General features: G+C 32.1%; 7 protein-coding genes and 8 long non-coding RNA genes across 15 annotated transcripts; 7 read left to right on the top strand and 8 right to left on the bottom strand.

Moving 5' to 3' along the window:
- The first annotated feature begins 41,163 nt into the window (after positions 1–41,163).
- Positions 41,164–43,597, top strand: LOC143042937 (uncharacterized). Its single transcript, XM_076215442.1, has 3 exons — positions 41,164–41,251; positions 41,987–42,043; positions 42,581–43,597. The coding sequence occupies exons 1-3, from the start codon at positions 41,164–41,166 to the stop codon at positions 43,585–43,587; spliced, it is 1,152 nt and encodes a 383-aa protein (XP_076071557.1). The 3' UTR covers positions 43,588–43,597.
- An 18,440-nt stretch (positions 43,598–62,037) lies between these two features.
- LOC143043065 (uncharacterized) lies at positions 62,038–65,531 on the bottom strand. Its single transcript, XR_012968170.1, has 3 exons — positions 65,340–65,531; positions 64,105–64,258; positions 62,038–63,069 (listed from the first exon to the last, which is right to left on the bottom strand). It is a non-coding gene; the product is annotated as an uncharacterized LOC143043065 (long non-coding RNA).
- A 21,043-nt stretch (positions 65,532–86,574) lies between these two features.
- Positions 86,575–93,732, bottom strand: LOC143043064 (uncharacterized). The gene is made up of 3 exons (XR_012968169.1): positions 93,629–93,732; positions 88,844–88,910; positions 86,575–87,254 (listed from the first exon to the last, which is right to left on the bottom strand). It is a non-coding gene; the product is annotated as an uncharacterized LOC143043064 (long non-coding RNA).
- A 6,868-nt stretch (positions 93,733–100,600) lies between these two features.
- Positions 100,601–106,416, top strand: LOC143084838 (uncharacterized). Its single transcript, XR_012981182.1, has 4 exons — positions 100,601–100,684; positions 101,548–101,617; positions 102,372–102,416; positions 106,270–106,416. It is a non-coding gene; the product is annotated as an uncharacterized LOC143084838 (long non-coding RNA).
- On the top strand, positions 103,124–105,787 carry LOC143084837 (uncharacterized). The gene has a single exon (XM_076260896.1). It carries the CDS (start codon positions 104,150–104,152, stop codon positions 105,785–105,787), a length of 1,638 nt encoding a protein of 545 aa, XP_076117011.1. The 5' UTR covers positions 103,124–104,149.
- Positions 106,417–126,582: 20,166 nt separating the features above from the next.
- Positions 126,583–135,957, top strand: LOC143043063 (uncharacterized). The gene is made up of 4 exons (XR_012968168.1): positions 126,583–126,641; positions 134,072–134,133; positions 134,548–134,646; positions 135,306–135,957. It is a non-coding gene; the product is annotated as an uncharacterized LOC143043063 (long non-coding RNA).
- A 1,234-nt stretch (positions 135,958–137,191) lies between these two features.
- LOC143043062 (uncharacterized) lies at positions 137,192–144,444 on the bottom strand. The gene is made up of 3 exons (XR_012968167.1): positions 144,380–144,444; positions 141,177–141,282; positions 137,192–137,250 (listed from the first exon to the last, which is right to left on the bottom strand). It is a non-coding gene; the product is annotated as an uncharacterized LOC143043062 (long non-coding RNA).
- An 11,016-nt stretch (positions 144,445–155,460) lies between these two features.
- LOC143043060 (uncharacterized) lies at positions 155,461–158,710 on the top strand. The gene is made up of 3 exons (XR_012968166.1): positions 155,461–155,639; positions 157,396–157,698; positions 158,646–158,710. It is a non-coding gene; the product is annotated as an uncharacterized LOC143043060 (long non-coding RNA).
- A 1,149-nt stretch (positions 158,711–159,859) lies between these two features.
- LOC143042936 (uncharacterized) lies at positions 159,860–215,157 on the top strand. Its single transcript, XM_076215441.1, has 12 exons — positions 159,860–159,891; positions 160,646–160,726; positions 192,239–192,268; positions 194,007–195,191; positions 199,358–199,612; positions 200,709–201,230; positions 203,434–203,549; positions 206,685–207,929; positions 210,381–210,411; positions 211,117–211,406; positions 211,677–211,704; positions 214,057–215,157. The coding sequence occupies exons 3-12, from the start codon at positions 192,250–192,252 to the stop codon at positions 214,347–214,349; spliced, it is 3,984 nt and encodes a 1,327-aa protein (XP_076071556.1). The 5' UTR covers positions 159,860–159,891; positions 160,646–160,726; positions 192,239–192,249; the 3' UTR covers positions 214,350–215,157.
- On the bottom strand, positions 179,108–189,988 carry LOC143042897 (uncharacterized). The gene is made up of 7 exons (XM_076215407.1): positions 189,180–189,988; positions 182,447–182,505; positions 182,143–182,229; positions 181,618–181,689; positions 180,495–180,564; positions 179,480–180,066; positions 179,108–179,131 (listed from the first exon to the last, which is right to left on the bottom strand). The coding sequence occupies exons 1-7, from the start codon at positions 189,577–189,579 to the stop codon at positions 179,108–179,110; spliced, it is 1,299 nt and encodes a 432-aa protein (XP_076071522.1). The 5' UTR covers positions 189,580–189,988.
- Positions 215,158–217,851: 2,694 nt separating the features above from the next.
- On the bottom strand, positions 217,852–226,713 carry LOC143084836 (uncharacterized). Its single transcript, XM_076260895.1, has 8 exons — positions 226,592–226,713; positions 224,689–224,848; positions 223,885–223,979; positions 222,647–222,721; positions 221,689–221,811; positions 220,007–220,129; positions 219,121–219,290; positions 217,852–217,979 (listed from the first exon to the last, which is right to left on the bottom strand). The coding sequence occupies exons 1-8, from the start codon at positions 226,598–226,600 to the stop codon at positions 217,976–217,978; spliced, it is 759 nt and encodes a 252-aa protein (XP_076117010.1). The 5' UTR covers positions 226,601–226,713; the 3' UTR covers positions 217,852–217,975.
- A 1,567-nt stretch (positions 226,714–228,280) lies between these two features.
- On the top strand, positions 228,281–246,980 carry LOC143084835 (uncharacterized). The gene is made up of 17 exons (XM_076260894.1): positions 228,281–228,794; positions 229,512–229,637; positions 230,783–230,880; positions 231,391–231,577; positions 232,281–232,363; positions 233,491–233,614; positions 234,476–234,738; positions 235,533–235,680; positions 236,788–236,951; positions 237,578–237,638; positions 238,433–238,579; positions 239,770–239,847; positions 240,557–240,688; positions 241,180–241,376; positions 242,494–242,617; positions 243,413–243,595; positions 244,322–246,980. Exons 1-17 carry the CDS (start codon positions 228,327–228,329, stop codon positions 244,673–244,675), a joined length of 2,937 nt encoding a protein of 978 aa, XP_076117009.1. The 5' UTR covers positions 228,281–228,326; the 3' UTR covers positions 244,676–246,980.
- A 4,519-nt stretch (positions 246,981–251,499) lies between these two features.
- On the bottom strand, positions 251,500–256,920 carry LOC143084834 (uncharacterized). Its single transcript, XR_012981181.1, has 5 exons — positions 256,707–256,920; positions 255,499–255,652; positions 253,351–254,780; positions 252,435–252,680; positions 251,500–252,087 (listed from the first exon to the last, which is right to left on the bottom strand). It is a non-coding gene; the product is annotated as an uncharacterized LOC143084834 (long non-coding RNA).
- A 2,130-nt stretch (positions 256,921–259,050) lies between these two features.
- On the bottom strand, positions 259,051–275,949 carry LOC143084833 (uncharacterized). The gene is made up of 8 exons (XM_076260892.1): positions 275,870–275,949; positions 275,258–275,319; positions 272,441–272,546; positions 270,459–270,517; positions 269,899–270,072; positions 262,166–267,450; positions 260,219–260,338; positions 259,051–259,212 (listed from the first exon to the last, which is right to left on the bottom strand). Exons 1-6 carry the CDS (start codon positions 275,947–275,949, stop codon positions 266,579–266,581), a joined length of 1,353 nt encoding a protein of 450 aa, XP_076117007.1. The 3' UTR covers positions 259,051–259,212; positions 260,219–260,338; positions 262,166–266,578.
- Positions 275,950–276,132: 183 nt separating this feature from the next.
- Positions 276,133–283,476, bottom strand: LOC143084832 (uncharacterized). The gene is made up of 2 exons (XR_012981180.1): positions 280,171–283,476; positions 276,133–276,445 (listed from the first exon to the last, which is right to left on the bottom strand). It is a non-coding gene; the product is annotated as an uncharacterized LOC143084832 (long non-coding RNA).
- Positions 283,477–288,358: the final 4,882 nt, after the last annotated feature.

Below are 288,358 nucleotides of genomic sequence, written 5' to 3'. Positions count from 1 at the left end.
AACAATATTCTTAACGACGAATCATACAAAATAAAAATAAATACTTTGATAGATAAATATGAAAAATTAAGAAATAAAAAAAGTCTAGCAATCGTGTGGGATCTTTTTAAAATAGAAGTAAGAGAGAAAACTATAGAACATTGTAAATTAAAAGCTAAACATAAACGAGATGAAATTACAAAACTAGAACAAGAACTTAAACTTTTGAATGAAATTCATGATAACAACCTGAATGGAAAAAATAATAATTTGCCAAATATAATAGATTCAATAAATAAAACAGAAGAAACGCTGCAAAATCTATATTCAGATAAAATAAAAGGGGCACAAATAAGATCACGAGTTAAATGGATAGAAGAGGGCGAAAAAAATACAAAATATTTCTTGGGATTAGAAAAATCAAGACAAACAAGGAAAAACATTACTGCTATAAGGGACAGTAAAGGAGAAATAACAGAAGATCAAGGCAAAATATTAGAAAACGGGGAGAAATTATTATGTCAATTTATATAAGTCAACTAACCCTGGTCTAACAGAAATTGAAAATTATATTGAAAAAACTAAAATAAATTACAAATTAAGTACAAAAGAAGGTAATGAAATTGACAGCAACCTGACAATAGAGGAATGTACACAATCTGTTTTTAAAATGAAACTTAATAAAACACCAGGTATCGATGGTCTCTCAATTGAATTTTATAGAGCTTTCTGGTCAAACTTACAAAATTTTGCTGTAGATGTTTTTAATAATTGCTATGAAAAAAAAAGAATTGACAAATTCTCAGAAACTTGGATTGATTACCCTTATATACAAGAAAAACGACCCATTAAATTTAGATAATTATAGACCAATTACCTTACTAAATGTAGATACCAAAATTATAGCATAATCTCTTGCACAAAGACTGAAACCAATATTGCATAAAATTATTCATAGTGATCAAAACGGTTATGTAAAAAACAGATATATAGGATTTAATATTAGACAAATCCAAGATATTATAGATTATTCGGAAAAATTCAATGTAGATGGAGCTATCCTATTTTTAGACTTCACAAAGGCATTTGACTCGCTAGAATGGGAATTTATGTATTGTTTTTTAAAGAAATTTGGCTTCCAGGAAACCTCTTTTGAGATTGATAAAAACTTTATACACGGATATAAAGGGTTTTTATACACGGATATAACCCTAACCCATTTTTGCGCCTGTCCCAAGTCAGGAGCTTCTGGCCTTTGTTAGTCTTGTATTATTTTTATATTAGTTTCTTGTGTACAATTTGGAAATTAGTATGGCGTTCATTATCACTGAACTAGTATATATTTGTTTAGGGGCCAGCTGAAGGACGCCTCCGGGTGCGGGAATTTCTCGCTACATTGAAGACCTGTTGGTGACCTTCTGCTGTTGTTTTTTTATTTTTTGGTCGGGTTGTTGTCTCTTTGACACATTCCCCATTTCCATTCTCAATTTTATTGCATATTAAATAATGGCTGGATTTCAAGACCCTTCAACATTGAGCGCGGAATCCGTCAAGGGTGTCCCGCGAGTTCTATAATTTTCGTAATTGCTGTTGAAATTTTAGCTAGTAGATTAAGACAAAATAAAAATTTTAAAGGTTTTCAAATTAAACTAGATAATAAAACCCATACATTAAAATTAAGCCAGCTTGCAGACGACACCACTTTATTTTTAAATTCAAAACAAGAAGTGTCATTAACTCTGAATATTATAGAATTTTTTGGATCACTTTCAGGTCTAAAGCTTAACCGAAATAAAACAGAAGGAATATGGCTCGGCAATTTAAAGTCCTGCAAAGATAAAGTTGAAAACATTAATTTTACACAAAAACCTATAAAAGATTTGGGAATATACTTTGGACTTAATAAAAATGAGTGTAAAAAATTAAACTTGCAACGATAATACGAAAAATGTGAAAAAATAATTAAAGATTGGAATAAAAGAAATTTAACTATGTTAGGTAAGATAACTCTTGTTAAATCATTAATCTTACCGAATATTACTTATGTTGCATCTGTAACCGAAATTGATAACGAATACCTAGCAAAATTAAAAAAAATAATATACAGTTTTATATGGAATAATAAATCTGAAAAGGTTAAAAGGGATATAATAAGTAAAAATTACCATGCTGGCGGGCTTAAAATGATAAACATAGATAAATATCTAGAAGCGATAAATATTAGTTGGGTAAAAAAACTCATCGACAACGAAGATCTATCACCCAATTGGAAAGTATTACCAAGATTTTATTTTGATAAATTTGGACAAGAATTCCTTATATTTAAAATGAATTTCAACAATATTAATTTGGTCTATAAACTGAAAGAACTAATTCCACAATTTTACTTAAGAATAATCAAATCATGGATAAATACAAAATCTGAAAAGGAATTGGATCATCTATCATATAAACAAATAAGACAGCAGCTTATATGGGGCAATAAAAATATCAAATTAAACGGTAAATGTCTCATCTTCAAAAACTGGATAAACAGCAAAATTCTTTTTTTTAAATGACATTATTGATAATAAAGGAAAATTTAATCAAAACATGATCTTAGATAAACTTTCCTGTCATGCTAACTGGTTTTCAGAATTTTCTAAATTAATGAAAGCAATACCAAAAACAGTGGTTACAAGAGCTAATTAAAGAAGAATCATTAAAAACAAAAGTTGCCATTGACTCCGAATATAAATTTAAAGATAAAAAAGGAAAAATGGTATCACTTAAAAACATTTCCTCCAAAGACATTTACATCTCCCTCTTAAATAGATATTATGAAAAACCAATAGGATTTCAAAAATGGGACAACATATTTATCTTGGAAAACAACACAAACAAAAGACAACAAATGCTAAATTATATCTTTTATTATATACAAGATAATAAATTCAAAATGTTAAGATGGAAATTTCTTCACTACATTTTACCAACCAAACAATTACTTTTCTCTTGGAAAATAACTAAAACTCCGCTATGTAATATTTGTGATGTCATCGAAGATTATGAGCACTACTTTTTAACATGCAAACTTCTGAAATCATTTTGGGATAAAATAAAACTTTTACTTGATAAACTTAAAATAGGACATCACATCATATCAATTAAATCACTTGTATACGGATACAAAATAAACGATACAAGTTACTACAGTATTAATGATTTAATTACAATTATTCTTTTTACTGTATACAAAGGATACTATATATAGAGAATAATACATGGCAAAATCCGTATCATATGTCGTATCATCCCGAGACATCAATATCAGCCCAAGGGCCTTTAGGCCCGAGGGATGATATTGGTCGAGGGTGATACGGCATGTGATACGGATTTTGCCATGTATTATACGCTTTATCATATGTTTCAACAGAAGAGTATTATATGAACTGTTTTCTGATTCATAACACTGGGTTACCTTCAGATCTACTTTTGTCTTGTATCAATGGCCTTAAAAAAGAACTGCTCAATTACTAATCCGAAGCACCTTGGTTACCTTACAATTTACGTGCTGTTGTTTTAAAAATATTTTGTTTATTTTTGTATTTTTTATAGTTGCATTTAGTGTGCCAAAAAATTTAAAAAAAATTGACGTTCTTGACGTCACATAAAATATGAAAACGACGTTCGTGACGTCACATACCAAACAATGACGTCATAAAAAAAAATTGTGGAAATTTTTTCATAAGCAAAAAAAAACCAAAACTGACTTTATGAAAAAAAAAAAAAAAAAAAAGTAGGGGTGTGATAAAGGGTAGGGGTGCGATAAAGGGTATGCGATAAAGGGTAGGGGTGTGATAAAGGGTATGCTATAAAGGGTGCGCATCAAAGTTGCGCGATATGGATTAAACAGCAGGCTATTTATCACATATGCAAAACTACTGTATTTACTACTAAACATATGATAAATCCGAATAAAAAACAAAACAAATTAATATGTTTGAAATTTTCAAAAAAGAATTTCTTCAATATCATGAAATATTGATAAATAAAGAAGGCAAATATGAAAAATTCCATAATCTGGTTGCAGCAAAAATTAAATTAATTTCATAAATTAGAATTTATTAAACATCATGTTATCATATTTCTATTCAGTTACATACATGTCATTATTACTATATATACATATTGTGCACTAACAAGTACTAACTTATCAATAAAATGCTATATACTAACGTTAACGAGGCCGGGATAAGGTACCGGTACTTCATGTATCTCTAACAAATGTAAAATTCAAATAAAATATTATAACTTTATAAAAAAAAAAAAAAAAAAAAAAAGATAAACAATTGTTCATTTTTTTTTTTTTTTTTTTTTTTTTTTTCATACTAGACAGTGGTCAATTCATAAAAGAAATTCGCTGTTTCACGCCGTGAAATAAGTAGTTAAACAGGTTTTTTCCATTGTTATGCATTAACCTTTGCAATTATTTCACGGCGTGAAACAGCAAAATTTTTTTCATGAAGCCCGTAAACAATATTTTTTAATCTGAGCATGCAAATTGAAGATTATGTTATAAATTTTACAATAAACATATTCGCAGAACAAAAACATTTATTTTGAGAGTCCCAGACACTATATTAGTTGACAGTTTTCTCACTAATTCCAGGTGTTTTCAAGTACTATGAACTTTTTGTAGTCCACAATGCATTGTAGTTCATTTAGTCGATTGGTCAGTTTTCAAGGCCGTATTGACCTTATGTTTGGGAAATTACAATGCATATATATTCTGACGTCAGGAAATCTAGAGTTCTCGACCTGTGTAAGAATCAGTTATGCTACTTTTAGTTGTCCAATATTGTAAGAAAAAAAGGAGGGTTATTACCCTTCCGGAGCATCTGAGATTACCCCTAGTTTTTTGTAGGGTTCGTGTTGTTTATTCCTTCGTTTTCCATATTGTGTTATGTCTACTATTATCACCCTCCTGGAGCATCTGAGATACCCCTAGTGGTCCGAGAACACAATTAATTCGTAGTGCATTTCTTTGAGAACATAAATGAAAATAAAAAAAAATCCCACCTGCGCTTTCTCAAAGAAACTTTTACAGTGTGTTGTACTACTTTTGGGACAAATTATATAAAAATTATAGAAAACTTCATCGGCTCTAACTCAAAGTATGGACAATTTTATGTTTAGGGCGTCTTGAAATCTTTTGACAGCTTCCGAAGTGCTCATTTTCAACCTTTTTCACCTAGACCTAATCACTACTTTCCTTTAAAATTCTGGACCCAAATTTTTTTACAGTGTAATTTCATCCCCCTACTTGCAATTTGAGGCATTAAACATGGAGAAATAAATTTGGAAGGGGTATAAAAATTAATGGCAAGTAACCCACTGTCAACACTAGGGACTATATTTGTGAACAACGAAAATCAAGGGACGACAATGATGGTCTCGGACCTAGTGTTTGGTGGTGTTCGTGTTGTTTATTCTTTCGATTTCTATGTTGTGTCATGTGTACTAATTTTTGTCTGTATGTCTTTTTCTTTTTTAGCCATTGCGTTTATTTTCGATGTATGAGTTTGACTGTCCCTCTGGTATCTTTCGTCCCTCTTTTATTCTTAACAAAATAGACAGGTAAAGGTAACATAATGGTTTCTTACAGGTAGATGATACTCCAATCACTGAAAAAGAGAACGGGCACGATAAATGACGTCACAACCATGTATCTTCCTATATTTACTTAGCTCTTAATATTCTTGTTTAGTGTATCGGATAACAAAATTTACCTATAATGGATTTATACATATTGTAGCAAAATTACGTTAATGAACAATGTATTTATCAACTGCTACTCAATTCAGCGGAACTTATTTTTTCTGTTTTGACAGATTCAACGTCAAAAGACAAAAGCAAGAGAGGGCCCGAAAAACGAAGAAGAAGTAAAAAAAACATTACAAATTGCTAAGAATATAAAAGGTAAAATTAAATTTGTTTGATAAACTATCTTCCAAGGTTGCACGATATTTGATACTAGATTACGATATACACCAAATCACAGACTATGGCATGTATGGGGACATTACCCTTGTTCATGTCCGAATAGAATTAACATACGTGTTTGGTAATACAGAACGATGATGTATTAAGCCTAGTTGAAAAGCTAGCAAAACCTCCCAGTTGTATGACAGTCGCCTACATTTTCAACAGATTTAATAGATACACTTGTCAAAAATAGGGGTCCAACAGTCAACATTGTGTAAAACACAAACAAATATGTCAACAAAGAAAAACATAATGACATATAGACAAAGCACATTAGCAAACATGAAAGACGAGACTACAAAAAGACCACAGCACAACACATTAGTGGGATGCATAAGTACCCAGCAACACCAAAAGACAATTACCAAAAATAGAATAAACAGTAACGGATTTTAGTTTACAAGACGATCATGTTTTTTTTAAAGTTTATATATCAATCAAGAAGGTCGTGTTATCTTCCGATGAACCTTTTTAGAAAAAGGGCGAGACGTTCCTCGAAATCATTCTGATTCATCGACTCTCTATGCAGACATTAGTGACATTTTATAAAGTCTTAGTAGCAGTTGCAAACTCATGAATACAGAATAAGTTGGGAAATGTGTATCCCATTTCATGCATATGCAGGTGGTGTATTCAGGATTTTTCGAAAGATAGATATTGGCTTGTCATTTATTATATGGGTTTTATTTATTTATAGGATGGGGCTACTGTAAAACATAGGCCAACACGATATTTACAAAAACAAATGACTAAAAGACAGGCAGCTGTCTTCATTCTTAAATAAAAAGGGGTGATCAAAGGTGCTTCGCAAAGCCAAGCATAACATGCTATTCATGTGTCTAACGTCGCTTTGCTCATGTTAGTACACATCTGGTGATCAGTCAAATTTTGTAGGTCACATTGGAGGAAAATAGGATGAAATTGTGGTAATGACAATCAAAACTTGTTAAAGGGATTATTTCAATGTATCTTACAACTCTTTGTTAAATATCATCTATTAAAGCAGCAATGAAAGGAAAAGGAAATCATGGTAGGAAAATAAATTTCTAAAATATTGTGAAGGGTCTTAATTTCATCATGATCCATTCTCACTCTTAATACATTTGTGCATTTGACATTAATGGACAGTAAAGGTCGTACTCTCATCGTTCGTTCCGCCATAGGTGTTTTCTTTTTCTGAAAGCAGCAACCTATAGTGGTTATCTTCTTTGAATATGTCCAGTTTCAAAAAGTCTGCAATCCATTTTGCGATACGTATAAGGATTCCTGACCATGAGGCTCTAACTAGTATTAGGAATAATAAACGATGATTACCTCGGTAGACCATGTCGTTGTGAATTATCTGAATTACAGTAGGTACATGTGTTACAGACACTACGAGTTGATGTCTGACTTCTTCATGTATAGATCTATTTTATCCGTTGAAATACCCTATATAGTTATCAAAAGTACCAGGATTATAATTTTATACGCCAGACGAGCGTTTCGTCTACATAAGACTCATCAGTGACGCTCATATCAAAATAGTTAAAAAAGCCAAATAAATTCAAAGTTGAAGAGCATTGAGGACCCAAAATTCCAAAAAGTTGTGCCAAATACGGCTAAGATAATCTACTCCTGGGGTAAGAAAATCCTTAGTTTTTCAAAAAATTTAAAATTTTTAAACAGAAAATTTATAAAAATTAACATATAATTGATATTCATGTCAACACCGAAGTGCTGACTACTGGGCTGGTGATACCCTCGGGGACGAAACGTCCACCAGCAGTGGCATCGACCCAGTGGTGTAAATAGTTATCAAAAGTACCAGGATTATAATTTTATACGCCAGACGCGCGTTTCGTCTACATAAGACTCATCAGTGACGCTCATATCAAAATAGTTAAAAAAAAAAATATATATATCAGCTTTATTTGGCTATATTAATTGAACAAAGGTTTGCCCAACAGACTAAACAAATAATATTAAGGCCTAATTTTAAATGGTAAAGATTTTGGAGAGATTCGTGACGTTCTTTTAGTGCGATTTGTATATTATTTTATAACTAAACGTAAAAAAGGGTTGTTTTCATCACAAATTGTATGTTTCGATGCATGATCAGGGTGAAATTTTCTTCTACACAGTACCATAGCGTTTTGGCATTTGTACGTCTTGGTTGTGCACGATCCTTTACAGTTACACCTTTTGCTCGCGAGTGAAAAGCTAGTCATATAAGCAGCTGCGTTCAGAAGTATTAAGATCTCTGGCCTTTCCAATGCGCCTACGTTTTTTTCAGAAATTCTACGTCCGTATTATTGAATAATGACTGCACGTCGTTTTCAAAATATAACTTACATTAACTATGGTCTTTGCCGGTTATGTCATCTATTTCAAACCATAAACGATGTTAATCGCTACACACCTTGATAACAGCAGGTGTGTGTAATCGTTCTCTACTAGTTGCATAATTTTTGTATTTGTCAACGACAACAATTTAGAGACTGTCATTTTCTTCTGTCCAAAGATAATTTAATATTTTACAATCGGTAGATTTATCAAAAACAGTAATATTTTTCATGTTAGGAAGGATTATATTATACAAATTACAGCAATATTGGAACACAATGACTACAAATAGATTTCTGTATCAATTTAAAGTACCAGCATGTCCTATTTGTATTCAAAACATTAAGTCGTAATCAAAGGAGTAGGTCCGGTAAGAGCCCTTTTTTGCCTCAAAATATAGCAGTTTTACAAAATTGATAAAATGTAAACTTTTAGTTATTTATTGAACAGTAGAGTGCTTCTGCGACATAAATATGGGCTATTTTTGACTATGCAATGAACATATATCGTGTACTGGCATCTTAAAGTCATGCTAAATTACTGAATTCTTCAAAATTCTAGCAGTTTAGTTGAATTTTAGACGGTTTTCGTGTAAAACGAAAGTGGCCGCATTCGTGTTCATCCTTAATATTGAAATGGAAGTTGTATTTAATTATAATACATAACATATATAAAGGTTGAGGATGAACACGGATGCGGCCACTTTCATTTTTGACAAAAATCATCCGAAAAGTGACATTTTTCGGCATATTTGGTTGATTTTTCATATTTGAGCTTGAATCGGATCGTTTTTAATGACTAAATCAGTTCAAATCTTTCACATAAACTAATTGATTCAAATGAAATAGACACTTAAGTGTTTGAAAAGTGGTCAAAATCTTTTGTCAGATGAACCTGAAATTTGAGGCCAAAATCGGTCCTTATCGGACCTACTCCTTTCGGTGGTTTTGATTTCTAAATCTGACTTATTTACAAAAATATTTGTCCGCATAAACCAAGACAGACCATATTTGCACTATATTATGTGAATTTGAGACCGTGTTTACATTTACCTCAACTCGGTGTTGTGTTAGTGTAACACATACGTAAACTAAACACAATAACGTTCCCATTGATACAACTTACTGTTTACATGTAGTTTAAATCATGCTTTGACAACATGCGGTCGATAGTCAATGTAGGCCTTGTGTAGGCTGAGTTACACAAACTTAAGCATTCAAAACACCAATGTTACCATGCATATTGAATAAAATTGATCTTTATAACAATTACTATTCAATTTTTTTGAAAGAAATATATGTCTAAACTTGACATATTTGTTTGTTATAAAGAAAACAACTTTACGTAGCTTTATTTACCCCTTATCAAGACTCAAACGATCATTAATGCCGAACAAAGAATTCATTTGAAAAGGTCTTCCCGAATAGACTAGACTTACATAGAAATATTTGCCACTGGTCTTTTACTCAAACAACGATTGACTCATAAATTCATCATTAAAATAAATGTGAGGTAAATTGTACTGTTTGTCTAGTATTTCAGATATGTTTAAAATCCACTTAGAGAAAAAAGCATTGCCCCAAACTTTTGCTTAATACTTTTTAGATTAGAAATGCCCTCGATTTGAAAAAAAAAAAAAAAATGAAAATGTAGTGATCCTTAACACCCAATCCTTTTTCTTCGTATGTAAGAACGCTGTTGCAGCCTATGCTTTCTAATTCGTAATCGAGACATCTTAAGTATCTTTAAACTACTGCAAATCATTAAAAAAATCATAAATCTTATACAGAATTACTTAATGATTCAAACCAATGATACTGTAGATATATTTCCTTCTGCATTCATTATATTCAATGTAAAAATGGTAAATCATTATTGTATTAAAAAAATAGCAAAGCATGATGGTATACTAGTTCTTCCTGGTACTATACAAATCCTTGATTTAACAGAAGATAATGTGTTTGATGTCATCTGTTGGAATACATATTAAGTATTACAATTACAAGTGAAAACAATTAATTACACGTTTAATAAATACTATTAAAAATTAAATAACATGTGGGTTTTTAAGGGTATTCCAACTTAGTTGCACCCAAAGGGTATCTTATTACACAAAATTAATCCTTGATTCTTTAGTTTAGCCATAATATAAACATGATAAAGGAGTATATAACAGCATTAGAAAGTCATAAAAAGTACTGAATGGGTCTAAAAAAATTGATTTGTAAACAAATTTCAGTAGGTTTGATTTCTCTGACTGACTCGTATAACAAAATTAGTTTACCGCATCAACAATACCTGATCGAACCCGACCGCATCAACCAAAACTGACCATAGTTGACTGCATCAACCAAAACTTACCATATTTAACTGCATCGATCGAAACTGCCAATATTTGCATTTAATCATGCAAATCTATATAGCCGCATAGTAAATAAACATATAAAAGATACCAGGATAAACCTTTGAATTTATGCCACATGCGCGTTAATGAGATATATGTTGATGATGGATAAACTGTATCTAACAAATGACAGAAATATTGGAACACAATAACTGCAATTTATTTTATTCAAAATATTAAATCGTACACAAATTTCAGTAGATTTGATGCGGTAGGATGACTTGTATAAGAAATTATTTGACCGCATCAGCCGCATAGTAAATTAGTTATGTTTTTTTTATCAGGATTGATTGTATAACATAAATGACGGCAATATTATAACACAATGACTTCAACTTTTTTGTTCACATCAATTTAGAGTTGCAGCATGTCCTTTGTTCAAAATATTGAATCATAATAAAAAAATTAGTAGTTTTCATACCTCCGACTGACTCGTATAACAATATTGTTTGTACGGATCAACCAAAACGTATCATATATGCACTTTATTATGTAAGTCGTATAGTCGCATGGTGAATCAGTAATATTTTAATGCCAGGACAGATTGTATAAGGGACCGTTCAATATTTATCAAATGGATGGGTCGGTGCAAAAAGGAGCAGGACAAGCACTTTTTTGAGGAATTATTTGGATGAGCGAGTACTTTTTTAAGATGTATAGTGGATGGGCCAGAACTTATTTTATAGGACAAATTTTGCTATCAACTTTATCGGTGTGTAGGAAATTTTTTTTTGCGGGCACACAAAACATGTCTGGACAAACTGGTAGCTTTGTTCATTTCGGTCAATTTTAAGGATTAGAAAAGCTAGAATTTTCTGACCGGACTAATTTTAGAAAATCACTTTTATAAATTTATGTAAATTTCAAAACAACTTGGATTTTCGTATTGATAATTCTATAGAAATCTTAATTCTATTTTGACCTTATGTAATACCAGGTTGTTTGATAGCTTGGTGTACTGCTGTTAAATTTGTGGATTTAATTAAAAGATGAGAAAAAAAAGTTCCAATTTTCAGTTTAGGCTAAATTCAGATTGTCACCTTTAAATTTTTTTATAACTTTTTCAAATCAAGTTGGATTTTCATAAAACTATTTCATTTATAAATTGATCATATAAAAAGCAAGGTTGTTTGGTAGTTCAGTTCCTTGCTGTCAATTTAATGGATTAAATAAATGGGTAAAAAATCCTAAAAATCAGTTTAGGCTGAATCTTGGTAGTCAACTATTATTTGTTTTAAAACTTTTTTCAAATCATTTTGGATTTTCATATAACTCTACAGCTATTTCATTTTTATATAAATCGTACAAAGCACATAATTTTTTCAAATCATTTTGGATTTTCATATAACTCTACAGCTATTTTATTTTTATATTAATCGTACAAAGTACCAGGTTGTTTGGTACTTTGGTATATTGCTGTCATTTTTGTGGATTTAGTTAATTGGTAAAAAAAAAGATACAATTTTCAGTTTAGTTTAAATTTTGGTAGTCACCTTTAAATTTGTTTTATAAAGTTTCCAAATCAACATAGATTTTCATATAAATCTACAGCTATATCATATATAGATTGATCTTAAAGAATACAAGATTATTTTTCAGTTTGATGTATTGCTCTCAAATTCATGGATTTGATTAATTGTTCAACAAAGCTAAAATTTTCAATTTAGGCTAAACTCAGATAGTCATCTTTAAAAATAGGTGTATAATCAAATTAGATTTTCATAAAATTTTGCAGCAGTTTCATTTATATATTGATCTTTCATAATGCCAGGTTGTTTGGTGTACTGCTGTAAGTTTTGGGATTAAATAATATGTCAAAATAAGAGCTGCTTCAAAGTGCAATAGTTATCAAAGGTAACAGGATTATAATTTAGTACGCCAGACGGGTGTTTCGTCTACCTAAGACTCATCATTAACGCTTATATTGAAGAGCATTGAGGATTTAAAATTCAAAAAAGTTGTGCCAAATACTGCTAAGGTTATCTTTGTCTTGGATAAGAAAATCCTTAGTTTTTCGAAAAAAATCCAAAGTTTTGCAAACAGGAACTTTATAAAAATGAACACATAATTGATATTCAGGTCAACACCAAAGGGCTTGTGATACCCTCCGGGAAGAAACGTCCATCAGCACTTGTATCGACCCAGTGGTGTAAATAGTATCAAAGGTACCAGGATTATAATTGTGTACGCCAGACGGGTGTTTCGTCTACATAAGGCTCATCAGTGACGCTCATATCAAACAAGTACAAAGTTGAAGAGCATTGAGGATCAAAAACATGGCTTCCTAAATTGCTTTAAAAAGATCATACTTTCTTTCTTGAAAAGTAGAATAGATAAAGGGACAATGTCTTTTTTTAAATATAAACATGTCGAACGGTGACCTATAGTTGTTAATGTTTGTGTCATTTTGGTCTTTTGTTGATAGTTGTCTCATTGGCAATCATACCACATCTTCTTTGTTTATATGCACTGTTATTAAGACAATAATACTAATTTAAGAGTTATTGTCCCATTATTTAGATTATTCCCTTAATTTGGAATTAATAGGGTATTTTGAAAAGTGTATACAAATTGGACATTTAGTTAATAGATTTTTTTTTTATTGTTAACAACATTTTGAATACATTTTCATGTTTCCTGTTGTCACAAAAGGGGAGAAAAAGGGGAGCCTCAATTAATCTAAAAGATAGAACAAAGACTACAAAAGAGATACATTAAATGGTTTCAAATTCAAAATGACCTCAGATTTCAGAAAAATATAACTTTAAGTTCATTTAATGGTATGGTTAATATTTCTTCATATGTTTTATGACTTGCATGAATATTGTTCGCACTTCTTACGACTCTAGGAGAGACTGGCTAATATAGTATGCTATTACTTATGTCTTGAGATTTATTTATGATATTGTATCTGAGACTGCAGATGCTAAATCTAATCTATAAATGTAAATTCATAATTTGTTCATACTTGTTTTAAAAACATTAAAATGTATGATCATGTATGTTTCTGATCCACAAACAAAACATATATATATGGAATTAAGTAGCACATTTTGAATTTTGTATTTATGCACCAAAGTCTACTCTTTGATTTCTAGACATACACATGCACACATTAAAATATAAAAAGAACATTAGACCGTTGGTTTTCTCGTTTGAATGGTTTTACACTAGTAATTTTGGGGCCCTTTATAGCTTGTTGTTCGGTGTGAGCCAAGGCTCCGTGTTGAAGGCCGTACTTTAACCTATAATGGTTTACTTTTTAATTGTTATTTGGATGGAGAGTTGTCTCATTGGCACTCACACCACATCTTCCTATATCTATAAACCACTTTTGATTGTCTATAAATTCTGAAGGAGGAAGTACTTTTTTATGGATATTTTATATGGGCAAGGACTATTTTTAACAGAATTTAAAAGGATGGGCATTTCTTTTTTAATGAAACAATATTAAAAAAGCACCGGCCCATCCATCTGGTAAATATTCCCTTATAAAGATGACAGCAATATTGCAACACAATGACACAATGATTAAAAACAAAATGTATCAATTTAGATTACCAGCATGTCCTCTTTTTATTTAAAATATTGAATCGTGTACAAATTTTATAGTTTTGATACCTCGTTTAACAGAAGTTTTTTTTCCGCATCGAAAAGTCTACTTACAAGTGCACGTACAAATACACTTGTATTGTGAAATCTGTAGTAAACCACTGACTTAACGGACACAGAGTAAACACCCGTTTACAAGGGTAAACGTTAGAACTTTCCATTTTGACTGCGTTGATGTAATCAAAGTAAACGCATGTTTACTAGTAAACGCGAAATTTGAAGTTAATTAACGGAATATGTGCACGCGGCGTTAACTTGTGTTTATTTAATGCAATGCTTGGTCTGCACCAAAATGTGCGTTTGAAGACAAAATATAAAACAAATCTGATATAAACAGTTATTTGACATGTTTGAACTGAGGTTTTGCAATTGAAAAAACGTTTTTGAACTGTTACTGTTAAAACACATATACGTCAAATATAAAGATTATTTTACAATTTACACAATTAGTAAATACACGTGTGTGTGCGGGTAAAAATACACTTGTGACATCTATAGTAAACGCCCGTTTACTTGTAAGGGCATACAAACCAAAAGTTGTGAAATCTGAAGAAAACGCTCATTTACTACTGATTAAGCGGACACAGAGTAAACGCTTGTTTACTAAGGTAGAAATTAGAAGATTTCGTTTTTCACGCCGTAAACGTAATTATAGTTAACGCGCATCTATCAGTAAATGCGAAAATTGAATTTACCTAGCAACATACGTGTACGCGGCGTATAAAAAGAGGAACGATACATACCAGACTCGTGAATCGAAAATAAACTGACAACGCCATGGCTAAAAATGAATTGCCTTTACTTTATGTCATTCTTGGTCTGTACCCAACTGTAAGACCCTGTGTGTCTGTACAGATGGGTGCGGTCCTAACCTTGACAAAACTTAACTTACAGTTAACTTGTTGACTGCTTTCTAAGTTAACTTGAGAATTTTTAAGCAGTCAAGCAAGTAAACTTCGTCGTTGGTGGACCAGACCTACGGTCTGCTTTTTTAGGACTGCTGCAGACCTATCGGCAAGTCTGCTCCAGACCAGACCTGTGGACAAGTCTGCTTTTGACCAGTCCTGAGGACAGATCTGCCCCAGACCAGACCTGTGGACAAGTCTGCTTTTGACCAGTTCTGAGGACAGGTCTGCCTCAGACCAGACCTGTGGACAGGTCTGCTCCTGACCAGACCTGAGGACAGGTCTGCTTTTGACCAGACCCGTGGACAAGTCTGCTATTGACCAGACCTGAGGACAGGTCTGCTTATGACAGATTATCGTTATAAGAGTTTTCATATCAGACTTGAGCTTTCATTAAAATATGTAAACAACATTCGCATTGTTTTTCCACAGATATCCTTTATTATTTACTGGCTAGACTCTGCTAGATATTATACAAATGCTCTCTTTTATTTGATATACATGTATTCTTATATAAATAAAAAATGGCTATACGATCACACAGAGTTTTTTTATTAGAAGGCGGATAGAAAGGTTATCCAACGCATCGGAACAATATTCTTATATCACGGGATATCGGCAACATTGTCTACGTTACTTCATTCCCCGTTGTTTACCTGTCCCTTCCTAAATTTTACTTTATGCATAAATTTATACGTGCATGGATATTTCATTGATATTCAACTTGTTTGCATTGGATTTACTATTCAATTTCCCGCAGAATATTCTAACAGAAATTGTAGTGTCCGTAAGCATACGATGTGGTAAAACTATCAACAATCTCGTCAAATTCGTCAGATTTATCGAGAGATTTGTCATTGCCGATATTTATATGGGACGTCCTAAAATTATACTCAATGCGCACTGTAATTAATGAAATAGTTGCCACTTGTCTTCTTTCCTCTATAACTTCCTCCAATAGTTGGAGTACACCAACCTTACTAAATTAAGGTTGGTTATATCGCCTAGTAGTACACATAGACAGATGTAGTAGCTGTAGCAGGCAGAAATCTGAAAACTAGTTATTTTTATATTTTCTTTTTACCTTTTAGTAACACCGTTTTAGTGAATGTAAAGATTTTTTACTATAATGTATGTCCTGTAAATAAGATTCAAAACTTTCTTAAAACAGAGTTTTTTTATTAGAAGGCGGATAGAAAGGTTATCCAACGCATCGGAACAATATTCTTATATCACGGGATATCGGCAACATTGTCTACGTTACTTCATTCCCCGTTGTTTACCTGTCCCTTCCTAAATTTTACTTTATGCATAAATTTATACGTGCATGGATATTTCATTGATATTCAACTTGTTTGCATTGGATTTACTATTCAATTTCCCGCAGAATATTCTAACAGAAATTGTAGTGTCCGTAAGCATACGATGTGGTAAAACTATCAACAATCTCGTCAAATTCGTCAGATTTATCGAGAGATTTGTCATTGCCGATATTTATATGGGACGTCCTAAAATTATACTCAATGCGCACTGTAATTAATGCTACAGCTACTACATCTGTCTATGTGTACTACTAGGCGATATATTATAATAATTAATTATACAGTGAAAACATAACTATCTAAAAATAACATTAAACAAAATATATACAGTTAAATCCCTGAAAAAATAATAATAATAACTTCTATGTACATTAAAAATGTGTCACAATTAAAAGGTTATTAATAGAGTTTTAAGAAAGTTTTGAATCTTATTTACAGGACATACATTATAGTAAAAAATCTTTACATTCACTAAAACGGTGTTACTAAAAGGTAAAAAGAAAATATAAAAATAACTAGTTTTCAGATTTCTGCCTGCTACAGCTACTACATCTGTCTATGTGTACTACTAGGCGATATAAAATCAATAAAATCATGCATATAAGCTTATATGTCCTAAGCGATCTAATTATGCATAGCCATTATAACATGTATAACTATCTGTAATATATATATTTATATATATATGTGTGTGTGTAGCTACTGGGTATTAAAGCTAAACATGCATATTTATTCCCTTTATAGGTATAGCGCGGCACAACCACACTGACCCGTTATTCTACTATTTCATGGATTTTCTCAGCATTTAATTTTACATACAGGATTGATAGGTTTAGCGCGGAACACCCACACTGACCTAGTTGTTCTGTACAGAAGGCTTGGCGATGACTTTACATTAAAGATAAGCAATGTTTCATACTACGGAGTTTAAGACAGCAAATGAAGGCATAGCACGGGACAGCCATATTAACCTAATGAAGATTTAAAATTCGGTGTATAAGATTGATGTAATTAAGGTTTAACACTGACCCAGTTGTACTGTCGAAAAATCATTAATGATTATTCCTTAGATTGTCCAGAGAATAAGCCATATTTCATTTTGTGAAATTGAAGATAGCTGATTAAGGTATAGCGCGGTGCAACCACACTGACCTTATGGGAACTAGATATTAAGAAAGGATACTCTCTTTAGATGGAGTCTATATCATAGGTTCCTGCTTAGTTCTTCTATTGAATTAAGAAAAAGGTCATCCAGAGGGAGAATATTGTTTAGAGCCAGTTGCTGACAATCCAAGATTAGTTGGGCAATACAAGTTCTCTCGTGAAAGTTAGAATTCCAGTTGCCTAGCCCAATTTTATTGATGGTAATTCTTTTGATAACACCAAGAGATTCTCTGCGTATACCTTCCAGAACGGGACAGCGAGTGAGAAAATGGATGATATCTTCTTCTTCCAGTTGACAGATTGGGCAAGTTGCATCAAGATTCATATTTGAGAAACGAGCTTTCTGCGATTAAAATATATATGTCCCTGTGCATAACCTTGCTTTTATTGTTGCTTTCCTGAGTTCGCCAATGTTTGGTGGTAGACTGTTCCAGATAGAATGAGGTTTTCCTATGTCTAAATTAGGGATGCAGAGAAATTTTAGTGTTGTTTTGCTATTGGCGTCCCTTTGAAGATTCACTTGACGTTTAACTATAAACAAAATCAATCAACCGACATAATAGATTCCAAAAAGAGAACCTCGTATACTTTTTTTTATTAAATCATTGTAAATAGTACAAATGAATTCAGACATGTCAGTGTTGGTACTTTGATGATGTGGCATAATAGTTTTGTTTTACACGTACACCATCATAAACTCCTATATATGATGTGACTGTTATTATGAATAAAGAGATGAAGTTCTGACATTCTCAATTTATTCAGAATATTTTTTGCATTAATATTTTTCCAATATTATTGATTACGTGTACATTTACGGTCCTACTAAAATGTGAACAGGAGCACCAGGAGAAGACATAAAGGCGCTAGGTACAATGGTATATGCGGGTATATAGATTTGAAAATAAAAGTGCACATATGATCAGTTTTGGTCAAATAGTTTTGTTTTTCAAGTCAGCATGAGGTATTAAAACTACTGAAATTTTGTTACGTATCAATATTTTGAATAAAAGGAGGACACGCTGGTATCCTAAATTTATGCGAACAAAAATTTGTTGTCATTAAATTGCAATATATTGCTGTCCATTGTCATGATTATATTATACATTAATTCCTGACATAAAAAATATGGCTGATTAATACTATGCTGGTACGTCATGGTGTATATCAATTTACAAATTAAAATGCACATATGGTCAGTTTTGGTAATGCGGTCAAATAATTTTGTTGTACAAATCAGCTGGAGGTATTAGAACTACTGAAATTTTGTTACGTATCAATATTTTGAATAAAATGAGGACATGCTGGTATCCTAAATTTATGCGAACAAAAATTTGTTGTTATTATATTGCAATATTGCTGTCCATTGTCATGATTGTATTATACATTGAATCCTGACATAAAAAATAAGGCTGATTTACTATGCGGGTATATAGATTTACAATTTAAAGTTCACATATGGTCAGTTTTGGTAATGCGGTCAAATAATTTTGTTGTACAAATCAGCTGGAGGTATCAAAACTACTGAAATTTTGTTACGTATCAACATTTTGAATAAAATGAGGACATGCTGGTATCCTATATTTATGCGAACAAAAATTTGTTGTTATTATATTGCAATATTGCTGTCCATTGTCATGATTGTATTATACATGGAATCCTGACATAAAAAATAAGGCTGATTTACTATGCAGTATATAGATTTACAATTTAAAGTTCACATATGGTCAGTTTTGGTGGATGCGGTCAAATAATTTTGTTGTACAAGTCAACTGGAGGTATCAAAACTACTGAAATTTTGTTACGTATCAATATTTTGAATAAAATGAGGACATGCTGGTATCCTAAATTTATGCGAACAAAAATTTGTTGTTATTATATTGCAATATTGCTGTCCATTGTCATGATTGTATTATACATTGAATCCTGACATAAAAAATAAGGCTGATTTACTATGCGGTATATAGATTTACAAATTAAAGTGCATATATGGTCAGTTTTGGTGGATGCGGTCAATTAATTTTGTTGTTCAAGTCAACTGGAGGCATCAAAACTACTGAAATTTTGTTACGTATCAGTATTTAAAGTAAAAAGAGGACATGCTGGCACGCTTAATTTAGGCGAACAAAAATTTGTTGTTATTATAGTGCAATATTGCTGTCCATTGTCATGATTATATTATACATTGAAGCCTGACATTAAAAATAAGGCTGATTTACTTTGCTGGTATATAGATTTACAATTTAAAGTTCACATATGGTCAGTTTTGGTAATGCGGTCAAATAATTTTGTTGTACAAGTCAGCTGGAGGTATCAAAACTACTGAAATTTTGTTACGTATCAATATTTTGAATAAAATGAGGACATGCTGGTATCCTAAATTAATGCGAACCAAAATTTGTTGTTATTATATTGCAATTTTGCTGTCCATTGTCATGATTGTATTGTACATTGAATCCTGACATAAAAAATATGGCTGATTTACTATGCGGGTATATAGATTTACAAATTAAAGTGCATATATGGTCAGTTTTGGTGGATGCGGTCAAATAATTTTGTTGTTCAAGTCAACTGGAGGCATCAAAACTACTGAAATTTTGTTACGTATCAGTATTTTGAGTAAAAAGAGGACATACTGGCACCCTTAATTTAGGCGAACAAAAATTTGTTGTTTTTATATTGCAATATTGCTGTCCATTGTCATGATTGTATTATACATTGAAGCCTGACATTAATAATAAGGCTGATTTACTATGCTGGTATATAGATTTACAATTTAAAGTTCACATATGGTCAGTTTTGGTAATGCGGTCAAATAATTTTGTTGTACAAGTCAGCTGGAGGTATCAAAACTACTGAAATGTTGTTACGTATCAATATTTTGAATAAAATGAGGACATGCTGGTATCCTAAATTAATGCGAACCAAAATTTGTTGTTATTATATTGCAATTTTGCTGTCCATTGTCATGATTGTATTGTACATTGAATCCTGACATAAAAAATATGGCTGATTTACTATGCGGGTATATAGATTTACAAATTAAAGTTCACATATGGTCAGTTTTGGTAATGCGGTCAAATAATTTTGTTGTACAAATCAACTGGAGGCATCAAAACTACTGAAATTTTGTTACGTATCAGTATTTAAAGTAAAAAGAGGACATGCTGGCACGCTTAATTTAGGCGAACAAAAATTTGTTGTTATTATAGTGCAATATTGCTGTCAATTGTCATGATTATATTATACATTGAAGCCTGACATTAAAAATAAGGCTGATTTACTTTGCTGGTATATAGATTTACAATTTAAAGTTCACATATGGTCAGTTTTGGTAATGCGGTCAAATAATTTTGTTGTACAAGTCAGCTGGAGGTATCAAAACTACTGAAATTTTGTTACGTATCAATATTTTGAATAAAATGAGGACATGCTGGTATCCTAAATTAATGCGAACCAAAATTTGTTGTTATTATATTGCAATTTTGCTGTCCATTGTCATGATTGTATTGTACATTGAATCCTGACATAAAAAATATGGCTGATTTACTATGCGGGTATATAGATTTACAAATTAAAGTGCATATATGGTCAGTTTTGGTGGATGCGGTCAAATAATTTTGTTGTTCAAGTCAACTGGAGGCATCAAAACTACTGAAATTTTGTTACGTATCAGTATTATGAGTAAAAAGAGGACATACTGGCACCCTTAATTTAGGCGAACAAAAATTTGTTGTTTTTATATTGCAATATTGCTGTCCATTGTCATGATTGTATTATACATTGAAGCCTGACATTAATAATAAGGCTGATTTACTATGCTGGTATATAGATTTACAATTTAAAGTTCACATATGGTCAGTTTTGGTAATGCGGTCAAATAATTTTGTTGTACAAGTCAGCTGGAGGTATCAAAACTACTGAAATGTTGTTACGTATCAATATTTTGAATAAAATGAGGACATGCTGGTATCCTAAATTAATGCGAACCAAAATTTGTTGTTATTATATTGCAATTTTGCTGTCCATTGTCATGATTGTATTGTACATTGAATCCTGACATAAAAAATATGGCTGATTTACTATGCGGGTATATAGATTTACAAATTAAAGTTCACATATGGTCAGTTTTGGTAATGCGGTCAAATAATTTGTTGTACAAATCAGCTGGAGGTATCAAAACTACTGAAATTTTGTTACGTATCAACATTTTGAATAAAATGAGGACATGCTGGTATCCTAAATTTATGCGAACAAACATTTGTTGTTATTATATTGCAATATTGCTGTCCATTGTCATGATTGTATTATACATTGAATCCTGACATAAAAAATAAGGCTGATTTACTATGCGGTATATAGATTTACAATTTAAAGTTCACATATGGTCAGTTTTGGTAATGCGGTCAAATAATTTTGTTGTACAAATCAGCTGGAGGTATCAAAACTACTGAAATTTTGTTACGTATCAGTATTTTGAATAAAATGAGGACATGCTGGTATCCTAAATTTATGCGAACCAAAATTTGTTGTTATTATATTGCAATATTGCTGTCCATTGTCATGATTGTATTATACATTAAATCCTGACATAAAAAAAATGGCTGATTAACTATGTGGGTTTATAGATTTTCAAATTAAAGTGAACATATGGTCAGTTTTGGTGGATGCGGTCAAATAATTTTGTTGTACAAGTCAACTGGAGGTATCAAAACTACTGAAATTTTGTTACGTATCAATAATTTGAATAAAATGAGGACATGCTGGTATCCTAAATTTATGCGAACAAAAATTTGTTGTTATTATATTGCAATATTGCTGTCCATTGTCATGATTGTATTATACATTGAATCCTGACATAAAAAATAAGGCTGATTTACTATGCGGTATATAGATTTACAAATTAAAGTGCATATATGGTCAGTTTTGGTGGATGCGGTCAATTAATTTTGTTGTTCAAGTCAACTGGAGGCATCAAAACTACTGAAATTTTGTTACGTATCAGTATTTTAAGTAAAAAGAGGACATGCTAGCTGGCACCCTTAATTTAGGCGAACAAAAATTTGTTGTTATTATAGTGCAATATTGCTGTCCATTGTCATGATTGTATTATACATTGAAGCCTGACATATATCAATTTACAAATTAAAGTGAACATATGGTCAGTTTTGGTGGATGCGGTCAAATAATTTTGTTGTACAAATCAGCTGGAGGTATCAGAACTACTGAAATTTTGTTACGTATCAATATTTTGAATAAAATGAGGACATGCTGGTATCCTAAATTTATGCGAACAAAAATTTGTTGTTATTATATTGCAATATTGCTGTCCATTGTCATGATTGTATTATACATTGAATCCTGACATAAAAAATAAGGCTGATTTACTATGCGGGTATATAGATTTACAATTTAAAGTTCACATATGGTCAGTTTTGGTAATGCGGTCAAATAATTTTGTTGTACAAATCAGCTGGAGGTATCAAAACTACTGAAATTTTGTTACGTATCAACATTTTGAATAAAATGAGGACATGCTGGTATCCTATATTTATGCGAACAAAAATTTGTTGTTATTATATTGCAATATTGCTGTCCATTGTCATGATTGTATTATACATTGAATCCTGACATAAAAAATAAGGCTGATTTACTATGCGGTATATAGATTTACAATTTAAAGTTCACATATGGTCAGTTTTGGTGGATGCGGTCAAATAATTTTGTTGTACAAGTCAACTGGAGGTATCAAAACTACTGAAATTTTGTTACGTATCAATATTTTGAATAAAATGAGGACATGCTGGTATCCTAAATTTATGCGAACAAAAATTTGTTGTTATTATTGCAATATTGCTGTCCATTGTCATGATTGTATTATACATTGAATCCTGACATAAAAAATAAGGCTGATTTACTATGCGGTATATAGATTTACAAATTAAAGTGCATATATGGTCAGTTTTGGTGGATGCGGTCAATTAATTTTGTTGTTCAAGTCAACTGGAGGCATCAAAACTACTGAAATTTTGTTACGTATCAGTATTTAAAGTAAAAAGAGGACATGCTGGCACGCTTAATTTAGGCGAACAAAAATTTGTTGTTATTATAGTGCAATATTGCTGTCCATTGTCATGATTATATTATACATTGAAGCCTGACATTAAAAATAAGGCTGATTTACTTTGCTGGTATATAGATTTACAATTTAAAGTTCACATATGGTCAGTTTTGGTAATGCGGTCAAATAATTTTGTTGTACAAGTCAGCTGGAGGTATCAAAACTACTGAAATTTTGTTACGTATCAATATTTTGAATAAAATGAGGACATGCTGGTATCCTAAATTAATGCGAACCAAAATTTGTTGTTATTATATTGCAATTTTGCTGTCCATTGTCATGATTGTATTGTACATTGAATCCTGACATAAAAAATATGGCTGATTTACTATGCGGGTATATAGATTTACAAATTAAAGTGCATATATGGTCAGTTTTGGTGGATGCGGTCAAATAATTTTGTTGTTCAAGTCAACTGGAGGCATCAAAACTACTGAAATTTTGTTACGTATCAGTATTTTGAGTAAAAAGAGGACATACTGGCACCCTTAATTTAGGCGAACAAAAATTTGTTGTTTTTATATTGCAATATTGCTGTCCATTGTCATGATTGTATTATACATTGAAGCCTGACATTAATAATAAGGCTGATTTACTATGCTGGTATATAGATTTACAATTTAAAGTTCACATATGGTCAGTTTTGGTAATGCGGTCAAATAATTTTGTTGTACAAGTCAGCTGGAGGTATCAAAACTACTGAAATGTTGTTACGTATCAATATTTGGAATAAAATGAGGACATGCTGGTATCCTAAATTAATGCGAACCAAAATTTGTTGTTATTATATTGCAATTTTGCTGTCCATTGTCATGATTGTATTGTACATTGAATCCTGACATAAAAAATATGGCTGATTTACTATGCGGGTATATAGATTTACAAATTAAAGTTCACATATGGTCAGTTTTGGTAATGCGGTCAAATAATTTTGTTGTACAAATCAACTGGAGGCATCAAAACTACTGAAATTTTGTTACGTATCAGTATTTAAAGTAAAAAGAGGACATGCTGGCACGCTTAATTTAGGCGAACAAAAATTTGTTGTTATTATAGTGCAATATTGCTGTCAATTGTCATGATTATATTATACATTGAAGCCTGACATTAAAAATAAGGCTGATTTACTTTGCTGGTATATAGATTTACAATTTAAAGTTCACATATGGTCAGTTTTGGTAATGCGGTCAAATAATTTTGTTGTACAAGTCAGCTGGAGGTATCAAATCTACTGAAATTTTGTTACGTATCAATATTTTGAATAAAATGAGGACATGCTGGTATCCTAAATTAATGCGAACCAAAATTTGTTGTTATTATATTGCAATTTTGCTGTCCATTGTCATGATTGTATTGTACATTGAATCCTGACATAAAAAATATGGCTGATTTACTATGCGGGTATATAGATTTACAAATTAAAGTGCATATATGGTCAGTTTTGGTGGATGCGGTCAAATAATTTTGTTGTTCAAGTCAACTGGAGGCATCAAAACTACTGAAATTTTGTTACGTATCAGTATTTTGAGTAAAAAGAGGACATACTGGCACCCTTAATTTAGGCGAACAAAAATTTGTTGTTTTTATATTGCAATATTGCTGTCCATTGTCATGATTGTATTATACATTGAAGCCTGACATTAATAATAAGGCTGATTTACTATGCTGGTATATAGATTTACAATTTAAAGTTCACATATGGTCAGTTTTGGTAATGCGGTCAAATAATTTTGTTGTACAAGTCAGCTGGAGGTATCAAAACTACTGAAATGTTGTTACGTATCAATATTTTGAATAAAATGAGGACATGCTGGTATCCTAAATTAATGCGAACCAAAATTTGTTGTTATTATATTGCAATTTTGCTGTCCATTGTCATGATTGTATTGTACATTGAATCCTGACATAAAAAATATGGCTGATTTACTATGCGGGTATATAGATTTACAAATTAAAGTTCACATATGGTCAGTTTTGGTAATGCGGTCAAATAATTTTGTTGTACAAATCAACTGGAGGCATCAAAACTACTGAAATTTTGTTACGTATCAGTATTTAAAGTAAAAAGAGGACATGCTGGCACGCTTAATTTAGGCGAACAAAAATTTGTTGTTATTATAGTGCAATATTGCTGTCAATTGTCATGATTATATTCTACATTGAAGCCTGACATTAAAAATAAGGCTGATTTACTTTGCTGGTATATAGATTTACAATTTAAAGTTCACATATGGTCAGTTTTGGTAATGCGGTCAAATAATTTTGTTGTACAAGTCAGCTGGAGGTATCAAAACTACTGAAATTTTGTTACGTATCAATATTTTGAATAAAATGAGGACATGCTGGTATCCTAAATTAATGCGAACCAAAATTTGTTGTTATTATATTGCAATTTTGCTGTCCATTGTCATGATTGTATTGTACATTGAATCCTGACATAAAAAATATGGCTGATTTACTATGCGGGTATATAGATTTACAAATTAAAGTGCATATATGGTCAGTTTTGGTGGATGCGGTCAAATAATTTTGTTGTTCAAGTCAACTGGAGGCATCAAAACTACTGAAATTTTGTTACGTATCAGTATTATGAGTAAAAAGAGGACATATTGGCACCCTTAATTTAGGCGAACAAAAATTTGTTGTTTTTATATTGCAATATTGCTGTCCATTGTCATGATTGTATTATACATTGAAGCCTGACATTAATAATAAGGCTGATTTACTATGCTGGTATATAGATTTACAATTTAAAGTTCACATATGGTCAGTTTTGGTAATGCGGTCAAATAATTTTGTTGTACAAGTCAGCTGGAGGTATCAAAACTACTGAAATGTTGTTACGTATCAATATTTTGAATAAAATGAGGACATGCTGGTATCCTAAATTAATGCGAACCAAAATTTGTTGTTATTATATTGCAATTTTGCTGTCCATTGTCATGATTGTATTGTACATTGAATCCTGACATAAAAAATATGGCTGATTTACTATGCGGGTATATAGATTTACAAATTAAAGTTCACATATGGTCAGTTTTGGTAATGCGGTCAAATAATTTTGTTGTACAAATCAACTGGAGGTATCAAAACTACTGAAATTTTGTTACGTATCAACATTTTGAATAAAATGAGGACATGCTGGTATCCTAAATTTATGCGAACAAACATTTGTTGTTATTATATTGCAATATTGCTGTCCATTGTCATGATTGTATTATACATTGAATCCTGACATAAAAAATAAGGCTGATTTACTATGCGGTATATAGATTTACAATTTAAAGTTCACATATGGTCAGTTTTGGTAATGCGGTCAAATAATTTTGTTGTACAAATCAGCTGGAGGTATCAAAACTACTGAAATTTTGTTACGTATCAGTATTTTGAATAAAATGAGGACATGCTGGTATCCTATATTTATGCGAACAAAAATTTGTTGTTATTATATTGCAATATTGCTGTCCATTGTCATGATTGTATTATACATTGAATCCTGACATAAAAAATAAGGCTGATTTACTATGCAGTATATAGATTTACAATTTAAAGTTCACATATGGTCAGTTTTGGTGGATGCGGTCAAATAATTTTGTTGTACAAGTCAACTGGAGGTATCAAAACTACTGAAATTTTGTTACGTATCAATAATTTGAATAAAATGAGGACATGCTGGTATCCTAAATTTATGCGAACAAAAATTTGTTGTTATTATATTGCAATATTGCTGTCCATTGTCATGATTGTATTATACATTGAATCCTGACATAAAAAATATGGCTGATTTACTATGCGGGTATATAGATTTACAAATTAAAGTGCATATATGGTCAGTTTTGGTGGATGCGGTCAAATAATTTTGTTGTTCAAGTCAACTGGAGGCATCAAAACTACTGAAATTTTGTTACGTATCAGTATTATGAGTAAAAAGAGGACATACTGGCACCCTTAATTTAGGCGAACAAAAATTTGTTGTTTTTATATTGCAATATTGCTGTCCATTGTCATGATTGTATTATACATTGAAGCCTGACATTATTAATAAGGCTGATTTACTATGCTGGTATATAGATTTACAATTTAAAGTTCACATATGGTCAGTTTTGGTAATGCGGTCAAATAATTTTGTTGTACAAGTCAGCTGGAGGTATCAAAGCTACTGAAATGTTGTTACGTATCAATATTTTGAATAAAATGAGGACATGCTGGTATCCTAAATTAATGCGAACCAAAATTTGTTGTTATTATATTGCAATTTTGCTGTCCATTGTCATGATTGTATTGTACATTGAATCCTGACATAAAAAATATGGCTGATTTACTATGCGGGTATATAGATTTACAAATTAAAGTTCACATATGGTCAGTTTTGGTAATGCGGTCAAATAATTTGTTGTACAAATCAGCTGGAGGTATCAAAACTACTGAAATTTTGTTACGTATCAACATTTTGAATAAAATGAGGACATGCTGGTATCCTAAATTTATGCGAACAAACATTTGTTGTTATTATATTGCAATATTGCTGTCCATTGTCATGATTGTATTATACATTGAATCCTGACATAAAAAATAAGGCTGATTTACTATGCGGTATATAGATTTACAATTTAAAGTTCACATATGGTCAGTTTTGGTAATGCGGTCAAATAATTTTGTTGTACAAATCAGCTGGAGGTATCAAAACTACTGAAATTTTGTTACGTATCAGTATTTTGAATAAAATGAGGACATGCTGGTATCCTAAATTTATGCGAACCAAAATTTGTTGTTATTATATTGCAATATTGCTGTCCATTGTCATGATTGTATTATACATTAAATCCTGACATAAAAAAATGGCTGATTAACTATGTGGGTTTATAGATTTTCAAATTAAAGTGAACATATGGTCAGGTTTGGTGGATGCGGTCAAATAATTTTGTTGTACAAGTCAACTGGAGGTATCAAAACTACTGAAATTTTGTTACGTATCAATAATTTGAATAAAATGAGGACATGCTGGTATCCTAAATTTATGCGAACAAAAATTTGTTGTTATTATATTGCAATATTGCTGTCCATTGTCATGATTGTATTATACATTGAATCCTGACATAAAAAATAAGGCTGATTTACTATGCGGTATATAGATTTACAAATTAAAGTGCATATATGGTCAGTTTTGGTGGATGCGGTCAATTAATTTTGTTGTTCAAGTCAACTGGAGGCATCAAAACTACTGAAATTTTGTTACGTATCAGTATTTTAAGTAAAAAGAGGACATGCTAGCTGGCACCCTTAATTTAGGCGAACAAAAATTTGTTGTTATTATAGTGCAATATTGCTGTCCATTGTCATGATTGTATTATACATTGAAGCCTGACATTAAAAATAAGGCTGATTTACTTTGCTGGTATATAGATTTACAATTTAAAGTTCACATATGGTCAGTTTTGGTAATGCGGTCAAATAATTTTGTTGTACAAGTCAGCTGGAGGTATCAAAACTACTGAAATTTTGTTACATATCAATATTTTGAATAAAATGAGGACATGCTGGTATCCTAAATTAATGCGAACCAAAATTTGTTGTTATTATATTGCAATGTTGCTGTCCATTGTCATGATTGTATTGTACATTGAATCCTGACATAAAAAATATGGCTGATTTACTATGCGGGTATATAGATTTACAAATTAAAGTGCATATATGGTCAGTTTTGGTGGATGCGGTCAAATAATTCTGTTGTTCAAGTCAACTGGAGGCATCAAAACTACTGAAATTTTGTTACGTATCAGTATTTTGAGTAAAAAGAGGACATGCTGGCACCCTTAATTTAGGCGAACAAAAATTTGTTGTTTTTATATTGCAATATTGCTGTCCATTGTCATGATTGTATTATATATTGAAGCCTGACATTAAAAATAAGGCTGATTTACTATGCTGGTATATAGATTTACAATTTAAAGTTCACATATGGTCAGTTTTGGTAATGCGGTCAAATAATTTTGTTGTACAAGTCAGCTGGAGGTATCAAAACTACTGAAATTTTGTTACGTATCAATATTTTGAATAAAATGAGGACATGCTGGTATCCTAAATTAATGCGAACCAAAATTTGTTGTTATTATATTGCAATTTTGCTGTCCATTGTCATGATTGTATTGTACATTGAATCCTGACATAAAAAATATGGCTGATTTACTATGCGGGGTTATAGATTTACAAATTAAAGTGCATATATGGTCAGTTTTGGTGGATGCGGTCAAATAATTCTGTTGTACAAGTCAACTGGAGGCATCAAAACTACTGAAATTTTGTTACATCTCAGTATTTTGAGTAAAAAGAGGAGATGCTGGCACCCTTAATTTAGGCAAACAAAAATTTGTAATCATTATTTAAATGAATTAAACTATTGCTGATTGTGGCTGCATAGTTCAAGGATGTATAACTAACAAGGACGTATACACCTAACATCAAATATACTTCTTTTCAAAAATATACATAATATGATTGAATTTGATCTCGGAATATATATATATTCAGTGCCTGTTATCATTGTAACCGAGATCGTTTTTATAATAGATAGATTGTCAGATCACAGATAAATTTGTGTTACGTTCTGTGCGTACTTATTTTCAAATATTTGTATTCAATCCTGTGCATAAAACGGAAGTATTAATTTTCAAATTACTTTATTTTCGATGTTTATACTACGAAACAAAGATTTTTTTTTTAAATCAACGAAGAGCGGTCCTGGTTACAAGTTAACTTAGTGTTGAGCAGACCAGTCAAAAGTTAACTTGGGAACAGGTCTGAATTTTGATCGGATTTGTCCAAGCAGAAGTTAACTTTGTGGCAGGACCGGTTTCCAAGTTAACTTATGTTAACTTTATGACAGGACTGGTTCCGAAGTTAACTTATGTTAACTTATGACAGGACTGGTTCGAAGTTAACTTATATCAATAGCGGACTTACTGTTTCCAAGCTAACTTTTTGGCAGACATAAAAACAGTTCTAGGACCAAGTCCGCTTTTCAAGTTAACTAGATTTTGGTCCTAGGACTGGTCAAAGCAGTCCTATATTCGGTCACAGGTTAACTTTGACCAGTCCAAATGACTGGTTATCAAGTTAACTTGCTGTACAGGTTAGGAGTGCACCCATCTGTATATCGTCGGTTATAAACCTCTCAGTATCGTCTTCGGTATAAAACTCGTCTGTTGCCTGCTGTGTGCCTACAACGACCCCAACGCTTGCCTTAAGACCACAGACCGAGGTTACCGTTATACTTAAATGATGTTTCAAGTTCAAAGAGTATTGCACTTAGATGACATGTTCCAAGGAACCAGAATCATGTTTTTGTTATCTTGTTGTTGCAACTAGTCTTTTTAAAGTCATAAGAAACCTCAAATTAAAAAAAAAATATGCATATGTTTTTTATAACTAAATGGATAGTTTTCATTATACAACTTATGTACATATACTTTTTTCTGAGGAAGTTTACTTATTTGTAATTGCTTGCTTCCAGGAAGCAATTCGCCGACATTTTTTCCGTATGCTTAGTGAACCGAGCGTAACCCTCTTCGTAAAAATCCGGTGACCACAATACGCATGGATCTGTCATTGAAATAAACAAATATCTGATTATACATGTTAAACACGTGCTCGATACCCATGCTTTTTGTGATTTGTTTTACTATAAGGTGACAATCGGTAAAACTCGGCTTCAAAACACGGCATTTAATGAGCAGTCATATTTGTTAAATCATAACAAACAGAGAGAAAACAAATTGACGATTATATGATATATTTGCGAAAATAATGATAAAATCGTGCACAGAGGACTAAGTTTATGATGTATACATGCTTTGGTTCAAGAATTGGACAAACATTATTTTTCACCACTCACTCGTTTCATATGACTTTAAAGAACTGCGGAGTTATGCTACAATTCAATGAAGTTATGGGATTTCTTGGCCAATCAGTTTTAATCTTGAATTTTCAGCTGGGACTAATCTTGATTGTTTCTCATATAAATAAACTCATTAAAAATACCAGGATTAAATTGTTTATGAACACCAGACGCGCGTTTCGTCTTCAAAAGACTCACCAGTGACGCTTGCATCCCTCCTCAAAAAAAGGCCCAATGAAGTACGAAGTTGAAGAGCATTGAGTACCAATTTACTAAAAGTTTTGCCAAATACAGCTTAAGTAAGCTATTCCTGAGGTAGAACAAATAAGTATATGCAGAAATCAAAAGTTTTGTAAACAATTAATTTATAAATATGACCATATCAATGATAATTCATGTCTGCACATAATTCCATTAGTGAATTCACAGCAATTGTTATGTTGAATGAAAGCCCAATGACATAAAAGATATGTTCCTTTATCATGTCTTTGTTGCACTTGGTAAATGCATCACACACCAAGCCTTTTTTAGGAAGATTTATAAAACTGTCATAGATATTTTGTGCTGTTAGCATAATGGTTTCCGTATCTGATAATCAGTTTAATTGAGGTCTGAAGCTGGCATGTCAGTTAACTGCTAGTAGTATGTTGTTATTTATGTTTTATTGTCATTTTATTTATTTTCTTTTGTTACATCTTTTGACATCGGACTCGGACTTCACTTGAACTGAATTTTAATGTGCGTATTGTATTGCGTTTACTTTTCTACATTGGCTAGAGGTGTAGGAGGAGGGTTGAGATCTCATAAACATGTTTAACTCCGCCGTAATGTTCGGCCTGTCCCAAGTCAGGAGCCTTTGGCCTTTGTTAGTCTTGTATAATTTGTAATTTTGGTTTCTTGTGTATAATTCGGAGTTTAGTATGACGTCCATTGTCACTGTACTAGTATACATATGTTTTGGGGGGGCAGCTGAATGACGCCTACGGGTGCGGGAATTCTCGCTACATTGAAGATCCATTGGTGGCTGTCGGCTGTTGTCTGCTCTATGGTTGGGTTGTTGTCGCTTTGACACATTCCCCATTTCCTTTCTCTATTATGTTGGATAACGGCTAGATTGAATTCTGTAGCAGACCCAAATTGATTGGAGGGGTAGCAAAAAAAATTAGTAGAAGTTTAAACTCTTAGAAATTCGAGACATAAATATGTTAAAAATATGCCCCACAGCCCTATATCTTTAGATTAAAAAACAAAAAAGCAATGAACCTTTCATTCTTAGATATATTTTTTTAAGAAACGTTCTAGTAAAAGTGGCAAATTTTATCTGTTAAAGATGTTCCTATGGAACATTGAATTGTCTATAATTCAAAAGTACAACTTTTATTGGGTGAAAAAGACATGTAAATTTTCACCTAATCTAACTTAATTTTAGATAGTTTTATGAAATTCATTGAAATATAAAGTTTTGAAAGTTTTTCATGACAATCGAGGAAATTATGAGATTTATATAAACTGAATGAACATAAATTCACAGTTTTGTTTTATTGTTCGTTCTTATCTTGTACTGTTACATAAACTTCCCAGGAAAAGGGATTGTACCTGCTCGTGGCCAAAATATTTGAAATCCAAAGCTTATATAAAAGATGAAGAACTCTAATCCAAAAGGTCCAAAATGTATATCCAAATCCGTGAAAGGAATCAGAGCTTTGCATGAGGAAGATACATTCCTTAATTTATAATAATTTCTATCATTTTGTAACAGCAAATTTTAATAACACAAAAAACGACATGAGGGATATCTCTGTCATTCGGAAACTCTTTTATTACAGCGATAATTCTTAATAAATTTTGCAAGTAATATCATGATATATAGTAATTTAGAAATATATGTAATTTTTTTTTTTAAATCTAAAACTACAGTAACAGACAATCTAATCAAACAAAAGAGTTCATATATACTTAAAAGAGGAGCGCAAGATACCAGAAGAACAGTCAAACTCAGCAATCGGAAATAAACTAACAACGCATTGGCTAAAAATATAAAAGACAAACAGATAAATAATAGTACACACGAAACAACATGGAACACTGAAGACTGAGCGACTTATTAGTTCCCAATTCAGCTAATACAGCTGTATTTACTGCCTTTGAATTAACATTTAGAAGACCTTTCGCAAATTTGATTTGGAATTTTACTGATTCCATAGATAAATATTGAGATTCAAGAGTTTTGTTGTTCTTCACAATATTTAGCGACCATATCTCACTACAATACAGTAATATTGGACTAACACAAGAATTAAATAGTTTCATATGGGAAGAAACATCCATCTTATCTGAGTAGAGTATTTTTTTAATACAAAACAATGCCTTAGAAGCTTTTTTACATAGGAGATTTACAGCATTAGTGAAAATTCCTGATGGCTTGAATAGTATACCTAAATATTTATATTCTGTGCAACATTCAATTAATTCATTATTCAATACAAACTGGTCTTTTGTAAGTTTTTTACCACTTTTATTAAATATCATTGTTTTTGTCTTGTCAAGATTGACAGTCAAGTTCCATTTTTCACAATAAGTATTTAACTTGTTAAGACAATTTTGTAAACCTTCTGAGGATTCTGATATTAATACTAAGTCATCAGCATATAAAAGACTAGACAATTTTATGTCATGTAATGTTACAGGATCACATGTGTTATCAAACATTGAGGTTAAATCATTTATATAAAAAGAAAATAAGGTAGGACTTAGAATACAGCCTTGTTTTACTCCAACTGAAGAAGGGAACATATTAGTAACGCCTTCAGTGACTTTAACTGCAAATAAAACTTCTTTGTACATATCTTTAAGGATATTAAAGAATGGTCCATTTATGTTATATTCAGCAAGTTTGTGCAACAGAGCTTCTCTATTTATAGTGTCAAAAGCTTTTTTAAAATCAATAAAACATGCATATATTCTTTTGTTTGATTTAAAAGCCTTATCAATAATAGTTTTTAAAGTAAGGATGTGATCACTAGTTCTGCATCCTTTTTTGAATCCAATCTGTTCACGACAAATAATATTATTAGTTTCTGAATACTTTTCTAAACGGTTATACAAAACTCTTGTGAACATTTTTCCTAAGCAGCTAGAAAGTGCTATACCTCTGTAGTTTGAGGGGTTATTAAAACACCCTCCTTTGAATACTGGTTTAATATAATTTTCTCTCCATTTAGAAGGATATATGCCAGTAAAAAGAATTAAGTTAAATAATTTAACATACATGTTGACGTTCATAGTACAAGATATTTTTAACATTTCATTTGTTACTCCATCAGAACCACATGCTTTCTTATTTTTCAAGGCTTTCATAGCAAGAAGCACTTCCTCTGCAGTTATTCTTACATTTAGTTTTTTGTTGCAATTATTCAAAAATTGATCATCAGCACATGATTTAAAACCAGATTTTTTGTCATGAGTAGTATTCATTAGATTTTTGAAGTATTCAAACCATTCTTTAGCTTGAATGTTTGAACTAGGATCATTCAATTCTTTTTTCTTTAAAGTTTTAACAGTTTTCCAAAACTCATCTGAAGAATTATTTGATTCCAAAATTTTTGTCAGCATTTTATTTCTAAATTGTCTATAGTTTTTCCTTATTAATTTGTTAAGTACCTTTTTTTTTACATAACTTCTAATCTTAGTTGCTTATTCCATGGTTCTTTACACAATTTCCTAGTATGGTGTTTTAAAGCTCTAAATTGTGCTTCACATTCATTATTAAAGTAGGGTTTTTTAACTTTTCGGAATTTACTTTTGTTATTCCTGAGCGTGGATTGTTTTGGGCCAAGAAAAGCAGCATTATACAATAAAGATGATATATTAGAAACATTTTCATTAATTTTTTCTTCTACACTGGACAAGTTATTTTAAACAGGAATTTCTGCTAAGTTTTCTATTTCAGAAATAATTGGTTGGAAGTCAGTTTTTAATAAGTTTAATTTAAATGTATTTTCATATTCATTACTCCATTTTATGCACTTTAAAGGAGTTTTTAAGTTTTCTGGGGGTTGCCTATTTATTTGAGACATGATATTTACTGTTATTGGACAATGATCTGATACTGTTGGGTCAAATTTATTTATTGAAAAATTTATGATACTTGGCAAGAACCCGGAGCTGCAAATACAGTAGTCATCAATAGAAGTTCCATTATGATTAAAAAATGTAATTTTTCCCTTGGAATCTCCTAAAGTTCTTCCATTTAAAATTCTTAATTGAGCAGAAATGCATAACTCTATTAATTGTTTACCATAACTGTTGGTGTTTTGTGTTATCTCAGTACTTCTTGATTTAACCACAACATCTGCTATGTAATTAATAGGTAAAAAATCATCTAGACTGTCATCAATTTCATTTGTAATATAATCAGACTCACTAACATTGATATGGGCATTCAAATCACCAATTAAAGCAATATTACCCTCTAAAGAAAATTTGGTAATATCTTGCTCTAGTTTTTCAAATATTTGTTTATCACAATTAGTTCGCATAGTGTATGATGAGTTACTGGGCGGTATATTCATGGAGGAGATGAATAGATTTTTCTCAAAGCCAAAATAATTTTTGTCAAGTTTAAACCACATCATGTCACTCATTGTTTTATCAATTAATTTAACACCTTGCAAAATTTCCTTTTTAAAAAAAGTGGCTAAACCACCCCATACTCTATAAGTTTTAGACTGTCTGCAGTCAGTAAAACATTTGTATCCATTATAAAATAAAATATCCTTTGAGGAGGCATGTGTCTCTGATAAGCATACAATATCAGATGTCATTATATCACTAAAATTTTCATCATCTAGTTTACATATCCTGTCTCCACTTAATTTTCTAAATAAACCATTAACATTACATGAAGTAATTGATACATTCCTTGACACTTTAATACACATATTTTTGAGTTACAAAACAAATAAACAAACATCATGAACAAGGATAGGGTTCTCATTAACCTAATTATCTAATGCAATTAGCAAATGTATAATTCTTTTAAAATTGTATCAATTGTTCATTGTTGTACCACAATGAGATATATTTTGTAATAGTTATTAATTAGAACTGTTTTATTCATAATATAATTTTAAATTAAAGCTTGTAAAATAAACAGCTAGAGTTATCCCTCTTTACCTAGCAAATAGATCAATGACTAAGAGAGAAAAACAAAAATATGAAATAAATTTACTAAGAAATCTAGAATTTACATCTTTTTAATTCTTCCATCAATGTAAAAAGAAAATGGGACTTTAAAGTATTGTTTCCCTTACTTAAAGTACACAAGACCCTCTGGCCTAAATCAACATGTATATATTCACAAGTTTGCCTAAATCAACATATATCTATGTATATATTCACAAGTTTCTTAAAGTTAAAAGGAAAAAACATTCTTTTTAACAATAACTATTATGATTGTTTTCACACTTTTTGTGCAATGATTAAGAATTTAATGACATTTAAATACATTTGCAAATGCAGATGCAATACTGGTCGCTAAGTCAGAAATCTGACTTTGGCTAAGGTCTCTATCCATTTCATGTCTGTATGATTGGTTGTATTGAGATGTACTGTTGTCATAATTTCTGTAGTAGTTAACTTCTCCATCAGTATTGTATGAATTGTTGTAATCAAATGATTTTCTTGTACTATCATTTCTGTAATGGTCAAGTTCTGTCTTATCATCTTGAGTATACCAATTATTGTTATACAATGGTCTCCTAGTGTTATCACCCTTGTATTGGTGACTTTTATTGTAGCCTGTATTGCTGAATCTGTGGTTGTAATTGTACTTGGTACGTCCTCTATAGTTTGTACTGTGATCAGACTGACTCACTCTCTTGGTCTCCGATTGCCTTTGTGGAAACATGGTTTTTCTTATATTTCCAGCAAGAACCCCAGGGCCTTGATATATAGACAAACGAATGGAGTCAGTGTACAAATTTTCCATAATATCTCCATTGTCAGCTGTGAAATTATTATTTTCACATATCAGTAATGTAGGTGTTGATGCAAATTTAAACTTTATCATTGCATTCAATGCTTGACTCTTTTTGTTTAACAAGGTGTATTTAGTTGGGATAACTAAAGAAAGCACAACACTATTTGCTTTACCTAAAGCTTTGTTTACCATTTCTTCATATCTAGGGAATATATCTTCAGCCGAATCATCTCTCACTTTGATGTCATTAATTCCGACATGAATAATAATTGATCTTGCGGAAGAAATATCCTCTAATGCTTCAATAACGTTTTCTATTCTGTATGTTGTTTGTTTGAGACCTGATTGTCCAGAGCCTGCTAACAATCTTTTTATGTCTACCTTGTGGCCAATAGAATTGTGATAAAAAATAGTATCGAGTTTTGCATTATTCAAATATGCACCATTGACTGCATATTTTGTTGTTGTATAGGGTATGTCCCCATCATTCTTGTTATTTTGTGAATTACTTTTGTTTAAATATAAATGTTGTTGGATTGAGTTCTGGTTCTCAACAGTTGTGTGATACATTCTGTATCTGTTTTGGGGTTCAGCTGTTAGATCAAGATTAGATGCCAAGTTTTCTTCTTGTTGATCATTGTTGAAGGAAGAGTTGTTATCTTGAGATACCCTTTGTGTTTGTTTTTTCCATGGCTCTCCGTCACGATCATACAGAAATGACTGAATTCTTTCTTGAAGGTTGTGAATTAATTTGTTTTTGTCGTCTATCCGCTCTTTAAAGGCCATTTTCAAGTTGTCTTTATCATTTTGTATCTGTTCAAGTTTTAGGGAAAGTTTCTCAGTTTCAATGTTTGATTGAATTTTTTCTTCTCTGATTACACTGATCTGATTTTGGTGTTCAGTTTTTGTGTTTTCAAGTTCTTTTGCATACTTCTTTTGGTTTCTATCTTGTAATTCATTAAGTTGTTGAACTTCTTTTCTTAATGATCTAATCATATCATCTTTATCTTTTATTTGATTTTCAAATAGTTTTATTTCAGGTTGGAGTGTCTCAGATGAACCTTTTGATTTTTTGATTTTTCGAAGTTCCTGCAGAGTATCTGTATGATTTATTCCTAAAATGTCTATTGTGTTGGCCAGAGTTGAAGTGATTTTGACTAAAGATTCTTCAAAAATGTCTAACCTGTTGTTAATCATTAGGACTGCATTTGAATCAACCGGTTCTGGTAAATTTATATTATTTTCATCTTTATTTGTAGCATTTGTAACGGGACCATGTTTCTCACTTTTATTCAGTGTTTTATCCTTATTTTCGGTCTCATGATTTTCATCATCTTTCTCTGAATTTGTCATTGGACTGGAAAGAAGTATTTTTGGATTAGTTTCTTCAGTCATGTCAATATTGGTGTCATTTGAGGTGACACTTACACAGTTGTCATTTTCTTTTTTGTCTAGTTTGCTAATAAGATTATCGACCAGTTGTTTACAGGTTTGAAATTTGTTATCACAAAATGATTCCCAATCTTTACCTTGGATTAAAATTTTCCCAGTTGTAAGATATATGATGATTTTGTAAAGAAAGTCATCATCAGAGTCTATTGAGCTTCCTTTATTAGATACAACAAATTCGGTTTGAATAATTTTCTCATTTTCAGATTTCTTATCAATCCATGTGACATCATAACCATTGCCTTCCTTGTTGTAAATAATATCTCCGAAAGCAGATATCCAAGCATGAATTCTTGTATTTGAGGTTATAAAGCTGGCACAGTTTCCTTTTTGTTTGTAGAATGATTTATCAATATATTCGAAAGGGATTATCTTTCCGTTTGAAGATTTCTGGCTATTTTTATATGTTTCTGTTACATTGTAAAACTTAACAAGGCTCTCTACGTCTGTGTTTATTTGAGATCGGGTTATTTTGGCGGCCATTGTTGTTTTGTTTTGGTTACCGCAATATAATGGTATTCAGATATGTGTCCCTTTTAAACTCAAACATTTAGTTAATTTAGGTAAATTTCCCTCCTTGGACATGATGTTTTAAATACTCAAGCTTTCATTGGTTGACAAGTTTGTGTCACTTTAGTTCATATATCAGTTAGTTTGGAGAAAAAATATGCGTACTCAAAATATGGTGGCTGCTATCGAGGTGCGTTCGAATGGTTTTATAATCTATTGGTATACAGGCCCTTAAGTCTTCTATAGGATTTTGGTTACATATTTTAAAGTCAAATGAAAATGAGTCTTTATTATATAATGTTTATAAAGCTAACAAGAAGTTAAATGATGGATTTGCTTCAAAAGTTAAAATGCTACTTTCAAAATTAAATTTCACTCATGTTTGGGAAAATCAATGTACCTTCTCTAAAAAACGATTACTATTAGCCGTCGTGAAGAAGCTCAATGAAAATTACATTATATTTTGGAAAAATTGTCTCTTTAATGATGATAATTCAATAAATGGAAATAAACTAAGAACCTACAGAAAATTTAAAGTTAAGTATGAACTAGAAAAGTACCTTTTATTGAATTTAGATAAAAATGTTACAAAAAATTATGCTAAAATACGAATAAGTAATAGTATGTTGGCTGTTGAACGTGGAAGATACAACAAAACAGCTCTAGAAAATAGAATATGTCCTTTATGCCATAAAGAGTTGGAAGATGAATTTCATTTCATCATTCCATGTTCAGAAATTAATAAAACTAGGATCAAAATGTTTAATTAAATTTATAATATTGTCCCCTGTTTTAATTCCATGAGCGAAGAAAATAAATTTGATTTTATATTTTCCTGCGAAGAATGTGATATTTTACTTATCATTGTTAACTTCATAAGTGAAATGTATAATGAGAGAAACAATTATAATGTCAATATATGAACTTTGTAATGTATATTATAACATATTTTTTCATACATAAGCATAATATTTTAATACATAACTTTAAAGAGGAGGCATGCTGTCAAAAATAGTATTATAATTAATACTATTAATATATGTTTTTGTTTTTCTTTCAATGCTACATGTTTGTAGTGTAACTGTTTAATGACTATCGTTTTGTAATTTTAATATGCCTGTTTGTTTGTTTTTGTTGTGTATTTTAGTAACAATCCTATTGTTTGGATTTCAAACTAATAAAATTCTTATTCTTAAAAAATAAAAAAAAAATAAAAAATACACTTATTCAAAAAGGGTTCAAAATCAACACTGTCATTAGATCTTTGCATATTGTTTTTTATTTGTTATAATATTGATTTGTTAGCAGTAAATTAAAAGCAAACTAAATTGTATTGTTGTATTCATCAGCACGTTTCTTTATTTACCTCCAGGAGGTACGCTCATGCCGAATATATAAGTGTCTGCTTCAAAACAATATATTACACAACGATGTCACTGTCAAATTTGTGCTTTTCTAAATGATTTGCAGAATGAATGATTTTAAACATAGTTTTATTTTTGAAGGTGCTGTTGGGAGAGGAACCAATAATAGATTGAATGAAAAGATCAATAACCAGAGTAAGGAATCCATCGATGAAAAAGTGCGCAATTTAGAACAACATGATATAACTGGTAATACAACAAGAAATCAATCTGATCGTCAACAAATTAAAGTTTTTAAAACCGAAAACCTAATATCGAAAGTGCCGGAGTTGAACTTATCCAATATTAGATCAGCTCAGTTGAGAGAAACAACACCTCTAATGGACGCTTGTGTTGCAGGTCATATGCTAACAGTAACCGATCTTATAGAGAACGGTGCTGACGTAAACGATACCAACAATGCCGGAAACACGCCGTTTTTATATTCATGTAATAACGGTAACATCGACATAGTTTGCTTACTGATAGAAAAGGGTTGTGATATACATAAACCAAACAATCACGGCAAAACAGGTCTAATGGATGCGTGTGGTAGAGGACATTTATCAATAGTCAACAGTCTAATTGAAAAGGGTGTTGACGTTAACATTACTGATAATGACGGAGAAACGGCATTTACCTGGTCTTGTTTAGGTGGAAACATTGAAATAGTTAACTCACTTATAGAAGAGGGTTGTGATATACATAAACCAAACAATGACGGAAAAACAGGTCTAATGGATGCTTGTGGTAAAGGACATTTATCAATAGTCAACAGTCTAATTGAAAAGGGTGTTGACGTTAACATTACTGATAATGACGGAGACACGTCATTTTATTGGGCATGTGTAAGTGGTAACATTGATATAGTTAACTTACTTTTACAAACAGGTTATGATTTACGTACCACTAATAATGATGGAAAGACACCTCTAATGAATGCATGTGGTGAAGGACAACTACCGATAGTTAACCGTCTAATTGAAAAGGGCGTTGACGTTAACATAACTGACAAGAACGGAGAAACGGCATTTACCTGGTCTTGTTTAGGTGGTAACATTGAAATAGTTAACTTACTTATAGACAAGGGTTGTGATATGAATAAACCAAACAATCACGGAAAAACAGGTCTAATGGATGCTTGTGGTAAAGGACATTTATCAATAGTCAAGAGTCTAATTGAAAAGGGCGTTGACGTTAACATAACTGACAAGAACGGAGAAACGGCATTTACCTGGTCTTGTTTAGGTGGAAACATTGATATAGTTAACTCACTTATAGAAAAGGGTTGTGATATAAATAAACCAAACAATGACGGAAAAACAGGTCTAATGGATGCGTGTGGTAGAGGACATTTATCAATAGTCAACAGTCTAATTGAAAAGGGTGTTGACGTTAACATTACTGATAATGACGGAGACACGTCATTTTATTGGGCATGTGTAAGTGGTAACATTGATATAGTTAACTTACTTTTACAAACAGGTTATGATTTACGTACCACTAATAATGATGGAAAGACACCTCTAATGAATGCATGTGGTGAAGGACAACTACCGATAGTTAACCGTCTAATTGAAAAGGGCGTTGACGTTAACATAACTGACAAGAACGGAGAAACGGCATTTACCTGGTCTTGTTTAGGTGGTAACATTGAAATAGTTAACTTACTTATAGACAAGGGTTGTGATATGAATAAACCAAACAATCACGGAAAAACAGGTCTAATGGATGCTTGTGGTAAAGGACATTTATCAATAGTCAACAGTCTAATTGAAAAGGGCGTTGACGTTAACATAACTGACAAGAATGGAGAAACGGCATTTACCTGGTCTTGTTTAGGGGGTAACATTGAAGTAGTTAACTCACTTATAGAAAAGGGTTGTGATATACATAAACCAAACAATCACGGAAAAACAGGTCTAATGGATGCTTGTGGTAAAGGACATTTATCAATAGTCAACAGTCTAATTGAAAAGGGCGTTGACGTTAACATAACTGACAAGAATGGAGAAACGGCATTGACCTGGTCTTGTTTAGGTGGTAACATTGAAGTAGTTAACTCACTTATAGAAAAGGGTTGTGATATACATAAACCAAACAATCACGGAAAAACAGGTCTAATGGATGCTTGTGGTAAAGGACATTTATCAATAGTCAACAGTCTAATTGAAAAGGGCGTTGACGTTAACATAACTGACAAGAATGGAGAAACGGCATTTACCTGGTCTTGTTTTGGGGGTAACATTGAAATAGTTAACTTACTTATAGACAAGGGTTGTGATATGAATAAACCAAACAATCACGGAAAAACAGGTCTAATGGATGCTTGTGGTAAAGGACATTTATCAATAGTCAACAGTCTTATTGAAAAGGGTGTTGACGTTAACATCAGTGATACCAATGGACGAACACCATTTAATTGGAGCTGTATTGGTGGCAACCTCGATATAGTAAATGTACTTAGAGATAAAGGTTTTGCTAATAATTAGTCCAGGAATAATCTGCATACATATACAAGTATCATTGTTTTCGTCCTCCCTTCAATTTATTCACCCTGCAATCAATATCAATACCAATGAAACCATTATTCAATTAATCATTATTCAATTATCTAGTTACATTGTTGAATTGATTACCTTTTAGATTTTTTTTAAAGGATTGATAAGTTAACCAGTATCGTCTCCAAATTTCCTGCCGCGGTAAACAACATTTCCGTAAAAATGAGGATGTTGTATCCCAATCGAATTGAGGTAAAACCAAACTTCAAAACCGAAGCATTACATTTTTGGAAAAATTGCGTTAAGGTTTTAAGAATTGTGCGGTTACGAAATCCCTGACTTGATAATCTACCAGTAATACATATATTACATGTGAAAAATTGCGACATATGTTTTCATATGTTTCACATATGTTTTTTCATATGTTTGAAAACATATGTAAACATATGTTTAGGCCCGACATGAAAACATATGTTTTTGATCATATGAAAAACATATGTTAAACATATGAAAAACATATGTTTATAAAATCATATGAAAAACATATGTTTTTTCATATGTTTTTTATAAACATATGTTTTTCATATGTTTTTTAGACCTAAACATATGTTTTCATATGTTTGGCCTAAACATATGTTTTCATATGTTCGGCCCAAACATATGTTTACATATGTTTTTATATTGGTCCTAAATATATATTTTTTTTATGTTTCTTTTTATTTTTCAAATGCATTTATTTTTTCATGTATTGTATATGTATTTTTGTTTGGTTTGTTTTTAATGGTATGCATGTTGTTGATGTTTTTCTTCTTCATCATCTTTTTTTTTGTCTGTCAGGAACTCATTTTGAGTGTAAATACTTCAATATGACGAATTGAATAACCCGAAATAATTGATTCCACAGAAAATACATGGCAAATGCAAAAGCTCTAACAAATAAAAAAAACTGTATACATTTGTATTCCTTTAAGCAGAAAGATAATTATCACAGTCAGTGCTCCATAATCTGTATTGTATATCTAGTATAACTTTTTGTTTATTAAGTTGTTGTCTCTTCTTTTTCATTTTTTTGTCTCTTACAGGGGTAGGCATACCCCATTTCTATTGTCTATGTTCTATTTTCATATTTTTGTCTCTTAAGCATTCCCCATAATTTCTATTGTCTTTGTTCTATTTTCATATTTTTGTCTTTTAGGCATACCCCATAATTTCTATTGTCTTTGTTCTATTTTCATATTTTTGTCTTTTAGGCATACCCCATTTCTATTGTCTATGTTCTATTTTCATATGTTTGTCTCTTTGACATATCCCATTTCTATTGTCTATATTTTATTTTCATAGTTTTGCCTCTTTGACATACCCTAATTATATTGTCTATATTCTATTTTCATCTCTATGACATACCAAATTGTAATTGTCTACATTCTATTTTCATATGTTTGTCTCTGTGACATACACAATTTCTATTGTTGATAATCTATTCTAATCTGATGTATGTGGTATTTCTTTTGTCTATATTCTATTTCCTTCTGATGGATGTGATATTTCTATTGCTATATATATCACCATACACATTGATATGTAATTGTCTACACTGCTAGCTATTACAGGTGCTAGTGTATGCAGCCACTTTTGTGGCCCTTTAGGGCTTGCTGTTTCGTGTGAGCTCTGTTTTGAAAACCGTACTTTGACCTGTAATGGTTTACTTTTACAAATTATAACCTGGATGGAGAGTTGTTTCATTGGCACAAATACCACATCTTCTTATATCTATAATTAAGAAAGACAACTAGATTGACTTTTGAGTTCAATATTGTATTAATTTAAAATGAATGTTCTTTGGTTCGGTTCTTTTACTTTTCAGTTCCTGAAAGTAAAAATAACAGAATAGAGTTTCAATGTCCACTGAGTTGCACATATTGCATCTATCAAGGGGCAATAATTAAAAAAGTGTGCTTTAAATAAAGGTTCTTTTTCTTGTATATGAAATATTTCAAACAGACCTTCAAGGGCATTACTTACAGTATACTATGTGTTTTATAAAAATTGAACCGATGACAGCGCTTACAAGGCCATTTTCCTTTATTCAATATTTTCAAGGGGCGTAACTCTTTTGAAAATAGTCAATCTGTCAAAAGTAGTGAACTTGACCATGATATTGCTGATATTAAAGTATAGTATAAGTTTTATAAAATTCTGGCAAGAATTGTACATGCAAGACAAATATAAACACCTTACAATCATTCCATAAACATATTAACCAATGTCTGCCATACAATATGTAGTTTTAATTTTTAAATGGTTCACATTTTGCATCCTTAAACAAGTTGAAGGTTACTTTATGGTATGGATTTTGATTATTGTTCATTGCCCAACAGTGAGTCGAGTGACCAGTAAATGTTTTATCTTTGTTCTTTAGCTTTTTAATTGATAGTTGTCACATTGAGGATCATATCCCATCTCCTTATATCAATATTCTAGTTTTTTAAAAACATTCTACGGTTAAAAGAATATTATTTAATTATTTTTTCTTTTTTATTTTAATGTACAGTGGCAATTATTTAATGTATATTGAAGACGAGAACAACTTTTGATCATGTAAAATATACAATTCATAATATACGGTCTGTGATGCAATTGCTATAACTATTAGAGCTTCTCATTTCTCATGCGTGTGCATATAGTGTATATAGAGCTTCCAATGCTATTTTTGATAAAATGGTCCAGTAGAAATGCCTCAAAGAATTTCATTCTGTTGCTTAGCTTCTTCTTCTTGGAGTACATGTACTTCCATAGAAAATGCTAAAAGAAATAATGTGAAATGAAATGAAATTAAAATATCTGACAAATTGCCTTAAATATTTTTATACATGTTGTATGGCAAAATTGGCTTATTTTGATATTTAAAAAGAAGACCAAAAGATCTAAACTTGCCCTGAAAAAAAAATAATACTAGTTATATACTATATATATAAATATAAAAGTATTAAATCATTTGAATGTTCTAATCCATCTTATTAAATCCATATGCCTGTTGTATGAATTCAATAGTGTATCAAAGTGGTTAAATTTGATCTCTGACTAAATAAACTAATGCCAATCTTTTTCATCAGTTAACAGTACAAATGTACATGCGGTCAAGGGGATAACTTAATTCAGGAGCCTGTAATTCAGTGGTTGTCGTTTTGTATGTGTTGCATATTTGTTTTTTGTTCATTTTTTGTACATACAAATGTAAATAAGACCCTAAGTTTTCTCGTTTGAATTGTTTTACATTGTCATTTAAGGACTTTTTATAGCTGACTATGCAGTATGGGATTTTCTCATTGTTGAAGGCTGCACGGCACCCTATAGTAGTATAGTTGTTAATTTCTGTGTCATTTTGGTCTCTTATGGACAGTTGTCTCATTGGCAATCATACCACATCTTTTTTATATTAAATAAGTTATTAGTGAAAATAACATGCATGTTGTTATGCCAGATAATTTCATGAGTTGACTAAAATTTTCTTTAGGAGTAACATATATGTGTTGTTTTTGTTGTTTTTGGTAGGCATTAGGGAATTTTTTAAACTTTGTATGTGCAGTAACTAAATACACTTCCTCTATAACTAATTTTCAAATTAGATGAATACATATTTAATCAACCATGGTAACTTCTATAGCCAAAAAGACAACGGATTTCAAGGTATTAAACTTAGCTATTATAATATGTAAGACCTATATAGATAGCTAGTTATCATGGTTATACAGAAATGTATTAATGTATTACAAATGTATTACATGTTTTATATGAGACAGTTGGGTAATTACTGGAAAGCATGCTCTGATCATCATGATCAATATGTCTTACAATAACTTAAAATACATTGTGATTTTAAAAGCATGATATACTGATGTACATGTATATGTCGAAGCAAAAGCTTTGACGTTATTTAGAGAAGCTGTAATAACATACTTCAGTTACAATAATTATTGCATACATTGTACACCAAAACCTGACCTATTTTGTATACTGTAGTTACTACTAGTAACTGGAATAAACCTTAACCAGGCAAGATTTGGTGGTAAATACCTTGTTATAAGCTTTGAACTAGCTATCAGTAACTAAGAGGTAACTCTCAAATCTAGACTTCAAGAGGTTATTTTTGTTGTGGTGATGTACTGTGGATTCATTTATTTTCGTGGGTACCAACTTTCGTGGATTATGGAAAACTTGCAAGTTCGTGGATATTTAATTTCGTGGTTTTGCCGAAGTCTACATACAAGCCTATATACAATTTGTTATTTGTTGAACATTTAATTTCGTGGTTCACCAGTACCAACAAAAGCCACGAAAACTGGTATCCCATGAATAATAATGAATCCACAGTATAAATACCCTGTCTGGTCTATGTTTTTTTTACATGTAGATGTCTTTGTACATATATCTGATAGCAAATGTGTTAAGCCCACTATTTAAGGTTAGGAGGGGGGTTAGTTTGTCACGAACTAACTGGTTTGACTTCATCACATCCTGTACATGCTGTATGTTTCTGTCCCAAGTCAGAAGCCTGTTATTTAGAGTTCATGTTGTAGTTTGTTGCTTCACTGGTATATCATATTTGTTTATTTGTTCCTTGTTTTGTTTATTAATCATTATCAGTCTGTAAGTTCCTTCATTTGAATTATTTCACATTTGTCATTTACCATTGTTTACAACATTACATTTTGCGTCTTGTTAAGCTGACTTTGCATATGCACTTGGGTCTTTGCTTATTGTTGAAGTCAACCTTTAAGATACAAATGAACATGTAGTTCAAATTAATTTGACGTCTAGAAAGGCTATTTTTAGATCACCTGGCCCGAACTGCCAAGTGAGCTTTTCTCATCGCTTGTCGTCCGGCGTCGTCCGCCGTCGTTAACTTTTACAAAAATCTTCTCCTCTGAAACTGCTGGGCCAAATTTAACCAAACATTGCGAAAATCATTATTATGGTATCTAGTTTAGAAATTGTATCCGGTGATCCGCCCAACCAACCAAGATGGCCACCATGGCTAAAATTAGAACATAGGAGTAAAATGCAGTTTTTGGCTTATAACTAAAAAACCAAAGCATTTAGAGCAAAATCGGTTGCTGCCCCTGAATTGGTAATTGTAAGGAAATTTTGCTGTTTTTAGTTTATCTTGAATATTATTATAGATAGAGATTACTTGTAAAAGCAATAATGTTCAGCAAAGTAAGATTTACATGACCGAAATCGTCAGTTGACCCCTTTAGGAGTTATTGCCCTTTATAGTCAATTTTTAACCATTTTTCGTAAATATTAGTAATCTTTTACAAAAATCTTCTCCTCTGAAACAACTGGGCCAAATTAAACTAAACTTGGCCACAACTATCATTAGGGTATCTAGTTAAAATAATGTGTGGCCTGACCCGGCCAACCAACCAAGATGGCCTCCACAGCTAAAAATAAAACATAGGGGTAAAATGCAGTTTTTGGCTTATAACTCAAAAACCAAAGCATTTAGAACAAATCTGACACGGATTAAAAAAACTTATCAGGTCAAGATCTATCTGCCATTAAATTTTCAGATGGATCGGACAACCCGCTGTTAGGTTGCTGCCCCTGAATTGGTCATTTTAAGGAAATTTTGCCATTTTTTGTTATTATCTTGAATAGTATTATAGATAGAGATAAACTGTAAACAGCAACAATGTACAACAAAGTAAGACCTAAAAATAAATCAACAGTACCAAAATGGTCCATTGACCCCCTAAGGAGGTATTGTCCTTTATAATCAATTTTTAACAATTCACCAAAACACAATTTTGTCATGAATTCAAATGCGTCCTTTTTATATTAATATTCACATAGACTAAGGTGAGCGACACAGGCTTTTTAGAGCCTCTAGTTAATGTTTGCATTGACGCCATTCTGTGACATAGATGTAAATAAAATTAAGTATAATAGCTTTCAAGATTTCATAATTATTTGGACTACATTTGTACTAAGTCTTGTATTTCAACTTATAATTGTTGACAGGCCTCGGTAGCTGAGTGGTCTATGTATTTACTACTGTATTAAATCACTAGCCAGTCAACACTGAGGTTGTGAGTTCGAACCCTGCTAGTACAGGTGCACTTGACTTCAATCTTAATTGACTAGGATTCCGATTGTCAGTCTCCCAATTGAAAGTTGGTAGTTTTTCTCCAGCTTCCTCCACCAATAAAAACTGGCCGCCTTAAAATAGGCTAAATGGGTTGTTTAAAAGTGGCGTTTATACACCAAAAATCAAATATGATTGTTGACAACCATGTCAAACACATCCTTTTTTTTAATATATTTTCATGTACATTTAAGTTCATGTTAATCAATGTAAAAGTAGATATATCAGTTTCATGCACTCATAATAATTTGAGCTTCAATCAAATTTTAATAATCATGATTTTCTCAATTATGCTAGAATGTGATTCTTGTCTTGGAACCACTTGATAACAGTGTTATTGTACAAAATGTAGTCTCAGTTTGATTATAATTAAAATTTGGGAAAAAACTTCATTAACATTATTATTTTTGGCTATGCAATGTATGAAAAGCCGGCATACATTTTATAAATCTAAATTATATGAAAAGAATGGGAGTAATAGAACCTCACTGACATCTATATATTCATTCAGTATTGATGCCTGTAAGTCCGCCGTGCCTTGGCGCGAAAATGACGAAAATTACTTAAGTTTTCCGTCGTAGTATGTTAATTGAACCATTTTTAACACATTTTTAAATAATTTTCGTTATTTCCTTATATTGATGATGGAATTTAGTAAATGTTTTGACTAGTTTGTGATCTCGAAAACAATGCATGTTTTTGATGATATTATTCAAATATAGCATTTGTCAATATACGTCTTTGGGTCGATATATCCTGTATTGACCTCATACAAAGGCTATATTTGTTATATTATTAATTTCATACCATAATGCATATTTGTATCAAAATCGTCTTTTGATTTAGATTGAATTTTAAAGATATCATATTGTCTCCTTGACAATAACAACATATTAGTTGTTATCTTACCTCCTATTTTGTTTGAATTTTATAGATATCATCATTATCTCCTTGACAATAACAACATATTAGTTGTAATCTTACCTCCTATACATTTCTAGAAATATGATTGGTTAAAAGAGACCTCGTGGAGACCGTGTATATTCAGTATAATTAGGTTAGTAGGTTGGCGGGGCTTATTTCAATACACGTTTCATTGTGGATTTACGACTTGGGCACTGTTTGATTATTCAAAAGTATTAAAGTTCTGTGCAATATTGTTGATACCAAGGTTGTCGATATTGAACATTATTCGTTAACATTAGTTGTATAGTGCAGGCCAATTGAAGAAGTTTTTTTTCTTTCTACGGTTGGGTTGTTGTCTCTATGATACATTCCCCATTTCCATTCTCAATTTTATCTTAAAATTGAACATTTGAACACTTTAATACAGAAGTAAGAACTATGTGTTATGATAGCAAATAAGACAACTTTAATTTTCAAAATGGCCACCTTTACCATGGAAACTACCACAAAAATAAAATGCACCAAACTTAAGGAAACTGGCATGTACAGAGTTGAAAGGTTATTTTCGAATTTTTAAAATGGCTGCCGTTACAATGGAAACGCCCAAAAATCCTAAAATTTTCAAAATGCTCCAAATTGTGTAAAACTTTAGTGTAATGATAAATGGTATGTCTTGATACGATTTTCGACTTTGAAATGATCAAAATGGCTGCCGTTATCATTGCAATAGGGGAAGGGTGCCATCCGCTAATGCTTGCAATGGAAAATCTAGTTATTATTATTCTTCCAACTATTTTGTCCGCCATTTTGTTTGGAGCCAATGGAACCAATCTTAATGATAGTTAAATATAATGAGGAACACAAAATTTCGGGTTGCAGTAGGGTCTTAGACCATAACAAATGGCTGTCGTTTCCATGGAAACGGAACAATTGCGAAAACTTCCAGTTTATGATTTTGGTGAATAATTTGGAGATGCTTAACATCAGAATCATTTTTGCGCCTGTCCCAAGTCAGGAGCCTCTGGCCTTTGTTAGTCTTGTATTATTTTTATATTAGTTTCTTGTGTACAATTTGGAAATTCGTATGGCGTTCATTATCACTGAACTAGTATATATTTGTTTAGGGGCCAGCTGAAGGACGCCTCCGGGTGCGGGAATTTCTCGCTACATTGAAGACCTGTTGGTGACCTTCTGCTGTTGTTTTTTATTTGGTCGGGTTGTTGTCTCTTTGACACATTCCCCATTTCCATTCTCAATTTTAGTACAATGAAGGTGCCAGCCATTCACTGGTTTTGGATGATTTTGGCAATCATTGGAACTACTATGTTACCATGGATACAGGAGCAAAAATTTCAGAATGCTTCAAAATTGATGAAACTTGATATGATTGTTGACTGTCAAGTCTGCTTATGACTTTTGAAGTTGGAATTTCCAAAATGGCCACGGTTGCCATGGAAACTGCAAAAATGTCAAAAATTCTCAAAATGTTTTTAACTTAATGAAATTTGATATTATTGGTAACTGACAAGTAAAGATGAGACTTTTGACTTTGAAATTTTCAAAATGGCTGCCGTTGCAATGGAAACAGTAAATGTGAAATACTTTAAAATGCTCTGAGTATACTGAAAATTTACAAAAAGATGAATAGCCATGCATATTTGTGCATTTACCGTTAAACAAGTTTGAAATGGCTGCCGTTTAGTGGCAATAGGGGAAGGGTGACATCCGCTATTGCTTGCATGGCAATTCTAGTTTATATTACTTTTACTGTTGGATTGTTTAATGTGATATTTGTCTAACGTGGCTCGGTACTTATGCATCCCGTAAATGTGTTTATATTGTCTTTCATTTTTTTGGGAGTGCTTTGTATATGCGACTTTTTGTATTTCTTTGGTTCTTATAACGTGATTCTGTACTTTGAAAGATCCCGTCAGTATGATATTGTTCTATTTGATGTCATTATGATATATTTCTATAATGAATTACAAAATACATTGAACCACAAACGTCAAAATTATACAATCGTGTAGTGGAATTGACTTCTTGTGAACTCTTATAAATTCTATATAAGTATTTTAAATCTCAGTCATTTCTGAAGTTTATTCTTACATACTTTTGATTTTTAATCCTGTATGCTAACATTGCCTATGTGAAATTTTAAAATTGTTTGTATGTACATTGAACGACAAATATATGTGAATTTTACAATTTTCAGACGTCGGACACGCAAATCAATGAATATATTTGTAGATATATTTTTTTTTGTGTTCTGTTAAATGGTTCCTTTTAAAATTGTTACACGATGATGACTGCTGTACCCATATTTTGACTATTTTTTTATTGTGTCAGTTCAGTTAACGCATCATTGTGAATATAACGGAAATTTGATGAGACTGTCATCAAAGTGAGAGGGTTAGCGCTAGAAAACTAGGTTTAATTCACCATTTTATACATTTGAAAATGCCTGTACCAAGTCAGGAATATGACAGTTCTTGTCCTTTCGTTTTTGATGCGTTTTGTTATTTGATTTTGCCATGTCATTATGGACTTTCCGAATTGATTTTCCTCTAAGTTCAGTATTTTTGTGATTTTACTTTTTGTTTCACCTTCTCTTCCTTCAAATACATTATCAAGACTAATGCTTGTGTTACCAATATCGATCCAATGGATTGAAATGAATTTCACATGAGTTATGATTCAATCAGGTCACTTCAATCACTTGAAAATAAATAATTCATCAGCGATGTTTTTTTGCCTTATTTTGACAAATAATAAACACATCGTCAGATAACGCCGAATTATTATTTTCAATTTCACCGTTATAAATAACTGAAGCAAATCATCTTATATTTTTTCAAATGTCATAGATTTAATATCAGAATAGCGTATATAAACCAGGCATCAACGATAATATATTTGGAAAGTAGAGGGGTGGTTGCTTGAGGTCTTAAGATGAAAACATATTTGGCTCTACTAAAATGAAATTAATTGCACAGTTGAACTGGACCTTAAAAAAAACACGAGTTTCCAATTTGATAATTTTCAAAACAATTTAATATAGATACAAATTAGGGCCCGCAAAAATCATTGAACATTTTGAAAATCATTTGACAGAATAAGAAATGGCCTTAAGATAAATGATTTGTTACCCCCCCCCCCATTTCCCCCCATAAAAACTTCATGTAGGCAACCGAGAAAGAAAAAAAGCTCAATCTAAATTTATCACAGCATCCCACCCTTTTAACATCGAAAGGTTACTTCCTTATTTAGAAAAAAACTGACTTTCTTTTAATTTAACGGAAGCACAAAAATTACAAAATAACAAATTAATATAAAAAAAAGTTATTTCAGCATGGTCGGGCGTCAGCCGGCTTTGTTATTTTATTATTTATATTTTTAAACAAAAGAAAAATACCTCAAAGTTCTTAATAAAAACATCAAAAATATTCATGAATATCCGATGAATGATGGATTCAAAACTCCAGATTTCCGCGTTATTGATTCTGAACCTGATGAACTAGATTCAATCATGTTATGGGTAGACGAATATTCATGAATATCCGATGAATGAACGATAGGTTGATATGGATTCAAATAACCATATTCCCGCTTTATTGATTCTGAAGCTGATGAACTAGATTCATTCATGTTATGGGTAGACGAATAATCATGAACATCTGATGAATGAACGATTGATTGATATGGATTCAAAAAACCAGATTCCCGCGTTATTGATTATGAGACTGATGAACTAGATTCATTCATGTTATGGGTAGACGAATATTCATGAATATCCGATGAATGAATGATTAGTTGATATGGATTCAAATAATCAGATTCCCGCGTTATTGATTCTAAACCTGAAGAACTAGATTCATTCATATAATGGGTAGACGAATATTCATGAATATCCGACGAATGACAGATTGGTTGATATTGATTCAAAACCCCAAAATCCCGCGTTATTGATTATAAACCTGAAGAACTAGATTCATTCATATAATGGGTAGACGAATATTCATGAATATCCGATGAATGAACGATTGGTTGATATGGATTCAAATAATCAGATTCCCGCGTTATTGATTATGAGACTGATGAACTAGATTCATTCATGTAATGGGTAGACGAATATTCATGAACATCCGATGAATGAACGATTGGTTGATATGGATTCAAATAACAAGATTCCCGCGTTATTGATTCTGAACCTGATGAACTAGATTCATTCATATAATGGATAGACGAATAGTCATGAATATCCGATGAATGAACGATTGGTTGATATGGATTTAAATAATCAGATTCCCGCGTTATTGATTCTAAACCTGAAGAACTAGATTCATTCATGTTATGGGTAGACGAATATTCATGAATGTCTGCTGAATGAATGATTGGTTGATTTTGATTTAGATAGCTAGATCTATCTTGTACCTCCGATGTGTTATGATTGACAAGGGACAACTCTTCACAGGTTACCAAATGACACAGAAATTAACAAATTATTTAAATTACAAGCATGTTTAAAATCTTGGTCAATATGTTGGTCTTGTACAAAGCAGGGTCCTACTCTTATTTTCATTTTTTTTTTAAACGTAATAATATCTTTATTTCATATTTGCTGTAACAATTTACTAAGTTTACAGCTTGTAACTTAGTATCACTCATGTTAGTTTACCTAATAGTTTAGGGAAACACTATTTGGTAAGATATAACTTTTTCATAATATTAGTAGCTATAGTATACTTGTAATTGATTTCACAATTATATAAAATAAATATTGTTAATACACATACATATCTTCGTTAAACATTTCTTGTCTATTTTTTTTATACCTTAAATTTTCCGGACATTTTTTCCGTTATCGATTTATCAAATGATCCGTGTTCCATTGAAAGAAAATAGGCTTAGTTTTGGTTCGGCAAGCATGTGCGTAATCGTATTATCGAGTGTGTCTAAAATTCTTATATAAACAGGATTTAACTTATTTTTATTAAGTTTGGTAAGTATACAATTTTTGTTTAAGTTTCTACTGATCTATTGTATGTCGTCGTGTATATGTATTACACAAGTTATAAATCATTCATTTTAGCGTGCACAATTCACAATTTGTCTACACTATGAAAAAAATATTAAATCATCCTCATTTCACATGTTATCTTTTTTTTCTTATGATGTTTATGAATAAAACAACAATATGTAACATGGCGTTACTTATGCATGGTTGAATATTATTTCAAACATATTTGTAAAACATGCCGACATGCATGAATGAACATGCGAATACACATGACCATATGTGGCATGTAAACAATTAACAATTGTGTTTACGTTGTTTGTTTTTTTTATAATATAATGTTTCAGACATTTAAAACTGATTTAATTCTAATTTTTTTTTTGTATAATCTTCAATGAATTTATTTGTTTTTAGAATTGTCTTATTATTAGTTTTGTTATTAAAATTGTTCATTTCAATAATATCTGAAATTTCTTTATGGAAAATTTTCAAAATGTTTATTTTTTTTGTTTTCTTTTCTGAGCCATACTATGCTTTATATAATGAAAAGGATATTATTGTTAGTATGTAGTTAATATCAAAGTATGCTGAGTCTTCAAATTTGTACCCTATTACTAGATTTTCAAGACTTAAAATGTTTTTGTCTATACCTAAGGAGTTCATTAATTTCATTGCTATTTTAGGAAGTCTGTATTAAATGAGCCATTGACAAAAAGTTTTCATAGTTATCTTTTTCTTTACAATGCTTACATAAGTTGTCTTCAGTAATTTTCCACTTTTTTTAATAGTTCATTACATGGCAGAATATAGTGAATAAGTTTCCATCTAAATATTTTCAATCTGTTGTCAGTGAGATATTGAAAAATAAAAATAAAGATACTTTTGAACTTGTAATTTAAATTTTTGTCAAATAGTTTTTCCCATAAAAGAAAACCGTATGGGTTTTCATGATTTTCTTTTAGTTTTAATATTTTATAGAGTTCTCTAGTGCTCTTTAAGGGAGTTATTGCTGTATACTTAATTTTTAAGTCGTTGACAACTTTAACTTTAGTTTTGATGGATTCCTCAGTACCAAGAATTAATTTCCACTTCTTAGCTTTTTTTAACATATACATTTGGTTTATCCAATTTTGTTTATTTTCAAGCTGAGATAAGATTGTAGTTTCAGAGATTTTACCCTGTTCATCAATGATATCATTTATATTAATTATATCGCTTTTTATCCAACCGTCAAAAATTAGACATTTTCTGATAAAAATATTATCATTACCCCACAAAACTTGTTTTCTGATTTCAAAAAATCTTTTGGGATCTTTTGTGTTCCATCCATCCAATCTTTAATTAGTTGCTTGTAGAAGTCTGGCATATTTTGAAACTTATTTTTATCAATATCTTTAATATTTATTCTCATACTCATATCAAGTTAACGTGTTTTCATTTGAATATGGATGTAATATTTGCCGCAAGACATTGGCTATCCATGTTTGATAAATAAATTCAGTTTTTGTTTAGATATTTCATTCAGGATGTTTAAAACTATCCTTACGATTGGGTTAAGTACAATGAAAATGAACATCTAATTCTCACAGGATCTTCAAGACATTACATGAATTCATAAGTTCATTGCCAACAGTTACATTATCAATAAAGACAATATGTAATTTGCTAAGATTTTGTGAAGTTGTTGTAAAAAGTCAGTGTCCAGTAAAGGAGATACGATTACTGACAGACAGAGATGAGGTTGGTACATAATACATTTACTTTTTACTTTGATTTTTATACAAGAAATTTGAACACATTAAAACATATTCAAATTCTTTAAGATTGTGTTAGTTAATGGAGGCACTTTGTATTTGGTTTTCAAATGATAGTGTTGACAGCTTACTGGAAATGAGAATCAAAATGAAATGCTGTAAATTCAGGAATTATTGCATACATTTATTATTGCGATTATATCTTTTTAGACTAAAATTTGAATTTTTGCAATATTCAGAAAGATCTTGTTTGATTCATAAAAAAAGAAATCCAAATACAAGTTTCAGTTATTGCTATGAAAACCCCTTGAGATTGTTTACACAAAAATAAACACATTGCAATAACTTCTGAATTTACAGTAATATGTTTTTCATATTTTTCTTCTCAAATCTTATTAGCATATACAAGTAAATTGAAGTAATTACAGTAGTGTCTGTTAGTGAAAAGATTTTAGTATGAAATATTTCACATACAAGAAAATAAAACAACAGAAATTATAAACTATGAGGAAAATTTAAAACAGAAAGTCCCTTATCAAATGGCAAAATCAAAAGCTTAAACACATCAAACGAATTGATAACAATTGTCATATTCCTGACTTGGTAAAAGCATTTTCAGATGTAGAAAATGATGGATTAAACCTGGTTTTATAGGTAGCTAAACCTCTCATTTCTCTCAATAGAGAATATTTTGTATAAAAGATACAGCAGTTATTATAAAATATCCATTGAAGAAAGTGAATTTAGAGTACGAACTTTTCACTTTTCATTAAAGAAAAAGAACCCTCAATAAGTAGATGTGATAGTGTAGAAAGTTTTGTGTGTATCAATTTACATCTTGCCAAATAACAAGATATATTTTTTAGTATCCTGATGCTCAAACAATCATGGCATATAATTCAACTGGTCCTTTCCTGACTCTCTACATGACAGGGAGATTAGGTAGGTAGTTAACTTAGTGATGAAATCAGTTCATATGGATCTTCATTACCTGTTTTTCAAAGACATACTTTCATCCATAGTTATCTATGATCATCCTCAAATAATTTTGTCCATTGACCTGCTATATTTAAAATAATGTCGGTTTGATTTATAGGAGAAGTAAAAATTAAGTTTTTATTAGCTGTTTCGCCAAATTGTCGCCAAAATTTCGTTAAAATTAATCAACTGTCACTGCTTAATCCCTCTTTTATTGTAACCTAAATTGTCCTGCTAGTAACAGTTTTATAAATATTATTCAAATTAATGTTTATCACTTGTACAGATATAGTCATGATTGACTGCAAAATTTATTTAATTGTCAATTTAACAGGCAGAAAAAAGCTTTTTATTTGTTTAACTACTACTTATATTTGACTTTCTTAATCCGTAAGGCCGTTTTATATGACTGCAATGTAGTAGTAAAACCTAACACTATTTTATGCAAAGTAACAATCATGACAATATCTCAAAATTTATGCTATATTTCAGAGCTTCCAAATATCAGTCTAAATAATTCCCTTCATTTGAATTTTGATTTGTGAAATTTCATCAATAATTGAATTTTCATCCATCTAAGATATTCTCAATGATTTTATAAACATTTACCATGTAAACCTATTTATTAATGAAATTTTACAAATATTTCAAAATGTAGGATTAGTAAACAAGTATCACACAGTTTACATGAATCAGATAGTGTTTTTTTATTAGTACCTGTATCCCTGTGATGAAAGTTGTAATTGGCAACTTAATCAATGGAAATTTAAAACTGAATAGATTTTTCAGTCCTAACTTTCTTAAGAAAAAAAAACAAAAAAACTGTTACAAAAAATGGAAAATGGCCCTAGTCAATCAGTTAAGTCGTACACTATTAAGATTTCAAAAAAATATTGTAGTTGTTAAATGACAAAATTCAACTAGTTGAATTTAAGATAATTAACTATAAACTTTAATTGAATGTTTAGATTAGAAGATGCAGATCTGTTTCATTGGTCTAAACTGAATTCTTTAAATTGAATCCTTGACTAAAAAGACGAAATTACATTAAACAACAATTGATTTCAATATTGTCAACCTTTCCACATGTTCTAGCTGTTCTTTTTCATTCTTTATATGAAGACTATCAAAGGATAACCCCCCCCCCCCCTAATGAAATAGAAAAAGGGCCGTCTTTTCCCTCAAGCTATTCAGCTCTTTAGTTTTTATTGAAATTTATAAACATACAGTTTTAGAAAGGTTTGCTACAAATCATGTCAGTACCGAATTACTAACCTCTGAGCTGATGACACCCTCTCAGTACTTATAGTCAACCAACAGAGGTATCTACTTAGAGCTGTAAATAAAGGGCATCGAAACACTCTGTTCCACATTCCTTTAAATAAAAGTTATTCCAGACATTAAATTGAATCTTATGTTATATGGGAAGTGATGAATAAAAAGTGCCTATGTAGAACTTCTTTTTTATTTCAACATTTACTTACTTTTTTTTTAAGTACTCATAAAACAGAACATGAACTTGACCTGTTGTCATTGTCATCCTCCTTTACACTGTGACCTTTTATGTCACATTGATCAATCTTATTAGAACCACCTTAACCGGGACAATAATTATTGTCCGTGTGTGCTGGTTTCTGAGAAGGACAGGCACAAGAAGAATTATTTTCGTACCTTTTAAGTATTGTTGTCGCTCTGTCTTTTGCAAATTCACGTGTTGTCACGTCATCAGGGAGGTATGGAGGAAACCTTTTCAAATCGTCCAAGCCCCGAATCGGCCATCCCCAAAATTCGAAAACGAGACTTAAATTTCTTTTGACTACATTGGAAAACGTCTGTATCCACATGTTCACTTTTTCTTGCTGGTTTGATGGTAGTTTGTCTTTTGGAAGTTTATCCTGTGAATAAGTCCTGAATACAGATTTGTAAGTACCCCAACCAAAGTCCCTCGCCAACTGTGCGTACACTAACAACGCTATACCAGGATTAGTACACCATTTGTCATAATTTGCCCCTTCCTGTAAACAAAAGTGTGTGTATGTCTATACAAATTAAAACCTTTGAAATTACGGATTTTCGAAAAGTTTAAATTAATAAATTTTGACAGAGTAATATTGCTCATCGCTGCCATATTTAAACAACATCTGGTTATGACCAGGACATAAAGTTCAAGTGTATTCTTTTGTTTGTTGACACAAATCAATCAAGTTTTGTTTATACAAAAAAATAATCAGCAGAGGTATGTACTATACGAAGCCGTATATTTCAAGTTACAAAAACACGTTTTGAACATGTTGAACACCGGTTATTTTTCTTGGCATTAAAAAGTGATGAAACAAGAAATAGGATTGTGTATAAATTTGAGAAAAACACTCATAGATATAACTTATGATATATCTCACCCGGAGATAGTTGCTGGCATTTTCGAACTTTTCCCTAACCCAGAGATGATCCCATGGTTTCACATTGCAAACTACGTCCATAGCATGCAAAGTAAATATATTACAAGTCACCTCCTTCGTTCCAGCCCATGTCCGCATAGAATCCTGAAAAGTATGTCCCAGTTCATGGAACATTCCCCAACTTCCTTTCCTGTTGTTTACGTTTAGAATATGGTCTCTTGAACATAGGAAGCAGTCCTTGTAGATCTAACTACAAATGTTAAATGGTTCATGTAATAATAAAACTTTTTCTTTGAATGAATCCTACACTGTAAACATATTGGTATTTGATAAAATTCTAAGACCTTTGAGGCATAGGCAAAATATCTTCATACCATTTGCAAATCAGGATTTTCCTTAAAATGAGAATGATAATAAGATTGAGAATGATAATAAGATTGAGAATGATAATAAGATTGAGAATGAAAATATGGGGAATGTGTCAAAGAGACATCATTTTGTCATATGTGTTAGGAATGTAGTTTGAAATTATGATGCTTGGTTTGTATGGAAATACAACTATAAGAGATAAAATATACCTAAAACTTCATGTGTAAAAAGAAAGGATCAACAGACAAACAGACAAACATAAGTGCCCTACCAAAACATGAACAACATAGAAAAATGAAAACCGAGCAACAGAAACCCCTTCAAACCTGAGAATGATTACATGTAGCCAGACGTGTGAGCAGATAAAAATCCACAAGTGACACTCTTCAATATAACTTCCTATTTTTGAATCACACTGAATTCAAAAAAAAAAGTTAAAAAAGTACAGTGTATAAAAAAAGGTTCTACCACATTTTCCTTGTCAAGTTTTAAAACGAACCTATTATATTTGAAACGAACCTTATTAGGATCTGTCATGTCCAGATGGGTGACGATTGGATAACCAGAATGCATGTAACCAATGGACGGCTGTTCATCTGTAACCACCCATTGTCCTCTACCATTAGATGGATCCTTCCCAAGTAGGTCAATGTGGGCAGATACTACAGAGTCCCAAACTTTCATCGTCATTGTTGGATCTGAGAGCTGTCTTACTGACGCGGATGGTAAGGTCAAGGCTATTTTGTCACCAATGATATCACACCATAACCCTGGCTTGTAACGTTCTACAGTTTCTCATGTATCTGCTGTTTTGTAGGTACATATTGGACCAGGTACGACATTGTGTAGTTTCAACTGCAATTTATCCTTTGTACTTTTAGGCGACTTTAAATAAATCACTCCTCCAAATGGACTGCACACGTTTAGTAGTGTTGAAGAAAAATTTCCCAATTCGTTTGTTTTAAGCTCTTTCTTTATTCTGATCTTAGGCCATCTTCTTAGCTTAGAATCAGTATTGTAAAGCTCGTCACCATGCAGATCAATTATGATATTCTATGTTTTTTTCGTTTTGCTCCACGACAATTCCATGATAGTACCAGCGGAAAGGTAACATCCCGTTGAATGAAATTTATGTTTCTGTGAGGAAAATTCTAATTCGATAGACTGAACTTCCGGTGTATTCTCAAATGTTCCAGGAAATTCATGAATTCCTTCTGCTAATACTACATTCCCTTCTAAGCTATCTCGTATCATGATATCGCACATAAGCATCGCAGCTTTTTTGGCGCCATGTGACTCAACGGGTTTACTCCTTGTTGGTATATGGTCGTTATCTGGTGATAATTTCTGAATCATTTCCATAACATGTGGTTTGTGTTTGATATAAAGTTCCTCTGGTAAGTGTACTACATTGTGTATTAATCCTCCTAATCTGTTAATCTTTTCTGGGTGCTTGTTAATTGCTGAAACTAGATCACTGGGCTTTGCATTATCAGCCATATTGTCTTTTACTAAAAGTTCCGCTAAATCGCCATCATTCTTGTACATTAATTTACCAGCATAAGCGATACCTATTGCCCTGAAGATGATAGTAAGTGGTATACTTTCAACGTCTATTTTATAAACCTCCGCAAATCCCCATGGGCACACTCCACATATCAACCCACCTTCTCTCGCTACCCAATCAAGTAATTTCAATACACTATTCAGGAGGAAGCTCATCGAAGACATTAAAATAATCAGAAAAACAAGGTATCTCATTTCCCTTGTCTGTGTTTTTCGTTATCCAATTTCTGATAATTTCGTTGAATCGTTTATTTTTACGTTTCGTATCTTTCCTTCCAAAACTGTTAACAAATACATTGTGCGAAAATACAATTATTCTTCCTTTACCATATTCAGCTGAAAATATACACAGTATTATATGATAAATGGTTAATTATTACATTTACATAAACCATTCAAAAAGGAAAACCAACGATCTAATATATTTTATTTAAAAACAAAACACTTATTACCACACAAACAAAGACAACCACTGAACATCAGGTTTCTGACTTAGGACAGGCACATTAGCGAAACATCAAAACATACATGTGACATAGAAAGATACACTATAAAATATGAATGTATTGATGTTCTTATCAAACTTAAATAAAAGTACAACTGAATATCAACAAAAATATCGATGTCGTTTTTATCAGTATTTTTAGAAAAATAAATGATTATGACAGAAAGTAGGAACATATGTTATAGATTATCAGTGTTGCTTTTATTATATTCCTCCTCGCTTTTAGTAGATGTAATGATTTTGTGTTGTCTTTTGCTATCCCTATGTCAGCGTCGACATTAAAAGTATTTTTCCGATATCTGTTTCAAAATTTGTTACAAACATCGACTGTATGTTGTTCAAACACAAAATAACAATGAATCGAATCAAATGTAACAATAAAATTGAGAATGGAAATGGGGAATGTGCCAAAGAGACAACAACCCGACCATAGAAAAAAACAACAGCAGAAGGTCACCAACAGGTCTTTAATGTAGCGAGAAATTCCCGCACCCGGAGGCGTCCTTCAACTGGCCCTTAAACAAATATATACTAGTTCAGTAATAATGAACGCCATACTAATTTCCAAATTGTACACAAGAAACTAAAATTAAAATAATACAAGACTAACAAAGGCCAGAGGCTCCTGACTTGGGACAGGCGCAAAAATGCGGCGGGGTTAAACATGTTTGTGAGATCTCAACCCTCCCCCTATACCTCTAGCAATAACATAGCAAAAATACAATTGTAATACCCTTTTAAATTTAAATTCGTATAATATCGAAAGAAACGTAACCAGCAAGAGAAAAACTAATGTGTAGACTTTTTTGTATTCAATATAGAACATGTAGAAGAGTCAGCGCAATATAACAATAAAGAATACAAACCTGCCGCACACAAAACGTGTCCTTTCTTGTTTGCAAGGATTGCTTGTGAATTCTCTCCGTACACAAACATGACTCCAGGGACACAGCCAGTGAATGATACCATTTCAACACCGTCCAGAATTTCTCTTTTCCAGTCTTTCATTTCGATTGTCTTCTACAACAGAACGATAAGAGTCATAAAAATACTATCATGAAATATATTATGTAATTTCGCAGCTTACCTTTTTTACATCAAATTGTAAGCACACAATTGATTGGACAAGTACAATGTATGTGCGCACCAACGAAAAACAACCATTTCATGTTGGTGTGAATATGTAATAAAACATCTCCTACAATATTTTGTTGTTTCCTTTTAGAAAACTGTGTTGGAAAACTGCATAAACTCTGCAGTTTTCCTTGTTTTCAGTAAAAAGGTTCATTTTTTCACGATATTATGACAAAAAACTTATGGAATTTATTGAAATTTCTTGATTGGTCGTATTTCCAAACAATATGCGCACATTTGAAATACGTATAAAAAAGATCTTACTACTACTATGTGTATACTTATTGAATTCAAAACAATCTAAGCAAGCAAGAACTGTTTCCCATGTTAACTTATTTGAAAAGTAAAATCACAAAAATACTGAACTCAAATCAAATGACAAAACACATAAAAACGAATGGACAACAACTGTTGTATTCCTGAATTGGTACAGGCATTTTCAAATGTAGAAAAAGGTGGATTGAACCTGGGTTTTTTATAGCGCTAAACCTCTCACTTGTACGTTTAATGCACTACATTACTTTTACCAATACGTGTCTAGAACATTTTTAGGTGTACATTTTTTTTAAAAGGGACAATTTAACAAAGAATAATAGGGAAACATCAATGGTGGTATTAAACCTTATAAAGATGAAATTACACCGTATTGTGATGATATTGTAGAAAAAACAATTGTAACATAGCCAAATACGACTTGCAATCGAAGATTTTGCCTTGAGAATTACAACAAGAGTCACTAGGGAAGTGGAATTACTATCAGCAGCACGGTGTTCACCTTTTGTTTTGAATGTGGATCGTGCTATTTAACATGTTTAATATTTATGTTTGTTTTTTTTGTGATCTCCTCATTTTTCCTCGAGCGGGGATTTCATAATGCAATAACTTTACCAAACCAACAGGTGCACGTATGTTATTACCGAAAATATATATATATACACCGACACCAATAGATAGAAATATAACATACCTTACACAATGCTTATACAAAGTATGCACAGTAAACCGAATGTGTCCCTGAAATCATTATATTAACAGCTGTTGGAACATGATGTCATTTTTATTGTATGATTTTGTCAATATCAAGAATGTCGAGTTCAATATTCAAAACGATGTATCTGATTGATACATATAAAAGTTATTTATTATATCGAGTAACCTGAACAATACACATATCTTTTATACTATTATATGGCACTCAGATATATATTTATTTACGGAACAAAACACAATCGATACAAAAAAAATAAACACGTGTACCGATATGTGACAAGTGTGTCATTTTTTAGAAATCCGATATATGTGTGGTGAACAAATTAAAACCTTGAAGTTCAACTGGCCCTATAATTAATGATAGTATAGTTAGCAAAAATTATTAGTGTACAAATTCCGTTGATCATTATGTGTTCTGTTATCGGAAATAATCCAGTAGTGTAATATAACAAAATGCCAGGAATTAGAAAAGATGTTTAAGTACCGAAGAATTCATAAAGCTTATACATCAGTAAAGAACTGTTAAGTCTAAACGGAATGTCGCTAAGCAGGTTGCAAACTGAAAAGCTAAAACGTATCAGACTAATGAATAACAACTGTCATACTCCTTACATTTTCTCTGATGAGTCTTATGTAGACAAAACGCGCATCTGGCGTATTAAATTATAATGCTGATACCTTTGATAACTGTTTACACCACTAGGTCGATGCCACTGCTGGTGGACGTTCCGAGGGTATCACCAGCCCAGTAGTCAGCACTTCGGTGTTGACATGAATATCAATTATGTGTTCATTTTGATAAATTTGCTGCTACAAAACTTTGAATTTTCGAAAAAGCTAAGGATTTTCTTATTCCAGGAGTAGATTACCGTAGCCGTATTTGGCAAAACTTTTTTAGAATTTTGGGTCCTTAATGCTCTTAAACTTTTACTTGTTTGGCTCTGTAACTTTTTTTTATCTGAGCGTCACTAATAAGTCTTATGTAGACGAAACTGAGTATTACATAATTATCCTGGTACCTTTGATAACTATTTCTAAAATTACACAAGTGAATTATTGACGATGAGGGAACCCATAATGACAAACGGAATTTGTACTTAAATAATTAAACTTATGAGTGACTAAAAGAATAGACAAAACAGGAAATCAATTTGCGATGATGTTAACCTCGTGTAGTGTCTGTTATACTAGTTTGTCCTCATACAGATGGTTTAGCAGTTTTTGTGTAAAAAGTACATCCTTTTTAAATAGTTCGTATAGTTGAAAATTCGTGTTTTCTTGAATTTTATAGAACTTGTATTTCTATATTTTAAACAGTCAAACAGACCATGAAGTTGTTACAATTAAATAAAATAAAATTGCATATATTACCTTCTGATATTGTACAAAACAAAGGGGACTATTCAAACTCATTCAAACTGAAAACGCGATAGCTAACAAAATACAAATAGACAAACAATAGTAAACAATACACAACATAGAAATCTAAATAATAAGCAACAAGAACCCCACCGCTTCTCCACATGTTTCATCCGTTGGGTTGCGCATGTTAGTACAATCTCGGTAACAAGTCTTATTCGGTATGTCACATTCGTGAAAAAACTGGGATTATAGTTACGACATTACGATATTATGCACATATCTGCTATAATCTGTGACACGAATATATTTTATAACGATCAACTGAGTCACGGTCAACTGAGTCACGGTCATTGTGAGCAGCAACCCCTCTATCAAGGAAATCATGATAAGGAATAAAGGTCCGGGAATATCGTATCAATTTGGAAATATATACTACGCATTAAAGTGCTGCTGGAATCTTGCTACACAGAAATGGAAAGTTCACAATTAGGAAGGTGAAATCATCTATTGTGTAGGAAAGTTTTTAAATGGACAACTGTCGTTCAATCGTATACAACCCATAACCGTGGTTTACTTTATAGATTACCAAATGTGAGGGTTTTTTATGTTATAAACAAATATTGAAGTTTGGATTCACCATTAGAACCGTACAAACCATCTTCTTGTGCACTATTTGTCTTATACACCGCTAATCATCCATCCATCTGCATCCGAGTTGGAATATTCAACACATTGCTTTATGTAACTGTATAAAGAATGGAAATTAAATGAAAACAGGATTTATAGGTTCTTTAATTTTCATTAATCATTAATTAATAGGCTTTGATTTAATTTGTTTTATATCAAGTAAGATACATGTATATAATTTAACATAATTCAATTGGTTATCGTATGATCGTAGCTTCGTTGTTTAGCATGTTTAACTTGAAAGCAAAGCAAATTATACTCTGTTATTGTATGAAGCCATTTTATTGAGTATACATAAATCATTTCATGTTCATACGAGGAATGCAACGGGCGATTAATGCCGACACACTTTGATTTAGCATGGGTTTGTGTATCCTGTACACAAATTCTATTGTAGGCTTAACTACAGTCCATTTCTATGTATGTTGACCTTTGCTTAGTAGGAGTTCGGTGGTTCTGTTCTTCCTTTGTTTTCCTCTATAATTGATGTGTTCATGTAGAAATGTACGGTTTGAGGTTCGGTTGACACCAAATCGTCACGACACAAGAGGTAAGTTCGGCCTTCAAATTGTCAACTTTCTTAACTTTGTAGATATATTCAAGACACCATTTATACCATCACTTTTGGGATAAACAAGATGCATTTTTTTATTGTGAATAAGGTGTATTCTTTTGGGATACTTAAGATGTTTTCTTAGTCTGAATTTATCACAGAAAATTATGTTAATACTTTGATCTCAAATTGTATACGTAAAACGGCCTGTCGCAATCACAAGCTAGTACGTGTATTTCAATTCTATAATGATATGTTACTATGTTAGGAAAACTTGAAATGATAGAATATAGATAAACGTACTTTTTCCTGGTAACCAACACTGACAAACATTATCGTGGTCATTGCATTGTAGTATGTCATAATGATGGCATCTTGTATGTTTACATTCTGACTTGAAATGGCCACACTATTCACCACTCACTACAATAGTTAAACATCCTCCAGTAAATGAGCTCCTGAACATTTGTATTAGATTAAGTTAAACAATGTAACAAACAAACCTGGCTGATATACAATGCTGACAAAAGACGATGCTAAAATCTTCAAATCGAAATATCCTGCATGACCATGTACTGACAACAAGCATTATGTAGTGAGATTGTTGAACACTTTTTCTATTTGAATGATGGATGTATGTGCATTTGAATATTTAAGGGTTTGCTGACACCACATGCGTGATACCTATGACAGATGGTACGTAGTAAGCATGAGTTGGCTAAGTTTGTTACGTAAGTTGATATGAATTAAGTCTGATAAATTTCTCGTGCTACCGACGTCTATATTTTGATTATTTGTATTAGGTGCGCCAACATTTCGTTTCTGTCTTTATGATAGCCTTATTATAACAACAAGTTTGTTTAACATTATTTTGTATTTGTTTTGTAATTTGTGGTTGATACGTTTTTAGTAGACAAATCCGCATTCCTATGACTATATATATATCCATATTATTATTCTTCAAGCAAGAGCTTTGGACGCAGCAATGTATGACGTATGTAACTTGATATCACTTCCCGTGTTAACACAATTCTAATAGTGCGGTTACAGGTTATACTTTGTAAATACAGCTGTTTCTCAAACCACGCCTCTTTTGGGGAGATCTAGAATAATCATAGAAAATTCATTTTGTTTAGGTGTCTCTTGTTTCACTTGTCAATGTGACGGGGTGTTTTTAAAATAAAGCATATTGTATTTGAATACTGGTTCCCAGAAATGCAACCTACATAGGGTGAAAAAATAGAATATTCAGAATTTAACCAAATTTGCTTTATCTCACACATTTTAAAGAACTCAAAAATGAAGTTTTATAAATATTTCATGAAGATTGGTAGAATCCTGGGTCTTAGAAATGGTGACTCAGCATAAATTCACAGTTTACAGTATGCATCGTTTACTTAAAGTCCTGAATAAAAAAATAATTCATAATATTTGCATATATGTAACAGTCTTCCAACTAAGCCCTTCAGAGTAAAAATTTCATATCTTCTCTCAATTGTAAAATGGTTAAGTAGAGATATAAATATGTCATCCACTACTGATTAGGGGACAGATGATATTACATAAAACAGATGTTTAAAACAAAAACTGAGTGTGTAAATTTTTGATAAACCCTCAAGTTGAGAAATTACAAAAGGAAAAAGGAAATATTCTGATTTAGTTTTACATCTACACATAACCTCATCAGATATTAAAAAGAAGAAGCAAGATTTTTGAATAATGTATTATTTTTTATAGTTTTATATGTTATATTTAAGCTTTGAATCTTAAATATGGTAAATTTCGGTAAATTTCAACAGCTTAAAAATGCTCATTACATATACATTAATTTGTTGTTACTAAAATACTATGAGAGCTCAACCACAACCTCTTATATGCATGTATTGATAGATTTTCAAAAGATGTTAAGAAGAAAATAAAAGAAAAGAATATAAGAAGAACAATTAGGTCTTTTCTCATCTAGGGGATATATCCCATTGATACTAAATGATACCTCAATATTTTTATGGTAGGGGTGTGCCATTCTGGCCTAAAAAATGTACCAATTTTAATATACATGTAACATAACGTTCAGCACCTATAGTCAGGACCAGATCCAGAACTTTTTGTAAAAGGGGGGAGGGGGGCTGACTGACCTAATAGGGGGCCGCTCTAGTCATCAGTGATTCCCTAAATAATCAACCAAATTTTTCCCATGAAAAAGGGGGGGGGAGGCATTTGGAACTTATTTTGAAGGTGAACTTTCATATTAATTCATATATTAGTTTAATTTAGTATAATAACATTGACTATTGATAATTTAAGATTCTGAATAGCATATTCATATATGAAATGAAGATCATACATACCCCAAATCAATATATAGTTATCAAACATGAATGCATTTTTATATAGTATGTTATAAAAAGGAGGGTCAATTTTATATAAAACCTCTCAAAAAGGGGGAGGCAGTGCTGTGTATTTACTATTAATCCGTTAACGCAACAATTACCACTTGTGGATCAAGTTAAAATGACATGTGGTTCCTGTCATTTAACAAATTTTAATTGGAGAGGCAGTTTAATTTGAAATTATGGTGTTTTTTTATGTGGTGTAGATGATAAGCCCAACATCATTTTGATGTGATTTCTCGGGCTTAGTTGCAAGACTGGTAAGTTAAATTGCTAAGAAGTGCTTATATTTACTCTTCGCAGTCATTGAAGCTCATCGATCCTTCCTGAATATTATATATGGGGTGTTTGTGTCCTGTCGATAAACCAAAAGTAAATCTGCTTTTTTGTCAGTACGGCACAAAAAATACAAGCTATAAATGCAAAAATATCTCAACAAAACTAACAAAAGTGTTTACTAAATATTCCAAGTTGGAAGAAACAGCAGTATAATTTAGAAATTTGAGGTCCCAGGGGCCAATTTTTTTTTTAGAAAATTGCCTACCCCCTGGGTCATAAAACAAATAGTTTAACTTGTAAATGCTATGATTTTATGATTTTAAAATTCTTGATAAAGAAAACAATAAATGTGCTTGGAAGTTAAATGCAACAATCAGATGTTAGAAGTCATCTCTATAACATTTTAAGTGAATGTATATCTCAGACTGGTATCTGCATACATACAATTATCGCAAAAATGGCTTTGTCTGAACACTTCTAGTATATTTATTAACTAAATTGTGTAAGATATATGGTTACAAATGCAACTGTTGTGACAAGAATCTAATTTGACCATTTGAGGCAGAAAATGTGAACTTTGATACACAAAAAGGCATACAGTAAGATGTGGACTGGAGGCAGAGGTAGGATTGGATACTTTATATAATCTTGAATGATGTAATGATTGACTGCTAAACAATACATTAATAGTATTCTGATATGCTTTCAATATGCTATCAAAACAGGTTTAAACAGGTTCTATGCATTTTATTTAAGAAAAAATTCAAATAGGGTAAGCTGGCTATAATTAAAGTCTTGTTTTCAAATTCTTTTAAAAATTGAAACAGGGGAGGGGATATGAAATGTACAGTAAAAAAAAAACTTAGAGTATACACAGTGATTTCTTTAAGGCTATAATTCTGATAAATGAATATTAATGTAAGAAAAAATGATTTTAGAGTGTTTTCTATTTGAATAAATGTTTGTATAGGTTGCACTTTGTAAATACAGCTGTTTCTAAAACCACGCCTCTTTCCGGGAGATCTAGAATGTTCATAGGAAATTAATTTTGTTTATAGAATGGTTCCCAGTTATGCTCTCTGTGTTCCATCTCATAGAGACATAACTTGGGAATGTTACCAGTAAATATACATATGCATAATGTTTACATTGAGATCTGTGGTAACCCTTCATTCGAAGTAGGGGTAGTTAAGAACATTAGTGTAAGTTTAAACTTTGGAAAGTAAAGGGCATATACACGTTAAAAAAATGCCGCACAGCCCTATATTTTGACCTTTGAAAAAAAATGTATTGCACTTTCGATTCTAGGATAAGATTTTTTTCAAAACTTCATAGTAAAAGTGGGTATAGTTTTAACCATAAAAGGAGTTCCTATGGGAAATTGCCTTGTCAATATTTACAGAAATGTAACCAACACAGATTTTCTAAAACTCAGTGTTTATAATACCCCAGGGGATATTTTTCTGGGTTTCAATTATTGAGAGTTTTTTTTTTGTACAAGGTAGCCATTGAATATAGACTCCTCAGTTTTTCTTGAATCAACACCGTTTGGATGCCACATCAATTACAAATGTGAAGCCCATAGAAAATCAACATTGTTACAAATTGTAGACATCAACATCCAACTGATAGAAAGTGATAGCATATAGGGAAAACGGTACTATTTATTCTGCCATTGGCGACAATATTAACATTTTACAAATTTACCACTTTTTAAGATAAAAACCTGGATAAAACAGTTATTCAAATAGTATCATGACCAACTTCCAACGGAGCTTGTTTATGTTATCCATGCCCACCGTCATTTTGCACCAAATTTATGAAATTTTGGAAGTCTTTTCGAATAATTCTCTAGAAAATATTTCAATAGGTTTCAAAATTTATATTGTAAATATACACACTGCAGTTATTCATAGATAAATAGAAAATAAACTTTACCCTTACATCCAATCTCAGCGCTCCTAATTTGACTTCCTTCACCTGCCTTGGGTACACAAAAGGCCAACCGAATGCTGGGAATATTTAATACTACCGTTTTCCCTATACTGTGACATAAAGATATAAAGAATTCTTATGACATTATTAATGCAATACTGGGCTATTGTGAAAACCTTGGCTATAATAAATACTTGCATGTCCCCATTACTTAAAGAAACATAGATCATTTTATGTCCCCACCCCTAAATGTTGGTTAACCTCATTCTCTACTTCTCTCAGAAAAGCCTTTAATAAACAATATGTATCCAATCATATCTTATCTTATTTAAAAAGAATTATAAATAGTTCCGTTTAAACAGATAAAATGGACAGTTCCATTCAATTTGTATTCATTTTATCAAAAATTTACAACCAATGCACAAATTCAAGATTTTTCATACTAATCTCCATTCTATGCTTTAGTATATGCCATATTGTGGTTAAAAATTTCAGAGCTTGTAATAAAATCCATTATTTTGTCTTGAGAAGATGAAAACAAAGATATTAGACACTTTATATATTAGATATTCAAAATACTTAGCTGTGAAGTTGCCTGTATTAATCAATGAAAAAGCGGAATTATGTCCCTTGGGAATATTAATTTCCAACACAAGTCCTTTTTAACAGTAGGTAATGAAAAATTATTTATGTCTGATATGATAAAAGAAATAAAAAACAAAATGAAGCACTTTTGAAATATCTGTTGCATGAATTATCATGAATGTGAACAATTCTTTACACAGGAGAGTATAAAGTCTATGTAAATTTAGCATTAAGTGGGCCTCTTTTTTTCTTAGATGAACAATTTTAACACTGAAAATTATTCAAGTGTGACCAAATATTGCCTAATTCCATAAACAGTACAAACTAAACCAGACAATTTCCCATTTTAATGAATTATGTTTACAGAAATACCCAAGTGATACATTTAGGGAATTACGCAGCAAAAAAGGTCAAACATTTCAGTAGAAAATATTTGTCGCGACTTGAATTTTGATGTTCTAAATTGAAAAAATCATTGCAAAAGGTGAAATTAAATAGGTGCAATCAAATACAAAAGAACCATAATATGGCGTATTTTATACAATATAGTTAATATTGACATCCTAGAATAAAGTTTAATATCATTACCAATCCATTTGACTTATCATGATGACTCAGCACTTTTCTCAACCCAGTATTGTTCTCAGTAAAAAAAAATCTGTTCTTTGTGATAAAAATCAAACGTACTAAACAAAAGCTTCATAACAGTTTAAAAGAATTGAAGTCTGATTGACTTTGATTTCCCTTGCTATCTTCAGTATACTGTGACATAAAGATATAAAGAATTCTTATGACATTATTAATGCAATACTGGGCTATTGTGAAAACCTTGGCTATAATAAATACTTGCATGTCCCCATTACTTAAAGAAGCATAGATAATTTTATGTCCCCACCCCACATGCTGGTTTACCTCATTCTCTACTTCTCTCAGAAAAGCCTTTAATAAACAATATGTATCCAATGATATCTTATCTTATTTAAAAAGAATGATAAATAGTTCTGTTTACACAGATAAAATGGACAGTTCCATTCAATTTATATTCATTTTATCAAAAATTTACAACCAATGCACAAATTCAAGATATTTCATACTAATCTCCATTCCATGCTTTAGTATATGCCATATTGTGGTTTAAAATTTCAGAGCTTGTTATAAAATCCATTATTCTGTCTTGAGATGATGAAAACAAAGAAATTAGACACTTTAAATATTAAATATTCAAAATACTCAGCTGTGAAGTTGCCTTTGTTGCCTGTATTAATCAATGAAAAACTGAATTATGTCCCTTGGGAGTATAATTTCCAACAAAAGTCCTTTCAAACAGTAGGAAATGAAAAATTATTTATGTCTGATATAAAAAAAGAAAGAAACTACAAAAATGAAGCACATTTGAAATATCTGCTGCATGAATTATCATGAATGTGAACAATTCTTTACACAGGAGAGTATAAATTCTATGTAAATTTAGCCTCAAGTGGGCCTCTATTTTTCTTAGATGAACAATTCTAACACTGAAAAAGATTCGAGTGTGACCAAATATTGCCTAATTCCATAAACAGTACAAACTCAACCAGACAATTTCCCATTTTAATAGATTATGTTTACAGAAATACCCAAGTGATACATTTAGGGAATTACGCAGCAAAAATGGCAAATATTTCAGTATAAAATATTTGTCGCGACTTGAATTCTGATTATTTCAATTGAAATCAAAGAGCTATAAGCGTTGAAGGCAGTTAACCAAAAACCAAGGCAAATGTAATTATGAAAACTGTGGCAATGTTGCTTCAACATTAAACATTCATAGGGAGGGAGGGGATAAATCCTACTTTGTAAAGGATCACTCTTGACTCAAACAAAAATTCTCTGAAACTGATATTATCAAGATGCTTGATTTCTTGATTGGCATCATATTTGTTACGTTCGGAGGACGTGTTTTTCTACAGACTTTCGGCATTCCAATGGGAACAAATTGTGCACCTCTACTTGTTTCGTCATTATTATGAGGCTGGCTTCATGCAGGAATTTCTTAGGAAGAAAGATAAGAAGTAAGCGATATCCTTTAACTCTACTTTCCGCTATATAAATGACGTTCTTTCACTAAATAATTCAAAATTGTTTGACTATGTGGAACGCATCTATCCCATCGAAATAAAGGATACTACAGATATAGTTAAGTCAGCCTAATATCTTGACTTACATCTAGAAATTGATAATGAGGGTCGGTTGAAAACAAACTTTATGACAAAAGAGATGATTTCAGATTTCCAATTGTGAAATTTCCATTTCTAAGTAGCACCATTCCAGCAGCACCTGCATAAGGGGTTTATATCTCCCAATTGATACGATATTCCCGTGCTTGCATTTCCTATCATGATTTTCTTGATAGAGGGTTGCTGCTCACAAGGAAACTATTGAACCAAGAGTTCCAAATGGTGAAGTTGAAATCATCCCTTCGCAAATTTTACGTACGCCATCACGAGTTGGTTGACCGTTATGGAATAAATGTTTCACAAATGATATCGGATATGTTCCTCACGTCGTAACTACAATTTCTTTCCATTTCATGAATGTGACCTACCGAATTAGAATATTTACCGGATTTGTTATCACATAAGCCACACGACGGGTGCCACATGTGGAGCAGGATCTGCTTACCCTTCCGGAGCACCTGAGATCACCCCTAGTTTTTGGTGGGGTTCGTGTTGTTTATTCTTTAGTTTTCTATGTTGTGTCATGTGTACTATTGTTTGTCTGTTTTTCTTTTTCATTTTTAGCCATGGCGTTGTCAGTTTATTTTCGATTAATGAGTTTGGCTGTCCCTTTGGTATCTTTTGTCCCTCTTTCATATATAGTACATTTATGTTTATCTAATGAATTAATTATTAAGGCAAATAATAAACATGTTATCAAGGTTTCAAAAGCAATGCATATATCAATGTATATTTTTTATGGTGAGTCTGCAGTGATATAAGTTCGCAATGATTGCAGTTGTTCTACTTGGTAGTTAAAGTTGGTTTTAATTGACTGCTAGTAGTACAAGTTGACTTATTACAAACCTGTTATAGTATGAATGGACAGGTTTCCCTGAACAGAAAACGGAGTTTGTGTTCTATAGTACAAAAGTTATGAGAAACGAATCAGACAAATGTTCACTACTATAGGGATCAAAGGTGAGGTCTGACTGACCTGCTCATAGTAAATGTAAATGATTTGTTATTTTGTCCCCTACATGATTATATATGGTTTAGGGGTGGGGATCTCAATGGTTTTCAAGTTCTCAAACAGGAAGGGGTAGGGTGACCCTAGGGACTTCCCCTAAATTTCATTGTATTTGTAATGTTGTCCTATACATGAATATATATGGTTTAGGGGTGGGGATCTCATCAGTTTCCAAGTTTCCAACTCCCCCTATACATTGTATTTCATTTTATTAGTTATATTGGCCCATACATTAATACATAGTGTTTCGGTGTTCGGATCGCAACCGTTTCCAAGTTCTCAAACAAGAGAGGTGGGGTCCCCACAGGGACTTCCCCATTATTTCATTTGATTTGTTATATTGTCCCATACATGAGTATATATGGTTTAGGGTTGATGATCTTGACCATTTCCAAGTTCCCAAACAGGAGGGTGTATGGTGACCCCAAGGACTCCCCCTATATTTCATTTGAATTGTTGTATTGTCCCATACATGAATATATATGGTTAAGGGATGGGAATCTCAACTGTTTTCAAATTCTCAAACAGGAGGGGTTTTGGGTGACCCAAGTGACTCTCACTTGATTTTATCTGATTTTTATATTGTCCCATACATGAATATATATGATTTTAGGGTTGGAGATTTGGGCCGTTTTTAAATTCTAAAACAGGAGGAACGGGGCGACCCCCAGCGACTCTCCCTATATTTCATTTGATTTTTCATATTGTCACAAGCATGAATATATATGATTAAGGGGTGGGGATCTCGGCCGTTTCCTAGTTCTCAAACAGGAGGGGGTGGGTGACTCCAGGGACTCCCCCTATATTTTATTTTATTTATTATATTGTCCTTTAATTTAATATATGGTTTAGGGTGAAAATCTCGACCGTTTCCAAGTTATCAAACAGGAGTGGGTAGAGTGGCCTAAAAGACACCACTTATATATCATATGAATTGCTTACATTCAGGTATTATATAATATAGTTGCATTAATTTGTGAAAATAAAGTAAGATATTCGAGCTACTTTAATTGAACCTTCAAAATTGAGAAAAAATACCCCTTTAAAATTGCAGTAATTTGTTTACACTGAAAAAGCATCTGACATGTATTATCATCATCATTTATCACTGATAAAGAAAATTTATACTGTGACCATGAACATATATATTGTTAGATATACTGTTCCTAGCTGTCACATTGTATTGGATTTTGACATTAAAATTTGTCAAAAAGTAATTTTGAGTGTCTGTATAAAATATTTTCTGCTGCTTCTTCCTTTAACATATATCTTTTGGTTTTTTAATTGTAAAATTTGTATTCATTAACCATGCATAGGTGTATTTTGTCACCTGTCTGGATTTTTTTGTAGTTGATCGCCAAAACCCGGAATTACCCTTATCCGCTTCCGGAATCGGATCCGATATTGTAAAATGTTGTCTTTACGGCAGCCTTTTAATGTTTACAATGTCGTTTTTGTCAATCAGATACGATTTTACTCGAATTTACGCATTATTTGTCGGCGATTTTCTATATAAAGCTAGCGGTTGATCAAAATGAACATCGCTGTCATGAATGATAATGATGAAAATAAGTTTTAGATCGTTTATTTGGAAACTTTGGTGAAAAGTAATATAACAGTTTTGGAGGTCAAACTGTGTTTTGCAAGAATCTATAAAATATTTTGTGATGCTATGAATAACAAAGAAGCTAACTTCATTCTAGTATGGAAATCACAATATGGCAACTAATTACATAACAATTAATTATGAAATAATTATGTCAAAATGAAATTATCACAATTTGAAAGATTAATTCTTCTTCTTTCTTTTGGTACCTCATTTATAAAATTTAAAGAAAGATGAGTGGAATTACATCAGTTTAAAGATGTCTGATTGGGGATGAAAAATCTTTGTATTGTGCTACCTTAAATGCAAATTTGATACTTTGGTTAATACCTTAATTTATACATTTAATGTACCCCAACGAAGTCGATGTTTGAAAGGTCTATGCTCAACACTTTTTTTTGTTTTTTTGTTTATTGTAAGAGTTCAATTAAAAAACGTTCTTAATATCCCTTTCTTCTTGCTTCCGTCTGGGTACCTTTTTAAATTTTGGAAGTCAATTTGCGTTTAAAGAATTTGATTATGCTTTTTTCCCAATTAATAGAACCAAAACCAATGACAGGTTTTAACCGACATTTCAACGTCCAGTCTGTTTAAAAGTTTTTGCTGTTGAACATCCGTTCTAGTATACCGATTAGCAGAAAGATCCATATATAAATGTGTTCTTAGTACACGGATGCCCCACTTGCACTATCATTTTCTATGTTCAGTGGACCGTGAAATTGGGGTCAAACTTATAATTTGGAATTATAATTACAAAGATCATATCATAGGGAACATATGTGTACTAAGTTTCAAGTTGATGTAACTTTAACTTTATCAAAAAACACCTTGACCAAAAGCTTTAACCTGAACTTTGCACTATCATTTTCTATGTTCAGTGGACCATGAATTTGGGGTCAAAACTATAATTTGGCATTAAAATTAGAAAGATCATATCATGAGGAACATGTGTACTAAGTTTCAAGTTGATTGGACTTCAACTTCTTCAAAAACTACCTTGACCAAAAACTTTAACCTGAACTTTGCACTATCATTTTCTATGTTCAGTGGACCGTGAAATTGGGGTCAAAACTATAATTTGGCATTAAAATTAGAAAGATCATATCATAGGGAACATGTGTACTAAGTTTCAAGTTGATTGGACTTCAACTTCTTCAAAAACTACCTTGACCAAAAACTTTAACCTGAACTTTGCACTATCATTTTCTAAGTTCAGTGGACCATGAAATTGGGGTCAAAACTATAATTTGGCATTAAAATTAGAAAGATCATATCATGGAAAACATGTGTACTAAGTTTCAAGTTGATTGGACTTCAACTTCTTCAAAAACTACCTTGACCAAAAACTTTAACCTGAACTTTGCACTATCATTTTCTATGTTCAGTGGACCATGAAATTAGGGTCAAAACTATAATTTGGCATTAACATTAGAAAGATCATATCATGGGGAACATGTGTACTAAGTTTCAAGTTGATTGGACTTCAACTTCTTCAAAAACTACCTTGCCAAAAACTTTAACCTGAACTTTGCACTATCATTTTCTATGTTCAGTGGACCATGAAATTGGGGTCAAAACTATAATTTGGCATTAAAATTAGAAAGATCATATCATGGGGAACATGTGTACTAAGTTTCAAGTTGATTGGACTTCAACTTCTTCAAAAACTACCTTGACCAAAAACTTTAACCTGAACTTTGCACTATCATTTTCTATGTTCAGTGGACCATGAAATTGGGGTCAAAACTATAATTTGGCATTAAAATGAGAAAGATCATATCATGGGGAACATGTGTACTAAGTTTCAAGTTGATTGGACTTCAACTTCTTCAAAAACTACCTTGACCAAAAACTTTAACCTGAACTTTGCACTATCATTTTCTATGTTCAGTGGACCATGAAATTGGGGTCAAAACTATAATTTGGCATTAAAATTAGAAAGATCATATCATGGAAAACATGTGTACTACGTTTCAAGTTGATTGGACTTCAACTTCTTCAAAAACTACCTTGACCAAAAACTTTAACCTGAACTTTGCACTATCATTTTCTATGTTCAGTGGACCATGAAATTAGGGTCAAAACTATAATTTGGCATTAACATTAGAAAGATCATATCATGGGGAACATGTGTACTAAGTTTCAAGTTGATTGGACTTCAACTTCTTCAAAAACTACCTTGCCAAAAACTTTAACCTGAACTTTGCACTATCATTTTCTATGTTCAGTGGACCATGAAATTGGGGTCAAAACTATAATTTGGCATTAAAATTAGAAAGATCATATCATGGGGAACATGTGTACTAAGTTTCAAGTTGATTGGACTTCAACTTCTTCAAAAACTACCTTGACCAAAAACTTTAACCTGAACTTTGCACTATCATTTTCTATGTTCAGTGGACCATGAAATTGGGGTCAAAACTATAATTTGGCATTAAAATGAGAAAGATCATATCATGGGGAACATGTGTACTAAGTTTCAAGTTGATTGGACTTCAACTTCTTCAAAAACTACCTTGACCAAAAACTTTAACCTGAACTTTGCACTATCATTTTCTATGTTCAGTGGACCATGAAATTGGGGTCAAAACTATAATTTGGCATTAAAATTAGAAAGATCATATCATGGAAAACATGTGTACTAAGTTTCAAGTTGATTGGACTTCAACTTCTTCAAAAACTACCTTGACCAAAAACTTTAACCTGAACTTTGCACTATCATTTTCTATGTTCAGTGGACCATGAAATTGGGGTCAAAACTATAATTTGGCATTAAAATTAGAAAGATCATATCATAGGGAACATGTGTACTAATTTTCAAGTTGATTGGACTTCAACTTCTTCAAAAACTTCCTTGACCAAAAACGTTAACCTGAACTTTGCACTATCATTTTCTATGTTCAGTGGACCGTGAAATTGGGGTCAAAACTATAATTTGGCATTAAAATTAGAAAGATCATATCATGGGGAACATGTGTACTAAGTTTCAAGTTGATTGGACTTCAACTTCTTCAAAAACTACCTTGACCAAAAACTTTAACCTGAAGCGAACGGACGCACAGACGGACGGACGAACGAACGGAGGCACAGACCAGAAAACATAATGCCCCTCTACTATCGTAGGTGGGGCATAAAAAGAAAGGAACTCACCAATTTAAGAATGTTTGGAGAGAATAAAAAATCGTCCCCTTAAAATATTCTTCTCTCGAATTGAGTGAAACTTACTTTTTATAATAACATTCCTTATGTCATTCTATTATTAGAAAGTAATACTTACCAACTATCACAATAGGAAAAAAACAGGAATATTTTATACATTTGTGTTAAGAATAAGTCTTCAAGTTGATTTTATCTCTTTTATATTATGTCCTGACCCCTGATCTATAGTCTAACTTTGTGTAGGCTATAAGAATATACATATAGTTACGACAATCAAACTATTTTATAAATATAAGATGTTTAAAACAAACACGTTGTGATCCTAGAGTCAAATTTAGTATCCATTTGTTTGAACGAGTGAAAATGAATGACTGGCAAAAATAACTAAAATACCTAATTTCAGGAAAAATTTAAAACGTAAAATTTCTTAAAAAATGGTATAATAAAAAAGTAGCTGTTATATTTTTATATTGCTCTAGTTTGTTTTTCTAAATATGTAAAAAAAAAAATGAAAAGCAAATGTGAATAAGCAGGTTATTGTTTCAAAAATTCTCTTTTAACAAAAGTATAACGATCAAGTATTCAAAAACTGATTAAAGTCTAGTGATCCTCATGATCCATTTTACTATATTACTTACTAGAGCACAAATGTAGAATTGCTCAATCTATGAAAATGCATGTTTTCCACGACTTAGCTCCGTTAAGGCGGTAAAATGATTTTGCTTGTTCATATCAGTATATAAATTTACAATTGTATAATATTTTTTGTTTGATATTATATACATAGAAGTAACTTTTTCATTCCACAAATCAAATATAAGAAAAGATGAAATACAAAAAAAAAAATGAAAATTGTATTTTTTTGTTTTTCATATCTATGTCTTATTTCAATCCACCTACTGCAAGAGAGGTGAAAGATACAAAAGGATAGTCATATGCATAAGTCGAAAGTTTAACAATGATTTCTTATGCCAATAAATTATCTTCCTTCAAAAATATTTAATGAAAATACAAAACTACAATATAAATTACAAAACCGAACGTCCATAAATACCGACAAACCCAAACGTTATAAACATACAAAACGAGTGAAAAACTGTAATATTCGTGATTTCATTCAGTTCTGATTTGTGGCTCATTTGCCTGCCCTATTCCTAAAAAATATAATAAATTAACTGAAGATGATTGAATGTTGCTTAAACTTGGACAAATGTAATTTTGTTATATCAACGTTTTTTCTAATTCCAACAAAATCCTTTTGATTACACTATTCGGTTTTTTAATTTTTGCTTTGAATTGATTCGTGAATCTTTATGGCTATTTAGAAATTACTCCATCTGCACATAACTCGAGCTCTCGTCGTTTTCGATTTGGAACTTTTCAACTGTATCATCAGTTATATGATCCAAAATGTTTGAAACTGTATCTGCTGCTTTACTGTTACTGATCGATTTGTACTCATCTGTATCAGTTTCCAATCTCATACCTTGATTAGGAGCAAGAAACTCATCTCCCATGTTGTTGGTACACGCATTTGACATCGTGGAATCTAATCCGTCTGAACACTTGAGGACAGATTTATATTCATGTAAATCATTGTCGGGAACAATTGGTTGATATGGATTCAAATAACCGGATCCGATCGTCTGTGTATCTGATTCCGAGGAGCCGGAATCATCAATTTTATGAGTAGATGAATATTCATGAATATCTGCTGAATGAATAATTGGTTGATACGGATTAAGATAGCTAGATCTTTCCCCTATCACGTCTGACTTTGATGAAGTAGATTCGTGATCACTTATTGGTGGATTATTTGACGCTGATGATTCTGATTTACTGTCATTAGAAGTATTAGTATTTGCATCTTCATCAGCAGGTTGATACGGCGTCAGATAGTTGTTGCTATCAGGCTGAACATAACTGCCATTAGAATCGGTAACTGACACATAGTTTTCCTTCAGGTTTACCTTGTTATCTATCATATTTGATTCATTTATCTCTTCATATATTCCATCAATGTCCTCAAGAGGAACTTCTCGTTGTGGATTGTCTGTTATATCAATCCTTCGTCTACTATCCGTGTGGTACCTCTTAACACTTCCATAAATTCGTTTATATCGATGTTTGCATACACTGCACATTAGTATAAAAAATACAAATGCACCGCCACCGATTGAATAAATAATTATTTCTCTGTTATTCAAACCTGCAAATATAAAGCAGTTAACGAATAAAATCGTTAAATTCATAATGTTTGATTTAAGGTGCAAATGTGGAAACATTCAATTCAGAAAAAAAACTTTGAAAAGTTGGATATATACTAATCTCAATCAGAAAACGTTCATGAAACTATCAGATTAAAGGTAGAACCTCTTTTTAAAAAAAAAAATATCCATGCCAAATATGCAAATGTTTATTTTAGTTTATATCGCACATTTGTGAATGTCAGAGTATTGTAAATATAAAAAACAGGGGACTAAATATAACTTTTGGTAAAAGAAGTCTGGTACTGATATAATTTCCATAATGAATTTTTGAAATCTAGAAAGTTACTAAAATGAAGATATGACTTCCTTGAATTGCCTTTCCAAAATCTGGAATGTGGTAGTTGTTTTATATTGGTTTGACATGTTTCAGCTTTTGTTTTGCCATTTGATAAGGTCCTTTCCCGTTTTGGTTTTCTTGGAGTTGAAGCACGATATATTAGTGATCAGTAACTTATATGGAGTGAGAGCGAAGCTCAAACACCATATTCAATTTACTGATTCCATATGTGTCGTATTAGGTCACTAACACACTGTGTAACACATTAATGTAACATACTATCTTAATAAGTGGCATTTAGGTGTAATACCATAAATCATGATACGTCACATCCGGTTTTATACGAAATTAGGTCTAAAAAAATATTCCCTTGAATTTGACAGTTGTAGGTAATTAATCCTACATGTTATTGCAGTAAAAACATTTCTGTGTCATAAACATATGTCTTGGGTATTTCAAAACACCATTATTTTTTATTTGGGATTTCTATAGAAAATTTTGTAATCTTGAGGTTACATGGTGACTAAACCTTGTACACAGATAAAATAAGGAGAGACATTTGATTGGTTAACTTCTAATGATAATTATTTTCTTATATGCAATGAAATGTTATGTGAATTTTTTTCTATAGTACTGGACAGGATAAAACTTTACTTATGCCAAGTATTTCTTTATTTGAAACAAAGATAAATTCTGCACATTTTTTTGAAAAGTGCAAATTTAACAAAGACTAATAGGGGAAAATCAATTGTGGTATTACACCTTTAGACTAGTACAAAATGTAGTAGTCTATTCAATTGATCAAGTCTTCCGTATAGTGAACATACTTCCATAGTTCTATACAAAAACAAATGCCAACAATAACAACTTTTAATATGCTATCTGCATTTATCTCAATCATTCTTGATCACTTTCGTCATCTGTTGTCCGGACAAGACGTTGAAACGAGTGTTCTTTAACGCTGTATATTTTAATAAAGACGTAGAACCATTACTAACCGTATAAAAACAAACGACGCCTACTAACCATCTATGCAATATACACGGTTTCCACGCGGTTGTTTTAAACCAAAATTCCAGAAATGTATAGGAGATATGGTAATGTCCCCATACGTGATATATGATCTACAATATTCAATAATAAAAAAAAATCATTAGCTGTCTAATTGATAAATAACTATAATTGAATGCAGGTAAACCAAGAAAAACGCACCAGACGCACTTATATTATATCTTTGATGATACAATGTATAACTATCCCCTAAATAAAATTCTGGTGTAGGAGAACTTGGAGATTAATCGATTAATGAGATAATTAGTTCTACAGATATGCGCACGTAAACGAGGAGCAGGTACATAAAACATTTGGTTCAAGAGGTTTGTGTTAATTCTAAGAAACAAAACTGCTGTTTTTTGCATATTGTTCTTACCCAAATCGTTCGCTTTAGGCTTTGAGGTAGTGCTTTGCAATCTTCTTGTACTGGTGATAGCCGTTGATTTTTTTTCGCTGATGGTATATAATGTTATTTTAGTAGACAATTGTGTAGTTAGCCAGTTGTAATTGTATTCTCTAGTAGAAGCCATATTTGTCAGAGTTGTGGTAGATTCTGCAATGACATTAATCCATTTAATTGTCAGTTACAACTTAAAACATTCAAACCAAACAACAGCAATAAATGATTTTTTTCTTATTTACTTATCGTATATATTGTATGCCTTCCATAGTGAAGGTAAAAATAATACATTTTATATACCATATATTCTTAATACGGGCATTCTAATTCAGATTTTGATTCTTTTATTTCAATTGCTTTTATTCAAGTAGAGCCTTTCTTCCAATCAAATACTAAATTCTTAAACATTCTAAACAAGCTATTCAATTTGCAATGAAAACAGTAATGAACTACACATCCCTTTAACAAATCGCACGTGGTAAACGATCATTCGACCAGAAGTTTAATGTAATTGAAATTAACATAACAAAAGACTTGATGTACGATAAAATTGAAACTGTTTAATAAATACAGGTAGCCTTTGTGAGAAATAAATAAAGATAAAAAACATACTTTATTCAAATAATTATATATGGTGAGAGGTATAAACAGTCTCCGGGACAAGTTTGCAATTCCGCTGAGTGCAAAAGTTGTCACCTTAATTTTTGAAGTTAAGTCAAAATGAAGTTGATAACTTGGTTGGTATTGGTTCCCTGATATTTGTTCTAAAAAAATTTGGCTCTAGCACCACTGTTGAAAAAGTTATGCCCCTTTTTTCAACAATTTCCTCAGAGGAAAAGTAGTTTTCCTCAAGGGAAATTATTTTTTCCTCCAGGGAAAAAGATTTCCCTTAGGGAATTTTCTGCTTAAATATTTCCTTTGAGGAAATACTATTTCCTTTGAGGAAATACTATTTCCTTTGAGGAAATTCTATTTCCTCTGAGGAAATTTATGGCTGCAAATTTTCCTTTGAGGAAATTCTATTTCCTCTGAGGAAATTTGCAGCTTCAAATTTTCCCTTGAGGAAATTTGCGGCCTCAAATTTTCCTTAAAGGAAATACTTTTTCCTGTGAGGAAATTTTGTCAACTACAATTTCCTTTGAGGAAATGTTTAACAAACACTTTTCCTTAAGGGAAAATTCAAGACTACACATTTCCTCTAAGGAAAACATTGTTTTCCAAATTTCCTCGAAGGAAATTTCTGTACATTAAATTTCCCAAAAGGAAATGTTTTCCCCTATATTTTTTTTATCGCTATACAGACAGTTTGAAAATAAGTTTTACAAGACTAAATAAAATTGATACAAATAATATTTAAAACTTTAATAAATTTTGTACCCAAAATTATCATGACATATTCAAACAATAGGTTAAGGTATTGTTATACTTTATATATATGTGACTTTAACTTTGATTTATAAATTATTTATTTTAGCAAAACATTCTGTTTTCTTTGTTATTGTTTCAATGCAATACATTAGTAAGCAACCAATTTGAATGACAAACCATTTGTGGTGTTCTTAAGAATGCTTTCACATTTGCAGATTAAATAATAAAATAAACACTTTTCTTGTTAATTTAAATTTTCTTCTGTTTCAGCTGCTGTGTACAGTTATTCAATCCACTACATAAGAGTTCATTGCATAAATTATTCCATTCATTAAACATTTTCCTTCAATTCTTAGAGAAAACATTTTTGCAATTTGTTCTTCAAAGATCTTCTTTGGTAACGGGTATAGTTGATATGAGGGAGCGATGTGAATGAGTGGATAAAGCTTGTGTTCCTTTCAACAACAAAATACTAATTTTTCTACATTTCTCCTTCTTTACACGAACATTTGTTGTTGCATTTATACAATCGTGTTTTTTGTGCATCTATGATAGAACTCCATTCTGTTTATAGCCATTATCATTTGATTATGATTGAATTTCCTATTTCTCTTTTGCAGGAAAGCTTACATTCCATTTCACATTAATCTGTTAATCCAATTGGCGCACCATGTAGATAAATATCAACTTTTAGTTTCATCTTCAGTATTGACCTATTGATCCTGAAAACCAAGATGTCTGACCTATAAATACAAAAAAATAAATAAATAAAATGTTATAAATTTATGGACATGATGGAAAGAGAAACAGCAATAAAAAAGCTTATTTGTCATGTTTATGAACATTTACAGAATATTTCCTTTCTTATTTGTGAGTTCTCTTAATTCAGGGCTATTTTGTCTATCCAGGTTTTTAAAACAGTTGATTTTGTGCATTTTATCAGTCTTTCAGTTGAGGAAATTGAAAAGGTTATCTTAGTTTGTTCTTTATATGTTGAGCTGTTAAACCAGTCCAAAGTAAGGGTAGGGTTGACTGCTCACAAACTTGTTTTTTTTTAAAACATATGTATTAGTTGTTCTTGATTTAAAATTACCTGTCAGTAATTGTGAGTAAATGTACTAACAGATCTTCGTGTCTTTTCGATTAAGGAAAATATATAAATTTCCTTCTTAGCCCGGTGTCATATGGTATTTTGAACCCCCTAAAAAGTGAACCCGGGGTCATTTTTCACATATGGTATTTTGAACCCCCCTGCGGTATATTGAACCCCCTACTCTAGACCTTTAATTAAAAAAATTCTTGCAATTTTAACTCTTTTATGTAGTTAGAATACACCAATATGTAGTTTGTATGCATATTCAACTTGCTGGAAAAGATATTTTGAAAATTTTACTTTGCCATGGTATTTTGACCCTCCTGCGGTATATTGAACCCCCTACTATAGGCCTTTAATTTCAGAAATTCTGGCGATTCTAACTCGTTTATGTAGTTAGAATACACCAATAAGTAGTTTGTATGTATCTAACTTGCTGGAAAAGATATTTTGAAAATTTTACTTTGCCATGGTATTTTGACCCCCTTCCCCTTTTTTACCATGGGAAATCAAAACCACCCTTATATATATATATATATATATATATATATATATATATATATATACACACATGTTATAATTACAAATCATTAAAGCATTCAAGCAACATATGGTCTAGTTATAATGTGTCAATAAGTATTTTGAGTGACATTTTGTTGGTAAAGACTTCAGAGCACTTATACCAAGCAAAGATATTTCTTTTAAGCAAGCATGGAAAATGTACCTCCCCTTCTTGTATGTATGATTTTTTTAATCTATGATAAGCTTTAGAATAATGTATAATGTTCTTATAATCATCTAGGATGAAAAAAGAAACAGGGGGTTCAATTTACCATGGGGGGTCAATTTTCCATACAGGGGGGGGGTCAATTTACCATAGCGGTATTTTGACCCTGGGGTCAATTTACCATGGGGTTCAAAATATCATATGACACCGGTCGGCGGGTTTTTTTTGTAGGAAATTTATGACATTTGTTGTCTGGTGAAGAGTTGTCTAATTGCCACATCTTCTTATTTTTTTATAACCTTGCCATATTCTCATTGCGCCTGTCCCAATTTCTGAGCCTGTAGTTTAGTATGACACTAAAATTTAGTGGTTGTTGTTATTCGATATTTTTCTCATTATCGAAGGCTGTCTTAGAGCCATGATCAAAAGTTTTCATATTTAATATATCACATCTTTTTATTTTTATAATAATCATCTTTCAAGTGCAATAACTTTTATAAAACTGGCCTTACCATTTAAGTTTAGTTGACTATCATTTTTGCTGTTTATAATTTCTCTGTATCTTCTTTAATTCTTGTCCTATACATAAAAAGAGTTAAAAATATTATTCAATGACATCTTGTATCAGTAATTATTTTACTGTTTTATGTATATTAATGCAGGTTTAATAAAAAGTTGTACCAGAGTGCCTTATAAGCTTGTTGCCCTTTTAGCTGGTCGTTAGCTTTAAATGAATTTTAATGGTCAACTTGAAAAACTGTGAGCACTGCGCAAATATTGGATGGAGAGTTGTCTCATTGGCACTCATACCACATCTTCCTATATCTATTTACATAACTGTAGAACGGTAAAAGTGACAGGTAGAGGACGGAAACTAAAAATTCACCAATTTTCCATTTGTAAAGGACATATTATTAACTCTAGAACAGTAAAGTGACAGAACAGTAAAGTGACAGAACAGTAAAGTGACAGAACAGTAAAGTGACAGAACAGTAAAGTGACACCATCAAAATTCAAACTTAATTTGTACTTTGTGGTTAAAAGCATTGTGTGCAAGTGTCATTATGTAGGATTTAATAATGTCCTCCATGAAAAAATGTCCACCGGACACATTTTGACAATATTTACTTATTTAAATGTGTCCTGGACACAATTTCCTATGAAAACATGTCCTTAGGTATGAAAAAGTGTCCATGCACATGGACATTATTCACTACCATAATATTGTCCAGGTGGACATTTTTTAACAGGACATTGTGTCCGCCAGGGCCCCTTTTTGATATGATTAAAGTATTAAATGATTCCATTGCCTTGTTATTACTGGTCGCATTGTAACTTTAATTACGAACTTGAATTAATTGTCACTTTGACATAAAAATTGTCTCATTGGCACTCATACCCTCCTTATCTTCATATCTATATTTTTTAATATAATTATATACATGTTAGATGCTGTTCTATTTTATTTTCCTTTGAAGACACAATTAATCACTACGAAAATTTGTTCAGCAGATGGACCATATTTCATAACTGTTGCTGTAAAATGCTGTCCACTTAGGAGACAATATTTCATGGCAATGGACATTATTTATTTTCTATTGCCTTCTTATCTGACATAATAAATATTACAAAGTTCTTCATATTTGATTTTACACTTCCTTCTTATTGTTATTCTTTCATTGTCATAACCATTTGTTGGGAATTTCTTAGAACTTAAATTTCTCTATATTGACTTCCATCCATTATTTATTTGTTTACAATAGACAATAGACAATAGACAAAAGACAATAGACAATATTTTATTCGCACAAACACATTTACATTAAATGGTTATGGCATACAAAATTAAGACAATAAACTGACAATAGTTAAATTGTATATTGATCAATATACAAATTACATTTGTATATTGATCAATTTCTCACCAATCCTTCATATTTTAATTAAAATTTAAGTATAATAAAACTTTGTAATGACCTTTGTATTACTTCCCTTAGAGGACACAATTTAATAGCAACTACTATGAAAATTTGTCCTGTGGGTGGACACTATTTCATATTGTTAGCAGTAAAAATGTGTCCTTTTGAGGGACACCATTCCATGGCAATGGACATTATTAAATACCAAATTTCAATGAAAAAGTGTCCATGTGGACACTTTTTCATAGGACACTATTATGTCTTACAATTACATTTGGTTGAGGCAAACTTAAGTAAGAACGAGAAATCAAAAATTCAGCAATTTTTTCCAATTGTAAAGGGGCATAACTCTACAAAAAGTTACACTGACACTACCAAAAACTCACACTTGATCCGAGTTTTGTAGTTATAAGCTTAGTTTCAAAACATTTGGTTGAGGCAAAGTACATTAATTGTTATCACAGATATATGTCTCCCTTTGTTGTAATTTTGATAATGCAAATGTTGAAATTAAAATAGCAATACTTTGACATGTAAGTTTTCAAATATTTAAAGTCAATGAATCATGACTGAAAGTACATGGCTAAACAATCTCCATGGAAATGAGATGTGTCCATTGTAATACAACTGCATACCAAATACCATTGACTTATCTTAAGTACTTCCCTTTAAACAAACCTAAACACAAACTAATACATATGTAAACTAAGCAAAATTTCAAAGTCAATAGACCATGACTGAGGGGGCAGTGCCAAATATTCTCCATTGAAATTAGATATGCCAATGCTTATACAACTGCATATCAATTATTATTAACTTACCACTAGTGGTTTCCCATAAACATGATAAACTGACCTTTTTATAAGATTAAACCGTTGGTTTTCCCGTTTGAATGGTTTTACACTAGTAATTTTGGGGCCCTTTATAGCTTGTTGTTCGATGTGAGCCAAGGCTCCGTGTTGAAGGCCATACATTGACCTATAATGGCCGTACATTGACCTATAATGGTTTACTTTTATTAATTGTTATTTGGATGGAGAGTTGTCTCATTGGCACTCACACCACATCTTCCTATATCTACTAATCACAAACTATAATACATGAAAACTAAGCAAACAAAAATTTCAAAGTCACTTGACCATGACTGAAGGGGCAGGGCCAAATAATCTCCATGGAAATGAAATATGCCAATGCTTATACAACTGCATACCAATTATCATTAACAAACCACTAGTGGTTTGTCTATAAACTAACCTTATCACAAACTAATAGATGATAACTAAGCAAAGTTTCAAATTCAACAGACCATAAATGAGGGGGTGGGGCCAAATAATCTCCATGGTAATGAGATGTGCCAATACTTATACAACTGCATACCAAATATCGTTGACTTACCCATGTTACCACTAGTGGTTCTTTTTGACTCTGTCAAGCGAGACAAAAAAACAACTTTGGGACAGACAGACAGACAGTCTGATATTTTCAGTATATAGTCTTTTTTTGCACCTCATTTTTGCGCCTGTCCCAAGTCATGACTTATGAGCCTTTGACTTGTTAGTCTTGTAATATATGATTTTTAATATTAGTTTCTTTCATATATTTCAGAGTTTAGTACATGTAGTATGACGTCTATTATCACTGAACTAGTATACATTTTTGTTTAGGGCCAGCTGAAGCATGACTCCATGTGCAGGAATTTTTTTCGCCACAGTGAAGACCCATTGGTGAACTTCACCTGTTATCTGCTCTTTGATCGAGTGATTGTCTCTTTGACACATTCCCCTTCTCGAATCTCAATTATATTTTAAATTCTATTATGAATCATAGGCGGATCCGGGGGGGGGGGGCCCAGGCCCCCCCCCTTTTATGGGAACAATTTGGTTGATTATATAGGGAATCATTGAAGCATGACTGGAGCGGCCCCCCCCCCCCCCTTAGGACAAGTTCTGGATCCGCTACTGTTAAAATGTTAGGCTTCATGTTGATTTGTTTTACATAAATTTGTCATTTCGAGGCCTTCTTTTATATTTACAGCTTCCTATATGGTGCGAATTTTGCGAAGCAACATCACAACTGTTTGTGGAGACCATGGACTATTTATCTCTCTGACTTCAAATCATATAATGATTTTTCATTAATATACATGTGCCATTCCAATATGAAATATGTATTAAAAAACCTTTACAGGATAGTTTCTCATTCTGAGAAATATTGATATGGTGGGTTTTCTCCACCATCGACATCATTGTCTACATCTACATCTACGTCAACCTATGACTCGAAAAGGGTGCAGGGGTGGATCTAGTCCAAATAATTATGACGTCTGGCAAGGCTATTTTATTTTTTTTCTGGGAAGCCTTCCTACAACGAAGGCGTCCCAGAAAAAAATTAAAATAGCCTTGCCAGACGTCATAATTATTTGGACTAGGGTGGATCCAGCCATTTTAAAAAGGGGGGGGGGTTCCAACTATATACTCTCAATCAAATGCATTGATCGTTAAAAAAAAGGGGGGTTCAAACCACCGGACCCCCCCCCCTGGATCCGCCAATGTCACCCCTTTGACCCAACTGTTCTGTTCTGTTCTGTTCAGGTAGATTCCTCCGTTATATATCGGAGCACTCCCACTTGGGGATATATGGTTTTAAAATATTTACAGATATTTACAGTGTGGTGTGGTGCTCAAGTTTAAAAACACCTTATATACAGGTAAAACTGTGAATTTTAAGAACAATTGTTTAAAATTATGTGCTATTTACATCATTTATGAATTGATTCTACCTAGGTTGGAGTTTATGATTTTAAAAACAGTTTTGATCCCTTTTTATGAGACGTTACTATCATATGTTTATAGATTTAAAAAAAAAAGGATTTAAATGTGAAAGAAAAATGATAAAATCAAAGGGTAAAAGGTAAAAATAAGTACGGTAGATCAAACAAAACAATAATAATGGGATTAAATATATGACAGTATGGTAATAGCTTTTAAGAGATAATGTAACCAATTAAAAATAAAAAATTATCATTAACTAATAAAAAAAGAGAAAATCTTTCATATATCGTAAAATTTGAGTAAAAGGTGAACTCCTGCCAAGGTCTTAGCATATAATTAGATGTAAGCAACTAATCTAGTCGTAGATGGAGGCAGTTAGCTTGGCATTCCATGCATACTGCTTGGTCCATCTTTCCTTTTTGTATATATGCAGTTTATATAGTTGGATATAATAACAGCGTTGTTGTTTAAATGTAAATTCAACACTCAACATGCTCAAGTATACATTTTAGTTGTCCTGCGGAGGAAACAATTTTGGCGCATTATAATTTATAAATATAGCAAAAGGATCATGTCTGTGGTGAGATGTTAGTGTGTGTGTGCATACCAATATTTGAATTTTCTGAGTCTTCTTTTTGAATAATTTTTCATTTTTGGGTACAATACTGACGTTCAGTGCTGCTGTTGTGCTGGTTTTTTTTTTACAAAGGCGACAAAGATATGCAGGGGAAGGAAACTTACTTAAAAGACCAAAATGAGCGTCAGCATATTTTACTATGCAGTCGGTATCCTGATTTACATGTATTCTCTAATGCGGGGTTCACACATTGCCGATTATTGCTCCCGTTCGAGATCAGACAGCGATACGACACGAAAAGTGAAAAAGTCGGATTAGTATCCTCAATTATCTGGAATGTCCTATTATTGTCTGGACGCAGTCGTTTTAGTTCGTAACAGATTCCTACTGGTCGGGAAGGGTCCGAATAGTTCGGCAAAGCACCCCGACCGTTAGGTGCGTCCCGTAACATTCGGGGAAACTCAGCCGATTTTGTCTAGTCGGATCACAATCGTGCCTATGTCGTGACAGATTCTGCTGTATCGGATCGAATTCCTAACAATGTTCTGTGTATTCGGGACGGTGTCCTGTAAAACGGGAATGATCTGGAGAAGTCCCGACAATAACAGAATACAATACGACTGAGACCAGACAAAGCCGTTTGCAATGCGATAGAGCGGACCGTGATAGGATTACGTTCCGACAGTACCTGATCATCCCGATTATGCCGACAGTTTTCGAACGGATAACTTCCGTCAGTGTCGGTTCACTGTCTTGTCACTATCTGATCTCTGTCGGATTACATTCGGTAGAATCGGGACGCAGTCGTGACAGACTCGGTCGAATTTTACCTGGCGAAAGATACAAATCGAATTTCCATCCACGATTCACAGGATCTTGATCAGACTTTTGACAAATTTTAATCGGGAATGGTAAATGTAAATATATGAAAATAAGTAAGAAATCTAATAGCACTGACCCTCCACCAATCTATAACCTATTAAATCATCCTATAGCACAAGTTAAAGAGGAAAAAGATATTGGAGTCCTCATTGATGCAGAACTCACATTCGAAAACCACATTAGTGAAAAAGTGAACAAAGCAAACTCCATATTCGCAGTTCTAAGAAGAACATTTAAATACCTGGGAATAGAAACATTCATGCCACTATACAAAACCATGGTTAGAACACACCTAGATTATGCCAGCTCAGTCTGGTCCCCATACAAAAAGAAAGATATAGACAAAATAGAAGGTGTTCAAAGAAGGGTAACAAAACAACTACCAGGGCTAAAAGACATGAGCTACCCAGAGAGACTAAAAAAAACTAGGCTTACCTACATTATCCTATAGGAGAATAAAAGGAGACATGATCGAAACCTTCAAAACAATGAATGGATACTACGACAAAGAAGTTAGCTCATTTTTAAGAAAAGCAGAAGATTCTCAACAAAGATGTAGTAGTAGGACCAACAGCAATAAAGTAGTTCATCAAAGATTCCAATCTAATATCCGTAAACACTCTTTCTCTGTTAGAATTGCTAAAACCTGGAACAAACTACCAGATAAAATAACAAAGTCACCATCGATAAATTCATTCAAAAATCGACTAGACAAATATTGGTCAGACGAAGAATTATACTATAATGACTATAGAGCAGAAATATCCGGAAGTCACGGTCAAAATAGTATAAGAAATACATTAAATTACGAGTCTGGTGAAGAGGAACCTTGAGGGATCCTGTACTGGAAATCAACTATAAGTAACTATAAGTAAGTAAGTAAGTAATGGTCCTGTCAAGGACGGCAATAAAAATCGTGAATGTGTGACCCCAGCTTTAGACTCATTTCACAAAAAAAAACCGTTCAAGTGAAAATACTCGTAAGGCATGCATCATTTTAGATCACGTCTTATCATAACTTAAATTACGACCATATTTAATTGAACGAAAATAATTTGGCAAATGAAACCCTGGTGACAGTTCCATGGGAAAAGGGGGGATAGGACGTTCCGCTGGAATAGGTTACTTTTACTGAACCAGCTTAAAAATATGGGAATAGGTGGGGAAAACTATAAGAAATATATATGATGAGGTTGATAAATCAGTAACGTTTCAATCTAGTTACTTGTATATGAAACTGATACTCAAGTTGAAGTCCGGTCTTTTTTTCATTGCCAAAAGTCTCGCCGAATGAAAACATTACACACAGAATCTAAGCCTTAAATATTCCACTTTTCCAACACCCCTCCCCAAACTTAACCAATATAAGAAAAGGTTACAATTTTACTTACGAACTATATGAAAAGGTATACATATAAAAAAAAATGTGGTATGATTGTCAATGAGCCATACATGTTTAAGATCTAACTTATATGAAAAGGGTGGGGTAACAGAACCCCAGCGACACGGTCACACCCCTATCAATGAAATATTTAAGTGCCCCCCCCTCCCCGGGTCACATTCATTAAACCCGGTGCTGCCTTTTTTGCACGCGTTATAAAACAGTTAAAAGTGCCGGGATCTTACAGTCTGAGAGCTTTCACGGACTTATTTCATCGTATTTATGTCTGTTACGGTGAATTTATTATATATTTATAAAAAAAAGCTAATTCTAATTTATTTTCTTTTAATTTGAAGAATTTGTATAGATTTGCATGCAACTAGGTCTATAGCTCTATGTTCTCATGGATCTCATAACCTTAAAAGCCAGCTAGATTGTGTGTGTGTAAGTTTATTAGAAAATTCAACGAGACACGTCCTAATCAGGTAAAATCCAAAATACCAATTTACAAATTCAGATATACTGCCTGTTGTATATTGCTAAGGGAGCTACCATTTGATTTTTATGGGGGGGGGGGGGGGGGGCTAGGATGAAATTTGAAAAAAATAGGCAGGACAGGAGTTTTGAGTAAAAAAAAAAGGCAGGATGAGACACTTGCAAAAAAAAAAAGTCAGGACCGAACAGAGTGAAAAATAAAAAGGCTAAAAAAAGATTACAGCTAAAAAAAAATGCAGGACAAAATTTTTCATCCTAGCCCCCCAATAAAAATCAAATGGTAGCTCCCTAACTTTGATTGTATATTGCCAAACCCCAACATCGTACGTGTGCATAGATATGTTTGGTACGGGATGGCGGCTTCGAAGCGGAGACAAAAAAAAAACCCAGATAAATGAAAGTGTAGAATTTGATGTTGATTTTTTTTTTAAAGAACTAGATTCATGTATTAGAATTGGAATATAGCATCTCGTTTTCTTTAGATAAATTGTTAGCTGTATCTGGCTGTAATAATTACCCCATTAAAAATATGGGTACGTCTAAACACCGCTCAGGACCTAAGTCCACTCAGGCATACAATGTGCACTCAGGACCCTTCAAATATGGATGAATATATTCGTTACACGCTGCTTATTTAAGAGTTAAATTTTGGTAGAATTTGAAATCGAACTTAGATAGATATGTTAATTCTTATGAAACAATGAGGGCACGTGGCACTGATTACACAACTGCTGGGCCGTGAATTAACAAAATTGATTGGATTATCTTTATTGTCTTGTCTTGTCTTGTCTTGAATTGTGTTGTTAGTACTGTGTTTCTTTAAAATGAATAACACGATGTTATTAAGTATTGTGAAAGTTACGTTGTCAGTTTGTTTTAGATTTATGAGTTTGACTGTCCCTTTGGTATCTTTCGTCCCTCTTCTTCTACAGTGAAGAGACTGAAAAACATTAACTTATGGAATGCACACTTTACGACGATATTCGTTATAACCTTTTTCATGAATGTTCAAAATTTATTCAAGATTTTCACAGCCTTAATAAAGATAACAAGTTTATTGAAATTATGAACTGGTCCTATATTTTCAATGACAATATTTAGAATTTAACCTAAATAAGACAGATCAGTATCTATTTATATGATTTGCTTAAGCCCCAGTCCCACTAGACCACGATCGCACCACGCTCACCGCAATCTAAAATAAATTCAGATCGTGGTGAGGTCGCGGTATGAGCGGCATGAAAATGTTAATTTTCGTTGCTTTCTCGATGCTACTACGTCCTAATTACGCCTCTACAACGATCCCGCTGCGATTAAACCACGTTCTCACCGCGCTTATTCTGCGACCTCACTACGCTTATAAAGATCTTTCTACGCTCTTCACGTTCTCACTACGATCATACCACGATTTATCCGATTGCAACACGATCTTACTGCGATTATAGCACGTTCTTACCACGATTATACTACGTTCATACCGCGATCTTACTACTTTCTCAGCAATATCGTGTTTCATATCAATATAGTTCCATTCCTTCTATTTCTGATTAAAACGGAAATTTCTCGGAAACAATACAGTCATGCCACCAAAATCTACTAGAACACGTGGGCGTGGTGGTAGGGGTTGGTGTAGAGGCAGAGGGAGCAAAGTATGAACGCCATACTAAACTCCAAATAGTACACAAGAAACTAAAATTAAAAATAGTACAAGACTAACAAAGGCCAGAGGCTCCTGACTTGGGACAGGCGCAAAAATAGTGGGGTTAAACATGTTTGTGAGATCTCAACCCTCCCCCTATACCTCTAGCCAATGAAGAAAAGTAAACGCATAACAATACGCACATTAAAATTCAGTTCAAGAGAAGTCCGAGTCTGATGTCAGAAGATGTGACTAAAGAAAATAAACAAAATGACAGTAATACATAAATAACAACAGACTACTAGCAGTTAACTGACATGCCAGCTCCAGACTTCAATTAAACTGATACTATACACATAAGTAGTGTAATACTTGTCATCAAGAGATGTCGGAACGACCAATCAAACCTAAATTACAACCTATTGCTGGTCCATAAAGCTCAAATGACGATATTTTAGTGAACGATAGCAGAGATGACACAGATGTGTCAATATATAGGAAGATGTGGTATGAGTGCCAATGAGACAACTCTCCATCAACGTAAAAATCTATAAAAGTAAACCATTATTTGCCAAGGTACGGCCATCAATACGAAGCCTTGGAACACACCGAACAGCACGCTATAAAGGGCACAAAAATACTAATGTTAAACCATTTAAACGGGAAAAACCAACGGTCTAATCTATATAAAAACGAAAAGCATGGTTGAGCCGTTAGAGCAAATGGATAAAATAAATACATTCAGACAAACAAAATCTAGGGAGTTTTTTTTATATATTTAATGTGAAAATGACAATAAAAATGATGGTCGTAGTGTGAACGTAGTAAGGTCGTGAGAAGAGCGTGATGAGGACGACAAGGGCGTACTAGAATCGTACTATGGTCGTGATGAGCGTGGTAAAGTCGTAGCGGAAGTGTAGTTGGGTCGCGTTGAGAACGTGATGGTCGTAGTAAGGTCGTGATAACGTCGCTGTGAGATCGTAGCGCAATCTCTCCGAATAGAATCGCGCTTTTGCTACGCTCTAGCTACGATTGTACAGCGACCTTTGCGATCTTACTACGATCTTAGTGCGCTCTCACTACGCTTCTACTACGACCTAATTTCGCCACGACCGCACCACAATTGTTTTGAACATGTTCAAAGTTGGCCACGCTCTTCACGATCTTGAAGACCTCGATCACGACGACCGTGGTACGACCTTACTGCGACCTACACGATCGTACCACGATCATCAAAATTTGCATTATTTTCACAGATCGTAGTGCAATCGTGGCCTAGTGGGACTGGGGTATTAAGCCCCAGTCCCACTAGACCACGATCGCACCACGCTCACCGCGATCTAAAATAAATTCAGATCGTGGTGAGATCGCGGTATGAGCGGCATGAAAATGTAAATTTTCGTTGCTTTCACGATGCTACTACGTCCTCATTACGCTTCTATAACGATCCCGCTACGATTATACCACGTTCTCATCGGACATATTCTGCGACCTTACTACGCTTATCAAGATCTTTCTACGCTCATCACGTTCTCACTACGACCATACCACGAGTTACCCGATTGCAACACGATCTTACCACGCTTCTATTGCGATTATAGCACGTTCTTACTACGATTATACTACGTTCATATCGCGATCTTACTATACGCTCTCAGCAATACCGTCAACATCGTGTTCCATATCAATACAGTTCCATTCCTTCTATTTCTGATTAATACGTAGATTTCTCGGAAACAATACAGTCATGCCACCAAAATCTACTAGACCACGTGGGCGTGGTGGTAGGAGTTGACGTAGAGGCAGAGGGCGCAAAGTAACGAATCCTGATCAAGCAGAGATGTCGGACCGACCAATCCAACCGAAATTACAACCTATTACTGGTCCATAAAGCTCAAATGACGATATTTTAGTGAACGATAGCAGAGATGACACAGATGTGTCAACAGATATAGGAAGATGTGGTATGAGTGCCAATGAGACAACTCTCCATCCAAGTAACAATTTATAAAAGTAAACCATTGTAGGCCAAGGTACGGCCTTCAACACGGAGCCTTGGCTCACACCGAACAGCAAGCTATAAGGGCCCCAAAAAATACTAGTGTAAAACCATTCAAACGGGAAAACCAACGGTCTAATCTATATAAAACGAGAATCATGGTTGAGTCGTTAGAGTAAATGGATAAGAAGTCCTAATTGCATACAGACAAAAAAAAACCTGGCGAGATTTAATATAGTTTTCTGACATTGACAATGAGAATGATGGTCGTAGTATGAACGTAGTCAGGTCGTAAGAGGAGCGAGATGAGGACGGCAAGGTGTGCTAGTAGGGACTCTGTAGGAACGTCACGTTAAAAAACCTATATCTGCCGCAATGTATTTTTAACATTTGCAACGTTTTTGTAACTGCTAATAAAACAACTTTTCCAGCACTGTAAAAAATAAATAAAAATAGCTTGATAAACTACAGTATCTGCGCTTTTAATTTCAGTAATAATCTTATATTTAACATGTTATATAAGCTTGCACGAAAACGTTAAACTATGATAAGAATTGCCGTCAACGTCAAATTTCAGCTATCGTGACAGACAAATACATACCCTTTCCGTTCCTCGCGCTATTTATAGAAAGATAAACAGACGACGAAAAATCACCCACAAGTGCAGGAATGCACCAGGAATACAAATTTGTAAGTATCTCGTGTAAAAGTGTAGAAGAAGGTAGGGATTTTTTTATAAGAACCATATTTTTTTATGTTTTTTGTAAAAATTAATTGTTATTTATAAAAATAACCCGGGGATCCATACTTTTCCGAAATCTAGAATACTTTCTGCGTAAAATCATGTCGGATATGTGTTGATCTGTTCTACATATGCAAGGCGCGATACTGGCAAAGATGGTATGTTTCGTCAAAGAAAATGAGAATAAAGATAGCCGTGAACGTTTACGACGTTACACAACAGTTCATGAAATGTTTTTCTCCGTAGATTCAAGTTTAGCATAAACAATGCAATCGGCGCCTCGTAGAAGTGTTTTCCTTGTTCATTAGATTAATAACTATGTTTTATAATCATTTTTTATCAATTATTGTGTTTCATTTTTGTCATCTTACACGGAGAACACCATAGTATGACTTCACATTGGATGAATTTGATAATATCGATAGAATTTTTATATTTTATTATGTCAATATGAGTTAATTCCCTTTCCAGGTAAAAACTAAGGGAGGCACTATGCGGGATAATAAATATAGATACTCTTCATATGTTTTAATATATTTAAACGTGATACTGATAAATGTGGCCAATTCTGCATTTTGATGAAAAGAATTGATACTTCTGTTGTATATCTTTTTTTTAAAGCACATCCACTGAAATTTAAAACTAGTTAACTAAAAGCAATAACACTTACAATAAATACAACAAGTTGAAATAATTTCTGTAAATGAGGAAAGCAGTTAAATTGAGGAAAAAAATATGCAAGACACAAACTATAATTTTCCTTTGAATAAGTGTTAAATACTTTATTATACATATACTTTTATGTTTGCAGGTCACAAGTTGAAATCAGCTATAAAGTAATCAGAACTTTTATTAATGAAAGACTCAATTAATGCAGTGAGGTAAGACTTTGATTTTTGTTTAAACCCTAAGGGTCGACTGCAGCATTAAAATATTTTTTATCCCTAGACTACTACCGTTTCATAAGGAAATCCTCTTTAATAGTGATGTGTCTTTTAAACTGTGTTGGATGTATGAATACACAGCCACGTACAGTTGCAATGGAGATTTTAATCATGATATTTTGAAATTAAGTTGATTTGCTTATTGATTATTTAAGAATCCTTGCAATAAGTCATCAGATTTATATTGTTTGTCTCTAATAAGGAAATGTTGCGTCATGTATCCAACGTTTTAAGAACAATTGCTTACTTCTCTTCCACAATTACTAAGTATCCCCATACCCTATGTATAAAAATAAAATCAATGCTTTCTGAAATCTGTTATGAGACTACATATGAGGATGCAATTCTGTGTGATGTTTTTTTTTCAGGTCTCATAAACTGTCCGTTTACCAAATTATTATGGCAGGAGTATAATTTTAACATTTCAACAAGTTTGCTATCCTGCACACAAATGAAATAACTGACACTAGACTACATACACCATTCATTTATTCAATCAATCAATCTTTTATTTATCATAACAGTTACATTGTAGTTTATAAAATGTAAATCCGTTTTTTGTTGGACCAATTCATTAGGCCAAACAACTAAAATCAACATAAGCAAGCACACACACACCTAGTGTTTGTAAAAGCTAGGCATATATTTTACCATGATTGCAATATGAAGTGAGCTGTTATTTTACTTTCAGATAACAAAGTTGAAGAAGTAAACCAAAAGAGCAGTATTCTACAAGGTAAATATTATTTTTAAATGTCTGAATTATTTGTGGTATTTTAACATTTGAAGAATGCAGTCTTATAAAAGATTGACAACTGCTACAACCCAGAAATCTATCTTTGAAAGTGAAAGGCCAAAATTCAACAACATTTTTAGGAGTGAAATAATTCTTTAGAAAAGTTTTAACAAATTCATTCAATGAGTTGAATCTAAAAGGAAAGAATGAACCTATTGTCATATCTTTGAAGTAAATGTTTAGAGCAGTTTGATGTCCTTTATTCAATGAATGAAGTACTATTAAAAAAAATATGTACTGTACATGTAGTGGAAAATACTCTTATTCTTGATTTTAGAAATATGTATCCACAACTACAAGCCCTTGGGTACAAGTTCTGTTTAGGAATAGCTGCACATTTGATAATTTTTAGCTCTTTGTCTCAAGGACAATGCCTAACTAATGGCATGGTTCTTGAATTGAGTAAACTTAAGGAGTCACTGAGTGTTACAAACAAGTTTGTTTATGTTTGGTGTTGTCAACTTCTGGGTAGAGATCTGGACATGTCTAAAAACAGTATAACAAAAATGAACAAATGTATAAAATATATTAGAAATAAAGAAAAAAAATTGCAAAAATCAGCAAGTAGTTTGGGGAAAGATAAACTTGGCAAATTTCTGCATGACAAGTTCCTGCAATACCCGAATGAGCAACAGCACAAAGTCTCTGCAACTAAACCTTTAAAATCAGAATTGACAAAACAGGTCAATAGATGTAACAGCTTAATGAAACAAAACACTCTACTACAGAAATCTTACAGAAACAGTATTCAAAACATATTTAGAATGAAAAGAACATTGGTTGACTTAAAGTATAGTTTAGCGAACAGATCAAAAGCAGAAGTCAAATTACTGAAGTCAAACAAAATACTGAAGAATTCAGCTAAAAATGCAGAAACAGGTATGAAAGCAATGGAAAAATGTTTACAAAATGAAAAAATACGGATCAGATATATTACTAATATAACACGGATGGAAAAGAAAAGAACAATAGAGAAATGTAAATATTGGGAAAACATTGCACAAAAAACAAGATACCTAAATGATCATTTACAAGCAAAACATGAAACTGAAGTAAGACTATTGAAAGAGCAGGTACTTAATATGAGACAAGAACAAAAGGCAAACAAACATGAAATAAATAAAACTAAAGATGAGTTGCATTTCTTGTTGGATAATTTAAATGAAAAAAAACTGGTAGACTTGACTGTACCGGCACCTAATGGGAAATATACGTTTTCAACAGATACTAATTTATGCATCATGGAATTGTTGAATGCAAATGTCGCTTTTGAGAAGGTATCTTCTGTCATGTCAAGTGTCATGAAACTATGTAATGTTGACAGTAGAAATAACATTTTTCCAAAGAAAGACTATGTCTCAACCATCAGTTCAACACGACTGTTTGTAAGTCAGGCTCATGCAGCAATTGTATGCTCTGAACAGGAAAACCAGACATTATATACCGATGAAACAAAGAAGAATGGACAACCATATGGGGTTTTCGTTACAACAAATGAGGACAAGAAGCCATTTCTTTTAGGGTTACGTCAAATGTCAAACAAGGCTGCTCAAACACAACTAGATGTATTTAAGCAAATTTTAGGTGATATCGAGTTGCGATATAATCAGGTGACAACTAATGGCATAAATAATAAATTATCCATCAAAATTTAACAAAATATAAAATGTACCATGTCAGATAGAGCTGCTACCCAGGTATCATTTAATCAACTCTTAGAATCGTACAGATCATCAATGTTACAAGAACATCTTGAAAATTACAACCTTTTGCAAGAACCTGACCAAATGTTACTAAGCAAAATGTACAATTTCTTCTGCGGTTTACACCTCCTGGTTAATATTGCTGAATTAATGAACAGTGTGTTCAATAATTTCCACAAAGATCCCCCCGAAGGTACTGAACATCCTGAAATAAGTCTGAAGGGTGAGTCCTCCATATTAAACGCTGTTAGAATTGCAAGTAAAGCATTAGCATCCGGGGCAGATGAGAAAAACGGTGTATATCTGGAATTCAAAACATACTTACAACGTCAACAAATCAATAAATATGAAATCAAACCTTTCCTTGGAAACCGCTTTAATGTTGTATTCCACAATGCTGGAGCAATTTATCACTTAAGAAGTCATATCATACATTTCTTCAAAAATGTTAAAGGTGAAGGAACACCAGGCAAGCTAAATCAGCTACTAAAAGCCGTACTCTCTTGTTTACAGAATGACACGATAATTGTAGGATGTCGGGCTCTTGGTCTATTCAATAAATTTATTACCTCCCCATTGTGGAAAATACTTGAAGGCGATATACATATATTGCACATGAACCAGAAATACCAACATTTAGTTCAATTTCTGGAAGATATTTCAACTGATGTTGAGAAAATTAAATTGTTCATGACAGGAGAACTCATACCATTTCCATCTGTTGATGTAAAAAAGGATGACATTTGGGCATCTCTTGTTAGCAATCACAATGATGAGCAATGCGCTGCCTTTTTGATACAGATGTGTTCTGCTACTAGCAAGGCTTTATCACAAAAAGTAAAAGATCATTTAGAAAATGGCCAACATACACAATATAGTATCGATCACAGCAAAACTTTCAATTCTGTTTTGCCCCACAATAAACTACCTGAATTTATTTTTGGACATTTAGATTGGATAATTAAACACAGACCAAACGCATCTCGCCTAGCAAATGAGGCCCACATAGTTTACAATGTAAATAAAACTGGTGCATGGCTAAATCAGCAGACAGAACAAAATGTACAGGAACTTATTAACAAATCAAAATTAAAAATTAAAGATATTAAAATTACTGAAAAACAAAGACTGCTGGATTTGAAAAAAGAACTTGAAAGAATAAGTCGAGAGAAAGAAGAGAAAGCAAAAAGGATACTGATAAAGAAGTGTAATGAAAAAAAGAAACTTGTAGAACACATTCTAAAATTAGGACTTTGGGACAATGCACGAAAGGTCGACCAGGAATTGACAAAAATTAAATTTATAAAGAACAAAAGAGAGGTTTTAAAAACTCAAATAAAATTTAGGCAACTTGTTTTAGAACAACCTGGTGAAAAAACTTTGTTCCAAGTTTCTCAGGTGAACAAAAAGCAAGTCACAATTTCTCAGTTGACAAAAAACCTGAAAACCTTGATTAAAAAACTAGGTAATGCAGCAGTTCCTACTCAGATCTTGGAACATACTACCGCTGAGGATTTACATGATTTTGGTAAATCATTTCTGTTCATAAAAATAAAGTTTTTCGAAAAGTTTAGAATAATTTATTACCAAAAGCTTACACAACTTTGATAAAATAAATTGCATTTTTCAGAAAATTACTGTAAAAAAAAATGGCTTTAAATATTTTATTTTAAACATTTCAGTAAAATCTTTCAGTATTTGTTTTGAGTGTTTCCTTGTTGATGTTTATGTCCTAAATGGAACTCAGCTAGTTTGTTATGTAGTTTTTATAAAATACAGTTTCAAGAATTACAAATTTGAATTTAAAATAACATGGTAATATTGACAAATTAGCATTACAAAAATTAACAAATTTCATTAAAATTTTGTATTTATCAGCAATAAACAAGAACATTTGATAGATCCTTTCATCAGCCAAAATACACATGAAATATTTGCCAATGGACATAAAGCAACCAATCTATATTTCTGGCAAGATAACTTTTCTGTTATTAAAGATATGATGTATAGAATATGATAAATGATATGTGTTTGTTAAAATTTATAAGTACAGAACAAATAGTAATTACTTGTCTATTTTATACTTTCAGGTGGTGCCGCTGAGCAATAATATGGACATAGCTATTGGTGGTGGAACTTTTTTTATTAAGAAGAAATGTTGAAGATTTTTAAAGACATTTATTTGTACATGTGGCGTGAAGACAACAAAAAACCAAAATAAAATCATTTCAGTGAGAGATTTGTGTATGATGTTATCTTTTCATGGCAAATATGGCATTCATGGTCAACTGTGTTTCATTGAATTACTTCCCCTTTTCACTGCTGTAATACCTTCCCCTGTTTGATCTTGAGTTTAATAATGATCGGAATTGTGTTTTTAAGCACCAGAACAGTTACAGTCTTTTACCATACTTTAAATTTTCAAGTAGTGAATCAACCACTGTCCTGCTAAACTTTGTCAAGATTGTTAAAATAATTTTTTTCCGTTTCATTTTCATAGTCTCTCTATGTGTCATATTTTAATCATTGGTCATATGTTAAAGAAGCTGATGATCACAATTTAAGGTGTTGGTAAATAATAAACACTGTTTTTTGGTATATATATTGAAGTGATCCACATTTTACACATTTTGTACATACAAATATAGTTAAGCACTGAGTACAGAAATTTGGCAGAAAAAATGCAATTGTCCTCAATTTCTGCCACGAGCTAGGGGTCAAAGATCAAATAATTGTCTAAAACTATGTACCTTAAATTTCTTCTGCCATAGGGTACATTCAAATAATACATGTATGTTTATAATGAAATCTCTCTATAAAAATCCCACAGAGTCCCTACGGGAACTATACCACGCTGTTCACGACCATAGTACGATCCTAGCACACCTTGCCGTCCTCATCTCGCTCCTCTTACGACCTGACTACGTTCATACTACGACCATCATTCTCATTGTCAATGTCAGAAAACTATATTAAATCTCGCCAGGTTTTTTTTGTCTGTATGCAATTAGGACTTCTTATCCATTTACTCTAACGACTCAACCATGATTCTCGTTTTATATAGATTAGACCGTTGGTTTTCCCGTTTGAATGGTTTTACACTAGTATTTTTTGGGGCCCTTATAGCTTGCTGTTCGGTGTGAGCCAAGGCTCCGTGTTGAAGGCCGTACCTTGGCCTACAATGGTTTACTTTTATAAATTGTTACTTGGATGGAGAGTTGTCTCATTGGCACTCATACCACATCTTCCTATATCTGTTGACACATCTGTGTCATCTCTGCTATCGTTCACTAAAATATCGTCATTTGAGCTTTATGGACCAGTAATAGGTTGTAATTTCGGTTGGATTGGTCGGTCCGACATCTCTGCTTGATCAGGATTCGTTACTTTGCGCCCTCTGCCTCTACGTCAACTCCTACCACCACGCCCACGTGGTCTAGTAGATTTTGGTGGCATGACTGTATTGTTTCCGAGAAATCTACGTATTAATCAGAAATAGAAGGAATGGAACTGTATTGATATGGAACACGATGTTGACGGTATTGCTGAGAGCGTATAGTAAGATCGCGATATGAACGTAGTATAATCGTAGTAAGAACGTGCTATAATCGCAATAGAAGCGTGGTAAGATCGTGTTGCAATCGGGTAACTCGTGGTATGGTCGTAGTGAGAACGTGATGAGCGTAGAAAGATCTTGATAAGCGTAGTAAGGTCGCAGAATATGTCCGATGAGAACGTGGTATAATCGTAGCGGGATCGTTATAGAAGCGTAATGAGGACGTAGTAGCATCGTGAAAGCAACGAAAATTTACATTTGCATGCCGCTCATACCGCGATCTCACCACGATCTGAATTTATTTTAGATCGCGGTGAGCGTGGTGCGATCGTGGTCTAGTGGGACTGGGGCTTAATACCCCAGTCCCACTAGGCCACGATTGCACTACGATCTGTGAAAATAATGCAAATTTTGATGATCGTGGTACGATCGTGTAGGTCGCAGTAAGGTCGTACCACGGTCGTCGTGATCGAGGTCTTCAAGATCGTGAAGAGCGTGGCCAACTTTGAACATGTTCAAAACAATTGTGGTGCGGTCGTGGCGAAATTAGGTCGTAGTAGAAGCGTAGTGAGAGCGCACTAAGATCGTAGTAAGATCGCAAAGGTCGCTGTACAATCGTAGCTAGAGCGTAGCAAAAGCGATATTCTATTCGGAGAGATTGCGCTACGATCTCACAGCGACGTTATCACGACCTTACTACGACCATCACGTTCTCAACGCGACCCAACTACACTTCCGCTACGACTTTACCACGCTCATCACGACCATAGTACGATTCTAGTACGCCCTTGTCGTCCTCATCACGCTCTTCTCACGACCTTACTACGTTCACACTACGACCATCATTTTTATTGTCATTTTCACATTAAATATATAAAAAAAACTCCCTAGATTTTGTTTGTCTGAATGTATTTATTTTATCCATTTGCTCTAACGGCTCAACCATGCTTTTCGTTTTTAAAGCAATTGCTTTTATGCTATCGCGTATGGCCATCTTTGTGACCCAGATCAGAGACTCCGCCCATATCAAGCCATAGTATTTTGTTAAACAGGCTCCTGGTCTGTCATTCTTTACCACCTATGTATGTTTTCTAATGCAATACATAGCTTGAAACTTTAAAAAAAACGTTAGTGGATTTAAGAAGTTTCAGAATATGTTCTTGTAGATGTATTTTTGTATTTAAAGGGTCAACCGTTTGACTATCAAATAACATAGAAGTCCGAGTGAAAAAAAGTACATTTTTATAACTGCGATTCCGTTTTCCGCCGTTCGTACGATGTTTCAACAAAATATGGATTCATTTCAGTTGTTGATTTAGTATTGAAAATTTAACTGAATTATCTCCTATTAAATACGGTTTTATATGTTTAATTTGTGTTTCTTTAAGAGGTCAGGTGCTCTTGTTCATTCATAAAATTATCGTTCATTCATACATTTATCGTAAAATCAAAATCACTACACAGGTTAATGCGTAGTGTCAAATGATTACCTGTAATCTAAAAATAGACAAACTTTGTTTGCGCAAATAATTTAGCGGAACGAAACCCTTGTTGAAAACACATAACAAACAATAAGTTCGTTTTCCTTTTCTGTCAAACTCCGTAATATTTATCGATCACCTTACTAATGAAATGGACCCGTCCAAACGTAGTAGATGCCAAGTCGGTCCAGATGAAGAGATATTTCAATTTGGAATTTTCTAGTTACATAGATTGAAAAAAAGTACGTCTTTTTAAATATCATGATCAAAACTGGGAATGCATAACAAATGTCAGATGAAACCATTATCCTTGTCAGTGAACAAGTCTACTACGTTTGTTGACACTCGACGGTCCACCGTGTTAGCAATTTTATTTCACATGTTTTCGAAATATTGAAGATCATTTTTCGCAATGTTTCCTGAAAATTGATAAATGTCAAAGCAACGTAGAGCTGTTTGTTCTTGTTCGTATACTAAAATTGAGAATGGAAATGGGGAATGTGTCAAAGAGACAACAACCCGACGATAGAAAAACATACAACAGCAGAAGGTCACCAACAGGTCTTCAATGCAGCGAAAAATTCCCGCACCCGGAGGCGTCCTTCAACTGGCCCTAAACAATACATCAGTGATAACGATTTAATGTCATGTTTGTCTGTGATGACCCCCCCCCTTTTCGGGATTGCATGAGAATTATAGTTATCTCGTACCCACATGCACTTGTTTCTATCCATAGGAAGGTCGGCTATCCATATAAAACTATTTTGGATAGAAACAAGTGCCTGTGCTCGTACCGCATCAGAAGGACATACATGTATATCAACTGAGCAATAATGTTTGGAACTTAGTTTAAAAAATGATGACAAAGTACCATTATGAAAATATTTTTATTAAGCTGAAATATATATTTATTCTTTACATGTTTATGTCTTGTAAGATATTTTATTTCTTTGCCGTTTTTTAACATTTGCGTCTGGAAAGTTGAAATGTTTTAACTTAATCATTTGTGTTAATGGTTAAATATAAATTAATAATGAAAATTGTTAAAATTAAATCAATAAAGGAAATTATTGCCCAGTTACAAACACTACCAGGGGATAATCCATGATGATTTCTTTTTGAGTTATATGTTTCAGCACATGTATATTTGACCCCAACTTTAGCCTGGTAAACGTGTTGTCTCCTTGTGAAATATAAAACATATTAAAAATGACTTTCTGCTAAAGTCTTATTTATATAAAGTTAAAACCTTCTTACTTCTAACTAGACAACACTCATGTCAGGTTTAATTATTATATATATGTGGATGAAAAATAAAAGTCCCCAAACATTAACATGACAGCAATTGCTTTTACAGCCTTTAAGGCTTTGATTATATAGATTAGACCGTTGGTTTTTCCCGTTTAAATGGTTTAACATTAGTATTTTTGTGCCCTTTATAGCGTGCTGTTCGGTGTGTTCCAAGGCTTCGTATTGATGGCCGTACCTTGGCAAATAATGGTTTACTTTTATAGATTTTTACGTTGATGGAGAGTTGTCTCATTGGCACTCATACCACATCTTCCTATATATTGACACATCTGTGTCATCTCTGCTATCGTTCACTAAAATATCGTCATTTGAGCTTTATGGACCAGCAATAGGTTGTAATTTAGGTTTGATTGGTCGTTCCGACATCTCTTGATGACAAGTATTACACTACTTATGTGTATAGTATCAGTTTAATTGAAGTCTGGAGCTGGCATGTCAGTTAACTGCTAGTAGTCTGTTGTTATTTATGTATTACTGTCATTTTGTTTATTTTCTTTAGTCACATCTTCTGACATCAGACTCGGACTTCTCTTGAACTGAATTTTAATGTGCGTATTGTTATGCGTTTACTTTTCTTCATTGGCTAGAGGTATAGGGGGAGGGTTGAGATCTCACAAACATGTTTAACCCCACTATTTTTGCGCCTGTCCCAAGTCAGGAGCCTCTGGCCTTTGTTAGTCTTGTACTATTTTTAATTTTAGTTTCTTGTGTACTATTTGGAGTTTAGTATGGCGTTCATACTTTGCTCCCTCTGCCTCTACACCAACCCCTACCACCACGCCCACGTGTTCTAGTAGATTTTGGTGGCATGACTGTATTGTTTCCGAGAAATATCCGTTTTAATCAGAAATAGAAGGAATGGAACTATATTGATATGAAACACGATATTGCTGAGAAAGTAGTAAGACCGCGGTATGAACGTAGTATAATCGTGGTAAGAACGTGCTATAATCGCAGTAAGATCGTGTTGCAATCGGATAAATCGTGGTATGATCGTAGTGAGAACGTGAAGAGCGTAGAAAGATCTTTATAAGCGTAGTGAGGTCGCAGAATAAGCGCGGTGAGAACGTGGTTTAATCGCAGCGGGATCGTTGTAGAAGCGTAATTAGGACGTAGTAGCATCGAGAAAGCAACGAAAATTAACATTTTCATGCCGCTCATACCGCGACCTCACCACGATCTGAATTTATTTTAGATTGCGGTGAGCGTGGTGCGATCGTGGTCTAGTGGGACTGGGGCTTAAGCAAATCATATAAATATATACTGATCTGTCTTATTTAGGTTAAATTCTAAATATTGTCATTGAAAATATAGGACCAGTTCATAATTTCAATAAACTTGTTATCTTTATTAAGGCTGTGAAAATCTTGAATAAATTTTGAACATTCATGAAAAAGGTTATAACGAATATCGTCGTAAAGTGTGCATTCCATAAGTTAATGTTTTTCAGTCTCTTCACTGTAAAAGAAGAGGGACGAAAGATACCAAAGGGACAGTCAAACTCATAAATCTAAAACAAACTGACAACGTAACTTTCACAATACTTAATAACATCGTGTTATTCATTTTAAAGAAACACAGTACTAACAACACAATTCAAGACAAGACAAGACAAGACAATAAAGATAATCCAATCAATTTTGTTAATTCACGGCCCAGCAGTTGTGTAATCAGTGCCACGTGCCCTCATTGTTTCATAAGAATTAACATATCTATCTAAGTTCGATTTCAAATTCTACCAAAATTTAACTCTTAAATAAGCAGCGTGTAACGAATATATTCATCCATATTTGAAGGGTCCTGAGTGCACATTGTATGTCCTGAGTGGACTTAGGTCCTGAGCGGTGTTTAGACGTACCCATATTTTTAATGGGGTAATTATTACAGCCAGATACAGCTAACAATTTATCTAAAGAAAACGAGATGCTATATTCCAATTCTAATATATGAATCTAGTTCTTTAAAAAAAAATCAACATCAAATTCTACACTTTCATTTATCTGGGTTTTTTTTTGTCTCCGCTTCGAAGCCGCCATCCCGTACCAAACATATCTATGCACACGTACGATGTTGGGGTTTGGCAATATACAATCAAAGTTAGGGAGCTACCATTTGATTTTTATTGGGGGGCTAGGATGAAAAATTTTGTCCTGCATTTTTTTTTAGCTGTAATCTTTTTTTAGCCTTTTTATTTTTCACTCTGTTCGGTCCTGACTTTTTTTTTTTGCAAGTGTCTCATCCTGCCTTTTTTTTTTACTCAAAACTCCTGTCCTGCCTATTTTTTTCAAATTTCATCCTAGCCCCCCCCCCCCCCCCCCCCATAAAAATCAAATGGTAGCTCCCTTAGCAATATACAACAGGCAGTATATCTGAATTTGTAAATTGGTATTTTGGATTTTACCTGATTAGGACGTGTCTCGTTGAATTTTCTAATAAACTTACACACACACAATCTAGCTGGCTTTTAAGGTTATGAGATCCATGAGAACATAGAGCTATAGATCTAGTTGCATGCAAATCTATACAAATTCTTCAAATTAAAAGAAAAGAAATTAGAATTAGCTTTTTTTTATAAATATATAATAAATTCACCGTAACAGACATAAATACGATGAAATAAGTCCGTGAAAGCTCTCAGACTGTAAGATCCCGGCACTTTTAACTGTTTTATAACGCGTGCAAAAAAGGCAGCACCGGGTTTAATGAATGTGACCCGGGGAGGGGGGGGGGGCACTTAAATATTTCATTGATAGGGGTGTGACCGTGTCGCTGGGGTTCTGTTACCCCACCCTTTTCATATAAGTTAGATCTTAAACATGTATGGCTCATTGACAATCATACCACATTTTTTTTATATGTATACCTTTTCATATAGTTCGTAAGTAAAATTGTAACCTTTTCTTATATTGGTTAAGTTTGGGGAGGGGTGTTGGAAAAGTGGAATATTTAAGGCTTAGATTCTGTGTGTAATGTTTTTTAAAAAAAAGGATTTAAATGTGAAAGAAAAATGATAAAATCAAAGGGTAAAAGGTAAAAATAAGTACGGTAGATCAAACAAAACAATAATAATGGGATTAAATATATGACAGTATGGTAATAGCTTTTAAGAGATAATGTAACCAATTAAAAATAAAAAATTATCATTAACTAATAAAAAAAGAGAAAATCTTTCATATATCGTAAAATTTGAGTAAAAGGTGAACTCCTGCCAAGGTCTTAGCATATAATTAGATGTAAGCAACTAATCTAGTCGTAGATGGAGGCAGTTAGCTTGGCATTCCATGCATACTGCTTGGTCCATCTTTCCTTTTTGTATATATGCAGTTTATATAGTTGGATATAATAACAGCGTTGTTGTTTAAATGTAAATTCAACACTCAACATGCTCAAGTATACATTTTAGTTGTCCTGCGGAGGAAACGATTTTGGCGCATTATAATTTATAAATATAGCAAAAGGATCATGTCTGTGGTGAGATGTTAGTGTGTGTGTGCATACCAATATTTGAATTTTCTGAGTCTTCTTTTTGAATAATTTTTCATTTTTGGGTACAATACTGACGTTCAGTGCTGCTGTTGTGCTGGGTTTTTTTTTACAAAGGCGACAAAGATATGCAGGGGAAGGAAACTTACTTAAAAGACCAAAATGAGCGTCAGCATATTTTACTATGCAGTCGGTATCCTGATTTACATGTATTCTCTAATGCGGGGTTCACACATTGCCGATTATTGCTCCCGTTCGAGATCAGACAGCGATACGACACGAAAAGTGAAAAAGTCGGATTAGTATCCTCAATTATCTGGAATGTCCTATTATTGTCTGGACGCAGTCGTTTTAGTTCGTAACAGATTCCTACTGGTCGGGAAGGGTCCGAATAGTTCGGCAAAGCACCCCGACCGTTAGGTGCGTCCCGTAACATTCGGGGAAACTCAGCCGATTTTGTCTAGTCGGATCACAATCGTGCCTATGTCGTGACAGATTCTGCTGTATCGGATCGAATTCCTAACAATGTTCTGTGTATTCGGGACGGTGTCCTGTAAAACGGGAATGATCTGGAGAAGTCCCGACAATAACAGAATACAATACGACTGAGACCAGACAAAGCCGTTTGCAATGCGATAGAGCGGACCGTGATAGGATTACGTTCCGACAGTACCTGATCATCCCGATTATGCCGACAGTTTTCGAACGGATAACTTCCGTCAGTGTCGGTTCACTGTCTTGTCACTATCTGATCTCTGTCGGATTACATTCGGTAGAATCGGGACGCAGTCGTGACAGACTCGGTCGAATTTTACCTGGCGAAAGATACAAATCGAATTTCCATCCACGATTCACAGGATCTTGATCAGACTTTTGACAAATTTTAATCGGGAATGGTAAATGTAAATATATGAAAATAAGTAAGAAATCTAATAGCACTGACCCTCCACCAATCTATAACCTATTAAATCATCCTATAGCACAAGTTAAAGAGGAAAAAGATATTGGAGTCCTCATTGATGCAGAACTCACATTCGAAAACCACATTAGTGAAAAAGTGAACAAAGCAAACTCCATATTCGCAGTTCTAAGAAGAACATTTAAATACCTGGGAATAGAAACATTCATGCCACTATACAAAACCATGGTTAGAACACACCTAGATTATGCCAGCTCAGTCTGGTCCCCATACAAAAAGAAAGATATAGACAAAATAGAAGGTGTTCAAAGAAGGGTAACAAAACAACTACCAGGGCTAAAAGACATGAGCTACCCAGAGAGACTAAAAAAACTAGGCTTACCTACATTATCCTATAGGAGAATAAAAGGAGACATGATCGAAACCTTCAAAACAATGAATGGATACTACGACAAAGAAGTTAGCTCATTTTTAAGAAAAGCAGAAGATTCTCAACAAAGATGTAGTAGTAGGACCAACAGCAATAAAGTAGTTCATCAAAGATTCCAATCTAATATCCGTAAACACTCTTTCTCTGTTAGAATTGCTAAAACCTGGAACAAACTACCAGATAAAATAACAAAGTCACCATCGATAAATTCATTCAAAAATCGACTAGACAAATATTGGTCAGACGAAGAATTATACTATAATGACTATAGAGCAGAAATATCCGGAAGTCACGGTCAAAATAGTATAAGAAATACATTAAATTACGAGTCTGGTGAAGAGGAACCTTGAGGGATCCTGTACTGGAAATCAACTATAAGTAACTATAAGTAAGTAAGTAAGTAATGGTCCTGTCAAGGACGGCAATAAAAATCGTGAATGTGTGACCCCAGCTTTAGACTCATTTCACAAAAAAAAACCGTTCAAGTGAAAATACTCGTAAGGCATGCATCATTTTAGATCACGTCTTATCATAACTTAAATTACGACCATATTTAATTGAACGAAAATAATTTGGCAAATGAAACCCTGGTGACAGTTCCGTGGGAAAAGGGGGGATAGGACGTTCCGCTGGAATAGGTTACTTTTACTGAACCAGCTTAAAAATGTGGGAATAGGTGGGGAAAACTATAAGAAATATATATGATGAGGTTGATAAATCAGTAACGTTTCAATCTAGTTACTTGTATATGAAACTGATACTCAAGTTGAAGTCCGGTCTTTTTTTCATTGCCAAAAGTCTCGCCGAATGAAAACATTACACACAGAATCTAAGCCTTAAATATTCCACTTTTCCAACACCCCTCCCCAAACTTAACCAATATAAGAAAAGGTTACAATTTTACTTACGAACTATATGAAAAGGTATACATATAAAAAAAATGTGGTATGATTGTCAATGAGCCATACATGTTTAAGATCTAACTTATATGAAAAGGGTGGGGTAACAGAACCCCAGCGACACGGTCACACCCCTATCAATGAAATATTTAAGTGCCCCCCCCCCCTCCCCGGGTCACATTCATTAAACCCGGTGCTGCCTTTTTTGCACGCGTTATAAAACAGTTAAAAGTGCCGGGATCTTACAGTCTGAGAGCTTTCACGGACTTATTTCATCGTATTTATGTCTGTTACGGTGAATTTATTATATATTTATAAAAAAAAGCTAATTCTAATTTCTTTTCTTTTAATTTGAAGAATTTGTATAGATTTGCATGCAACTAGGTCTATAGCTCTATGTTCTCATGGATCTCATAACCTTAAAAGCCAGCTAGATTGTGTGTGTGTAAGTTTATTAGAAAATTCAACGAGACACGTCCTAATCAGGTAAAATCCAAAATACCAATTTACAAATTCAGATATACTGCCTGTTGTATATTGCTAAGGGAGCTACCATTTGATTTTTATGGGGGGGGGGGGGGGGGCTAGGATGAAATTTGAAAAAAATAGGCAGGACAGGGGTTTTGAGTAAAAAAAAAAGGCAGGATGAGACACTTGCAAAAAAAAAAAGTCAGGACCGAACAGAGTGAAAAATAAAAAGGCTAAAAAAAGATTACAGCTAAAAAAAAATGCAGGACAAAATTTTTCATCCTAGCCCCCCAATAAAAATCAAATGGTAGCTCCCTAACTTTGATTGTATATTGCCAAACCCCAACATCGTACGTGTGCATAGATATGTTTGGTACGGGATGGCGGCTTCGAAGCGGAGACAAAAAAAACCCCAGATAAATGAAAGTGTAGAATTTGATGTTGATTTTTTTTTAAAGAACTAGATTCATATATTAGAATTGGAATATAGCATCTCGTTTTCTTTAGATAAATTGTTAGCTGTATCTGGCTGTAATAATTACCCCATTAAAAATATGGGTACGTCTAAACACCGCTCAGGACCTAAGTCCACTCAGGACATACAATGTGCACTCAGGACCCTTCAAATATGGATGAATATATTCGTTACACGCTGCTTATTTAAGAGTTAAATTTTGGTAGAATTTGAAATCGAACTTAGATAGATATGTTAATTCTTATGAAACAATGAGGGCACGTGGCACTGATTACACAACTGCTGGGCCGTGAATTAACAAAATTGATTGGATTATCTTTATTGTCTTGTCTTGTCTTGTCTTGAATTGTGTTGTTAGTACTGTGTTTCTTTAAAATGAATAACACGATGTTATTAAGTATTGTGAAAGTTACGTTGTCAGTTTGTTTTAGATTTATGAGTTTGACTGTCCCTTTGGTATCTTTCGTCCCTCTTCTTTTACAGTGAAGAGACTGAAAAACATTAACTTATGGAATGCACACTTTACGACGATATTCGTTATAACCTTTTTCATGAATGTTCAAAATTTATTCAAGATTTTCACAGCCTTAATAAAGATAACAAGTTTATTGAAATTATGAACTGGTCCTATATTTTCAATGACAATATTTAGAATTTAACCTAAATAAGACAGATCAGTATCTATTTATATGATTTGCTTAAGCCCCAGTCCCACTAGACCACGATCGCACCACGCTCACCGCAATCTAAAATAAATTCAGATCGTGGTGAGGTCGCGGTATGAGCGGCATGAAAATGTTAATTTTCGTTGCTTTCTCGATGCTACTACGTCCTAATTACGCTTCTACAACGATCCCGCTGCGATTAAACCACGTTCTCACCGCGCTTATTCTGCGACCTCACTACGCTTATAAAGATCTTTCTACGCTCTTCACGTTCTCACTACGATCATACCACGATTTATCCGATTGCAACACGATCTTACTGCGATTATAGCACGTTCTTACCACGATTATACTACGTTCATACCGCGGTCTTACTACTTTCTCAGCAATATCGTGTTTCATATCAATATAGTTCCATTCCTTCTATTTCTGATTAAAACGGATATTTCTCGGAAACAATACAGTCATGCCACCAAAATCTACTAGAACACGTGGGCGTGGTGGTAGGGGTTGGTGTAGAGGCAGAGGGAGCAAAGTATGAACGCCATACTAAACTCCAAATAGTACACAAGAAACTAAAATTAAAAATAGTACAAGACTAACAAAGGCCAGAGGCTCCTGACTTGGGACAGGCGCAAAAATAGTGGGGTTAAACATGTTTGTGAGATCTCAACCCTCCCCCTATACCTCTAGCCAATGAAGAAAAGTAAACGCATAACAATACGCACATTAAAATTCAGTTCAAGAGAAGTCCGAGTCTGATGTCAGAAGATGTGACTAAAGAAAATAAACAAAATGACAGTAATACATAAATAACAACAGACTACTAGCAGTTAACTGACATGCCAGCTCCAGACTTCAATTAAACTGATACTATACACATAAGTAGTGTAATACTTGTCATCAAGAGATGTCGGAACGACCAATCAAACCTAAATTACAACCTATTGCTGGTCCATAAAGCTCAAATGACGATATTTTAGTGAACGATAGCAGAGATGACACAGATGTGTCAATATATAGGAAGATGTGGTATGAGTGCCAATGAGACAACTCTCCATCAACGTAAAAATCTATAAAAGTAAACCATTATTTGCCAAGGTACGGCCATCAATACGAAGCCTTGGAACACACCGAACAGCACGCTATAAAGGGCACAAAAATACTAATGTTAAACCATTTAAACGGGAAAAACCAACGGTCTAATCTATATAAAAACGAAAAGCATGGTTGAGCCGTTAGAGCAAATGGATAAAATAAATACATTCAGACAAACAAAATCTAGGGAGTTTTTTTTATATATTTAATGTGAAAATGACAATAAAAATGATGGTCGTAGTGTGAACGTAGTAAGGTCGTGAGAAGAGCGTGATGAGGACGACAAGGGCGTACTAGAATCGTACTATGGTCGTGATGAGCGTGGTAAAGTCGTAGCGGAAGTGTAGTTGGGTCGCGTTGAGAACGTGATGGTCGTAGTAAGGTCGTGATAACGTCGCTGTGAGATCGTAGCGCAATCTCTCCGAATAGAATCGCGCTTTTGCTACGCTCTAGCTACGATTGTACAGCGACCTTTGCGATCTTACTACGATCTTAGTGCGCTCTCACTACGCTTCTACTACGACCTAATTTCGCCACGACCGCACCACAATTGTTTTGAACATGTTCAAAGTTGGCCACGCTCTTCACGATCTTGAAGACCTCGATCTTGAAGATCTCACCACGACCTTGATACGACCTTACTGCGATCTACACGATCGTACTACGATCATCAAAATTTGCATTTTTTTCACAGATCGTAGTGCGATCGTGGCCTAGTGGGACTGCGGTATTAGTCTAATATCTTGGCTGCGTACGTGCTGTCCTTGGTCTTTTCCTTTGATTTGGCTTACGAGCAAGTTTCTGGTGTTTTTGCACTTCAAACTCCGTGCACGAAGACTAAGTTGTGGTTTGGACGGACTTCGTTTACTTGAAATTATTTAGAAATAATACCAAAATATGATATATTAATTTTTCAGAAATTATTTTCACATTAGAATTCGTTGAAGGACAATAACTAAATGAGATTTGATTATTTGAAAAGCGTATGATATTTTGGTCAGTACGGCTTCTACAGTTAAGAACGGGTTCCATTAATAAAACTAAATCTTAATTCATGAAAAAGTATGACAAAATTTCCCTTTTCAAACTCGTTCTAGGACTTTTTTACTGGGCAAGAACGAGTTTCAAAAGGGGAATAAAGCAAACTAAATAAAATTTTGATTGAATCGTTATGTTATACATACACAGCCTCTCGATCATTGGTTAAAAAGTTTTAATTATTTGAATGAATCTCAAAGACAAGAAAATAGAACAAAACATGTTTAACCCCGCCACATTATTATGTATGTGCCTGTCCCAAGTCAGGAGCCTGTTATTCAGTGGTTGTCGTTTGTTTATGTGTTAAATATTTGTTTTTGAAATAAATAAGGCCGTTAGTTTTCTCCTTTGAAATGTTTTACGTGGTCATTTCTGGGCCTTTTATAGCTGACTATGCTCATTGTTGAAGGCCGTGCGGTGACCTATAGTTGTTAATTTCTGTGTCATTTTGGTCTCTTGTGGAGAGTTTCACAAGTGATCATACCACATCTTTCTTTTTTATAAATAATAATTAGAACGCAATGATACCAATATTTTTTAATTCAACGCTATTTTTAGTGAGTGATCAGATTAACAGCTGTTAGCTTGAAAGTAAATTATTTATAAATGGTGTTTCACCGATTCTTTTTTTTTAACTATGGAACAATGCAATTTAATTCTATTGTATATAATATATCTAGAGATATGAAAATACGAAAGAATTATTCTTCTTAATTTTTGAACTATAAAGAATAAAACTAAACTTTTTATTGCACGAATGTTTAATAAAATACGAAAACATACAAAGAAAATAATAACGATATTTATTTTTTTTATCGAACATTTCCCAACTATATATGTACATTTCTCATATTTCTCGACTGGCTTCAATTGTTACAAACACAAAGAAAAATGATTATTTAACTTTTTTTTCCTAAAAAATTATGAATATAACGGTTTTTTTTCTAAAACAATATATCTTCATTGTTCTTTATTTTTTAAAAGACATCTTGATTTTGTTTGTTTGCCAAGCTTACTTGTATGAAGTTAGGACCATCACTTATCACTCCTAATTATTAAAGATCAAACGACCTAATCAACATGATAATTGTTATTCAATATAATCCTCGGTCATGCCTGACATATTTCACAAAACGGCGTGTGCCGATGAAAATTTCAATAACTCCTTAATGTTAAAATGATTTTTATCAAAACAAAAAGTATAAGATGGAGAATTAAATTATCTATCATTTATTAGGCTAATGAAATGAATTATATATATCTTTATTCTCACAAACAAAATTACAAAGGTATAGAGATAATTATACATATTTCAAAATTACATAAATAAATAATGTACGAAAGTAAAATGTAGATAGAGGCATTCACAATTGTTCACCCAGAAAAATTCAATTTGTTATTGATCTCCTTAATAAGTTTACATAGTTCGTTCAGTTCTGAACATTTTTTTGAATTCATTAAGTCATAAAACTTCAATGTATTTGGGCTATTTCTATAGTAAAATGCAATACATTGTTTTCTACAGTTATCAAACGCTGAACAATTAAAAATGTAATGGTATTCATCACCAATGGCATCTGAATTACATAATACACATTTTCTGTTTTCTCTTTCTATTTTTTGTCATCTTCCAGTTTCTATTGGAAATTTCATGTTCAAAGTTCGAAATTTAAAAAATAAGGATATTTGCCTATCATCCAAAATATTAAAATATTTTTCAAACTCCAAAGTATCTTTAAATAAACGATAATTTAATGCTTTTGGTGATTCCTGTAGGCTTGCTAGCCATTTTTGTTTGAATTGATCTATTAAATTCTGTTTGATGGTTATATGTAGCCATGTTTTATTTACAAAAAAGATATTGTCCCATACATATGACAAGCCACACGTGTCTAAAATTGACTTGACTTGTTTTAACCATAAAATATTTGTGCCATATTTGGCATTTGCTAAGTTATACAAAATAAAAGGCAATTTGTCAGGTTTTCCGGTTACCAACTTGAACCAATAATTTATCATTCGTAACTTAATTGAAATATCAAATGGATATCTTCCCAATTCACCATAAATCATAAAATCAGGAGTAGACTTTTTTACTCGAAGTAATATTTTACAAAATTTAATATGAACCCTCTCGATTATTGAATTATTTCCAAAACCCCAAACTTCGCACCCATACAGAAGTATTGGTTTAACAATTTTATCAAATAGATCAAGTTGGCATTCAATTGACAGATTATGTACTCTACCTTTTCGAATAATATCGTACATAGCATGTGTTGCTTTTTCACATTGCTTTTTTTTAGCTCTTGAAAAATTTCCTGATCTAGACAGTAATACACCAAGATAAGTAAATTCACTCACAATATCTAGTAATATATTATTATACTTAAAAACAATATTCTGCGGTAGTCTACCTTAAGAAAAAATTACAATCTTACTTTTTTCCACATTTACTCTTAGTTTCCATAACTCAAAATATTCATATAAGGAGTCCAGTTGTCTCTGTAAATCTATCTGAGATTCTGCCATTAAGACAGTATCGTCAGCATATAAAATGACAAACAATTTTAATTAACATTTAACTCTATTTCTAACTCATCAGAGATAGTACACAAACCTTCTATATTATTATTCTGTAAAAACAATTCCAGTTCGTTAAGATAAATGGAAAAAAGCAAAGGAGAGAGATTCTCTCCCTGTCTAACACCAATGGAACAAGGGGAAAATTCAGAAAAATCTGATCCAAAATGAATACGTGATTTGATATTATTGTACATGTTGACAATAACGTTATACATTTTCCCGTTAATCGAATGTTTAATAAGTTTTGACCAAAGACCAGACCGCCAAACAGTATCGAAAGCTTTTGCAAAGTCAACGAAAGCACAATATAATTTCTTCTTTTTCCTCTTTAGCAACTCAAATAAGATGTGAATAGCAAATATATTGTCTACTGTGGAATAACCTTTTCTGAAGCCAGCCTGGTTTTCATTTAATAATAAATAATCCTCTAAGAAAGAACTCAATCTAAGATTTAAAACAGATGTGAAAAGTTTTCCCAGGCAGCAGAGTATAGTAATTGGTCTATAATTTTGGGGATCAGATTGGTCACCCTTGTTTTTATAAAAAGGTATAATATTTCCCATAAGCCATATTTCAGGCTATCGAATGCATACCTTCACCACTCACTAAAACATATATGTCATGTCCTGAGTGCACTTTGTATGTCCTGAGTTTTGGTTAATTAATGTCCAGTGGAAAATATTTAATGTATGCTCAGGACAAAAACAAATTAACAAAATTAGCAATAAATACGATAGACCGTCTTGTTGAGACCGGCCGTGACACGGTCGGAAAATTTTCGACTACCATTGAAAAAGGAGGGACATAAATTTGGCCTTATATTAGGCTACTAACGGTCTATTGGTAAAGTTGTTGCAAGGGTTCTTCATGTGGAAAAGTATTGCACTCTCGCTACACGAGCTAGGCATCCGATTATTCAACGTCCCCAGTCGGACGTGGCTTCAGCACAGCCCAATGGACGTCCCTCTTTACTTCTAAGTAACGTTTTATTGCCGGTCAGAAGAAGACCTGTAACGACGTTTTTTCTATAGTTACCCTAGTTCGCTAACGAATTTTGCTTCTTGTTCCATTGATTATAAAAAAAAAGTTATCTAAAATATGTATATTTTTCTTGAACTACTATAAATAAAGTGATTTAGTTAAAAATGTATTCTTTAAAAGTCAATCATTTTAATTAATTTAAGCAAACAATTACTTAAAATGGCTTCATGGATAATAAACACTTTCCTAAACTAAAAAAAATAAAATAAATATAAATCTATTTTTAGAACTTTTTCTTATATATTTGAACAATTATAAACTAATTATAATTAACTAGTCTAGTTGTCCACTGTCTAAAAATGTATGGCCAATTTCCCCCTTTATTTTAATTGTTCCGTTATTTGGTTCACATGTCCAGTTTAAAAAAAAATGATGAATTTCATCATTTATTAATATTCTTAATCATTGTTAATATATTTACTTCGGTAGAAAAGAAAGTTAAATTATATAAACCTTCATCTGGACTCTAATCTTTATGTCCATTCTCTTTTTTGGGATAAAAAAAAATATCTTTAAAAAATGCTGTTTCGAGCCTGTTTCGACGTTTTAATTTGGTTACACTCTCAGCAATTAGTGAGACAAATATGGTATATTACCAAAAATAAGGCCTTATATGTGAAGCTGTTCAAAATTTTGTTCTTTGGAGGTACGTGTATTAGATCGATTTTTTAATTGTCCTATATAAATAGTTAAAGTTATCTCAGATCTAGTTATGTATAGTATGAAATATGTCCACTGGAAATAAGACCTTTAAAACACAGATCCCCATTTACTCAATACGAAGTTTATTTGATAGTGTCTTTTTAATGATTTTATTATATTATCCTGGTTTTTTTTTGTTATAATTTGAGTGGTTGAGCATGAAATGGACACCGATGCTAAAATGAAAATTTGTTTAATGTCATCAGTTGCAATATATACTAAGTATTTCACGTGTACAGGATGCTCCCCAGAAAATTAAGGTATTCAAAATAAGTTATACACACCCCAAGGGTAGTACACGCTACTGTCATATGGAAAATTACTGGGTCACCTGTATGATGGTAATGGTGTCATCCTGGTTTGCCCACTTTTAATTACATGCATATGTAAACATAGGGGGAATTGTTGTTTTAACAATTATATTTTGTTTCTGAATTATAGTCATATTTTTTACCTTTTATTTTACCTGTAAAATTTAAAAGAATATAATATTCTTCTATTAAATCAAGGAAAATGTGAACCTTTTGTCTTTTTTGTTTTCTTAACTAATAGATAATTGGTAGAATTAAAAGTGGGCAAACCAGGAGTAAACCATGGTAATCAGCCATGCAATTAATCAGTTAACTGACCATGCCACGACAATTTAACAAAAAAAGTTTGTCGTTAAACAAAATACTAATTCATTTCACCCATTTTATGTTTTTTGTTATGAAATTTAAAATTGTTTTCATGAGCGCACTCCAAAATTGTGACAGGATAGTCAACCAGTTGACGGTGACTGCTACTGGAAGAAGAAACACAACATGAATATTTATTGAGGGATTTTAAAAGGGTTTGTCCGTACAACGTTTGTCATTGGTATTTATTTTCACATGACTAATATGTTTTCGCGCTTCGCCTTGAAGCTCATTATTCAGAGTATTTCAGACAAGATGATGAAAACAACGTTCAAGGTACTTTTTCGAATATCGTGAAGTGGCAATTTTTTAATTTAATTCCCATTCGTCCTTGCACTCTTCCTCTTTTCAGTAATTGTATACTTATAATTCCTCGTCATTTTAAAACCCTCTCTGTGATATCCGTTATGCTAAAGTAACCCAACACTTGATAAACATGCATGCAATATCAGGGGCAGATCTAGTCAGGATAAAGGAGGTTCCAACTTATATGTCTCCATTCAAATGCATTGATTGTTCACAAAAAGGGGAGTCCTACCTTCGTATCATAGGCACTTGTCTCAGAAAAAAAATTTCCTATATAACTTAATATAACGTTAAATTAAGGTATATAGGAAAAACAATTTCCGAGACAAGTGCCTGTGCTTCGTATCCCATCCTCCTTCGATCCAAAACTGAATATAAATATAATTTTTATTTAAAAGTCCTCGGAGGGTCCACTTCCTATATATACAAGGTGATTGGGCGTGCCGCTGGAATATGTCATCTTTTCAAGCTTGAAAATATGAATAGGTCGGGGAAACTATCATCTCGGCTACACGTATCCCCCACCAAACGAAACACAAAAAAAAAATAAAAAAAAATAATTGGAAAAAGTAACATTTTCACCCGTACGCAATATATCATATGAAAAGGTATATAGTTCAGAAATTTAAATTAGATGAAAAGGGTGGGGTAACATAACACAGCGGCACCCCCTTTCAATTAATTATTGAGGTGCAACCGATCGAGCCACCCCCGGCCCGACGAGAAAAGTCATAGACTAGTACTGAGGACTCAGGTTCACAATTTTAGATATTTTAATTATTACCCTGTCCAGCAACCGGCATGATAATAAGCAAAAACAATATCTTGTAGCAGAAAAATACACAAAATTCTATTGTATTCAGGAGCACCTGTCAGCTGCTATAATTAACCGCAAATAACTGCGAGATAATGAATAAAGCGCAAGTTGACAATTGTCTCTTCTCTGCTAAAAAATGTGAATCCGGGTCCGTCCGCCCTGATTCTGGTTCGCCCTTGTTTCTGTTCGCCCTAATACCTGTTTGCCCTGAGTCCGTTCGCTCTGATTTTATTTTTAAGTATAGAGTTGCGTTGTGTGTATATAATTGAATGTGTTGAAGTCGGTCTACAATTTCGCCGAATATTTACGATGTATCATGTTGAATTGTGCTTGCAATATTCACATTAATTCAGATTCATTTGTGAGACCAACGACACTAATAATATTACCTCAAACGTTAATGGGAACTTCATATCGGATCCGATCAATGTATTGGTTCCATTCCCCTACAATTTTATGGGCCGCCTATTATTAGCCATCCATTTGCACTGAACGATGAAAATCTAAAAGGTATAATTATTACTGTTGGGTTTGTATGATATATCAGAGACATTGTATTACATGTCTCTGGATTATATATACATGTATAGTATAAGTCACTTCACTACGCATGCGTCAGTGAAAATGGCTGTGAATTCAAAATTGAAAAATAAAATGTGTAAATATTAGGATTATATCCGTATTCATATGTGTAAAATGAACTAATTGTGATCGAAAACATCATGTTGAGATGCCGAGAAGAAAACATAATAATCCAAGGCGAGGAAAAAATTATAAATATGAGTTTTCTTCTTCTTCTTCTCCGGATCAGTCAGGGCTAATGGACAAAAGACAATGTACTAACAAAACCGAGAATAACAAGGTATGTTTTAACACTACAAGTGACAACAGTTCAGTCACCGATCAAAACTTTACAATGAATAACTCAATTCAAGGATTGCGATACACAACACCAATGACCAGCTCACCAAATATTGGGATTCAACCTTATCAAAACTTTTTACCGTACCCACCACCACCCTTCACAATGCAACACGCACAGCACCCTGATTCTGTCGGGATTGATACATGTACTTTGTTAAAAGAGATATGTGAGCGTATAGGAAGAGTTGAATTAAAACTAAACACCCTTGATAAAATAGAAAGCCGTTTAGATACAATAGACACAAAACATAAACAGATGGATAGTGAAATTTCAAACTGCAAAGATAGAATCGGTTATCTTGAGCAAAGCGTTCAGTTCTTATCAGACGTAAAAGACGAACATACAGCTCTCAAGACAAAAGTAGATTACCTAAGTAATGGTATCGAGTCAACAAAAACAGACAATAAAATTGTTCGTGATAAGATAGAATCTATAGAGACACAAAGTCTGCAACAAAATCTGCTGTTTTTTGCAATAGAAGAAAAGTTCGAAAAAGTATTGGTACACGATGAAGAAAAGGGGGGTGCAACGGGACAAAAAGGTAAAACTGTACAGCCTATAGCTCTCAAGACAAAAGTAGATTACCTAAGTAATGGTATCGAGTCAACAAAAACAGACAATAAAATTGTTCGTGATAAGATAGAATCTATAGAGACACAAAGTCTGCAACAAAATCTGCTGTTTTTTGCAATAGAAGAAAAGTTCGAAAAAGTATTGGTACACGATGAAGAAAATAGGGGTTGCAACGGGACAAAAAGGTAAAACTGTACAGCCTATAGACAACGAAATTTGTGTGGAAACGATTTTAGACTTTTGTGAGAAGAAACTTGCGATAAAAGATGCTAAAACAAAAATAAAGCTGGAACGAGCATATCGATTAGGAAAACCAAGTGCGGAGGCTACTAAACCTAGGCCGATTGTTGTTAAATTTTGTGAAATGTCTGACCGCGAGTACGTTCGCAGTGTTTCAAGCCGCTTGAAGGACACAAATTATGGTATCAGTCCGCATTATCCAAAAGATGTATTAGAAAAAAGGAAAAAACTTATTTCGATAATGCTTGAAGAGCGCAAAAACAAAAACAAGGCTTATCTAGTTGGAGATAAGTTATATGTAAACGGCAACCTATGGCAAGGATAGGGGTACTCGGAGTTTGATTTCAAAGAAAACAGTAAAAAACCCAAGTCTCACAATAATGCATTACTTAAGTTATGTTCATGGAATATTTCAAAAGGTTTATTGAGAAAACTAAAAGATAAAGAATTCCTACAGATTGTAAACAAATTTGATATATTGTGTTTAAATGAATGTTGGGTAAAATGTCCAGATGAATTCGACTTATTGGGTTATGAAAAAGAATACATAGTCAGGAAAAAATGTAACGGGGGAGGTGTTATTGTGTTTTATAAAAAATGGTTAAACCCTTTCATTACATTTGTAAAGAGCTGTGTTGATTGTATGATTTGGTTCAAAGTTGATAAAAGTATTTTGTGTGATAATACCGATTTATATATTTGTTCTATATATATGCCTCCACATAAAAATGTGTACTATCGTAAATATGACATAGATGTATTTGATAACCTACAAGAACATATAGAAATGTTCAGTAACATTGGTAATGTGGCCGTTATAGGTGATCTAAACGGTCGTGTAGGTCAAGAACCCGACAACATAACAGGTGATGTTATAGACAAACAATTGCAAGACAACATTTCTTTCATTAATTATGTAAATGATGATGTATTTTTAAACAGACACTCGGAAGATATCAAACCACCTAATAATTTTGGCCAACGCATCTTGCAGTTATGTAAAAACTCTGGGCTACGTATTTGTAATGGAAGATTTGGTAAAGAAAGTCAGAAAATAACATTTAACAATAAGAATGGGTGTAGTGTAATAGACTATATGTTAATTTCACAGAATATTATGTTCAATGTTATTAATAGTGTTTCTGTGGGATCGTTTAATCATTTCTCTTGTCATGCACCACTAGAAGTTGATTTTAATCTTACTGATAATGTTGTTAATAAAGACCAGTGTAATTGTATTAACCATGTTTGTGATATTTTTAAATGGAACGAGGGGTGCGAAGATCAAATCAGAGACAGTTTATTGTTGAACGCTCAACAATTTGAACACTTACTCACAAATATAGACGAAATTAGCGATATTGATTGTTGCGTGGAAGAATTGAATAAACTTTTGAAAGATATATTCGAGCAATACACAAAGTCAGAAGTGAAATACAAAAAACATTGTGACTCCTGCCCTACAAGTAGTAAAACACGTGACCAAAAAGATGATAAACCGTGGTTTACAGACGAATGTAAAAGTTTATACAGAGACTATTTACGAGCTATGATGGATTTTAATAGATACCGGTCGAATGAAAATAGACTATATTTTAATTTAGCCAAACAAAGATACAAACGATTGGAAAATCAACTGAAAAGACAATATAAAAACCAACAGGGGGATATGTTATCTAAATTACGTAAAAATAACCCTAAACGATTTTACAGGAAATTTAAAAAGTGCAAAAAAACTATTACCCATACGCTTACTGTAGAAGAATTTGAAAAACATTTTAAAAACCTGATTTCAAAAGATGTCACCACAGAGGATCAGCAAAGTGATTCAATTCCAGAGGTCGTATATGAAGAATTAGACTCTCCTTTCACAGACTTGGAACTTGACACTTCTATTAAATATTTAAAACGTGATAAATCCACTGAATATGACAATATCATGAACGAATATATATTAACGAGCAGAAACTTTATCAAACCAGTATTGTGTAAGCTGTTTAACCGTATATTGAGTGCTGGCGATTTTCCAGAAATATGGGTAAATAACATTATAATACCAGTTTTCAAAAAAGGACCAGTAGATGACCCTGGCAACTATCGTGGTATTTCTCTCGTATCACATGTGGGTAAACTGTTCACATCAATTATTAACACCAGGCTTACCAAATGGAGCGAAAAACACAATATAATAACCGATGCACAGTTTGGATTTAAACCGGGTTATGGAACAACTGACGCCATCTTCGCACTCCATTCTCTTATTTCTAAGTCTTTGCGTAGTGGAAAACGATTTTATTGTTGTTTCATAGACTATAAAAAAACATTTGATAGTGTGTCTCATTTCAAATTGTGGTTAAGATTAATCAGATGTGGTATAAGTGGAAACTTATTAACTGTTATTAAATCTATGTATGCAAAAATTAAATGTTGTATTAAACTGGAAGGAAATTTTTCAAATTTCTTCCAAAGTAATGTTGGTTTGATGCAAGGAGAATCATTATCTCCTTTTTTATATTCTTTGTATATTAATGACATTGAAAATGAACGTTTAAGTCAAGGTTGTCAGTCATATGAGTTAAAGATGCTCAATTTATATTTGCTAATGTATGCAGATGATACAGTTCTTTTTAGTGAAACTGTTGATGGTTTACAAAAGATGATAGACAGTGTAGACATATATTCTAGAGAGTATGATTTGGATATTAACTTGTCTAAAACCAAAATTGTTGTGTTTAGAAATAGAGGCCTCGTTAAAGCGACTGAAAAATGGTACTTAAATGATGTTGATATTGAATTATGTGATGAATTTACATATCTTGGTCTACTTTTTAAATACAATGGTAACTTTGTACATACACAGAAAATGTTAGCTAATCAGGGTAGAAAAGCATTATTTAGTTTATATAGTAAAATATATGATGATTGTTTTAACCATGAAACTATGTTATCTCTTTTTGACACATATGTATCTAGTATATTAAATTATAGTTGTGAAGTCTGGGGACATCACAAAGCCGAAAATATTGAGAAAGTTCACTTAAGTTTTTTAAAACGTATATTGAAAGTCAAAACAACTACTGTTAATTATATGGTATATAGTGAATTAGGTAGATATCCATTGTACATAGAGAGATATTGCAGAATGCTTAGATATTGGTTTAAATTGTTGAAAACAGATAACTGTATTTTACAATCTTGCTACCAAGAAATGTTAGAAAGATCGATATTAAAACCTCGTGACAAACAAAATTGGGCATGTGAAATAAGAAACATATTATTTCGTTATGGTTGTCAAGATGTATGGTTACACCAAAATGTTATTAATGTTGATCATTTTTTGCTAGAAATTGTTAATAGAATGAAAGGTAGTTTTGTCAGTGAAATGAATGCTTTTTTCAATGAGTCATCAAAGTGTAATTTTTATAGATATATACACGATCCAGATACTCTACAATTTTACCTACAAAAACCTGTAAACTATGTGTTTAAGCCATATATTAGTAGATATAGATTGTCTGCACACTGCCTTAACATTGAAACTGGTAGATTTTGTAATATTGAAAGAGAAAACAGATTATGTAATATGTGTGATAAAAACATGATTGAAGATGAATACCATTATATTTTACAATGTGAGAAATATTCTGATATAAGGAAAACATATATAAAACCATTTTATTGGAAAAAACCATCTAGTTACAAACTTGTTCAATTATTGTCTGTTCATAACATCAAAGAGCTTAACAATCTAGGTAAATACCTTTATTTAGCTGATAAGATTCGTTATTCATAATATTATACTTATATTTCATTATTTATATTATTTGTTGTCATTCTCCGCCATTGATACAAACTGTTTGTAATTATAAAACATGTATGTAATTATTCACTGATGCTATTATATTTGTATATGTAAATTCTATAAGCTGTATTGCTTCTGAATAAAAGACTATTATTATTCACTTCTCCTTCCTACGGCTATGGCGTCACAGAAAAAATAAAATTCGGAAACTGACATGGCCTAAACAGGGACCTGGTTTTACTCATGAATGTGGAATAATTATGATTATGATATATAAGTAACTCTTTACCTTCTGATATTTATACATTAAACAGGCGCGGATCCAGCCATTTTAAAAAGGGGGGTTCTCAACCCAGAAATTATAAAGGGGGGGGGGGGGTTCCAACTATATGCTCCCATTCAAATGCATTGATCTGCCAAAAAAAGGGGGGTTCCAACCCCCGGAACCCTTCTCTAGATCCGCCACTGTTAAATATGAAGATTATATATATATACATGATTTTATATTTATATATACATGATATATATATGGAAGAATTAGATATTAAAAAATTACTTTACAAATTAATAAATTTGTATAAAAAAAAAATCAATTTGACATAAGCCTCCCCCCCGTTTAATTAAACATTGGCGGATCCAGGGGGGGGATCCGGGGGTTGGAACCCCCCTTTTTTTTTGACGATCAATGCATTTGAAAGGGAGCATATAGTTGGAACCCCCTTCTTAAAATGGCTGGATCCGCCAGATTATAAATCTCTATTTTCAGACATAGGCTCATATAAATTTCATTATTTGATATTTGAAAAATTAAAATAAATCTTGAGACAGCAAATGATATGAACATTAAAATATATATGCATGTGACATACAAAATTATAAAGTCATATATACAAAGCAATATTTTGCAATATATTTAAATTATGTTGGCCCAAATCTTGATAGTTGAATTTGTAAGCCCTAAACATGTTAAACATTAAGAAATTAACCCCCAAAGCAAAGTTGAAACATAAGAATGACCATATAGTCTTAAATGTACCAGTATACATGTATGCTATTGCCATGAAACTAGGTAAACTGTCTTATAATGATGATTATTTCCTAATTTCAGTTCATTCCATGTTTGATTAGAATTAGTATTTCTTCTCTGCAAGGTCTCTAGCAGTCTAGTGTGGATAGTGTATATCTTACAACTGATTTCAATACTCCTTCCAAATTTATTTCTTTGAATATTAACATGATTAAGGATAAAATAGTAAGTCGAGTGATTTGGTATTGTTTAACATGTTTAAAAAGGTCAAATATTAGTTGTCTGAATTTGTCAAACTTAATTACAGAAATAGCTAAAATTTTACAAAAGTCTACTTTAAGTAAAGCATATTTGAAAATAATGATAAAAGATATAGGTCACCTATGAGTTGAAAAAAATATTTCAATTTTAATGCCAAAAAATGACATTTTTGCTGCAAAGGGCTTTTTTCAATGATATATAAATTTTAAAAGTCTTCTGGTGACAAAACAAATTGATTTTTTTGAATAATTTTTATACCTTATGATAAAGTAACAGCTAATTAAGTAATGAAATGAATGAATGAATGAATGAAATTTGTAGTGCAAAAAAAAAAGGGTTTATTTTTTCTTTGAAATTTGTATACCCTCGAGCCTCCTTAAACAGTAAACATGTTTGGCAAAGTCAGTGGCGGATGCAGAAATTTTCATAAGTGGGGGCCCACTGGCTGCCTAAGAGTGGGCCCACTTCCGTCAAGCTTCAGTGATTCCCTATATAATCAACCAATTTTTTTTCTCAAATTTGCCTCTGAAGGTAAAATCTACTAATAAGTTTCATTTGACCAAATTTGTCAATTGACCCCTTAAGGAGTTATTGCCCTTTAAAGACAGTTTTTCCAGAAATTGTATATCTAGTTTGTATACATGGTATACTGTAAAAAAAAATCTCCTTTGAAACAGCTGAATGAGTTTCAGAGTATATAGAATAAATTATGTATTTTATTTTCAAGAAACATACCCACCATGACTAAAAATAGGAGTAAAATGCCTTTTTTTTTGCTTATGAAGAAAATATGACAGATACAAAGAACATTTAAATGGAGTTTTTAAAAGCAATTCAGGCAATTAATTGAGAGCCCCTTGTTTTAATTGCTTCTGTAAGTAATACAGTCAAGGATATAACTCTATAGGATTATTACAGAAAATAACATACAATTGTTGTTGTGGACTAAAAAAAAAAGAATGTTAAATGTTTCAAAGGGACAATAATATACATCATTAGTTTTGTCAAAATATATACAAGTTCTATTAATATTACTATTGTCTTTATGTATACTTAACCATGTTTAAACTGTAGAAAGTTTTTTTTTAAATAACAAACATTTGTTATTACAGATTTAGAAAAAAATAGGATTAAAGAGTAGACAAGTCATGAAAGTATCTGTAATAACATATATGTAAGTTATATTAAAACCCTGTAGAGTCATATCCCAGACTGTAATACATTAATTTGAATTTATGACAACAGACACATGCAGATTATACTGTTAGTAATATTTCAGAGTTTAACCTAGTTAAGCACACCAATCATAAAAGAATAATTAATCAGGTCATTGTTGTCCAATGAAAAATTAGTATGAACACGATGAAGAAAAAGTACGGGAATGTTTATTTGTTAAACTATTGACTGAGGTAATCATGGTAATAGTCTTTGAAACTGTTGACTGGCAAATAGTCTGTGAAATGAAAAAAACAGAAATATTTCATTCCTTATTTTATATTATTGTATATAAAAAAAAACACATAATGATGTATAATAATGTAATGTAATGTAACTATAGTCATTAAATGATAGTTTTCACCCTTTTTAGGTCTAGGGCAAGAAATATAGAAGATAAAGAAATATGTAAACAGTTACAGTAGAAATGATAGACAAAACAAGATAAGCAGAAGACAACACTGCCTAAATGGTAAGGCCACTTCTATATATAATAAAAGTGATTGCCCTTGAATGATGACTATTATAAAAAAAATAAGAAGATTCGGTATGGTAAATTCAGTGATCTTTCCGCCAGAGTTCAATGAAGTGGTCTTGATGCAAGTGATTAAAGGCCAATGGTGGGCTTAGATCATGAGAAAACCGATTGTCCCCCCTTATGTGGGAAACATTTGGTTGATTATATAGGGAATCACTGAAGCATGACTGGAGAGGCCTGCCCCCCTTTCCCTTATGAAAAGTTCTGGATCCGCCACTGCCAAACTTTATGAGTCAGCCGTTAAAGACCCAAACATGAAAAGATTTAAGCAATCCAAATTAATTCAAAACTAATAACAATTAATAAAAAAAATGTCTGTGAGCACTCAACCTTACCATAATCTTATTCTAGGACAGCTAGTGGTTCAAATAGCACAACATATGAACAAATAAAAACTGTTGCAAGTTGCTCAACTAAAAATATCACTGCAAGGCACTAAAACAACTAATATTAAGTTGTGGACACAAGGCACTGAAATAAGAAAACTCATAAGTAAGAATATCCAATAAAAGTTTATTCAAACGTCCATATTAAACATGAAAGAATAAGCTTATTTTATATTGCTGTTATTTCTTCATTTTTTGTATTTATAGGTCAGACATCTGGGTTTTCATGTTCATCAACAGGCCAATACTGAAGAGGAAACTTAAAGTTAATACTTTTCAACATTGTGTGCTAATTGGATTAATGTGAAATGAAATGTGTGCTTTCCAGGAAAAAGAAATAGAAAATTTCAACAAAATGGCTATATAAAAAAAATGGAGTACTATCATAGATGCATAAGAACACAATTGTGTAAATGCAACAACCTACATATTCACTGAAGGATTAGTAAGAAATGTAGAAAAAAAAATTGTTGTCGAAATAAACAACTGCTTTATTTGTTTGTGTACATGGCTCCGTCATATCAAATATACAGCCAATGACAGAGGAAGATGTTTGAAGAACAGATTGCAAAAATGTTTTCTCTGTCAATTGAAGGAAGATGTCTGGTAGATGGAATTATTTATGTACTGAACTGTTATGTAGGGAATTGAATAACTACACAGCAGCTGAAACAGAAGAAAAATTAAATTAACATGAAAAGTGTTTATTTTATTTAATCTGCAAATATATATGAGTGCAATATTAATAACATCACAAATGGTATGATATTCATAGCGTTTTGCTTTTTAAATGTATTGTGACTATCATGACTATTGTTTTTGTATTTTACTCATTAATGAAAATTTATTGAAGTTTTAATCATGTTAATTATCATTTGTATCAACAATGATCAATTATTCATACTAGAACAAATTATATTCATACTGTTTGAACTGTTATGAAATTTTCATAGAGGTAAAATAGTGGAAAACATTTCCTTTGGGGAAATTTGATGTACAAAAAATTCCTCAGAGGAAATTTAGAGAACAATGTTTTTCCTTAGAGGAAATTTGTAGTCTTGAATTTTCCCTTAAGGAAAAGTGTTTATAAAAAATTTCCTCAAAGGAAATTGTAGTTTTCAAAATTTCCTCACAGGAAAAAGTATTTCCTCAAAGGAAAATTTGAAGCCACAAATTTTCTCAAGGGAAAATTTGAAGCCGCAAATTTCCTCAGAGGAAATAGAATTTCAGGAAAATTTGAAGCCACAAATTTCCTCAGAGGAAATAGAATTAAGGAAAATTTGAAGCCACAAATTTCCTCAGAGGAAATAGAATTTCCTCAAGGGAAAATTTGAAGCCGCAAATTTCCTCAGAGGAAATAGAATTTCCTCAGAGGAAAAAGAATTTCCTCAAAGGAAAATTTGAAGCAGCAAATTTCCTCAGAGGAAATAGAATTTCCTCGAAGGAAATATTCATGCAGCAAATTCCCTAAGGGAAATCTTTTTCCCTTGAGGAAAAAATAATTTCCCTTGAGGAAAACTGTTTTTCCTTAAGGGAAATTTAATTTCCCTTGAGGAAAACTACTTTTCCTCTGAGGAAATTGTTGAAAAAAGGGGCATAACTTTTTCGACAGTGGTGCTAGAGCAAAATTTTTTTAAGACAAATATCAGGGAACCAATACCAACCAAGTTATCAACTTCATTTTGACTTAACTCTAAAAATTAAGGTGACAACTTTTGCACTCAGCGGAATTGCAAACTTGTCTTGGAGACTGTTTATAGATATATAGATCGATAATGATTGCAGGTACATGTACATTTGTACAAGGAAAGATAATATTAATAAAGGTGGATGTTAATAATTTATAGTCACAGTGGAAGTTTTTTTTCTCATTTGCTTTCCCCCGACACATGAGTCTGTAAAAATTGGGGCCCCCTTAGTTGCTTCCCTGGGCAACTGAGGGTTGATGTAACAGGTGATTGTTAATAAAATATGTATAATATTAAAAAAAAAAAACCCAGGAAAGACAGCAAATTTAATAACAGGCAAACTATAGCAAATATAAACTTAACAATATAAAGTGGACAAAGTTATTCATCATCACAGTTATATACCTGTTTTCTCTACTGTCCAGTTTTGTTCCCTATTGATGCATCCTTTAATGTGATTACATCTACCAACATAGATTACAGTTTATTTCATTTGTTTTCTATATATGAGATTTACAACATTTATAGGGATTCATACATAGTATTAGACATGTTACGAAAAGATATATTTACGACGCTGAGGTTGACAAATTACACTTTAAATGTGGGGAATGTGTCAAAACACAAAAGAGATTACCTGTGTATACATTAAATATTATTTAAAATCTGCACTGAGCCTTTTGGAGGCAATTCCGTAATATTTTTAAGAAACTCTACTGCAATTGAAAAAAGGGGGTTGACCGTCATGTAAATGCATTAGATGTGCGGGGCAACGGAGACGCGGGGTACATATGTTTGAATTTTTCGGCGAGCCCTTATTATAATCTGGTTTATACCTACTCATGAATATATAGTTAACGGTCATTTTTATATAGTTATGAAAAGCAAACAAAGGTGTTTATGTATTTTGATCCAGTTGTTTGCCACGAAAATTGTTATCTAACGGGGCCTGTTTTAAAACACCTAAAACACGATTTTTCAACCATTTCAACTTGAAACATGTTGCATTATAGTTTTAGATAAATTTACTCCCGCTCATATAGCTTTGAACGCATGTATTTTCCTCCTTTATTTCCTTCCAACTTAATTTGTCTTATTTTAAACAGTTTCAGTTCAATTTGTATTTTCCTTATAAGGGGTTTGTGATTGATTGATTGTTGGTAGCTTAACATCCAGTGGCAAATATTTCATGCATGTTCAGAACGATAAGAGGTTTGTGTAAAATATGAGTTTTTTCTCACCGGTTGAACATCCTTGCAGCGTTTCAAAAGCATTGCATAATGACTTTGATTTTACACATAAACACCACTTTATGCAGATATTTTGTATTTTATAAATTCCTGAAACGTTTTGTGGAAATTCGCCAACCGTTTCATAAGAAAATGACAATAGTAAATTAACACCGATGACCGATGGGTCCTACCTTTATTTAAGATAACAATGCTAAGGGTTTCTCTAAAAAATATATTAAATCTGTTGGATGTGTACCTATTACTACTCTACGGAGGTACCAGTTGTTTTTTCATGGAGGCTAGGATTACATTTGAAAAAGGCAGCACAGGAGTTTTGAGTTTTAGATAAAAAGGCAGAATATGCAACTTGACAAAAAAAATAAAGCAGGATGACAATTTATGTAAAAAACAAGGCAGGATCAACTAATAAAAAAGTCCGGACAGAACAGGGCGATAGAAAAAGGCAGAAATATATATTACACACATGTTTAACCCCGCAATACTTTTCATTAGCCTGTCCTAAGTCAGGGGCATGTAGTTCATTGGTTGTCGTTAGCTACTGTCTGGTACATTTGTTCTTTGTAAATGGTTTTGTTTTAGATTATTTCACTTTTTCGGGATCTTTTAGAGCCAACTGCTAGTATACGGTAATAATTGGCAACAACTACGCAGTGGGTGACATGGAACCGATCATACCATAGACGGAGTCTCAAGAACAATTTTACTCCGGACACAGAGATTGCATTCATACACAGGTGATTGTGGTGATAGTAGACAATTATTGAGAAATCATATAAGATTTATTCTATGTCGATCGCCCCTCGTTACCCCCTTCAGACGCCATCAACTAAGACCTAAAGCACGAGTAGAAAGAATAAAATGTAAAAATATGAATTTGCGTATATAAGAATGTGGGGTATATGTCGAACACGCTATAAGGCACTTAAAAAAAATCAGTCATGAAAAGCTTATGGAGACACCTTAGAGAAAAATTCAACCAGATTGTAGAGCTGTGTGTGGGATTAGTGGAGCAACAGATTGAACTTTTTCAGGAACTGTAATACAACAACAAAACTAATTTCTAATTGGCTTACTGCGTATATTTATCAATCTATAATTGATTCAACTTGTATTACTCTCAGCCCAGCCCCCCTTTTTTCTAGCCCACCTACTCTTGCACGCGTACACCTTTCACGTATTATAATAGCCAGCAATGATATAACAAAAGCAATTGTCATATATATGATTTTACATAATGATGCTTTAGATGAATGTGATTTGAATTAACCAAGAGGCACATCATTTAAATTTTACCTATTGAAATATGTAAGCAATGTTTTGACACCGTCCCCAAATTTAAAGTATAATTTGTCAACATCAGCGTCGAGAATATACCTTTTCGTAATATGTCTATTATGATTCTATATAACTAATAAATGACACGGCAAACTATTTCACTTAGGCAGCAATAAATTGCATATACTATATACCAGTGTATGAGTTACACTAGAACTTTTAATTCCAGTAAGAGAGAACGTTACAGTACTGAGAAGTGTTTCAAGCGAGAACGACATGCATTAGGCAGACCTAACGCATTTAAGATCAATTCATGTACATAGCATATACTTATTTACATTTTGTTATGTATATACATTGGCGTCTTCCTTATTCATAGTATTATATATATACATTGGAGTCTTCCTTATTCATAGTATTATATACATTGGCGTGTTCCTTATTCATATTAAGGTGGCTCGGGACTATTCGACTGCGCATAATTTCACGCATAAATTACAAAAGTGTCTGTCGTAAATTCGATATATTTTTTTTAAATATTTTGATTAAATAGAAATGTTAAATCATTGTAGTAATGTGACTTATAGAATATTTTCGTTATTATCCGTATTTTTTAAAGGGTCAAAATGACATTTTACCCATTTTCACCATTTTCTCGCAAAAATTTGGGTTTTATCAGAACCTACGTTTTTTATTTGCTCATTCTTTGAAGCTATATTTCAGCTTTTCAAATTACAGATTTGGACCCAATAGAACGCTTTTTTGATATACCGATATAAGTATGTCAACAACTCTATTTTCCCTATGATTTCATTGAAAAATGGTCCCTTTTACCAACCTGTTCAAAAGTAAATTTTGAGCTTAAATGGTCCGTGACCCCCTATTTTTTTCGTCCAATTTGATTCACTTTATGTAAATAATACAATAACAAAAAATACCGCACTTCTGATAGAAAATTCGAATAGGCCCGAGCCACCTTAAATCGTCTGATCAATTGCATACTCTTCTAAATTTTATCGTTTGAAACTACAACACATTTTGTGATGTTAACATGTCTGCATTCCCTTAAATGTCAAACAATCCATTTGGATGTATTGAAAATTACTCAATTATGAGGCCAGTACTACAATATCATTCGAAAGAAGAAATATTGACACTTTTTATTCTTGTCAACAAAAGTTTTGGTATAACCGTAGACTTAATGTTTTAAAAACTTTTTTTGCGACGTACAAAAAGAATAAAATGATTATGCCGTAGAGAATATTCAAGAAGTAAAGTAAAAACCTGACCCCAGATATACCCCTTTATGCTTGTAATTCAGTGGTTGTCGTTTGTTTATGTGTAACATATTTGTTTTTCGTTCATTTTTTTCATATAAATAAGGCCGTTAGTTTTCTCGTTTTAATTGTTTTATATTGTCATTTCGGGGCCTTTTATATCTGACTATCTAGTATGGACTTTGCTCTTTGTTGAAGGTCGTACGGCTACCTATATTTGTTAATACCTGTGTCATTTTGGTCTCTTGTGGAGAGCTATCTCATTGGCAATCATACCATACTTCTTTTTGTTTATAAACTAAACGCTTATTCTTTAGTTTTATATTTTATGTCATGTATACCATTGTTTGTCTGTTTGTCTTTTTCATTTTTAGCCATGGCGTTGTCAGTTTATTTTGAAATTCGATTTATGAGTTTGACTGTCTCTCTGGAATCGTTCATTCCTGTTTCAAAATACTTGAATCACACCCACCCCTTTCACACTCCCTCAAAACACGAATACAAAAGAAAATACTATTAAAAAAATTAAGTCTATTTTGTAGTAAAAAAATAATTGATAAAGTGATTAATTACTAATCAATATACTTAAGTATGTTACAGGCACAATTCTTGATACATTCTTTCCCGAAGAATCCGCTTGGGCAAGGTCTGCAAGGACTGCCATCAAGCGATTCAAAACCATTCGCACATTCTGTTAAAACTCAATATGATTAATTTGTTACACCATATTTTTCCATTAGTATATATAAAAAGATATGATTATGATACAATGTAGACTAATCATGCTACAATATAAAGGAAAAATATAAGGCATGGATATTACACAAGAGATGTAACTCATAAGACTATTCAGGTTGCTAAAAAATATATTTTCCTGATAGCAATGAATTAATTCGCGAATATACACTCTACATATTTACAACAACTGTTGAGGAAAATATTTTGAACACTTTATACACACACATTATACCTGTGAATTTATAATGCAATATGCATGCATTATTCAGTCGAAAGATATAGCTGTGGTCGATAGTCTGTTTTAAACAAATACGCCTGTTGGTTTATTTGCAAGGTATACTTTTAGTTTATACTTGTAGTTTGGCATTACACAATGCTGTGTCTGTGACTGTAATGACGTCTTTACACTAAATCAATTTGATGTTTGATGTGTACGAATTGATATTCTAACGTCTGTGCCTGTCCCAAGTTAGGATCATGTAGCCTATAGTTCAATGGTAGTCGTTGACTCTTGTCTGTAATATTTGTTTACGTAAATTATTTTGTTATAAATCATGTCATTAGTTTTATCATTTGAATAGTTTTTATGTCGGGTCCTTATTTCCGACCATACGGTAAAGGATTTACTAATTGTTGAAGGTGTAATACCACCATTGATTTCCCCCTATTAGTCTTTGTTAAATTTGCACTTTTCAAAAAAATGTGCAGAATTTATCTTTGTTTCAAATAAAGAAATACTTGGCATGAGTAAAGTTTTATCCTGTCAAGTTCTATAGAAAAAAATTCACATAACATTTCATTGCATATAAGAAAAAAACCATCATTGGAAGTTAACCAATCAAATTTCTCCCCTTATTTTATCTGTGTACAAGGTTTAGTCACCATGTAACCTCAAGATTACAAAATTTTCTATAGAAATCCCAAATAAAAAATAATGGTGTTTTGAAATACCCAAGACATATGTTTATGACACAGAAATGGTTTTACTGCAATAAAATGTAGGATTAATTACCTACAACTGTCAAATTCAAGGGAATATTTTTTTCGGCCTACTTTCGTATACAACCGGATGTGACGTACCATGATTTGGTGGTATTACACCTGAAGGCAATAAGGTTGCATATAATATCGTATATTCACCTCATTTGAAATTTTGTGTATAGTTGTCTAATTGGCAACAATAAAACATCTCCTTATTTTTATAATTATACTCAAAACACAATAAAGAAACTCAAAGACATTGTTAGATCGCAGATACTCAAGGAAGGGTTAGCAGATCTTGGGTCAAGAGGACGGGATTGACGTTACGACATTTGGAAAATATCGTCTATTATACGAATATACTGGAAAATATATACTTGGACTGTATATAATACAACACAAAACACGAATTTAGATTTTACATCGTGATTATCAATATGTTTAGAGTCCCATAACAATAATCTAGTTCCGATCGGGCCTAACAATGATAAAAAAGGAGCAGTTGATGTTAAAATTAAAATAACCAATAATAGATGTACAGTGAGAAGGACATATATGGTTAAGTTAGCTTTAAAACCAAGTCAATCCACCATTTTCTATATACGAAAATGCCTGTATCAAGAATATAACAGTTGATATCCATTATTTTGATATGTTTGAGCTTTAGAATTTGACAATTGATTAGGTTCTTTCTTTTTTTACCTTTCCTCGCGCGGAGTTTAGCATTTTATGGGATTTTATTTAATTCATACCTCAAAATGATACAAGTCTTATAACTAGGAACGTCAGACGCGTCTATAAAAACCTAATCAATAAGCTCAAATGAAAATTTGAAAGGCAAAGTAAGCGTGAAGGTTGGGGCCTATGAAAACGTTTAAACCCGTTGAATATGTTTTCACGCATCCTGATTCAGGAACCTGGTGTTTAGTGAATGTCTTGTGTTGATGAGGTTCATTAGTGTTCCTCGTTTCACGTTTTTACATTAAGATAAGGCCATTGGTTTTCTATTTAAATGGTTTTATACTAGTTATATTTAGCGTCCTTGATGGCTTGCTGTTTGGTATGAGCCACGGCTCTGTGTTGAAGATCGTATTTTGACATATTATGCTTACTTTTATATAATGTGACTTGGATGGAGAGTTGCCTCATTGGCACTCATACCACATCTTAGATAAATGCAATAAAGTATAGATATGAAGAACTAAACCTTCCGAACAGTATATCCAGATACAAATTCCAAAAGGTTTCACCATATACAAATTACCAAGACAGGCGTGAAAAGAAAACATTTTACTAGTTCGCTTGCCCCACAAAATGTAAAATAGTATTGCCAGAGGAGCAAATGGTAGATATGGACATGAGTTATTTATCGATGTACGGATCTCTTTATCGTTACTGATGAAGGTTTATAAAGATAAACGTTCCAAAATCGGACGCATGACATATTTTTAGTTTGTTTTTTCCCTGATTAGGCATACAAAAATTAAGGTTCATTATATAAAACTTGAGGATACCGCATGACTTCAAAAGAAGTAAGTCCAAATGAGTCGACAGTGTATGGGTCTTCGTCTGTGTTTGCACCAACCACCTTAACAATGACATGTGCTAGACTAATCCTAACGCATATGACTAATTTACAGTTTTTTTCTAACTAATGTACTATTTTTTTTGTTTATCTTAGATGAGTTTTTAAATATTTAGACCATTTTTTTCTCGACGAGCAGGCGGTTTGTACAGTTGGTGTTATTATTAGTATTGGACTGCTATATGTGTGCACAACAAATAATTTAACCAATTATATGACGTTACGCTTCCATTATACTTTACTTAAACATAGTAAAAGTCATTTTTTTTTTTTTTCGGTGCATTACTGTTATATCGAACTATACTCAATACAGATTAGTAATACCTAGTATATACATATGCGAAATACAGCTTGTTGAATATGCATAACTTGATGACAAAAAAAAAACGCTCTATGGTAAATTACAAAATTATTTTATTTCAATATAAGGGAAAAAGGGGATAAAACTAAAAAAAAAAAATAATATTATCAATTCTTAACTCACCAATACACGTGCCATTGACATCCTCGTGATTGTTGCAACAAAACGAGGTTTCTTTTCCTGAACTGAAATGAAAACGTTATACACAAAATTACTTTCAAGGTAGTTTTGGCACACAAATAATATTGGCTTCCAATACAAAAAAAAAACTGCATCGTGAATAACAGCTGAACTATTTGAATGTTTTATTTCAAATAAACCCCGTCAGTGTTCATTAGGCCAACTAAAATTAATTAGTAGATTTTCATCCAAATTTTTGAAAAAAATGGGGTGGGTGGGAGGATTTTATTTTTTAAATTTTATTTCATATGAAACCCTTTTGTGCCGAGTTCTTCATATATATATGCAAGTGTAATAATAAGCTTATATCATGTATACACATGCAAGTATGAGGAATCTTACATAATATTTCAAATCCTTTAAATAAATATATCTAATTGCGGCTTTAAAAACTTAACAACAAAAGCGTGCGAGAAATACTCTCTTCAGTTGGACTACCTACACCAAATGTATTTGGGTTTCTAAACAATGGTTTGTATTCCCATAAAATGAAGCAAATGCATTGGTATGCAACACAATTATTATGAGTACAGAATAAAATGAAAACTCAGTATTGAAAATAATAGTGTTGGTACTTTATATGCCAGATGAAAATATTCATGATTATCATGTAAAACATGAAGGTCGTACCGTGACCTATAGTTGTTAATTTCTGTGTCATTTTGATCCTTTGTGGATAGTTGTCTCATTGGCAATCATACCACATCTTCTTTTTTATATTAATAATAAAAACAAGTTGTTGTTTAATGAATCTTTTTGGGTGTATTGGGACATCTGCTGTTTGTCAACATAAAAAGACAGCCATGGATAAAATCAAAGGGCTTGCATAAATAAAATGCGTATGTTAGTCGACTTTTTAAAAATTTCAATAAACGGTCATCATTATGACTAGTTCGTGCTTCTGTTTCAATATCTAGAATCAAGTCATGTTTTCTGTATCAATGGTTTTTACCAATCTTGCGCTTTGGGTATCATTTACAGTTTAAATTTCCTGAAACAAAGTCATTGCATAAATAAAAAAAGTCCGCAGTTTAATTTCTAATCACAGAAATTTGTGACATATCGCGATTTGCAGTCTTGGAAACAGCGTGTTTTCGTAACACCAATATTTCACGTCATTCTCGTTATCAATCTTTACTCTCGGAAAATGATGTTTTCATCATAGAGCAGCAGAATATGTCGACTTAATCATTTTGCTTAGATTTACTCGAGGTACAAAACCAAAATTTAAAACAGGAAGCTTTGAATGAAACGAAACGGGAATGAACAAAATCCGGAAATCGTAAATTTTATAAAATAAAAAAATTCGGGGCGGGGCGATTTCAGAGGGGCGGGCGGGGATGAAAATCTATCAATTAATTTTAATTGGCCTTAAGTGAATCATTGCAATCATTGAACATTGTTTATTACATTGAATTGATGAATTAAGATATATAACATATACAGTTAAGTTCTTCGTATCTTGACTAACACCTAGAAATTGACAATGGTGGTTGGTTGAAAACAAACATTTCCGACAAAAGTGACAATGTTAGCTTCTCAATCGTGAATTTTATCTCCATCATACTGGGTGTATATCTTCCAGCTGAGACGATATTTCAAGGCATGTATATTTTATCATGATTTTCCTGATAGAGGGTTACTGTTATCAAAGGAAACGTACAGACTAAGAGTTACAAATTGTGAAGTTGAAATCGTCCATTCTTTTTTTTAAATTGGTGGTTGACATGAATATCAATAACGTGGTAATTTTTATAAATTTCCTGGTTACAAAACTTTGAAATTTTCGAAAAACTAAGGATTTTCTTATCCAAGGCATATATTACTTTAGCGGTATTTGGCACAATGTTTTGGAATTTTGGACCCCCAGATGCTCTTCAACTTTGCACTTGTTTGCCTTTATAATTTTTTTTGATTTTTTGATACTCATCACTGGTGAGTTTTATAGATTTTTTTGTTGGAACCAACTGAATTTTTATTTTTAATTTATGATGTGTATGTAGGGCTTAATAACGAGTTAATGCTCAGTTCAAATTTGGTGGTACTTCGATATTTAAAATAGTCATATTTTTATTGAATTTTGATACGTAATGTGTTTTTCGAAATATTTATTTAGGAGGCGTTATCTGTATATAATTGAATATTGTATGCTATATATTCGAACATCTCTTTGATATTTGTTTTTTTACAGGTCTGTTTGCCTATGGATACTGTCTCATTGACTTGAACCCCATAACTCTCTTTTCAGCCTTAACAAGCATTTGTGGTAAGCTAAAATACATAATGCTGTTATTGCTGTAAACGGAATTCCAAATATATTGTTTTAATACTTATAACTGTGCCTGTACATTATGCCTGATATGGTATATGCTAGTCTGTTTTAATTGTAATGCTCTCGAAAGCTTTAAAAGTTAAAACTTCTGAGCTTTTGACCTCGACCAGATTGTAATTTAAAAAACAAAGATTCTAAAAGGAACCAATTGGTACTATACACTAACAAACGAATGTCCCTATTTAATTGAACTGGGTTTTATTATACAAAACACAAATATTCCATTACCTCAGTCGAGAAAAAAAACACAAAGACATTACAACATACTAGTAAAACTTAAAGGGGAAATATGTCCCAAGGCATTTCGTATTATAACTAAGTTCATAAGTAATTTATTAATTTTTCTTATGTAATCATAGTTTACCTGTCATATTCGGAACATTTTCCTTTTCGTGACGATTCCACTTCATTAATTATCAACATTAGAATAACGAATATAATCATGGCAACGATGTTTTAACACATTATGTTAAAATGATAATATTTGAGGTTTAATGTTAGCCTAATCAGGAAACATATCATAGCAATAAAGTGTTTTAGGAAGTAAACGTAATTAGATATATGTTTTCTGTTCTTTCCGGGTGAAAATGGATTAATCTGTACATTCATTAAGTTCAATACAGAGTTGTTCAATAAATAAATAAAACGTAAGGATGATTTCAGAGGTATAGATTATCTTATTACCTTAGCTGTATTTGGCAATTTTTTTGGAATTTTTGGTGCTCAATGCTCTCCAACTTCGCACTTTATTTGGTTGGCCTTTTAAACATTTTTTGATTCGGGAGTCACTGATGAGCCTTTTGTAGACGAAACGCGCGCGTCTGGCGTAAATATGAATTTTTAATCTTGGTATCTACGATGAATTTATTATCGACAAACTAGTTAATTTTGGATTATATAGATAAAGGCAGATGTGGTGTGAGTGCCAATGAGACAACATCCATCCAAATAACAATTTAAAAAAGTAAACCATTATAGGTTAAAGTACGGCCTTCAACACGGAGCCTTGGCTCACACCGAACCTTGTCGTGTTACGTTTTTCACATGTGTCACTTATGAATTGTGGTGGATTGAAGTGGCGAGACCTAATTTGCCTAAGAAGTAATCAAGCATGACTATATTTTCTTATCCTTATAGATATATGCTAGTTATCTTTTGGTTTTTAGATACCCGTATCGTATATTCTGTTTCGTTTTGCATTGTTATATAACTTTATACCTCTTTATTCAACCATAAGGATAGTTTATGGCTAGAATTTTAATCGAAAGTTGCACTTTTAATTTGGATTATGTTTTCCTTTGTGGAGAACACAAAGTATCCCTGTTCTTTTTACAAGTTTGAAGGCAAAATATTTACAAATCAAATTTAGAAAAAAAAATCATTAGTTGTTTAAACATTTTATATAGTTCAGCAGTTTTACAATCGATTATATCTATCTGGCAAAATAAAAAAAAAAACAAACCTGTATAGTCATTGATGTTTGACAAATCTGATTTTATATATTAAGTAATAAATGCAACAAATATTCCGATTTTAATTCAATACATTTCCCCACACTCTAAAATCACTTTACAGACCAACATATATTCCGTTATTTTCCAAGTCGCAATTTCATCCCTTCTACATGTTCTATGAATAAAGATATGACTTGATTAATTATTGATTTCTCAAAGTCCATAGCCAAATATTCAATGCATCTTCAAAAAAAAAAAAATCAAATAAAAAAAACCGTCGGAATTTTGGACTATTATAGGACACTGATAGATAATGACAGAAATCAAATCTTGTAAAAGACCACCTATGTTCTTAACGTGCAAAGACCCCCTTCACCACTTCGTATGTGACGTAATTTTTATGATTTGTTTGCGTTGAGGCCTGGATTACATGTAAGTCGAGTTCATCAATTTTTCTGTGTTGGTCTTTGCACTATGTATTCGGGTTTTGTTTTCTGTAATTAGTTAATATTTCAGTTTCATTATGTATATCTTTTACATTCATTTCATCAAATGTAATGTTTGCAATAGCATAAATTGTTCGAAATAATAAGGATGTTCTTATCCCAAGCATACAAACATAGCCGTGTTTGACACAATCGTATTCAACTTTTGATCTTCAGTGCTGTACAACTTTGTACTTTTTTTTTTTTTTTTTTTTTAACTTTCTATCTTTTATATCTGGGCGTCAATGGTGAGTCTTGTGTGGACGAGGCGCGTTTTTGGCGTATTGAATTTTAAACCTGATGACTTTTGTTATCTATTAATCATGTGTTTTTTTGTCTAATACGTTCTCCTATTTATTTGTATTGAAGTCCTGTAATATTATGTTGTCATTTCAATGTTATATTTAACATTGCCATTAAAGTACGAGGATTGACATGTCACAAATCCAGGTTCAACCCACCATTTGTATTTTTAAAAATGTCCTGTACCAAGTCAGGAAAATGGCCATTGTTATATCATAGTTCGTTTCTGTGTGTGTACCATTTTAACGTTGTGTTTCCGTTGTGTCGTTTGTTTTCTCTAATATTTGAGTGTGAATTCACATTACTGTAGGACGTGTCACGGTTCTTTTCTATCCCAAACTCATGTATTTGGTTTCGATGTTATATTTGTTATTCTCATCGGATTTTGTCTAATGCTTAGTCCGTTTCTGTGTGTGTTACATTTTAATGTTGTGTCGTTGTTCTCGTCTTATATTTATGCGTTTCCCTCAGTTTTAGTTTATTACCCCAATTTCTTTTTGTCCATAGTTTTAAAAAGTAAAATCACAAAAATACTGAACTTAGAGGAAAATCAATTCGGAAAGTCCATAATCACATGGCAAAATGAAAAAACAAAACGTATCAAAAACGAATGGACAAGAACTGTCATATTCCTGACTTGGAACAGGCATTTTCAAATGTAGAAAATGGTGGATGAAACCTGGTTCTATATCGCTAACCCTCTCACTTTAATGACAGTCTAATCAAATTCCGTTTAAACGAGATATCGGATTTTTCATCCATATTCTCATTGAATGTTGCTGCGAACATGATACATACCCCACAGCAAAAGGATGCCTTATATTACTTTGTCAGGGATTTTACTGTTGGTCGGAGGAAAACCAATTGTGACCAAAGTTCTATTCCTTTTTCAGAATTTTGGCCTCCACATATAAAGTATTTATTTTATTTTGTTTAGAAATACAAATTTGAGATGATCGTTTTTTAATACAAATTAGATTATTCTTTAGATAAATTGATTAACAAAAACGTTTGAGAGTATCTGCTATTCTAATTTTGATATGAAGTATCATTAGATAATCTCAAACCATTTTTCTACATTTGAAAAAGCCTGTAGAAATTCAGGAATATAACAGTACTAGTGTTAGTCCATTCGTTTGATGTGGTTTATCATTTAATTTTTCCATTTGATTCGGGACTTTTCCTCTGAGTTCAGTAATTTTGTGATTTTACTTTTTGTCAGTTCTTTTTCTTAACAATAACAGACCACAATACAAACTACTGACTTATGTGTACTGCGCTTTGTATGGTATTGGCCCTGCTTACATTCGGAAACTAGTCAATCTACACGTGCCAAACCGATCTTTGCGTTCAAGCTCTACAAAACTACTTACCGTTCCAAACGTGAGGACGAAGACGTACGGTGAAAGACAATTTGATTGGACAGGTCATCTCTACGGAACAATCTCCCGAACAGTTTAAGACAATTCAAGTCCCTAGAGTGATTTAAATCTCAGCTCAAAGCTCATTTTTATCGCATTGCTTCTAAGAATATTTTTTTTCTTTTTTCTTTTCTTTTTACTTGTTTTGTATCAACTTTTTAATATAACTTTTTGTATTTCTTTTTTCGAGTTTGTGTTTGTTTTGTACGCTTTTAGACTATATTGTTAATTTTTAATTCTTTGTTTTAACATATATATATATATATATATTCGTATTGACCTTTTATTTTATGGTAGGCATTTTTGTTGTATCTTTTATTTCATTATTTCAATCTGCCAAAATGTATGTTTTATGTTTTTGTCATTGATTTTGATTTGTTTTATTTACCACGTGAATGTATAGCGCCTTAGAGTAATTCTTATCTCTTATATTAGGCGCTGTAAATATTTTAATTATTATTATTATTATTATTATTATTATTATTATTATTATTATTATTATTATCATTATAATTATTATTATTATTATTATTATTATTATTATTATTATTATTATTATTATTATTATTATTATTATTATTATTATTATTTTGAATTTAATTGTATAAGAAGGTAATTAACCCGAAGTTGAACTTTCATATTTTGGGCAAAAGCATTTGTTTTGACCTAAATATGTACATCCGGTCACCCGTTGTAAGACAAGGTCAAATCAAGCCTTGTTTCGATCAAAAACGTATGCAAATCATTTTGCGGAATTACTAGCCATGAAGACGAAGAAAAACGACAATAAACCCCCAAAAGTATTAAATTCAAGTATATAGTGTCCTGTACCAAGTCAGGAAGATGGCCATTGTTATATTATTGTTCGTTTCTGTGTGTGTTGCATTTTAACGTTGAGTCGTTTGTGTTTTCTCTTATTTTTGAGATATTGAGATAAGACGTGGCACGGTACTTGTCTATCCCAAATTCATGTATTTGGTTTTTCATGTTATATTTGTTATTCTCGTGGTGTTTTGTCTGAAGCTTGGTCCGTTTCTGTGTGTGTTACGTTTCGGTGTTATGCCGTTGTTCTCCTCTTATATTTAATGCGTTTCCCTCGGTTTTAGTTTGTTACCCCGATTTTGTTTTTTGTCCATGGATTTATGAGTTTTGAACAGCGGTATACTACTGTTGCCTTTATTTATCGAAGGATTTTATTTGAATAAAAAAACTAAATTATCAATATATAAGTATATGCAATTGTTTATCATGCCCAAAACATTTAATTCTAAGTGTCAAAGGATTCATGTTTACAAAGAACGATAACCGAAGCACGTTTTACGAAATCAAGATGTAGATTTCCAAAAGTTTCGACTGGAACCAGGTAAGTTTCAGCAATAGGCATCCATTTCTACTTGTTTTACCTGTTATATTTACCAAACAGAAGAGGGTCTGACTCTTACCCAGTCGATACATGAAGTCGAAAGTTAAAAAAAAAAGCAAAAACGAATTATAAAAACAACAACTGAATATAAGATTATTTTATGGAGGAAGTTTGTGATAGCAAATTATGTTCAGTTGTTTCAATATGATTTGAAACATTAAGGGTCATTTATGAAATTTTGTGTAGAAACATTTTCTTTCGGTAAATATTACTTTTCATGTTTTGCTCTATTTGATCCGATCGTTTTCTGCCATTGTAGTATTACCTTGTTTACTTTTCAAAACGAAAGTACTAGTTTATATGTTGTTCAAATTTTTAATATTTATCAATAAAGAACCTTGTAATGGATAGTTTAGAATTGTAAATATGGATACTTTTGAACAATGATATTTTTTTGTTCATTGTATCTGTAATGAATTTACTTCCTATCAATTTGCAATAGATCATTGAACCGTAGGTAAAAAACAGTTCATACGCCATTTAAATCGACCAATGTTTAAATGTTTAAATTGTTAACAATGTTTTTGACCTTTAAATCCTAATAAAAATAACGACCAATAACATTTTTTAGACACACGACAACTTTATTTTTAAATTCATTCATATGCGAGTAAGTTGTTTTGGATTCTCCGCATGAATGAAATGGCAGTTTTATTTCCTGTTTAAACGGTTTCCCAAAATTTATAATAGCGGTGATCTTGCTATAAGTTAGCTTCTGTTCGAAGTGTTGTACATACAGATTGATAATTTTCATTTTGTTTTTGCAAACTGTCTTCATAGCTTCAAAATATTTCAGGAGTTAATAACTAGAAAAAAAAACAATAACTAGTTTGACAGTGAAATATTGTATTTCCTGCAATCTTAAAACATTGACATGATAATGTCACTGTGTTGATTGATTGATTGATAGATGATTAAGTGACGTTCAGTACCATTTAAGCATATACAGAACGAACTAGGGAATTTCAAATAAAAGGTTTGTTATTTTAAAGAGGAAGATTTGAATTGTTAAATAAGAGGTGTTATGAATACTATATATAGATATAAAAAGATGTTGTATGAGTTGAAACACATTGTTTTTAGTTTAATATGCAAAATGAATGAGTTAGTCAAACTAGTATAGTCTACTTCTGTAGTACGGGTGCCAATAAGACACATAGTCTTTTAAAACATGACGCTTTGGCACACATCGAACAGCAAGCTATGATGAAACAAAATACATTCTAACAGAGCAATGACAGATGCAAACAAGTGCAGCAAGTTTTAACAATTCAATATGTACTAACGTTTACTGTTGTTTTTATTTATCCTTTTCCGAAACAAGAAAGTAACATTGATGGTACATATTATACCTAAAGACGAAATATAATACTAAATTACTAAATATTATAACTAAAAAAATCGTATAAACAGGTCAATTTAATACAAAAGTACAATATCATTTAGGCAATGATATAAGAAGGTTTCGGTAAGATTGATTTATGGACACGATTATTTATAAAATCAATAGGGTAACATCACTAAAATGCAAGACACTCTATAAATTTTCGATTGAAATGCCTTACTCAACCAAAAGACATATTAACACACAAAAGTGAACATACACTGAACGAATTAATTTAATGTACACTATTTAAAACTGGTACATACTAAGAATAGAGACGAAATAACACCAAAATAAGTAAACATATAATTATAATAAAGCAATATCAATTGTATCAATAGGTTAAATTAACACGAAAGTACGATATGAGAGGACTGGCAGTTACTGAAAGCTAATAATGAATATAATTTATACTTCTAAAATTCTTTTGCAGACATGAAGTTGATACTATTGACGTTAGAAATTTTTATGGTAAGAAAACCTTTATACTAAATATAACAAACTTGTTGCAAGGTCATACTTTTACTTTTTTAAGGATTGAGTTCTTCTCGATATTTTGTTTTCAGTTGAACGGATTAAGTGAAAGGATGTTTTCTTCTCTTTGCTCGGGCTGTTTTCTCTTTGCCACATTCCCTATTTACTTGTCCTCTACAAAAGACGCTTGAACAAAAAAAGTGTTCATACCCGAGAAAGAAAAGTACCCATACATGTTATAATTAATCGATACCACAATAAGTAATAGTAATACAGATAGAATTCAATAGGTAAAAAACATCCTATGATTTTTCAATTTTTTAAGTTTTTCTTATGGTAGCCTTTTACAATCTAGGCAAATGGTGTATACTCATATAAAATTTCACTGTACATGCAATTTTAAACCAGTTTGAATGTTATCTAGCTGAGGGGTATATAAGTTGCTCTGAATAATCTATGCTTTACCACAGAATTATGGTTTATACAAAAAAATGCCCTTTTCCAATTTAAAGAAAAAAAGGGGGACAACTTTCTCATTTATATCTTTAGTTTGGACTAATATATTCTTATTTAATGAAGAACCTCTGATAAAATATGACTATTGGTAAGCACATAGCTTTTCTAATAGAAATTAATAAATAAAACAATGATACTGAGAATAAAGAAAAATATATTGGCCATTGGTAATATCCATATGCAGTTTTTTTATAAATAACCCATATGCTACTACCAGTCCAATTTGAGCTTAAAATTAGTAAAATAGTTTTTGGACTAAAGCTTTATATGTTTTCTTTAATTGCTTGCGATAGATCATAGAATGAAATAAAGTAAATGCTCAAGTCAAAATAGCAAGTTTGGTTCTGTTATTTGTGTAACATCACTAATTGGGTGTGGCCAGAAAACACATACCAGAAAGTAGTACATATTTAACACAAAATAGTTCCTACGCACGAAAGTAACTTTCAAAATATGTAGAATATTTAGGTATTTTTGGTATCAAATGAAAGCTAAAGGACTAGTGAGCATTGTAGAACACTTTTGAAATTTTATTTTAAATATTAAAAGAAACCTGCACCAAAGGATTAGATTCAGTAATACCCTTTTTGGGACCCAAAATATAGCAGTTTTACAAAATTGTGAAAATGTAATATTTTAGCTATTTACTGGAGGGTACAATGCTTCTGCTACATACATATGGGCTGTTTTTGACAATATAATGCACATATATCGGGTACTAGCATCATTAAGTCATGCTAAATTACTGAAATCGTCACAATTTTAGCATTTTAGTTAAATTTTAGACGGTTGCCGTCTGAAATGAAAATGGCCGCATTCGTGTTCATTTATAATATTGAAATGTAGGTTGTGTTTGATAGTAATACATAACATATATAAAGGTTGAGGATGAACACGGATGCGGCCACTTTCATTTTTGACAAAAACCATCTGAAAAGTCACGTTTTTAGGCATGTTTGATAGATTGTTCATATTAAAGCTTGAATCGGGGCATTTTTAATGACTAAATCAGTTAAAAATTCTCACATAAACTAATTGAATCAATTGAAATAGACACTTAAGTGTTTACAAAGTGTGCAAAATCTTTCTTTAAACTTTAAACTTTTTTTATTCCATATATCGTTGTCAGACAACATAAAAACCCTTTTTTATTTCAGTTAACCTTAACGCATATCTATTACCTTCTTATGTCATAATGTCATGTTTTAATTAAATGCATTATTTTAGGTAATTGTTGTTCTAGTCGCTGTTAGAATTTGTGGGTATGATCGACGATGTCCTCATTCATCACAAAGAGGTTTCCGTGTTCATAGTGAATGCAGTGGTAATTCAACAGTGTACAATTGTTTATACAACACCAAAAACAAAACTTACACTGAATTCTGTGAGAAGAATGAAGAAGCCAGAGCAGGTGTGTATTTATTCAGTAAAACTATATTCAAAGGTTTTTAACCTTCCATGATTTTGACGTCACTATCTATGATCTTTATATTGTCTGCCAATATAGGCACATATTCAGTATGAAGTTTATGATATCTGTTCACCAGTAGAATATTCCCCTGGATAAAGGGTTAGTAGTTCACAACGTGGTATGGGTTTATAATTACATGGAAAAAACTATATCTATATTAATGGTACTTTCCAGCAATTTGATAATACAGTTATCATAAAGACTTCAACAGAGACACTCATGCAGGTTTTAATACCTAACATGAGATCAGAAAATGTGAAACAGTCGGATCCCTTTTGTAGTAGATTTTGCAGGTGGCAGGTATCTGATTTTCATTAAAGTTATCTCTTTTTGTCAGCAAGATGTAATTACCAGTTGCAATTATGGTTTCGTTTGGTAATTTGATGAAGTCTCTATAGTTTGAGGTATTTGTTGATAGCATTGAATGTATTCTCCTAATTTTGTTTTTACCAAAATGTATTGTGCCTGGTGTATCGCTCAAAGTTTTTATCTATTTTGTTTTGTAATTAGGTTTGTGTTAATGCCATTTTCTTAAAGGAATATTTAAAAACTCTTTGTATTCATTTAACATATTTCAGACATATTTTCTTCATATATTTATGAACCCGCTATTACAATAAACTATTTATTTCTTTTGTGTGTTTTTTAATTGTAGTTGTATTTCTGCCAATATCCATTAAATTGCAGATTTATCTGTTTTTATAATACTTGTATTCTCAAATAAAGATCAAGGTTGCATATGCTATTCAGGATCTATAGGTAGACTCAACTTAGTATATGTTCCGCAGACTCATCTGTAGTCTTGCAGAATGATAATATTTGCTCTATCATTGTCTAAAAGAATTGATGTATAGAAAACGAAATACGCCCAGTTGAAATAAAACTTCAATTCCATAGATTAAGATAGGCATGACTTAAGTATTTAGAATTGTGATGTCAGTTTAAGGGTCCAAATCAAGGTCCAAATGTAGGCCTGTTCCCATTAGACTATGAAGTCGTCTTCTGGCTTTTGTCATGTACACTTCAGCAGTGAGATTTTGTATTACAATGTGTGAAGAATGTTCCACAATTGACATCGACTAATTATTGATGTTCCAGAATTTTTTTCAATAGATTTAGATGAAGTATTAAAATAACACATTTTTTGTTGGTTGTCGTGTACCTCTTTCTCATACTGAATTTCTTTTTAAACAAGATCTTGCTCGAATTACGTTTACAACGAAAAATGTAATAACAAATTATTCATCTACAGCAATAACTATCTTCATTGCCTTGGTTTTTTTTTGTGGATTCTGGTTTTCCAACTGGCACATGATGTTTATTATATCAAAATCCTATGGTGTCACCTTTTCCAAACATGAATAAACGAGCATCATAACGTATATGCACTCATACCATATTTGTTTAAAACATTTCCGTTAACAAAGAGAAAATAAAGCAAGATAACAAGCCCTATGAGTAACCATTACGCATTTACTCTTGTTAAAAGTGGTCGAATGATACCAGAGAGACAGTCAAACTCATAAAAAATAAACTGACAACGCCATTAAAAACAAAGACACACAGACAAATAATAGTACATACAACACAACATAGAAAACTAAAGATTATGCATTACGAACTCTACACCTGCTTACCAGTACATGGCTTCTTATAACTCACTGACAATGTATGTTTTGTTTTCTATTCCTTGCAGGCTTGAAATATGTTATCTCTGGGACGTATAGAAATGTAAAGTGTTCTGAAGAGAGATATCAACCATTCACATTTTGGACAAATCGAAGCATTAATTGCTTATATTTAAAGTCACCATGCAGTGACACTGGACAACTAGTGTTCGACAATACGTCATCTATCGGCGATTCTACCTGTCGATGTGATTACACAAGACATTATGCATTTGTATCACCACCACGAAATCTATGTTTCTGCAAGCCGTCCGTGGAGGATTGCTCATGTTACATTAAACAGTGTCCAGATTATACCACTTTATCACCTGGTAAGTCAGTATTTGTGTTTCTGCAAGCCGTCCGTGGAGGATTGCTCATGTTACATTAATCAGTGTCCAAACAATACAACGTTATCACCTGGTAGGTCAGTATTTATGTTTTTGTCTTTTATTGATGTTATTGACGATTAAGTTATCAAAATAATTTTTAAATTCATTAGGAAAGTATGTTCATTTACACCATATGTAGCTTGGGGATTTTTCTTTGATAAAAATAATAAGTCTGGGCATCGCATTCTATTACGACAATTCTTGACCGGATGCGAAGTGAAGGACTTCAAATTTATACAGTTGCATAAACAAGTGTAGCCATTAGTGGACTGCAGGTAGAAATGAAAGTATTCTGTTAACCTAAAGAAAAATGACATCGTCACAGCATTTTTTAAAAGAGCATTTCAATATCATCATATTCATGTCAATTTTTTGGACAATTATTGTGTAAAAATCCCATTAAAAAATACTGGTGCTTTGAAATTAGATATATGCTTATGACCCAGTAATGTTTTACTGAAATGAAATGTAGAATTAATTACCAACAACTGTCGAATTCAAGAGAAAACTTTTCCGAATTATGTTGGTATGTAAGTGAATTAGACGTTATATGATATCGTGGTATTACCTCTATAACCAATATTGTTGACATCACGGTATTAACAATGTTAGCAACATATTGTCTCAACATCGTTAACATTGTAAGGACTCGTATTTCTGTTTAGATCTTTCTGAGGACTGCATGTTGCCGTGAAGTGTACTTTGTTGTAACCTGTTTAATAGAGGTTGGATTTTATTGACAAATACATCAATCAGATTTCCCTTTATGCGTGTTTTGCGTATTTTCAGAATAGTAAATTTGTTAAAACTTGTGGGCGAGGAGACGGACTGCATCACACAAGTACTTGAAAAACTGATTAGATTAATTCTGTAAAATATTTTTGCAGATTACGAATGCATGTATTTGAATTCAACAAAGAAAAGTTCTAACTGCAATCCTGTTTTTCATACGTACGTAACATTATACAAATCGATAATTTGTAAAGTGATATTTGCCAACTTAAAAGCCTCACTTTATTTCGATGAAAACTGAATGCGAAAATACTATGATACTATAACATCAATGTGAACAAGGTATTAGATATAACTGGAAATCAACATCAAGTTTAGAAAACCTACATAAATTCTTACTACTTAATTTCATGATATTAGTTATATATTTTTTTAAAGTTGATGTTACTGTGACCGGACAATTTGGACATTGCATTGAAATAAGATGATTTCTAACAACATTTTAGTAATTCAATTGTGTTAATGTATATTTAGGTTTTACATTTATTTTGTCGTAAATTTAGGCATAAGTGTTTTACACGGATTATGTGTCATAATCTTGGACAACAGTCTTAAATTTACTCTATTTATTTCAGTATTCATTCTCTGTGACAGTTTAGACTATAATTCACAAATACGTGTCGGACACTAATTACTCTTTTAATCTATTGTTATTTCTAATTTGTCCACTGTTAACATGCTTAATCTTTTAATTGCTTGTGCTGATATATATTGTTATTTTTTGTATGTTACACTACATTTAGTTTGTAGTTTGTTATTCGGTCTTTCCGACTGCTGAAACAAAAGTTTAAGGAGCGAAATATTCCTTTTTGTTTTCCATTTAACCGGAACGACATTTCACCCGGCTATATTACTATATTTTTATCCCCCTTTTTAGTTGATTTTATCATATTCAACCTATTTATTATAATTTAAAAACACTTACTTTAAGAAATAAATTGCAAACACTTAAAAGTATGACTAAACCTTTCATATTATGTGATAATGAAAACTTGAGAGCTAAGCTTAGTTCATGCATGCATGGACGAATGGAACTAACGTTAACTTAGAACATGCATGCATGAGCTTAACTAATTTTGAATAGTCATTTGAAATTATTCAATGTTTTATACAGACTAAGTACGTGCAAGCATGGACTTAGTTAAGATTATTAGCATTCGTTTATGCATGCATGGAATAAGCTAGGTTCTCAAGTTTTCAGGTTTTATTTAATACCTTGTTGATGGTAGAATCTTAACACCACCTTTGTTGATATACAAGTAAACTATTTAGGAAGCTGCTATAAATCCGTATTTAATTTCAGGCGAACTAATAGATCTGATATAGACACTTTGCCAAAAGGTAAGATATTGTAACTTTTAAACTTTTTCTGCATTTCAAGAATTTTTAAAATCTTATTGAATTTATGTTTTTAACACACTACCACAGTTTCAATGAAATTGAGACATCGCCATTTACGATGCGTTCAAATTTAAATATAAGTTTGTGGAAGTCTGGAAAAATGAGCATATAACATTGTATAAAGTGTACTGAATAAATACTTTGTGTTTAACAAAGACCATTTTCAAAAGTCATCTTTTATGATAAGTTATGATTTAGGTGTTGAGATTTCAGGTGATGTGCCGTTTATGAAAAGCCTATATCAAAGGTTAAACAGTTGTTATGAACAGAAAATGCGAAAACAATTTAAAAATATATCACAGGCCATGATAATATGAAAATCAGGATGATATGCTCAAGGCCGTTTAGTGGTTATACACTTTCACATCAAAAGATAAACATTCAACCGTTAAATGCCGTATGGAAAGAATTAAACTGAGGAAGAGGAAACACAACTAAAATAGTCATGTCTCTCTATCTTTTTTTAAATGAAAAAAAAAAGAAAGCAAATAATTAGTAGAAATTATATATGTTGTAAGTTTTTCTTAAATATTTGTTATACTTAGCTGTCTCACTTCTTATCTAAGTTCATTAAATAAAAGAAATATAGCCATAGATAAAACGGACGAGTTTCGTGTGAATCTGTCTGTATGACGGATCCGAACCACCGTACGTTTTACGTCCACAGTTAATATACATATAATGTTTGTTATAGGTACTGAACAGTTCCAACCTCAGATAAAGTCTTTAAGAACAACTTTAGCAGTAAAGATAGTGTGTATCGGTCTTATTGCAGGTAAACTAGTTTCTACCATGTTTATCATTTAGTATTGATGTTTATTTGATAAAGTTAACAATATATAACACGTTACAGTAATGCAAATAATACGACTGATAGAGAATACGTAAAATCAAGTATAAGACATCAGGTTTGGTCGAAATGTGACTTATCAGTGGCTTATTAACTGGTTTGAAATGTTCTAGAACTGGTCTGAATAAAATTATTCAAATATATTCTGAAGTCTGTCAGGATACGTGTTATGGTAGAACTGTCAAAATACAGAGTAAGTACTTTCCGAAACTTTTATAAGGTTGAACTTTCAGGAAATGTCATAGTAATTGTTCATTATTTTAATGTCTTTGATTTTGCCTTGTATTTAAATAGCCCATCCGAGCTCACCCAGAGCATGAATGTAAGGCCCGGTGTTTCTGCCGTGTTTGGGGAAAAGATCCATGAGTCCGGCGTCACCAGTGGTCGACTCAATAAGTTGTATATTGGCGTATTATTTATGTTTTTTGTTTTATTTCGTATATTATATTGGACAATACACCGGTTGTCTTTGAATAACATATAAGTTAATTATGATTTATTTTTGGGAGATCAGTATCATATTGTGTTGTGAAAGGTTGAGCAGACTATGCCCTAATGCTTTGATAATAGTTCTTGTAAATTTGTATGTCTTTTAACAGCTATAATAGGCTGGTGATTAAATATGTTCAAACAATTAGGGTTTAATGAAATAAGGTTCCAGTGTTTTGTAATTATATTTTTTAGTTTCTGTATAGATGGGTTGAACTTTGTTATCATAACTAGTGGTTGTTCCCGTTTCGTCTGGCGTTGTAAAAGCAGGTTTTTCTTTTCTATATTTTGTGTTTGATTAAAAATTTCGTTGATTTCAGATATTTCATATCCTCGTTTGAGGAGACATGTTTTAAAAGCTTCTAACTGTTTTTAAGTTCAGTTCTGCTACTGGTGTTTCTGATGTATCTCGATATTTCACCCTTGATAAATCCTTTGAAAACACTTTTCGGGTGTGAGCTGTATCTGTGTAGATATTGAAATGTTTCAGTTGGTTTGATATAGGTTTTAATGTCTAGTACGCCTTCGTTAAAGAATCTTTCTCCTTTGTATATTACAGTGTCCAAGAATATTGTTTCATTACGGGAATATTCGTAGGTGAATTTCAAGTGCGGGTGTGCAGTATTAGCTATTGTAAATAGTTCGTGTATTTCTTCTATAGGTCCGGAATATATATTATACAGCCATCATCCCTAAATCTGGAAGTCATTATCATTTTGTGTCTGTGCTGAAAGCGTTGTTAAACGTTTTCAAGAATGACAAACATTGTAAGGTCTGACAATTCAGCAGACGCCGATCCGCCCATAGGCACGCCCAAGGTTTCACGGTAAAATTTATTGTTAAAAATAAATTCATTGTTTTCTAAAATAAGCCTTGATAGGCGAAGTATACTATTCTTCGTTGGAACTTTGATTTCATACTCACTTGGATCAATATTGGTAAGTGCCGCGTTAGTGGCTTCTAGTATTTCATTAAATGTAAAGCAAGTGTACATGTTTTTTGCATCGAATGTTACTAGCTAGCAGTCTCTTTGGGGTTTTATATTTTCAATCGAATTAATAAAACTTGACGTATCTTTTATATATGTATATTGTTCTTTAACAAGTGGAACAAGAAAATAATCGATATAGTGCCCAATATTGTGTAGGAGCGTACCACACAGTGATACAATTGGTCTGCCTGAAATTAAATTGTCTCGTCTAGCTGTTTCATTTCTCTCCATTTCTGATAGTATATTTTGGGATAGTTTATGTATTTTAGGCAACAAATAGAAATTTCCTACTTAAGTTGTATTGATGTTTTCTTTAAAATATTTGAATGTTATATTGTCAATGAATGGAATATCTTACCTCCTAAGATCTTCACATAGCGTAAATAATTGTAGTTTGTGGTTTTGTTTAATGTTATTTTTTAGGTCTTTCCACTTTTCTGTGGAAAGACCTATTGTTTTTCTTCTGATTATTAGGTCTTTCCACTTTTCTGTGGAAAGACCTATTGTTTTTCTTCTGATTATTAGGTCTTTCCACTTTTCTGTGGAAAGACCTATTGTTTTTCTTCTGATTATTTTTTTTTTTTTCTTCCGCCTAATTTTGTTCTTGCGATAAACATTTGTTTCGCAATATGTCGCTTAGATATTTGGTATATGATATCGAACAGTTTATGCGCTTTTGAAATTTACCCTGCGTAAACGAATACTTTTCTTTGTAGGAGTTATCTCCCCAAACACTGTTTTCCTTGTTATCGCAACTCCTTCGCAACCGTAAAATATTATGACAAATTTATTTTACAAAATTGCTCGTTATATCCTCAGCATGATTTGTCCTATTTTGAACGAAGCGATATGAACGCTCCATATGAGAGTTATTTCCCCTTATGCATTTGTTATAAGTGATACGCATTTCTATCTTGTAAACCATAAGTGCTAGAGACCTAGGATCTTTTGATTTGAGGTCCTTGGTCCAAAAAAATGAAAATTAGGTCAAGGTCAAAGGTCAAGGTCATATTCTAATTTTTGAATTTGGCTTATTCTCTCTTATTTCCAGAAACTGTATATGATAACGACAAATTATTTTACCTAAATTGTTTGTTGCGACATGTCGTTACACGTAAATTTTGATTGCAAGGGTACGTTGAACGTAAAAGGGAGTTTTATCCCCTCTTGTATTTAAAAATACGCGTTTTGTGATATAACTCATTAACTAAATATAATTAAGACCTATGGTCTTTTGATTTGAGGTCCTTGGTTTATGACCTTAAAATTGATCTCAAGGTCATAGCTTAATTTGACGTTCTAGATTTTGACCTTTGATTTTATTCTATATGTATACATGATAAAGCTTAAAAACTTTTAGAAAAAGGTATCAAACCATTAAACCTTGAAAAAAACAACCGGAAGTGACCTTTTGTAAACCGGAAGTAGCTATTTCTTGTACTTTATTAATATAAAAGTATATAGAACCAGATATTTTTGGAATCAGTGTCAAGTAAATATTCAAATATAATCGTAAGTAACATTTTTCAAACCGGAAGTAACAAATTATCTCCCTTATTTAAAAAAAAATGTATAAAACAATATATTTTTGGAATCAGCTTACTAGGAGCTATCATTTGACGATTGAAATGTCATTTTAAACTTAGTTTCACAACTTTTCATATCAAAATACATTGTTTTGATGGAAAGACCTTCAATTGTTCTCTGAACAATTGGTTTTTAATTTTAATTTTTTTTTCTTCCGCCTAATTTTGTTCTTGCGATAAACATTTGTTTCGCAATATGTCGCTTAGATATTTGGTATATGATATCGAACAGTTTATGCGCTTTTGAAATTTACCCTGCGTAAACGAATACTTTTCTTTGTAGGAGTTATCTCCCCAAACACTGTTTTCCTTGTTAGCTCATCTCCTTCGCAACCGTAAAATATTATGACAAATTTATTTTACAAAATTGCTCGTTATATCCTTCGCTTGATTTGTCCTATTTTGACCGAAGCGATATGAACGCTCCATATGAGAGTTATTTCCCCTTATGCATTTGTTATAAGTGATATGCATTTCTATCTTGTAAACCATAAGTGCTAGAGACCTAGAATCTTTAGATTTAAGGTCCTTGGTCCAAAAAAATGAAAATTAGGTCAAGGTCAAAGGTCAAGGTCAAATTCTAAATTTTGATTTTGGCTTATTTTCACTCTTTTTCATTATTTTTATAAGATTTCGACAAATTATTTTTACTAAATTGTTAGTTGCGACATGTCGTAACTTAAAAATTTTGATTGGAAGGGTGCGTAGACAATAAATGGGAGTTTTTGCCCCTTTTATATTTAGAATTATGCGTAAAGGGATATTACTCATGAACCATACATAATACAGACCTCTGGTCTTTTGATATGGAATCCTTGGTTTATGACCTTAAAATTGAGGTCAAGGTCATAGGTTAATTGGACGTTCTAGATTTTGACCTTTGCTTGAAATTCATATTTATACATCATTAAGCCATAGGAACTGACATTTTCAACTGAATTTTAATATTTTCATATCAAAAAAGATACTTATTGGTGGAAAGACCCTCAATTGTTCTTTGAACAATTGGTTTTTAATTTTTTTTTTCTTCCGCCTAATTTTGTTCTTGCGATAAACATTTGTTTCGCAATATGTCGCTTAGATATTTTGTATATGTAAAACACTGTTTTCCTTGTTAGCGGATCTCCTTCGCAACCGTAAAAGATTATGACAAATTTATTTTACAAAATTGCTCGTTATATCCTTCGCATGATTTGTCCTACTTTGACCGAAGCGATATGACCGCTCCATATGAGAGTTATTTCCCCTTATGCATCTGATATAATTGATATGAATTTCTATCTTATAAACCATAAGTGATAGAGACCTAGGATCTTTTGATTTGAGGTCCTTGGTCCCAAAAAATGAAAATTAGGTCAAGGTCAAAGGTCAAGGTCATATTTTAATATTTGAATTTGGCTTATTTTCACTTATATCCAAAGACTGTATAAGATATCAACAAATTATTTTTACTAAATTGTTAGTTGCGACATGTCGTAAGATGTAAATTTTGATTGCAAGCGTACGTTGAATGTGAAAGGGAGTTTTCTCCCCTCTTGTATTAAAAAATACGCGTTTGGTGATATAACTCATTAACTAAATATAATTAAGACCTATGGTCTTTTGATTTGAGGTCCTTGGTTTATGACCTTGAAATTGATCTCAAGGTCATAGCTTAATTTGACGTTCTATATTTTGACCTTTGCTTTTATTCTATATGTATACATGATAAAGATATACAACTTTTAGAAAAAGGTATCAAGCCATTTAACCTTGAAAAAAATACAACCGGAAGTGACCTTTTGTAAACCGGAAGTAGCTATTTTTTGTACTTTATTAATATAAAAGTATATAGAACCAGATATTTTTGGAATCGGTTTCAAGTAAATATTTAAATATAATCGGAAGTAACATTTTTCAAACCGGAAGTAACAAATTATCTCCCTTATTTAAAAAAAAAATTTAAACTTAGTTTCACAACTTTTCATATCAAAAAGGATGGAAAGACCTTCAATTGTTCTCTGAATTTTAGAAACCATATACTTTTCGAATCATTTGACGATTGAAATGACATTTTAAACCTATTTTTACACCTTTCATATTAAAATACATTGTTTTGGTGGAAAGACCTTCAATTGTTCTCTGAACAATTGGTTTTTAATTTTTATAAATTTTACATTTTTCTGCACATCTCTGAATATTAGATTATAATACAATTGATATCGTTGATTTTGTTACATTGTATAGTGTATAGATATTTGATTGTTTTAATCGATACTGTATATCTGTCTTAACTGGTATACTCTGCATTTTATTTAAGGGTGCCGGGTTGAGAGATAGTATCTCGTTGTCGTTTCGTTTTAGGGGTAATAAATAAGGTTTAATTATAATATGTACAGTGGTAGTTAATATGGCCAATATTAATATAATTTTCTTCATAAGTTTACTAGCCAGTCGTAGAAATTTTAAAATAGAAATAAATACCCACATCTATCATAAAATACAAGTTTAAGGTGGTACCCAACACCTTGACTAAAATGAATTTGGCTCGTTTAAATTTCATAAAACTTTGACAAGATATGTACTTTGACCCTATGATAAAAATATAAAAATTTCAATAAACTTCAACCAATCACTTTTTCGGAAAAAATTGGTTGGATATATAGCAGTTTGACAAACACTAATTTTGATCATTGAGAAGCTTAATATTTCCTTAACAATACAATGTGATTAAAACGTTTAGCTGATTTTAGGTACCACCTTAATGTTTTAATCTGAGGTAGACTTACATTTGTATAGTAATATAATAGTCCAAAAATTAAGTAGGAACAACTAGCGTAATATATTCAGATGCACAGTTTATATTCTTCTATTTAATTAGCCGGTAGAATCGTGCCTGTTGTAATAAGGGCGATTTCGATCCCTATTAAACTTGGTGGTGTTTCACGATGTTGAGTTCATTCTGTTCACACTTGTTCTATATTCTTCCGTCCACTTCTTTTTAAGTTTAAGCAGTTCATCATTGAACTCACTTATAGCTTTGTTACCACTTTCGGAACCCGAGTTTAGTTTAGTTGTATAGATCCAATTTAAGTTTATCAGCATTGACTGTACATTTGGTAGTAAACTCCTTGCAGGATGCGGTTAGTTTTTCAAGGATACCCTGGTCAGTTTCTTGACGTATAGTCTTTAGTTTTTCAACAAAGAAGTCCTTGGCTTCATTTGATCCATAAAATGGTCTAAAGTCAATGTTTGTATTAACAAATATGGGTGTTCTAGTTGATACTTTTCTCATGGTACATTCTAGTGTGAGAATATGGTGTCTATTCTCAAGGATGGTGTTAATCGCTTTGATGGTTGCTCCGACTGTAGGTGTTGCCTGTTGATTTGAAGATGTCAAGTCGATGTCGAAACAATTTACTGGGTTGTCATTCTTAGTGGTATTCATACTGTGGGATTCTGACAAAGACATGTCCCTCTGGGTTAGATTTTCTAATGTAAAGTTCATGTCAGATTGGTCCATGTTTAGTTTTTTTCAAATTTGAACTACTACTGCTGTTTCTTTGTCTGATTGAGGTTTTTCACACAAATAAATGTTACCGTCGTATTCTGTCGTTGTTAAGTTATATTCCTGTTCATGTTTTAGTAGCGGTCTATTGTACGTAGTTGAATTAGTTTTGTTGAGAGAGAGTTTGTTATTGTAGCGCCACATAATTTCAAGAAGTAATGTGAGCAAACTTCGAAATTTTCAGGTTAAAAGGTTGCATATGAGACACGTCATTCAATGATTAGGATATCACAGAAGTACCAGTTCTGTAGTTTGACAGTTTAAATGCAATTTTAATTTCATTTGTAAAAATTTACGGTATAGATTGTTAACTGTGGTTTGTCATCGGTCATCTAATAAGAGAAGTTTGAAGCAACTTGGGTGGTGTACTGAGAAAGTTATGTATGAACGATGTAAATAAGTGATTTGGTAAAATATCAGTTATAATCAAAAGACAACCAGTTTTGGAGTCCAATAATTAAGATATATGGTTATAGTTATATATTTTGTTTGAAATGTACGTTGTTATTTCATTTCTAAGTACATTGTTGAGTTAGGTTGGCGGCACTAACATTGAAGTCCATGAGGATCACTGCAAGCAGTGATTCGCGAGTAGGATGACTTTCCGATTAGAACTGTTCTCGGAGTTCGGTATTTTTGGTAAAGATCTCGATGCCGTCAACTTGGTCAATATCCTCTATTACAAATAAGTTCAATTGAAAATACTTTCTTTTTTTGAAGATCAGTGTGAGCCAATCATTACTTATCCATACATTAAAAAACAATGGCAACTTACATTTCAATCAGAAACAATTTTTGCAGGTTCTAAATATTGACGACCTCAAGTCTAAACCTCATGATTGCACATGTCCTAGTTCCCCATTCATATATAATCCAGCTTGCCACATCGTTTACATCAATTTTTAATACCAAAATATTGCAAATCACTTGTCCATCCTTCATGACTAATATTATAACGTTGCTGTCCCCGCAGATAAAGCCCCAAACAACATCGTTTTTGTGTGTAAAACGTATTACATTAACTGCTTGATAAACGAATTAGGAATTGACAATTCACTTGGAAACTCAACATATACCTCAACGACACTTACCAAAGAGGAAATCCTGAATAATCATAGGTCTGTTCTATGTTCCTTTGGAATTTCAACCAAAAATGAAGAACTGGATTTTCCATCACTGAATTGGATACCTAAACTTCATAGGTGCACTTACAAACAACGGTGTATTAATGGGTCCTCAAAGCGCTCCACGAAAACTCTTTCTAAATTACTAACATCAATGTTATCAGTAATCAAAGCTGGGTTTCAGTGTTATTGTGAAACTGCCTATTTTAAGTTAAGGGTACTGTGAATGATATGTGGATAGTTAATCAAAAGATCTTATAGTACATACAATCAAAGACTGTCTAATCTTACAATAATATTAACTTTTCTACTCTTTACACGTATTCCGCATTCCAAACAAAAAGACAAATTTGTATTGCTTTGTTTCATAAAAGATAATGACCAACGTAAATACACAGGTATCTTGTCTTGGGGAGGAATAAATCCTACTTTGTAAAAATTCATTCATAATCAAGATGCTTGATTTCTTGATTGAGAACATATTTGTTACGTTTTTTAACAAATAATCGTCATTCAAATGGGAACCAATTTTGCCCCTTTTCTTGCCGAATTGCTCCTTTACTTGTATGAGGCTGACTTCATACCTGAACCTTTTAGGAAGAAATGATATAAAATATCAATATCCTATAACTTTGCATGTTGGTATGGAACAAGAGTTCCAAATAACGAAGTTGAAATCGTCACTTTGTAAAATTTACGGACGCCATTACGGGTTGGTTTACAGTTACGAAATGTCCGTTTTACAGATGATATTGGATACGTTCCTTATGTCCTAACTACAATTATGTTCCCTTTTAACAATTATACTATTTACCGGGTTCGTAATAACATGAGCAATACATTAGGTGCCACATGAGAAGCAGGATCTGTGTACCCTTCTGGAGCACATGAAATCTCTCCAAGGTTTTGTTGGGGTTTGTGTTGATGAGTCTTTAGTTTTCTTGGTTTTTTTTCTATGTTGTGTCTTATTTGTGTACTATTTATAAAAAAAAGAAGATGTGGTAGACAACTCTCAACAAGAGACCAAATGACACAGAAATTAACAATGATAATGGAAAATGTGTGAATATGTCAATGGCAAAGTCAAAAACACGTGGTCTCGGGACAATATTTATAAGTGAACGATTACAAGAAAAAGAAAAGAAAAGAACAAATATATAATGTTTTCCTGCAGAAAATAAGCATTAAAACAGAACGATCTAGAAGGATCCAAACTAAAACATATCCTTATATTCAAGCGAAAAATTAAAATATACATTCATCTGTATTAGCATTTTTGTGATTTTATTTTTTCTATACATTCCCCATATAATATACAAATTAATAAATATAAGAAAAGGTGATATGAGCGCCGAGACAACTCCGCACCCAAGTCATAATTTGTTAAAGCAATTGAAGGTCAAAGTACAGTCCTCAACACGCAGCTTGTTCACTTTTTCTAAACTTACCTATTAATCAACAGACATAGAAAAAATAGGCTATCGTTTTTGTCGAGCCTGCAACTTTTGTTGCAGAAAGCTCGACATAGGGACAGTAATCCGGCGGCGGCGTTAGCTAACTTCTTAAAAGCTTTTTATTTTAGAAGGTAGAAGACCTGGATACTTCATACTTTGTATATAGATGCCTCATGTTACGAACTTTCCGTCAGTCACATGTCCAATGTCCTTGACCTCATTTTCATGGTTTAGTGACTACTTGAAAAAAAAAAGATTTTTTGTAATGTTGGATTCTCTCTTTTTATAAGTAATTGGATAACTATATTTGGTATGTGCGTACCTTGCAAGGTCCTCATGCCCGTCAGACAGTTTTCACTTGACTCGACCTCATTTCATGGATCAGTGAACAAGGTTAACTTTTGGTGGTCAATGCCATATCTCAGATACTATAAGCAATAGGTCTAGTATATTCGGTGTATGGAAGGACTGTAAGGTGTACATGTCCAACTGGCAGGTGTCATCTGACCTTTACCTAATTTTCATGGTTCAGTGGTTATAGTTAAGTTTTTGTGTTTTGGTCTGTTTTTCTTATACTATATGCAATAGGTGTACTATATTTGGTGTATGGAATGATTGTAAGGTGTACATGTCTAGCTGACAGGTGTCATCTGACCTTAACCTCATTTTCATGGTTTAGTGGTCAAAGTTAAGTTTTTGTGTTTTGGTCTATTTTTCTAATACTTTATGCATCAGGTCAACTATATTTGGTGTATGGAAATATTATATCATCTATATGTCTGTTACGCAGGTTTTATTTGACCTTGATCTCATTTTCACGGTCCATTACTAAGTGTTAAGTGTTTGTGTTTTGATCTGTTTTTCTTAATTTATAAGCAATAAGTCAACTATATTTGTTGTATTGAAGAATAGTTAGCTGCACATGTCTGCCTGGCATGGTTCATCTGACCTTGACCTTATTTTCATGGTTTATTGATCAATGTTTCGTTTTCTTGGCTAATGTTAAGTTTATGTGACAGTTGTAATAAAGATTTAAATTTAGGTCTATCAACATAATGTCAATGATTAGTGAAGAAGGCAAGGCATTTCAGCGTGTGCACTCTTGTTTGGTTTTTTTTTTTGTGATTTTGAAGAGTAAACATATAAATATTACTCTTTTCATTTGTGAAATGTTATATTTTCTATAACCTTTCTAGATTGATGGAGAAACAAGTAAAGAATGAACCTTACCTTTCGTTTTAAATTGTGCAAATTATACGGAAAGAAAGGTACTGAAAGAAATGTACATTAAGATGGAGATTAGACATGTTTTTAAACTAGTCACTCTGGACACATAGTAATGCCATGACAACTACGTTTTATTAAGAACAACCTGTGGCCATTTACCCCAATTGCACCGCACGGACATTTTTTTAAAGAGTAAAACTTTACAAATAGTACATCATGGTCTGAAGAAAAGATTTAGGTCCGGAAAAAATAAAATGGCATACGTACCGAATTAGTGGATTAATAAGATACAGGAAGGTGTGAGTACCAATGAGACTACTCTCCATTCAAGTCACAATTCTTAAAAGTAAACCATTATAGATCAAGGTACGGTCGCCAACACCGGGCCTTGGCTAACACCAAACAGCAGGCCACAAAGGGCCACAAAAATTACTAGTGTTAAAGCATTTAAACGGGAAAACGAACGGTCTACTGAACATCAGATTCCTATATAAACCTGGTTTAATGTGTGAGCAAAAAATACAAAACATAATAGATGAAATTTATGGTAAAGCAGTATAGGTCTTTCATCATGTTGATCATCATGACAATATTCATTATTTATTTTGTCAAAAAAAACCACAACATCAAAACCGGTCAAAGTTTTTAAAAAATTTACTTTATTCTTTAACAATAAAAATATTTCTTATACACCAATACGCTGACTTCTGTATAAATAAACTATTTTTTAAAACAATTTTAAAAATGATACGAACTGGCACAGGGTGCGATCGTCAATAGCATCATACGTGAAATTTGGCGAAGGAACCAGGATTCCTGTATAAAAACGTTTCCTGTTGATTTGTATTTACTATCTGTCAAAACCAGTGAAAAGTATCTTGAACTTTTTAAAATTGCACATATTATAACCAGACGCAATCCAGCGAACAATAAGAAAACGCGCCAAACTGATTACGCCTAAACTCCGATGATTTGCAATAACACTTAGCGTTCATTGAAACTTACTGACAATAATTTCTAGTAAAAAGACTAAATGAATATTATGGTTCACACTAAACTAGTATAACGATACAATGTAATCTTCTAGCATGTATATGCATTTGAAAAGAAAAGAAACAAAAACCCCGACTTGTTTGAGAACCACAAGAATTTTTTGTTGTTAGATTTAAAGTAGAAATAAAAGCTGTCAACTATATTACACGCAATTTTCTTTTTTGTAAGGAAACTTTTTTTATTTAATCAAAATCATGTCGTCACACTGATAGATTATTTGTTGTATTTCGATAGCAAGAATTATGAGTGTAAGAGAGATATACAAAAATAACGAGAGAGGAATTAAAATCATAATTTTTGTGAATCTAAACGACCAATTTTGTTAAATCTGGACTCAACCACCTCCCTTTTTTAATTCATAGAAAATCCCTACGGTAACTCTTATGTCTCCACTAGGCAAAAATGATAGGCGATTCATATGGTTCCCTGGACCTCATAAAACGTTCAGTGCACTTGATTTGGTCCTGACTGGTGCGGTTGATAATTGAAAATATCTAAACAAATACAAAAATAATGAATTTTGACGTTTTCTCTCATAAAAAATGACAGGAAACCGTTGAGATGTTATAATTTGTTTTTTATGAGTTCATATACAGGCAAATTCAATTCACATCGATCTCACGTGAATATAAATTCATGTGAATTTTACGTGAAATTTACATGAATTTCACCTCAAACGAGCTTATACGTGAAACTCGCGTGAAATCAGTGTATGTGAGTTTCACGTGAATCTCATGAGATAATCATGTGAAATTCACGTGAAATTCACATCAATGTTGTTCACGTGAACTTCACATACATTTTTATATTCATGTGAAATTTTAAATTGAGAATCATGTGATCTCAATTTACGTAAGATTCACATGCAAATGTTCACGTGAGTTTCATGTATAAGCTCGTTTGAGGTACATTTTTCACGAGAATTTCATGTAAAATTCACGTGAGCAAATTTGCCTGTGTATGCAAACAATGTAAAATGTGACCCTCTAAACTGTTACAGTAAGAGGTACGCATACGTGTTCATTTTTTCGAAAATATAGAGCTGAAAAACTAAAACAAAAATGCCAATGTAGTCCGCACAATTTATGACAACTGTACATTTTTTTTCAGTTTAGACATGTCCTCATTCTGTACTGGTGGGTCCTGATACGGTGCTGGTGATTATTGGTTAAAAACTGGTCATATTTAACACAAACGTTACAAATCATTAAAATTGGGCAGATAATTGTATGCAATCGGATTTGTGACTCATATTTTTAATTATAAAAAAGAAGATGTGGTATGATTGCCAATGAGACAACTATTCACAAAAGATCAAAATGACACAAACATTAACAGCTATAGGTCACCGTACGGGTTTCAACAATGAGCAAAGCCCATACCGCATAGTCAGCTATAAAATGCCCCGATAAGACAATGTAAAACAATTCAAACGAGAAAACTAACGGCCTTATTTATGTAAAAAAATGAATGAAAAATAAATATGTAACACATAAACAAACGACAACCACTGAATTACAGGCTGCTGACTTGGGACAGGCACATACATAAATAATGTGGCGGGGTTAAACACAAACAATACGTCAGGACCGAAAACCATAACTATCTATGCTATGCACAATGAACCAAAATATATACACTAGCTCCTTGCCGATAAAAAGTAACAATGAACAATAAAACAATTATATATACACAAATATAATTATAACACAGCCTGTCCTCCTAATACAGAATGTTACTACCAGACAGTGTGGACTGATACAACTTGTTCTCCTAGTAGAACAGTATGTCAATACCAGACAGTTTGGGCTGTTACAACTTGTCCTCCGAGTGGAACAGTCTGTCACTAACAACTATTGCGGACTGTTGCAGTCTGTCCTCCGACTGGGACAGTCTGCGCTACCAACTATCAATGTTAGACCAACTTGTACCTAGTACAAGTTGTCCTCCTATCAAACTTACAGCTATGTAGCGTACTCACTATTATAAGCCAGTCTTCTTCTGTAAGAACATCGACATACCCCGATTTGTATTCCTCACCCACCCATATACTCTAAGGCGAATTCACTATTTACTGGATAGGGGTGTTCTCTAAATGTTCCCGATACCGAATACAAGAGTACCTCACAAACACCCTCATACCAATGTACACAACCACTGCCTCTCTCGCCAATCGTCTAAATCTTTACAACGCTTCCTTTCACATGAAATATGCATATATACAACAAGATTCTTCTTGTTTGTTACCTTAACAACTAATAAACATTGTATTGGTATTTTATAAGCGTTTTCAAATAATCGTAACTTAAGGTTAAGCGACATTTATAACGACAATAGGCATTTGCCTGGTTTCTTTGATTTAAATATACCAGGTTAGATGATCTTCTGGTGTCTCTAATCTCTTCCTTTTTATATACCGTCTCCACTAAATTTTGACTGGATAAACAAAACGATCCAGACTTGCTTATCATATATAGATATAGGAAGATGTGGTATGAGTGCTAATAAAACAACTCTCCATCCAAGTAACAATTTATAAAAGTAAACCATTATAGGTCAAGGTACGGTCTTCAACACGGAGCCTTGGCTCACACCAAACAGCAATCTATAGAGAGCCCCAAAATTACTAGTGTTTAACCATTCAAACGGGAAAACCAACGGTTTGATCTATATAAAAACGAGAAACGAGAAACACGTATGAACTACATAAACAGACGACAACTACTATACAAAAACAGACTTAATTGGAACAAGATGAAAACAAAATAACCTTCAACAACGAGCAAAAACCATACCGAATACTAGCTTTAAAAATATAAACGATACCAAAAAATGAAAGCGTTCGGCCTCATTTGAAATATGACAGATAGCAACCATCAACAACCACTAGTTTTAGGCATTCGTGACAGAGCTTAACATGTTTGTGTGTGCTTCACCTTCCCGCCCACCTCAACTTAACAAACACCTCCTCCTTTCCATCCTTATTGGTACAGTTGTGTAACAACAAAACGCTTAAAATTGAAACGGGAACCGGTGAATATGTCAATAAGATAACGACCCGACCAAAGAGCAGATCACTTAGGACATAGAATAGAAATATAAAGACACAAATTATTAAATCACGAGTAGTCGCAGCTACTGGAAGCTAATGTTCTAAAAGATTTGATTCTTAATCGGTACTCAATCAAACAAATTTCGCAAAACTTAAAGTTCACATTTTAATTTTTGGTTTTAATTAGTAGAACTTTAAAACTGTGCAAAGAATCATTTGTGCTCACAACATTTATTGTCAAAATTTTGTATACATCAGACATTATAAATGATTTGTGAAAGAAAGCAAGTAGTTTTTCTTCTTTTTTTTGCTACCAATAAATTAAACATTTTAAGTTAAAAAAAATCCACAATACTATATTAATTTTGTGTGTCAATATAGACAAAACAAAACTGCAAAATTTCGAATACCAGAGAGTAATTTTTTGAATAAAATTATCATCTGTCGATGTGTAGATCTATGCAGAGTTTTTCTTTCAGGTGACATTTTTTTGGGGTGGGGGGGGGGGGTGAGGGGGGCTGAAAATCGGCAAATATCTTATCGTTAAGAGACAGTTGTGTTTGAGTTGATTGTGCTGTCCTGAAAACGTATAAAAATAAAAAAAATAAAAATGATTAAAAATTGAAATAAATGGGTGCAGTTATATAACTTTTTCACGAGTCATTACTACAGAGAAGGTTTGTTTGAAACACAAAAATAAAAGTTACATGCTAATATTACAAGTACATTTGTACTTAACTAAAAGATTATTTCTGATTGTTATAGGTTTTTTTTCCTTCACTCATTTTTCACTCATTTTCCTAAAAATTTTGGCATATTTTATTTTCATTCATGAAATATATTTAAGGAATGACTGTAATATTTTTTCTTTCTATTCGAAATAACATAAAAAATGTTGTGCACAATGAATAACGGCCGAGTAGCGGGTTATTTCAAAGTGTACACCACATTTTTTATGTTATTTCGAATAGACGGAACAAATAATACAGTCATCTCTTATAATTTAATTCTTAAGTACCAGTCCACCTAAGAATCATGCAAAGGGTGATATACTGAGGTTTTCAGAATCTGTTGAAAACTTACTTGATGAAAGGTATTGATGATATAAGTCATCAGAAAAAAATATTTTGGGACATAAATAAATGGTTGCTATGGAAACTGAAATCTAACATTTCCTACCAAATAAGTAAAAAAATCAACAATCCAAGGCTAAAATTGACATATTTTATTCATCAATTTAGTATATATGTAATTATTAGAACTCAGATTGTATTTATATACTAAAACAATTATACAAGATGAATAAAAAAAATCATTTACATCAATTTTTTTTTTTCATCACCAAGCTATAAGAGGTCTAAAATGAGCCATTTTTCATATTTAGCTATTTCCCATTTTTTCAAGTTTTGACCAATTTTTAAATCTACATAGCAACAATTACCAGCAAGTTATTTACTATTGACCTTATTCATAAGAAAATATAAGGTTTATATGTAACTAAACTTATCTTAAAACACTCGGACTCCAATTTATTTCTGGTTGCTAAGCAACCAAAATTTCTTATTTTTTAGGTAGAAAAGGTGCAATTTATTACGTGTATTGTTGAAAAATGAATAAAATTTTGCAGGTATATTCAGCATAATTGAAGCAATCCTTTTGTTAATACATTTTATTGTTAAATATATACATAAACTAATTTAAATTGATATCAAAAGAAAAATTACGATGATTTCACCTATGAATTTCCTTGAATTTGCATCTTTTCCAATTTATTTAATCATAGAGTGTCAAAATTTGCTTGAAAAAACAATACACTTTTACACAAAATGTACCATTTATTAATAAAGTTTAAAAACAAAATTAAAACAAAAACAATATCATTGGAGTTTAACAAATTTTCTCAAATGATGTGCGTCAGTGCTTTAAATCATAATTTTGCTAAATTTCAAAGATGCTTTTTACAATGTTAATAAGATTTATATGTAGAATGTATCAATCAACAATTTAAAAAACTATATAAAACTATGTTTGCATTTGTATTCATATATCGCAGATCAAATTTATTCGTTCATTGTTTAATCATACGTTTTTTGATTGAGTTAAGTCTGCCAATTGATATTTTATCGTATGTTTTTCTTTGTTGTGATGTTATGCTATTGTTTCAGAAAAAGGGAGAAGGTTTGGATCCATTAAAACGTTTAATCCCGCTGCAAATGTTTGCACCTGTCCAAAGTCAGGAATCTGATGTACAGTAGTTGTCGTTTGTTTATGTAATATATACGTGTTTCTCGTTTCTCGTTTTGTTTGTATAGATTAGGCCGTTGGTTTTCCCGTTTGAATGGTTTTACACTAGTAATTTTGGGGCCCTTTATAGCTTGTTGTTCGGTGTGAGCTAAGGCTCCGTGTTGAAGGCCGTACTTTAACCTATAATGGTTTACTTTTTAAATTGTTATTTGTATGGAGAGTTGTCTCATTGGCACTCACACCACATCTTCCTATATCTATTATCTGTTTCAAATTGCTCTCCAAATTAATATTTTACTTGAAAAATTCTGTGATTTTTAGAAAAATATGAAAAATACATGGTTACCATGGTGACAAAAAATGGAGTTTGACCAACAGCATTAAACATACAAATTCTCAATGTATTGTTTAAATAATTCAAATAAAATATGTAAAATTAATTGCAGCAATATCATAGTTTTTAATGGAACCATTGAAAATGGTTGTCATGTAAACAAATCAAAATCCCTAATTCTGCAGAATTAGAAAAATACCTGTAAATATTTTTTACAGTATGATGATATGGGTTTTACTTAAAATTCTAAAACAAAAGTCCTTGGAAGAAAAGTTTGCATTAAATAAATTCAACTATGAAAATTATCCAATAAATTTAGCCAAAATTCACATTGAAAAACAACATTTGATAAGATGTATCTATTAAAGGTCAAATATCTGATTGATGAACATAAGTCTAAATAACTTGGTTCCATAATAATGGCTGATATTTTCTTATATCATATGACAAAATGAATTCACAGTGAGAACAGTCAACATCTAGCCTGAGTTTATACTGTTTTCCATTTAATATCACAATAATAAGTTCTAGATTTGCAGAAGATGATCAAAATAAGTATAAATGGTCTGAGACCAAAATTATTTCATAGTGCATTTCTTTTAGAGCATAAATGAAAATAAAAAAAATCCCACCCGCGCTTTCTCAATGAAACTTTGACAGTGTGTTGTACTACTTTTGGGACAAATTATATTAAAATTATAGAAAACTTCATCAGCTCTAACTCAAAATGTGTACAATTTTATGTTTAGGGCGTCTTGAAATCTTTTGACAGCTGCCGAAGTGCTAATTTTAAACCTTTTTCAGCTGGACCAAATCACTACTTTTCTTAAATATTCTGGACATAATTTTTTTTAGTGTAATTTCACCCCCCTACTTGAAATTAAAGGCATTAAACATGGAGAAATAAATTTGGAAGGGGTATAAAAATTAATGGCAAGTTACCCACTGTCAACACTAGGGACTATATTTGTTAACAACAAAAATCAAGGGATGACAATTGTGGCCTCGGACCAAATGATAAATGCTGCCTTTTGGATTGTTTATAATCTTTTTCATTCAGTCATTTATTTTGATAAAATGATTATCTAGGGTAATATTTATTATTATTCATATTAAATCAGTTTTTGGAATAGATTTATGACCATTAAGAAAATAATAATTATATGATATTATAACATTTAGGCCAAAACTTAATGATTATGTGATTACTGTGTACCCTCATAGAAGTCCTACAAAAATAACAGATTAAATTTAACATCATCATTATATCTCATTTATAACAATTCCTCTAAAGCCTCAGATCTGTTAATCAATGCAATTGCACTTTCTAAATCTTCATCTGAAACTTCACAGTCTTTCTTTGATGGACATTTCAACAGCAAAGCAAGACGAGAAAAATATGAAATAATTTGTGAGGGCTGGAGATACTCATTTGGAGAAAATATTTTCTTTCCAGTATTGTCACGTGAAATACGCATATTTTTTGCAACATTGCCTGCATTTGCCTTTTGTCCACTTTTTTCACCACAGTCAAATATTTCTTTCAGGTAGTTTTTTATTTTCAATGAAAAACGAACAGATTTCCTATCCTTCTTCAATCCCCATCCAGTCTGTAAGGTAGAGTCACCATTCTGCAATGATCCTTCTCTAGTTTTAATAGAACATGAAGAAATGTCTAAACACACACCTTTCCATTGCAATTTGATGAGGTCATGAGTTGGACATAAAGCATGATCACCAACAAAACAATGATCTTCCAGCTCTGAGTAAGATTTAAACTTCCTAGAGCAAGTCATCTCTGGACAGTATAAATCTCCTTCTCTAGGAAGTTGTTCATTCACAATACTGTTAGAGGTTTTGATGGATCCCTCTATGTGCTTTGGTAAGGAAAAGTCCTCAAGAACATTCAAATTCGTACCTTCTTGGTTAAATGATGACATGGTAATACGTTGTCCTTCTCCAATACCAAAGGCTTTCCAGCATGTTAGTCTACCATCATGGTCTATCTTCACATTGGAATATTTTGTTATTCCTTTAAGTTGACTTTGGTCTTTAGTCTGACTTTCAGTATTAATGGTAACATTTGAAATTTGGCAGCCTGACACACCTCCACACACATCCAAAGCCTCTTTCATTTCTGTAGATGATGTGATGTCTCCACCTTCTAAAACATACTTCCACAACAGATGCATAGTAATGGCATAAATTCTTAGCTTAGCTAGTTTAGTTTAGTTTAAACATATTTATTTATAGTGGATTGGGAAACAAGTTTTGAGATTTATATTAATCCCTTTCCACTTTGCGGGTGCGAGTGCTGCCTTGTAGCGACATTAGCCTACTCTTTTTCAAAATCTACAAGGGTGTCTTTAACGTGCAGGAGATATGGCTCTCTCTCTTAACACGGGTCAGCCATTTATCGTCCCTGTTCTACGGACTATCATCGTTCCTAAAGCCCATACTTGCAAATGGTGTCAAGGGAGAGCCAAAAATTGAGTTCCTGAAATTTTCATCCCAAACGGGAATTGAACCAGGAACCTTATGATATACTTTGGTTTTATAAGATATCTTATATGGTAGGGTTATTGCACTTACTTACAGTAATCACATCAAACACTTCACTGTTTTCAATTAGCACTGGCAGATATAGACTGTCATCAGTTACCTAAAATATATATACATACGTAAGTACATAAATATATTTTGCACTTGGAGGTATTGTTACCTAATTATGCGTTTTAAAATTCATACCAAATATCAGTTATATAATGGAGCATGGGTTTCAGATGAATAAATGAGAATGTTAATTTGTGAACAGACATATCAACAATCGTGTGAGCCAAGACAATAGCAACAGACATTCAGGTTTTATGTCTACAATTAAGTAGGCGTATTACGTTTCCACATTTTTAGCAAAAATCCAGTTTCACATTTCCGCATTTTGGTACCTTACTTTTCCGAAATAAATAGAAACCACCTTTCCACATGTCAAAAATTGTAATAATGATATATACAGTAAGATTTTATTTTATTATAGTATATTTGTGCAATTTGGTCTCTTGTGGATAGTTGGCTCATTGACATCATACCAAATTTTTGTTATTTCTATATCAACCCTGTCATATTCTTAACTGTGTATAACTTTACCATTTGTTTTTTTGTTTCAATTGTTTCACACTTTTCATGTCAGGCCATTTCTAGACAACTTTCCAATATCGGGTTTTGTCATTGTTGAAGGTCTTCAGGTTGCCTATAATTGCTTACATCTACTTCACACTGATTTGAACTCCAGTGGATCACAACCCTTCGTTTTTATATTATAAATCTGACTTTTAAACTTGTGTTTGACTGAACATGCATAAAATATTTGTTATTTAGCAACAAACAATCAATCAATTTACACTTGTGTCAAATAGGAGGGAAACAATTTGACTAAAGGAAGAGGCATACATTAAAAATAAAAATGTGGAAACGTAAATAACCTTTAACAAAATCAATGTAAAAACAAATGAATGTAGAAAAGAGTACTAAAGAGATGTGGAAAACATTGGAAATTTAATGCAGAAACATAGTGCCCAAATTCGGAAACTTAAGATGCCAAATGAAGTTTTATTGTATTACTTGACAAATACACGACAGTTGACATGTCATACTGTCAAACATACATGTACACTGACTGCCTTCAATAATATCATATCAAGAATAAAACTATGCTTACCACACAAGTATTTTTATTGCCTAAAGTTGGCGTTATATTATCAGCCTGTAGATATGTGCTATTTGTCTCACCCTGAAAAATAGATTTAAAAAAAATTGAAAAGTGATAATATTTGTTACAATTAACCCCCTTTAGAGTGAAAGACTTAATTGGTAATGCAATAACTGATAAATATTTCAATTGATTTAAACTTTCCTTTACGTGTATTTCATGTTGCAATTCTCAATCATATACATGTATAGATATATATTCTATTTTTATAAAAATTAATGTCACAAAATTTTTAGAAGTAATTATGTTTATAAAAGTTTCAGTTTGTCCAAGTAGATAGTTCATGCATGTATGTGTGCAATTGGTTTCAACTTTTTTTAAATATCATGTTTTGATTTTTGCGTCAAAATCATAAAGTTTCACAATATCTGTTATATTACAACACATTGTATGCATATTGTTAGGCTTCATGAAATATATTACTGGGCATCATATTTCTGAAATGTGTCAAATAGTATAACAAAAATTGTTTACCAAATTATCTAATTCTGTACTTTCTGTTTCACATTCTCCCTTGCATCTGGTAGAGTATCCATCATCAAGATTGCAACCGTTTTCAACCTGCATGAAAGTGTACTATTATTAATAGTTACAATTTACTAAGGATTTATACACATGTCAGATAAATACTAAATTTCAAAGCATAATGATGTTGCAAAGTAAGTTTACTGAGTGAAAACAGTAGAAAATATATAGAACTTTATAGAAGCTGCACTCTATTTAATTGAATGAAAACTCCTTTAAAAAAATTGTTATGCATTTCTAAATTCTAACTTACCATTTCTGAAAATGCTGTAAGGGAATCTGTCAGTTCTCCTTTACAATTCTTGCACAGTACTGTAAAAATAATTATATGATTTTTACTATATGTGTTGAAAAAATAAATACTGTTTTTTAAATGAATAGCAATGAATTATTCAATGTATAAAATTATCAAATGTGTTAATTAGGAGATAACTGTATTGCATGTATTCGACACCCATCGTGTGATTCATACCTATATTTATATTTGCAATAACCCTTTATAATATAAGAGGGTGGGGTTACGATGAGTACTGGTTAATTTTAGGGTCCTGAAAACCAGGGTTTAAAAACATGAATTCTTGTGATCCTGAATTTTTAGAAATTTTCAAACTCAACATTCTGCAATTCAAATTATTAAACCCCTCCCCCCAAAAAAAAAATAATCACCAAGGCAATATTTTCAAATAAGGACACAATCAGAACACTGCAGAGGGTAGATAGCAAAATGTTCTGGTACAGATGAAACGAGTCCTATAATAAATGACCCCAGGGCCAGCCATTTTTTGTTTGTTTGTTATTTCAACATTCATGTTTCAAACTTTTCATTAAATTATTTTTCTAAAATTTTTTCTTATTTTTTATTATCAAGATGCAAAAAAAATGATAGAAGTCAGTATATAAATATAAAATATAGAATTTATTATTATTATGCAAAGTCAGGGTCACTAGTGAAGATCACAATGTGATCTAAATGCATATCCCCCTTGAATATTTTTTAATATAAAACTTCAAATCCTGCATTCGGAGGGTATCTTGAAATGTAAAACATATATATGGGGAAAAGTGGGTTTTTTCCCTGTTTAACAATTTTTTTAAATTATAAATTTAGTTCATTCTTAGACTGACATACATGACATAGAAAGCAGGATGCTTTTTGTAGTCTGTTGTGCATAACGGGATAAGGATATTTTGACGAATCACAGTAAAATTTTAACCAATTTGACAGCTGATGGTAAAGGGCATTACCACCCTTATTAAACTATGCCTAGTCATGTGCTAGTAGTAGTACAGAGCAACAAGACTGTAAACAAAAATCAAAAATGTAATTATTGATTCGCATGTTACAACCTGTGAAATAGCTATTCATAGAAATATAACATGCAGAGAGGACTTTGTTAATGTTGTTCATGACAAAGATCGACAAATTTATTCATTAAAAACAGAATTGTATGATGAAAAAGAAAAAGTAACCCGCCTAAGGTCAGAAATTAAACTGCAATCTCAAGATTTGAAAGATCAAGAAGATAAGATACGCACAAGTGACGAACAAAGACAAAATGTTTTAAATAAAATAATTAACCGACTAGAATCAATAGATGGGAAATGTAAAACACTTGGAAAAACTACAATGTCTTATAGTGAGGCTTTAAATCGAAGTGCTAATGAAAATATACAATTACAGTCGAAAACCGCCAACTCTGAACTTGATAATTATCAGAGTTTACATTACGAAAACAAAAGTATAGATAGCGCAAAGAGGGATCATGTATATGATCAGGAAAACACAATGACAAAAAACACTTATGTGCATTCATACGCACGACCAAATACGATGGACAGACCGGTTCCTACAGAACAGATTCAACAAATACAAACACAAGTGACAAACGGAGATACAAGTGTATTTCGTGGTGTTGTAAGGAAACGTTCCAGAAGAATCGTACTTTACAATGTAACTGCTGATAAACCTTTCGAACTAGTTGATACTGCAATTAGACATTTTGCGTCAAGTAAAGGGGTTAATATAACTTTTGTAAAACTACTAACAAAGCGACAATACAAAGACATTGCGACATATACTCTTCGTGTTAACATCAATGAGAGGGACTTTGCTGCAGTAGAAAACGATGACTTCTTCTGGCCAGAAGGCGTGTACTGGCGAGACTATATCCCACAAAACAAACATCAATAACATTCATGTTCAAACTGTTATATATTATATTTGTTATGTTACTCATGTTGTTACGAATAACAACATGGAATATGAGAGGCGCTATGTATGGCACCTCATATTTTGAAAACTTGCTCAATGATTCTGATATATGTATTGTAACTGAACACTGGTTAAATAGACATAATATTACATTTTTATATGAGTTAGCAAATGATTTTCGAGTATTTTCATGTTTTAGCTCTTGTTCAGTAAATTCAAACAGAGGCTCTGGTGGAGTAGCCATTCTTGTAAGGAAAAAACTTGGTTTTAAGACACATAATTTATTTGTTGATAATGACAGAATTTGTGCTGTCAAATTATCCAAGCATGGTTATGAAAGTTTATGTATCATAGGTACTTTACTACCATCAACAAATCATTCAACTGAAGAGTATTTACAATATTTTCAAACTGTATGTAGTATTTATGATAGAATGTCAGTTGATTGTGTAACAGTAATTGGTGGTGACTTTAATACTGATATTACAGTAACAAGTTTAAGTAGTAAATCAAAAAATGTCATAGACTTCATTACAAAAAATAATTTATCTCCTGTTCCATTAATGTCCGGTCGTAAAGGCCCTGATTTTACATTTAGGTCTAAAGACATGACACGTAAAACTATGATTGATTATATTTTCATTCCAGAATTCTTTTGTAATGGCTTTAAAAATTTAGAAGTTAGAAATGATTGTCCATTTAATGTTTCAGATCATTATCCTGTTTTGATTATCTTAGATATGAATTTGCTATGTAATACATCAAATAAATTTCATCTTTATCGTAAAGTTCTAATGTGGTCGAAATGTGATGAATGGGAGAAGAAATATTATCAAACAGAATTAGACAAATTACTAAACTTTGAAGTTTTACCATTGAACTCATGTGAAATAAACGAAAATTACATAGAACATATAAACTCAAATATTATAAATGTTGTACATATCGCCGCAAATTCGTGTATTCCTACTGGAAAATTTAGACACTATCTAAAACCGTACTGGAAGAGTAACAGCTTAGACTATTATCATAATGAGCAACGACAAGCTCGAAAAACGTGGCTGTCAACGGGAAAAGTACGTAACAATGACAATATTTTTTATAATCAGTATAAAGATAAGAAAAGAGAATTTCGAAAACACAAACGTAATGCAGAGAGATTATGGGAATCTGAAAAATTTGCTGATGTGCAAAAAGCAGCCGAAATGGACATAGGACACTTTTATCGTGTTGTGCGAAAGCATAGACAACAAAAATCGCCTGCAACTTGTTTGAATTATGATGGAAATTCAGCTACTAACAACGGTGATATTTGCAAGTTGTGGAGTACCTATTTTAGTGACTTGTATACTCCTAATGAAAATGAAAATGACAATTTTGATCAATCTTTTTATATGGATGTCACAGAAAAAATTCGTGAATATAGCAGTCAAAGTAGAAAACCGTTTAATGCTTTTTTCGATGTGGCCTACACTGATGATGAAATATATGAGCAAATTAAAACTTTAAAATGTGGTAAGGCGCCAGGCCCGGACTATGTATGCAATGAACATATAATATACGGTGGTAATACCTTGTTGAAATGGATTTGTTATATTTTTAATATTATACTTAAATGCGAATATGTACCATTATTATATCGACATGGCATAATTATTCCGTTATATAAAGGAAATAACAAAGACAAGAGTAATCCGAACAGTTACAGAGCTATTGTCCTAACATCCGTATTTGGAAAATTACATGACAAAACAGTCCTTCATCGAATAAATAAAATGCTTACAGCACTAGACAAAACTTTTCCTGATCCTTTACAGTTTGGATTTGTTCCTGAACATGGTTCTATCCCCGCTTTATACACACTCAAAGAATGTATTAACGTGTTTTTGAAAAGTAAATCTAAACTTTATGTTGGTTTTCTAGATAATGAGAAAGCATTTGATAAGATCTGGCACGACGGACTTTTTCTGAAATTGAAAGAAATCGGTGTAACTGGTAAACTATGGAACATTCTTTTTATGTCTTACAAATCTGCTAGTGCACATGTGCAATATAATGGACTCACTAGTGACAATTTCTCCATTTCGCAGGGTGTAGGGCAAGGGAGAGTACTCTCATCTTGGCTATTTTCTTTGTACATTAATGACTTAATATTGCAGCTGATTACGACAAATTGTGGAATACGAATTGGTTATTTGAACATTCCTACCATTCTTCTTGCGGACGACACAACCCTTCTAAGTGCTTCGCCAAAAGGTCTACAAGGTCTTCTCGACTGTGTTCAAACTTATGCGTGTAAATGGAGACTTAAATATAACGGAACAAAAAGTTGTGTCTTGACTTTTAATAATAATAATACAGATGTTGACATTAAGCTTGGAAATACAACAATAGCGTGTAAAACTGATACAATTTATGCTGGTACATTGATAACTAACAATAATAAAACGTTTGAAAGGACAAAAAAGGCGGCGAAGAAATTAAAGAAAAATCTACACTCATTGTATAGTGCTGGAGTAAACCCAAAAGGCCTTACACCGATTACAAACACGTTGATATGGAAACGATTTGTTCTTCCTACAGCATTGTACTCTTGCGAAGTATGGGGACAACTCTCAAATTCTGAAACAGAACTTTTAGAAAGAACACAACGATATGCTGCGCGGTATATACAATGCATGGACAAATATTCACCAACGGACTCAACTACAAGTAACCTTGGTCTATGGTCATTAGAAGCTGTAATCGACAAATTCAAACTTTTATTCTTTGGGCGATTATGTAGGAGTAAATCTGGCACAACTCATAAAAAACTGTTCAACATGTGCATCAGTCAAATTATACTGGATGAAAATGCCGAACACTCTATAACATATAATCTTATAACAACTCTTGTTAAATACGATCTATTTTCCTTCCTTGAAACTTATGTAAATGAGGATTACATACCAGAAAAAGTGCTTTGGTCGAAAATTGTCCGTCAGTCTATTGAAATTTATGAAGAGAACAAATGGAAAAGTAATTTAGAAAATAGAAATGAACTCAAACGGTATTCCAAAATTCATCCTACCCTCTGTGAACATAGACTAATTCGGTTGACAGTTTTATATCCCGATACAAAAGTCGAACTGTTAGTACTTGTAGCTTTAGGATCGGCAGCCATTAAAAAAGCTACATGTACTCTATGTAACAAACAATCTTTTGATATCGTTAAACATCTAATAATGGAGTGTCATGTTCTACTAACCGAAAGAAATGTCATGTTCTATAAAATTGTGGATGAACTTCCCATTCAAAAGTCCGTGGATATTTTCAATTTAGACGATGATGACCTTCTTGAAGTACTATTGGGAGCTGTTGATAATACTGTATACGATCTCGATCCTATAGTTTGGTCTAGAATGATGTATTACGTAGCAAAACATATTTATCCCATGTTTAAAAAATTCAAACATGTTTTATTTGAAAATAGGTTTAATTTTGAATTTTGAATAGACATTGATTGAAAAACATTGTGTTTCTGCTGTTTATACTAGAATCTGTGCATTGTGTGTTTAACTTATATGTTGTTTTTTGTGTGTGTTTTTTTGTTCTTTTTTTTTCATATGTATTTATCTCATAATGTATGATATTTTGTTGATTGTGTAAATAATTGCTTGTTTTCTTTTTGTATGCAAAATCTTCATATACATGGAGGAAATAAAGATTCATTCATTCATTCATTTATGGGGAAAAGTGGGTTTTTTCCCTGTTTAACAATTTTTTTAAATTATAAATTTAGTTCATTCTTAGACTGACATACATGACATAGAAAGCAGGATGCTTTTTGTAGTCTGTTGTGCATAACGGGATAAGGATATTTTGACGAATCACAGTAAAATTTTAACCAATTTGACAGCTGATGGTAAAGGGCATTACCACCCTTATTAAACTATGCCTAGTCATGTGCTAGTAGTAGTACAGAGCAACAAGACTGTAAACAAAAATCAAAAATGTAATTATTGATTCGCATGTTACAACCTGTGAAATAGCTATTCATAGAAATATAACATGCAGAGAGGACTTTGACAATTATATTCACGGAAAAAATTTCTTAAACTTATGCAATACAACTCAGACAAGTTACGGAAGGTTTATACAATAATTTCAATACAAAAAACTCACCAAATTAGAAATAATTCCACAAAATTTCAACACTAATTTTGTCAAGTTATTGACTTCATATTCATTCGGAACTCTCTAATAATCACTTTACATGAATGGTGAATCGAAAAAAAATATGTTCATTGAAATTGACATTATAGTAAAATAAAATTGAGAATGGAAATGGGGAATGTGTCAAAGAGACAACAACCCGAACAAATAAAAAACAACAGCAGAAGGTCACCAACAGGTCTTCAATGTAGCGAGAAATTCCCGCACCCAGAGGCGTCCTTCAGCTGGCCCCTAAACAAATATATACTAGTTCAGTGATAATGAACGCCATACTAATTTCCAAATTGTACACAAGAAACTAAAATTAAAATAATACAAGACTAACAAAGGCCAGAAGCTCCTGACTTGGGACAGGCGCAAAAATGCAGCGGGGTTAAACATGTTTGTGAGATCTCAACCCTCCCCCTATACCTCTAACCAATGTAGAAAAGTAAACGCTAGTAAGTTTGAATGACCTAAGACTCAGGGTCACACCTGGGGGAAAGGGGGGTCTTTTTGTTTTGTTTGTTATCTTTTGAAAATCATGGATATATCAGGAGATTTACTTTGTTGCACTCACCTGACCCTACTGGAATCAGTAGTCCCTTCTGTGACAGAATTCCACGGCTGACAGTTGGTGTGACTGTTCTGTCTGCTTTGCATTTTCCAGTATGTGAAGGTAATGCACAAAGTGTTCTCTTTCTCCAGCACAAGCCAAGGGAAAATCGGTGGGATGGACAAACCGATAGAAAGGGACTCGAATTAAAAATTCCAACTCTGTGGCAAATAAGTTGACCTTCTGTCAGGCTTTCAGAATATTGGCTTAAATTCAATGACCTCAGATGACTCAAAATGTTTTTATGGCAATCCTTAATGTAATCCCTAGTATTGTCTGTAGGAAAATGTGAAGCTAGACCACATTTAGTATCAGTAAAAACTGAAAAACTGCATCTGTAATATTCATCAGTGTCGTCTGCCATTGTTGTTTACATTCCATAGAGACCTAGAGAGTTCTTCAAGGGGAGATAATTTGCAGTAAAAAAATGATAACAAAAACATAGTTTTAATTACTTTATTTTGACAAGTCCAAGTTTTCTGAATATGATTTATTCTTTTTTTCAGATATATTTAAACAGGCAAATAAAAAATATCAATTAAAAGGACTGGGAATAAAAAATAATATTATCATATTTTTACATAGAATGCACTGCATTCAGTACCTTTTTAAATCTGATAATATCTTAGAAAGGATACTATATATTCACCTAAAATTTTTACAGAAATCATTATTTAACATTAATCTACAAATGCAAACCCCCCAACAGCTTCTATGAAAAAAATCAATATAGCAGATTTTTCAAATATTGCATGATTCTTAGGTGGACTGGTACTTAATTCCATTTTGAAACATAGGAAACCATAAAAAAACGTTGATGACGTCACGGTTACATGACAATATTATGTCTATGAACTGATAAACAAAACAACGTCAGCCAATCAGAAGACGCGTTACATCCAAAATTGAATTATGTAAAAATAGAAAAGTAAGACAAATCGTTCGCTTTCGTCCCCTCAATTTTTTATCAAAAATCCTTAAAAATATACTTACCTATTGGATCTTTAAAATGCATAACTTAAACAATCGTATTTTTCTGTGCGTTATCTAGGTTATCTAGTCTCAATTTTTTGTCCTTCCATGAAATATTAAATAATTTCAAAGTGTTTTAGTGAACTTTCGAAAGCATCGCTCCCCCTGACAACCTATCGGACAATGATTGTGTGTTGATAAAAGGCTACTGATGCCTAATAGCTAATAGATACATTATTCTTTTAAAGAACATCTTTTAAATCTCATCATTTGTTTTGTTACCAACAATTTTAGAATTTAAAAGCTAAATTATTACAACAAAGAAACTAAGTTTGAGTTCAGCTGCTGAAGACACATGATTTTTACAAGTAGAAACAAGACCGAGATTCATTTAGTTGAATAAAAAGAAAAGTATCTGCAGTATTGGACAAATTTGTCAGAGAAACAATATCCATGATGCTAAACCTTCACTGAAGTTATTATATGAACTCGCATGATAGTTTGCCGTGATCAACGTATGTTGTGCTTGATTTTTATATGATGAAGACATAATCTTCATTTAATTGAAATCTGGAGATGACATGGAAGTAACTAGTAGTACAAATGTACTTCCTTGTTATTTTATGTATCATTTTCATTTTGCTTAGTTTCTTTATCATCAACATGTTCTGCCACGGAATTGGATTTGTTTTAAGCAGAGTTGTACTGTGTGTTTTCCTGTTTGTTTGTTTATTCTACATTGGCTAGAGGTATAGGGGAGGGTTGAGATTTCAACAAGACATGTTTAAACCCGAAGTTTGCGCCTTTCCAAAGCTAGCTAGGAGCCTCTGGCCTTTGTTAGTCTTGTCTTGTTTTTTTTTAAATTTTAGTTTATATGTTATGGAGTTTAGTCCAGTACACATTTCTCGCAGTGTTGAAGACCCATTGGTGACCGTCTGCTGTTTTCTGCTCTTTGATCGAGTTGGTGTCTCTTTGACACATTCCTTATTTCCATTCTCAATTTCAACAGAAAAAGAGTCATTTACTCTATAATTATGCTCTCAAATTTATGCAAAACCTTTTACAATTTGATTTTCCGGGTCATTGTTGAAGGTCGTACGGTTACGTTAAGTTGTTTACACCGACTTCATTTTGTTTTTGATAGAAATTTTTTCATTGGCAAATTTACCACATAACCTTTTAAATATAGGTATTGGATATTTTATACAGTAAATTGAAGTCATGCAAAAGGATCGTGATCCCGCAAATCATACGCATATTGTCTTATATCAAAAGGGGCCAAGAGGTGTTTCATTAAAAGTGAATTGAAAAATTAGAGAAACAACAGTTAACAGGGGTTAATTATTTCTTTATTATAACAGTTCACAACAATGTCAAGTTTAAAAAAACAGAAAGCAATTTATTAGTCAAAAACAGTGAACAGCACATACCTTCAAAATAACAGTTAACAAAAGTTTAAAATGCTTCAAACACCTCAACCAAAAAATCTTGCACTCCCTCTCAAATATCAAATAAAAACAAATCAGACTCGTCTTTGCTTATATTAAATATCCATCAAATATATGCTACATCTTGGTATATTTTCTATTAATCACACACATTTTTGCATCAATGATCTTGAATATTTGCCACTTGAAACTAAAATATTAAGACACAGAACCAGAACGTATATGCACAGAACCAGGCCCGTTTTACCTAAATTAAACCACTAGCACATCGTCAGGACAAATTCGTGTGGCGAATGTGCACGACCTTTGCAATACAAAATATTCCTTGCATGGTACTTATGACGTATTAGAGAAAAATGAAGCAACAGAGCGGTTGGTTTTCTGCCGTTCTGGTACAATATAAACAAACCCCATCAGCGCAGAGTCAGGACCTCAAAGCACCAGTCAAGACCGCATCACCAGCACAGAACGTTCTTTCGCTGGACAACCTTACCCACCGTGGAAATGCACTAATTTCAGCCATTTTAAACTACTAATACGGAAGCCAAATATTAAAATATTACAGTTCGCATTGACGCAAGGTATTGTTTTTTTTAATTTTAGTCATATTGGTGATGTACGTGATATACGATAGTAAGTATGATAACATATATTCCAAGTTTTAATTTTCTGTTCGTTTCGACTTGTGTTGTTTGTTTAAGGTCTTGTGCGGATAAGAGAATATCTATACCTATACTTTTTAATGACCAACGAAGCTTATAAGAACAAAAAACAAATATGAATTACAAAGCAAATCTTTGTCTTGTGCATGTTTTAAGGGTTTTCCTGTCGTAAAGCACACCGAGGATTGTCTGGATTGATTAAAAGAAAGACTGAACGTAGGTTCTGTGTACTATGGATTATCGTTTTTATTTATATTCGTATAATAATATCATATTTGCAAAAAAATAAATGAAATTGTATCACGTTTCGCCGTTCACATTAAAGTTGTATTCTATATACTGAAAAGTTTAGTATAACGCTCAACAGTTTAATTACATGATGTACTTAACCACATCCACAGGATTTTTGTTCTTCTGAGTTAAGCCTTTTTTTCAACTGATTTTTATATAGTTCGATCTTAGTTTGTTCTGTTATTTCCCTGTCCAAGAAGAGACATGTATTGTCGAAATGTGCATCTGGTGCAGGAAAATTGGTACCGTTAATTTTATTAGGGGGAGGGTGGGAATCCCGCTAACATGTTTAACCCCGTCACATTCTGTGTGTATGAGCCTGTCTAAAGTAAGAAGCATTTGATCTAGTGGTTGTCGATTGTTAATGTGTTACATATTTGTTTTTCGTTAATTTTTTATACACAAATAAGGTCCATTAGTTTTCTATTTTGAATTGATTTACATTGTCATTTAAATGGCCCTTTTTAGTGGACTATGCGGTATTGGCTTTATTCATTGTAGAAGGCTGTACCGTGACGGCCTATGATTGTTAATTTCTGAGTCATTTTTGTCTCATTGGCACATTCACATCTTTTTTATTTTTTTATATTAAACCCACTGTTGTGTGTCAATTAATTAGAGATAACAGCATACAAAGTGCCATTAAGATTTATTTTTATAAAAACCCAATTAGAAATAGAAGTCACTTATTAACTCTCTTATCTAGATAAAAACTTTAAATTCAGTAATCACTTAACAGGTTATTATATTAACATTCTGAAAAGGGGATGCTAAGTTTTTGCTCTTAAAATTGACTATTTTTCTCGTGATTGTTTGATAATGTTTTTACCGAAATATTAAAAAAGAAATGTTTTCTTTTTTCCTTTTTTTCTGCTGGCAATACACATAAAAAGGAAAATTATACCCTACCCCATTTTTTTTATTAGCGTGACGGTTCTATAGACGATAAGGATATTTGGTAATTTGACTGGCGGGGACTGAACAAAAAGTCTTAATTTTCAATTCACACGGAACACAGACATCCATCATAGTGCGTTCCTTTAAGGTGTGATTCAGCAGAATTGTGTACTGTTTTCTAATAATCATACATTTTCATGCAATTACTTTACTAGCAAATATTTTCTTTAACAAACATTAACAAACAATAGTTTTATATGTTTACGACCAACTGCTGCATAAATAGTCATTTAATGGAGGTAATGTGCCGTTCAAACTCGATAATTGTGATTAAACGTATGATACCACCTTAGGTACAGAATTTATCAGAATAGTAAATTTTGTAACATAAAAAAGGTTAGCTTAAAATGCACCATTCTAAATGATTATTATGAAAGATTTATTTGGTAGTTTAAAAATACTGAATGCATATCGTTTTATCCTTAACAACACTTCTTAAGTTTGTTTTTTTCTATCTGCAGGAATAGGTGTAGACCAGAGAGATTTGAAACATAATAACGGCAAACAAAATGTTTCAGACAATAGTCATGCACATAACGTTATTCGTAAACCTAATAATATTAAAGAAATCAGTTTAATTAGTGCTTGTCAGAACGGACATTTATCAAAAGTTAACAGTCTTATTGAGAGAGGGGCTGACATTCACACAACCGACGAGTACGGATTAACACCGATTAGCTGGGCCTGTGACATTGGTAACACTGATATAGTAAACTTACTCATAGATAAAGGTTGTGATATAAATAAACCTGACAATGGTGGAATGACACCTCTAATGTATGCTTGTCTTAACGAACATCTACCGATAGTAGCTCGTCTTATTGAGAGAGGTGCTGACATTAAAACTGCCGACAAGGATGGAGAAACGCCATTGTCATTGTCCTGTGATAATGGTAACATTGATATAGTAAACTTACTGATTGATAAAGGTTGTGATATAGATAAACCTAACAACGATGGAATGACACCTCTAATGAATGCTTGTCTTCACGAACATCTACCGATAGTAGCTCGTCTTATTGAGAGAGGTGCTGACATTAACACTGCCAACAAGGATGGAGACACGCCATTGTCATTGTCCTATGATAATGGTAACATTGATATAGTAAACTTACTGATTGATAAAGGTTGTGATATAGATAAACCTAACAACGATGGAATGACACCTCTAATGAATGCTTGTCTTCACGAACATCTACCGATAGTAGCTCGTCTTATTGAGAGAGGTGCTGACATTAACACTGCTGACAAGGATGGAGACACGCCATTGTCATTGTCCTGCAAATATGGTCACATTGATACAGCAAACTTACTGATAGATAAAGGTTGTGATATAGATAAACCTAACAATGGTGGAACGACACCTTTAATGTATGCTTGTCTTCACGGACATTTACAGATAGTAGCCCGTCTTATTGAGAGAGGTGCTGACATTAACATTACTGACAAGCATGGAGAAACTGCACTTACATTGGCCTCGAAAGGTGGTAACAACAATATAGTTAACTTACTTAAATTGGATAAAGTTTCCGGTGAACATAAACCTAACGATGATAGAAAACCAGCACTTGCGGAAGGTTGTGATAACAAAGAGATTGTACTAGATGAAGACCCTGATATACAAACACAAGAACAGAATATGACAGGTATATTGCAAATATTAGCTTATTTGTAAGCTATTTCAAAATCATAATTTGAATTTTTTTTAGTCAATTTTGATATTAATATAATTTTGCTTGCATTTAGTATATATTCATAATGTGCAAATTTGGAAAAAATATATATAGATGCATTTGATTTATTTCAAATTTTAATACAAATCATCCTTATTTATGATCTTATAATACCAGATTGTTTTCCAGAGTAGAATCTTAAATTAAAAACATTTATGCATACTTCAAATTCAATCTTAATGTAACTCTGCTTTCTGACCTATTGAAATTAGATTAAGTGTATATAAATATTTTACAAATTTATTATCAGTGTCTAAATTGTGGTAAAAACTGCAGTTTTATTCTAAAACAAAATCACAAAATTGTAGAAGTATCTTTATATTTTGAGAAATTATATATACCTTTTAGTTTTAGAAAAATCTAGATTAACAAACGTATTCATTGGCTTCCTGTTTTGAAATGACTGCTATAATGTATCAATAATTCATGAAAGAGGTTTAACAGATTAATAACGTTTCAATATTTTCAAGCTTTTAACTTAACTTACGTAAGTTAACGCAAGTAAGCTTACAATTATAAGACTTTATTATATGTATATGGTGGTATCCCATCGCCGATTTTAGCATTTTGATCGGATAGTTAAAATGATAGTTTTTAGAGGCATAATCTTGCAACTCATGTTCACCGGTTTGGTTCAAATTCTCATTTTAATAAATAACATACTAAAACGTGTATTCAAATTACAATACGTCTGAAATAAACAGTTAACTAAATAAAATAGTTAACAATGCATGCTGTCGATGATATATTTCAGCATTTCACGTGTTGTTTATCTTGACGCCATTTAATTAGCTATCGAGATGACATCCAAAGACTGCCGACTGTCACATAACCTAATATAAACGTACACATAAATATAAACAGATAGCGACATCGTGCAATTATACTTTTCTATGTCTGTATGATTTCATGTTAAAAATTAAAAACTAAGTTATGCAATGATATTATGTTAGATAATGATGTTTATGTGTATCGAAATAATCAACGGATTGGTTCAACTTTGATTCACTTTCAGTTTTTACATTCTTTTCCTTTAAACAGATTATCACGACTAATGAATGCGTAACCAATATCTAGCTAATGGGTTTAAATGAATTTCACATGATGAGTTAGGATTCAATGAGGTCGAATTAATCACTTGAAAATAAGTAATTCATCAGCGATATATATTTTGACTTATTTTGACAAAAATCGTACCACCTCGGCAGGTAAAGACGAATAATCATTTCATCATTTCATTTTTAATAATAACTGAACCAAATACAATCATATTCTATTCTTTTCAAATTTCAAAGATTTAATTTTAGAATAGCATTCATGTACTAGACGACAATTGATATTTGGAGGAGGTGGTTGCTAGAGTACTTATGATGAAAACATATCTGGCTCTGATTTTGACTAAAATGAAATTAACTTCCCAGTTGGACTGGATCTTCAAATTAAAAAAAAAAAAACACACGAGTTTCCCATTAGATAATTTTGAAAACATTTTTTTATTTTTGTTACATAATCATTGTAAGCATTTTCAAAATCAATGGACAGGATAAAAAACGGCCTCAAGATAAAATGATCGTTAATTCCCCCAAAATAACATCATGCAGGCAAGCAAGAAAACAAAAAGCTTAATCGAAATTAGTCCCAGCATCTCATCATCTTAACATCAAAAGGCTACTTCCTTAATAAAAACACTGACATTCTTAAAATTAAACGGAATTGAAGTAAGAACAGGAATTACAAAATAACACATAAATATAAAAAAAGACCTTATGTTAGGTTTCGGCACTTGAAAGTCCACATTTTTTTCTGTTGCCTTGTATCCACCTTCAAGAGACAGAGGGAACTTAGCAACCTTACTATTTAATATAAGTCGGTATGGTCGGCGTTCTATTGAACTGACGAAGGGGATTTTAGCTACCCTAAACCTAAATATGTCTACATGGTCGGTCTTTAGTCGGCTTTGGTATATTAATATTAATATTTTTAAACAAAAGAAAAATACTTCAGTTTTATTACATGAAACACCAATGGGAAAAAACCGCTGTAGGACGAATTGGTGGACGATGACTGAAGTAATTTAGAAATACAAATATTTAATGTCGAAGTTTAAGAGGATGCCGCCATTTGGAGTGAAAAATCATAATGCAAAATGTTGTTTTGCGGAAAGGATTATGAACAAAAAAGTTACAGTCAAAATATGAGTCATCTGATACAGAAAAACAGTCTTAAGTCAAATTGAGGAACGCTTATATGTATAATTTAGCGAAATAAAAAGAGTTATATTAATTTCTATAGTAAATACTATGATCTTGGTAAAGGGGCAGGTGCAATTTTCTTAGAATCGAATCACGCTATGTTGATGTCATTCGGGATTTACAATCTACGGCATGTGATACCTTTGTTCGCTTTTGATAACTTTCACATCACTTTTGAATTTTTGTTTTAGACTTTTCTCCTCCCGCAACTGCTGTTTTTTATCAATATAATTGCCTTTGCCATACATTTTCCTTCTGCCTGTTCGTTGCTCCAACTGTTCGTAACACAATTGTTGACACTCTTAAAAATCGCATCCTTCAAGGGATTTTCTATATGTCATATTTATCACACCGCGAGATGCTCTATTTTCGATTGCAGCAATGACCTGTCTTATGTAAAAGATTGTTTTTTAATTGTTTATTCGTGATAGATTATTTTCAATGACACACGTATGACAGAAATCATTCATTTTAACATTTTAAGATTCATTGATTTATCATTGAGTCCGATGTTTGGTAATCTTACAAATATACCAAATGGCAAATACCCTTTATGGCAAACAAAAAATTACCCCCGAACGAGCTGATAGTCAAATAATCGGGGTATTTTAGTAAGCCTTGATATTAGAAAAACTTAAGAACTTGACAATTTGATAATGTGTTATTCGATACTCATCAACTTTATTGGCAGACAGACCACATCTTTTTTTTTACATGTAATCCATAGACATGCTTATGCATACTTTTGATGATAAGTATTTTCCCTTATAGTACTGAGAGAAGTATACATGTGCTTATACGCTGACTTTATGTAACACATATGTGTAAAAGAAGTTGTGATTCCATCAATATTTTGACGGAAAGAGTCTCGCGAGGGTATCCAAAATTGCAAACACCACAACAAGAGGGGAATTTGAGACATATACCTTTTCGTATGTTCAAATATAAGTTAAAACTCCCTCTTTTAAGGAATACGCTAATTTAAAACAGAATTAAAATAAATGGAGAAAAGGAAACAAATAGAATTTTACGTACGTCAAAAAATACCAGTTGTGTTTAATATACAAGCCAAAGAGAGATAACAATAAACATTTATGAGAAATGTTATGGTAAATTACGATAATGTGTATCAAAAACCAACCATTCTTCAATTCCACGCAATTTATCAAAAGCCATATGACTTGTTATGGTTGGCAAAAGAACACATTTTTCAACACCTAGTTGTGGGCTGTGAACCCTTGTTTTGTAAAACTCTTTGAGAACATATTTCTATTTCGTCTGCGACAAGTTGAAGAATACGTGATATGAGGATAATTAGCCGGCAGCGGAGGCGAAGGCGTAGACTATTTGTATATACCTCTATATTTCAAAAGGCAGAAGTCCTAATTGCAACGCTCTTTGTATGCAAATACCTTATTTTACGAAAATTCACCTATGCATTATTACGACGACCTATAGTTGGTAATTTATGTGTCATTGTGGTCTTTTGTAGAGAGTCGTCTCATTGGCAATCATACCATATCTTCTTTTTTATATTATACATAAAAAAATAAGTGATAATTCTCAATTTGCCGTTTTAGTAAATCTTTGTTTACTTCCTGTTACTTCGATATCATTTCCTACATAAAAAAAACAACTTAGTTTATCTTTTGTAAACAATAAGAATTGATGTTGCATTTTTTTCAATCATCGCAAATTCAAGTCATTTTTGTAAATATAAATATTTGAGTAATTCACAATTAAATCTCTACTCGATTTTAAGAAGAATTTTGATATTTTTAATATACACAACATTAACACTTATAATGAATCTCACATTCATTTTAGAAAATCCTGAGTATTTACTACCTTTTGCTGGTAGTTCTGAGGATTTTAACAAACTGCTATCTACTGGAACATATGAATCGTTTGAAAATAGAGTTTTCCTTTGTGGAAGTTGTGCATGTGGAAAGTCAACCCTAGCAAGTGTTCTTATTGGTAGTACAATACCGTTTACGTGGCAATCAACAAATGGATTAGTCATACACTTTGGACGTAACGGTATTAACTTGGAAACTCATGAGATGGTTCCTTTAACAGGAGGTAATGTAGTCTAAAAACGATTAAATCTGTTTGATATGAAAAGCATATTTGTATACTTAATGAATGGCTATTATTTATTTTCGAATTTATTGAACCATAACATTAATTATTGACTCTTCACATTGAATAACCCATGAAGCAGATAATGTAAAATTGGAAGAGTCAAAAACTGATTTTATGGTTCAATAAATTCAAAATAAATTATTGCCATTCATTATAATTAAATTTGGTTAAACTTTCGGTTGATAATTGTCCTTGAAAATCAGTATTTTTGTGATATAAATCGCATAGACGAACGGACTTCGTTATTAACATAAAACTGAGCTCTAGATAGCAAAGGCGTAAAATACCCATTGACTCAATCTATGTCACAAAATTGGTGCGCATCTGATACGTTCGTCGTGATGGAAAGGTTTCGCCGGTTTTCCGATAAAATTTGAATAAACAAAATTCTTTGTTTCAAAACTGCTGCTTTCTGACTTATGAATGCAGTGAACATTTTTGCAATGGAGGTTATTTTTTGTCAAGTATGTGTAGATTCAATAACTGCAACAAGTGTGATAGGTTATTTTTTCACTCGAGACCGTAAAGTTTATAATATTTTAAGCGCGATGCTTGTCGAGCTTTGTAAAGAAAATTATAAATTTAACTGCGGAGAGTGGATAAATATCGTAATACACCAGTTATAGTGATGGAATCTGTTTCGTGAATTATTTGTATCCTTCACTTTCAAATATTTTCAGAAAGTCCTTTATATGTGACGTCATCAGACATGGTCGCCTTTTTTATGACGTCTCAATAGGAAATTCAGAAGAAATCAAGAATAAAGTTCAAAATTAAATTAAGAACAATCATTTGCTGCGAACAGATACTTCACTAGTGATGGAAATTTGTTTTCTCCCACCGCTGAGGAAATGTGAAAATAGCACAAGCATAAGAGAAAAGTGTTTCGTACTTCAGTGATCAATTATCATATCCGATCATCGTGTGTAAATATTGTTTATCTTTGCTATTTCTACATTTTATTTTCACAAATAAACATTCTAAATCTGTATCAACGTTTGTTTATAAAATAATGATAAGGTCTTTATTGTAGGCGTAAGAGATCAAACTGTGTTGACAAAGGTGGTAATAGGTAAGCCAAATCGTGAGACAGTGATATGTCAAAGTGTTGATACCAACCAGGGCAAGCAAATTGCGCAATCATCTACTGGAACTGACTTTCCTAAGTCAAATCAACAGACGATAAAGAAAGACACAGATTACAGTTCCACAGTTTCTCATTCATCCGATGTTTATGGCGAAGAATCTAAAGATGTACCGGTTATAAGTAAAATGACATCCGACATTGAAAAAGCAGCACCAGTTAGTCTGCCTAAGATGAACAAAATTGAAGCCTACGCTGTACGTGAAGACATTTTGAAAGAAATAAAGAGTGGTCATTACAAAATCAAGATTGCCCCTTCAGATTTAGTCGACTTTGGTGGTCAACGATCGTATGACATGACCCATCAGTTATTTGTGCAGCACGGTGGGACATTTGTCGTGATGTTTGATGGAAGTAGGAATTTTCATGAGCCACTGAAAGAATATCCTACAGGAGATATTTCTAATGAATGTACGTATAACGTATAATTTTATGGCTTTGCTTAATATTTCATTTTTATTCTACCAAAATCACAATCATTAAAAAACAATATCTATAAAACATAGGGCATTTTAAAAACATATTTTAAAACTTTAGCAGTGTTTTTAATTCAACGTAGTATTAAAATGACCATAAACATAAACCAAGTTATGTGTTTAGAAAGCTTCACTATTACATTATGCAACTTATTTGCAGTACATGAATAGTTTAAAATTCCAGTTACTCCAAACACCATCATATCTTGAATTCTAATTATATAGTCATTACCCAATGCACCATTCCTCATTTGCCAAATTTATTTAAATTGACCTTTCACATTTAAATCATACACTATTTGTTAAATTTAAGTTGCTAAAATTGAACAACATAAATTAGTTTTCCGTTGTATAAAATCACTAATCGATTAAGAGGACAAATTAATTGAACGCACTTGAAACGTTGATCTTGTATGAACCCTTAAACAGAAAAGACTATACGTATCATGCCAACAGGATGAGTCTCGTCTGTTATGCATGGATCACCCGTAATTGTCAAAATGTGGACAAAATCAGAATAATTACAGATTAGAGATGTAAGACTGCGAAAACATGTAACTAGTCAGTTTAAGTCGCAGACCTATCGTACCGGTCAAGGCAAACAAAGCTATTGAGCTTCGTAGATCGTGAACGTATGAATTTTGAGAGATTTGAAACTCAAAAGAGTGAGACAGGTAGTATGTTATTACTCAAAAATAGATTATGTAAATTGAAATCGGCACGTTTGTCAATGTCGTCATTCTGTGTCAATATCGATAAAAAGATCAAAATGTAAAGCCAAACGTTTAGTATTGGTACTAGCCTTAATATCAGGTTTACTTGGATGAAAGCTCTCACTAAGATGTTTTAAATTTTTCAATGACAGGACATCATTATTATATCAGAAGATAATATTTAGGAATTTTGATTCTTTTTTGTAATTTCTTTAAGGGATTGTTTTAAATCAACTTGAAAATCTATTTCTTTCAAAAACATGACGGCCAGAACAATGCACAATTAGACATACAGAGTGTATGTAGCAATATCAATCTATCAAACTCAACAAAGTAGTTATTATCAAAAGGTTAAGTATTTTGATAATCTTATTGTCAGTGCATTTATTTTAGGAATCAGTGCGTTTCTTTACGAAGTAATATTCTTTTTGACATGAAACAAGTATCTGTATGTTTCCTATCTATGTAGAAAATTGCTCAGTTTAATGATCAGATGTATTCGATCTGTCAATCAAATATGGGAAAATTAGTGGAAATCGTTTAAAAGGCAATTCTTGTATATAATTCAAAATGTATAAGAATTGTACCTTAACATATCGCAGCAGATCTGTATACTTTTTGAGACTCCTTATCTGTAATACAACGATGGTTACATCTCAATAGTAGGTTTTTTAAAATTGAAAATGAAAAAAATTAATTTCTTTCAATGCATATTTTTGTTTGGAAATATTCATAGCATAGAAACAATTAGAGAAGTGTATTCTTTTTCAAATATTTGGTATTAGTTGTCACGAATTTGATTGACGTGTGTTAAGTAGCATAACTATGGCTACCAATCTCCATCTCTGAATCCTATTGGCGAATTTAGGAATCTTCTCTGTGTTGAATAATATATGCTCTTTATAATTCTGATGTAAAAAGACATGGAAGGCATTTGAGGACATTGCAAATTTTAATATATCTATTCCACACATTACAACCCAAATGCCTTATACACACTTCTTAATTATTTAAAGGACAATACACCATTACAACGCAGACCATTACATCGGGCATTTTTAAAATTATCTACCTAACATTATCCCTGATATATGGCAGGTATTACATGTAAAAGAAGAAAAGTATGGTAGCTAGCGTTCAATAAACGTTTACTGTAAATCCCCGAAGATATCAACTATTCAAAAGACTAATCAGTATAAAGGCAAAATAAAGTACGAAGTTAAAAAGCAATTAGGACCAAAATTTCCTTTCCTGCTCGTTAAATTTTTATTTGGTTAATCGCACATTTCTACTTCTAAGCGTCTTAACATTATGGATACAACATATGATACGTTTACACGTGATAATGTTCTTCACTATTTTGGTTTAAATAAAGTACACATATGTAGACAGGATATGAATTCTGTGTCCTCATTTCTCTTCTAGGTATTGTGAAGCATTGGGTCAATTCAATACTCACTTATTGTGTTGAAGAGAGTGATGTTGATGATGTAATGCCTATGATAGTGTTTGCTGCAACGCACAGCGACCTTCTTTCTGAGGTAAGGATTGATTTATTAACAGGAAGTATGTGAACTAAATTATATCGAAAACATATTTGTTGAAACTGAAAAAAAGACACAAATAAATACCACCCGTACAAAACCTCGAGGCGTATTACTCCTGGCAATCTGCCGTAAATCAGACACAAGTGGTAATTACTTGTCTAGATCCAGGCGTAATGGAATAGAAAACGTAAAGGATTAGGTCCGGTAAGGACAGATTTTGGTCTCAAATTTCAGGTTCATCTGTCGAAAGATTTTGGACTCTTTTTAAACACTTAAGTGACTATTTCAGTTGATTTAATAAGTTTATTTGAAAGATTTTAACAGATGTACTCATTAAATACTCTGCGATTCAAGTTTAAATGCGACAAATCTATCAAATGTGCCAAAAAATGTAACTCTTTCTATGGTTATGGTAAAAAAGGAAAGTGGTCGCATCCGTGTTCATCCTCAACCTTTATATAATATGTTATGTATCATCATGAATACAACTTACATGTTGTTAACCGTGCCCGGAAATTTAGAAATGATCCATGTAAACTTGTCGCTCCTTTAAATAAACTTATTCTTAAAGGTTACCTATTCAACACTGTAATAAGATCATTGAATATTGTTTTTATTGGTATAAATATTGATTTTGTTATCAGTAGATTAAAAGCTAACTAAATATCACTAGTATGTTATATACATATACATAGTCATGGATTTACAATCTGTCGATACCTGTAACTTGGCATTGCACAAGGTCATGTTTTTCTCTGGTTGTTTATGACGTCTTCACACTAAATCCATTGGATGTTGGATGTGTACGGATTGATTGTTTAGTCTTAGATGCATGATTTTTTTATTAGTTGTTAGTGGCTTTGAACTAGCTGTCGGATAACTGCGAGTACTCTCAGATCTGTTCATTGTGTCTTTTTGTGTCGGGATGTATAAGTACCCGGCCACGTCCACTTGTATATTTTTTGTCTATCTGATGAGTTAAGCCTTTTTCAACTGATTTTTATAGTTCGTTCTTATGTTGTACTGTTATACCACTGTCCCAGGTTAGGGGGAGGGTTGGAATCCCGCTAACATGTTTAACCCCGCCCCATTATTTATGCTTGTGCCTGTCCCAAGTCAGGAGCCAGTAATTCAGTGGTTGTCGTTTGTTTATGTGTTAAATATTTGTTTTTCGTTCATTTTTTTTTACCTAAATAAGGCCGTTAGTTTTCTCGTTTGAATTGTTTTACCTTGTCTTATCGGGGCCTTTTATAGCTGACTATGCGGTATGGGCTTTGTTCATTGTTGAAGGCCGTACGGTTACCTATAGTTGTTAATGTTTGTGTCAGTTTGGTCTTTTGTGGATAGTTGTCTCATTGGCAATAATACCACATCTTCTTTTTTATATTACATTTCAATATTACGAATGAACAAATGTAGCCACTTTCATTTATGACGTCAACCGTCTAAAATTATACGAAAATGTTAAAATTGTGAAGATTTCAGTTATTTAGTATGACTTTATAATCCTAGTACCCGATATATGTGCATTGTATTGTCAAAATCAGCCCATATATATGTATCAGAAGTATTCTATTTTTCAATAAATAACTAAAAGTTTACATTTTAAAAATTTTGTAAAACTGCTATATTTTTGGCCCAAAAAGGGTTATTACCGGACCTACTCCTTTTTAGCATTCACAGGCGACGACAAGAATGGTTTGACTAAAGTAAATTAAAATAAACCGGGTGTAAAATTTCATTCAAATGTAAACTGTTAGAGATGCTTTATTCATTGTACCAATAAAGCTTTGTCTAGAGGATCATGGGATTAAAAAAAAATAGAAACATGGCAGCGATATATTTTCAAGGATAATAAGCTTTTCTTGTGCTTATGAACAAAAATTGAAATGAAAATATGGATTGATAAACACAAATTCCGATATGAAAAGAAAGGGGTTTATATGGTAACTAATAACTATACATGCTATATGAGTAACTAAGTTATTACTTATTTCTGTTTTTGCTATTAATTTCAAAATTCTTGGAACCTTCGCCCTAATTGTAAATAAAAAGTCAATCTTTCACTAATTAAATCCCAGTGTCCCAATCTAAATGATATTAATTTTCAAAGCAACTTACTCTAAATGTTTTATTTTTTATTTGAAAAAAACCTAAATCGTTATTTGAACTTTTTAAAAACTAATTTGAGCCAGTGTTTGTTGTTTATGCATGTATTTATATAATAGCGTCCGTAATGGTTAATATTTCTAGTTGTATGTTAAAAAGTGAGAATTGTAAGCTACAGAAAAAGTTTGTATTAAATACACAAAGAACACAGCTAGGGTAATGCACTGATTTATGCGTACTGGTGTGTTAGGATATTACGCCTGGTGATATGTGTGTTGTATTGTCGTTTGCCTTTTGTTGTACTTCCGTATTTCTGTTGTGTCGTTTTCTTTTCTTTCATTTGATGAGGATCACTAGGTTTTAGTTTGTAGCCCCGTCTTGTTTTTTACCCATAGATTTCTAACTTTTGAACAGTGGTATACTACGTTTGTCTTTATGTATCTATTGACCTGGCGTACTCATTTGAATATAACGTCTAATTTAACGTCTGTTTTTTCCTCAGTAACGTTGGTTTCCGTCTGGTTTCTGCTCGGTTTATGACTGGACATGAATTCCTTAAACACTGCAATGACGCCAGAATGAATATGATTTCTTCGCCTAGTTTCCGAGTCATTTTTAGGCGTCACATTTCGTACAGGCATCACTTTAAATGCAGAGTAGAATTGGTTACAAACAATATGTTTTATTTCTATAAGAAAACAAAACCTAGATTTTTAAATGCTGGTGATCCCGTTTTTATTTACTACATAATAATCTTTATTTTCTTTTACAACTGAACAGAATGACTTGTATTTTATAAGAAGGTTTGCATTAAAAGAATATGTTTTTGATGAAAAAAAAATATAAACCCTAATAGTAACAACATTGCCAAAAAAACACTTTAGATCACACATTCCGATGTTAGTGTATCATTTGTGATTCATTTATCATTTATATTTGACAAATACTGTTCACAAATTCATATCATTTTCTAGTTAACATTAGCAGTTATTTTTTACTTCAATATCTTTTACCTTCCAGGATATGCAGAAGAAGAGGAAACAAGAATTCGTTAAACACGTTACTGAAATGTTTGGTTCTCATGAAATGAAGAATCACTTTGTCTTCGATCCAGTTTTCTTCATAAATGGTACAGACAAAAACAATAAAGAAATTCAGAATTTGAAAAACTACCTTGTAAGTTTTGCCGAGAACCAACCAACCTGGGGACAACGACGGCCTATGATTTGGGTTCCTCTTGAGCTTCTGATTACTAATATGAGAAAAGAAAATATAAATTTCATACTAAAAACACATTTAGTTGAAGCAAACATCATGAATGGAGATTTATCACTCTCTGACAAACAGCTGGATGATTTTCTCTTAACACAACACGCGTTGGGCAAAATCATGTATTTTAATCAACCGAAACTTAACAATTTTATCGTCATTTATCCTCCTGCATTGGTCAACATCCTTAGATCGTTTATTACAGATGAAATGTTTTGGCCAAAGGATGAAACCCTGAGGAATATACTAAGAAAAATGACGAATACTGGAAGGATTAAAAAATGTGATCTCCTAAAACTATGGCAACAGGAACCAGTCCATCAGCTCATAGAATGCGATGAAATCAAAGAGTTTGTTATCCAAGTCCTCGTGCACCTAGATGTTCTGGTCGTTCCGAAACGACTCTCGGGTAACAATGATGCAGATGTGGATTACTTTATAGTTCCATGCACAATTAAGAATAAAATGCCAATGTCATTTTTGGATGCCAAGTCATTTGAGAAGAAAACAATTTCTTTGGTCTATCGAATACCGAAGAGAATAATACCTTCTTCATTGGCCTTTAAACTTATTGGTGCAGTAAGTGGTATTTGGCCTATTAAAGAGGAGAACGGATATTCTCTATTATATCATTCCTCGGCCGTGTTATATGTTGACAGTAAAACCGAGTTCCGAATAATTATAGAGGACACTAGAGTCGTCGTCTACCTTACACACATACCATCTAAATTTACCATCTCGCCAGATATTGCAGCCAGCATTCAAGAATGCTTGACATTCACTTTAACTGATGTTCTGAAATTCTATCTAACCAGTATTGGTAAGAGCCATAAAAACATAGATGTATCTAAACTTTTTCAAATTGAAGTAGGAGAAGTTTGTGATAGATCTCCCTGTGTGTTTTCAATTTATGAGGCGAAAAGATCTTCAAGCTGGACCTGTGGTAGTAAAAATCAACATTTGACTAAATATCCTTTGCTTTGGATTTTTGACAAGGTATGTGCAAATGTTTGAATATGTATTTATTATGTTTTATTTCAAATCGGTTCAGATAAAGCTTATCTTATTGGATAAAAAGAAGCCACATGACATTCTTTATTCTTCAGTAATAAGTTCCATCGGTCGTTAAAGAACAAAACGGACCGGAAAACCGGTCGTTAACAGACTTTTACATGATAATGACCGGTGGGGCGTGGTTTGTCTGTTTGAGTGACGTTCCGTAATAAAACGTAACGCGATTAGACGTGTTTACAGTTTACAGTTAGGAAAATGGAAGACACGTCTGCTAGTGCAAACAACTCTAATGACCGTTTTGCTACTGATGCAATTATAGTAAACTTTATTTTGTATTTCAAATATGAAAATGACTTATATAGATATCTTAAACTATGACCGGTCTTCACTCTTTCCTAAAGAAATCGTACATTATCTCGAGGTTACTTTAAACAATACCACAGCCCGTAGGACGGTGGTATTGACTGCGACAGCGATAATGACCTCGCCTTTGGCTCAGCCATTATCGCTGTCTCATTCAATACCACTGTCCTGTGGACAGTTCATATATCACGATAATGACCAGTTTTTCAATAACTAATATGTAAAAATAAAATAGAAGATGTGGTATGATTGTCAATGATACAACTCCCCAGAGGAGACAAAACGACAAAAACATTAAGAACTATAGGTCACCGTACGGCCTTCAACAATGAGAAATTGCCCAGAAATAACAAATGTCAAATAATTCATACTAGAACACTAATGGTTTGATATATGTCAGATTGCTTAAAACATTTTATCCGATATGACATTTTTGGTAAGTATAAATCCGTCAGAATGTTTATTGACCTATTTTTGTCCATATTCGTCCTGCTGTCATCAAACTAACTTTTACCAATCGTTCATTTGTTGTTTAAATATGACGTGCTTCTTTTGCTTTGTGAATAAACCCGTACTCAAAATCCTATGAAATGTATTTGCTCATACGTATATTGACTACTGAGAATAATGAATTTCATCAAATTGGCATGCATTTAATATATATTTCATTAACTTAAAACACTTCTAAACTCTTAAACGACATACACGAGGTTACTTATTCATTTATTAAGACTGTTATGTGTTGTAAATCGTAATTGACTTATTGGACCTAGATACGACATCCGTTCATGCTGGCTGTTCAAAACTCATCCCTCTGAAAAATTACATTGCCAGTCGTTTGCTTGTGTACAAAAAGTAAAAAGGGAGGTTCTTGGTAGAGCCTACACAAACGGTCTACACTTATAAACATTGGACATATAAATTACCCTAATTGTCCCAATCAGAATCGAAATAATTGATGCAAGCTTTACTTTATTGAAGTTTTAACATGGGTTGGTATTATATTCTTGTTATTTAAGATCTCACTATCGCTCGGACTAAAATAATCACGATTATAATGCCTACCTATTTTAAAACTACAATAAAGGATAGTATAGCTTGCATCAATTGTTTCTTAAATATTGATTTTATATTTCAACTTAATTGTATACATTTCTATTCAAAAGGAATTTATGAAATATAGAAGTTAACAGGGGCATAAATATATCTTTCTCATTTGTTGCCTCTTTTTCCCCCTTATATATACATTGTACATACATTTAAAACGTATGAGAGATCAAATAAGGCAATCGGCATAATAATAAATAAAAGTTAAGAGGGGCATTAATGTATCTTTCTCATCTTTTCCCCCTTATATATACATTGTACATACATTAAAAACGTATGAGAGATCAAATTAGGAAATTGGCATAATAATAAATATTAACAAAATAAAAATAGATTAACACACAAAAATCACATTGTTAGTTTCACAGTAAACACTATCGGCCTTTCATTTTTGAAACTAATGTATCTTTACAAGCAGAGTTGTAAAAAGTAGAACTATATTTTTACGTTAGCACTTGTCCTGAATCAGATGTTTAAAAGTGAAGCTAGTCAGTCGATTCAAACATATTTTGAAAAATAAACATATATACTATCGATGAAGTTTGGATAACATCAGAAGGCACCAGAACTCTTGCAAAACAGGATATACTATCAGAAATATGCCTGCGGGAGATACATTCCTAAACATCTGAAATGATTTCCAAAACTGTAAGACAAAGACTTCCAATGAAATAATATCCACATTTTCGAATTGATTCATCACGTGTGGTACCCTCTGAGGCGTTACTCAAATCTAATACAGGTAGCAATATTTTTTTTATTACTTTATTGTCACGGATTCTGAAATTGCCAACAGTAAAAACTTCGAGACATCGAATGTTCTAATACTTATTAACAGCAAAAATATATCCCAGTGAAACTGTTTCCTCTAGATCTCCTATACGTCTAAATTAAATTGTTCCGATATACGACATATCTTTATTCATATTGTAAAAACAATGTGTTGCTCTTTCTTTTTTTCAGACACAGAGAAAATGTCCGCCTGATTGCACAGGTAATTTTTGGTTTATCAAGATCAGATTGATGCTTAAGATTGGAGAACATAATAAATGTAATCTGTTTTAAACTTGCTTTCAGAAACTGTGAGTACTCTTTCATCGGTGCTTTGTGTCTCTTTCTTTGTATATGTTTGTGTTTCATACCGATCTTTCGAATTTAGCTAATTGTTACTGATTGTACAGTTTATTTTTATTCTTTGCTATTACACCACTGTTAAATGTGAGGGGAAGGTTTTGTGATCACACATGCGTTCAACTCTCATACATTTGTAATCTGTTGGTCAAAGTCAGGAGCCTGTTGTTCAATGGTTGTCTATGTTATTGTCTTTCATAGCTACTTTTCGATAATTTGTTTTGAATAAATAATGACTTTATTTTTTTCGTTCAATTTGTTTTATATTTTCAAGTCGATTATTTCATAGCTTAATACATGGCATTGAATTTTCTCATTGACGAAGGCATGACGCGGATCTATCAATACTTATATTTTCTCATTTCGAACTCTGGAAGATGGTTGTCGAATTGGCATCATACCAAGTTTTCCTGTTTTTATAAGCATACTATTTTGCGATATTTCCTTCCGTCAAACAATTGATGTCAACCAGTCAATCAATCTTTTTCGTAAAGTCATCAACAATGGTCAATTAGAAATATGCTTTTAAATGTATGCATCCTTTCTATAATATTTTGATCTTATTCAGGCCTTCACAATGATGCCCTGACAATGTTGCCAAGTGACAAACATCTTGTTAGACTTGCCAGCCAGCTTGATATCGATAGTTGTAAAAAACTTGTCTTTCAACTCGGGTTACAAGAAACACATTGGAAAAATGTAAATCACGCGTACGGCTATGATGCTCAGACGCTAAATACCATGATGTTATATACCTGGATGAATACAAAGATAATAGGAAAATCAACAACAAAATTAATAAATGATTTGCACGCAGGACTGAAAGCAATTGGTGCTGATACGCATGTGCTTTGCAAGGTTTGTACTTTTTACAATTTACAATAATAAGTGATATTTATAAATCGCTCTGGAATATCATCACCTTGGATTTTTAAGTTTCGGTCTATTATTGTTCGTGTACCACTGAATATGTAAATAGTACACACTATTAAGAAGTAGTGCTATTGCCTATATTACAGAAATTAAATTGATTACAAGACGCTTTTCGATATAAACCATATTTAGTGTTGCCTTTGGGTTTATTTAGAAGTAACTGTTAAAAAAGACTTGTCTTAATTTTAATTTCAGGTGTTCAGAGAATACACAGATTTTTCTGGTAAGACTATAATAGCAGTTAGCTATATATATGCAACATCATACTATCAAAGATAGTTTTAAAGTCAAATATTGAGTTCAAACTGGTAAAATACTATTCTGACATTCGGTTTATATATATGCCTCTGCCAGACATTTGTTCAACAAGAGACACAGTTAGTGCATTACCAAAAAGATAAAATAGCAATCTTTTAACATGTTAGATTTGCAATTATTCAGAGTCAATGAACCATGACTGAAGGAACAAGACAATATCTATGAAAATGAGATGTGCTAATAATAATACAACACAAACCAAATAACATTGACTTATCATAAGTAGTTTCTGTTAAACAAACTACAACATATTAACTAAGCTAAATTTTAAAGTCAATAAACCATAACTTAGGCTGCGGGGTCAAATAATCGCCAAAGTAATGAGATGTGCCAATACTAATACAACTGCATATCAAATATCATTTACCTACCACTAGCGGTTCTCCGGAAACCGACTTAATCATAAACTAAAGTAATACATGACAAATAAGCAAAAGTCTCAAAGTCAATAGAAAATAAATGAGAAGACCAAATAATCTCCATTGAAATGAGATATGTCAATGCTTATACAGTTGCATACTAATTATCATTAACTACCACTAGTGGTTCACTATAAACTGACATTATCACAAATTATGACATGAAAACAAAGCAAAAAATTGGAATTCAAAGACCATGAATGAGGGTGCGAGGCACAATCGTCTCCATGAAAATGAGATATACCCATGCCTGTACAGCTGCATATCAATTATCATTGAATTACCGCTAGCGGTTCCGTATTTATACTAACATCATCACAAACTAATACATGAAAACTAAGCAAAAGTTTCAAAGTCAATAGAACATGACTGCGAAGGCAGGATTAAATAATCTCCATGGAAATAAGATATGACAATGCTTATACAACTGCATACTAATTATAATTAAAAGAGGGACAGTCAAACTCAACATGTTTTTCGCTGACTGTTTATGACGTCTTGACGCTAAATCCATTAGAAGTTGGATGTGTACGGATTGATAGTTTAGTCTTAGATGCATGATTTTTTTATAAGTTGTTAGTGGCTTTGAACTAGCTGTCAGATAACTGCTTGTACTCTAAGATTTGTTCCCAGGATCTTTTTTGTTGTCGGGATGTACAAGTACCCGACCACGTTCACTTGTATTTTTGTACATCTGATGAGTTAAGCCTTTTTCAACTGATTTGTATAGTTCGTTCTTATGTTGTACTGTTTTACCACTGTTCCTGGTTAGGGGAGGGTTGGGATCCCGCTAACATGTTTAACCCCGCCACATTATTTATGTATATGCCTGTCCCAAGTCTGGAGCCTGTAATTCAAAGGTTGTCGTTTGTTTATGTGTTACATATTCGATTTTCGTTCATTATTTTTTACAAATAAAGCCGTTAGGTTTCTCGTTTGAATTGTTTTTCATTGTCATATCGGGGCCTTTTGTAGCTGACTATGCGGTATGGGCTTTGCTTATTGTTGAAGGATGTACGGTGACCTATAACGTTGTAAATGTTTTTGTCATTGTAGTCTCTTGTGGACAGTTTTCTCATTGGCAATCATACCACATCTACTTTTTTATACAAGCAAAAGTTTCAAAGTCAATAGACTATATACGCAATAAATGTTTCAAATACTTTTAAAGAGAGCCGATCTTTTTATTGTCTCAAAACAATATTTTCAATTATCTAACATCAGATACCATTACTAAGAACGGTAAAGATGAAATAACAATATCCCCGGTCTATAGTGTAACAGAACATTCCTTAAACATATCAAATAATTTTGATAACCGATTTATTATTTTGAAAGAAACCAACATGTTTTTTAACATTAAGGTACAATAAATCTAGAACGGTAAAAGTGAAAACGCCAAAAATCAACCTTAACTTGTCTGAAGTGTGAGCACAATGTAAATTTATTCAAAACACAGTTATCTATTTATCAGATGGAAACCAAATTATCTGAATGTTTCCAACAATCAGGCACAGTTACTCTGGAAAATGGTCGCTTAACACAATCAAATTCAAAAACAACATATCTGCAGTGGTGCAAACCTTTGGATTAATATTTGAAACAATTTCAAAAAGTTGTGCCCTTTTAATTACAAGTACCTTGAGACAAACACATTTGAAATTTCCACACTCAATCACATGTGCATTTGCTCTAAGACGGTAACATTTAAAATGATGAACACCAAACGTACCCTATTTTATGTGATCAAAATCATTAAATGAAATAATTTTCAGATAATGAAAATGATAGATCAAATTTTGTCGTCGTATTTTTAATATATTTATATTCTTTCACAGAATTTCCAAATGTCGGACCAGACAAAGTTCCAAATGATGATGTCCTGATTAATCTACCACAAAACCTTGGTAACTGTGCTTTACAGCTAGGTGTAGAATTAGGCATTACTATTAATTCTATAGAGCAGACAAAGATAGATTACCGAAAGATGTACGATCAAACTGAAGACATCTTAAGAAAATGGAAAAATTCAACTGATGAAAAACCTACTGTGTTCAAGTTACTGGTTGGTCTGGAACGCGTTCATCTTGGAGGGTTTCAGTTTGTAAAGGACAAGTATCTCCGCAAATGATTTTGTAAATAATTAATGTCAATCAATGAATTATGTTTTAACATAACACAGTATTTGTCATACATTCCGTTCATTTAAACCCAATATACAATGACGTTTACACTCGATTATTAACATACAATTTTGATTAAACTCAACACATTAAACACTGAAGTTAATTCACCATATCAATTCTCTACATTATTTACTTAGGGTTAAACATTTTAATTAAACTCAAATCAATGTCCACTGTCTAAGTCATATATTTGTATTCATTCAACAAACTATTCACAGTATTTGTCATAATTTCTTTATTAAGAATGTTTAAAGCCAAGAATGAATTAGTACAAAAACATTTGAAAAGCTACATGAACTGAAAAGAACCTATATCTTCCCCAGTAGTTGAAACACTAGTTTCCTAATAATTCGTTTATTTATAACGGGCAATTTTAAGAAAGGTTCATTATAAATCAGGTGTTTTCCAAATCATGTCAGTAATATACGAATTAGAATATTATGCATAAAATTAGTACAACTGATGTTTATGGGTAAGTACCGAAATTCTTTCTAAAGCAATATTTCTTAATCATAGTTTCGACATAAGAATCATGTGATATTCGCGTATTTACACACCATGTGGCCTTTGTCGAACGTCGACGAACATAGATGTGATATTCACGTTCCAGTCACAACAAAATACATAAAAAAAAACATATGATGTAATAATTTATTCCTTAAAAATATAGAAATACCATATTTATTTATGTTAGCATAAGATATAATCACAATGACCATTATCACTTGCGAAAAAGCCATGTTTTGTTTTTTGTTGCATTCCTTGGCATATTATTATTTTCACTTAGTCGTCTCCTTTCGAAGATGTATTCTTGGTTTTTAATGATAGAGAAATTGTTAAACATCATTTTATACTTTTAGAGCAAATTATTATTAGCTCTTTCATACTTATATTTCATTTACATGTATTCATCTAAATATAATATTCTTGTAATATTTACAGTTAAATGATTAGCATAATTAAAAAATTAATAAGTATTGCATTGTATTTTAGTCCAAATTTAATTAGACAATGACAATATTTCCTAATGTTTGAATCCTTTCAATTCATCATGTACATATTTTCGTTCAGATTTTATCTTTTTATTCGTTCTTGTTATACTTCTGGTTTATTTATCTGTTTTTATTTAACCTACAGTAAAGGCTAAAATATATTGATACTAATAACTACTCATGTCAAGTAATCTTCGTTTCATATTTTAACAATGATGTCAAAATTTACCAAAAATGTAATAAGACTTATATAGAATGTTATTTAACTGTCATGATGCTGTAACAAGTAAGAAATTATGAGAGTGGATTGTGTTGTGCCGTCTGTATTTCAGCTTTTATCTAAGGCTGTTGACTTAATTTATCCAAGCTTTATTGACCAAGTGGTCCATGTTGTTCGTTTATTTGATAGTTAATGTGTGAAAACTAAGGTCTGTGAGGTTGATTCCAATCTTTGTTCACTAGGAATGCCAGCTTTCACAAACATCTCTCAGGCACTTTAATCTGCTCCACCAATAACCATTGGCTGCGTTGATTTAAGTGTGCTGAAAGTGGCTTTAAAGACAAACATTCAAATAACCAATCTTCCATCTTAATTTCCTTTCATTAATTACAATATTTTATATAATTTAAAAATATTTTGATTTGAATGTGTATGTGAGTGTTTTTGTAATTTTTACTTTAATTTAACAGAAAATGTATTAATATGTCAGTTGTGATCTTGGTTTCAAGTTCAATGTGTTTATTGTCAATACATGACTGTGCTATCAAGTTGAACTTGAAACTTGGTTTATAAAAACAGCACCAATGTATGAATAAATCTATACATAATAATAAAAAAAAAAAAACCTTCAATGATTTTAACCTTACTCTTTTAATTGTTTGTTATAAGTTCTGGTTCAAAATTTATTGTATAAACCAATTGACAATGTGCTATGAAAGATGGAAATAACACTTTTTAGGTAAAGATTGCATGAAATGCAATTAAACTTTAAGGGACTGACTTGATATCTAAATGTTCCAAGGCTTATCACTACATTGTTTTATACACAAAATATAGTTCAATGATCATAACATTCTATACATCCTATCCATGAACATTTCAAGAAATATATTGATTTAATTAATGCTCAGAAATTCAAGGCACAAAATGATGTTACACTTGTCAAAATAATTACATAACTTTTGGAAGTGCAGGAATCTAATAACTGTCTTTTTTTTTTAACGATAACAAATATTTTATTCAATTATTTCCTGATATATAAATACCTAAATAGCCCAGGTCGCATACGTAGGGACCCCTGTTTTTTAACAGCCTCACTTGACCAGGCAAAATATCAAATGAGTTTAAAATTCCCATAGTTTTACTTAAGTATACATTTAAAATGCAATTGATTTTACCTGATACGCATCACTGGCACTGTACATAATAATTAACATATACACAGGCAAATTTTGTTCACGTGAATATCACATGAAATTCACGTGAATTTCACGTGAAATTTTTCACGTGAGATTCACCTCAAACGAGCTTATACATGAAACTCACGTGAAATTTTTCACGTGAATTTCACGTGAATCTGATGTGAAATTCACATGAATTGAGATTTCACGTGAAATTCACGTGAAATTTTAATGTGAAATTCACGTGAATTGAGCCTTCACGTGAAATTCACATGAATTGAGCCTTCACGTGAAATTCACGTGAACTTTTCACGTGAAATTAACATGAATCGAGTTTTTTTTTTTTTCAATGAAATTAAAGTGAATTCAGCCTCTGAAATCCCACATATTTCACAGGATTTGAGCTTATTTAACATTCTTCTTAGTCTTGACCATGTGTTTATACTTCCATTCTATATCTACTTTCTTTGCATCCAAATGTTTTTGATCTCTTAAACGAAGAACAAGAAAATCATCACAGGTTTTAAATAATATCCAGGGCACCTTAGTTAACTCCAAGTACAATTATGGTTGTGTTTGAGTCTCAATTCTTTTTTGTAAATGATTTATGTACTGATGAATATTTCATTTTAGTTGATTTTTAATATGTATGTATGTATGTTTAAGTCGTATTGTATGGCCATCAATTTTGACACAAACCAATCACAGTATGGAAAAGTACCTGCACAAGATGCCAATTCTTTTTAAGAAGGTTTTAAAACAATACAAACCAGAAAGTAAACAGCCTAATTTATGTCCAACTTTTCTAACCAAAAATTACATATGTAACAAAGCAAACAATAAACTAACGATTACGTACAGGCACATACAAAATGTGGTGGGGTTAAACTGGTTTTAATGCACAAATCCTCCGTCTAACCTTGATAGAGGTGTACCTGTACAACATACCAACAAACTTTCCCTTTCTGTCTTATACTTTTTCAATTAAGATGCTTAATTCTTTCTTCCAAATTGCCAACCACTAAATTGATAAGAAAAAAATAACAACAATTAATTACAAAAATATACTTATATTACATATAAAGAAAGAAATATATAAACAAAAAAATCATAACATTAATAGTGTTCTTTATATATTGTGTTTCCCCTGACCACTCCATCAACATGTCTATCCATCTTTATCTGTAAAAAAAAAAGAATTCTCATATTTATACAGGACACATTTAAATAAAGCTATTCTATCAATGAAGAATACAAAGAGTTATATTTAATTCTAATGCAATCATTTTGTATCAATGGTTCTGATTTGATGACAGTTAGTGTAAAATTCTCTATCTTCCTGTCTGTAACTAAGGAAGCCAACATTTAGAATTGCTGAATGTATTGACATGTAATTTCTACAAAAAAAATCACATGTTGCACCTATAAATCTTATCTTTATCAAATTTTATACATGCTTAAGCGGCACAGAAGCCAGAAAACACCTGGTGTCTAGTTTGAGGACAGAAGCATGTATATGACGTCACCTAGTGAAGGGACCAAAATAAGAAGATAACATCTTTTTCCCAGAATTTTCTTTAATGAAGATTTTACACTAAAATTTATTTAAAGCTTTGAGTATGTCTACCCATCCCAGGTAAACTAAATTTGACAGTAAAAACTACTGATTGTAAGTCCTTAGAGCTTCAAATACAATACAGTTATCTTTTAAGTAGACTAAAATAGAATAAACCCTCAATTTTGATTAATTTAGACTTTAGTTCTTTTCACAATAAAAATAAGATGTATAATGAAATACTAAGCTCAAGCATTATATGTATACACATACTCTTCTTTCCGTGCATTTTTTAAACCAGTAAAGTATGATGTAGAGTCTGATCCTAATATTATAGAAATAATAATATATGGTAAAAAATAAAATGATCGTTTCATATAAATTATTCCAAAATTTGACTGTCTAAGACTTATTTTTCTGAAAACATTACAGTTTAAAAGTTTCTGATTGTGTACTTAAACCTTGACATATATCTCATACAAGATGTCTTAGGGACGTGACTTAAATTGTTACTTCAATAAAAACTTTATATCCAAACAAAGTTATTTCCAAATGATTGTGCCTTTGAATTACAGGAACCGAATACATATACATGTATAACCTTTCCTTATATTTTCTTATGGAATAAATCTTATTTAATATTTTTAAGAGAGTATGTATTGCTTGGTCATGATGATGACAAAGTAGAATATTGAAATAATATGACATCTTTGTATACATAATATGTCACAAGCTAGCAAAAGTGTAAATTATATTTATATTACATACTTAATATATCTTTCAATTCTTTTGATTTCTCTGTCTTTCAACTGGGCCCATTTGTCCTGGTCCTGATTGTCTAAGATATCGCCCAGGAAACCCTTGAAGGCTGTCCAGAAATCCTCCAAGGGCTCCCCAGACTGCTTTTTAAGTTGTTTTTTTTCATAGCTGAATGCTCTCTGAAAAATAATTAAAGATCAATAATACAGTATGTTTATACAAATATGGTGTTTAATGCACACATTTTCAGTGCCCCATTGGTTTAAAAGTTTCTTAACAGTAACAAAGGAGGTTGACATAGGACAGACATGAAAATTGCTAACACAATAACAACTCCTCCTAATCATGTTCAACATGCCAAATATCAAATGGAAATTTAAAGAATCAAGAGTTTATACAATTATTTTATATCCTAAGGTCTGTACTTTCCCAGGTTAGAAAGGCTTTGACTTGATTTTCTACAAAGAAGATACCAATATGCATATATATTTTAAAGGTGTGCACATTATGATTAAAAATTAAATTGTTCTTAGTGTTTCACCCAGGGAATGAATCTATATATATTAAGGTTGCATCATTGTATTTATATAAGCAAACAGCCAGCTCAATAGATGAATTAGGTATGCAGTAAACTATCTTGTATTTCAGTTTTTTAGTATATCTAACCTACTCATAACTAATGTTTTACTAACACAAATTGGGTTTATCTGCAAAATGATGTGAAAAGTTGCTTAACTCTTAAGTGATTGATTTTGAGAATTCTTACAGCTATAAATGATAATCATAATAAGTATTTTATGTGATTACCATTAATCCATGTGATTGTGTGGGGACTATATTTTTAATATATGATAATAAATATCTTTTTTTTTTAAATACTGATTTATGTACTTACTAAAGCAACTGTCATATTCTCAACAGCTTCTTCATCTTGGCATTGAAACCTGGAAAAGAGAGCTTTTCCTAAGTCCTTCAGACTTTTACAGCCTAAGTCTGCTGATTCATTTCTTGATAGCATCTAAAAAATAATTTAAACATCATGATAGGTTTACATCATACATGTAAGCAACTTATGTTTCTTAAGGAATAATTTAACAAAAATTTGGTCTATATAAGAAATAGCATCTAAAATGTGGGGCACATATCTACATGGTTATTTTAAAGGGTGCACCACATTTTTGATGGTAGGAGAAAGAAAAAATATAAATTAAAAGTCATTATTTCTTTAATTCAATTCTAAATTTTATTTTAAGCATGAGTAAATCATGAAAAAACATGTGATTTTTATGTCCTGTATTAGCTAAATATTTCTCTGATTTATTTTCCAAGAAAATGTTGTCCATGTCCTCATCATAGTTAACTTACAATCCAAAAATCAGCCCAATGTCTGAAGGCGTTTTGGAAAAATGCCTGTATTAAACTTTGATTTTCAACAACTTATCGAAGTCCAAAGCCTGTAATTTCATAAAAAATTAGTGGAACCCGTGCCTAACTTAAACTTGAATAGACTGAAGACCTTTGGAAAAAAGTTCTAAAGATGCATAAAAAATGTGCATCTGAATAGCTGTATATCAAAACTGTACCGTAGTAAATCCTTATATAAAACTGTACCGTAGTAAAGCTGTATATAAACTGTACATCTTAAAACCTATATATAAACTGAATAGATATTGTATGCAGTGGTAGAATCTATAAAGCTTATACAAATTAAAAAATGTGCATTTTTACAGAGTTGCAGTTTATATACATCTTTAAAAATGTACATTTGAATACCACTTTTGACTATATATATACTGCCGCTGTGCTATTTGAGCAGTCAAATTGCATTGACTGTATATTCATATGTGATATACAGTCACTGACCGTATATCACCTTTTTTATGACGTTGACAATGCGTTTCCGTAGAGTTTTATTTATGAAGTCAATAAAACATACCAGTTCACGGAAATTTTACGTCGTCCGCTTCAAATTTTAAAAATGATGGTTTTTACCCTAAATACTTCATTTAGAATACTTATAAGAGTTGCAGTATATAAAGAATAACCATACATTGTCAATCGGTTATTTGTACATGGCTCGAAACAGGTAGAAATGCTCGGCACAGCCTCACTTTATACCTGTTTCTAAGCCTTGTACAAATGACATGGATATTTCGAGACAATGTATGGTTATTCTATATATATACAGTTTATATACATTTTAAAGATATACATTTATTATGTATCTTTAAAACTGTAAATCAAGATAATAGTTATAGGACAACACCTAGTATAAAACAGAACATTTGGTATGATTGTCAATAACAAAACTTTCCACAAGAGATCAAATGACACAGAAATTAATAACTATAAGTCACCATACTACCTTCAAAAATAAGCAGAGCCCATACCGCAAATTAAGCTATAAAAGGCCAGCAAATTACAAATGTAAAACATTTCAAACTAGAAAACTGATGGCCTAAATCATGTACAAAAAAAGAACGAAAAACAAATAAGTAACACATCATAAAAAGACAAGCCCTGAATTACAATGCTTGTATGTCATTCTTCTAACACTCTCATAAATTTCATTGTTACCTTGTTTTTGGTTTGAGACCTAAAGTCAACCATTTTCCGGGTGCTGAACCTCACTCCTGCTCTAAGAACTTCTTGGTAGTCTGCCTCCGGAGCAAGTCTCCTCTTTAAAGACATTAATTTGGCCTGAAATAAAAACAAGCATGCAATATATAAGTTATATTTTCATCTTTATTCAAAATAAACCATTTAATATGATATTAATTCAATCAGAAAAAAGTAAAATCACAAAAATACGGATCTTAGAGGAAAGTCAATTCAAAAAGTCCATAATCACATGTCAAAATCAAATAACTAAACTCATCAAAAACAAATGGTCAAGAACTGTCATATTCCTGACTTGGTACATGCATTATCAAATCTAGAAATTGTTATTGAAACACTGAATTTTCATATTTCTTGTATTTTTGTCCAGTTTAAAAATAATGCCATTGAATTTATATGTTGTTTTTTTAAATTTTATATTGCTAGTACGATTCAGTCCTTCAAGCAAGAGAAGTGTGTAAAAAAAATTCAGCCTCTCTATTTTTCAAGTTGATCAGAATCATAAATAGATATAGGAAGAATGTGGTGTGAGTGCCAATGAGGCATGTTTATACATGACATGCTGTATTAATTTACCAAACATCAGGAATTATAAACTGTGAGTTTGCAGTATTTAGCTGACACAGACATCTGTTGTTGATTGCCATTCTTTTAAAAAAATTGATTGATTTGCAATTGTCATGCCTACATAGAACTTGGTGCCAAATTGCCAAAAGTAAAATATAGAATGAAGCAGTGATTTTTTGAGACACTTTTTCATGAAAATCAATAAAGGGAAAGTCATCAGTAATGCTGAACATGTACATTTCCATATAAATGGAGAGACTGAACATTCCCTCTTAAACTAAAAGGCAGATGACTATTAATTCTTGGTTTAAACATGCATATGTATTTATTCATTGCTAACAAATCTTACTTTTAACTCTGTGTCTGGGTCTGCCAAAAATGGGTTCTTTGGGAACCGGCTTTTCAGGTAATCTGTCAAGGGTCTCTACAAAAAGGAAAAGCATCAGTAGTCTCAGTCTTCTAAGTTTCTGTCTCCCTTTATATTTATTATAAGATCTTAATTTTATTTGAATAATCATGTTTAGTCAAGTTATAGCTCATTCTATGTCGATTTACATTTATTTTTTATTTTTACCGGATCATTCTTTTGAACTTTTTAATGATATACACATGTCACTGCTGATTTTGCTTATAACCAGCAGAAGCTATCATTATAATTAGGTGCATTCAAGTGCAATGATAGAGGTCTGTCATTTATAAATGAAAGTGAAAAAATGGAGAATATGTCTAATTTGGCCTTATGTTAATTTAGCAGGATTCCGCTTACTGTTTTGTCAGATTTAAGTATACCGTTAACACAATGTACGTAAACAATTCTCATTTTTTTGTCATTTCCCGGGTCCAGCAAGAGAATAAATTTCATTGCATTTGGTGGCAGCAAAGTACAGTTGGAGAACAGAAACAGATTGAGAGATTTTTACATATATAAAGGGGCATAACTAATATATGGTAAAAGTTTTGCCACTCAATTTAAAACTTGATATATGATTATATTTTGAGGTAATGTGCATTGTATTTACGGTAAGTTTTAAAACATTTGGTTGAGGCAAACTAAAGCTATATATAGAATGGGAAAAAAAATTCAGCAATTGTCTAGGCTAATAAAGGGGCTTATGAAGGAATAAAGTGATGACACCCAATTTTAACCATGATCTTTGTTTTGTGGTAGTATGCATTTTATTTCAGTTTTACAATATTTGGTTGAGGCAAACTAAAATGAGAGAACAGACACCATTTTTTTAATGGAGAGGACGGACAGACTGGACAAACCGACATGGGTATTACTTAATGATCTCTGTTACTACTTGGGCATAATAATGACAAAAAACAGGATCAAAGAGTTCTGTCTCATATTGTAGATAAGAACTTATAACTACTTTACCATAAATTTAAGAATGCATACTATAGTTTCAATACTGGGAATATTGGTGCTCGCAAGAGTCAACTGTAAATATGTTGAGCAAAGAAACAATTCAGTGATTTGCTGATCATGAGACATACAAGATCTATGATATGGATTACATTGACCGACTGCAGCTATAATTCTTACACATTGTATCATATTTTCAAAATTTTCTCAATAGTTACCTCCATATCTGTCTTTTCAATGCAGGTAAAAGACCTTCCAGGTTTTGCTGTTGCTGTTGTGTTTACACATTTTTTCAAATCTTTTAACTCTTTTACTGTAATAATTATAAGTTAAAAAAAAATAAATAGAAAGCTATAAATATGTATTTTAAGGTCTTGATGTCACATTCACAAAATGATTCAGGTGCATTTAAAAAAAAAATGATAATAAAAAATTAAATGTAAAGTATAAAATTAAAATACATATATATGCATTTTAATAAAGAAATTATCTATATTTCATCATTGCATGCCTTTTTAAATAGACAAGTAAGCAAAGAAAGATATTCAGCATTTAACATATGGGAAAATAATTGGTAAAATAATTTATTCTTTAGTATCTTTACTACAGGAAATTCAAAGTAAAAGAAAATGTCTACTTACACAATATATTTATATTATATTATAATTAATCTAATAACTGCAGGCTTAGTTAGTAAGTATCATACAGTGCCCATCTATTTTTTAATTCATTTACATGGCTTAGTACTTTATAGTTTTTTGTAGTTTCATGAGTTATCTCCCCTGTTTTGACAATTTGCAACAATTACCAACATATTTTTCACTAGAAGTAGGTTCCAATACATTGCATAATCAATTTGATTAATTTAAAAAATCAGGCAGGTTGTACCAGTGGGTCTATAAAACAGTGCAAGTTTGGATGGAAACACTTCTAAGAGAAATCCAAGATATTAAATTTTATAACTTGTAGTTATACATTTCAACATAATTAGAGATATATATAGATTCAAAAACATAACATACCTATTTCTTTTAACAATAAAGAGTTGCATTTGCACCCTTCACAACAAAAGTGACCATTTGGTAGGTTAGGGAGTGGTACCGGTGCTGCTACCAAGTCATCAAAAAGGTCCTGCTGTGAACCTAATTCACCAATACCATTTGCATTGCTGTCTTGGCTGTCCTGTTAAAAAATAATTCTTTTTAAAATTCAAAAAAAAAATTGTTGTTGCTTTTAATGATTTGTTCTCATAGTTATTCTCTCCATTTTGATTGAAAGGCTATGTACACATTGTGTTGTTAAATTTAAGCTTTTTAACTAATTACCAGCATTGCCTTACTGAAACTCTGCTTTTTAATTATCTAATTCTGTTTTCAAAAATTACACTGACATATTAAAATGTCTATTTGGGAGGTATAATAAAAAACTTTATTCAAATACTTTTTTTTAGGGACTTATCATTATTTACCTGGGAGGAGGGGCTGGTCATTTTGAAATCAAACATATAAAATTTCTTGACCCCCAAATAATATTTCACTATTTTTATTTGATCCCCCAAGGTAAAAACATTTTAAAAAAAATTACCCCACCCCCCTCTATTTACATACAACATGTAAATCTACAAAAATATTGCAAATGAAAACATATTTGAGGGGAAATTGTTTTGTAATAGGGCTCTTCCATAAGGCCTTTTCCATGAATATAAGTAGGTAGAGCAAGCCAGTGCTAAAATTAGTATTTTCTTCTGACTTTTTTTCTAATTTGCTATATTGTGCTTTAAAAGAAATCTTTATCCTAAGTAACTCAAAAAATAACTTTTTGAAACAGTAACAACAGGAACAACACATTATTTATTAACAGGAATCTATCATATAAATGATGCTTAAACTTAAGTTTTTTGTAAGGCCTTATTGAAACTTCAATTAAGTCCCTAAACTTTTATATAGATAGTTCATGTTTTCAGCTTGACAATTCAATAACTCATTTATTGTCACATTTCACTCACGAATGTGTGATAGTAACCTTTTTCTTATTCTATATTAGCCCAAAAAGCTTGAGGGAGTTAGAGGTACATTGTAAAAATTGACCCAAAGGGATCTTGTTATGAAAACAAAAGAATGCATTGTGGTCAGAATCATTATCAATGTGTATCAATATTCAAATGCAGAGTAGATAAATATTTAATCATTTATTGCTGTACACTATGTTCTTTTCATAATGTTGCCTGATTTGTATGTTTGGAAAAAAAATTGCCCAAATGGCTGTAAATTTCGTTTTGATTGATACTTAATTTCTCTCAAACAAATAAACTAATTTAAATAAAGTTTGGTTGTAAGGCTTTTTAATTTAATATAGTGATCAAAGTGAGTGAAATACATGTATAATGACTGAATTATTTGGATGATAAAGCTGCAGCTTCCTACATCACCTCTTGTGATGTCTTACTTGTATATAAATGTTTAAAATATATTTTCATTTGACTGTTGTAATTTTTTACACATTTTGTCTCTTGAAGTATGTAAAATACTTATTTTCATGTGTATAAAAACTTGATCCGCCCACTTTGAATTTATAAACAGATTTGAACCCCCCTTTTTCTACATACAGAAAAAATGACACCCCCTGTATTTTGACCAGGTCCCCCCCTTTTCCCAGACAAAAAAAGATAAGTCCCTTACTGCAACACATGCATGTTTGACAGACAGTGCAACAAATGTTTCTAAAAATTTTCGCCTGTAATACTTGTTGTCTTTTCCACCACTATAACCTCACTTACAACTGTGTCCACTTGTTAATAAATTTTTACCAAATTAAAAATCGTAGCAAAAGTAGAATATTTAAATGTATTTAAAATTTCTAGTTCATTGTATGGCATTGATTTTTTTCTGGTTATATGACGCTGAAAGATTGTGTGTTTTTTTATACCTGAAACATGACTTTGAAGTCTAATCTTTGTCGTTCTTTAATCTTCTTGTCTTTCCTTTGATGTTTGGCGTCTTTGACAGAACTGTAATAATTTTGACAGAACTGTCGTCTGTATTATGACGTCATGTATAAACCGGGTTACGTATACGGGAAATTGTTTTGTAATAGGGCTCTTCCATAAGGCCTTTTCCATGAATATAAGTAGGTAGAGCAAGCCAGTGCTAAAATTAGTATTTTCTTCTGACTTTTTTTCTAATTTGCTATATTGTGCTTTAAAAGAAATCTTTATCCTAAGTAACTCAAAAAATAACTTTTTGAAACAGTAACAACAGGAACAACACATTATTTATTAACAGGAATCTATCATATAAATGATGCTTAAACTTAAGTTTTTTGTAAGGCCTTATTGAAACTTCAATTAAGTCCCTAAACTTTTATATAGATAGTTCATGTTTTCAGCTTGACAATTCAATAACTCATTTATTGTCACATTTCACTCACGAATGTGTGATAGTAACCTTTTTCTTATTCTATATTAGCCCAAAAAGCTTGAGGGAGTTAGAGGTACATTGTAAAAATTGACCCAAAGGGATCTTGTTATGAAAACAAAAGAATGCATTGTGGTCAGAATCATTATCAATGTGTATCAATATTCAAATGCAGAGTAGATAAATATTTAATCATTTATTGCTGTACACTATGTTCTTTTCATAATGTTGCCTGATTTGTATGTTTGGAAAAAAAATTGCCCAAATGGCTGTAAATTTCGTTTTGATTGATACTTAATTTCTCTCAAACAAATAAACTAATTTAAATAAAGTTTGGTTGTAAGGCTTTTTAATTTAATATAGTGATCAAAGTGAGTGAAATACATGTATAATGACTGAATTATTTGGATGATAAAGCTGCAGCTTCCTACATCACCTCTTGTGATGTCTTACTTGTATATAAATGTTTAAAATATATTTTCATTTGACTGTTGTAATTTTTTACACATTTTGTCTCTTGAAGTATGTAAAATACTTATTTTCATGTGTATAAAAACTTGATCCGCCCACTTTGAATTTATAAACAGATTTGAACCCCCCTTTTTCTACATACAGAAAAAATGACACCCCCTGTATTTTGACCAGGTCCCCCCCTTTTCCCAGACAAAAAAAGATTTAAGTCCCTTACTGCAACACATGCATGTTTGACAGACAGTGCAACAAATGTTTCTAAAAATTTTCGCCTGTAATACTTGTTGTCTTTTCCACCACTATAACCTCACTTACAACTGTGTCCACTTGTTAATAAATTTTTACCAAATTAAAAATCGTAGCAAAAGTAGAATATTTAAATGTATTTAAAATTTCTAGTTCATTGTATGGCATTGATTTTTTTCTGGTTATATGACGCTGAAAGATTGTGTGTTTTTTTATACCTGAAACATGACTTTGAAGTCTAATCTTTGTCGTTCTTTAATCTTCTTGTCTTTCCTTTGATGTTTGGCGTCTTTGACAGAACTGTAATAATTTTGACAGAACTGTCGTCTGTATTATGACGTCATGTATAAACCGGGTTACGTATTATTGTATTTGTAATTGTTTGTAACTATATATTGTCATGAATGTATATGCACTATGCCCCTTGAGGGTACCTCTTATGGAAATAAAAGATATTCTATTCTATTCTATTCTATTCTATACGTTTCAAAGAGATGCGATTTCGTTGATTACACTAAAGCGTTTCATCGATGTTGATGGTTGTCAATGAAGCCGCTGACATGTCTCGCAATCGGACGTCAAAATTTGAGGCACCGGGTAGTTTTAAGTGTGATTGTTGTGGATATGAAACAGGGAAAAGTGCAAATTATCACCGGCATTTGGCATCAGATCGACATCTGCGGGTACTGAATTTTTCAAACCAGATAAACTGTGAAATCAACGAGAATGACTTGTGCACGGATAGCGCAAGTACTCAGCCCATTGACATGATCGTAGATGGTGCGACAGTAGACTGTCAAACCAGTTACGGTACAGATAATTACGATCAAGATTTTGAAGAAGAAGAAGAAGAAGATGAAGCTGTAGAGGATAATGATGAACAGGAATATTACGAGGAACAAAGCCACGACGCCAGGATAGATACAGAGTGGTTCCCCTTCGACTCCAAAATCCACTTTCTCCTCACTTCATTATACAGTTCTAAAACCCACAGAGTTGTAAGTTAACATTCTGATTGCATATATCTAGTTAGTTTCTTATATGTTTCTAATATAATGTCCAATCTAATGAACTTGTATTGTGATGAAAGCTATAAATTTATAATCTACATAGATATAGGAAGATGTGGTGTGAGTGCCAATGAGACAACTCTCCATACAAATAACAATTTAAAAAGTAAACCATTATAGGTTAAAGTACGGCCTTCAACACGGAGCCTTAGCTCACACCGAACAACAAGCTATAAAGGGCCCCAAAATTACTAGTGTAAAACCATTCAAACGGGAAAACCAACGGTCTAATCTATATAAACAAAACGAGAAATACATGTATACTATATCTATTTTGTTAAAATTATATATGTATTGTGATGAAAGCTCTTTATAACCTACATGAATACTATAGCTATTTAGTTACATTTAAAATAATTATGAGGTCTGGCAAGGCTATTTTAATTTTCTCCAGTATTTTGATTGGTTGATTCTTGCATCTTAGTAAAAAAAATCATGTTCACAAGTTTTATGATCCTAAGGCCAGGCCTTGAAGTCATTAAGCTTTCTAGTCATTTTTTTTTAGCCCATACTCCAAAATCACCCAATCAAAATTCTGAATTTTCATTTATACCATATATTTTTTTTGTCGATGTTGCGGCCATGCAGATATACTTGGATATCAATATTTGTTTCACTTTTTATTTATTTTTTATTATTCTTCAGAGTGATGAGGTAATGACTTTCGTTATGTACATAATGAAGGAGTGTGGGTGTCGTAATGTGCCTCCACTGTCCAAAATAAAAAAGTATCTTCAGACAAAAATGGAAATGGAAGATATGATCCAAAAGGTAATTCATTTATTTTAATTGTTAAAATCTTTTTTTTTAAATAATTATATTAAAAAATTTAGTTAAAAAGCAAGTTATCTGAGTTATTTGTTTTATTATAATGACCTTTTTTGTATAATATTTGTTTTGCCTGTATTTTAAAACATATTTGTATAAACTACATATAAAACTGTTACAATTTTAAAAGATAAGTAAAAAGTTTGCTATTATTACCCCTAAAAGGAAATGGGCACACTCTTTAATGTTTGCTATAATTTTCAATAGTAATTTTCTTTAATAAAAACATGAGAAATAATTTTGTCTTGTATATAAATTTAAAAAATGTGTCCAATGATCCCCCCACTATTAAAGATAAATGACATGGCTTAAAATAGAACATGGAGGTAAAATGCAGTATTTATGCCCCACCTACAAATTATTATGTACATACAACTGTTGGGTTGTTGTCCCTGAATTAGTGATTTTAAGGAATTTTGCAGTTTTTAGTATTACTTTATCTTAAATAATAATATCTAATATCTTTAATAGATTATAATCTATAGTATCCAATACTATTAATAATGATTTTAACCTTACTTATTTATACATGTACAATTAAGGAATAACAGTACTGTAGTTGAAGAGTTGCCACCGTCAATTGTAGATTTGACGGTCGCAAATGCAGTTTTACTGTCGACCCGTAGCATAGAATTTTTAATTTACTTTTAGCATGAAGATAAAGATGGAAATATTTCCTGGATGATCAAGCCAACTTCAATGCTAAAGTTGCAATAATACGATAAAACTTGAAATAAGGTCTAAATTTGAAAAATCAATAAAATCTGTGAAACTTCATGAATGATTTTGGCAAAGACGTCATGGCTAAACGTGACGTCATACAAATGAAAACTTACTAACTGGAGGTTATGACATTACTTGTAAACTTCAAATTCGAATAAAATTGCATTAAAACGTACAAATTCGTGGTAGGTGTTGTTTTATTTTTGATTATATAGTAGTAATCGAACATTTATTGATTCATCAATTCAAAAAGGGCGGGTCCCTCCTTAGTTACGCCTGGTCAACTGTGGATTTGACGAATACTTTTAGCCAATGAAAAAAATTGTTACATCCAAATTGCATTAGAATTTTTAATCTACTTTTAGCATGAAGATAAAGATGGAAACATTTCCTGGATGATCAAGCCAACTTCAATGCTTAAGTTGCAACTGGCTAATCCAGTGCTTTCAAACCAGATATTCAGGTATTAAAATGTTTCATAAAGAGTGAAATTTCAGTCTTTTGCAAGATTGCCGTAATTTTGTAATTAAGGATGGTTGATTTATGGTAAATGTTTTTATATATAAGGGTTGTAATGCACTTTACCTATAGGGGTGAAGCGACAATTTTAAGCTATAAAGCATCAAATTGATTAAAATTTTATAAGGATTTACCAAAATATTATTATCATGTATTGTCAGAGGTCTGAAATTATTTTTATTACCATCATTTTTTTAACGTTATTTGTCGCAAAGGTACCCCAATTACATAAAAACCAACTTATACATTTCTATGTACTCTCAGAGGAAAACCCTTGAAGAAAAAGACACTCCAGGTACTTGAAAAATATTCAAAGCACATGTCAATGAAATAAGAGATTTGTTTTTTTTCCAACTGTATAAGTACCCCCAAACCTTTATTGCATCTAAAAAATATAACAGAATGTTGAAGAATATATTTTATAATTAAATACTCTCTCTTTATATATAAATAGATATCCAACTGTAGAAACTTCTTCTCAGTCAAACTACCAAGTGTCAGGCAGTAAGTGGAAAGAAATGGAATTTCACTGGACTATAAACAGTAAAAAACACCAATTTGTTAAAGGGCAGTTCATATCCTTTGAACTTGATGGTCAAGAAGTCTATGGCAAGATTTTGCAGTTTCTGGAAAGTGTACAGGTATTGTAATACATTTGGCAAACCTGATATACAAGATATAGGGACGTTTAAAATGATTTTTTGTAAAAAAATATTATTGATGATATTAGCAGATTTAGGTTTAAAAAGGAAATAAAAGATGAATATTACATCCCTTATAATCTTATGTAAAATTTGAAACAAAAACATTAATTAATCAAAATATGAACTATTAAATTTATTACATTTTTCCAGACTGTAATGAAAGATTTGATTTGCAGTCTCCAACAAAGGGAGATAATTTAACTTAGTTACTCAGTCCTACAACAATGCTAATGTAACATCAAACATTTTTTTTTTAAAAGACAGTACAGTTCATGTTCATGCATTTTGTTTTAAATGTTGCATATATAATTATTAAATTTTGTGAATCAAGAATGTTGTGAGTTGTTCTGTGACTAATGCAAAAAATATTGTTGTATAATGGTAAGATGCTGTTGTTTAAATTTGATAGTTGTAACTTTTGTCAGTATTGAGATGCATTTAATATTGATGTTATAAATTTCATGATACTTCGGTTATAAATCTCATTAATTTTATGTTAAACTATACATAGTTACTAAATAGTGTATTAATATCTTATTTTTTACCTTATAGAACTCAATCTAGATGTTTCAATATCATTAATATTATTATGTGTGATTATGCTTTCATAACTGCTGTTATATTTTATTTGATTTTGCAGGAAGACAAATTGATGTATGCTAAAGTAGATGTGTTTATTGGCAAGGAACACAGATACATGTCTGAAATGAATATGGAAGATAAGTATGTATAATTTTACATAAGTTATGCCATATGGTATTTAGTTCAGTTAATCTGGCATAAATTTGACACTGACCTTAATGAAGTAATTGCATCAGAAGAAGTTTAAAACTTTTCATTATAACCCTTATATACACAGAAAAAATCCAATAAAATCTAACTTGAGGAAAAGTAAAAAATAATGATTTAAAATTCCTATGGACATTTCCATTGATATGGGAGATAACTCTGCAAAAATTAGACAAAATGTCAATAAAAAATTGACACAAAATTATAATTTCACTGCTTCTGTTCAACAGATTGTATTGATTTTTTATATTTTAGCTGTCTAGAGCATAAAAAAAATTGTAAAGGTTGAAATATCATTTAAGCCACACCAATTTGATTCCTTGTACGACGGACCCGCCAACCCTTTTTTTTCAAAACAGATTTTTTTAATTTTTTATATTCCTGCTTCCCGCATCTGGAAATGTCATTCAGCAGTTATTGTTTGTTGATGTTGTTCATCAGCTGTTCATTGGTACTTTCCTGTTTGGATATATAAATTAGATCGTTGGTTTTCCTGTTCGAATTGTGTACGCTTTAAGAAATAATTCATTGGGGCTTGAATATATTGTGGTTTTACCACAGGTTGGCCCTTTATTACAAATATTTTACACTGAGCGATAGCGAGGGGTAAAATATCGGCATAAAGGGACAACCCCTGGTAAAATCTAGATATATTCAATTATTTTGATTCTAATAGGACAAAAACGGAACTTCTTTTGAATTGAAGCGCTCTAGGTAGAGGCAAATATTTGTGGTTCCCATAAATAAACGCACTTTTATATTGGTGTAAAAGAACAGAGCAAACAGAATAAGTGACATGATCAAACTATTTACAATAAGTTTAAGTGCCTAAATGAGACAATTCTACACAAAAATCAAATAATCCACCATAAAACAATGTATGACCTTCAATAATGATACAAAACCACAAAGTCATAATAGATGTCCCTTAAATTCCAAACAGGAAATAAATGGCATTATTTTTTAAGTGCCAAAACTTACCCCTTATGTGCATTTGCTGTAAGTACAATCTAGTGTCAAAATTTTGAACAATGATAATTGCAAGATTAATTGTTTTTTAGATGTTTAGTGAAGTATGGGCAACTGCATATGGTGTCTTTAGAAGAATGCAAGGGGGTTTCAATTCCAAGTGACACATCATTGATGGAGCTCATAAATGGGGAGTTGATAAATATTTCCAGAGAAGTATGTGTTTCATTGTTTAACATTTGTACATTGTTTAAAGACGATTATTTGAACAAGTTAGAAATTAGTTTTATAAAGGACTTATTTCAGAAAAAGGGTGACGGTTTGGATCCATTAAAATGTTTAATCCCGCTGCAGCACCTGTCCTAAGTCAGGAATCTGATGTACAGTAGTTGTTGTTTGTTTATGTAATATAAATGTGTTTCTCGTTTCTCATTTTTGTATATAGATTAAACCATTGGTTTTCCAGTTTGAATGGTTTTATACTAGTAATTTTGGAGCCCTTTATGGCTTGCTGTTCGGTGTGAGCCAAGGCTTTGTTTTGAAGGCCGTACATTGACCTATAATGGTTTACCTTTTTTTTTTAAATTGTTATTTAGATGAAGAGTTGTCTCATTGGCACTCACATAACATCTTCCTATATCTATTAATTAGCTATTTTCATAGTATATTTTTTTTGCTTAAGACATGTTAAGGAACTACTTATTAGATCAATTACATTTTTATAAAGTCTCATTGCTATCCGTCTGGGTTTCTGCTGGTTGAAATAATTTTGTTTCGCCACCTCTTCCGCAAAAACAATATATATTTTTGCCACTTTATAGATTTATTCGCCAGTAAAATGCTTCAGTGATTCACTATACAAGTTAACTTACAATACAATATTGTTATCTTAATTCTAAAATCTGTTATATGCTGTCTGCACTTACATGTATGTTTTCATAGCACCAATTGTCAACTGATGCCATGAAGAGTAGTGACTTAATCCAATCAACATGAACATTTCAAAAAAAATTACTGTAAGGTTCAACTTATTCAAATGCAATTTTAAACAATGATATCATTTAATTTTTTTTTCAGAGAAAAGATGCAATCTTAAAGCAGTCATCTTTATACACCGGTTTACCTGTTATAACAGTACCTTTAAACCTGTTTATGGATGACATGTCAGCCAATCAGTCCAAGAGGTGGTCACCCCTGCATGCCATCCAGGGTCAGCTTTCTGGCTTGAGTGTTGAAGAAAAGAACAGAGGAAAGAATGTGTTTTTGTTAGGTGTGGCTGATAGAATGAATATTCTTGAGCTTGTGTCTCCTATTTGCCAGGACATTGAAAATTGTAAACAGTATGTATGATTGTTTAAAGAAATTGAAATGTTGTGTGATCTAATTCTATGCATTGTGTCTATAAGACAGGACTTGTTATGGATAGGGTTATTGAAATGCTCTTAAATCTAAAACTTTCAATTCCACCTAACAGGTACTGTAAACTCAGAAATTATTGCAATTTTTTTATTATTGCGAAAAATGTGACAGGATTATAATCGCAATAATTAAAAATCGCAATTTGAAATTTTTTATATAATTTCAACAGGATTTTTCTCAATATCTCAAAAATAAAAAATGCATTTTAGTCTCAAATGACAAAATCACAATATTAAATGCACGCAATAATTTCTGATTTACAATATATATGGATTTGTCATAAGCTTAATTTAACTATTGATTTATTTACAAAAACATATATATGTGTATAGTAGTAGACAATGAAAGCTTTAAACTGTAATCATTTTATAACAAACAAAATTGTAACTTTAATTAGATTTTTTGAAAATAAGACTAGCACAAATATACACAAGACTTATTTACATCTTCTACATTTTTAAATGTATGCACTAACCACAGTCTAATTCAGTATTTCCAATGGCTATTTACAATTTTACCTTCAATACAGTTCAGATTTACATGTGAGGTAATAATCATAACTATAAAACAAATAAAATCACAAAATAAATTAGCTGTACACTTGTTTGAAATACACAATTTGCAAAAATAAGTGCACATGAAAAAAATACATTTACAGCTTATGAAGTGATTAATGGAACTTTTATATACTGTATGTTATTTTTTTATCTTTCAGATCAGGGATAGAAGCATTTGATGCTTCACTTAACCAAAAGGTTATACTGACAACTGACATATCCCTGATTGTTACGGACTACCAAATGATGAGTTTGGCCTGCAACCATTTAGGCCCATCTGCAAATAAATATTGCCCAAAATGTAATGTGAGTATTCACAGTACAGGTACTATTTTTATACGACCGCAAAAAATGTTTGCATCTTATAATGGTATGATGTTGTCGTCTGCATCGTTGTCGTCATCAGTGCTCGAAGATGCATTTAGTTTCCGGACAATAACTTTAGTTTTAGTGAATGGATCTCTATAAATTTTTAACAAAAGGTTCCTTACCACTAAAGAAAGGTAGGGATTGATTTTTGGGGTTGTGGTCCCAATACTAAGGGTCCTTAAAAGGGCCCAAAGAAGCATTTTTCTTGGTTTTTGCACAATAAATTAAGTTTATTACATTGGTTGCAATGAATTACATTGATTTCCCAGTTAGATAAAAACCGATAATTTCACATGTGAAATAAACGTGGTTATTTCACTCTCTGACGTCATACAACAATAGGCGTTGTCAAGACGTCGATAACGTCGGATCAAAACAAATTGTCAATGCGTAGGAAAAAGATATAGTTCCTTACATTTTCTACATTAATTTCATAAAAAAAAGCCAAATTTTGCAAATGTAATAAAAAGAATAACTAATCGCCGTATTTGAATATCAAAAATAAGACAACTTGTGACCGAACGCCGCTATGAACTCGTGCTGCGCACTCGTTTAATCCATGCGTCATTCGGTCACACGTTGTCTTATTTTTGATATTCAAATACGGCGATTAGTTATACTATAAATAAATAAATAGAAATCTATGATATTTTAACACAAGGTTAATGACCTCAAAAGGAAGGTTAGGATTGAAATTTGGAGTTTTGGTCCGAACAGTTTTAAAGGAATTAGGGGCCAAAAATGGCCCAAATAAGCATTTCTCTTGGTTTTTTCACTATACAATTCAATACAAATATGTGTATTATATTGACATTATGTATAACAAAATATTTACAATATTGAAATATTTCAATTAAATTACCCCCAATAAGTCAATTCAAATAGATACTATAGTATTAATTCAGATTGATATAACTATAACTTTATTTATAGAAACCTCAAAAAAACAACACATAAAAGTTGGATGGTTGTTCATCATATTATAAATTACTTTTTTATACCAAACTTTACTTTGTTTAGTGAAACTTATTTGTTTAACTGTAGGCAGATGGCACAGATCCTTTTAAGAAATGGGATTTGAGAACACCAGAAACCACAAAGAGGACACTGGAAAGGCTCAAATTAGTGCGAGACAAAGTATCATTACAAAGACAGACAGGGGTGAAATTGTATGAAAATTGTTTATGGCAATTTATGGATCCACACAGGTATGCAGCACATGCTTTATAAGCTTAGTATAATTTAAGGAATATCAATATGACATATATTCAATTTGTTGGGATGGATGGTAATTGTCTTATATAAGTAACCTGAATTAGAGTAATTTCTCATAATTTTATTGGCGGATGTTGTCCTAGTTATCAAGTACCATTTTTTTATTATCTCAGATAGAATTATCTCCCTTAAATTATTGATCCTACAAAAAATATTTTTAAGTTACTGCATGTATTATGTCCTCAGATTTTCCATTTTTCACAGTTTTATATAAGATATATAAACTTTCTTGCTTGATGTTGTCCTTATTATTGAATATATATATATAAATTTGTAATTTAAAAAAAACATACATTAAATCTGATAGGTCTATAAAATTTGTATCGATATGAATTTTATTGACTCAACTAATTCTCGTATTAAGATAATGGCACACTGTGTAACTAACAATATCACTTATGGTTTAATTTTTCTTTTTTTTCATTGGTTTATTTGGTCATGTGTTTTCCATTTCACATTTTGTGTTTTTTTCACTGTTTGTCTGCATGTATTGACTTGATGTATTAACTATATTTAGAAATGATATATATATGTGTTCTTATGTAGGTTTTTTTTTCAGAGATACACCAGTGGGAACTTTACATTTCCTGTATTTAGGACTAGCTAAGCATTTGATTAAGGTAAATGTTTTTTTCTATTATGGGTGGTAAAATTGAAGAGGATGATTGTGATCGAAGTTTTCTTAATAGTAGGGGACAGAAAGGATTAATTCTTAATTAAAAAACTATGGGTAGGTGTTAAGAAAGCTTTATCATATTTTGATGCTTTTATGTGACCATCGAATTTACCATGTTTAACTTATCAATTTTGTAAATTTGAGATTTTTTTCCCATGTTAAGTACAAATTGCATATTTTTTTAACTTCTTTGTTATAAATGAGATTAAAAAAATACATATCTAAAAAATTTGACTAAAAACACTGAATTGATTGATAATAAAATTTGAATAATTGATTACCGTTACTCAAAAACCACTCATTGGAAATACCTAATTTTCTCACAAGAGTTAAGTTTGATTATAAACTTTTTTTAATTCATTGCTATTTTCCACTTGTATCAAATATTTAGAAATAATTCCAGAATGAGATTTCAACGATACTAAAACATCAGAACAATACATTCTTAAATTAGGATAATGGGTTTTAATTGAATTTATAAGGGAATGTATTACATTACTGTTAATTTGGCAATGAAAAAAAAGTGTTCCTTATCTAAAATTTTACAAACTTTGCACAGTTTGTGTTCTCTTTGAACTTTTTTTATATCATTCTTATTCAATTTCCAAATTATGATCGCTTACATGTAATTTTGTTAGAAGTTGACGACTTAGTAGAGTAACTAAGAACAGCTGCTGTCTCAAAAATATGTATACATTAACAATCAATCTACAGTTTTTTTTTTTATATATTTGACAGTACTGCTTAGATACCTTAAATGAAAACCAAAAAAATTTACTGGAAAAGCATCTAGAAAGTATTGACCAGTCAGACTTCGCCTATCAAATCAACACCAGTTTCTTCAAGTACTTTGATAGTAGACAGGGCAAAGATTTCAAACATTATGTGAGTACAGCTTTTCATTACAAATGAAAATAATCAATACAATAAAATTGAGAATGGAAATGGAGAATGTGTCAAAGAGACAACAACCTGAACAAGAACATATTAACAATTGCTGAAATAATCAGGCTTGTCTTATTTTTCTATAAGAACTGAGCTGTCCTTGCTATACCTTTGCTATTTAAAAGATGCTTCTGTCAGAAAATAACAATGTAAAACATTTAAACAGTATATCTGGTGTGAAATAAAGGATAGGTGATTACGTTTTAGATTTTATCCTGCAATTAGTCAACTATTGTACAAATGACAGGTATACACTATATTTTTGCTATATTTGTACTTGTACAAATAAAGTCTCCTGTTACCCCACTTACAGGTTGAGTGAGTGCTAATATGAATATTTCTGTTTCCAAACCAGTTCTTTTGGGGTCCTTTTTGTGGTCTACATTTCAACTATGGTATGTCGATTTCTTTGAGAAACTAGAGACAATGATTTTGATTTATTAACTATAGTTACAAGTGTTGGGAGCAATTTCAGGATAAAAACAATATATGTACAGAGCCATGCTTTTCGTCCTGTTTCTAAAGCTCATACATATTTTCCGACCTTGTACATATATTGTATATAGAGAGTCTTATAACAACAACACTTTAGGGACTGCTGCAGAAATTTAATGATCGACATGTTTCGGTGCCTAGGGCACCGTCATCAGGATAACCAAAAACAATACATAAAATCATGTTGAAGTACAAAATCGGGTTGTTAAAATTTAAACGTCACAATGTTACAATGGTAAGTAAGTAAAGCATTGGTTCACTTTCGTTTGTAATATATTGTATATGTATAACACAGACAAAAAAAATAGATAGTGCAGCACAACTTGATTTTACAATGCTAGCATGCAGAGTGCTTCATAATACAGGCTATATATAATGCAATGTACAGTGGGATTACCATATAAATGACAGCAGGGTGATATATATTTTTATGACTTATTTTTTTTGTTGTCATTGTCAAATAAAAAAGGATGTGGAAAGCCAATTTTGTAAAACTCAAATTTGATTTCAGCATGATAGTATGGTGACATCACATTGACATGCATAATGCTTCTGTTGATTAAAAAAATATTAAATTTTTTTTTTTTTTTACATACATTTTTTTTAATTTTTGGTTTTATTAATTTGTTTTGCAGCTCCAAATTGCTGTTATCAATATGGAATATGCTGGATTGCGTACAAAGTACATTTTGGTGTTGGAAAAACTGGCATTGGTAAGAAAGATACATGACAAAATATTTCCAATTAAGTCAATTTCATTATTTTATACCCCCGCTTTCAAAAAAGGGGGGTATACTGTTTTGCCTCTGTCTTTCTATCAGTCTGTCAGTCTGTCTGTCCCATGAATATCTTTAGTCTCATTTTTCTCAGGAACTACAATATAAGGATTTCTGAAATTTGCTTTCAAGGTTTATATAAGTCTGCTATACCGTGTGATGTGTTTTAGATTCATCACTTGACAACTTCCTGTTTACCGAACACTTGCATATTTTTACACTATTAAAATTATCCATTTGCGGCGGGGGTACCATCAGTGAGCAGTAGCTCGCAGTTTCACTTGTTATTTCTTTTGACTCGATTTACTCATATTAGATTTTGTATTGCACCATTTTATAATTCTATGAAAATAAAATTGAGAATGGAAATGGGGAATGTGTCAAAGAGACAACAACCCGACCAAATAAAAAACAACAGCAGAGGGTCACCTTGTAACATAATCACCTCAAAAAATATATATATAACCACAGAGTAACATCTATAATTGGCCATTTACATGAGAAAAAAAAATCAAATTTTGTTAATGCAACTTTTAATATTATGATTATAACAAGGATTTTTTTATCTGTTCTTTTTTTGTTTGTTTTATTTTTATTTTGGTAATAATAATGAAAAAAAATAATATGCAAACTCTTTCTTTTGTAGATTTCAAAGTATATCTTGCAAGGATGTGGTGTGCCAAAAATCAAATCAGAGTTTGAAGATTATTTCCTGTTGATACAGGAAAACATACCAGAAATTGGCACAAAAAGAAAGACCCATCTTTGTGTTCATTTGGTAAATAATATTTTTTTTAAGGTTTTTGATCCACTTGTTTATGATATTTTTGTTATCTTATGGTTTTATCCATGTTATACCCTTAAAAAAATATTACCTTTCCCTAACTTTTTTTTCCATTTGAAATTATTATATTAATCTAATGTTATTCTTTCGTAGTTTTTTAAAGAGAAAGTTGGACAATGTTAAAAGTATGAAAAACGAAGAGAAAATTATTTTCAAACAAATTTTCAATGGATTATTTCTCAAAAATAAGCGCATTTATCGGTGAGACCTTGATTTTTTTCTGCGTTTTTAAATCCATTATTTCATTGCAATTAGTTTGAACGATAAATTTCATTGGACATTGACAAATATTTTGAGAGGTTAGATTTCAGGTTCTACTAGTCTGTGTCTGTAACTAAGAATGCCACCAATTTCAATTCTGTAATTTCAAGTGTGTATTAAGTAGACTATAACTTTTTCAAAAAAAAAAATTCTGTCTTTCAAAGGCTGATGACATGGAAAGACATGGCCACTTGCTGCATTATACAGAGGACAGCTTCGAAAAAAACCACAAGACGATCAGAAGCAGTATTGCACACCAAAATGGCCATGCCAGGTCAAGGGATACAGCCAGTCAGTTTGCCAACAGTGAGTTGATGTCACATGTGATTGCTGGAGGATTTTTTCTAAATTCTACACAATGGTAATAGGATAATAGATTTAATAATTCCAAACAAAAACTGTGAGATAAAAAAAAGAGTTATCTTTTTTTACTTTTTCCTGATCACAAAAATTATAAATAACACTTTTTGATAAATTAACTAAAACAATTTGTTGTTTTATAAACTCGTGATATAATTTGTAGGATGAAATTTTATCGCCAATTAGCACATTTTTCCTTTGGTCTTACTACCTATAATCGTCATTTTTTTTTATTTCTGTCTGTTATGATTTAATAAATATTGCTCATTAAATGCTGTGTTTTGAAGCGGAAGTTTACCAATTCTCACCTTATAGTATGTTTATTTTAATGATAGATCCATGGGTATTGCGATCACTGGATTTTTACAAGGAGGGTCATGCTAAGGTCACTATGCATATATGGAAAATATGTTGGGGAATAGCTTCCTGGAATCAAGCAATTAAAAATAAGTAAACCTCTTCTAAATGTGAACAAATTGAAGAATTAAAAATTTTTTCCTCAGAAAAAAGTATATATGTGCATAAGTTGTTTAATGAAAACTATTCATTTACCTATAAAGAACATATGCACATTTCATATTTCATAGGTTTCATATGACTTTAAGATCTGTCATTGAAATATTGGGGTGTTATACAAATCCAAGACAATGTCAACAGATATACATTGTCATTGATAACTTTAATATCAATCCTGACCTCTGATGAACCCCACAAAGTCACTGTTATTATGGTATAGAAAATTTCAAAAAGCCTCACCAAATACCTTTTTTATAAACTCTTATAACGGTCTCTGAATACTCAATTTAAAAAAAAATGGTTGTTACAGAAAATCACTGTTTCAGTTCCAAAATTTGTCAAAAAGTGCCTCTGGTTTCATCAGTTTAGGAACTTGAAAGTAAAAAAAAGTTGCAAATGACATTACTATTTGTTTTGAATACAAAATGGTTCCAAAAGTCTTGGAATCAGCAGTATTAATGTTAAATAATCTGTTGACACAACCAGGAAAAGTAACTTTATAAGGAGCATAATAATAAAAACTACTATAAAATCTTCGGTTAATTATAGGTGAATGTATAAACTTTAATCTGGAAATCAAACACATTGTATTTTTTTTTAAGGAGTTGTGCTTCTGATTTGGTGATTAGCTATGGGAAGGACGGCAAATTATTAAAGTTCTTAGGAATGCCAAATAACCATGATAAAGGAGTTGGACTTCTAAAAAACATTGTAAATAAAAAGATGGTGAGTACTTGAATATGCTTCAGTTTTTCAATTTTTCTGTTTCACGTTTTCAGTATAATTTCACAATATCTTGTGAGTTTGACTCTGCGAAAGTCTTTACTGTTTGAAATCTAGATTTTGTAAAGATCTATTAAGTTTTTGTGAGAAAGTCTTACTTGTAATAAAATCTAGGTTTTGTAAAGTTCTGTATAGCTTTTGATATGATTTTTCACAACAATAGTAGAAAATTTTGTGTTTTATTGGTTTTTATCATTTTACTTGGTGTCTTACTAACTATGTTTTGTGTATGGAAATATATGACGATTTGATATTTCCTTAAGTTCAATAACTTCAGTTACCTGTAATGATAAAGAGTCAGAATTTGGCAATGCTGATTTAACTGTCATAAGTTATATATAAAAAGACAACCAGAGCTCATCACAAGATATTTATTGCAGCAGGTACTACCCCACAATAGCACCAATAAAAGCAATGAATATATACTTTAAGCATTTAGTATTATGTGTGCAGAACTATGTATTCATACAGTAAAAACAGAATCATGTATTATTGAAATCATACAAATGTTATATAAAATGTAGATTATCCTTCTCCAATTGATTTCTGCAAGCTTGTGTATTCCGCATGAATATATAGATTACGAAAGTAGTTTCGGAAACTTGGTTTATCAAAGTTTAAACTAAGAGAAAAATTTTAATTGACCAATCCAATTCAAGTATTTATAGATATGCAAATCATATAAGAATTATTTTGAAATAAAATTGAATTTATATTTGCTCATTTTCTTTATTGAAGAGTCCTGATGACCTAATGTACATAGAAGTACAAGTCCTACAGGCCATTTTGAATTGTGGAGGAAGTCCAAATATTCTAAGCAGCAAAGATCTTACAGTGCAGGAGTTTTCAAAGGGCACAACTAAGCTGGGCGAAAATGCAAGAGTTGGAAGTTTTGTTTTATACCTTGATGAAGAAGAAAACGTATGTATAAAACTCTACTTTGTGTGCTACTCTGTTAAACCTTGTAAAATCTCTTAGACCGGTAGCTTCATCAAAATCACTCTAATATTTAGAATAAAAAAAGTTTTAATCGACCCAAGCAATTAAAAAAATAGTAATGTAACTTGTACATCTTTATCCATCATTTTGAAATCATGTGCACACCATATCACTACGAGACATAAATACCATAATAGCAATTTACACAAGTATTACTTTATGTATATCATACTTTTATCTAACATTTTTAGTTATAATTTTTATAGATCTTATAAATGAGGTTGTGGTATGATTGCCAATGCAACAACTCTTCACCAGAGACAAAAAGACACAGAAATTAACAACTATAGCTCCATGTACTGCCCTCAACAATGAGCAAAGCCCATAATCCATACACAGCTACTTTTGCATAGGTACTATTTCTGTACTAAAAATATGTAGTACTGGAAATTTACTTTTAATATTTAGTAATATTTCTTTACTTTAAAATTATTGTAATATTCAGGTACTGGTATTTTACAGAACTTGATTTGTACTAAATATTTTGGTACAGAAATAATACTATATTCCATGTTTTTTCAATCTATTGATATATATGTATAATCACATTTGTTAAGAGCAGATTGTAGTCACTTTATCACAGTTGTATATCTGTTTGAAAGCACCAGCCTGTTATCATGTAAAGTAATGTTTAATTTTATTTCACAGGCCAAAATTGGAAAAGTTACAAAATTTCTTAGGTTGGTGTGGAAAGGAAATTGTCACCAGGTTGTTTATATCCAGAAGGTTATTCCTGCTCATCATAGTAATGCACGACTGCAATATATAACTACAACTGAGACAACAGATTGTGTAAAACTAGTAAAATTGCAGTCATTAATTCACACTGTACATGACTGTAGAGGAGGGAATTGCCATCTGAAGGAAGGAACTGTAACCAAAAGAATTGAACAGGAAAACAGAAGCGTCAAAAGAACATACCTTAAACACTCTTTACAGCATAATGTTTATATCATTAACAAATACAGATTAACACATTCTTTGGATAAATTTGTTTTTTAAATTTGGCTATTTAGAACATGATGCAGTACCAAATCAAATTAATTATAAAAAAGAAGATGGGGTATGACTGCCAAAAGGACAACTCTTCACAAGAGAACAAGTGAGACTGACATTAACATGTGTAGGTCACTGTACAGCCTTCAACAATGAGCAAAGTTAATACCTTCATGTACAGTAATGTATTATGTGAATAGGATATTAAAGAATAATGAATGAAACTAAAAATGTAACACATCAGCAAAAGACAACCACTGTGTTTCAACTCTCCTTCTAAAATCTGACATATATATTTGTAAGCTTTTTTCCCCTTTAATCACATTAATTATTTATCCTATTTTTCAGGTTGGGTATTTCAATGATCCTCCTAATCAATCAGTAATATCCCTTTAAAAATGCTGCAGAAAAGTTTTAAATAAAAGTCTATTGAGAAAAATGTCTTAGAAACAATCACATTAGTCAAACTAGTGGTCATCTTTTAACCCGTAAAACTGTTATTTATGGAGCATTTAAATAAATAACTAAGTAAATAATTAATTTCAAGAAGTCATTCAAAATTGTTAGCAGAGACTCTTCGCCAGATTAACTTTTTAAGACTTAAACTATACCTCTTGTCAATTTAACAGTATTGGCTGAACTTGGTATGTATCCTGTTTTGATAAAAAGAAGCCCTAAAATTGTCTATTGTCTTTTGGTTGCATGTAAAAATTGACAATAATTGTTTACTTAGACACATATTTAATAAATTTTTGCGCATGTTGCAAGTGAGCAATGGGTTTGCCATAACAAGTTAAGAGTCATTAGCTTAATTTTTAACAGTTTTTTTGGAAAATCAAAACATTTTGTTAGAGACAGTAACTTGTATTGTATACATGCAGTATATACTATACTTAATGATAGATTATATTGGAAATATTGGAAATAAAATGTTTATTGTTATATTGATTCAATTATCTGTAAAAAGTTAAGAATTCATAGATGACATAAGGTGGCTGTCCTCCTCCATCTTGTATTTTGAAGTAGCAGATAACTATTGATCTAGATCTTTAATGAAATGAGCAAAGTTTTAAAGAAGTATGTAATTTATGTGTAAGACTTTTCAATGTTAATATAGAAAATTGTGTGTTTTACCATATTTTGGGTGTATTTTCTATACAGAAAAAAACATCATTATTTTTGTTTGATTCATACTTTTTCAAAATTGTCACACAAGGGGAGATAACTCGGATAGAGTGATTCATTATAATAGAAAGTGTTGTGCATTTATGTATGTTAATATGTAGCAAGAAAACAAGTCTGGTGACCCAATTTTTTCTTTTTATTATCTGAAAGCATGTTATTAGACCTATCCTTTTGCATTTAAACTTAAAATCCTTTAGTGTAGATTTCTTTTCAAAAGCAAATTGATTTTCCATGCATAATCTGTACAAAATCTGACAATTTTTTCAAAACTGGTCGTGTGTGTATATAATGGACAAGAACAAATAAACAAGATTTTGACAAATTATTAAAAATTCCTAAAATTTTTTATTTTATTTAGATCACCCCTTTAAATCCAGCTTTAAAACAATTACAAATAATAATTTACTACTGAATTCATTCCAGAAAAATATGCACAAAATGCATTGAAAATAGTTCTGTATTTTATTAATAAGGCTCAGTCAGATAAAGTTGTATTCAAATTTGTATATTTTTGGACAAGGATAATTTTTGGTTTAATTTGTAGATAGAGATTTTGAAATAATAAAAGTCATTGTTAAATCCATTTGTAATATGTACAATACTAGAAATGCTTTGTTTTCATAATTAATCATTTTGTTGTAAATGTACCTCAGGGTGAGACCACTAAAAAATTTAACAAAATATTAATGTTAAAAGTATCTTTTTATGCCCCACCTACGATAGTAGAGGGGCATTATGTTTTCTGGTCTGTGGCTCCGTTCGTTCGTTCGTCCCGCTTCAGGTTAAAGTTTTTGGTCAAGGTAGTTTTTGATGAAATTGAAGTCCAATCAACTTGAAACTCAGTACACATGTTCCCTATAGTATAATCTTTCTAATTTTAATGCCAAATTAGATATTTACCCAATTTCAAAGTCCATCAAACATGGGAAATGATAGTGCGAGTGGGGCATCCGTGTACTTTGGACACATTCTTGTTTACCATAAGATTTTAAAGGGGATATATAGTCATACATACAAGTGCTAGTAAAAATATTATCCTATGAATGTGTTTAAAATATTCATTGTGAAATTTGGTTAAAATTTGTGAATTTTTGTATTTCAAACCAGTAAAAGATTTATATTCGTATTCTAATTCTTCTTCAATAATTATTTTACTTTTTAGTTGATTTAATATGTGAAAATAGCAATAACTAGTGCATACACTGTATAATTTTGAACTCTGTAAATATGAAAAGAAGATGTGGTATGATTGCCAATGAGAGAAATCTCCACAAGAGACCAAAATAACAAAGACAGTACCAACTATAGGCCACCTTAAGGCCTTCAACAATGAGCAAAACCCATACTTCATAGTCAGCTATAAAAGGCTCCGAAATGACAATGTAAAACAATTCAAACGAGACAACTAACGGCCTTATTTATATTAAAAAATGAACAAAACACAAATATGTAACAAATAAACAAACAAAAACCACTGAATTACAGGCTCCTTACTTGGGACAGGCACAAAAATTATATCTGTAAGCACATTATATATAAAATTAGCATCAGTCAGATCATGTGAATTGCATGCAAGTTAGATCATGTGAAATTCACGTGAGTCAGATCACGTGAACTTTACGTGAGTGAAATCACGTGAATTTCACGTGAGTAAAATCACGTGAATTTCACGTGAAAAAAAGTTGATGTGAAATTCACATGAAATTCACATGAGTTTCACGTTAGCACGTTCACGTTAATTTCACGTGAGTCAAATCATGTGAGTTTCACATGAATTTCACGTGAATTTCACGTGAACAGTTTTCATGTGAATTTCACGTGAAAAGTTCACGTGAAATTCACATCAACAAAACTTCACGTGAAATTCATGTGAAATTCACGTGAATTTCACGTGACTTTCACGTGAAATGAGATTCACGTGAAATTCACGTGAGCAAAATTTGCCTGTGTACCCGGTTCACTGACTTATATTATACATGTGTTGATTTGAACGTGAAAACTATATATTTGATTGGCAAAAAATAATTAATAACTGTTCTTTAAAAAGAATGATGTCATTGTTAAAATCTTCTTTAACAATTTGGTGTTATCTTCCTTTGTCTAGAATTGCTGTGAAATAAACTACATGTACAACCAATGCAATAATTAATTTTACCTATCACTGATAAATTGAAGCAATTTTTACCGCTTAAAAGCACTTTGATTAGATTTCATGCCTTTTAAGCAATTTTCTGGAGTTAACCATCATACACAAACTTCAAGTCAAATAATGCAAAGCCATGGATGTATAAGAAACAAAACAGTTCAAAAGGTATATGACTAAAAAGGGCCTTAAAATAAAGGCAACAATAGTATACCGGTGTTCAAAAGTCATCAATTTATTGAGAGAAGGCAAATTCGGGTAACAAACTTCAACCGAGGGAAACACACCAAATATAAGAGGAAAACTGAAACAAAAGCAAACGCCAACATACATAGAAACGAACTGTTTGATAACAACTGCCATGTTCCTGACTTGGTACAGAACATTTTAAGAAAAAAATGGTGGATTGAACCTGTTTTTATGGCTAGCCAACCTCCCGCTTTTACGGCAATGTTAACATATTACGCTAAATGACAACAATATTTGACAACAAATAAATGCAAGAACACTCATGACAGAGAAACACCCAAACGCAGGCAAGAACACTCATCACAGAGAACGCACAAACACATAATATAAAAGTCGACACAGCATGCAAACCGCAGAACAACAAGGAACACCTACATCAACAACAGACGCCACAGGAACATAAACAGTGACGCTCTTATGTAACAAATATGTAATCTGGAACTTAACACAATTATTTTCATAACACCAGTCCAAACGATTTTCACGATAATAATGGTATTAAAAGGCTATTTTAAAATTATTTGGACTACAAAATAGACAAATCGTCTGTCGTTAGCTTTTTACAAAAATCTTCTCCTCTGAAACTACTGGGCCAAATGATAAAATTGAGAATGGAAATGGGGAATGTGCCAAAGAGACAACAACCCGACCATAGAAAAAAAAACCAACAGCAGAAGGTCACCAACAGGTCTTCAATGTAGCGAGAAATTCCCGCACCCGGAGGCGTCCTTGAGCTGGCCCCTAAACAAATATATACTAGTTCAGTGATAATGAACGCCATACTAATTTCCAAATTGTACACAAGAAACTAAAATTAAAATAATACAAGACCAACAAAGGCCAGAGGCTCTTGACTTGGGACAGGCGCAAAAATGCGGCGGGGTTAAACATGTTTGTGAGATCTCAACCCTCCCCCTATACCTCTAGCCAATGTAGAAAAGTAAACGCATACCAATACGCACATTAAAATTCAGTCCAAGAGAAGTCCGAGTCTGATGTTAGAAGATGTAACCAAAGAAAATAAACAAAATGACAATAATACATAAATAACAACAGACTACTAGCAGTTAACTGACATGCCAGCTCCAGACTTCAATTAAACTGACTGAAAGATTATGATTTCATCATATGAACATCAGGCACAATCCTTCCCGTAAGGGGTTTAGTATCATACCATCATAACATATATGAGAAGAACATAACCCGTATCATGCCAACAACTGGTTTTTGAATAAGTGTGTTTAGTTCCGTTAATGACCTGACAACAGTATCGTAACTATATCCCTTCTTAATAAGTCTATTCAAAGGTTTTGTTAGTTTTTGAGGTGAATACTGACACCTTTGTGCTTTATAAAGAATATCTCCATAAAAAATTGGATGTGAAATACCTGAACGTATAAGAAGTCTGCATGTTGAGCTATATTTACGAATGATGTCCTTATACCGATGATAAAATTTAGTAAATATTTTGACTAGTTTGTGATATCGAAAACCCTGGTGTAATAATTTTTCAGTAATACATAAATTTCTCTCGTTAAAATCTAAAACATTGTTACATACACGAGCGAATCGTACAAGTTGAGATATATAAACACTGTAAGATGGTGACAAGGGAACGTCACCATCTAAAAATGGATAATTAACGATAGGAAATGAAAAATCATCTCTTTTATCATAAATTTTAGTATTCAGCTTTCTGTTAGTGATATAGATATCAAGATCGAGGAAAGGACAGTGGTCATTGTTAGTATTAGCTTTATTTAAAGTAAGTTCAGCAGGATAAATTTCTTAAATATACATACTGAAGTCGTCATTATTGAGAGCCAAAATATCATCCAAATATCTAAAAGTATTATGAAATTTGTTTATCAGATGTTGTTTCGATGGGTCTTTGCTTATTTTTGTCATAAATTGTAACTCATAGCAATACAAAAACAGGTCCGCAATAAGTGGTGCACAGTTAGTCCCCATTGGAATTCCGATAATCTTACGATATACGGAATTCCCAAAGCGAACAAAAATGTTATCTAGTAAAAATTCAAGGGCATATATAGTATCAAAGCTTGTCCAATTGACATAGTTGTTTTTGTTTATTGCTACTAAAAAATGACCTAAAAGAGTTTGAACATATCCAAACTTGGCCATAATCATAATTGAGGTATATAGTTTAAAAAATGTGTGCGGTGACCCTGCCAACCAACCAAGATGGCCGCAATGGCTAAAAATAGAACGTAGGGGTAAAATGTAGATTTTGGCTTATAACTCTGAAACCAAAGCAAGTCATTATCTTGATATTATCTTAATATACGAATAATTGGTTATTATCTTGAATATTATTATAGATAGAGATAAACTGTAAACAGCAATTATGTTCAGCAAAGTAAAATCCACAAATAAGTCAACATGAATTTTGTAAATTTTGTAAATTTTTGTAAATTTTAACAAAATATTTTCCTCTGTAACTAATGGGCCAAGTTCATTATAAATTGAGATAATGAGATAATTGTAAGAAGCAAGAATGTTCAGTAAAGTAAGATCTACAAACACATCACCATCACCAAAACACATTTTTGTCATGAATCCATCTGTGTCCTTTGTTTAATATGCACATAGACCAAGATGAGCGACACAGGCTCTTAAGTCTCTAGTTTTTATACTACATACACTTCTAGAAAGGTTTGCTACAAATCATGTCAGTACCTAATTACTAACCACTGAGCTGATGACACTCTCTCGGTACTCATAGTCAATCAACAGAGGTATCGACCCAGAGCTATCAAGAAAAAGGGCATCAAAGCACTCTGTTCCACATTGCTTAAAATAAAAGTTATTCCAGACATTAAATTGAATCTTATGTTATATGAGAAAAAAGTAAAATCACAAAAATACTGAACTTAGAGGAAGATCAATTGGGAAAGTCCGTAATCACATGGCAAAATCAAATAACAAAACGCATCAAAAACGAATGGACAAGAACTGTCATATTCCTGACTTGGTACAGGCATTTTCAAATGTAGAAAATGGTGGATTAAACCTGGTTCTATAGCGCTAACCCTCTCACTTTTGTAATGACAGTCTCATCAATTTCCGATATTTTTACATTGATGTGTTAAATAAACAGACACAATAAATATAATAGTCAAAATATGGGTACATCAGTCATCATCGTTTAACAATTTTAAAAGGAACAATTTAACAGAACACAAAAACATCTACTATCTACGAACACATTTAGTGATGAATAAAAAGTGCCTATGTAGAACTTCTCTTTTATTTCAACATTTACTTGCGTTTTAAATACTAAATACATAAGTCCGTGTGTTTAAAATACTCATAAAACAGAACATGAACTTGAACTGTTGTCAATGTCATCCTCCTTTATACTGTTACTTTTTACATCACATTGATCAATTTTATTAGAACCCCCTTTACTTGGACAATAATCATTGTCCGTGTGTGCTGGTTTCTGAGTAGGACAGGCACCAGAAGAATTATTTTCGTACTTTTTAAGTATTGTTGTCGCTCTGTCTTTTGCAAATTCCCGTGTTGTCACGTCATCAGGGAGATATGGAGGAAACCTTTTCAAATCCTCCAAGCCCCGAATTGGCCATCCCCAAAATTCGAAAACGAGGCTTAGATTCCTCTTGACTACATTGGAAAACGTCTGTATCCACATGTTCTCTTTTTCCTGCTGGTTTGATGGTCGTTTGTCTTTTGGAAGTTTATCATAAGTCCTGAATACAGATTTGTAAGTACTCCAGCCAAAGTCCCTCGCCAACTGTGCATACACTAACAACGCTATACCAGCATTGGAACACCAGTTTTCATACTTTGCCCCTTCCTGTAAACAAAAGTGTGTGTATGTCTATACAAATTAAAACCTTTGAAATTATGGATCTTCGAATAATATTGCTCATCGCCGCCATATTTAATCAACATCTAGTAATGATTGTGACAAAAAGTTCAAGTGGAATGTTTTGTTGGTTGAAACAAATCAATCAAACTTTTGTTTATACATTAAATTAATCGACAGCTGGTATGTATACAAAGCGGTATATACTTCAAGTTACAAAAACACGTTTTGAACACCGGTTATCTGTTTTGCATTTAAAAGTCATGAAACAAGAAGAAGGATTGTGTATGAATTTGAGAACAACACCAATAGATATAAATTATGATATATCTTACCCGGAGATAGTTGCTGGCATTTTCGAACTTTTCCCTGACCCAGAGATGCTCCCATGGTTTCACATTGCAAACTACGTCCATAGCATGCAAAGTAAATATATTACAAGTCACCTCCTTCGTTCCACCCCATGTCCACATAGAATCCTGAAAATTATGTCCCAGTTCATGGAACATTCCCCAACTTCCTTTCCTGTTGTTTACGTTTAGAATGTGGTCTCTGGACAATAGGAAGCAGTCCTCGTAGATCTAATAACAAATGAAAAATGGTTCATGTAATAATAAAACTTTATCCTTGAATAAATCCTACACTGTAAACATATTGGTATTTGATAAAATTCTAAGACTGTTGAGGCATAGGGCACACAATCTTCATACCATTTGCAAATCAGGATTTTCGTTAATGAGAATGATAATGAAATTGAGAATGAAAATGGGAATGTGTAAAAGAGACAACAACCCGATCATAGAGCAGACAACAGCTGAAGGCCACCAATTGGTCTTCAATGCAGCTAGAAACTCCCGTAACCGGAGGCGTCCTTCATCTAGCCCCTAAACAAACATGTATACTAGTTCAGTGATAATGAACGTCATTTTTTCAGATATGGTAGGAATGTAATTTGAAATTATGATGCTTGGTTTGTATGGAAATACAACTATAAGAGATAAAATATACCTAAAATGTCAAAAGGAAAGGATCAACAGACAAACAGACAAACATTAGTGCCCAACCAAAACATGGACAACATAGAAGCATAAAACCTGATCAATACAAACCCCTTCAAACCTGAAAATGATTACATGTAGCTTGACGTGTGAGAAGATACAAATCCACATGTTGCACTCTTCAATATAACTTAAAAGGAAAGATTATAAATTTGTTTTCTTCATATTTTCTTGGTCAATTTTTAAACCGAACCTTATTAGGATCTGCCATGTCCAGATGGGTGACGATTGGATAACCAGAATGCATGTAACCAATGGACGGCTGTTCATCTGTAACCACCCATTGTCCTCTACCATTGGATGGATCCTTCCCAAGTAGGTCAATGTGGGCAGATACTACCGAATCCCAAACTTTCATCGTCATTGTTGGATCTGAGAGCTGTCTTACTGACGCGGATGGTAAGGTCAAGGCTATCTTGTCACCAATGATATCACACCATAATCCTGGCTTGTAACGTTCTACAGTTTCCCATGTATCTGCCGTTTTGTAAGTAAAAATGGGAGCAGGTACGACATTGTGTAGTTTCAACTGCAATTTATCCTTTGTACATTTAGGCGACTGTAAATAAATCAGTCCTCCAAATGGGCTGCAAATGTTTAGTGTTGTTGAAGAAAAATTTCCGAATTCGTTTGTTTTAAGCTCTTTTTTTATTCTGATCTTAGGCCATCGTCTTAGCTTAGAATCAGTATTGTAAAGCTCGTCACCATGCAGACCAATTATAATATTCCATGATTTTTTGGTCTTGCTCCATGACAATGCCATGGAAGTACCAGCAGGAAGGTAATATCCTGTTGAATGAAATTTGTGTGTCTGTGAGGAAAATTCTAATTCGATAGACTGAACTTCCGGTGTATTCTCAAATGTTCCGGGAAATTCATGAATTCCTTCTGCTAATACTACATTCCCTTCTAAGCCATCTCGGATCATAATATCGCACATAAGCATCGCAGCTTTTTTGGCACCATGTGACTCAACAGGTTTACTCCGTGTTGGTATATGGTTGTTATCTGGTGATAATTTCTGAATCATTTCCACAACATGTGATTTGTGTTTGATATATAGTTCCTCTGGTAAATGTACTACACTGTGTATTAATCCTCCTAATCTATTAATCTTTTCTGGGTGCTTGTTAATTGCTGAAACTAGATCACTGGGCTTTGCATAATCCGCCATATTGTCTTTTACTAACAGTTCCGCTAAATCGCTATCATTCTTGTACATTAATTTACCAGCATAAGCGATACCTATTGCCTTGAAGATGATGTTAAGTGGTATATTTTCAACGTCTATTTTATAAACCTCCGCAAATCCCCATGGGCACACTCCACATATCAACCCACCTCCTCTCTCTACCCAATCAAGTAATTTCAATAAACTGTTATCTTCTGTCCGAACCGGAAGTCCATTCCATGTTAATATCCTACATTCAGGAGGAAGCTCATCGAAGTTATGAAAGTAATCAGAAAAACAAGGTATCTCATTTCCCTTGTCTGTGTTTTTTGTTATCCAATTTCTGATATTTTCGTTGAATCGTTTATTTTTACGTTTCGTATCATTCTTTCCAAAACTGTTTACAAATACATTGTGCGAAAATACAATTATTCTTCCTTTACCAAATTCAGCTGAAAAAATACACAGTATTATATTATATGATAAAAGTAAAAGGTTAATGTTTGCATTTACAAAAACTATTCAAATAGGAAAACCAACGATGTAATCTATTTAATTTAAAAACAAAACACTTATTACCACACAAACAAAGACAACCACTGAACATCAGGTATCGACTTAGGACAGGCGCATTAGTGAAACATCAAAACATACATGTGACATAGAAAGATACACTATAAAATATGAATGTATTGATGTTCTTATCAAACTTAAATAAAAGTACAATTGAATATCAACAAAAATATCGATGTCATTTTTATCAGTATTTTTAGAAAAATAAATGATTATGACAGAAAGTAGGAACATATGTTATAGATTATCATTGTTGCTTTTATTATATTCCTCCTCGCTTTTAGTAGATGTAATGATTTTTTGTTGTCTTTTGCTATCCCTATGTCAGCGTCGACATTGAAAGTATTTTTCCGATATCTGTTTCAAAGTTTGTTACAAACATCGACTGTAGGTTGTTCAAACACAAAATAACAATGAATCGAATCAAATGTAACAATAACATAGCAAAAATACAATTGTAATACCCTTTTAAATTTAAATTCGTATGATATCGATAGAAACGTAACCAGCAAGAGAAGAACAAATGTATAGACTTATTTGTATTCAATATAGAACATGTAGAAGAATCAGCGCAATAGAACAATAAAGAATACAAACCTGCCGCACACAAAACGTGTCCTTTCTTGTTGGCAAGGATTGCTTGTGAATTCTCTCCGTACACAAACATGACTCCAGGGACACAGCCAGTGAATGATACCATTTCAACACCGTCCAGAATTTCTCTTTTCCAGTCTTTCATTTCGATTGTCTTCTACAACAAAATGATAAGTATCATAAAAATACTATTATGAAATATATTATGTAATTTCGCAGCTTACCTTTTTTACATCAAATTTTAAGCACACAATTGATTGGACAAGTACAATGTATGTGCGCACCAACGAAAAACAACCATTTCATGTTGGTGTGAATATGTAATAAAACATCTCCTACAATATTTTGTTGTTTCCTTTTAGAAAACTGTGTTGGAAAACTGCATAAACTCTGCAGTTTTCCTTGTTTTCAGTAAAATGGTGCATTTTTTCACGATATTGTGACAAAAAACTTATGGAATTTACTGCAATTTCTTGATTGATCGTATTTCCAAACAATATGCACACATTTGAAATACGTATAAAAAAGATCTTACTACTACTATGTGTAGACTTATTGAATTCAAAACAATCTAAGCAAGCAAGAACTGTTTCCCATGTTAACTTATTTGAAAAGTAAAATCACAAAAATACTGAACTCAAATCAAATGACAAAACACATAAAAAACGAATGGACACCAACTGTCGTATTCCTGAATTGGTACAGGCATTTTCAAATGTAGAAAATGGTGGATTGAACCTGTTTTTTTATAGCGCTAAACCTCTCACTGGTACGTTTAATGTACTACATTACTTTTACCAATACGTGTCTAGAACATTTTTAGGTGTACATTTTTTTTAAAAGGGACAAATTAACAAAGAATAATAGGGGAAAATCAATGGTGGTATTACACCTTATAAAGATGAAATTACACCGTATTGTGATGATATTGTAGAAAAAACAATTGTAACATAGCCAAATACGACTTCCAATCGAAGATTTTGCCTTGAGAATTACAACAAGAGTCACTAGGGTAGTGGAATTACTATCTACCAGCAGCACGATGTTCACCTTTCGTTTTGAATGTGTTTTTTTGTGATCTCCTCATTTTTCCTCGAGCGGGGATTTCATAATGCAATAACTTTACCAAACCAACAGGTGCACGTATGTTATTACCGAAAATATATATATATATATATACACCGACACCAATAGATAGAAATATAACATACCTTACACAATGCTTATACAAAGTATGCACAGTAAACCGAATGTGTCCCTGAAATCATTATATTAACAGCTGTTGGAACATGATGTCATTTTTATTGTATGATTTTGTCAATATCAAGAATGTCGAGTTCAATATTCAAAACGATGTATCTGATTTATACATATAAAAGTTATTTATTATATCGAGTAACCTGAACAATACACATATCTTTCACACTATTATATTGCACTCAGATATATATTTATTTACGGAACAATACACAATCGATACAAAAAAAAAACGTGTACTGATATGTGACAAGTGTGTCATTTTTTAGAAATCCGATATATGTGTGGTGAACAAATTAAAACCTTGGAGTTCAACTGGCCCTATAATTAATGATAGTATAGTTAGCCAAAATTATTAGTATACGAATTCCGTTTATCAATATGTGTTCTCTTATCGTGAATAATCCAGTTGTGAAATTTAAAAAATGGCAGGAATAAGACAAGTACCGCAGCATGTATAAAGCTTATACATCAGTAAAGAACTTTAAGTCTAAACGGAATGTCCCTAAGCAGGTTGCAAAATGAAAAGCTTAAACATATCAGACGATTGAATAACAACTGTCATACTCCTTACATTTTCTTTTATGAGTCCCGAGGGTATAACCAGCCCAGTAGTCAGCATTTCGGTGTTGACATAAATATCAATTATATTGTCATTTTGATAAATTTGCTGCTACAAAACTTTGAATTTTCGAAAAAAAAACTAAGTATTTTCTTATCCCATGAATAGATTACCCTAGCCGTATTTGGCAAAACGTTTTGGAATCTTGGGTTCTCAATGCTCTTCAACTTTTACTTGTTTGGTTCTGTAACTTTTTTGATCTGAGCGTCACTAATAATAGTTATCAAAGGTACCAGGATTATAATTTAGTACGCCAGACGCGCGTTTCGTCTACATAAGACTCATCAGTGACGCTCATATCAAAATATTTATAAAGCCAAACAAGTACAAAGTTGAAGAGCATTGAGGATCCAAAATTCCAAAAAGTTGTGCCAAATACGGCTAAGGTAATCTATGCCTGGGATAAGAAAATCCTTAGTTTTTCGAAAAATTCATAAAACTAATAAGTCTTATGTTGACGTCTGGGGTATTAAATTATAATCCTGGTACCTTTGATAACTATTTCTAAAATTACACAACTGGATTATTGACGATAGGAGAACCCATAATGACAAACGGAAATTGTACTTAAATAATTAAGCTTATGAGTGACTGAAAGAATAGACACAACAGGGGAACAATTTGTGATGATGACCGTAAACCTTATGTAGTGTCGATTATACTCGTTTGTCCTCATAAAAATGGTTTACCAGTTTTTGTGTAAAAAGTACATTCTTGTTAAGGAGTCCGTATGTTTCAAAATTCGTGTTTTCTAAAAAAATTTATAGAACGTTCTGTGTTTCTATATTTTAAACAGTCAAACATACCATGAAGTTGTTACAATTCAATTCAATTAAATTGCATATATATATGATATTGTACAAAACAAAGGGGGATATTCAAACTCATATAAACTGACAACTTGGTGGCTTACAAAATACAAATACACATCATAGAAAACTAAAGAATAAGTCACAAGACCCCACCACTGCTCCACATGTTTCATCCGTTGTGTTGCGCTTGCTAGTACAATCTCGGTAACAAGTCTTATTCGGTATGTCACATTCGTGAAAAAAGAAACGGGATTATAGTTACGACATTACGATATTATCACATATCTGCTATCATCTGTGACACGAATATGTCATAACGGTCAACTAACTCGAGATGGCGTCGTAAGATATTCGAACAGATGATTTCAACTTCACCATTTAGAACTCTTTGTTTAATAGCAGCAACCCCTCTGTCAAGGAAATCATGATAGGCATAAAGGTCCGGGAATATCGTATCAATTTGGAAAAATATACTACGTATAAAGGTGCTGCTGGAATCATGCTACACAGAAATGAAAAGTTCATAATTAGGAAGCTGAAATTATCTATTGTGTAGGAAAGTATTTAAATGGACAATTGTCGTTTAACCGTATGCAACCCATAACCTGTGTTTACTTTATAGATTACCAAATGTGAGTTTTCTTTATGTTATAAACACTTATTGAAGTTTGGATTCGCCATAAGAACCGTAAACCAACTTCTTGTGCACTATTCGTCTTATACAAATACACCGCTTAACATTAATCCTACTGCCCCCGAGTTGGAATATTCAACACGTTGCTTTATGTAACTGTATAAAGAATGGGAAACATTTAGTGCAATAAAGTTGATTTATATTGTTAAAAAAAAGGGAAATAGATGAACAGATAATATATAGGTTCTTTAATTTTTAGCCCAATAAGTCAGTTGACGAAGAGATGTGGTCATGTGGTAGTGAGCATGCGCAAGTTCCCAAATCGCATCTATAGACTGTGTTTGGAAAATAGCAGGCGTGTGCGCACTCTTCGTCTTCCATGGTATAACATGCTAGAATATAAGATAGTGATTAATCACATTTAATAGGGTTTGAATTCATTTGTTCATTTTATCATTTGTTATGGATCCTCAATGCTCTTTACCTTAGCCGTATTTGGCACAACGTTTTGGAATTTTGGATCCTCAATGCTCTTCAACTTTGTACTTGTTTGGCTTTATAAATATTTTGATACGAGCGTCACTGATGAGTCTTATGTAGACGAAACGCGCGTCTGGCGTACTAAATTATAATCCTGGTACCTTTGATAACTATTATATCAAGAAAAACAAATACAGTTCAATTGGTTATCACATGATCTTACCTTCGATATTTAACATGTATAACTTGAAAGGTCTTACAGAATATGTAGCAAATTGTACGCTGTTATTGTATGAAGCCATTTTATTGAGTATAAATAAATCATTTAATCTTCATACGAGGAATGCAACGGGCGATTAATGCCTACACTCTTTGACTTTAGAATGGGTTTGTGTGTCCTGTAGAATTTTATTTTGGAAGTTTTTACTACAGTCCAATTCTAAGTATGTTAACGTTTGCTTAGTATGAATTCGGTGGTTCTGTTCTTCCGTTGTTTTACACTTATAATTGATGTGTTCATGTAGAAATTTACCGTTTGAAGGTCGGTTGACTTCAAAAGAGATAATGTCGGCTTTCAAATTGTTAACTTTCTTAAACTTTGTAGATATATTCAAGAAGTTTTGAACTTGAAACCATCACATACCATCACTTTTTGGATAACAAAGATGCATTCTTTTATAATGAATAAGGTGTATTCTTTGGGATACTTAAACTGTATTCTCAGTCTGAATTTATCACAGAAAATTTAATGATGGTAATAATTTGATCTCAAATTGTATACGTAAATAAGGACAACAGTAGTATACCGCTGTTCAAAACTCGTTAATCTATGGACAAAAAACAAAAACGTAAAGCGGTATGTAACAATCACAAGCTAGTACGTGAAGTTTGAAGTGGATAGCATATAAATAAACTTACTTTTCCCTGGTAACCAACACTGACAAACATTATAGTTGGCATTGCATTGTAGTATCTCATAGTGATGGCATCTTGTATGTTTACATTCTGACTTGAAAAGACGACAATATTCACCACTCACTACAAAGACAAACATAAGCGTGGACATTACATTGTAATATGTCATAATGATGGAATCTTGTCTCTTTACATTCTGATTTAAAAAAAACGACAATATGCACCGCTTACTACAAATGTACAAAGACAAACATTAGCGTTGACATTACATTGTATTATGTCATTATGATGGAATATTGACTCTTTACATTCTGACTTGAAATACATGCTTATGTTCTGTCAACAAGCAACACGAAGTAAAAGTTGAACATTTTTTCTGTCGTGTTTCTAATTGTATTTAGGATTTATGTGCTTTCGAAGATTTAAAGGTTGTTGGACACCTCATCGGTGTTTTATATGACTGATGGTACGTGGTAAGAATGCTGTGGCTGGTTTTTCTACCTAATCATATACGAGTTTATTCTTATGATACCGATGTCTTTTTTATTATTTTTTGTTATTCGTGCCAACATTTCGTTTTTTGTCTAAAAAGTATATGATAGCTTTATTACGAGAACAAGTTTGTTTAATATTATTTTTTATTTGTTTTGTAACGTGTGGTTGATTAGTTTTTAGAAGACAAGTCCGCATTCCTATAATTATATCCGTTTTATTATTTCGAATTTTCAAGGAAGCGCTTTGGAAGCAAAAATGTGTAAAGCATGTAGTGTTACATCACTTCCTGTTTAACACAATGCCATCAATAGTTATACACAAATTGTTTAGAACTCATAGTTTATAACACTCCAAGGCTTACTTTTCTATTACGGTTTATCACATAGACGGCTTTTTCATACAATGTACATGGTTGAAGGTTGTAAGATTGCATCGAATTTATTTTAACTTCGCTTTGGTGGATAGTTGTCTCATTGACAATCATACGGTTTATTACTACATCTCCTGAAGAATCTAGTCATTATATTCCGCTGACCAACGACTATTTCATTAACCTCGCAATTAGGAGAGATCGATTACGTGGTGGGACTGAACTATTCGGGATGCATTTTTTATATAGTTTTTCCGTTCTCGAACGAAACGCCACATTAGTAAACAAAATAACTGGGATCCTGTAGACATGTAAATTTTTTGTTTTGCTTTCTTTCTTTTTTGCATTTGTTGTACTTAAATGATTAAAATTACCAAGATATATATGGCGTGTGGCGGTGCCCCTACTTACAGGAGGCTGAGACAGGAGGCTTAGACACCGAAGAAGAAACCGATCGCCATCTGTCGTCTAAATGAGCGTTAGCATAATACACATCGACATTTCACACATTGACATTTAACGAATCGACATTTAACGAATCGACATATTACAAGTTACAATACATCAATATATAAATTGACAATTTACCAATAAAGAATTTTGAAATCACATAGATACAAGTTACAAATTGACAATTTATGAATTTAGAATTTTTATATAACATGTATAACAAAGATACTAATTTCAAATTGACAATAAGTTACAAATTGACAATTTACCAATTTACAATTTACATATTGACAACTTACACATTGACAATTTACACCTTGCCAATTTACACATTGACAATTTACACAATGACAATTTACGCATTAAGAAAAGAAATTTGACCGCGTTGGCTTTCCATACGGTTTTGATTTGTAAACCAGATTTGTTTTCTCTCAATTGATTTATGACTTTTGAACAGTGGTAGAAGCCAAAACAATGTCGGGTTTAAATTGACATTTCAGCTTCCAGTCTGTTTATAAAAAAAATTGCGGTTTTAAAACGTTCGTTGAAACACACCGTTTGTAGAATTATCCAAAAAAATAGGACGAAGACAACGAATTCCTTATTTCATTCTATTATTAGAAAGTAATACTTACCAACAATCACAATAAGAAAAGACAAGAATACTTTATACATTTGTATGCGTGTGAAATCACAGCCGGTTTAAATGTAAGAATAAGTCTACAAGCTGATTGTATCTGTTTTATCTTATGTCATGACCCCTGATCAAAATGTTGATTATGTGTAGGCTATGAGAATATAAATAAAACCTACATTTTTAATAAATATCAGATGTTTAAAACAAACACGTTGTGATCCTAAAGAGTCAACTTCAGTATCCATGTGTTTAAACGGATGAAAATGAATGAATAGCAAAAAGTTAAATAACTAAAAGACCGAATTTCAGGAAAAAATTAAAAGGTAAAGTTCCTATTAAAATGGAAAAATAAAAAATAGCTGTCATATTCTTAATTTTTTTTGTAATATCTAGAAAATGAATTAAAAGCAAATGTAAATAATCAGGCTATTGTTTCAAAAGTTCTCTTTTAACAAAAGTATAATGATCAAGTATTTTGTATATTTGTATGAATAACTGATTAAAGTCTAGTGATCAACATTGATGTAAAGAACCGCAACTTCAGTCAATCGCAAAAGTTAAATCTAATTGCAAATGGATTTTGTTAATCAGCTTGTTGACCTAAAACGTAACTCTAATAACAAAAATATTTATGTAGATAATCAGTAATGAGATTTACAATTAACTATATAACAGACTAAAACATGTATAATTACTCAATCTAAGTTACAAAACTTCATGTTTTACAAGCTCCGTAAAGGCGGTAAAACGATTTTTACATGTTCATATCAGTATATAAACTTGCAATTTTATGTTTTTGTTTTTGTTTGTGTTTTTTTATATAAACATTATATACAAGTTATGTGATAAAGACGTTTTGTTATTGTCTCTTTCGATACAAATGTTTCTTGAAGAGCATGTAAATCATGAACACTAAACGCAAATATCGAAGATAGTCAAACCTATAATGCATAGTCTTTAGTTTTCTATGTTATATATTGTGAACTATTATTTGTCTGTTTTAACCATGGCGTTGTTAGTTTTTTCGATGTATGAGCTTGAATTTCGGTCTGATATCTTTCGGCCCTTTCTATAAAGGGTTTTTAAAGCATAAAACTGTTTGGACTGAAAAGGTCCAAACAGTTCACAAAAAAAAATTGAAAACAACACGTTTAATAATTTCGTCCGAAGCGCTTTTCTGGATTTACCTTCATCAGGAACGCTCAAAGCCAAACATTTGAAATCCGAAGATGTATAAGTATCGAAACCGTTGAAGAGCTATATGTCAAAAATACCTAAAATAAATAGTTAAATTCATCTAAAGCCAATTTGCAAAAGGTCATCTAGGGTCAACTTTGCTTTTGAATTTAAGTGATTTAGAACTATACTGTAGCACAATTAGGGTAAAGATAACAAAAATTGTATAAAACAAAAATCACTTAAATGAATGGTTTTGATGAGAAAATGTCAATATGTATATATGAGACCGATTGGTCAATTGTTTTGTATCTTTGCTGTTGGTGACTAGTATATATGTAACACTCAGAAACGTGTCCTTCCCCCCCAAACGTGTCCAATTTCCCAAAACGTGTCCACAAAACGTCACTGAACTACTAAACATGTCTAAATGTAAAAGAGCGCGACAGCGTGTCATTTGTATAAACGCCCAAACGTGTCCATATCAAGCTTATTTTTTTAATGGAACTATCATTCGTGTCCATATCATAAATACGTAGATTATTTGGTTATTGTTTTTCATTAAAAACGTATATTCATTTTTTAATTTCATTTAAAAATAGAAATAAATTACTTTAGGCAGTATAACCCTTGTAATAGTCGGAGCTTCTGTTCGGCTATGTTGGATAAAAATGTCAGCAGCCATGTTCAGTTAAATTGTAGTTATTAAATCAGATACATCGTGTAGATGAATGACTCATTCTCTGCGCATAAAAACCTTTGTATATAGCATTTCACTCTTTCATTTCATCAGTTGTAATTTGGAAGGCAACATTTATTTTTAAATTTCCGCAACTTTTCTTTAAAACGTCCTCTATTACATAACGGAGATTGGAGAAATTTCTTACTGAAGTCATAAAAATCGGTCTTTACTCGCTCTAAAATTTTAAGATGAAAATTCCATCCGAATTACCGGTAAGATAATAGAACCTGAAATATTTGGGATTTTATTGAGTGATGCTCGAAACCTAAAATATATTTAAAAAAATGATTACCAGTTTATGATTTAAAGAGCTTTTAAAATACCAGAACTGTTGAAAAAAGGAAAGTTAATTCTGGTAAAAGTCCGCCGTGCAATATTCGGATTAAGATAAAAGGCATCATTGGAGTTTATTAGTACAAAATATTTCACTTAGTAAACAATTAATTCAACTGTACTAAAGTTATTTGTCTGTTCGCTCTTAATGAACATGAAATACTTGCAACTGGAAAATGATCACCTCAGTGAAAAGTTTATTAATATGTTACAGATTAAATTCACAAATGTGATAATTGTTAACAACCGACATTAAACAAACTAATGATACTTTAAATCAACTGTGTCCCCCATCATAGAAACGTTATTGGTGTCATTTAGGACATTTGTGTATTAGCGCTAAAAGACGTGAGAAGTTTTGGCGTTTAACAGTGGACACGTTTTGGCGAATAACCTTAATCGGACACGTTTGGGGGTTATAAAATCGGACACGTTTGGGCAAAATTAAATATTACGAACACGTGTTGGGGGAATAGACACGTTTGAGGGAATCGGACACGTTTCGGGGGAAGGACACGTTTGGGGGTGTTACATATATACTAGAAATTTAAAAACAACATATAATATGGAAACAAACATTTGCTACTAGAACTAATTAAATGAAGCATCTGTGGTTGCAACTAGTAACACTTGTTTACGACATTGACGTCACTTACAAAGCTTCTGGAAAACATCAAATCTTAATATTGTATTCGAACAATTTGAACGAAAATGAACATTCTCAATTTTAAATAAAGACCTGCAACACAGTATAGTTCTGTGACTTTTCTGTCAGAAGGAAAAGGAAAGTGCAAGGGAGAACAGTCTCTCATTTCTCGGTTTTAGTACACAGCGAATTTCAAGAAGAATTTAGGATTTTATATTTCTGTATACTTGTTCTTCTGAAGCCTTGTAATCAAAGAAATAACTTTCTGAACAAATCGAATATAAAAAATGTGAAATACAAAACAAAACAAAACGTAATTGTACTTTATAGTTATGAGACATCATTTAATAAAGCAAAGTTGAGTGTAATTGACGTAGTTTATTTTTTTTTTTGCTAAATGGCATTTCATCAATATTTTATCATAAATCATCGTATGTTCCGAAATAGGTGTTTCATATTATCCGCATCAGTGTACTTTTGTTATTTTTTTTTTGCCACTTGAACTAAAATTTGTATTCACTAACTAAGGAACGGTGTGAACTTCGATTAAGGAAAAACGTTTACTGCTTGTATAAATATACACCAATTAAGGCGTTTTTCTTATGCGTTTATGTTCGTTAAACGCATCTTAGGATTTTGCGGCCTGCATTTATATATCATGTTCCATTGTTTTATTTCTGCACATGGCCGACAGTTACTTTTATGTGTTTACATCACTTTCTTATAGATAAACTATTGGAATAGAAAAATTACAAAATACGAGAAAAAGTTGGAATGCAAAATATAATATATAAAAGCAAAAAATAGTTTTTTGTATTTTAATAAAAATTATCAAGGGTAACTGCTAAAAAGCTGAAAATGATGTATATGATTATTGAAGTAAGAAGGCACGAACTTTCACCATTTTCAAAGTTACAATTGGCAACACACGTAGTGGTTTTGAATTCATTTTTCCTCGATAGATTAGTATCAAAAGGAATAAAGTTATAGTTAAATAATCGTATTCAAAATATCATCAATAAATCAAAAACAGGTAAAATTTTAGGGATCAATAATTTAGGCAAAAATCTCTATCAATAAGTGGACACCATATGTTTGACCCCAGATAAAATTATATGTAAAAGTTTAACAATGATTGGTTATGCAGATAATCTATGTTCCTTTACAAATTTATAATAAAAATACAAAACTCCAGGATAAATTACAAAAGGGGACGTTCATAAATACTGACAAAACCAGACGTTATAAACCAATTAAGCGAGTGAATAACAACTGTTATATTTTTGATCTGATTATCTTGTTTTATGCAAGCCAACTGCCTGCTCCCTTCCTAAACCAAATGATAAGTTATCCAAAGATGATTGAATGTTGCTTAAACTTTTACGATTGTGATTTTGTAATATCAACTTTTATCTTATTCCAACAAAATCCCTTTGATTACAAAATTCGGCTTCATCGCAATGTTTTTTCATTTGCTTTGAATTGATTTGGGAATGTTTATGTTTATTTGGATCTTATTCCATGTGCACATAACTCAAATCGTTTTCACTTTGGAACTTTTGTACTGAATCATCAGTTATCTTATCTAAACTTTTCGAAACTGTATCTGATGCTTTACTTTTGATCGATTTGTACTCATACGTCTCAGTTTCCGATTTCAGATCTTGATTCAGAGGGAAAAACTCAACACCCATTTCGTTGGTACACGCATTTGACACCGTGGAATCTGATTTGTCTGAACACTCGAGGACAGATTTATACTCATGTAAATCATTGTCAGGAACCATTGGTTGATATGGATTCAAATAACCGGACTCTAACGTTTGTTTATCTGACCCTGATGAGCCGGGATCATCAATTTTATGAGTAGATGAATATTCATGAATATCTGCTGAATGAATAATTGGTTGATACGGATTAAGATAGCTAGATCTTTCCCCTATCACGTCTGACTTTGATGAAGTAGATTCGTGATCACTTATTGGTGGATTATTTGACGCTGATGATTCTGATTTGCTGTCATCTGAAGTATTAATATGTGCATCTTCATCAGCAGGTTGATACGGCGTAAGATAGTTGTTGCTATCAGGCTGAACATAACTGCCATTAGAATCGGTAACTGATCCATTGTTTTCCTTAAGGTTTACCATGTTATCTATCATATTTGATTCATTGATCTCTTCATATAGTCCCTCCATGTCCTCAAGAGGAACTTCTCGTTGTGGGTTGTCTGTTATATCAATCCTTCGTCCAATGCCCGTGTTGTGCCTCTTAACACTTCCATAAATCCGTTTATATCGATGTTTGCATACACTGCACATTAGTATAAAAAATACAAATGCACCGCCACCGATTGAATAAATAATTATTTCTCTGTTATTCAAACCTGCAAATATAAAGCAGTTAACAAATAAAATCGTTAATTTCATAATTATTGATTTGCGGTGCAAATGTGGAAACATTCAATTTAGAAAACTCTTTGACAAAATCAACATTAGGTATAGACATACTGATCTTAATCAGAAAACGTTCATGAAACAATCCGAATAAAGGTAGAATCTCATTTTCAACAAAAAAATATCCATGCCAAATATACAAATGTTTATTTTAGTTTATATCACATATTTGTGAATGACAGAGTATTGTAAATATGATAAACAGCGGACTCAAAAGAACTATTGGTAAAATAAGTCAGATACTGATATAATTTCCATAGTGGTCTTTTTAAATCACCTTTTAAAATGTAGAAAATTACTAAAAAAGAAGATACGACTTCCTTGAATAGTAAAGACAAGTAATAAGAAAAAGACATCGTTTATCAAAACCACAGATGTCTGGAGGTAAAGGTGGTGGTCTATATCATAAAGTTATTCCATGTTGTGTGCTACGTCGTTGATGGTCAAGTCAGAAATATGACCGTTGTTTTTCATTCGTTTGATGTGTTTGCTTTTGCTATTTGATCAGGGATTCTCAATTTTGAATTTTCATTGGAGTTTGGTATTTTTGTGACCTTTCTATTTGTTGCAAAATTAAATAATATATTACATTTTGACCTCATTGAGATATTTATGTTTTAGAATGTCCTGTACCAAGTCAAGACTATGGCCATTGTTATATTATAGTTCGTTTCTGTGTGTGTTACATTTTAACGTTGCATCGTTTGTTTTCTCTTATTTTTGAGTGTAAATTCACATTGCGATAAGACGTGTCACGGTACTTGTCTATCCCAAATTCATGTATTTGGTTTTGATGTTATATTTGTTATTCTCGTGGGATTTTGTCTGATGCTTGGTCGTTTCTGTAAGACAGTTTTACAAGTCATGTTCATGCCGTTACATTGACTTCTAAACCGATGATATCCCCGGTGACAAGCTGTCCATCAACAGTATTAACCCATGTTATTTTATTGTATGTTGGCATTTAGATTTCATTAATTTGGGTTGCCAACTCATTAACTCAATATTAGATTTTAAATTAACTGATATCATTCAAGAAATGATCATGATACGAATTTGTTTTTAGATCATTATTGTACACCCAGTATCTGTTGACATTTTAATATCCACTTTTGGTACACGTTTCATCCGTTTTCTAGTTTATCGTATAACTAGTGTTTAGCCCCTCGCTGCTGACATGAAATATAAGATACCTGGTTATGTTTTGTAAAATTCTTCATGCAATCTAAATTTTACAATTTTTTAACTTAGACACACGTATGGTGCTACAAGAGGTTAACAATCATACATTAACAAGTACATATACAATGATACATTTGCAAGCAAGACAATAATCATTTGTAATCATTAGTTTCGTCTTCCGTAATAATAAGTAATAGTAGGTCAGTTCTGAACCGTATAACGTATGTATAGCAAATGGGAAGTTATATATAAAGCATGTAAAAGACATTAACTGTTGACGTCACCATTGTTATTAAACGTGAAGTCATAAATCCCATGTAGATCCATTAGGGGTCACCACATAACGGGCTAAACCAATCGTAACGTTTGATTTATCCAAGGTGCAATACTATTAGTTACACAGTGTGCTAGTTAACTTACGCGATATATATGCGATCAGTAACTTCATATGAGGTGAGAGCGAAGCTCAAGCACCATATTTATTTCCTGATCCCATGTGTAGCGTATTAGTTCCCTAACACACTGTGTAACACATTTATGTAACGTGCTATCTTAATACGTATCATTAAGATTGGTAGCCTTTTAAAGTGATCAAGTCTTCCGCATAATGAACCTACTTCCATTATCATGTACAATCACAATTGCCAACAATAACAACTAGCTTTTAATGTGCTATCTGCATTTATCTCAATCGCTCTTCATCTCTTGTCTGGACAAAACGTTTCAGAGTGTTATTTAACGCTGTGGGTTTTTTTTAAAGGGACGAAGCACAATGATTAACCGTGTATCGAAACAAACCACGCCTACTTACAATTTACTAGTATGCAATATACACAATTTCCACGCAGTTGCTAAGGCTAAGGCTATTTCCCTATACGTGATATATATTCTATAGTATTCAATAACAATAAAAAATCATTAGTTTTCTAGTTCATTGATAACTATAAATAAATGAAGCTAAATCAAGAAAAATGTATCAGACTCACTTAGATTTCATCTTTGCCGATGTAATTACTAACCCGTATCTGTAGATACAATAAGTCTAGTGTAGGAGGACTGTGACATTAATGGATTTATGAGATAGTTAGGTCTACTGAAATGTGCATGTAATCGAGGAGGAGATACCTTCATCATTCGGTTTGAGAGATTTGTGTGAGTACTAAGATCACCACATGGTTTGTGCATATTGTTCTTACCAAGATCGTTCGCTTCAGGCTTAGGGGTAGTGCTTTGTAATCTTCTGGTACTGGTGATAGACGTTGACTGGTTTTGGCTGATGGTATATACTGTTATAATAGTAGATAATTGTGTCGTAAGCCAGTTGTCATTGTATTCTCTAGTAGAAGTCGCATTTGTGAGTGGTGTAGATTCTGTAATGACATTGATCCATTTACTAATCGGTTACAACTTAACATTTAAACCAAACAACAGCAATAAATGATGTTTTCTGATTATAGTATTTCCTTATTTACTTATCATATATAAAGTGCATACCATAGTAAATGTAGAAATTATATATTTTAAATACCATATATTCTAAATACGGTCATTCTAATTCAGATTATGATTCTTTTATGCAAGTATTGCCTTTCTTCCAATCAAATAATAAATTATCAAACATTCTAAACAAGCTTTTCAATGTACAATAAATACAGGAATGAAAGCAAAGTGATAAAATGGCAAACTATAGCAATTATAGAATTAACAATATAACATATGACGTGGAAAAACGTTATTCACCATCACAGTTATTTACCTGTTTTCTCTACTGTCCAGTTTTGTTCACTATTGATGCATCCTTTAATGTGATTACATCTACCAACATAGAATTTAATTTATTTAATTTATTTTCTATATATCAGTTTTGCAGAATTTATTGGGATGTTTACAAAGTATTATGATTCTATATAACAAATAAATGACACAGCAAACGATTTCACTTCGGCAGCAACAAGTTGTACATACTATAAACTCGTGTATGAATTACACATTTTTGGATATTGAATATGAATTAGAAGCCTAAATATTCCCCTGGTTCATCCATTTTTCTTGGAACTTTTAATTCCAGTCAGAGAGAACGTTACAGTACTTTGAAGTGTTTTAAGCGAGAACGACATGCATTAGGCAGACCCAACGCATTTAAGATCAATTCATATACCTTTATACATATTGTTATGTATATACAACTCGTCTAAACATCAACCCAACAATGTTAGATCTGTAAATTTGCTTTCAAAAATTTTTTGTTCTTCCCTCACCGGTATTCGAGCCCATGCTTCTGAGATATCGTGACACCAAATCGCCTGCACTATAGCTGTCCCGCTAGACCACGCGACCACCTGGGCTTCACAAAAATTAAGCTTTCGGTGGCCGTGTGTTACCTTTCCTCGTCAGTTTAAATCTAGCTTCGTACTACCGTACATGATATATAAGGCATGGAGATGATCATGTACGGTAGTACGACGCTAGATTAAAACTGACGAGGAAAGGTAACACACGGCCACCGAAAGCTTTATTTTTGTGAAGCCCAGGTGGTCGTGTGGTCTAGCGGGACGACGACAGTGCAGGCGATTTGGTGTCACGATATCTCAGAAGCATGGGTTCGAATCCCGGTGAGGGAAGAACAAAAAATTTGCGAAAGAAAATTCACCGATCTAACATTGTTGGGTTGATGTTTAGACGAGTTGTATATACATAATATACACAGCCATGTATCACCATCATTGCTGGTGATCCGATGGATAAATCTGTTGTAGAGTTGTCACTGACTCAGACGTACATATTGTTATGTATATACATTGGCGTCTTCCTTATTCATATCAAATCGTCGGATCAATTGCATACTCTTCTAAATTTTATCGTTTGAAACAAAAAAATGTTTCGATAGTATTAAAGTGTACTAAGTTCAAGAATTTGAGTTAAGGAAGAAGGGAAGATATTGTCACCTTTTGTTGATACTTACAACAAGTTTTGTGGCTTGAAACATGTTTACATTCCCTTAAATGTAAAACAACCCATTTTGATGTATTGAAAAGTACTCAATTATAAGGCCAGTACTACAATATCATTCGAAAGAAGAAATATTGACACTTTATTCTTGTCAACAAAAGTTTTTGTATAACCGTAGACTTAATTTAATTTTTTTTTATTGCGACGTACAAAAAGAATTAAATGATAATGCCGGTAGAGGATATTCAATAAATAGAGTAAAAACTGGCCCCAGATAGACCCATTTAAGCTTGTAATTCAGTGGTTGTCGTTTGTTTATGTGTTACATATTTGTTTTTCGTTCATTTTTTCATATACATAAGGCCGTTAGTTTTCTCGTTTTAATTGTTTATATTGTCATCTCGGGGCCTATTATAGCTGACTATGCGGTCATTGTTGAAGGTCGTACGGTGACCTAGAGTTGTCTCATTTGGCAATCATACCACATCTTCTTTTTTTTTTACTTAACGCTTATTCTTTAGTTTTATATTCTGTATCATGTGTACCATTGTTTGTCTGTTTGTCTTTTTCATTTTTAGCCATGGCGTTGTCAGTTTATTTTGAAATTCGATTTATGAGTTTGACTGTCCCTCTGGTATCGTTCGTTCCTGTTTCAAACTCCTTGAATCACACCCACCCCCTACACACTCCCTTAAAACACGAATACAAGAGAAATTACTATTTAAAAAATTAAGTCTATTTTGTAATAAAACAATAATTGTTAAAGTGATTAATTACTAATCAATATACTTAAGTATGTTACAGTCACACTTATTGAGACATTCTTTTCCGAAGAATCCTCTTGGGCAAGGTCTGCAAGGACTGCCATCAAGCGATTCAAAACCATTCGCACATTCTGTTAAAACTCAATAGGATTAATTTGTTACTCCATAGTCTTCCATTAGTATAAATAAAAAGATATGATTATGATACAATGTAGACTAATCATGCTACAATATAAAGTAAAGATATAAGCATGGATATTACACAAGAGATGTAACTCATAAGACTATTCAGGTTGTTAAAAACATTTATCTTACCTCCTATACATTTCTAGGAATATGATTGGTTAAAAGCGACCTCGTGGAGACCGTGTATATTCAATATTAGGTTAGTAGGGAGGCGGGGCTTATTTCAATATTAGGTTAGTAGTGAATTTGCGACTTAGGCACTGTTTGATTATTTCAAATATTGAAAGTTCTTTTTAATATTGTTATATCAAGGTTGTTTATTATAAATATCTATCGTTTACATTAGTTTTTTAAGTGCATATCAATTAAAGTAGGTTCTTAAAATTGAACACCTGAACACTTTAATACAGAAATAAGGAGATGTGTTATGAAAGCAAATAAGACAACTTGAGTCTAAATTCAACACATAAAGATAGTCGATAAGATAAATTCGTTACATAGTGTGCTAGTGACCTAATATGATATATACAGGGTAAGTAAATTCCATATGGGGTTCGAGCTTCGCTCTCACCCCATATGGAATTTACTGACCCTGTATATATCATATTAGGTCACTAACACACTATGTAAATAATAATATTCTCCTGAAAGCAATAAATTAATTCGAGAATGTACACTCTTAATATTTACAAACAACTAAATGTTCTGTTGAGGAAAATATTTTGAACAAGTTATACACGCACATTATACCTGTGAATTTATAATGCCATATGAACGCATTATTCAGTTGAAAGATAGCTTAGGTCGATATTCTATTTTTAAACAAATACTCCTGTTGGTTTATTTGCAAGGTATACTTTTTATTACATACTTCTAGAACAAATCAATTTCTCGATTCATTTTATAATACTCACGGTACTACAATCCGTCGATACCTATAGTTTGGCATTGCATAAAGCCATGTCTGTCTCTGACTGTCATGACGTATTTACACTAAGTCATTTGATGTTTGGTGTGTACGAATTGATATTTTAGTCTTAGATACATATTTTTTTTAAAATTCTATTTGGTTTGAACAAGCGGTCAGTAACTGCGAATACTCTCATATCTAAGTGTCTTTTCGTTCAATCTGTGTTTTTGTTAGAGATAATTATTTTTGTATCCATCTGATGATTAAGCCTTATTCAACTGATTTTATAGTTACTTCTTATGTTGCTACACTATTGTCCGAGGTAAGGGGAAGGATTGAGCGGCCAAACACATGTTAAACCCCCGCCACGTTCTTTCTGCGCCTGTCCCAAGTTAGGATCATGTAGCCTGTAGTGGTGGTCGATGATTCTTGTCGGTCATATTTGTTTTTTTTCGTAAATTGTTTTGTTATACATGCATGTACATCAGGCCATTTATTTTCTCATTTGAATATTTTTTATGTCGGGTCCTAATTTCCGACCATTCGGTAACAGAATTACTAATTGTTGAAGGCCATACGGTATAATATCGTATATCCACTTCATAGGCATAGTTAGATCGCAGATACTCAAGGATACTCAAGGAAGGGTTAATACATCCTGGGTCAAGAGGACGGGATTGACGTTACGACATTTGGAGCATATCCGCTATCGACTGTAATACGGATATTCCATAACATAATCCAAGCAGAAATCCTCTCAAGAAATAATGATAGGATATACAAGCCCTGGAATATCGGATATACTTGGACTGTACATAATGCAACACAAAACATGAATTCAGATTTTACATCGTGATTATTAATATGTTTAGAGTCCAATAACAATAATCGAGTTCTGATCAGGCTTAACAATAATCGATTCTCAAATCAAAAGGAGCAGTTGATGTCAAAATTAGAATAGCCAATGATAGATATACAGTGACAAGGACATATATGGTTAAGCTTGCTTTAAAACCAGGTACAATCCACCATTTTCGACACACGAAAATGCCTGTATCAAGCCAGAAATATAACAGTTGTTATCCATTCGTTTGATATGTTCAAGCTTTTGATTTTGCCAATTGGTTAGGGACTTTGTTTATTTACCTTTCCTCGGAGTTCAGTATTTTTGGGATTTTACTTTATTCGTACCTCGACAAAGATACCAAGCTTATAAATAAGGACGTCACATGCGTCTATAAAAAAAACTTATCAATGCGCTCAAATAAAAAGTTCAAAGGCAAGGTAAGGATGAAGGTTGCTACTAATCTTTTCTAATTAATGTATTATTTTTTGGTTTATCTAAGATGTGTTTTTAAATATATAGACCCTTTTTTTTCGACGAGCAGGTGGTTTGTACAGTTGGTGTAATTAAATAAAGTTTAGCTCCCGTTACGTAAACAATGTAAACCTTCATAAGTCATTGTTGTTTTTTTGTCGATGCATTGCTGTTAAATCGAACTATACTCAACCCATGTTAGTTATACCTAGTATATACATATACGAAATACAGTTTCTCGAATACATTTAACTTGATAAAAAAAATGTATAAGTCTTTTTGTAGACGAAACGCGCGTCTGGCGTACTCACTTATAACCCTGGTACCTTTGATAACTATCGTCAATAACAAAATTATGGTATTGCAATATAAGGGAAAAAGGGGGAACAAATTAAAAGAAAAACAATTATTATTAGTCCTAAACCTACCAATGCACGTGCCATTAACATCCTCGTGATTGTTGCAACAAAACCATGTTTCTTTTCCTAAACTGAAATGAAAAATGGGATGTTTTATTTCAAACAAACCCTGTCAGTGATCATTATGTGATTCATTGTAATCATAGAACCATATTGCTTCACATCTTCACATCTCCAACCAGTGCATTGAGTACCATTAATTTTATCACGTCAAACTTGATCATGCAATAAGGGATACAACATATACAGTTAAGTCTGCTTTGTATCTTGACTAACATCTAGAAATTGACAATGGTGGTTTCGTTAAAAACAAACATTTACGACAGAAGAGACGATTTCAGCTTCCCAATTGTGAACTTTCCATTTCTGTGTAGCAACATACCAAGACCTCCATCCAGCATAATAGTGACTGGAAAGGGTAAACAACCATAAGAAAATGCAAAAGACACCTGGAAACAGCGCCAGCTCATTTGATGTTGCAGTTTATAAAAACTAACGCTGATTTGGATAGTTATGTCCAGAGGACATTTATAAATGTTTGTATGATAACTTATTTCATAAGAAATTGATGTGATCATTTTTTTTATCTTCATTAATTGCTCTTATATAATCATAATTTACCTGTCATATTCGGAACATTTTCCATTTAGTGAAGATTCAATTTCATTTATTATCAACATAAGACTAATGAATTTAATCATGGCAACTATGTTTTATTACACATTTTGATAGTATTTGAGGTTTAATGTCAGCCTAATCAGGAAACATATCATAGCAATAAAGTGTTTTAGGAAGTTTACGTTATTGAATATTGTCACAGACGGACGGATGGAGAAGTCTTTCAGTGCTATTTTACAATATTGACCAAAGAATCAACGATTAGAATAAATAAATTATTTAATAAACAAACAAAAAAAATAAACAATTAAGAAGAAAAATACATCAAATTATTATAAATATTAAAGTCCAAATAAATAGTCCAGCAGCTTCAGTAGTTTGTATTGTATATCCAGATTACTTCCCTTTATATCGTTATGACGGTTATGGTATTGTTATGACAGTTATGGTATCGTGCACGACAGTTCCACTAAAATATGTAGATATGTTGTTTGATGAATTATCATGTATGATTGCGTTCAATCTGTATGACCACTCCTTAACACCGCAGCATTGTATTACTCTGGTGCAGGCTGGAATCTGGTAATAATATAATTGTACAAACTCTTTAGTACGATTATCAATTTAGATATGCTTTTTTACTTGCACGTTCATGCAACATAAACATGAACTCTATAATCTCACGTTCATAAAATGAACATATATATTCTATTAATTTACATAGATAAATACGCACATACATTTTATATGTAGCAAAATGTGTCATACTGTAATAAATATCATAACCTTGCATGATAGTTTCACGTACATAAGGAAATTCGGAACCTTGTACACATAAATATCACGTACATTCAATATGTACCCGTAATTAACAATTTTGTTCTTGTTCACTAGTAAAACCGCAAATATCTGAATATAAAACATGGTTTTCATATCTTTAAATCGTTTACAAAACATTATAAATTGAACAATTTACATAATGGAAAATTATCTGCAGAAGTCTGAAAGTTTCGGAAATTTGATAAACAAAGTAACATACAGAAAAGTATATATAAATATATGTAAGAATAAAACACTTACCTCGGAATTGATGCACTATATACAGTAGAACCATTGTAGGTTAAATTTAGCTAACAAATATGAAATGCTCTAACGAGTGTGGCATCCTTCCACACGAAAATCCCAAGCAGAAATGAAATGACAACGTGTCCAAAGAAATCATCTGACCACTGTTTAAAAATAGCCAAACTTGTCCGAAGAACTCGATTGACCACTATTTAAAAATAGTCAACAGGTGTGTAAATAGGCCAAGCCTAATCAGTGTGCGTTTAAACACAGGTGAACCAAACTTAGGCCAAACGTACATATATACATCAAAGCGTATGTTAAAACTATGTATAAAATAAACCGTGAACAATAGGCGTCCTGCGCAAAGACTGCAAATGCAATTCTCTGATCATGACGACAATTTCACAATCGTTATCTATATACAAGCTCGACTAAATAAATATGTGAATTACTCTATAAAATACATCTGGATCGTGACATCACCTCCCCAATTTAAGAAAGTATTCTTACTTTCATTTATATCCACGATCCTATATACGACTCAAAAAATCTGCTCCAACGTTGTCCTTTCCTTTGATGGCAACAATCCTGAACCTATACGGCTGTAACAAGAGTGACCATCTCATCAATCGTGCATTTGCAATTTTAGACTTTTGCAAATATATCAAAGGTTGATGGTCGGTCTCTAATATAAACTGTTTACCATATAAATACCTTTGAAATTTGCTGATTGCCCATACAATGGCTAGGCATTCTTTCTCGATAGTGGAGTAATTTCGTTCACTAGCTTTCAGTTTTTTACTAGCGTACGATACAGGCAATCTAATATTATCTTCATCCTGTAGCAGTATAGCGCCTACTCCGTTATCAGAAGCATCAGTTTGAAGGATAAATACCCGAGAAAAGTTCGGCAACTTTAAAACAGGAGCTTTTACTAATGCATTCTTCAAACTCGAAAATGCTCTTTCATGATTAGCTTCCCAACGTACCTGATTTGGTTGTCCCTTTTTCGTCAGATCAGTAAGCGGACTAGCTATATCTGAGAAATTGGGAACAAACTTTCTGTAAAATTCAGCCATGCCAATGAAACTTCTAACTTGTTTCTTGGTTGTAGGCCTATGAGCATTTTTGATTACCTCAATTTTATCTGGATTTGGTGAAAGGCGATCTGTTCCAACAATGTGACCTAAAACTTCAAGACTGCTATACGCTATATAACACTTTGAGGGTCTTGCTGACAAATTAGCAGATGCCAACCTCTCAAATACACTCTCCAAAACCTCCATATGGTGATTGAAAGAACGTGTGTACACTATAATATCGTCAACAAAGTTATCAACGTTTTTCAACCCTTCTAAAACTTTTCTCATACAACGTACAAAAGTAGCACCACTATTGACTAAGCCAAATGGCAGAACCTTGAATTGGAACAATCCTCTAGGTGTTTGAAATGCTGTTTTGGGTTTTGCAGCATCCACAAGACTAATTTGCCAATATCCCTTGGTTAAATCAATTTTAGATATAAACTGATAACCAGACAACTTTGAAAACATCTCTTCTATATTACCCATCGTTTCTGCGTCGAAAATTGTAATACTATTTAAACCTCTAAAATCTATACAAAACCGATTACTCTGATCTTTCTTCTTCACAATCACAAATGGACTTGAATAAGGACTATCTGATCGCTCAATGATATCCATTTCTAACATCTTATCGACTTCCTTATTTACCGTGTCTAGCATAGCATATGGTATGGGATAAGGTTTAAATCGAACAGGATCATCAGAAGTCAACTTGATATCGTGCTGTAGTACATTTGTCCTACCTGGAATATCTGTTAACACGTGTGAGAACTTATCTAGTAAACACTGTACCTTAACTGTTTCATTTGCTTTTAAAGCTTCGTTGATATGAACATCTCGTAATGTCTCCTTAGCAACTGCAACGGGCGTTTCGATTAACTCACTTTCGTAATTGTCTACATCGTCTGTATCTTCATTTTCGAGATCTATAACTGATACTGTAGCAACAAAACTTACCTTGTGATCTGGTGCACTAACGCACACGTTAGTTTGCTCACGTTCAACATACAGTTTCAACATGTTGACATGAAACATTTTAAGTTTACCTCTCATATCAATTCTGTAATCAAGATCACTTATCTTTTCTACTATAGAGAATGGTCCTTTCCAATGCATCAGCAACTTATTTGCTTTAGTAGGTAGTAGCACCAATACTTTTTGACCTACCTTAATCTTTCTTGAACGTGACTTTCTGTTATATATACGTGACTGTTTACGTGAAGCTTTCTCCAAGTTTTGTTTAACCAATTCACAAGTCGACTCCAATCTTTCTCGTAAATTGATAACATACTCGTATGTGGACCTCACTTCAGGATCAGTAATTTCTCTAGTCCACAATTCTTTAAGAATTGTCATTGGACCTCTGACTGGCCAACCATATACCAATTCAAATGGGGAAAATAAAACACTCTCCTGAGGTACTTCTCTGTAGGCAAATAATGCTGGTCCTAAATACTTATCCCAATCTCGCGGACGCTCTGCACATAGTCGCTTCAACATCAGCTTCATCGTACCGTTAAACCTTTCAACGAGTCCGTTACACATAGGATGATACGGTGTGGTAGTAAGCTGCCGAAGTGAAATCAGTCTACTTACCTCAGACATTAAATTGGAAGTAAATTGTGCGCCCATATCTGTCAACATCTCTCTTGGAAAACCTACCCGACAAAATATATCAATCAATGCTTCCGCTACCCTTTCTGTCTCGATAGATGGTAACGCTACTCCTTCTGGATACCTTGTAGCGTAATCAACAAGTGTTAGTATATACCGATTTCCTTTATCAGTCACTGGTACTAAAGGTCCAACTATATCTACAGCTACTCTGCGAAAAGGTACATCTATGATAGGGGTTTTACCCAAAGGAGCTCTAACTTGCTTACCTTTTGGTACAGTGCGTTGGCAAATATCACAGGACTGGCAATACCGCTTAACATCGGATTCAACTCCTGGCCAGTAAAACTCTGATAATACACGATAAACTGTACGTCGTGTGGCCATATGTCCCGCCATCAATGACTCGTGTGCTAATTTCATGACATCGCTTCTATAAACTTCAGGAACGACCAACTGACGGAATAACTTACCATTTTCTACTTTTGGCGACATAAATTCTCTATACATAAGTTTCTTCTTCAATATGTAATTTACCTTTGTACCATTGGTCTTCTCAAAGTTTCTGCCTTCAGCTACATACTGTCTTAGCTTCGACAAACTTGCATCAGACTGCTGTTCATACTCAATGTCCTCTAGACTAACATCTTTAATACTTCCTGGAACTTTTAATTTCGGATATGGATTATCTCTCTTCTTCGCTTGCTGTCGAGTTACTACACTTACCGTCGGAGATATATCGGGATCATAAGGCTCCCTAGCACCATCTATGTTTCCTATAATAACATCATATAATGGTTGTTCCATACACCATGCTTTTACTTCACCTTGATAATAAGGACTGTCTATAGTAATTATAGCTATAGGTACTTTAACACTCGATCCATCAGCTAATACACATGTCTGATAATCGTCTAGAAAACAATCTATACTTACAAGACTTTTCTTTATAACAACTCCATTACATCCTGTATCGCGAAGTACTGTCACAACACGGTTACCTAACTTACCTTTAGCTACAGGCATTTTGATTGGTTTCTTTTCACACTGTTCAGGTATTGTAAGATTACTTACCTGTGTAGTAATAATGCTATCAGTAAGAGTAATAACATTCCCGCAAATAGGAGTTTCCTTTCCCCGTGAACCACTATTTTGTACATTACCAACCTTGTTTTTCAATAATGGACAGTTCGATATCAAGTGATCTGATTTGTTGCACTTAAAGCACTTTCTATCAAACCTGTTTCCACCGCCATAACCTCCTGTATGTCTATTTCTATCTCTGTCACTTTGCTTTGGCGGTTCTTGGTTCCGTGCATTGTTGGGTTTTTGAGACGGCTGTGACTTACCTTTTTGAGTCTGATTTGTAAGTGAAACTATATTTACTCGCCTTGCCTCCTTAAATTGATCAGCATACCGAGTCATATCATCTATGGACTTCGGTACTCTCTCTTTCAGAAATAACATTACCTCGTTATTACATATGTGTAAAAACTGATCTCTTAACATAAGATCATAAAGTCCATCAAACGTCTTCACAACATTAGACATATCAATCCACCTACTAAAATAACTACCCAAACGAACAGAAAACTGTTGAAACGTTTCACCAAACTCTGGACGACAAGATCTAAACTTCTGCTTAAAGCCATCTTCAGTCATGTTATACCTCTTCAACAAACATGTCTTAAGAGCATCATAATCTAATGCTTGATCTGAGGGCATCAAAGCGTACACATTTAATGCATTACCTTTAAGAAGTGCACTCAAATGAGTGGCCCATATTGATTTGTCCCATTTTTGCGATATAGCATACCTTTCATAACGACGCAAATATGCATCCATATCATCAGTACCTTCCTCAAAAGGAGGTAGTTTAGGTACCTTTGAGGGGTTAACATTACCTTTTTCTTCCCTGTGTTTTTCCGTTTCAAATAAACGAGTATTATCTAGCCTTTTCAATTCCAACTCGTGTTCTAATCTTACCTTTTCAACTTCCCATTCTTCTTTTTCTCTTTCTCTTTCAAAACGTCTATCATCGCGTTGTTTCGCCTGTTGTGACTCAATGAACCTAATTAAATCTTCATTGGCTAACCCCAATGACTCACCATACTGTCTTAACTCTTTAAGACCCTCCATGATTATTTCCTGCTAATATGACTTGCTATGTAACAATAAACTAGACCAAGGACAATGCTAAATATATCACATATATATATCTCGTAACACTACGCTTTAGTATCACAGTTGACCATAGCCTGGTCCACAAGTGTCAATCACAACACAAAATAAACAATCGCCTTAGTCTAAATTTACTCTAAATAACAATACCTACATTAAATCTACTGTTTGTACTTGCAGCGTGCAACAACCCCGAGGTAATGTAGTGTAGAAATTTTACAAATTCTGAGGTTCCAAACTATCAGGTTTCTGTCGACATTACAGTTTCTGAAAAATACAATAGTAAGCTTTACTACACGTTATGAATGTATATTCAATGTATATAAAAAAAAAATAACAATTCTTCTATAGAAAATATAAATTTAACTTCAAAATGTATAAGAAAAAAAACACTTCAGATTTATCCCACTTCTGACACCAATTGGCACGGACGGACGGATGGAGAAGTCTTTCAGTGCTATTTTACAATATTGACCAAAGAATCAACGATTAGAATAAATAAATTATTTAATAAACAAACAAAAAAAATAAACAATTAAGAAGAAAAATACATCAAATTATTATAAATATTAAAGTCCAAATAAATAGTCCAGCAGCTTCAGTAGTTTGTATTGTATATCCAGATTACTTCCCTTTATATCGTTATGACGGTTATGGTATTGTTATGACAGTTATGGTATCGTGCACGACAGTTCCACTAAAATATGTAGATATGTTGTTTGATGAATTATCATGTATGATTGCGTTCAATCTGTATGACCACTCCTTAACACCGCAGCATTGTATTACTCTGGTGCAGGCTGGAATCTGGTAATAATATAATTGTACAAACTCTTTAGTACGATTATCAATTTAGATATGCTTTTTTACTTGCACGTTCATGCAACATAAACATGAACTCTATAATCTCACGTTCATAAAATGAACATATATATTCTATTAATTTACATAGATAAATACGCACATACATTTTATATGTAGCAAAATGTGTCATACTGTAATAAATATCATAACCTTGCATGATAGTTTCACGTACATAAGGAAATTCGGAACCTTGTACACATAAATATCACGTACATTCAATATGTACCCGTAATTAACAATTTTGTTCTTGTTCACTAGTAAAACCGCAAATATCTGAATATAAAACATGGTTTTCATATCTTTAAATCGTTTACAAAACATTATAAATTGAACAATTTACATAATGGAAAATTATCTGCAGAAGTCTGAAAGTTTCGGAAATTTGATAAACAAAGTAACATACAGAAAAGTATATATAAATATATGTAAGAATAAAACACTTACCTCGGAATTGATGCACTATATACAGTAGAACCATTGTAGGTTAAATTTAGCTAACAAATATGAAATGCTCTAACGAGTGTGGCATCCTTCCACACGAAAATCCCAAGCAGAAATGAAATGACAACGTGTCCAAAGAAATCATCTGACCACTGTTTAAAAATAGCCAAACTTGTCCGAAGAACTCGATTGACCACTATTTAAAAATAGTCAACAGGTGTGTAAATAGGCCAAGCCTAATCAGTGTGCGTTTAAACACAGGTGAACCAAACTTAGGCCAAACGTACATATATACATCAAAGCGTATGTTAAAACTATGTATAAAATAAACCGTGAACAATAGGCGTCCTGCGCAAAGACTGCAAATGCAATTCTCTGATCATGACGACAATTTCACAATCGTTATCTATATACAAGCTCGACTAAATAAATATGTGAATTACTCTATAAAATACATCTGGATCGTGACAAATATATGTTTGCTGTTCTTTCCGGTTGAAAAATTGATTTTTTAATAAATTCATTAAATTTAATACAGAGTCATTTAATAGAAATATAAATATTATTTCAGAGATATAAATTATAGACAAACTGGTATACCCTATCGTATAACGTTTGTCACATGTGCCACATTTGAAACAGGTTAGACTTATCTTTCTGGAGCACCTGAGATCACCCCTTTGTATGGATAACCCATAAGGATAATTTCTGGCTAGAACTATAATCAAAAGTTGTACTTTATTATTTTTAGGATTATGTTTTCCTTTGTGGAGAATACTAAGTGTGATGGAAGAATATTTACAAATCAAAATAAGAAAAAAAATAGTTGTTTAAACATTTTATTTATTCAAACAGTTTTACAATCGATTATATCCTGGCAAAATAAATAAAAAAACAAAAAACCTGTATAGTCATTGATGTTTGCCAAATATAATAATTCAATACATCTCCAAACACTCTAAAATCACTTTACAGACATATATTTCATTATTTTTCAAGTCGCGTTAATTAATTATTGGTTTCGCAACGTTCATTGCAAAATATTTAATGCATCTTCAGGCCGAGAAAAAAAATAATATGTAGGTCCCGTGATAGTGATGGTGTACCAAGTCAGGAATATGACAGTTGTTATCCATTCGTTTGATGTGTTTGAACTTTTGATTTTGCCATTTGATTTGGGACTTTCCATTTTGAATTTTCCTCGGAGTTCAGTATTTTTGTGTTTTTACTTTTTATATTCTCATTGAATGTTGCTGCGAACTTGTACATCTCACACAGCAAAACAGATACCTTACTTTGGCGGGATTTTACTGCCTGTCGGAGGAAAACCGATTGTGACCAAATGTCTATTCCTTATTCAGAATGTTGGGCTATAAATATGAAGTAATATATCTAAAATAATATAATATACTTTATTTGGAAACACTCAGACACATATTTACATGTGCAACAAGAGGCAAAATACATAGTCATTATTATGGTTACTACAAAACAATATATATATATGTTAACATATAATCATATAAGTTACAATATTTTAACTAATTTCTTAACAAACAATGATAATTTTTTAAGAACTTTGAAATTGCAAAATGAAAGCAGTCACTTCATTTTATCAACACATGGATAAATGCGGTAATATTCTGAAATATTTTTGTTTCTGATATATTTAACAAGATCAAATTGGCACCCAAATAAGTAATGAAACTCATTTCAAATTGACAAGGACCAGAGATGACACTGTCTTTCATCTCTAGGAATTCCATTCCATCTTCCTCTTTCAATTGGTATTTTTAGGTTACAGCATCGCACCTTAGTTATATTTTTACGATCTGTAGACGAGAGTCTTAATAAATATTTTTCTAAGCCAAAGTCAATTTTAAAAAGACCGTAATATTCCCCCCTCGATGAGTTATTGATTTGAGAGTGCCATTGTTGGATGAATTCGTCTGATAATTTTTGCTTTATACTCGTTTTTAACTGAATTGGATCCATTTTTGATTGCATATCCCATACATAACTAAATCCAGTATTGTCAAATATGGATAGTCCATGTCCAATCCATTTAAACTTATGCAATTCGGATTCGTTCAACTTGAACATTATATGATATAGAATAGAAGAAAGTTTATGATTATTGCAAACAATTCGGTTCCAAAAATTAACAATTCTAATTTTGATTATGATATCGATCGAACATCGACCAAGCTCACCATAAATCATAAAGTTTGGAGTGGTTGTTCTAACCCCAAGAATATTTCTACAAACTGAAGGTGTATCTTTTCTAAATTATAAGTATTTTCAAAACCCCACACCTCACAGCCGTAGATGAGAACTGACTGTACAAGGGCACAACAAAGTCTTAGTTGTAAATCTAATGGTAAAGAGATATTTCTCAATTTCCTGTAAAGGCCAAATAGAGCCTTAGTCGCATGGTTAGCGGCAATTTGTTTCGTCTTTACGAATGAGCCATTGTAATTTAAAGTGACACCAAGGTATGTATAGGAATCTTGGCTTTCTAATTCTTCGCCAAAAAGTTTGAAAACCGGTTATATTCTTGTTTTCCTTTTGCAGAAGGAAACAACCATCGTTTTCGTAAGATTTATTTTTAATTTCTATTATAGACAATACTTTTCGAAAGCTAATACAGTTTTTTGCATTGATTCGGGTGTTCCTGATAAAATAATGGTATCATCTGCATACAACAAAAGAAATGATTATATATAGGTAGACAAATGTTCTTGACATTTGGTCTCGAGGATTTGCAAGTGACGATCATCTTTATCAACAAAGAAGTCTTCCAGATCATTTAAGTACACTGCAAATAGAAACGGTGAAAGATTTTCTCCTTGTTGAACTCCTACATCGCAATTAAAGAATGCCGACAGTTCGTCGACGTCTTTGATATACGATTTGACATCGCTATACAGATTATGGATGGCTATAAACACTTCACCTGTGATTTCTGATTTTTGTAATTTGACCCACAATGCGGACCGCGACATAGTGTCAAAAGTCTTAGAAAAGTCTGCAAAGGTACAGTAAAGTTTTTTCCCAAACGGTTGGTAAATAGATATCAGGGAATACAGAACGGATATATTATCCAATGTACTATACCCGTGTCTAAAATCTGTTTGCGCTTCTGATATTAATTCTATTCGTCTGATAATTCTCTTAGTCTTCCATTTAGAACAGCTGTGAAGGTTTTTCCGAGACATGACACTAGCGTAATGGGTCTATAAGAGTTAGGATCATATTTGTCCCATTATTCTTGTAAAACGGTTTAATCACTTCTGTTGACCAAACTGAAGGAATCTTTCCAGTGTTTAGCACAATATTAAAAAGTTTGTGTTAGATTGGCAACATAATAGAAATACTAGTAGATTTTATATGTTCATTGACTATACCATCGTACCCTGCAGCTTTGTTATTTTAAAGATTTTTAATCACTTTTAAGATTTCTTCATCTGTAATGACGGAGTTCAGAATTCGATCAATATTATCTGGCGGGACTTTATTAAAATCAATATCAAGATAGTCTCCATCCTCATCATACGTATTTAATGTTTCAAAATATTCAAGAAATTGTTCAATACCTTCTTAGGTTTTAATATTTGACTGTGGCTTCCCAATACTATTTAAATATTTCCAAAGTTTTTCGGGTCAGATTTTGGCTTGAGGTTCAAGTCATTTGCAATATTCTCGTGGTATGTAGGATATGCGCTATTCGTTCCTTTTTTTAAATGAAATGCTAGCTTCTTTCATGGCTTTTTTATTTGTTATATGTTTTGAAAATTTGTATCTTTGTTTTGCTTGATGAAATGAGTTTCTTTTATTTTTACAGGTATCTGTGAACCAAGGTCTCTCGTTTTGTGTTTTGTGAAAGAAACCCGTTCGTTTGGTTGCAAAAATAATCTTTGAGGAATCGTTAAATATTTTACAAATATTACTTGTAACACCAGCAAGGTCTACTTGGTCAACATTATCAGCTATAAGTAAATTATTAAGCACGTTTCCTAATTCGTTTAAATGATCCGATTGTTTATCCTTAACATAATCGATAAATGTATTACCCTTTGAGCTGCACCACTTGACAGTTTGACGTTGAGGCGTCTCGATATTTTGTTCTTTTATAATCTGTTCCGTGTTTATACTAAAACATATTTTACTGTGCACATCAGAGATAATTGGATTAAAATCATCTACCTCAAAATATTTGATTAAATAAATCTGAAGACACAATGAGATAGTCTTCGAAACTAGCATCATTGCATGTTATTCTGCCTATATGTTTGTCTTTACCAATTCTAGAGTTAGCTATAAATAAATTCATTTTCTTACACATATCAAGAAGTCTATGACCATAATGGTTTACTCGACACTTACATTCAGAATTTCTCTCAAGTTAAATACCATTTGCAATAATAGAATAATAATTATGAAAATACTTCAGTGTGTCCTCACCATTAAGATGAAACATATCTATGACAAATCATTCTGGGGAAATAAAATCTTGCAAAGTTGATGTCTTTGCATTAAAATCGCCTATTAGGCAACATTTCGTATTGTGTTCTAATAACTGTAGATACTCTGTTTCAATTTCATTAAAAGCATCTAACGATGAGTATTTTGAACCATCGGGTGGAATGTATACGCATCCAATTAAAATGTTATCAGTTAGTAAGTCATTAGAAGGTTTAACCACAGCACGAACCTACTTCCAGTTTTGTAAAATATTAAATACTGTTCTAAATATGACTTGTATACTACTATAATACCGCCAGATTTTCTTTTTAACTTAGTTCTATGTTTACAAAAATAACTGTATCCTTGTGGAAGCGTCAAAATATCATGGATGTCAGTTTTAGTTTCTACAAAAAAAGAAATGTCATTTTTCAAAATAAGGTCTGTGAATTCAGGAGCTAACGATTTTGATTTGACTTCGCAGACATTGATGAAGGACAACTTAAGTTCACCTCTTGTTGTTTTGTCCTACATATGAGTGCCAATTGTTTCGTTATCGGAATCGATTCTTGATCTCTTAAATGGTCTAGGTGGAACTGGTGGACTTAGAGCTGACTGAACATGGCTGTTAAGAATAGGCGGTCTTTTTGCAGTTTTGGGAGAGGTACTCCCCTGGATACTATTGCAAGTATTTGCCGCTTCTCGGAATTCTCTTCTTTCCTCATTTGCTCTATAGAGGACTCCATCGATATATAGTTTGTCACGAACAAGTGAA

Source organism: Mytilus galloprovincialis, chromosome 8 (genome assembly GCF_965363235.1).
Source record: "Mytilus galloprovincialis chromosome 8, xbMytGall1.hap1.1, whole genome shotgun sequence".
Lineage (NCBI taxonomy): Eukaryota > Metazoa > Mollusca > Bivalvia > Mytilida > Mytilidae > Mytilus > Mytilus galloprovincialis.
The sequence above is the reverse complement of the archived record's forward strand: the minus strand, read 5'-3'. Positions and strand labels throughout refer to the sequence as shown.

What these genes read in the sequence shown, in the direction of transcription:
- LOC143042897 (XM_076215407.1), bottom strand. Translation starts at nt 189,579, where the DNA reads ATGGCAGACGACACTGATGAATATTACAGATGCAGTTTTTCAGTTTTT. An exon ending in TTACAGCATTTTCAGAAATG is followed by an intron (nt 182,230 to 182,446) that starts GTAAGTTAGAAT and finishes ACTTTCATGCAG; the next exon opens with GTTGAAAACGGTTGCAATCT. An exon ending in GTACAGAATTAGATAATTTG is followed by an intron (nt 181,690 to 182,142) that starts GTAAACAATTTT and finishes TCTATTTTTCAG; the next exon opens with GGTGAGACAAATAGCACATA.
- LOC143042936 (XM_076215441.1), top strand. An exon ending in GATGGTTCCTTTAACAGGAG is followed by an intron (nt 199,613 to 200,708) that starts GTAATGTAGTCT and finishes TCTTTATTGTAG; the next exon opens with GCGTAAGAGATCAAACTGTG. An exon ending in ATGTCCGCCTGATTGCACAG is followed by an intron (nt 210,412 to 211,116) that starts GTAATTTTTGGT and finishes GATCTTATTCAG; the next exon opens with GCCTTCACAATGATGCCCTG.
- LOC143084836 (XM_076260895.1), bottom strand. An exon ending in ACCCAGACACAGAGTTAAAA is followed by an intron (nt 221,812 to 222,646) that starts GTAAGATTTGTT and finishes TTTTTATTTCAG; the next exon opens with GCCAAATTAATGTCTTTAAA. An exon ending in AGAATATGACAGTTGCTTTA is followed by an intron (nt 219,291 to 220,006) that starts GTAAGTACATAA and finishes ATTATTTTTCAG; the next exon opens with AGAGCATTCAGCTATGAAAA.
- LOC143084835 (XM_076260894.1), top strand. Translation starts at nt 228,327, where the DNA reads ATGTTGATGGTTGTCAATGAAGCCGCTGACATGTCTCGCAATCGGACG. An exon ending in GACATTGAAAATTGTAAACA is followed by an intron (nt 234,739 to 235,532) that starts GTATGTATGATT and finishes TTTATCTTTCAG; the next exon opens with ATCAGGGATAGAAGCATTTG. An exon ending in TGTTGGAAAAACTGGCATTG is followed by an intron (nt 239,848 to 240,556) that starts GTAAGAAAGATA and finishes TTTCTTTTGTAG; the next exon opens with ATTTCAAAGTATATCTTGCA.
- LOC143084833 (XM_076260892.1), bottom strand. Translation starts at nt 275,949, where the DNA reads ATGATTAAATTCATTAGTCTTATGTTGATAATAAATGAAATTGAATCT. An exon ending in TGTTAATGGCACGTGCATTG is followed by an intron (nt 272,547 to 275,257) that starts GTAGGTTTAGGA and finishes GAGTTTTAACAG; the next exon opens with AATGTGCGAATGGTTTTGAA. An exon ending in TGTGACTGTAACATACTTAA is followed by an intron (nt 270,518 to 272,440) that starts GTATATTGATTA and finishes CTATGTTGGTAG; the next exon opens with ATGTAATCACATTAAAGGAT.
- LOC143042937 (XM_076215442.1), top strand. Translation starts at nt 41,164, where the DNA reads ATGAATGATTTTAAACATAGTTTTATTTTTGAAGGTGCTGTTGGGAGA. An exon ending in TGAAAAGATCAATAACCAGA is followed by an intron (nt 41,252 to 41,986) that starts GTAAGGAATCCA and finishes TTTTACAAACAG; the next exon opens with GTTATGATTTACGTACCACT. An exon ending in ACCTCTAATGAATGCATGTG is followed by an intron (nt 42,044 to 42,580) that starts GTGAAGGACAAC and finishes TTTTACAAACAG; the next exon opens with GTTATGATTTACGTACCACT.
- LOC143084837 (XM_076260896.1), top strand. Translation starts at nt 104,150, where the DNA reads ATGTCAGATAGAGCTGCTACCCAGGTATCATTTAATCAACTCTTAGAA.